Below are 260599 nucleotides of genomic sequence, written 5' to 3'. Positions count from 1 at the left end.
AGCCTCCCCACCAGGTCTCAGCTTCCTAGGCTCACACAGCCTCCCCACCAGGTCTCAGCTTCCTAGGCTCACACAGCCTCCCCACCAGGTCTCAGCTTCCTAGGCTCACACAGCCTTCCCACATGATTCCAGGCTACCACACCCCTGTCTCAAAGACAGCTGCACTTTTATACATGACCAGGTGAAACAGAGTCATATTTAATTCCTGGCATAGAAAATAGGAGAAGTGCCTGGCCCATTACCTCCCCAGCGGTAAGCTCGAGTGTGACTCGGGGTAAAAAAAAAGCAAACATCTGAAAGCGGTAACCCCGAGCCACACTCGGGGTAGTTAAAAAAGTAAAAAATAAACACTTACCTGGTCCCATCAGTGTCCCCCGTCGTCCTCCGGTGTCCTGCCATTCTTTGGCTGCTTCCTCTTTCTCGATGTGTCCCCTGGCAAGTGTGCTGACGTTCTCCTGGAGTTTTAAACTTTATTATACTTTTATTAAACTTTATTATGCTTTTAGACATAAAAATCCAGACAGAAATGAACCACCCAGGAGGTTAATTCCTTCCAGGACACTCCAGGCCTGGAATCCAATTAAAAACTGCATTTCTGCAGCTCAACATTTAAATGCAATCTTATCCAGAGCCAATATCCACTTTTCCAGGAGAATTTGGGAAAGATGCACTGAAATAACCTCCAAAACTGGCCTTACAATTCTCACCATGTTACAATATTTAAAGAGAGAAAAAAAGAATAGGTGCAACTAGTTAATCTGACATTTTATACTCTAGTACACTTAGGATCTTTTTTTGAAAAGTATATCTGGGGTATTGGAATTTATGTCTGCGTCAGGCCCATGCTGGCTGTCAGTGCCCATTATTCATGTATGTACTTTTCACTCATTTTAACATCTATGTTATTTATTTAGCTTCAATGTTTGGAAACATCATGAAACATCATGTTTAAAAGTGTTGTTCAAGGGCTGTGCAATTATTCTAAAAATTGTAAAATGTAACTTTCTGCATGTTTTCATGAAAAGGCATATATTAAATATTATTTCTTAATTTTACCCATAACTTGCATTCATTTTTACAGGGATAAATACAATTTATTAGGTATAAAAAAATACAAAAATCATAGAAAAAAACAAAAAAGAAACAAAACAGTCAGGTTTCAATGCATTTTTGTTTTTATTTTTCAATCAAACATAATTATAATGAAATTTTATGATATGTGGCAGTACCTTGCAGGGGAGGAGCGATGCTGGACCCAACAGAAAGGTTAATATGATGTGGGCACTCTTTGAAAGCTGTACGCTGATCAACGCAATAGTTGCTAATTGGTCTGAGCTGTAAGGAGCCAGGTCCAGTCTTACAAGCCAAGCTGATAGAGGAGCCATTTGGGAACAAATGTCTATAACAGAAAATGCTGTCTAATGACTGATCTGGCATTGGTTCCACTGCTGCAAAAAAATATTATCGTGTAGATAGGTAATTATTATATTTCATTGCCTGTTGATGGGTAACTTTTGTTACATTTCATTACGCTTTACTAATTATACTTTTGCTATCATTTTGGTTGTGGCTCTGATTAGATTTTGTTTTTTGAAAAGTACTTTTATTTTAATTATGTTTCTCTTTTGTTCTGAAAAGCTGCTATTTGCTGCTTCAGCACTTTTTATGGAATATCATGTATACATATATGTATTAGGACCCCATGTACTTCAACATTACAATATGTACAACATTTACTTAATTTGTGTTATCTTTGTTACTATGTGTGGTCATTTTACACTTCCCTTAGGTTAGTTCTGACACTAGCACCCAAATCTCACAAAACTCAATATTTCTGTTCTGTTCTGCATTTCTTTTTTCAACTTACTTTTAGCAACTCTTTGTGTTGTTATTTTTTTTTTGTCCTATGTATATATACATTTTTAAAGCAAGTTACTTGGTTACTTTTTCTTGGTAGTAAGATGTGTCCTGAAGATCGTCCAACATTCCTATTGGTAAATCCTGGAATATTGAGAGATGATGTAAGCTACTATTACTGATCTGGTTCTATAATATCCAGGTTGTCTGGTTGGTGTTCTGATCACTGACCCAGAATGAGAATACAGCTCAGGTGCTCAGTAATTATTACAATGTTATCTGTATGATTGACTGATGCCACTGACACTAAAACATCAACTTTATATCCAGGTAGTTAGCATCCTAGGAGGGAGTGGTAGGTTCACTTTAATGAGCAGACATTAGGTAAAAGCAGCAAGTGCCATTATTTAGCTGTACAGGAAAGATGGAGCAGGAGCCATGTTGCGTGTGTTAGACAACTGTTTGTGCATCAGAAAGTGTCAATAAAGTAAAATAGTAGAGTTCTGCACTTATGGCAAAGCTAAAAAAACATGCCTATGCACAGATTAATTCACCCTAGACCTGATTTTTCCCATTACTGACTTACCATGCTATGACAATGCTGAGATCTTTACCCATTACTCTCTTAGCATACAATGTCAGTGATATGTCTGTGTGAAGGCTGCCATCTTGGTAGAGGCAGTTGTATGTCAGAACCTCCATGAAGAAGAGGAAGCAGTACTTTAGATCTCACTCTGCAGGTATGCAGCTATTAGCCTATTTGCACAGCAGTGCCTAGGCACACTCACATTCTAGGCAGAACGCTGACATTTTTGAGGAGAAATTCCAGAATAAAGGTACACTATTAGGGTATTGTTGAAGCATGCTTAACACTTCTAGATATTCCCTATAAGAAAATATTTTTTGTGTTCTGTTAAACTTTTGGGTGTTCACATTGCCAGAAAGTGAAGTGTCAATAGAAGAAGGAGGCAAGGACAAATGAGTCTTTTTCAAGCCTTCAATAAGTAGAACTGTTTTTTTTTAATTTAGTTTGTACATTAATTCAAGTTTTATACCTGAAGAAACCAGAAGACCAAGAAGTAACCAGACATAAGCCTATTGGTACCTGACTCTGGATTCTTCTTATTATTAGTGATTCCTACAGGTAAATGTAGGAGTTGAGTCATGTTAGGAACTGAAATGTAAAAAACTATAATCTGTTTTCATATAGATACATGTGAATTGGCCCTAAAAATAAATGTGTGCTTCTTTCCAAAGAATGGATGATATTTATAGCATATTTGGTATTCACTTTATAGCACAATGCAATGCATTTATCAGATTTGAATTAGATATAAAGTGAGGCTCATTTGGCTAACATGATGTTATACTTGAGAAGATTATCCATCTATCTACTGCTAGCATTCTCTGATTCCCTCTTTGTTGGCAGCCATATACATTCCCTACCTTGAACTGTCAATGAAGTATAATAATGACATTCTGAGAAATATCTCTTTTAAGGTTCTGTTATATGTATCTATAGCTGCCTGCCTACATTTGTGTTCAATACAGAGATTTAGCTTCTAAGGTCATACTTCTAACAGTAGTAGGCTGACCTACTTCATGAACACTTTTAAAACCTATTTTTAATGCTTTTTCCTCAGCTAACTCTTGTTATATAGACTTCAGTTTTCACATTTTTCATATCTCAGTTGTGACAACCTGCTATATCCCGTACTTTACAATCTTTATTCCTTCAAGCCTTGACCTTCGTGGCACTCTTTGAACTAAAAGAGGTTTCCTTTGCATGATACCGTAAAAAAAAATCATATATCATATATAAGTCAGTCACTTTTTGTCATTACAGCACAGATCAGGACCAGTCTTTTGGAAATATACACATTTCTAAAGCACTGTAATGTCCACTCTCCATTATAAGTAGGTCCCTAAGCAGTAAGCGGATATCAATATCTATTCCTTGTTAAATTGCACTGTGCAACATACACTGCAGTCCAGTCATTTCATAAAAGAAGGTTGTGGTGCATATCCAGCACAGCACTACAGAGTTCTTTTTTGCTCAGTGGAGCAGAGAAAGGTCTGTCACTGGTGAATGGCAGTTCATGTGACTTACACTCCTTAATTTAAAAGCTCCCTCTGCAAATTGTAGCAACCAGAGCTCCATCACTGGAGCTGCATTGGTCATGTTACTCTTTCATGTGACCAGGGACTGTTTTTTTTTTCAACACACAACTCTATTCCAGTTTTGTTGAGCCGAGTCTTTAAAGTTGTTGCAGTTATGAGAATATTTGTAAAGCACATTGCTTTATGAATGTGTATTTTTTTAAATAGAAGAATGACTGGACAGGTATACCTGTTTGTAAATGAGCACCTTAGTGTACTTGTATATATGAGAACTTCCTACTTTCCCATGTTTGAATAAAATCTCCTAGTTTTGGGTACCTATCCTGCTGCACCTCTAATATCCACAAGTCCCATAGTTTGAAGCATATACCTGCATATCACAACCACCTAAATTGGTTTTATTGTGTTGTTGTGTCCACACAAAATTCTTCACCCAGTTCTGTACTTACTAATACATCAATACTGTATTTGTTAAATGCAAGCAGTGTAAGTACCTCAAATTAACTTTCTATCAGCCTCACACATATATATAACACGATATAAGAAAAAGGGCATGATAAAGGTAAAAATGCAGCCCTCTTGAGTTTATGAGGAATATGCTGATGTGACTGGATATCTGTCGTTCACATAGTCCCCTATACATGAAAGTACCACATTTTCCATGGGCTCCAGCTTGAGAAATTGCTGTCAATGGAAGATGAGGACAGTAAGTATTAGTAATAGAGAGAGGCTATAAAAAGAATCAGTTACTTTGTTTGAATGGTCAAAGTGACAGATTCAATTTAAATGATAACATTGCTTGTTGTCCCAACACAATATACATAAAGCATACCTGCTTGCAGCAATCAGATATGTTTGCATTAATTTTCCAGCTCTCTGAAAACATAGAATAGATAGAATGCTTACGCCCTGGGCAAAACCTCTATATTTTTACAGACAAGTGCTATTGTATTTAAGTGTTGTATTTTTCTGTAGATTTCCTTTTTTCCCTGGTTTTAAGTGTTGAAGGTGTCAATAAAAGCACATGAAGTGTTAATGGTCTGTCTGTTTTTGTTGAAAGGATGACAGTGTGCCTGGGAAGTATAAAAGAGAAAAGGTATGCATACAGAATTAGGTTTATTCAGTGCTGTGTGTGGTAAATAAAATTGTTTTATTTGTGCAGCATGTGACACTATAACAGCTCATGTTTACCACCTCTGTATATACCGCTCCTGGTTTATACTCCTCCAAATGTAATGTAAACATGTCACATCTCCCAGATAGTAAATGGCAGGCCTCAAGGGGCTTCATCTCCCTGTCTCTTTGTACAATGACCCCCTAACACTGCTCAGTCTCACTGCGTGCCTTCTAACCTCCTTCCATTTGATTGCGGTAGAATCTTTTTAAAGAGGACTGATTGTCACCATTGTTCTTATGGAAATCTGCATCCTATTTTAATCTGGAGAGATACGGCTTATAAATATGACTTGTTTCTGAAAACCCTGTCTGTCTGCGGACCCCGGTCTCAGCTGTTTTTCTCAGGCTACACAGCAATAATAATGATGAATGACATTTTACATTATTTTGTCAGCTTCTGTTAAATTTGATATCAGGATTTCTGGGGCAGACATGGGGAGGTTGCTGTGAGTAGGACGAAGATGAAGTGGCTATTTTCTGTCTATAAAATGTAAATGGTAAATTGGTTTGGGTGGAGGATTAGGGGTCATAGAAAGGAGTGTTTCCATGTGAGCTGGTGCACAGATGACTCATTTACCAGTTTGGTGTTTACCAATTCAGTGAAATGATAATCTGGCTCTGTGCATTTAGGCATTTGGTAAGCAGATGTTTATAAAATGGACGTGGCTGCCAATGAAAATACTGAGCTAATTTATGTTATAGCCAAAACCATCTGATATATTCTATTTAAATACAAATCTGTAAACTGTTTTTATTGCTAAACACTAACAATTTATTACAGAAAATAAAAATGAAAAAATATATATTTAAAAATCAATTGAAACAAAAAATAGGTCTGTTATGTATCTGAATTTGATTATGGAATGAATGGTCTCTTAAAGTACCTATACATTATTATGTCCAAAGAAATCCGTAAAAAACGAGCATTCATAAAAGGAAAGGACAAAGATCTGGGAAAACCAATCATAGAAAGACGTTAGATTCTAGATTATTGCAATCACCTGAGATGGTGTGAGTAAATACACATCTTTACCTGCTTTATGGAAAAACTGTGCATCATGCAAATGGTGAACTATGATATAAAATATAATATCACCAATGCTATAAAATATTATAACACCAATGCTAAAAATGTCATATCATCAATATGGAGAAGAAATTATGTTTTGTACAAGCAGTGCAATTATAAGGAATAGGAAGCAGCATGGAGAATTAGATAATACATGGAGAAATCCTTCTTAACTCGCGTTCATTACCTCAATGGATATTTTCGTCTTGAAAAAAAGTTCTAAATGCACAAAATGCAGTTTTGATTTAGGCACTGAAGTTTAGGAGATGAGGAAAGTAGGATGAAAGAGAAGGTGAATGGAAAGGAAAGGAAGGGGGAAGAGGAGATCTTCAAATTGCCTATCTATATCTAATTTAGGTCTAATAAATATGTCATATTATTGAATTAAATGTGGACTTTGTGATACATGACTGTCACTGACCATTTTATTAAATGCTGAAAAGTTTCTTGTGAGTTTTTATCTATGAGACGATAGTTTTGATTTTAGATATAGACACTTTTTGGGTTTTCCAAGCCAAGGGTTACATTTGTAATGCCCCTCTGAAAAAAAAACCCTAATGTACCTACTGTTTATCCTTATTCCAATGTCTTCCATTCTAACAGAGTACTAAGTCTAATACTCAGGAAGTAAGTTAGCAGAGTAAAAATATCCCCTGAACTTTTTTATTGGATGAAAAATATGAACAGCTGATTTGGAAATTTGCTACTGCTATACTACAAACGTAATAGTTATGTAATGATTTATATTCTATGCATGCTAATGCCTCTTGCTGTACCACCACCCCCACCCAAAATTATACCTACCCTAATCAATAGCATGAATCAGTTTATTTGCTCTAATTTGAGAACCAAAGTGACTCTTGTATCTTGATTGTAGTATCTTCATGATTAGCCAATCACAGATAACTAGGGAAAGAAATTAACTCACTCAGCCAACAGGGTCATGTATGAGCAAAGAATATGGAGGTGATCAGCCCCAGAATTTAGTACTGTATGAGCAGCAGCTTGCAATGAGGGTTATTGAGTCAAGTTCTGGTCTAGACAAATGAAACCTCTTCTTCTATGGTATGGTCTGTAGGAGATTAGTAGTAGTTACATCTAAAACTGTCTCTGGCTATGTGCCTTAGGAATCAGGTTATATGGCAATCATATAATACAGGCCTTTCCTATTTGCTCAGTTGTGTGTAAATTAATAATGACAGGTAAAGAGAGTACAGGAATGGCTATTTCATTCACTTTCAATCTATTTAAACAAAGTAGACAGGTAAACCCTGACTTATCTTTGGGTAATATTGTGTATGTCCAAGCACCAACCTGGAGCATGGCTTGGTGTCTTTGATCATCAGCCAAAAAACTTTTCATTTACAATCTTCTTTAACCTCTTCACTGGAACACATGGGTTTTCTAATACAAGGTGTAATAATGACAAACATAAACCCAAAGTTCAGTGTATATTGGCTGCTGAAAGACTTGCCACAATACAATTCAAACTTAGCACATGATACAAAAATGTGTAAGTGAATTTTACTTTAATTGAAAATTACTTCAGTAAATGCAGAGATTTAAGCAACTGAATGTAGTATAATTCTCAACTTTTACTGTAAAATAAAACTTGGCCTCACACAACTCATTTTCAAAGTATTACTATTAATGAATAAAGGTGCTTCCCACAATAAAGGACTAATAGGTAAGCTCAGGGTGTGGAAGGATGGTTCCAGATTTATCCTGTACAGGAAAAGTTTATAGTTTCACACTTCCAAAAAGATCAATGAGCATATCACAATTATGTAAATTCCAATGCAAAAATGAAAATGTAACCTGTAAACAGCACCTGTCATGTCAGTGCACATGGTCATCTGCTATGCCAAGGATGCTTTGCTTCACTATAAAACATGAAACTCATACCACACCACACACATGCAATAAGTGACCTGGGATTCTGTTATAATTCTAGTCTATTGATTACAGCATCTACCTACATTTTTACTATTAAATGATAGAACCAAGCCATAGTAAATAATACAGTGAAATTAAACATCAAGAAATGTTCACACCTAGCTAGACACCATTATAAACTAATTTCATGGTTAAAATTTGCATTTATTTCCAAGTACATAATGCTAACACGTACTCTTGCCATCATAAACTAACTGGTTATTGCACATGTACCTCCCAATATTTTAAACTGATTGCCAAAGCTATTATCTATAATTTGTAATTTAATACATATATACTTCCACTTTTATTCTTTTGTCAAACACTGTTAATTGAATTGTTCAAATGTTTCCAAAAATAAACATGTTCTGTGAATTTATTACCATATGTTATAAAGTGAAGCCTTGCACAACCCAAGATATTTGTCTGAAACAATGTTTTGTGATCCGTGTCAGTGACAGAAGAATGTGGGGGGCAGAGGGGCAGTATGAGCGAGTGGCACCCCACTGCACTCTCCTCCATAGGAGAATAGAATGGCCATCCCCACTTGGTAATTAATTGATCTACCAGGATGAATTGATGAATAACATGGGGGGACCACTGCACACATGCAAAAGGTTTTATATGAGAGGATCACAACCATTTGTCTTGAATGACAAAAATCTTGCATATGTATGTAGTTTAAAAACACTCATGTGCATTGTGGCTTTCATATGTCATATCAGTCAGTATACTAATGTATTATACTTCAGGAAATGGGGCTGATTTATCAAAGCTTTCCAAGACTGGAGAAGATAGACTATCACAGGGGAACCTGGGTGATCCAGCAAACCTGGAATAGATCTGCTTCAGGACTGAAAGAAGAAATCTATTCCAAGTTTGCATCACCCAGGTACACTCATGATAGTCCCCAATGGGCCTGATTTATTAAAGCTCTTCAAAACTAGAGAAGATAGACTATCATCGTGGCATCCAACAAACCAGGAATAGTTTTCCTAAAATCATTTTCTTTTCTTTGGCAAATGTTTTCAATCCTGGATCAGATCTATTCGAGGCTTGCTGAATCACCCAGGTTCACCCATGTTAGTCTATTTCCTCTAGTCTTGGACAGCTTTAATAAGTCAGACCCAATGGCTCAGCCAATCAAATGAATGTTTTAAACGTCAAGAAAATGGCTCAGCCAGATATTGCAACCCCCCTTTTAAATATGCCTGACTATCTCTGACTATAATACTTTTCTGTTGAGATCATTGTTTTAACAAGGTTTTCAGATAACTGTTATTTTTCAGAAAGAGAGTTCAGTAATGACAGCCTTATTGCCATTCTGCCCAACTTCACATATTTACCTTATTTTTGCTTTCTCCCCCATGGCGAGCTTTGATTGTAAGGAGCAGTGGGTATCATGTGTAAATGAAGAGAATAATGGTTGCATGAATCTGTTGCTTTACCCTGCATGGTTTATTTTGAATAACAGGAAAGGGACTATATTTGCATAAAATATTCTTATCTGAAAATGTAACGTTCTTATTTAAAAGTAGAGTTGTTCTTTACACGTGTAAATACTTTCTCCATATTCCTGTTGTAGATATCTGTATTTAGGAAAATATTTAATTGCAGAAATAGTGGCTTTTAAACATTTCAATAGTTATGACAAGCAAATTGACCTTGTCACCATGGTGATATCACATGCAAGCTTTAATCTTGTGGAAAAAAATAAGCAGCCTGATGACACTGTAGCTTCATCTGTCTACAGCATTCTGCAATTTTACTTCTTTCAGTCACACTCTATTGAATGATGTCACAAGAAGCAAAAAGCTTCTCCTTTTCTCCCAAATTACATTTTTAACAATAGGTTCGTTTTAATTGCATTAACGTCTTTCACAGAAGATCCATTAAAATAAGGTCAAAAGCAGTAATCACGTCTATATTGCAGCAACTTAATAGATTTTTACATATTGTATTTCTTGGGCTCAGCAAGCAAACCTATCTGTTCTATACCTGAGATAAAATAACTAGGTTGCTCAGGCAATAAAGCAAATTTCTGAATTAATGATCTCTTGTACAGTAACATATATACTGCATGGCTAGTGTGTGTCAATCTAATGCTGGCCTGCTCTATTTCCTGCAGTACTCTGAATACATTATGTCAGTGTTCCCCAACCACCATTCCTCCAGGTTGCTAGGGGTTCCTTAAGCAATAAGCAATTTGTGCCTCTTGTGTCAGTTTAACTAATACCAATAATCTTTTTGAGTATCTGTAGGGATGGCATTCTTCCCATTGTGCAGCAATGTATGAGGAAATATTTCCAATGACCACCACAACAATGTGCTGTGAGCTGTGGATATAGTAGTTGTAAATGGGGTTCCCAAAAGTTTGAAGGATTCCCCTATGTTAAATTAGTTGAGAAACACTGCATTATGAAATGTAGCTATAGAAACCAAACACTGACAAGATTCAATAAATACAGCATTTACATGTATATTCATATTCTTTTTTAGAGGAACATGGTTTCCATTTTCATGTTATATTTTGCTATGTAGTGTATTAGAGAAAGACAGTCAGCATTGCAGCCTTATCCCTGTATGACACAGGAACAGATACTTGATATTGTAGGATTGTATAACTGCTGGCTCAATGATATCTGATGCCGTGGTAACACAAGAACTCACATTGGCCATGGCACTTGTGATTTAACACATTAGAGGTCAATGTGTAAGCCCAAGCATGATGATCTATTCTATGTATTCCATTTGGATTGCAGCGTTCTTAAGAAGGAGAGTATATATGTCTTATTTTGCCTTTTTGCAAAAAAAAAAAAAAAACTTCACTGGCTTTTCAAAGAGCACCAACAACAATCAAAGATGTGTATTATATCTGCAAAGGTACTTGCTTTATATGCTCTTTGTGCATATTTTAAAATGATATACTAATTGCTATTGGTGCATGAATGGACCTCAAAGCCAAATTGTCCCCAAGCCACTTAGTAGCTGTAAGGTCTATGATTACACCCTTGTTACTATATTATACACTGGCTTTCACACACATACACAATTCTGAGTATTTTGTATGAGATGTATCAGGTGAACACAGCACAAGCACTTCCTACATTGTGAATAAGAAAACAAAAGTGGGAAATGGCGGATTTCCTGATATTTTAACAGCAATTACACCATTAAACATGTCCATGCGTAGCTCTTCATTACTGTTTTACATTTCTCCTCCTCACTAGATACATTTACCTTTCTGAACTTCTCTCAGGGGAGTAGTTAAAGACTGTGTTGTTTTAGATCCCAATAAAGGTATCACAGCTGGTGAACCGCACATTCATCAACCATCATTTCAATGGCAGACAACATAAAATATTCACCGAGGCGAGATAACTACCTTCAACCACATTAAAGGAGATAGCCATTAGCTGTTCATATGTTATAAATAGAAGAATGAAATATTACAGCAGTTTTTATCATAAGAATTAAATACACGTTAATTAAACACCTTAAAGGAAGTGAAGCAAGGACAATGAGATACGTCCATCATTTTAGTATGAGTTTTCAATGAATTTGTACACATTTATGTATAACAATAAACATCATTTCCACATATTGTTGTTTTGACATCCTAAATTATCTTTTCTTTATAGTCTAACAGACATCATTGGGGATCATTAGATGAATATTGCTGGTATGCTTAAACAGGCATATAGATGTGCATACTGTATACATATGGTTTTGGCTGGATTTCCTACTTTAGGGTTTATACTAGCTCTGAATAAGTTTGCTGGTAGGTTTTTTTAAGCTAACTATAACCATAAACATAACAATTTAGATAATTTTAGAGCAATTTAGCATCCATAAAACATCTTTCATGTGCCTAACTTACTCAAGCACTTGAAACAGAATTGGAGGCTTTGTGTATCGTTGACAAGAACAGTAACGGGTTCAGTAAGTGGGATGAGTGGCATCTGCCTAAGTTCTTTAATGCTGCATGGAATTGTTTTCTTTTTCTTCTTTAGTTCTAAAGTTGTACAATAAATAATAGATATACCACCATAGCAGCCAAAGTACCTTTATTGCGCAGGAATGGGACATGTGTGTCAGAGCCAATGGAACAGATAAAATCCGTGGGTAGGAAGTGGGATGAGAGGGAAGAGGAAAGTTGACAGAATTAGTAGTAATGCTGCAAAAAGGAGTGTCCAGCCAAGTCTTTGCCAGCTGCATCCATGTGCAGTAGCCATGCACATTTTTGCCATGGTGCACATGCCAAAGTCAATTGCTGTGCCCTATCACCCATCCCATGTGCCCAATATGTGCCACCCTAACTTTCTGGATCTAGAGTCACCAATGCTGGGAAAAGGGCTTGCAGAGTTAAATCTGCATCCAACTCCACCACCCAACTATTTAATGTTAGATTAATCTCTCCACGTGTGCCTACATGCAGTCAGGGGTGTAGTGGGGCAAGCACAGGTGGGAACACTGTGCCCTCACTTTTTTCGGAAATGGGAATGAGAAGGATCCAGCCCAGGGGTGGCCCACCAGCCAGAGCCACAGATCAGGTCTCCCATATGGAATTGCAGGCTCTGGGTGGTGGGTGGGTTGTCGCATTAAACACAACCCACCCACTCTCCCATCGCAGGCTCAGACCTGCGATGGGAGAGTGGGCGGGTTCTGGTATCATGACGGCACTCTGGAGAAAGTTTCTTCCAATTTGAATTGGGGTGTACTCAGGGGTGTACTGAGGTGGGCACGTTTACATGGATAGTACCGTTGCCCCGTCTTCTTTTTTTATGACTACACCCCTGCATGCAGTCCTGCTAGTATGGTTAATTACTATACCTTGAAAAAATGTTAGAAGCATATTTTGCTCTGTTTTCTCCACTGCAGAAATCAATGATGGCGAAAACTTACCACCAGTGTTGGAGTGGCTTTACAAACTACCATAGTAAGAGGCACCTCTACCCTTGACCTCCAGTGTAAGAGGCACAACTCCACTAGATGAAAATGTAAGTGGGCATAAACTTGATCTTTATTATAAGAGGACCTTACATCAGTCCATATTTTTATGAGGACACTTGTCCAGTGACTGTTAACATATAAGACTGACTACGAGAGATGAAGTTGGGTTTTTCACTACCATAGAAACAGAAAGTGTCAGGTTTGCCACACAATACAGTGCATAGTATTTTTCTTTCTCTTGCCCTAGTCACAAGAAAAATGCATGAATAAAGCTTTTAAATGGAATTGGCACTTCAATGTAGGGATACATCCTGTTTTTTTCTTCATTTTCCATTGGTCCATCCATGGCAGTTCCCTGTGTGGCTTGTTTTCACTCTGAAGTATTGGGTGCCTGAATTTGTCTCTGCTGTGTTCATCCTATAATTGGAAGCAAGAAGTAACCAAAGTTGGCAACCTTCTGTAAGAAAGGACTTTGGGTCGGGCAGCCTTCTTAAAAATTTTAACATGGGGGAACATTTAAAAAATGTCAAACCTTCAGAACCTCTGCTACAATTACTTTTTCCTCAGCTCAAATGATATTATCACGGTGGTCAGTAGAAAAAAATTGCTGGCTATTGGTAAGAATGTCACCCTAAAAAACAGCTAAAAAGATCATTGGTGTCACTTAAACAGACTTGAAGGCAGAAGTTTTTCATTACTCAAGAAACACCAAATGACCTCCTGCACTCTACTGCACTTGTCTAGAGTGTGGCTCTTGAACATGTGCTACCCATCTGCTCTCCTGTTGAAAAGAGATGCTTGTGAAGGTTATCCACTACCAAACTACCTCTCGTATCTATTGAATGCACTCTTCCCTTCTCTGTAAAACAATAAAACCCTTTTCTCTCTACACCTGTTTAATATTAATAGCTCACATTTTCATCTGAAGTAGGTAAGAGATTATAGTGTAGAAGCAGGTCCAAATTGTTGCATCCACATAACTAATCCTAATATGTATGAAGTTTGGTACAGTTAATTGTTTAACTGTTACCTAAAGGTTTATGTTTAGATAAATGTACAATACAGATCAGTCCTACCTGACAAAATCAAAGAAAACTTTTTGGGTAGACTTATTGGGTAGACATATTGTGTATTACTGAATGAATAGAAAAGTGTGTTGCTATATTTTTTAGATGCCTTTATAATTCAACCACCAAATCTAAAACATTTTAGCTATTTACAAAGTATTGGTTATTGATACATCCCTGCAATACTCTTTTGATCTGTATAGCCACCTTATAATGGGAAATACATTCTTACTTCCAAGAAGTAAAAGACTAGTAATAATAATAAACTTCAGGAAGATGGGAGACCTAAAGGTTTATCAAGGAACAGTACATATTCACCAGCAGCTTGCCAGATATGTCCTTGGATGTCTGATCTGGGAGGAATAAACAATAGAAATTGTGTTCAGCTGTGTTTCACTTCCTCTGCCAATCTCTATTGTTTTACCCAAGAAAAGACTGGCAAATGATTTGGTTTTCAGCTCTAACACTCCCTTTCTGCATAGCCTCCAGCATATTGCCTTCCCCCCGGCATAGTCATAAACATGCAGCTTTGAAAATTTGGGCACGCATGTTTCTGGAATGATCTCTTATTAAAAAAAAATCTTTTAGTCATCAGCTAGCGTTCCCCTGTATGCCTGTCCTTCAATGTCCATAGATAATTTAAAGCCCAAATGCTGCTTTTTGTAGCTTAGCTAAGGAAGAATTTAATTTCTGTTAAGTGTTTATTATCATTTATACTGAGAACAATTTTGGTCAGATTTTAAATGCTTTCCCTATTGAGGAGTTTTTTACTTCCAGCTCCACCTGACACCAATGATTGTGAAATAGACAGTAAACCAGGAAATCTTCTCCAAAATGTATTTAGAGGTCCCCCAGATGGAGAAATTGGGAGTAATTAAAATCTATACCAGGTTCAAAAAGATTGTTTGAAATGGGACTTTTTAGGTCTTTTTAACCTAAAAGGTCATTTAGGACTTTTTAACCTAAAAGGTCCCATTCCAAACAATCTTTTTGAACCTGTTATACCAAGTTAGGGATGTGGTGCAACAAATCAACTTTCACCTTCCAAACACAACTCTTTACCTAGTAATTAAAATCTAACAGCTGACCTTTCTACACTAAATGAAAAAAAGTATTTGGCTGGTGTTGGGCTTCAATAAATGAAAACCTTAAACCATTTGATGTTCAGTTATAGTACATTCACATTATCTAAGATTTAATTCAAGCATCAGCAATGTGAATATAAGAAGGTGGGAACCTGTTGGAAGAAGACCACACAAAAGTATGTGTCTGTGTACGTGCACACACCTGAGACAATGGGAATCATCAATGGGGACAAAGTAAACAGGATATGTGTAATAAAATAGTAGATATGGGGGTGTGGGGTCAGATATGGGTCAGGCCCAAGGTTTGGAGAAAGTAAAAGAGGGTTAGGGAGTTGGGATAGTAATAAGACAGTGAAGACAGGAAGTGAGGACATTTTGGGGGATGAATTTGGGGGAGAAGGAAAGAAAATTCCCACCCCCAAACCCAGTGGAAAGGAAATGTGATGGGCAGTCTGAGGTCCTCAAGGGCAGTAATTTTGAACAGTGGTCTTGGTGTGAGGAGACCCATAATAGGTATAGGGTCTTTCAAGAGGTAAATTGTTAATAGTGACTCAATGAGTTGTGTCTTGGAGGGGCTACTGATAAGCAGTATCATTCCTGAGGCAGTGTAGGGTGTCTGAGAGCAAAATTATCAAGACAAGAGTAGACCCCAAGTTAGTAACTTTAGAAATAACCTTCAAATACAGACTGCAGCCATGACATAATATTTACAGGACATTATGGGTTTTCTAAAAAGAGAACACAGTAGAATATGTTGCATTTCTGTTGAATGTTCTGTCTAGATCAGGGGTGTCAAACTCAAATGTTCATCTTCATTTTGGAAAATAGTTTCTTACACAGATATGTGCTGCCAAAGAGAGCAGTTGAGCAGCTTGGGTACGGAGCTTGGGCATTGTGTCAGGGATGTAACGTGGAAATTTTGCAACGCCCACAGCGTCATAGACTTGGATAACAGCAGGCTACGCACAGCCTGGGACACCGCTATATGACACAAGGCTTTGGGCAGCCAAGAAGCTCCTGTAACTCCAAAAGCCTCCTGGCACCTCCTACGTGTAGCTGAGGGGGAGTGATGTAAATGCCAGACACGGCCAATGCGGGGCTAAATATGAGGAGTGGCCCGCCGCTGGAACTCACTCTTCATTGAAATAGCGCGGCTACTACAATTCCCAGCATTACTTGCATTTATAAAACAGTCCAATGCTTGGCCACGCATAGGCAGAGAGCCTGCTGGTCTATAGACACGAGTGATACCAGGAATTGTATTAGCAGCGCTATTTCAATGCAGTAAAGGGCCAGCTGCAATCCATACTTAGGATTCCTATGGGGGCCAATAAAAAGGATGTTGTGGGCCAGATTGACACCCCTGGTCTAGATCATTGAAGGAACCTTCTAAGGAGAGAATTAAGGACAGATAAACATCCAGAAATTATTTAGAGAAAGAACTAAGGCACTGGTATTACTCATTATGTAAATTTTAGCTTAACTTATTGAGGTCTGTACACATAAGCTAAGAAAATAAGGAGGGCCTGGAAAGCATGTAATAAAGATCCTACCACTCTAGCTGATGGCTAAAAACAATTTTGCAAAATTCAAATGTACTATAAATAATATTTTAAAATAATAAATATATATATTTTGTATTTTAACATTACTGATAAAATAGAGAGATATTCCTTTAAATGAAACCAAATGGTATAATCTTTTATAAGATTCAGAGTCATCAAAACCATTTCTACCAGCTAAAAATACCTGTCTATGTTTGGTCAACTTAAAAAAGGACATTATAATTCAGACTCTGAACATCTTTGTGCAATTTGTTTCATGCTGTCCTTCCTAGCAGTTCCCTACACCTTGCAAACCCTCCTCACACATTTTTGTGGAACAGATTGATCTACCATCAAAGACTTACTTTCTGTATTGTCCTATACTGCAAGTCTTGGCAAGGAAGCGGTTCACAGTAATGAGTGAGCCTTGCAGACGTGGTAGAGAAACAAAAGCAGCAAATGTTGTATCTGTGTGAGGCAAATTCTTCAAGGAGGACATGTGCTATATATTCATATATATTCATATATATTACATTATACGTGCACAGACAGAACCTGGCTTCAATCCCAAAGCCTTCATACTGAAATTTTGTGAGCAGTAAAAATGGAATGTCTGCCTACATTGTACATGAGCCTTTTTTTAGCCTCCAATTGGGCTAAAATATAAAATATATGTATAGTGCTTTATTAATTTTTGTACAATGCAAGAAAGAACATTTCTGTAGTTCTCTTACTACATGATCATTGCAATGGTCATTTACAATGGGAAAAGCAAAAAATTAGGTAGGGAATGACCTTATGCCTTCTTAAAGCAACTCAATATTGATAGAAAAAAGAAAATGTTGTTAAGTATATTTTGGATGGCACCTAAAAGTAACAGCACATACCTTTAGCAGCTCCCATGCCCCCCACCATCATGTATTTCCCTATTTTAATAACTTCTTTTTCTTCTTGTATATAAATGGTCTATCTGTTCTGTTATAAGTAAATATAAATAGAAATGCTCATAATTTGAAATAAAATTGCAAAGAGTTAAAAGACTAAGCCATTGTAAATGGTGGCATTCAGCTGTACAAGCAGCACAGTGGGTTTCCCCGCTGTGAGCAACCACTGCAGTCGGGTCATTTTGCGATACAATAGTCATGTCTGTTATATATTGTTCTGCCTAACTAGTTTATGCTGTTGGCTTTTAGCGAAGAAGGTGGACTCTCTAAGAATCAGAGGAAGATTCCGTAAAAACTTACATGGACATGACTATTTTCAGGTATTCAAAAAATGGCATCTTCAAGCTAATTTGATTTAATCCTGATGCAAATAGAATTTGTGTAATATGGGTACATCTTTTCCACCCTCTTTCCTTATCTGTACATAAAATGAACAGGATTTATTTTTTAATTTCAAGCCATGGACAATCTAACATGGCCACCCTCGCTATGGGAGTAAGATTCTGCAGCATTATGAGCTCTTTGAATGGTCTAAGGATATTAGTGGTGTACCAACTACCCATTAGTGTTGGGACTTTTACTGTTTAACATCTTTATAAATGATAAAGAGTTTGGGATTAAAAGTACCATTTCTGTGTTTGCAGATGACATCAAACTATGTAATGGAATTATATCTATACAAGATGTCAATAATCTACAAGCAGACCTGGATGTACTGTTCGATTGGGCAGCCAAGTGGCAAATGACATTTAATATAGATAAATGTAAAGTTATGCACTTGGGAGCTAACAACATGCATGCTTCATACCATCTAGAGGGAATATATTTGGGGGAGTCAGAAATGGAAAAGGATCTGGGGGTTCTGGTAGATCATAGACTTAATAACAGCATGCAATACCAAGCTGCAATATCTAAAGCTAGTAAAGTACTTTCTTGTATTAAAAGAGGAATAGACTGCAGAGATGGAGACATAATCCTGCCCCTGTACAAAGCATTGGTCAGACCACATCTGGAATATGCAGTCCAGTTTTGGGCACCAGTTCACAAAAAGGACATTGTGGAATTGGAGAGAGTGCAGAGAAGGGCAACTAAACTAATAAAAGGAATGGAGGAGCTCAGCTATGAGGTAAGATTAGCTGAACTGAATCTATTCAACCTTGAGAAGAGACGTATAAGGGGGGATATGATCACCCTGTATGAATATATAAACGGTCCATATAGAAAACTCTCTTCCCCATTATTCACTTTGAGACCATTACAAAGAACAGGAAGGTCACTCTTTTCGTCTTGAGGAAAATAAGTTTAATCCCCAGATAAGGAAGGGATTCTTCACTGTAAGGTCTGTGAAAATGTGGAATCGGCTCCCTCAGGAAGTAGTTTCAGCAACTACTATAGATTGCTTTAAGAGAAAGCTGTATGTTTTTCTACAGAATATAGCAGTATATTAAGTATTTAAAGTAAAGATAGCAGATACTGTTGATCCAGGGAACATCCAATTGCCTCATGGAATCAGGAAGGAATTTTTTTCCCCAGGTAAAGCAAATTGTACCAGGGTTTTTTTTTTTGCCTTCCACTGGACCAACTATGTCTTATAGGGTTTGATATCTGGGATATGTTTATTTCCCTTGTGGTTGAACTTGATAGACTTATGTCTTTTTTCAACCTGACCTACTATGTAACTGCTGTATGTATTTATGCTGTGGCTTTTGTTCTAGTTCCTTTCCTAATAATACATTGATACTGGGAACATCTCAACAGGGATCACAGACAGTAGTAAAATTCTGATTGGGGTTCCTACTCTCCTCAAAACTGACAAAAGTCAAGTTTTAGCTGGGGATAGGCTTGCAATTTAGCATTTTACTGTGTGCTTTAAATGCAGACCCTTTTTTTCTTTTTCCAGTCTAGTACTCATTTATTCTGACTTAAGTGTACACGCCTATCACCATCAGCTCCGTCTATTATGTGTTTCTCTGACATATTCTGTCTTTAATTGTCTGTATTCTTCTGCGTCTTACACAGCATATCTGGAGCTTGTCTCCATCCAGGCTTCATTCCTTCTCTTCTGACATTTCCTTTAATTTTGTTGTCATTTTTCAGTTCCAGCTCTAACTTTTTGCCATTCTGTATTCCCCCCCACTTTGCTAGTGATGGTCTGCCTGCCATTATTTTAGCAATCTGCTCCTATTTTATCCACTTTTATTTTATCAGTGTATTTTATTTGCTTTCCCCTGTGGAGTGGAATTCTTCCTTCTGCTGTGATTTCTTGCATTATTCTCTCACATCCCATGTCAGCAGCAGTTCAATGTGATCCTCTTGGCTTGCTTGTATATGCACAGTGTCCATTAAAGCTTCTGGATAGCTCGACCTTTTGTCTGCCCCCAGTCCCCTCCATCCCTTTTATCTCTGGTTCTCTCCACATGTACTGATCAATGACTCATTCTCCATTTCACACATATGAGTACTATTTCTCCAACTGTAATGCAATGATCACCATTTTATCTCATCTCTCCCCAATTCCATTTATTTTAATTCCCTGTCTGTCTGTTCCAGGCCAGTTCTCGTACATCACACCCTTTTTATCACAGAAGTAGCCTGCCACCCAGGCCACATACCAAGGGTATCATAATATAGTATATCTAAAGCCAAATCTTTTTTTATTAGTATTATCTTGGAATGGGGAAGAGTTGAAAGTCTGTTTTTTCTCCACTTGGGGAGACTTACCTCTTTTTAAAAACATCAGGAAGTGAGGGAAATTTTCTATTTTCTCATTTTGAACCATGTACCTCATTGGATGATTTCCCCCTCTTTTCCAGTACTGCTGACAAAGTTTAAATTCCCCTCACCTTTTATCCCAATAACATTGTTTACCAGAAAAAAGGGAGGGTGAATCTGCCTAGTGGGAAGGGCAGTGACAAAACCTGACAAGGTTTCCAATCCCTCCCTATTTAAAGAAAAAAAAAAACAATTGTCCATAGATTATAAGCTAAACTTCAAGCACAGAAAATTTACCTGGTTTCATTGTTTTTCACTTCCTCTTCTTCATAACCAAGAGTCCTGAGGCTATGTTCAGACTTGCTTTAGGAATGGCGGGTCCCATGCAGCTCCCAGTGGTTGGCACCTTGCCAGCTGCTTGGTGCCCACATTGCCAAAAGAACCAGTGTTTATACATCACACAGCAGGTAGCAGCAGGCAGTACTAAACCACTCACTGCTGCCCCAATGGGCTGTCATTCCCAATGGGCTGTTGTGGGTGAGCTATATGTACAAGCTATCTGTAGAGTTCTAACTGAGGAAGCAGTTCAGCAATGTAAGGAAGAGGTAACCACACTACAACCTCACCACCACCATCTGAACATTAAATCTTCATTTCTTAGGAAAATGCATGAATCTTGGATGAAAGTTATGTTATTAGCTTATGTCCCTTTACAAAGCACACAGCCCAATACTTCTTTTGTGACTGGAGGGAGAGGGATTTGACTGTTGTGCTGGTTATATTCACCTAATTACAGAGTGACTGAGAAGTACAGCCCAAAGATTTCTCACAAGGAAAAACACAGAATTAAGGCACCTTGCTATGAAACAAGAGAGATGTGTATTGGAATGAAACCAGGCAAGTTTATTGTAGCTAGTGTTTAGCTATAAAAACATATGATTCACACAAGATTCATACAAATTTTTACCTTTATTCTGCTGACAATGTGTGAATCTTGCATAACAGCATTTATAAATAGGCCAGATTACCAGTAATTGTTGCTAGCATCCATGAAACACTTTTTAATTGTTTCTGATTTTTTTTTACAGAAATTTTTTAATGTATCTTGTAATCCATTCACACATGTCTAGTAACATCATAATAAAACTATGTTGTAAAGATACCTTCCCAACATAAATAGGCACCTAACATAAGAACTGGTAAATAGGAGCATTTCAAAGAAATGAATGGCTGAGGAATAGCTTTGTCTATTAAAAACTGTGCCATGCAAAGTGCTATGGTAGTAATGGGGTGCAGCACCATAAGGTAGTTGTTAAGACATTGAAGACAGCAACCAGAAGGGAGTAGGAAGATATGATAGAAGGGACAATGAACATACTACATCAAGGTGCTTCTGTAGGATTTTTAGGATTAGCAGTAACTAATAGCAACTAGAATGTATCTGTAACTCCAGCAAAGTAGAAGCTGACTGCTTCTCAGTCACTGCACACTGATCTATTTGTTCAATGTTCTTTAAATATTCCATCATTAAACTTGCAGGCAGAAGCAGATTTGTCTGCTAATTGGCCAGTGGCTGTTAGTTTAGGAAAGCCAACAAGTTCATTGGGGGCAGAGTGATGATCCCCCAGTGGTAACAATCCCCCTGCAGTGCAGCACCTGGTCTGAGCACCAGCTTTGATTAGAAAGGGTGCAGATCTATTGGCACGCATGCTCACAGCAGCTGTCTCTCTTCTCCCCCAAAGCACTATGGAGTGAGCACAAGCTCTTCCTCTCATATCCTATCGATCCCTGATGCTATGCTCCTTGACAAGGAAGGGGATGCCCAAGGGTCCTGAGTGTGCAGCTCCTAGCCTGAGCCAAGCCCCCCTTTGCAGTCTGCAGATGTAAGAGGATGGTGAGGATGCAGAGAAGCTGGATGCCTATTTCATGCACACACCCCTTCTAGGAACTGGCTTTCCTGCAGCATCCCTGGTACCCACACAGACCTGGATGCCTGACCTGCCTCCTACCCTGTCCCCTGCCCCTCTTCTCTCAGCTCTACCCCCTTCTTCTTCTGCCTGGCTCACAGCAGCTGCATATCACAAGGGATTGTCAATGAATTCCTGAAGACTTTCTAATATGGATCTACAATGTCCAAGCAGGTAATTATTAAGCCTTATTATATATTCCCCTCTGCGATCTCAGCTTTCATTAACTGACCCTAACAGGTAACAAATAACACCTTTATTTATTTAGGATTACAAAGGGCTAATAGCCTCAATTGTCCTTACAGATTCCCCTTGGAGTCTATTGATGCACTGTTTTAGCCAATATCTTGTAATTTCTGGTGCCTCTATCATTTAGTGCCTTACACTTTACATCATCCCTCAATACTTTTCAGGGGTTTTATGTACATTGTGATTATTAATATTGCTACTAACATTATTTTCTCTTAGACCAGTAAAAGGTCATTAATTAAAAGTTAATGATATCAGCCTGTTCCTCCAGGCAACTAAATAACTGATAAAAAAGATTGATCCTTGTAAAGGTGATTTGCACAAAACTGATCTCTACCACTGACAATATATAGAATACCAATTCTGCAAATAAATATTTCAGTTATTTAGTAATTATTATTTATGTGTGTTTTGTTAAACTTACCATGAATCATACTTACTGCACAAAAGCAGGGCTGATAGTCTATAGGAATCAAGTATTGTAGTCTAATCTGCAGTTTCATTTGTGCTAATTTGATTTGGTTTTTGTGATGGGAAATCGTTCTTTTTGTGAAGCAGCTTTCTCTATATGCAGTAAATTAAAATGTGCTTTTTGTATTTGGTATTTAATAAAGACTGATCTTTTTGACTGATCTATCTGCAACATGTTGCTGGAATATAGATTCCATGTTTGTTGTAGACCAGACTGCCTTGGGAAATGTCTGTAGAATACAGAATGACTTCAAAGTCATCAAGACAAAATGTACATAGATACATGTCATTTTTATGTACCTAGGGGGCTGGAAAGAAACCCATTGTGACTACAAAAAACCAATATAATTGGCATTTGTCACTCTATCTTTTCTTCATGTGGAGCAGGTGGGCCATTAGATTCCAGTTGGCAGTCCTGCTGAAATTAATAGGGGGTGAGAAGAATGGAACGTGCACCTTGTGCCGCGTAATCCAGGGACACAGGAATTAGTCAGTGATGCTGTTCTCCATCCAGCTGCAAGAAAACAGCAGCTACAAATAAAGCTAAGCAGTGAAGTCAGATATGTACCCATACACTATAAATCTCTATCTATATGCATTTATGAGGATGTGTATATAAATAAATATATATATATGTATATATTATAGCTGTTTTATAGATTAAAGTTATATATATATATATATATATATATATAAATATATATACAGCATGTGCAAATTACATATGTCAATGCATGCATATATGTGTATATATATGCTATATACAGATATATAGATGATTACATTATTGGCAATGAGTCCGAGTGCACATGCTGTAGATTGATATATAAGGCAGATAGTTATTCCATTTGGCTTACCCACATTTTTTTATTCTTCCAAATAAGAATAGATATTCACAAACTTAGAATTACATCAGTGTGCATATATATGTATGGCCCAGCACAAGAGATCCTAGTTAATGTAAAGTTATCATGTATCCAAAGTTAGTTACTGTAAAATTCCCTTGGAAAATTCTCAATATGGGCAAATTTGCTTCTTGGTTGCATTTCCCATTTATCTTAAATACATGAGGAACAACACTGTGGGGATTAAGTGAGCCGAACATAGCACATTACTGTATAATAGGCATCCCATAAATCCTGAGAGAGAGGTCACTCAAGAGGGGCTAGTATTATGAATTATGCATGCTGTAGGCTATAGCTGGTCCTGAACTTGAACAGCGGCACATTCTAGGTTTTATTTAATAACATATTACAACGGGAGCGTAGCCCACAGCAACCAATCAGGTATTAGCAATAAAGTGTAATCAGAGAGTTGATTTCTGTTTGGTTGCATTAGTTGATTGCACTTCACCCATTATTCGTTTTATGTGTTTTTTATTTGCTTTCTCTAATTGTTTCCTTTTAGGAGGTGTATAGTCATTTTAGAGTTATATTTTCTATTTAATTGTATCCTATCAATGTGTGCTCATGTTTCTATGTATTACTTATAAAATCATACTGTGTGTACATGGAAATATCAACATTTGCCAACAAATAGGCTCTGCTTTCCACTTTGCAGTGCTACACAATGGTTTTGTTTTGAGTCGGCTGACTCATTGAAAGCAGTGTATTTTTTGTGGTTAATATCTTTTTTCAGCAGTTGTTGAGCAGACTGGAAAATTCATTGTATTAGCCAACTCTGGTGCTAGTGATAATCTACAAATAGTGGCATTCATTACAATAAAAAAAATATGGATGGAGCATGTAAAATGGCAAATTTTTGAAATAAAGGCAAACATATTATTCACCCTCTAGATATACACTTTACATACATTCTCTAGTCCATTACAGAGATTTTCACAGCTCCAAGTCCAAGTTGGGGTGGACTTATGGGTAGTAGTCGCAATTCAGGGATGGGATGGGAAGTATCTTTAGTCTTTGGCCCCTGACCAACACTAAGTTTATAGATGGTTTCCTATTTATTCCTTGCAAATCGGGAAGTGAGAGGACAAGTTACATGACAGCCTCAAGGGACAAATGGACCAGGGTCCCTGTGTTCCACGCTGGGGCAAATACTTTCCTGAACATCTTTGCATGGAAGTATGCTACTGTTACATTTGATCATATTCTTAGGCTATAGCACAGTAGAGCATGACAATCTCTTTCTTATGTAGCCACTAACACTATCTAACACTGCAGTTTCTCTAACATGGCAGTCTGTTTCTAACATAGTAGATACACTTAGTGTATAATGGACATACCTACTGTTACAAAGGTCCTTTGAATCTAGGATTTGTGTAATAAAGAAAGACACGATATAGCATTGTGTTCTTACTGAGAACCAAGAGTTATTTCCCCATAGCCACTAAATCTCAAGGTTTATTTATTTAGTGACTCAAGTATTTTTCTTTTTTAGCAAGAACATGTTGATACAATTGGCCCAAGGTGCACCAGTGGTATTCAGTAGCTCAACCATGGTGCTAAATTAATCAACAGAATGTTGCATACCTTGCCAATCTCTTCTTAAATTGTGGTTGTACAGGGGAGCTCATAACAACCACCTTCCAATGGGAACATTCTCCATCATTTACCATAGCAATGGGTCCCCAAAGTACCAAATTCTACATAAAAAGTTCCTTTGTAACAATGATTTGAAGAATAACTTAACCACAGAAGTGTTACTATGTGTGTTTTTTCAAATGTGTCAATATAAACTGTGCAAAATATCACAATCTAAAGGTAGCATGTGTATCACTATAGCAGAATATGCATGGCCAAAAATGTATTATGATTGCTTAATAGTTGAAACTCCATGTAAATTGCTAAAACAGTCTTCAGTTGTATAGAGGAAAAAACACAAATGTATTTTTCTAATACTGCCCAAAATGTTGCTGTTCCCATGATCTCCTCTGCACAAAGAATAAAGCTGCGTACACACTTCCAATCTTTATCGTTGGAAATGAACGACGAACGAACGACGAACGACCGATTGGCCAAAACTCGTTCGTAAAAAAAGTAACCAACGACGCCGACGAACGAGGATAGTCGTTGGAAATGAACGACCGGACCGGCGGATCGGATTGGACGACGATCGTTGACCATCTATCGTGTGTACGGTCGTTCAGTGATCGTCCATGGTCTGAGCATGCACGGTGAACGAACGTTCGCTCACTTCCTGTGGTGCACGTCACTTCCTGTATCGTTCAAACGATCGCATCTATCGTGTGTACAATATCTTTGAACGATCGTGTCGTTATCTGTATGTACAGGATCGGTGCCATACGATCGTTCGCAGATATCGTGCAGGATCATTCGTCGTTCGTTTACCAACGATAAAAATTGGAAGTGTGTACGCAGCTTTACAGATTGTGAGAAGGGGGTGGGGGTCTATACTGTGAGCCAATAAGGCTGCTCTGAAATCAGTGTTAAAGTATTTTTTTTTTAAGTCCAATGAGCAAGCAAGTGAAACTGAAAAGCCACAATGGCTTGTTGAACAGTATTGTGTGAAATCACACGCGTAGCTCAACAGAATTCCAAATATTTAACCAGGTAATTTTCTAGGTATGTGCTTGTGTGGGGTTAGACAAGAATTTGGCTTCAATGGTAGCAAAATAAGACAGTACAACTGGGTTGGCTTACATAACGTAGAAAAAAAGAGGAATGAATAAATTCACACTTGAATATTAATATTAATATGTAACCTGCCAAAAATGCTTAATTGTGTATAGCCAAGTTTATAGTTAAAATCCTTATATCAGACTGTACAGCCAAGCACTAACCTGTAGGTAAAGCAACACAAATTAGTCTATCTTGTGATTTCCTAGTGAAGGAGCAGCAACCCACTGTTGAGGTCAACCCTATATGTTACAGCCATTTACTTGCACAGTGTGCTGTGTAGTAGAGCTTTATTGAGCTGTCACTTCCTGGCCCAGTCAAGTTTAGTTGTGCAGGAAGTAAACATTTTTTGTTGGAAACAGGCATCCATTTGGATGCATATGCAAGCAGACAGCATAAATTAACCAGTCTGGAGAACATGGCATGCCATCAAAACCTGGCAGTAGACTAATTGACAGTGCTGACACTTAACTTTCTCTGCAGATCAACAAATATTTAAAGTCATATTTGAAAAAACATCTGGCTCATGCAAATAAAGGGGGCAAACTAGATATTGTGAATTCTGGACATCCAGTAAATAGTAAGATCTGGTTACAAAAAGGTTCATAGCAATGTGAAAAAAAGACTCTGTAGGGCTGGTTGGACTAGAAAGCTGTTTGTGAAGCTCTAAAAAACCATTAAATTGGTGTCCACAAGTTTAATTACAAACCAGGCTCTTCCAGTAATTATGGGGGAAAAGAGTATGACCCCCTTGCATTGTCAAGAAGGAGTTCCCAGTGGTCTAGTTACCTCTATGACAACGGTAGGTTCAATGGGTATGTTACCAGGACACTGATACTGATATTAGAAAAAAAAAATAACTATGGTATTATTAATAGAAATAATACTTCTCATGCAAACATGCATTATCTATTTACCTAAACACATTTTATAAGCACTAATAGCTGATTGAGCTGGGACACCGCACAGCCCAACTGCAGGAGACCAAACAGAACACAACTGCTGACCACACAACTGACCCCCATTAAAAAATAGTAAATGGATCAAACCTACCACCAACCTACCATCTCAAGAAATCATAGGTACTTTGTTGCATTAATACAGACAGTTGTCATTGCAATCAAAAGCTGATTGTAGGTTTAATCTGAAAATTGTCAAAACTAGGAACACGTTACAGTAATGACTGTGAGTTAATATTTAGAAAGTATTGGTGTAACATGTCTGTGAGGTTGGACTTTGTTTATTTATTTCTTTTTTGGCTTCTGATTGTTATTAAAAATACCAGTAAAATAGTATCTCCAAACATATAGTACATGGTGTTCATACACTAATAAAGTATATAGAGTATTGATGTGTGCCAAACCTTAGAACAGCCAACGATGCACATTATTTTAATACACAGTTTAGCTGCATTCACGTCCACTGTAGACCAATGGAGTCCACTGCTCAGTAACATTGAGGTATGCTGTCTACTTTTTGCAGCTTCTTTTGTGATCTTTTATTTCTTTTGAAATGTCAAAAAAGAAAAAGCTGGTACATTAACTTTTTTTTTTATAACCCCTTTAAAAAGCATATCCTGGAATATACTGGAACCCTTCTGTGATTATTTCAATGGCCTATGTGAAGCACTGCTGTGTGTATTAGTGGAATAGGCATTTGAATATGGAGTGTGACCCTTCTCTGCCTATCCATCCCATTCCTATGTGTTTTACAGAGTACTCCAGGGATAAGTGTGGTGGTGGCTGTGGAAGTGTTAAATGTAGTGTGTTCTCAGAAAGGATGATAAACGACTGAAAAGGAGAAAAAGAGGAGTCAATGAATGTGACTGACCTGGGAGTATATTGGATTGGAAAAGATAAAGGCTAGGATGGGAGTGATCTACATGACCAATTTATCAAAAGAAAAGTGGGGGATGTGAAGCAGCACCTGATTTATTATAATATTATCAGTATAATCTGTTGTTGGTGCAGAAGAATGTTCCTTGCTACTAACTAGAGCAGCCAAACAGTCTTTTACAATGCTTTTACACAGAAAATTAATGTATTGTTCGCAAATGACTAGAATGTGGTTGAAGAAAGTGTTTGCTTAATATTGTCTGGTTTCTAGATGTGTTGATGTTTTTATGGTTGTTTTTATTTTATTTAGGTTTAAACCAATGGTATTTTTCAGACTTTATATTTCAGTTACTGGACCTGGGGTATGTATTCATTTTTTCAGTTGGCCCAATGTTGTAATACAGCAGTGGCAATGTCCAAAATTTTAATAGGCTGCAGAGAATTATTTGACTGACGTGAACTAAAACCTTGTTGGCTGATAAGGGTTGCTGTACTTCATGCGTCCCCAGTGATCTTTGCAATGCCTTGTTAAATAGGCCTGAATGAGTTGTTACACAAAAACATCCTGAAGAACAGCAATTAGAAGTGGCTTAGGAGCTACAGCTCCCTGTTTTCATGGTGCTAGCAAATGACTTTCAGCAGATGCACAGCTGGAGGTGCTTGTCTTGCTGTAATACACTTTTTTTCAAAATAAAAGCGCAGAGCTGCTTTGGCTTTGTCAAGCCAATCAGAACTGGGTGCTGGCTGGTGGCTAGAGAATTTGTAGAGTAGTGATTCTGTATCAACTCATTGGAAGTTTTACAAATACCAAATATACTGTAGAATAGACAGGGATGGCTGAATATATTTCACATCAGCTTCTAAGATCTTAGCAAACTGCAGAGATATTCAGTATGCAGCATATATTAGAAATAATAATATAATATCAACATGAACTGAGATTTTTACCTAAAATTTCAATGAGTTTACAGTATTTGCAAGACAGATGTAAAAACACAGGGTGTAAGTTTTGGCAACAGAAATTACTGGAGCCTTCAGCTTCTGAAGACCTGCAACTGCTGACATCACAAAAAATAACCACAAAAATTACTAATGTAGACGTGCATTACTTCAACAACAGATGGTGTTGCTCAGAAAAAAGACTCTGGCTATAAATTAAATGTTAGCCCATTAATAAAGACACCGCTAATTAAAAGCTTTGAGTATTTTACCAACAGCAACAAAACTAATAGAATTATGTAAAAAAAAACTATCTTTAAAAATAAAGTAAAACATAGTTGTTGCCCACAAAAAGCAGCCCATACCAGCAATACAAAATCTGGTATTTGCAAAATCCAATCTTTACATTTTCACTAATATAAACTTAAGCAACCTTTTTGTGCCAAGCTGACATTGGTACCAGCATATGATTATTTTTCTTCCATTTGGCATGTTGGTCCCTTGTCTGTGACAAGGTGGCTTTTTTCCTGGTTCATAACCAATAGGAAATAGGGATGAGCAAAAATGATAATAAAACCAGGTAAATGAGCACTGATTTTTATTTCAGATATGCAGATTTGCCAAGTCCACATTGAATTCTACAACTCATACATTGCAGATGAAATAGATCTAAAACAAAGGTAAGAATGGCACACCAACCTAGTGTAATAGTAAAGTGTATAATTCTAAAGAATAAGTACATCAATAACCAGGATATTTAGTTTTGGAAAGACTGGTAAGATCTTAGAATCATACCCAGAAAAAGGGTAGAGAGTAAATCTTCAGCAGGAGACACTTGTGTTCACAACCGTCTAAGAAGGAATTGCACTACTCATTTGAGAAATATCCTTTTACCTTCTCCTGTGTGGTTATCAGAAAATCTCCGACACAAATTAAAAAAAAAGTTTTTTCAATTCCCTATTCTACTAACAAAAAATGGCTAAAGATATACCTAAAACCATAATAAATGTTTCCTGACTGCATATTCCTAAGTCATAACTTTTCAGTCCAGGACCCAGCTATACAATTCTGGGTTGTTTGGAATTATAACTCAGAGGTCTTACATCTAGGGTTTTCAAGCTTTCTGGAAAAAATACTAGCCCTATTGTTTTTTCGTCTATTAATAACTCCAGTTTGTCCTGGCTAGACTAATAAAATACCGGCCAGGTACCAATCCTATCTACATCATGCCTTGTTTTAGGCAACCTTCCACTATTGCTCCTTTATCACAATCACTAGGATGCCTATCTTGATGAGGACTTTTCTGGATGCATTGTTTTATTATCAGTGTTGTACTACACTAGATTGTTTTTTTGTGGTGTTTTCTAGTCCTCCTTGGAGGCTGCAAGCACATTTTCTGTTTGGTTATCAACCAAGGGACTGACCCTTCGACAGTGTTTACCAATATTGTTTCCTTACTCTCACAGTATCACTGGCATTATTGTCATCAGACGAGCTAGGATTTCTGCTGCTTTCAAGTCTTTGTGCTGTAAAGGAAACATACCAAGTGACATCTGTATATAATTCTGTTAAGTGTGGTCTATTTCTAGTAGCTTTCTATTCATATTAAGAGGCTTACAGCGTGTAGACTCTTTGTACATTTCTCATCTTTCAATGAAACGCATCCCTCGGAAAATATTCAATAAAATAAAAAAGTGATGAATCGGCAAGTCATGTGAATCAATCATCCTTTATAGGAACCAGTTATATTTCAGCTCTTATTTTATAGAGAAGAATAATGCAATCAATTCTGAAACAACTACCTTTGAAAGCATAAGCCGTCTTAAAGGTTATCACATATAGCAAATCAGCTCCAGACAGTATATTTATTTCAAGGTCTTAAACCTTTCTAGTAAAACAAAAAAACAATACTATATCTATATATATGATGTAAAATCGTTCTCTTGAATACAGGTATTGCGTAGCAATAGATTTCAAAAAATTATATTTTTATTTTTTAACAAGCACTTTCAGATATTTTTGTTGAATAATCCACATCAGATGGAAAAAGAATGTTTTTGTTCCCCCCATAGCTGGAATGTAAACTCCCCTACCAAATAAGACCCATTCTGACTCCGAATTTGTTCATTTTCTGATTAACCTAAAGATAACCCTTTGTGAGTTCTCTATAAGGAAACCCCAAAAGGTTAATGAAAGTCCATTCTTCTAAAATGTTACAAATATTAAATATCTCCAGAGATGAAGAATTTCCATGGCAACCAATCTATAGAAAGAGATTTTTTTCTTGTTCCCTCCTCTGACATCAGTCTGCTATGTGAAGTTCACCCAGCAATGTGTGGGTTAAGAATCTTTCACAAAGCACTGTTTGAGGGGGAGCAGTGAAATGGTTAATAGAATTTCTCCCCACCCCCATCTTTCTTGCTTACTCCTCTTAACCTACCTGCCAAGTGTGTTTATTTTACCAATTTTATCCCTATTCATTCATAGCCTTTTAATTCCTTCCACAGAAATGAAACTTCCATTTGATCTTGTTTTTACAAATATCACCATTTTACTTTCCGCACTTAGACAAGCAATGAATCAACTCTATTTCTTTTTTTTATAACTGCTGCTCTTCCCGTATCTAGTGTGATTACATCTGGTTTCTGTTCTAAAGTATATAAAAATATTAAAATTGTAAATACCATAATGTGTATCAACTTCACCAAGGTGTAAATGAGTATTGGTGTGTTTCTGATAAAAAATAATTAAGGAAAGTAAATAGGGCAAAAATAAAGCCTAGATCAGCCTTTCTCGACCTTTTTAACATGGGGCCCCTTGAAATAACATTCATGTCTTCAGAAAACCCCTACTATAATTATTATATCCATAGCTTACAGTACATTAGTGTGGTGATCAGTAGGAAGAATGTCTCTTACATTGCTGGCCAGTGGGAAGAATGTCACCATTACAGCCAAAAAGATCATTGGTGTCAAATAAACCGACCTCAGAGGCGCAGATTGCTTATTACTCCAGGAACCCCTTGCAACCTCTGGAGGAACCCCAGCGTTTCACGGAACCCTGGTTGAGAAACACTCCCTAGATGAAGGATCATGGGGTCTGTGGCTACCAGGAATGTGTATAATTAAAGTGTACCTAAACACAGAAATTTCACTTTACATAAAAGGGTAGACAACCCTTTTATGTAGGGTAAAAATTCTGTTTGTTTTTTTTTTTAAGTGCAACAGCCTATCTAGTCTAGGCGATTGAGAATGAATGGGAGCGCAAAGTCTCCCGGGATGCTCTTGGGTGCTCTTTCTGCTCATGCTCGAGCATCTCGGACATGCACAGAAGGAGCCTTTTTGTGGAAAGGCAAGTTTTTTTGAACTTACATCACCCGATCTCACGCCTGGGTCGGGTGACGTAGGAAGAAGAACCTAGAAGAAGAGCCGAAGATGGTGGTGTTAGGCGCCGGATTGGAGACGGATACCGGGATGACGCGAGACATGATGGAAAAGACCTCCAGACTGATCAACTGCACTGCGGGATGGAAGGTAAGTGGGTTTTTTTTTGTTTTGGCCATTTTTAGGTTTACTTCCTCTTTAATATCATCAAAAAGTTTTCGCAAGCTTTCTTAATTAGGGTTCCTTCAGAAGTTGTCAGGGGTTCCTTGAGTTATGATTGACTGTCCTTCCATAATATGGTGCCAGGAACAACACAATTTGTCAGAGCTAGCTGCATGCCACTAAGGACATTTTTTAGCCCTCTGTAAAGATGGTATTTGGAACACTAATGGCAGTGGGGGCATTCTTCCCACTACCAACCAATGTAAATAGCACTTTTACCATTGACTGATTATATATAAATATTTACTGGTTCCTTAGAGGTAAGAAGATTGATAAAGGCTGCTCTAATACATTTGCCATGCTATAGAATAAAAGAATAAACAAAACAAAAAAAAACAACAACACTTCCTGTAGAATTGACCTCTTGCCCCCCACTGTGCTCAGGGACTCCTCCTGCTGTTCCTCATATCACATACAAGACATAACAGTGATATTGTGGCCAGTTGAAGAAAAAACGTAATGCATCTAGAAATAGAAATCTGATTCTCCTGAAAGTGTCAGTTTCTGAATTAATTTCAAACAGTGAGTTATTTTGATTAGAAGGACCATCAATGGCACAGACAGTGAATGATGTAAATATTATTCTATCTTCTTTGCCATGGGAACAGTATTTCTGATTAAATTTCAGTAATGGTCACTTTAAGCCTATCACTCTGATATATATATTAAAAGACATTAAAATGGGTATATTTCCACTTTAATGTTTAATGAACAATCAACTTCAACAGCTCCAAGCCTATATTAATGAGTTTGAGAATATGGTATGCAGGGATATTTTATATTTTAATTTTGATCTTAGCCCTCTAAAATTGATCATATCAATCTATAATAGGATTATAACTTTGTACAATCCACCTTTATTATCACACAGTTGATATCACAATTTATAAATTATTTTGTGGTACTATATAATCAACACTAAAAATAATGCTAAAAAGATATATAGTTGTTATCCAAGAAACTAGAAAAGCAACTGTTATTAATAACTACTACTTCTTAGTGTCGAGTTAGAATGTTGATATTGGAAGAGCATAAGTGGAAATTATTATTAACAATTTATATACAACATTGTGGCTCAGTGGTTAGCAAATTTCAGCCAAAACGCTATCTGCATGGAGTTTGCAGGTTTTCCCCGTGTTTGCGTACTCTGGTTTCCTCCCTCTGAGCTAGCACTCTACACTAGAAAATCTACATATTTTCTGTAAAAATGTAGCTTGGCCAAGTCACTCTTACCTTCTTATCTTCCTAATGCCTCCTCAATGTGATGAACAGTCTCAGTGACAGGGTCGCTTGGGAAGTGAGAAATTGTGTGGCCAAATAAAGTATTTAAACATTCTTAACAAGCAAAACAAAATATGTGAATTAAGGCAAGACATTTCTGATCTTTCTAGCTGCCTGTACTGTAAAGTTATTCATTCTCAAATATCCTGCATTTTTCACTGAATCTCTGTTTATTGCATTTGTTCATATTGTTATTTTGAATAGCCCGGGTTTGCGCAGGCGTACTTTGTTTTATTAAGTTTAATGCCAGCCATAAGCAACTGTTTTTGAAGCATGATCATAATTTTAATGGATGCATTACTTTGGAAATTCTTTGGTCAAGAAAGTTTCAAAGTAAGCACAAAATAATGTCATTGACATTGCTCAACAATGTGAAATTTGTCAGCTATAATGATCATCAAGATATATTATATCATTGTGTAAAGCTTTTGTGATAATGGCTTTCAAAATCCATCAAGTCATTGTTAACAGCCAAACGTTTGATAACTTATACTACTTAAAATGACAGTAAGACTTTTCATAATAATCAGGACATGTAAGAGGCACCTGAAAAAAAATTACCAGTGATAAAATCTAGAAAGTTCAGAGCAGAAAGAACAAATTTTCACAACTTTGTGTGTATGTTTTCATAGAGTATACATGCTGTATATCAGTAGAGGTGCCCATTACCTTAATAGGTAACAGCTTTCAATTATTAATTCCTATTTTTTAATGCAAACTCTGTAGGTATCAGAGTTGGGTATTAGTCTTTTGCAATCCTCTTGCAAGCACAAGGAGCCAGGTGTAATTCCAGAGCATCCAGAGAGAGCATAGTGTAAGAAAGATGTGCTCAGCAGTCACAGGTGGAAAGGGACCAAAACATCAAAACACATGAGTATCTGATTTTATGATCTTCTAAGTTTTGAGGGCTCCACTAAGATCCAATTCATGCCTTCAATTTTGGATGAGGTTTTATGAAAGTGGAAAAATACAGATCATAAGGATGGCTATTACCCAAAAGGATAGTAATGTTACACTGAACATTGGAGACATGGGTAAGATAAGTATAATTCTAAGTTCTGTGCCTTTTGAGTTTTGTGCCTACATATAGTAGATAGTATGGGGGGGCATCTAAAGTGGACCTTCTTTTTAGACACTCATGTCCAGCTGAATGTATCTGTATCCTGAAAAGTCTAACAGTACATTGTGCCTTTATACATACCAGACACATCAAACCAAAAGGATTTGGAAGTCTTATAGTTTGTTTCGTTAGAGTAGTAAAGCCTGTCCGCTGCAAGCATTCTATAACATAGAATCCTTGCTTTATGTGCATGGAAGCAGTGGCCTTTTGACAGCAGTTTGACCTTCTCACTAAAATAGAGCTAGAGTTCTCCAAACAGCACGGAGCATGAGTTTTACCAACAATTGTGTCCAATAAATTGGTTATCGATTTAATGGACTGGTTAGGTATGCTCTCTCATAACACAGTTTTTTATAAATCTAAATGGGATTACACTTTGGAATTTTTGGGGGGAGGATTTCTTTTTTTGTACAATAACATAATGATGTGTCTGATCAGATTGCAAATAAACTTTAAAATCTTGTCTTTCTGGTATATATTTTGTGTCTTGATTGTAAATTGTTTGCATCTCTGTTCTGTTTAATATACCATTGGTAGATTATACAATCATATATCAAAGTAGTTTTGTAATATGTATGATAAAGTACTATGTTTCATTTGAATATTTCACTGTTTTAAATTGTGAAATAACTGCATTAGCAGCTGTGACACCAAGCAGGGAGGAACTATATGTACAGGAGAGGAATGAGGCACTGCATGTAGTACAAAGGAATGAGGCACTGCATATAAAAGAGAAGCATGAGATTTTATTAGGGATTAGACACTGTGTGTGACAAAGATGAATAAAGTTAATCGCTGCTTATTTAAATACTGGGTATGGTGGTGTGTGGATTGGAAAGTAGACAGGAATACTAGGAAGTGCGCTATATTGGCTGGACGGCAGACCTAAATGATGGCAGTAATACTGAGTTTAAAAAATCAAACTTGAAGTCTTAAACCAAATAGCTTACCTCCATAGATTTAAAAATTTGATTGTTTTTCCTCTTTTTAGACTTTTGAAAATCTGTTCTAGTATTAAATATCATATGCCTCCTAAAATTAAAACTGGTAGATCATGAAACCATGAAAGCAAAATGAGCTGCTGGTCCCAAGACTACAAAGCTTGAGTCCTAGCCTATACACAGAGATTATTATTATTATTATTATTATTAATAAACAGGATTTATATAGCGCCAACATATTAGGCAGTGCTGTACATTAAATAGGGATTGCAAATGATAGACTAATACAGACAGTGATACAGGAGGAGAGGATCCTTCCCCGAAGAGCTTAAAATCTAGTAGTTAAAAATAAAATGGTAATTGACCACATTGACTAAGCTTAATGACATTTTCAAGGTTATAATTCACCTGGGTAAGTGAACAGATCAATTTTCGTTTAGTAAACCAACCCCAATGATATTGTGAGTGTAATGTGAATAGGTTACTGGACTGTGTTGAGGGACAGACTGAAGAGTTCCCCCGTGCCCATGAACAATCTGTGATGCTTCAGTGGTACCAGTAAAGTTCTGTATTACGCTATTTTCCATGACTGGATCTAAGATGCACAATTCTTGTTGCATTACCATAACCTCCAGTGATTTTTCCTACAAAGATGTCCCCTTAGTCATACTCCCCTAGTTTTTTAAAGGTTTGTTTTCTATGTTCAGGTCCATATACCCTGCATCACATGTTCTCAGTTATGGAAGAAATAGCTTCCCTCTATAATGACCCTATTATGTCCCTGTGAAAGGCCACTACCATGTTCTTTGGTTGCACGTGTCGGCCTGATTGCACTTATTGTCTACAGTCATCTATATTTTTCTTTCCAGGATTACTTTCCTTTTGCACTGTATCGGTCACTTAAAACCTGCAAGTTAATTTATAGTATATTGAGAAGTAAACTGTGTAATATGTGGCAACAGCTAACCTAGCTTCTAAGCTCTGTTGTTTTTACACATTTTTGGCTCTGTCACTTTTAGCCTCTAGGACCTCACACCTTGTCTCTTGCTCTTTAAAATGTTTCTCCCCTTTTTTTCTGCTTTCTCTTACCACCTTTTCGCCTTTTTCCTGTTTAGCAAAAACAGAATTAATCTCCAGGCACTCGGATGTGAGAAAGTGATGAAGGCTGTTGGAAGCGGACAGCAAGGTTGTGAAAAATTGCCCCTCGCTGCTTGGCTTGACGGTGCTTGGGTTACAGTTTTTCAAACCTGCAAATTTATTCTAATTTGCCGTAGTTACAAAGACACGAAAATGTGTTTATCAGTGCAGAACTGGTTATTAATTAAAGGGAAAATCTAATATCTTCTTAACGCGTACTGCCTGAAACAGTTTAATTAGCTTCCAAATAAAAGCTTCCTGTTTAGTCCAAGCATCTATCTGTCAATAGCTGTATATCTGTGTAGATTCTTAGATTTTACTATACAGGGCTTGTTTAAATACCCACATAGTTAATTTATAATGAAAGCTGCCACCACACATTTTCCAGAAATATATGGTAATTGGACCAGTCTGTAATAACAATCAAAATCCACATTAAGGATAGAAAGATGTTGCTGTCATCTGGCCAACCAACATGATGAGAGGTTTAACTATTTCATGAGAAAATAGCCAATTGTATTTTCACGGCACTTAGTGTGTCTGATTGACTGCATAGTCTGTATAATAAATTCATGGCGTTCACATAAGAGAGCATAGAGGTACAAAATGTGGAGCTAGACAGCTTGACAAACAGATTGACAGACAAATGGACAAACTGACCAAGAAAAAAAATAAATACAATTTTAATATTCATACATAGATGTAAGACAGGAGCTAGACAGACAGATGCTTCTGCCTAGGACTAGCAGAAAATAGGAGCGGCAGATGACAGATAGAGCTCATTTTCTATTAGTTACCCTGATAGGTGTTTTCAAATAGCTCAGCATGTAAAATATGGGCATGTGTTAACCAATTCATTAATGCTTCATTTTGAAAGAAGTGATACAATTATATAACCTGAGAGTGATATAATTCGGTTTTTTATCACGTAAATACTGAATATCTTTACTTTGGATAGATTTCATTTTCAGATGAATTACCGTACTAGGCTTTGAAGTCTATTTTCCCTTGTAATTTCTGTCCCTTGAAGATCAAAGCAGTGCACATATATATTTTGAGCATACATATTAAAATCTATCACACATACACTGAGCAGGTATCAAGCAATAAAAAGATAACCCATATTCCATCTGATCACTGCTTTATGTAAAATACATAGGTGTACTTTTCCCAACATGCAGTATAGATCTCTACAAAAAGGATGGATTAGTTTGTACAGCTCACTGATCTTTAAAAGTGTTTCTTCCTAATATTCATGCTATAACACTGGTTGTCTTTATTTTTGGCATGCAAACGGTTACTCTGCGTCTCATTATTACAACTAATCTCACCCACCCAAGAATGCACATACTAATTTCTTCCTTCCCCTACTCTTGCTGCTTTTTAATGGGAAGTTAATCAGTGTTCCCTGCATTTCCATATCCTTGCATCAATGTTTATTATTCATGAGCTGTCTAAGTGATAGATGTGTCACTGAGTTATTTTGCATTGCTTACTATTAACCTACCTGCAGTTTAAGAAAGGGGTGTTGCTGGTAACATTTACAGCTCTTGCAATATGTGTAGCTCTGATTTTACTAATATTTACCAATACATCTAAAATGCACAAGTCAACTAAAAGTATTAAAAAATGTGTGTATATATATACTTATCATGATTATATTGCATGATTATTTGCCCCCCCCCCCCCCCCCCCCCCCCATAGTTGTTCACTAGTCTGTTGTGGGTCAGTGTGATATTGGAACCATGGAACACACTGCTTGCTTTTTTAATCTGGACATTCAGAAGCAGAAACCTGGTACATAATATAAGTTAAAATAAAAGCCATTCAGCAGGTATGCTATATTTTACACAGTTAGCTTATATGCAAAATCAAAATTTATATGATTCACCTAAAGAGAAAGTCCACTTACCGGTACCTTCAATCTAGCAATGCATTCGTTTGGTCCAGAGTTGTCTTCTAAGTTGTCTTCCATTGGGTCCCACATCGTCCCGGTATCTGTCCCCGAGCCAGTGTCCTGAGCGCCATCATCTTCTCCTCTTCTTCCGGGTTCTTCTTCCTACTTCACCTGACCCAGTCACAAGATCGGCTGACGTAGGTTGGAAAAAACCTGCTGATCTCACTGCGCATGCCTGAGATCATTAAATTTTTCTCTTTTCACGTAAAGGCGCCATGCGCCGGGCATGCTCAAAAAGAGCACCTAAGAGCCTCCCCGGATGCGTGACATAGGTATCCCAGGAGGCTTTGGGCTTCCATTCACTCTCGATCACCTAGGCAATCAAGAATTAGGGGGCGGTGCTGCACCCTTTTTTATTAAAAAAAAGGGTGTTCCACTTGGAAGACAAACAAACAGAACTTTTGCTTTACATAAAAGAATTGTCTACCCTTTTATGTAAAGTGAAATTTCTGCGTTTAGGTACGCTTTAAGTATATATTAAACTAGTACCATAGAGGAAATGCTCATGACCTTATCCCTTATATCCAGAAATGGCTGGAAATGGAACTTGTTTTACTTTAAAAATGAGCGATCAGATAGGTCTTTATTGCAGAAAAGGACAGGTGATGTCCCCTCAGCAATAATAACACATACTTACCCGTCTGCATGTGTTATGTCATCCCAGCCCAGCCAATCGGGGTGCAATCAGGCATGTAACCTACCTAGTCACAGTTCTTTTCATTTTTGGGTTTAGTTTAGCTTTAATGACCTTTACAGTTTTGTTGTGATCTTGATTCATCACATTTAAATTAAATGTATAGTTTTTTGTAGCTAGTTAAGTTATGCTGCTATACTTTACTTAGTTATGAAGCAAATAGTTAGTTATCTGCAGTATAAAACCATGGACACTGGAGGACTTACTTCCCACTTCATCCTTGTCATATGCAAAAGTCCAATTCAAGTCTCACACCATGTTATTTTATGACCAAGCCATGTATCTGTTATTATTATTATTATTTTTGCTTAGAAATTCTCTAAATACCCTTTTTTCACTTTTTAAAACCTGTTCTCTGAGCTTTACTTTAGTGTTCTGTTCTGACGAGTAACATCCACCTCCCTCAACACAAGTCTATGTTTTACAAATAAAGGGTGTTGTGTCAGATCTGGTCCTCAGGGTTTTGATCCCACTATGGCTGCACCTTGTGTTTTTCAGAACACATGCATGTTGTTGGGTGCTTTCCAATTTATTGCGAATTTGGAAAAGCCTATTTATTTGAATGAACAGCCAATGCAACACATTGCACAGAAACATAGTTTATTTTGCATTACCTTACAGCATGCTTGTGGGCATTATTAAGAATAAAAGGCAGTCTGGTGCAACAAGCCATGTCATATGTGTTGTTACACATTGCAATAATGCAATGCACTGGTGAGAATGAGCTCTTTTTTGGCAGAAATGACTGATTAACCACTGGATCTAACTCTGTGCCCCACTGAACTATAGATTCCTATTTAGACACTCTGCACAACTGCTGTAACGGTGAATGGCAGGTAGTTGGTTTTATACCCAACTGACTACATTTATAGTTGTGTGATATCAGTGGGGCTTTAATAACAGAATATGGAACAACTTAGACATTGAGAGTCATTGGCATTTTTATTTGAAATACTATTTTGATTTTACTAGGTACTACATAGGTATGTGAGAACTTTGCAGAAACGTACTATAAAATACTATTACCATTGGTATTATTGTTATCTATAACGCTGGAAATGTACTATTGTCAAGGTGAAGTTTGCATAATATTGTACAATATTGTCAATTATGCCTGCTATATCGCCAAAAATTGCTCAGTAAAAGATCAGCAAAATCTTTAGAAATGCTGCTTCTTGATTAAAGGCAAAAAATAAAAAATAACTTATAACCCACATAATACCTAACAAAATAAGATAAATGAAATCTTGACTGGGTTTCCTATAATTATTTCTGAGATGCAATTTGACTTATTATACTATATATTTTATTAACTAAATGGATATTTCTGTGTGTGAAATGATGATGTATGTACTGTATGTATATATATTTTTTAATGCTATAGTTTGCAAATTAAATTTACCAAAGAAACATTTGATGGGCTGCTAACCCAAGTGGACCAATACAACAGGGATTCTTACCCATGAGTACCATAACCCATGGGAGTATAGGACTGAAATTGTGAATATTGTCAAACACATTTAAAACAGGATTCCCTGCATTATTGATTCAGGCATTGAAATCAACATCTGTGTCAGATGACTTTGTCAGGAACAGTGACCTAGATCTATGTTTTGATTGACCAAAAACCAAATGGAGTAAAGGTCTCACAAGTACCGGTAGTAGTCATTTTTATCATTTTCTTTTTCTTTCTGCTGTGCAGCATAACATTTGCCAATAAATAGATTGTATAAGAAAAGGTCAGCATTTGTAGCTTACCTTTTCTCTTAGTACCATGACCGCCATCTCACTTCTTCCTGCAGTAAATATTGGTGATCCACCACTGCCGTCCACAACTGGTCTTGTGTCTATCTCTCATTGGGATTTCAGCACACTTGGGAGTATTCATGTTTAAAGGAGGACCCTCAATTCTGCACTCAAGGAGCAAGAAGAAAAAGGATCCAATATGTGTTCTGACTGCATACTTAGGTAAGTATTTAGAGCATTTAGCTAGCTTCAAGCAAACCTAATGATCGGTGTAAAAAAATTGCATTCTTATCATATAAATGGCTTTACATATTCCTGCTGTTATATACTTGCATATATTACCATTATTAAGACAATAGTTTCCTACATCATAACAAAAAACATACACTGTTTCTATTATAAATATGACCGGATTTAGCAGTCCATTGCCTGAACCCAGCAGGGTATCTTGTAGCTGAACAGGTTAAAAGATTTGTTCATTATCTGCCTAAAAATGTGCTAATTGCATTTTACTGCAAGTTTTTTTTTTAATTGCACTAAACTGCCATCTGTAAAGAAGATGGGAACAGACGCTGAGGAACCCTGCAGATATGTGTCGGTTTAATGCACTTATTTCTCTGGAAATTTTAGGCTTAAAATGTGCTAAAATGCAATGTCTTCTGGGCCTAAGTATTAGGCTGCACAAAGAAATATTTGTCTGGAACTGAGCAACATTTGTTTTGTCTCCACCCGGCATCTTCTTTTTTTGCTGCCATTTTTTTAACAAATATTTATTCAATAATGGCTATGAGGACACACATATAGGATATACATATATAGTTTTTTCTTTTTTCTGAGATGTGTGCTAATAAATAACATGATGTTTACTATCTATAAAAGTCTATAAAAATCAGACATTCCCTCGTGGGATTCTCCAGGTCTATGTGTTTCAGTGGCAGTAATTGATTCCCACTAAAGAAGATTCCTTGTTTTATAAACTAAGCCCTATGTGTTACTAATATCAGTGCCTGCTAGAGACAATACCTGCTAATATAAACATTCCAGTGACTATTTTGGAATAAAGGCCCATGGCTTGACATTATGTATTACATGAATGCCTAGCTTATCAAATGACATGGCTCAGTAATATTATAGCCTGTAATTCATAGATCTTTTCACATCATTACAAAAACATAATCTTGTAGAACCAATTTACACATAGGCATGATCTTTGGGGTGCACTTGGTAACTTGGGGTTCCTGTGATCAGGCTCTGTGGGTGGATTAAAGCCCTGGGGCGGGAGCCCAGTCCTAAAAGTAGGTATGTGGGTTTTTAGGATTCCGAGTCTTCAATAAAAGGGTGTTACAGAAAAACTAAACAAGAGAATACCACTTTGTAGTACTGGTTTAATGAAACTATGAATATTATTAATGCACTTATTTAGTTTTAGCTGATATTACAAGTACAGAGCATTGGTCCACGTGTCCAGTTTACAGCCCAACTGAGCCAAAATTGCAGTTGAGTAATGTATGTGTAAACATTTTACAATTCTGTTCAGACAGTTTTGTATTCCAGATACCTCTGCCAAACAATATATGAGCTCTAGGTTATTTTTCCCCTCTGTAGTCCCAGCAATAATGCTTGAGCTAGACTGAGGCTGGGTAGAAAAAGTGTGACCCGTTTTTTGGGCAATATAATAAAACATAACTAATAGTGTTACCTTCTACATTACATATTGTGGATTACAAGAAGTTTTAAGAAAAACAATTGCCTTGATTTATGAAAAGTCTCCAAGGCTTGAGAGAATACACTTTCAGAAGTAAAGCTTGGTGATCCAGAACACATGGAATGGATTTTTAAAAATCATTTGCCATTGGCTAGCAAACGCTTTGAATCCTGGACTAGATCCATCCCAGGTTTTCTGGATCACCCAGCTTCACTGATGAAAGTGTATTCTCTCCAGCCTTGGAGAGCTTTCATAAATCAGGGCCGATGTGAGGTGCCATACAATGATAATCTACACCCATACTTTAGTCCATGAAGAAAACTAAAACTAGCATATTTGGCTTATTGCAAATATGAAAATCTGATGCTTCTCACTGAATATAATTATAACTAGAGAAGTTGCTAAAATGCTAGATGCACACCTTATTTTAAGCATTTGTTTCTCAGTTTGCAATTCCAGAATTATTCTCAACAGTGTAATCAGCGTAAAGTAAAGTCCATTACATTTCTTTCATTTAGCTAATTCAGTTCTGCTTTTTCATCCTCATATGTTTCACTCTCAATTTGTGAATGTACTATGCTTATGTAAATTATGTGATAGCCCTGTAATTTCAGAAGCTGTATTAGGTTGACTCAGTAATCCGCAACATTACCTACTTTTGGGTCACTATTAAAGAGGTCTGATGTAAGAGGGAGAATTTGAACCCTGGGTACTACCATCTGGCAAATGCACTGCAGAAGCTTTGATCCAAGGAGTAAATTTCTTCTGCCCCGACCTGGACCACTTTTGGGTTCATGCCAGGTTAATAGCAATAGCAAACAACAATCATCAAGTTTCAAATATATTATGGGTAACTAAAAAAGATTTGACTTTTATTAATTCATAAAACCATTTAAAGCTGAATTCCAGACAAACAGGTAAATACACAGGTAAAAAGATGGTAACCGGTTTACCTGCCAAATGATTTAGATTTTTTTTCCATTCAGTCCTCAACATGCTCTTTTCAATAAAGCAAAACTGATTGGCTCTTTGTGCTGCTTCTTTTTGTTGAACTGTATAGGGCGTAGCAATAGCCTGATACCAGGCAAAATTCAGATACTAACACTGCTTTTATTTAAAAAAAAATGACGTAATAATGAATTCAAAGCTGCATTTATTAGTGTTTTTGCAGTATCTGCATTGGTTTCTGCTTACAAGTGTGCTATAATAGGTAGTAAGCATTCATTATTGTGAACCCATTGTCATTGCCAAGTATTTTGCTTAATTTAGTCTGTTCGTTATGTGCTTTCTGCATCCATATGCACCACATCGCACTGCTTTCCTCCCTGTTAGTTTTATCAACTATAAAACATCTTAGTTACTGCATCCTCCCATATGAACGTGTCCTCCCTACCTCCTGGCAGTTTGTGTTGTGTAGAATGTCTTGGGCTATGTGCCTGCTTTCAGTATGTGCTTTCTTTCTAATTACTATTTGTCTGGCCTCCAGACTCCATAACAAACAGCCATACTGTGTCTACCCAAGCCAGATCCTCAGTCTGCTTAATATTGGCCTCAGCAAACTGCTCCCTGGAAATTCTCGCTGTGGAAGTCTCAAGACACAGTCTTCACTTTCCATCTGACATATAAAGTCATTTGTGTACGTGTTTGGTGAAATATTCAATTCTGTCCAAAAATAATTGCAAATATATATTATTTAGGGCTCTCAACATTTGTGCTAAGCTTTCCAATCAATTTTAGTAAAAGCAGAGCCAAAGCACCCACAAGGTGACCTAAGCAGGTGTCTAGGGCATTACTTACAATTAATCCTTCACACTAAAATACAAATGTGAGTGGCTGCCATTACTATTAGAGTCTTGCCAAAATTCAAACTGCAAAACATACTTTGGGCATTATTCCAGGCTGATGCTATGTTTGCCTTTTATGTACTATGAATACCGCCATTCGTGACTAAAGAATGTAAAGAATTGCTTGTTAAAGCAAGTGTAAGGCTGTACTGTACTTAATAGTTCTTGGTGCTACCAGTATCTTACTCCGTGACTCATAGGTTTAATTATTTATTTAATTTAATATTTAAATAAGGATATACATAGGTCTTTTTCTGTCTCTTAAAACACTCACCACTACTCCATATCTCCCCTCCTATTGTGTGACACTTCCCCCACCGCCTAGATTGTAAGCTCTTCGGGGCAGAGTCCTCTCCTCCTACTGTGTCACTGTCTGTAACTGTCTGTCATTTGCTACCCCTATCTTTGTACAGAGCTGTGTAATGTGTTGGTGCTTTATAATCCTGTTTAATAAATAATATTATTAATAGGTGAGTGTGGTCCATGTGGAGCGGTGTACCATAAAGTCTGTTACATATTGGAATATGGAGTGGGGCTATGTTCTTTGCATTGGTTGCCCTAAAGGGTGGCTGACATTCGTTAATGCAGATACCTCTAAATACCCCATACGGGGTATATACCCCATATATACCCCATACTGAAATGAGATTAAATTGCTGAAGGGACAGCGGACAGGAGGAGCAGGGGCAATAAATCATTCCACAGAATTAAGCTTTATTTTTTTATATACAAAATAAACTTTGTTGGTGTTATTACCTGTGTGGTTCTAATCTGACTTTTCATTTGATTCGGCATCATAGATTTGTAGAAATGTATTAGGTATTATGCATTTATTATAAATATATGCATTATTTATTATATTATACATTTTATTTATAAATGTATGCAATTATATGCAATCAGTGTTTTTATATAGTTAGGCGGGGCAAACAATTGTGTTTTATGAATTTTAGCATAAACTGCTTTACCAGCATCCTTTGTGGCAAGAATGTTTCCTAATCTCATATTGTTTTGGATTTCGTGTATTAGCTTTAAGGTTCTAAAAGCAGAAACGTACATGGGGCTCTGAGTGTCCCAATGCTAATGAGTACTAAGATCTTCATGAGTGTACACTTTTGAACCAATAGACATGCTTTATGCAATTTTAAGCCATTTTTTTTGAAGGTTTGTTTCCTATTGTTTCCTTTTTGTCTTTTCTTGCATTTTAAAGCAGAGTCAGCATTGGTTGTAGAAAAATCTGTTACATAAAAGACTGTATTGTTTATATTATTTGGAAATACAGCAGTTACCTTATGACTTCAAGGATGTCTTATGTCTTGATTTTTTAAGACGTTTTACCAATTACCACCTTATATACTTAAAAACGCGAAGCTAATATTTCTATGTTACTTTTGCATTTTTCATTGCTATTTTCTAACTAGTGTTGCGCCTCTGTAATATGTTATGCTTCCTTTTATACCACAAGCAAGGGTTGAGACCATGTACTCCAAATGCTTGTCTTTGGAAACAGGGCCAATATTCTTTCTTTATATTCCTTCACTATTGTGCTGCCAGATGGCAAGCATTAGGCATCATGTTATTTTTTCAGAAACTCTTCACTTTCTGTATAAACAGCAACAGATTTTGTGCTACTCCACAGTACACTTTGCCTTAAACTTTAACTCCACATAAAACTTCTACTTTCATATTTTACATTAAAGTAATTCCACAACATTGGAGTTAAAATGGGAACACTTTTATGTAGAAAACAAGAGAATTAGCATCCATAGCACACTACTGTTAGCAACTCTCACATGGCTGTTCATTAGGGGGGGAATCTTGTGAAGTCTGCATACTTTACACAAGAATGAACAATTCCAAGAGAATATATTATAGACTTCTATACAGTAAAATTTACATTTCCAACATATTTATATGTAGAGGGCATTGCAGAAGCTCATACTGGTCAGTGCCTGGCGGTTTGTGGAGCTCAACATATCTCAATGCCGCACACACAGCTTTCACACACTGGGCACAATGCTCGCTCCCCATATTTTTCATTATCCTCAAATCTCAGTGGTGCTGAGAGCTTTCACTGCCACTAGATAATATGCTGTTTACTTTCACTTGCTATGAAGTCTCTTATGGCAAAATATGCAACTGTTCCATTTATTGGCAATGCCGGTTGTCACTTTTTTATTCTTTCTGATCTGATCTGAGCCTCAAAGTGACAGTCATATACAGGTGCAGCAGGTTTTAAAACCTTATGTCCATTTGTTAACAGGGTAAGAATGAAGATATTGGAAACTTTAGGGGCAGAGATAAGAAACAGGGATCCTTGGCTGCTTTGTATGTATTTTTGTTATGTAAAAACTTCATGTGAACATGTAGGCAGATAATTGGTCAAATATTTGATTAACAAGTCGTAAATGGGCTTTAAAGCAAGACAGATAAAATCTACAGATTTAAGTAGCTGCAGGAACTGTGGAATAATTCATTCTCATTAAACTCATCACACTCTTTAAACTAGTTTTTTATTTCTAGCTTACCCAAAAAAAACTGTTCTGTGATTACATTAGAATTTTAAGGAGAGCTGTAAAGTCACAGCAGGAAGGTAGATTAGGGAGAGCTGAAGTGAAGAAAATGACTTGATAACTTCAGTGCTTCTGCAATGAACATTGAAATGAATTTTTCAATAATGCTTGCTGCTAGAATGTATATAGCTTGGTCACAGATAAACTTTAAGCTTTAAAATAAATTACTGGTGTTTTCATGTATAACTGTATTTAGCAAAACATCTCCCTTTAAAAAATATTTCTGTTCTTCAAGTTATCAATGGCACTGGTCCAAGGTACTCGTGGGAAATCAAGGAGTGAGAAACTAAAGAGCTGTAAGAAGTATTTGTTGCCTCAAGTTCTATTAGTTCTTTCTAATAATTCTACTTATGGCATGCCTGTCTCTGCATAAAGTAATGATAATAATGTAGATCTGGTTGGCACACAGAAACGTGTTTTGAATAGACAGGAAAGCATTTCAGAAAAAATATCTCAAAAAGATGAAATATAAACATTAAACCTAATTTATAATGTGCAAAAGTAATGAATAAACAGTTGCATGTAAAAATACAAACTATTGGTAGACATCAGGAAAGGTAAAATCCTGAAAGCTTGGGCACCTTTGTGGTAATTGTTGTCCATAGGTTTTAATTTCACTGAAAAAGTACTCCAAAGAATCCAGAGATGGCAGGTAGAGCAAACAATAAAGAGATAAACACAAATTTTATGTATATTTTTGTGGTTTGTTGCACTCATCTGACATTAGATTTTGGCCCACAGGTATCTTTGACATATATGTCCTTTCACCCATTGTTTCACATGATCTGATTAAACTAGCATATAATGACATTCATATGGCTGATGGATAAATAAACTAAGCTAAGACATCCCAGTCCTGAAATTTATATGACAGCATTGTTTGATTCAGTTGTTCTCTTTGATTTTTGAACTATTTAAAAAAGATTTTCTTTTTTTTTTTTTTTTCTACAAAAGGATAAAACTAATTTGTACAGAAATGTTAAACAAATCCTATCTATGTTGATCAGTTTGAGCTTCTAGAAAGTCAGGCGTCTCTTTTGATTTAGGGATGAGTATCTTCATTTTTTATGGAAATGGCTGCTGTGATCCTAGCATATTATCCTATGAATGCACATGTTTAATAATTAAATTGATTTATATATCAGTCACAGTGTGTTAATTTTTTATTGTATATTCTTTAAGTAGAATTAATCTTGGCTATTACAAAATGTGTGAGTATGCTGACTCGTTATTGCACTGTGAACCTGATTTGTTAAAGCTTTAAAACTGGGGAAGATAGACTGTTATGGGTGAACCTGGGTGATCCAGAAAGCCTAGAATAGATTTCTTAAAATAATTTGCTTTTAGTTGGAAAATGTTTTAAATCCTGGACCAGATCCATTCCAGGTTTGTTAGATGTTCGCCCATGATAGTCCAGTCTTGGAGAGCTTTATTAAATAAGGCCCACTATGTCTCCTTTGCAATAAAACAAACTTACCTGTCTGTTTGCATTCTTCTGTATAACGTACACTGAGCTGTGCATATGCAGCATATTTTCAATATACCTTGGAAGCACAGCAAACTTTTGTGCGCATGTGCAGGAGTTAAATAATTTTGGCCTGGTCAAACAAGGCCAAACTTCTGTCCCATCATTCATTCATTCTCAGGTTCATGTGTGGGTATTTTTTGAGTAGTCTGCATGAAAACGCAGTCTGTCCAGGAATTCCCATAAGCTGATACTGTATGTGGAAGGCAGTGCTGTGAACTCTTTCCCTTTCTGTTAAATTTCAATCAGTTTAAGTAAGCAATGGAACAAGAGGGTTTGGAGAATATTGACACATATGGTATTATTGACACATATGATATGCCTGCACAGTACAGACACAATAAAAAGGAGCCATGTTTTTTGATTTATCATGAGATGCGTTAAATATTGTAGTAGAGCAAGTTTTTGGTTTTCCCAGTGCTGATTCTCTTTATTAGAGCAGTAGAGAGATCTGTTCCTATATTTCTTCCTGCCAGAAATTGGCCGTGACTTTGGACGCCTGGCTCCTGAGGATAGATCTTTTGCAGCCCCTGTAATGAGGTCATAGAGGCTAAGAAGAGGGATTACAAAGTACAGGGTCAAGGTAATTAAAAAAAGGTACCAAGGGACACTGCACAGCAAGATAAGAGGAAGGTATGAGTTCAGCTTTAACAAACAATACATTGCCCCATTTAATTAACAAGCTTATGACATAATCAAAGGTCCTTCAACCCAATGGTATCTAGCATCAGCCTTCATAGTATTGAAAACTCACAAACACTACCACCATCAAGTCCAACATAAATCAATACATATGATCCAGTGAATGGTATGACTTGGATGAAGGAAGCAAAGCAGTAATGTAAAATAAGGACTGGTACAAAATTTGGCTTCCTTTGGTGTTTGATATTTTTAGGTAAGTCCTATAAATAAATTTAAGGATGGAAGTTATTGTCCTACTTACATCTCTGACATGGTTAAAAAATACTCCCCCTGCCGCTCTCTCCGCTCCTCCAATGACCTACTAATGACTTCCTCACTCATAACCTCATCACACGCACGAATACAAGACTTTTCTAGAGCTGCTCCAACTCTCTGGAATGGTCTTCCTCGTCCTATTTGGCTTGCTCCTACTTTCTGCTCATTTAAAAGAGCACTCAAAACCCATTTTTTCAAACTTGCCTACCCGGCTTCTTCTGTCGTTTGAAACCATCACTACTTCCCACACTACATATCTCACATCCTTTGTGTGTGAAATTCCCCCACCTACTAGATTGTAAGCTCTTCGGGGCAGGGTCCTCTCCTCCTGTATCACTGTCTGTATTAGTCTGTCATTTGCAATCCCTATTTAATGTACAGCGCTGCGTAATATGTTGGCGCTATATAAATCCTGTTTAATGATAATAATAATAATAATGGAAGTGTAAAATATGTTAGCATGCCAACGTACACAATCCAGTTTCAAATGGAAAAAGCAGGGTTCCTTGAATGTAACTATTTTTTGTATAAATTCTGCTGTTTGCAGCAAACAGATAGAAACTTTATAGTTAATTGTACTTTGGAACAAAATTAGGTTTTCTGAATGTGAAAATTAAAGTTGTTTGCTGGAAAGAAGATGGTAGATTAACCTTTGTGCAGCATGGGAAATCATATGGCAAAATAAGGTTTGAAGTGTGAACATTCATTGCTGTATAGTAATAATTTGTGTTTGTTTCTTGTTGTTGTTATTTGTTTCGCGTATTATTATATAAAACTGAACTCCAGGCAGAAATACAAAGCAGAAATGACTGAAGCTCTGTAATCATGAATACACTATTAAATGTTTATTTTAAAATTCAAACAATGCAAGGGTTCAGATGTGGTTTTGTTAAGCCTCCTAAAGTCCCCTTAACAGAAGAACTAAAATAGGGAGGAGAAAGCAGCAAGGAGCCAATCAGATTTGCTACAGAGCTATGAGAATGCTTATAGAAGGGAGCTGCTTTTCCATTCACTGTCTAGTCATGAAGGAAGGATGGATTTAGGACCTGTGGGTGAAACTGAAATCAGAGCAGAGAAAGATCAGGTCCATTCATTTGGTAGATAGTGCTGTGGGGGACTTGTGTAAGTCTCAGAACTGCTTGAACCGAAATACAGATCTTTTGGCAGGTAAAAAAAAGGTTTCAATGTATTCATCTAGATTTGTAGCTGTTTGCCTAGTATTCAACTTTAAGAACATTCTGGACTACATGAAAAAAAAATCATAATTGTGATTTTATATGTTTTTTTTTTAAATAAATCAAGTTCTATCATGTAAATCTCCCTAAAAGAAAGCACACGACAAGTATATTTAATATGCTATACATACAATGCAATCATCATTGCTCTTGCATGTTTTTGGATTGCATAATCATTTTATTTATATAAAGGATTAAAATATAATCATAAACAAAAGCTGCATGCTTACCCACAGTCCAAGCATTAATATTATACTGATTTTAGCATATGAACTGTTTTATTTCAGCACAGAATGAACTTTTCTGGAGTAGTACTATACAATGAGTGAGACTTAAGCTGCATACACACGTTCAATAATTGTTCCTGGAAAGGATCTTTTAAGATGCATGAACGAGTGCTGTACATACAGCCCCGATCTTCTCTATGGAGAGGGGAGAGGGAACACGACAGAGAGGCACCCCGCTGCGCGCTCTCCCCCTTCACTTCCATTAAGATCGTTCTTCATCCATGGTCCGTGGATCCGCCAGGATGGTCGTTTAGATAATGGACAACAGGCGCTGTACACACACCAGATTCTCGCGCGATATCAGCCCTGAGCCGATTATCGTATGAGAACCATTGGACGTGTGTACGTAGCCTTAGTATCATAACACATGAGGGTTTGCAGCCTACAAACTGGAACCAACAGCTGTTTGCAAACAATGGCTTGTATGTCTGCCATAGATGCTGAATGGAGGTCAGGACACCTTCTAATGAAGTTTCTCAACCAGGGTTCAATAGAGCCCTAGGGTCCCCCCAGAGGTTACTTGGGATTGCTTGTGCCTCTCAGGCATTCTTCCTACTGACCACCAGGTTAATGTTCTGTGAAGCGTGAAAAGAGTAGTTATAGCAAGGGTTCCCTGAAGACCTGAAAGTATTTTCAAAGGTTCTTCCATGTTGAAAAAGAAAGAAAGGCTGATACTCCCAGTAGGAGCTTAGGGCCCAGTGGAGGTCTGGAGTTCAAGCTGCAACTTTCAGTTCACAATGGAGAATGCATTTCCAAACAGTATTATGGTGAGGACTAAAAACACCATACCACAACAAAAAATATATTTTAAAAAATCTGAAAATATTTCTTTTTGTCAAGTATATATGTATATGTATTGTATATGTTCAATATTAAGGTAATCAAATTTTTTCTTAGCCGGCAAAGCCCTAGTCACCTTTTACATTTTAAATATTTCAACTTTCTGCTGTGGTGAAAAAAGTAATTGTTTACACCAACTGAAAGTTTTTTTTCAAAGCTAGTAATGTAGAAATAGTTTACCTTTATAATAGACCGTTCGGTAACTTTGCACGAATACATCCTGAAATGTCACAATACACAGGAACAGTGTCATCCTCCTTTTGGTTTGCCTTAAAAAAAAGTTAGGTGTTTTGCCTAGAAATTATCTAGATATTTTATCACCTCCTTAAAACCATCTTTTATTCATACACTTTTTTAACTTAAAATTATATTTTTCATTATAATGAAAAGAAGTGCCCATTGGTTTGTGTTATTGTCACTGCCAGGTGGAACTGTGCCCCAAATACTGGTATTAGACATTCTTTCACATCCAGCACAATGTTATTCTTTTGGCATAGGTAGGTTAAAATTGTAAATTTGTATATTGACACAAAACATCATTAAATATGTTATTAATAATCACATTTTCAACAATGTAATTAAAACATTTAAGACCTGAGAAGAGGACTATAGAAAAATACCTGGCCATCTAATGTGCAGTCCATGATTCCCCTAATGCACAGCTTTGCAATTTTGGAGTTAAGTAAAAGACCAGAGAGGTCACAGGGTTCATGCATAATAATGCACAGAAGCAGCCTCTTGAACTCTGACAACTCATCCAATTATAGTGACCCTTCTCTGCGTCTGAGGTCATTGTATATTTTTATGATTAATATAAAGAGCAACGAATATAAAGAGCAATGTCCCAGTCTAAAAAGCAACACCGGTAAATATATATACTGACATGCACAATTTGGCTGAAAATCCCCCTGAGAATTCTAGAAACTGTTTGGTTTTCTTGGATGAATCACATTTTGTCTTTGCTTTTTTCCTGTTTCAACCGCATTACATTTTTACCATTTGTCTAGAAAAGCTAAGCAATTATATCAGTAATACATGCTACACAGTGCAATGGTTTTCTGGCACAGATGTTTGTCCACATTTTCAGATATGCCCCTGAAAAATAAGAAGAGCAGTTTTTACATTTGCCTTCAATGCCATGAATAATGGGTTATATCGGACCTCCAGCCATAGTATGTATACTCGTAATTATTGGCATTTATGCAAGCTCATTCATTAACTGCTAAGAACCAAAAGCAATCTGGTTATTAGCAACCTAGTTTCTCAGTCTGCTCCAAATGATCAGATCTATCCAACATGGCTGTTAACAAGTAGAGTTAATCGTAGAGTAGATAACATTAGATTTAAACTGAGTTTAATAAATAAATCATGTGTAATGTCCCTAAGAATTTTGTTGGTTTTCTCATGGGATTTTGGTGCATTTGGCTTTTGTAATAATTCTCTTCAGAAATATTCTCTGGAAGAAGTTTGGTCAGAGCCTAAACATTGAGATCTATTTAGCTGAATAGATCTAGAACTGAACACATGAACTAGTCAATGGTAATCTTCTAGCCAAGTCTTAAAACATCTAATATTGTTGCTACCTGGAGCACTTTTTCAGCTAACAGTTTTTTTAAGTTACACTGTAATGTTATTTTTGGAAAACTGCTGTTTTCAGCATTCATGAAAATGACACATATGCAGATTTCTAGTTCTATATCCTTAACAACAGACAGACTTTCACAGTCATGTTGCAGAGCATAGAGAACCGAAAATAGAAATATATATTTGCATTATTGTTTAAAGACAATTGCAGGCACAGTGTTAGTGATAAACTTTTTTTCATTGACCCAAGCATATGACAGTAATAGCATAAAACTTATTGTATATCTAAAGCATAAACTTTTTTATTTTTTGGATAGAGTAAGGAAGGAATACATTTTTGATAGGTAGCTTTACCCTCTAACTTTGTCCTGGTAATCATTTTTACCATAACGTAAATTTTGGGAAATACCAAAAATTTTACATTTGACACAGATCAGGAGGTATTAGGAAATTATGGGAGACTTCAACATTTATCTCATGGATGGAAAAACCATGACAAAAAGGGAGTTTATAGGTACAATATTACTTATTTTACTTAAAAACTTATATATAATATATTATCCAAGCATTAAAACATTAAACATTAATTTAAAAAAAAATGTATGATTACAAGAATAGTGTAGTGTTAAAATAACAAACAAGGGTACCTATTACTCCACTTTAAAGCTCGGAAGTAAGTAAATATCACAATAATGCCATAACTTTTGCCATAACAGCATGTAATACCAAGTTCACTATGATTATAAGGCAACTGTGTTTCTCTTCAAGTTTTACACATGGCTTCTTCAGGAGAAACCAATTACATATACTCATGACCTGTGACCTTAGGTATATTGAGCTGGCATCGATCCAAAGGGGCCTGAGCAGGAGGAAAAGCAGGAAGGATAATCCAATTGTATGGTATAATTCCTTCAAACAATGACATTTACAGGGACACTTGCACTGACACTTATCTAAGACTGAATAACCCTTATCATAGAGAGATTTATTCAAAGTTGCTGTTGTTTATCTGGGGCTAGCGGGCCAGAGATAGAAATAAATAAAATAACAGGGTTTAGGCATTCTAAACGCCAAACTTTTTTAATCTCTATCCAAAACTATACTAAAATAAGCTTTGGCTTTACAAACACTAAGTGGTCCTCTGACAGGTTCTTTTAGGTTCAGACAAACAGCCCAATCTCTTGAGGAAGCCCTGCGGGGCGAAACACGTCGGGAAGGGAAACAAGACTTTGCTGATACCACACGTTTCTCTAATATGCTTTGATCACTTTATGATCTTTAGAACAGTGAACCCATGTTAGCTTCGGTCTAGCGCAGGAGGTTTAGTATCTTCCATAAATAATTAAATCAAATTTAAGTTTTAATGAAAAAAGTTCTGCCCTACAAAAGCCTGTCTTTTCTTTCTCTCTTTCTAAACTGGTTTTGAAGACTTCTTCAGGCTGGAAAACAATTGGGTCGCTTTCCTTGGTCAAATATACAATTCAGAATATACAAAAAGTGAAGAAAATTTACAACAGAGAAACAGAAATTAAGAAATCTCACAGGGGTTCTAGGCATTTCACTATTTTATGAAATAAAAGCATTTTTCTTATCATGTTGCTATTGGAGAGGTACCCTCACTTCATCTCTGTTAAAACAGTCAGTTAGATGGAAAGTGAATCTCTCATTCCTTGCCAAAAGATTCAGGCTTTCCCCACTCTTTTTAAAACTAAGAAAAAAGTTGTGGTTAGATATATCCTTTAAAGTTACCTACTTGTGATAGATATTAGTACCTAATTTACTAGAAGGGTTTCAGCCCCCAAGAAAGATGTGTTCTTGCATCAGGTGCAGGTCCCCATGTTTCTTTAAATCCAGGACTTCAAGGGATGAGAAGACTCATCTGAACAGAAGAAGTGGTGGACCCTGACACATTTAGCATATAGCAATCCAGAAGACAGCTCTTCTAAATAGTGCAAAAATTTAGGGTGTAGCAACGAGTGCTTCAGAGACTTAGTGATCCAGTGACCAAATGTTTCTGAGCCTTTGTGCTTCTATGTTTCTGTTTACTACTTATAGTCTAGATTGTCCGCTGTCATTTATATAACTCTATGACTACCTGCACTAGTGTGTATGAAAGTCATGGTCTGGCATATTCACCGGTAAACCCCATCATTCCTTTTGTAATGCCCTGCAGAAGTTCTGAGGTTTGCTAAGACTCTGTATCTTGGCCATTTTAGGGTGCACACTCTTTCATACTAGAATATTACATAGACGTGCCTGCTCCCATGGAATTGGATTCATGACCTTCACTTTAAATTTTAAATTTTAAAAAATCTGAACCAAGACCAAAAAGTGAACAAGCAACCCTTTTGTATTAGTGGGGTGGATTTAATATAGGAATAGTGTAATAGCATACTGCTATTTTAGCATTAGCATGCAAAACCATCAATATCGATAAACTTGTGAAAACCAGCCAATGATATATGTCTAAGCATGCATTATTTTATCTGTGAAGCAAGAGTACTCCCAAAACATTAAAACTTTACCAGTATAGATGACGGGTGTAGAATATTTTCACTTGCCCTGAGGTCTCAGTTTTCCTAAATGCTAAATCAAGTTGGTAAAAGACATGTATGTTTAACATTTTAGTTTTATTAGCAGGATTTGGCACACTCTGGGTTTGCTGGACAGTTTGCAGAATGACTGCAGTTTTGTGAGCACGCATGTCTAATACCATTGTTTGTTTTATTGTTTTCTTTGATTTAAAACAATCGTCATTGATGACTTAATCATGAAACCAGTGCTGCTCAATCCACGTTGTCATGTTTATCCCAGTCCTAAAATTCAGCAAGTGTTGAGCATGTGTAGCTCCGATGGTTTCTAATTTCTAAACACAGCATTGGGAGCTATAAAAGTAAAGTGCTCCCGTTGCATGGGTATTTTTTTAATTTAAATACAATTAAGTACATATGCTATAGTACATAACTGCATGCCAGTTGAAAATTTTGAAGGGGATTTTGTATTGTTTTTCGTAAATGACAAAAAGACACAGGGGACCACTTGCTAATCAAACACCCCTATGGTGGGGTGCCTGGTCAGCAAGCATGTGGCCACCCACCTTCCTGTCTGTAAAAAAAATACAAATACACATATCAGTAAATCAAATTTTGGCTAAAAAAACCCCTTCTACAGAGCTTTTTCAAAATAATTTGGCACTGGTTGGGCCTGGCCAGAAGTGAAACAGCAGCTTGCATAAGCTATATCTTCAACATTACAAAAAGTCAGTCCATATACTATATATATAGTATATATATATATATATATATATACATATATATATCACTTGTTTCCTTCTGGCAATGCTAGCTACCTGACTATTTCATCAGATAAGATCACACAGGGACCTGGAACAAGCATTCTTCAAATTACAATATTAAGTGTCCAAATGAGTCTGATTCTTGATTCTAGATACCTGAGTCTAAAGCATTTCTTAAAAAGTAATAAAATAACAGATGTTACAAAAAAAGGAATGGAATATAGGCAGCCTTCATTAATTTTTGTGAACCATTCAGGAAAATGAATACTGTGTGCACCTTGCGCTAGTGGCCGTACATGTCTAATAGCTGTTTGCTGAAGCTTCAAGCTTTCAAAGTTACAGACAGACGTGCATTTACAAGGAATCAAGCTATCATTGAATGGGCAAGCAGAAAATACAGATTTAAAAGGAGACCACTGATTTATCTTATTTCTGGCCATGATTCAATTATATACAGGTTTATTCTTACTACTAAAATATAGTAATCCTATGTTTCTTAATAAAACATTCAACTGAGAAACTTTGTTTATATAACACTAATACACTACATAGTTGGCAGATTACCAGGTGCTGCATTCACACTACCACTATGTGGTATTAAAGCTAAATCTGTGCACCTTCATATGGCAATGATTTAAATAACATTGTCTCCTGGGCAAATATGATGGGGGGGGCAATGCACAGCAAGCCATTCTGTCAAATAGTGCCCTGGAAAAGGTAGGAGTCCTGCTCAGTATATTAATGTTGCATATAGCAAATTTTGCCATCCAATCAGCAATTCTCCAGCATATTACCATTAGCATTAGTAAATCTCACCTACAGCCACCAAACAGATTCCAGGTTTTCAGAATAGTTTATTGAAGCTGATTACTAGTTAAAGAGCAGTAACCCTTTTTAGTGATACTATGTTTATATTTATGTTTCCCAGATAATAAAACCTAATAATGGTTGTTACCATTTTCCTAGAATAGAGGATAAAAATGAAGTTATGCACTGTGGACACATTGGGATTAATCCCTGTGTAGAAACATGGGGATAAACCCACATACGACTACACAGAGTCACATACTGTATATTTATGGAGGCACATATGGGTTAAACTAACAGCAATAAACATTATCTCCACACTGTGGGGCAAACATACATCACGTGGCAGTGGTGTAGTCACAGCATGTACCAATACATACATAAATGACTAATAAATATATATCACATAGTCATCAACAACCAACTGTGTTGTAAGGTGTAATGTTTATGTTGTTGGCTTATAAAGTCCCATTTTCCGGGTGTATTTTTTTTTTTAAAAAAGGAAAAATCCCTATACTGCACATTTACGGATACTTAGTAATTCAAGTCATTGAAGTCCAGAAAAAGGGAAGGTGGGTCTAACAGGTCAGCAGTGACAATGATTACTAGTGTGAGTGTTTGTATGTGTCGTGTTCATTCATATCTCATAGCCACTGCTATTAATGAAACATTTGTCCATCACTATAGCTCCTAGGAGGTACCTTGTGCCATTAGCACTATGCAAGTGTCACTATTAATTAAGTAATATCATAGACTGTGGAAATAATTAATTAAATACGGCTCAACATATGCTATAAACAGATAAGATAAAACTGATGTACTTTCAGAAAGCAGGAGCCTAAAATACATTTCCCAACGGTGGCAGAAAATTGGGTCTATTTTAAGTAGTGTCTATTTTAATTCTAGTTTTCTATCCATGTTCAGATAAAGGTGCATTTAAATACTGCAGGGAAGCTAATTAGTCAGAATATTGACAGTTGCTGTGATGAATGATAGTTGCAGCTCTCAATGCTATACCTAGAAAAAATGGAATGCTTTTAGTAGGCAAGAAACAGAAATTGGACATTGTCCAAATCATCTTGAAAAAATGTTAAGATGTCTTTATAAAAAGAATCTGTAACAAATAGGTGTTCAGGTACTCGGTATCTTCTTCAAATTAACAATGTTACATGCATTTATTGTATCATTTTTACCAAGTAACTATGGAGAGGAAGAATTTCTTTAAGACTTCACACTGGCAGTGTTTACCACTTCCTCATGCTAGAAACCGCTGCGCCTCAGGGAGGCGCTACATGTAGCAGCCCCATAGAGAATAAATAGTACCGCTCACTACTGCGAACTGTCACATGTGCAGACATTGGTTCTTTAAGCCAGCCATAGGGAGCCATGTGGAATCACACAATGTAGATTCAGGTGTGAACTTGCACTAACTCCTTCAATTTTAAGGCTGGTTTCAAACTAACCACAATTGACCACAATGATTACTGTCAAATACTAGGTGTCTGGGAGCTGTAATAGACTTTCACTGCTAGGATTTTACTTTCCTTTGCAAAAAAAATGCAGGGCAACATAGCCATCCACCTCCTGTCAAATAAAGGGTAATAAATGGACCTGTTCAGTTCAATATTCACATTTTTTTTGTAAGTAGTTTTGAGATGTAAAACTACTTAAATATTTGCAGTGACAATACACTTTTAAAATAAAAGGAAGCAAAAATCCTTGAAATGCCTAAGATTGAATACAAAGGGCATTACCTCTTTCTGATGGATTCTCAGTAGGACTGAATATATGGTGAACGCACATTGAAGAGGGGAATTATTTAGCTAATTTCATTGCCAAGACTCAAAAACTATTATTTTTTCCCCAAAATAAAGCTTTATTGAGTTTACAAATATAAATATACAACATACATTTTCATTTACATTTGTGCAAACTATATACACATTGATTAATACAGTAAGAACTAAACATTTATTTTTGTGTAACATAAGTGACTCCGGACCCTACACTTCGTGCAATGGTCTGGAAACCCCTTTTATCAGCAACCAAAACTGACGGTCATCAGAAACTAAAGTAATACAAACTTAATTTATGAAAAAAAATATTCTTTATTGAACATATGTACCTCTTTCCTGTTTCATATTGGACTCTCTCCTACCAAACTCAATGTGAGAGATCAGAGCTCAATATTGAATACATTCCTGTATTCCTGGGATGCATGAAAATCCCACCATGTTGTGTAATATTTTGTAATTGTGTCTCGGGATGAGTGAATCAATTCCTCCATTTCAGCAATGTGATCAATTTGTGTAAACCAATCTTTTATAGTTGGACTAGCTGTTGACTTCCAAATTCTGGGAATCAATAGTTTGGGCATATTCAATATGTAAAAAAGCAGTGTTTTTTGTATTTTTGTGGTGTGGACTGGGTATGATGAAGTAGAATTTGAGCTCGAAAAATAATATTATATTCTCCAGTAATTTTTGGTATTAATTGGATAATGTTGTCCCTGAAGGGACGGATCATAGGACAGTCCCACCACATATGAAAAAAAGAGCCTACTTCTGATTTGCATCTCCAACATTGAGGATCACTTTGAGGATGAAATTTGTGTAAATCTAAGGGCATTCTGTACCATCTTGTGCGAATTTTAAAATTATTTTCTTGAATGTTCACATTTTGTGAGCCTTTGGCAGTAAGTATGTTAATGTTTTCCCAGTCCTCATCAGAAAATTCTATCCTTAAGTCTGATTCCCATTTTTTGCAAGAATGAACAATTCTATTAAGACCCCTAATAGGGAAGAATCTACCTGTTAGAATCACAGGCACCAGTAAAATCCCAGTAGGGAATCTGACCTTACTTCCCTTTTTCTAAAATTAAATTAAAAAGAAGAGGTTTTACTTTATTATCAAGCTACGCCAGTCAGTGCCTATACATTAAACAGCATGCTGTTCCTTTCTGCTCATGTCTTTATTCTTCAATACTGACCACATACAAAATAGCAGTGTTCTATTCTGAAGCTCTATCAGGTTTTTGCAGTCAGAGCTCTGCAGTTTTCTCTTTCCTATCCTTGTACTGACCGCCCACATACACACATAGCTCTCTGCAAGTACACTTCCCTCCTGCCTCATATTTCTTTTTACTTTTGTCGTATTGATTTTTTACACAGATGGGCATAGTGCTGTCAGTATAACAATTTTTGTTCTGCCTCCCCTACTGTACTGTGTGTGTAAGAGTTGATAAATTGTTATGAGATCAGCAAAACCATAATTAATCTTACGAACAGAGAAACATTTATTTGCTGTCATATCATGCCTTTCAGCATACCTATATGTATATAATAAATTCTGATGTGACTGCTGTTTAATCAGAGGTTAGAAAAAAGGTGAGGCTAAGACTTGGATGTACACAACCTCTACTCCCATGAGATACACAGGTTAGATAGATATTGTTTCTGTTCAATCATTTAACTCACCTGACGGGCTGAAGCTGAACATACGCTGTTACTTTTTTCCTATTTGGGACCCAAAGATCAAGGTCACTGGAGGGCTATTGGAACCCATTTTATAGGGGGTACCTCTCTATGTATATAGATTTTTAATACCTCACTTTGATATTCATGCATATCAAAATTCCATCAAGTACACCATGCCCTCTTAAAACAAAAAGTATTTACATATATTGATCACAAATACATAAAATAAAGGGTTTTTACTCAAAATTTTAAATCTAGAAAAAGGGAATATAAAACGTGGAATCAGGGTAGTGGCTCACTGTACATCTGGAAAAAATAGTTCATTACAGTATATACAGCTTATTGCATACAAGATTTCTTCACATTCCATTATGTTCTCCAAAGCTCTAATGCAATATAATGGACAGTGTCCCCTGGCCCTGAATTGGAGGAAAACCCTCCTTTCCCTAATTGTACACTTTTGACAAATACTCTGGCAAGTTGGTAAATTAGTATGCAAGGGTTCCTAATAAGGGAATTGTTTATATGGTTCATGTGCAGTTGTTTTAGGGCACACTTTAAAACCTTTATTCTTAAGGTCTTCATGTACATTGCTTGATTTATTTAAATAAAAAAAACGCCCCACTAATTGGAATATAAAGCATTGGGAATGGCAGCTTTGTGTCACATCATACTGCACACTTATTCTCCATAAAAATAAAATTCCCTATATTTGTGTACCTTTCCCAGATAATTGTTTCCTGCAATCCAGATTTATAATCCTATTGATAGGTTATTTGAGCAAATGCATATGTGCATGCATGACTATTTAGTGTGTGTCACTGTCATATAGTACGTTATTTTGTTATTTAAAAGTATATCCAGTACAGAAATTTTGGCACATAATAAGTCATGGAAACCTCCGCTTTTTTTGTTCCTTCTTATTGCCCAGAGGTACCTCCTGTCTCCAACTGATAAATTAATATTGGGTAATTCTTTCTGGCAATTCATTAAAAATAAAATGGCCAGTCGATTTTAGTTAGCAGATCATTGGAGATCAGTTATTCCTTTCAATGTGGAATTTCATTGGAAATCATAAAACCTATTGCAGTTGGCCATGGACTAGATCATTTAACACATTTCATGTTGCAGTTACTAAAAATTCACACGGCTTATTTAGGCTTACAACTACTGGAGGGTCAAATAAACTCACAAAAAATAAACATGCTGGAAACCTACATTGTTTTATAGAACGTGATGAATTTATTTTTAGTAGTCTCATAGCAGCATTTCCTGTTGCTGGTATGAGCTTATATTTATCCTCATTTTCTTTTGTTATGAGATGTCTTTTTATTATTACTGAGAGTTCATGATCCATTCTATTCTTTGCCATACTACATCTTTTACCCACTGCAAATTGGTGGTTTATAATGAGGGGGGAAGCACAAAGATCAAAGGGCAGTCTGAAAGCCATAATTCCAGTGATTTTCAGCAAGGCAAAAAGCACTGTGCTAGGCACAATAACACAAAACTACCACTCCGGTCTTTTATTCCAAATGGAAACTTGATTGGCTACTTTAGATGTACTATACTTTGCACCTTATTATTATTATTATTATTATTATTATTATTAAACAGGATTTATATAGCGCCAACATATTACACAGCGCTGTACATTAAATAGGGATTGAAAATGACAGACTAATACAGACAGTGATACAGGAGGAGAGGACCCTTATTATTTCTGGTTGTAATCCTCAGGTTTATACATGTTCCATTTAATAAAAATTTCCTTTGATCTATGTTTTGGAACTTTCCCTAGGTTTTTGTGGTTGTTATGTTTTACTAGTATTAGTATTCCCAGCTAACTAAATCAATTGTAAGATAATACAGAGCCTATTCATATAGCATACATAGAGTGGTAGATAGCTCATCTCATGAATCAGTGTTTTTAGAATGATTCAGTGCATTGATGGGAGAAACTATACTTGAGCCTGTAATGACCATTTGCATGAAAACCAGTACTATAAAAATGAAGGCTTCTTTGTAGGGTTGTTGTCACTGATATAGTTCCTTCATATATCATATACTATATATTATATGTATATATATATTCTTTGCTGAAGATGTGCCAACCTTGCAAGCAGTAGATTTTAGAACCAGGTCAAAAATTGCATGCCCTATTGAAATTTATATTCTATTGAAAGAAATTACAGTTGATTTAGGCTGCAGATGCAACCTAGACTTTGGATCAGAAAATGGGGTTTATCCTGTCTATAAACAATGCAGGGCAGGGTCCTTATAGGCTAGTCCTCATGGGCAGATTGGATCAGAAGTGCATCTAAAGAGAATTGTCAGAGATTTTTATGGGTGCTCATAAGTTGTCAATAGCTTGGCTGTGTTGCTAAATAATGGAATAAAGTGCACAAGATTTATTCGCCTAAACCAAGGGGTGTCAAACTCAAATACACAATGGGCCAAAATTAAAAACGTAGACAAAGTCGTGGGCCAAACTTGAAACTGAAATAGCAGCGCTACTACAATTCCCTGCATCTATAAAACAGTCCAATGCGGGGCCACCCATAGGCAGAGAGGCTGCTGGTCTATCGGCGCGAGTGATGGAGCTACTGCAATTCCCAGCATTACTTGCGTCTAAAAAACAGTCCAATGCGGGGCCAGGCATAGGCAGAGAGACCGTTAGTCTATAGACACGAGTGATGTCGGGAATTGTAATAGCGATGCTATTTCAATGCAGTGGCAGGCCAGCTGCAACTCATATTTAGGATTCCTTTGGGGGCCAAAAAAAAGGACATTGTGGGCCAGAATTGCTCGCGGGCCAGAGTTTGACACCCCTGGAATAAACGATTGAGTACTTCTGACCATTTTTTGTGCGGTATATTGGGACTTCTGATGGATTGATTACTGTGCAGATCAGTCACTCAAGCACAAAATTAGTAGTTGATCTGTCTGAGTGCACTAGCTAGGTCTTAGTGGTTAAAAAAGTATTAAAATGTACTTGTCAGCATCTCATAACACAATTAAAAAGGAACTTACACGTCCTCTAAACAGAACATCAACCATCACTTCAGTTACAGACAGGTACATTTTTATAAAATTCCTAAGCCTGGAATAGAAGGGATTCACATGTTTTCTCTCCAATTTACATGGTCAAAACTTACTTGTTACACATTCCCTCAAATAGCTGCAATACATCTAACAACTTCAGCATTGCTGTAGGTGAGTGAGCAATTTGTCTAAACTGGTATATTTATTTTACAAGGTAATTATCCACTTTTTTGGCCTGCAGCCTTCATTAATTTTATAGTCACTTAACAACAATCAATGTTCCTATCCTAAAAGTTAGTACTACTAATTGAATTGGAAAACTGTGGATGTTTTAAGTGAAACATGTGGAGAATAAATTTAAAATAATTCATATTTATTTTTTTTATAAAGGATAATTATTTTGGGACTCTGGATATTCATGATTCATAGCAGAAGCACAAATACTGCAGGTAAGATTGCATAGCATGTTTTTTTTATCTACCTTGTCTGTCTTTATGCAGTGTTTTACATATGTGTACTTGTGCCTGATTCCTTACATACAGTACTAATATGGACCCCTCAAACCACACCCCGAGCATGGTGGCTCAGTACCTAGCACTCTGGTCTTTAGAGCGCTGGGTCCCAGGTTCAAATCTCAGCCAGGACACTGTCTGCATGGAGTTTGCAGGTTCTCCCTGTGTGTTCTTGGGTTTCCTCTCACATTCCAAAAACATGCAGTTAGGTTACTTGGCTTCCCCCCAAAAAATTGAGTTTAAGCTGTAATAAAGACATGTGACTATGGTAGGGGCATTAGATTGTGAGCCTTTTTGAGGGACAGCTAGTGACATGACTATGAACTTTGTACAGTGCTGTGCTCTCCCCAGCAGCATACAGTTTGAACAGTGAAAAGTAGTTACAGTTAGGTTATTACTTTTATATTTTATTTAAAAGCTAAAAATAAGGTTTGTCAATACCGACTGTACACTTGAAGTTAAATGGGGGTGCCCTTGTCCAAGCTGTTGTCTGTTATAAATAACTTAGATAATTGTCTCAGAAAACAATACAAAGAGAATGGTCAGGTCCTCTCTTGACATCATCTGTCATTGACCTGTGCAGAACATTTTACAAACTATTCCAAGAACAAAACAGATGTGATTATTCACAGATGTGATTGCTTGTTCCAATAAAGTTTTTTTTTTTATTTATTTAAAAGAGAAAACAACCTTTGTAGGAGCATTTTATGGTCTTAGATGCTGCTTGGTAAAAAAAGCTAACTGCAGTTGTTGGAGGAAGAGGGCATATTAAACAGAAAATCAGACATTCCCTCAAACATTCCCTTGTGGTCCAAGTGACCAGGGAATGTCAGAATGTCGAAATGTAACTTTAGAGGTAGATTCTCCCACACCAGGAGGAACTTATTGGGTCTTAATATTGAAGTCCAAGGACAAGGCGATGAAGTTCTAGTTGTCGTAATGAGGGAAAACCCACTAAAGAACACCTGGGAAGGCAAAGCAACTTTATAAAAAAAAACCTCCAATCATCCCTAATTACAACCCTTTAAAAGAGACAGAAACCAGATAATGGGTTGAGTTATACAGAAGTTGTTGCTTAGCAGATGAAAGAAATATTAAGAGTTTTGAATTATAGAAAAGTGGTTGAAGAATAACACAAAAAAAGACCAAAGAGAAGTTGCTATAAGCCGTTGAATACTCCATGTATTGATTTAATTCCAACCTATTTCCACCTCAACAATTCTATATCACGTTACTTAAAACGGAAGTCATTATGTTAGTGACCTACTTTTGGCAAATGCATAAAAAAAAAATTCACCAGTTTCAACATTTTAAAAGTATTCATACAGATAATTAGTATAAAAAGGAGTAGTGCAGAGTCACAGTAAGCATTAGGAGTAGAGAAGCTGCAGACTTTTGAATGAAAATTGAGTAGTGGGTAATAATGAATAGAAATAACAAGGTGATGTAACATAAAAGGTAAAAATTGATTAGACTAACAATGTGTTTTACTGTTGAATATTGCAGCAAATGCTTGGTTGTAGAGGAAAATGAAAGGATGAGACCAGGACATTTAGAGAGACAAAACCAGCTTCATATATTTAAATGAAGATCAGTTAAGAGACAAAGAATAAAACAAAGGAAGAAAATAATGATAGCAGATGATCTTGGGAACCGTTTAAAAAAGCAGTCAAGCAGAATTGCTCAGAGAATTAGCTAAAGAGGATTTATTGGAAAATGCATTAGAAACTGATTGAGAAATAATTATAGAAAAATATAAGCAAATTAGTCAGTTCAAATTCAAATATATTTGATTTGATATCATTTGAATGTGCATTGATTCTCTAATACAATAAATGAATCTATTTGTAATTCAATGTCTGTTTAATAAGCAATGAGAGCTCTTCATCCCCTGCCCATCAGCATGTAAGAGGTGCTACAAATTTCCATTTGGTTGTATTCATTTGGTATTCAGAATATGTCAACTTAGAAAATGATTACTTGCATTTTAAAGATTGCATTTTTTTATATTTGATCCAAGAGTAGGGTATTCTAATCAGGCTGTCTACAGTAACCATATTTTAAATACTTTAGATTGTTGTGTGACCTTACTAAACCTCATGTAAATTATTTTGCTATCTGCTAACAGTCATTATTATGATTATTATGTATTTATATAGCCCCAATATTTTATGCAAAGCTTTACAGTTGTATCACCAAATGTCTCGCTTACAGTCTAGTGTACTTGGCAGAAGAATACCTGATACAAGAAACACACTACCTTTACAGTTATTTTTTTTTTTACCATGTGTTCATTCCTTTAAAAAAGAGTTTAGGCAATACATATACTTGTACTGAAATGTACATATATATATATATATATATATATATATATATATATATATATTTTTATTATATTGGCTTGATTTTTGTCTTCCTATGACAAAAACCAAGAGCCAGGTCTTTACCAAATGCTTCATGTAGAAATATTAGAATTTGATTGCTCTAGCTGGAACGAGACGAGATTGATCACTCAGTCATGCCTATGCACAGCTGAGACAGCTCTGCAGGATGCACACAACTCTTATCTTTCAAAAAGAGAAGTTTGGTCCTTTCTGGGAGAAATTTTAGTAGTGGGGGAATAGAAATTCTTGTTTATGGAATAAACAGCATTCTCCATTCAAATGGGAATGAAATACCATGGTGCATGCAGAGGGTGATCTAAAAGACAATGAAAAAAGAAATGATTGCTGGTGCCAGGAGGGTGGGTTTCAGCATTGCCATATCCTGGGGCAGCTGTGTGATGTACAACTGAACAGCAGGATACTATGGTGCTCCTATATCCTACCACGAGGCAGCAAGATTTTCCAATAATGAAATGTATGCTTAAATTCAAAGCATTCTGTTTTATATTTGTTTTATGGCCATTTCAGTGATTTACGTTTAAATAATAAAAAAGCAAAATGAACAATGGTAATAGCTTTTTACTCTGGATGGTTGCACACAATTGCCCTTTTTCCCTGTCACCCATGAAGCTGTTTTGATATGCCAAACCATGGAAATATTGTATGAAAACAAGACAACTTCTGTAGAACTATAATGTACAAATACCAACATAGGCAATTTTAGTGCAATAAGTTACCATGTATACAGTGATGACACTTACAGTACAGTACAGTAAATATAAAGTAACTAACCTTACTAAATACTATTACATTAGAATTAGCTATAAGCAATATATATCAAATACATTTGCTATGAGTATTTTAAATAAAAATACTGTTTCCACCTTTAAATTCCATCCTTTAATAAATCCATCCTGTAGCCTATTTAGGCCATTTTTATTTCTACATGCATGACATTTCTCAGGTCAATCCTGCACAAGGTTTGTGGAAATTGCCTCTTGTAGTTTCCATTTGAAGCTCATGTAACCGGTTGACAGTGCTGGAGTACACTGAGAGAGCATTGTTACCCTATAACAAGTACCTGTAAAGTCCGAAAGATCTTTATGTTGGGATCACTAGCTATATTTTCAATGGAAGTTCCAGATTTAAAATATACTTCTGTAATTAGAGTAACATGTTAAATCTTGTATGAGATTTTAGTTTTTGGGTTTACCTATACTTAAATATTACAAGGCCAGTTTTGGGGAATTTATTATTTACCACCACACACTTTTTAAGTTTATTCTCCTTTCACACCCAACTATAATCCCTATAACCAACCTGTGCAAACTATAAAAGGACCAACTATGAAAAGTGCAAAAAAATGTTATTACCATTTTTCCCAGAAATCAGAGAGTTAATATATCTAATGGAAGTCAGTTTTTGGCTGTATTATGACAAGAGGAGATCACATATACAGATTGTAATTACCAGCTGTAGAGAATCTGATCATCAGCTGCTCAGTTATGGAAACAGTCTCATCAGGGGCCCAGACTAAATCTATCTGTGAAAAATCATTTACAATTACTGGGAAAAGTTGTATTTTTAACGTGCCATCTCAGCAGCAGCAAAAAATGGAGATAACATGGTATTGCTGAAATTGTTCAAATTCGAAGTTTTGACATTTTTTTAAATTGGGTTCCCATACCATGGAACAATACATTTAATTTTAAATCCCAATGTTCTTACTGAATATTTAAAGGAGAAGCATAACAAATTGGTAGAGCACAAACACAATACTCGCAAAAGTGAAAGGTCTGCTGGAACAAGCCATAGTAAAGGGAGGGAGAAAAAAGAAGAATACATTTGTTTCTAGAGTCCAGTCCTAGTTTTTAATGTGTAGTTCTCCTTGTTGAATACAGAGTATCCAGCTATGAAGTTTCAGTCAAATGAATACAGAGCTGCATTAGTGTGGATCTTATTTTCTTATTCTGTTGGGATTTTAACTTTTAATAGTATTTTACCTTTTTTTGCTTTTACTCTTGTTAACACACTTACCATGCCCTAAAGAGATGTGTTTCATTAACAGCAACCTAAATTAAAATGAAAGCTTTTTGAACTTTTCAGTTCAGACCTAATATTGGTGTCCCCAGAACAAATCCACAATGGCATTTAGTGTCCCAGAACAATGTGACAAAGTTATATTTAGACCAGCCTGTTAAAAGTTTTAGCTGCTGTGTGAATATTACATAATAATTGCTTGGCATCATTAGTGGACAATGTGCAAGGCAGCACAATCTAAAAATATATGGGCTACCTTGTTACTTTATGGACAGTCAGCACACAGTCTTTTCTTTCCCTGCATCCCAGTCTATTTTAAACATGAACCGATAAATATCAGCACTCCAAAGGAAGAAATGTGTAAGACACACTGCAGATATAAGAACATGAGGTGATAAGGTGAAAACAGAAGAACATGACACGAGCAAATGATCCGCAGAGAGAAGGGATGATAGCAGGTGAAAACATGCAATAGAAAGAGAGCGAGAGAGTTAAACAAAGAACTGTAATGTAAGCAATTCTCCACATTTCCTGATGGTGAGAATGAGCCTCTGGGGATCCCTCTGATACTTATGCTCCGGCGCTGAGTATATTCATAGCCTGGAACAATAGCTAGGCCCAGAACGGTGACATTCACACACAAAGCCTTGCTCAGTACAGATATATATGCCTGTTCTCTGCTCCCCTCCCTAAGCTTTAGGACACAGCTGGCCCTGATCATTCTTATCGCTGGCAGGCGGGATGATAAATCCTTGCAGGATGGCTACCTTCTTTGACAGGTCCTAAATTGGTTCTAATCTCAGCTGTGATCAGGAGCAGCCTGCATTAGTGTTGTGTGGCATGCTCCAGACCTGACATTGTTAGCTTTGCACAGACCTCGTGGACTTGTGTCTGCTAGACTGTAGAGGGTGTGATCACTAAGAATAAAGGTGTCAGAGAAGTGTCAGTTTGGACTATGACAAAAGGGCAAAAATGTCATTCTCACAATTGGATGGCACGTCATATTTAAACCTAACATCTTGCAGTGTAAATTGATGAGTTCTGTCTTCCGATCAGTTTGTATAGGCACTGACATGATCCAGTGTGCTTTTACAAGTATAGAGCTCACAGAGCACTGGGGCTAACCTGGCCAACTAGGGTACTTAGATTTTCTAGGTCTTGTTAGCTTAGGGGAGTTATCAACAAGGAACAAATAGGCTATTTGATCACTAAGATCACTTGATTATTAAGTCTACGCAATTCAGAAAAGACTTGTTGATGTCCCTTTTCAACATGGTACGCAACATATTATTTTTTTCATGTAAAGCTAAAGTTTAAAGTGGAACCAATCCCCAAAAAACCAAAAAATATCAGGAGGTGGAGGTTTTTGCCAGAAGAGTCATGCCGAATAGATTTTTTCTTGCTTCTGGTGGCCTGTTTTTTGCACAACATGTGTACCATATAGTGTAGAGCTGAGAACGGACCCAGATGCCTGTGGCTTCGCAATGGCTGGGGAATGCCTGCAGTGGACCCAGAAACCTTGGTAGAGAAGATGGTGGCAACTGGAACTGTCATCACTGCAGAGCATAAAGAAGGTAAATGTGTGCCATAATCAACATGTATGCTATGGAAAATCTATATGTAACGCAGGCAGGACATGGCTGGTGGGGGGAATAGTTTTTTACAAGCTTCCGAAAGACATTACAAGCTGGAGAAGTAGACATTTCTGGACAAGCTGTGTTGGCATGGAGGTAATGCCCACAAATAATACTGAGCCTTCATGATTGAAAAAAAAAACAAAAATCTAATGAATAAAAGGGAATGTATCTTTCTATTGATAATATGCATAAATCTGAAGTCATTACCTGTCAAACTATGTTTTTTATTATAAGCACAGTATGATATTAATGAATATTAGATGACTGTTCTATATATTTAAAATGCAAAACAGAAAAAAATGATTGTGTGGTCTATGGCACTTCTCATTTGTAAATTAGCACCCTATGGCTATGCAGAATAATTTTTTTTTCATTAACCTACAACTCAGCACATTCGTGTATTAACATATATAATATAATACTATATATGCTTTCTTCCTAGATGGTGAGGAGAATGTAAAGCCTCTGCAAATCCACGGACATCAACATGGCCTTGTGCAATGTGGACTGGCCCAGTCTGTGGCCCTCCCTTGCCTTTTCACGGTACACTCATCCCAAACCCCACCAGCTTTAAATGGTACCCCAGAATCACCACGTATTAAATGGAGCAAACTTCAGCCCGATCAAGGACAGAAAGAAATAGCTGTTTTGGTGGCCCGTGAGAATGTTGTAAAAGTAGCTCGTGGTTACGAGGGAAGAGTCTCTCTGCCTGGATACCCCCACAACCGCTACAATGCCACACTGGTCCTGTCCAATGCTCGTGCCAGTGACTCAGGGATGTACCGCTGTGAGATTGTTTTTGGCATTGAAGATGAGCAAGACACTGTGCCACTGGAAGTCACTGGTAGGTGCTAGTTTGATCCATGCTATTATGGGATACATTAGAATATTAGCTGCAGATGATGTTGTATGGGTGCTAGCTAACCACTAATGAGTGCCTGATATCTGAAAGTAAACTGTCTGGGTTGCCTTAAGGAACCAGATTTAATTTGCCTGTAGGATAATATTTGAGACCCTAATGTACACAAACCTTGAAAGACCCCTTACGACTTTTGATATAATTATCTGTGGCTTCCTTTATTTATGCACTAATATTTTTCTCCACAAGATTTCCAAATGTAAATTTTTTAACAAATATTTTTTTTTTTGCAAGGCTGCAACCTGAAAATTGTTTCGCAGTATTTTTCATAATTTTTTTTTTTTTTTTGACAACAGGGAAGAATATTTTGGTGTAAAAATAAACATCCTTGTTTTCACCTTGACGAAGAAGGTGAAAAGTCTTGTATGTAAATAAGAATGAAATTATTTCCTTGAAGTATTTTTAGAAAGTATTTCTACAATATCATCATCATTCATAAAGACGTCTTGGATGGGGCTTCTGATGCTAGCTGCCGAGTGTTTAGGGAACATAGAATTGCAGATGAGAATTTTTAGCTATTTTACAAGGTTGCTTACTTTTATAGAGATTCTTTTAAAAGTTCTTTTGATGTCTTGATATCCCAGTTCTCAGTGAGGCACACCATGCTTCACTGCCAGCCTGATGCTTTTCCAGAGACAGTATAAAATGGGGGTGTAATGAATTCTGTCATTCTCTGTCTCAGAGAAGCAGACATTTCACATTGGTAGCTTGGAGGCTATCTTGGGGCTTAGTCCTTATGGAATCAGAGATATGAAAGCTTATTCAGTATTCGTAGCCCTGACCTCAGCAGGTTCTTGGGATTCTTTCTTGTGGGAGAGCTCCAGCAGCCATGGAAGTGACATCTGATCTCGTCATCATGTGTGATTTAGGAATGTATTAAATATGTTTTTACCGATAAAATAGGCTTTATTGCGTAAGCCACCATATAGTACTTTTTATATAATAAAGGAAAGCAAATGAATGCATACTTACATTTAACACAGACAATTTCATTTCACATTTGCTATAAAGGAAACTTTTTCTGTAATATATAGACACATGATTGTAGCGATTCTGTGGTCTTCTTTGCATCCTTTGGTATTTTTTTTTTTATTTTTTAAAGGCCACTTCACTTCACTTCATTTATTTATTAAGGTCAGCACTTTTACTTTTTAAATATATTTGTGTAGTCAGGTAAATACAAGGCAGGTTGGAGCAGTACCAGCAATTTCTGCTTTTCTTCTAAGTCTCCTGTTTTTTCTTCCCGGAGAGTGTCCAAAGTTTTGCTTGGGGGCCCATTGATTGGTAGTTATGCAGAAGAACAAACTGATGGCAATGGTGTGGGAGCAAAAAAAGAGAAAATGTAGAAAGTCTGCCTTTTTTTTTTAGTTTTGAATCAAGTGGGATGAGGATGTCAGGTGTGTACAGCGGTTTTTGCTGCTTTTAAAATGACTCTTCCAATCATAGCGGGAGGTAAAGATATATTTACCCAAATGGGACTTTGACAACAGTAAAAAAAAGAAACTTACTGGCGTTTTCTAGCTCAATATTTTTAAAAAAAATGTTCTTTGCTTTTACCCCTAGAAACTACTTGCTTTACAATTCACGTGCTCTGTCTTATCATATTGATTGGTTTATGTTACATGACATCCCATTCCTCTTATTCATCCAATCTCAGCCCTCCACCCACCCAATTTCATTAGCATTCACATTTTATCTACAACTGTTCAATTCATTATATTGTGATCACCCCCCTCCAATTTCCTACATTGGATTATCATTCATTCATCTAACAAATACTTTTCTTTGAAATAAAGAACATGTGATTCTTTCATTGCTTCCAATCCATCAGCTTCACATTCTCTGCCATGTATATTTACCGTCTCCAATCTCAGCCATTCTTCATGTCATTCCAAGTCTCTTGTGCTCTGCATTATCTTAGACTCTAATTTCCAAGCCATAGCTTGTATTTTCTAGCATTTCCACAAACAAGCACTTCCCTTCTCTTTTCAGCAATGCTTTCTTGATATGATCAAACACAGAGAATTCCATTTAATGGTTGTTATCCTGAAAGCAGTTGGACTTGCACATATCTAAGTCCTGGCTGCTCTTGGCCATCTTCTTTTTTATTTCAGACTAGTATCCTCCCTGCCATCTGCTCTCATCACCGCTATATGTTTTTGTCCCCCTTCACATTCTTTGCCCCGTTCTTTGTGTTGTCGCCATCTCGTTCTTACTGTCTGCTGCTTTCACAGCTTGCTTACTCTAGTAATTAATAGCAATTATGTAAATTTGCAGAATTGCTCCAGACTGTTACATGCAGCATTGCAGTAAGTCATACAGGTTTATTTACACATGTGCTGTACAACACCATTGTTTTATTATTTAATTCCAGCCGTTTGTATGCTCGCTCATGCTTGCTCATTACAGCGTATGCTAATAGAGCATCTGGCTCCATTTTTGCCATCTTTAGTCCTATGCAGAACAAATGGACACGCGCCATGCGTTAACATCAGTAATGTTAGTCATGGTTTACTGAGAAATAACAGTTCATGCTGTTTGATGGTTCCTGCAGCTGTGGGCCTATGGCAATAAAGTGGCTTTGCAGATGAAAAGAGACTAGTACTTCAGAAAATGTGCTGCCTTGATGTTTAAATCTAGCTCTAAGTATACACTTTGCTGTGTAAAAGAATACCAGTACAACAACTAACAACGGTCCTGTATTACTAATCCGCATTCTAGTGCACTTAGAAATGTCTTCTTTGCATACATTTATCATTTGAAGTATCCTTTTCTCTTCACTTTCTTCCAATTCTTTACAGAAACAAATGCCATTTACAGTCTTTAACAGTCTTCAAAAGCACAGAGCTGACTAAAGCTGAACTTTAGGCAGTTATAAAATGTGCACATTATTGTGGCCCTGTATTTGTTTTATTAATACATAATTAAATGGATTTGACTTGGAATGAGCCTCTTGCAATCTCTGTATAGGTGAGCCCAGAGAAGCACAAGGACCCAGAAAGATGTACTGCAGTGCTAGAAACATTCTAATAGGAGGAGAGAGTGGCAAGGAGGTGGACTCACCATTGCTGCTTCCCATTTTATTGTCCATTCTCAAGGTGGGGTGGGGACAAGACCTGTAATAGTTCATTAGAGAGACCTTGTCATCAGGACATCCATTAAAATAACAATCTTCCCATAAATGATATGTGCTTTTGATACATAATATGCATGTAGTTTACCTATTACGTCTTGTGTAGAAATCCTTGACACTATTGCTGCACACTGCCAACTTTTGTGATTTCAGAAGTCTAAGCAGGCTCAGGTGTTCTTTTTGTTCCTTCCTCAGCAGCTACCTAATAGGTCATGTAGTGTGGTAGGAGGTATAGGAGCTTGCACTCCAGGCAGTGATTGGAATGCACCCAGGAGAGGAGAGGGCTATGACGTGTAAGGTAGAGAACTGTGCTGGGGATTTAACATCTCCGGAAGTGGTAAAAATTGCTAACAAGTTCAAATGCCCATTGTAAATTAAAAAATAATTTATGGTAATGAAAATGCTGCAAGCAAGCATTTTTATGTGCATTCACACACAGGCGCCAGGGTCTCTTAAAATGCAGCAGGTAACTTTCCCTGTCAGACAGGTCTGTTCTCTGTCGCAAAGATGTCTAAATCTCAGAACTGGACAGATAGAAATACAAATCTTTTGGCAGGTCAAAGAACTCTTAAAAGTACATTCAATATAAACCATTCAGAATAAAAACCAAGCTACCTATTTTACCTGAAAATACAAACTGTATATCTATTTACGGGCTAAAGGATTTTGTACTTTTGAGTTAGTGATGATGGCTCACTTGCTTTTGTTGGTCACCAGTAGATGACACTGTGTCATCATGTAAAGTGTGTAACAAACTGTTCTTTAGTCATTTGTCTCAGATCTGTCAAACCAGAGCCAAAGATCAATACAGTCTTTACTGGTGTGTGACCTGAATAAAAAAACTGTGATTCTTTTTACAATGGCATTTTGAGAGCAAAACATCCTTGTTTATATATTATGTGTATTTCATTTGTGTATCTGGCTGTCTGTTTTGAGTTCATCTTTAGAGCTGAACCATAGGAAGAAAGTCTTTTATAACCCAATACCCTCCCACAGTTCAGTAATCATTCTTTGATTCAACAAGAAATAACATGTATTTAATGCATGTGATGTCATAACTGCTAGATTTATTTTTAAGATTCCAAGGCAAGAAGGAGAAGCTTATAATGATGAGGCATATTTGTTGGCAGTGATGGGGAAGTTTTCTACCTGAAACTGTTTATTCCTCCTGTTTAGTAAACACAACATCATAGGTTTTTGACTATTATTATAGGCTGTAATATTTGAACCTTTGCTAAAAAATGTATAACATCTAGCATTTATTCCTAAAGTTTTAACAACTTATTGGTAATATTCCAAAATTCTTATGTCCTGCATATGCTATTCTTGGTCATGTAGATATGTTACTAGGTAAGACATGGCCCAGCATCTACAGAACAGGATATATATCAATATTAAACAAGTTTCCGGATGGAGGAGTGGGTGTTTGTAAATGTATCCCATCCTAGACAACATCCACACATGGAGCCTGATTTAATTAGGCTCTCCAAGCCTGGAGAAGATGGACTATCATGGGTTAACTTTTGTGATTCAGCAAACCTGGATTTACTAAAGGTCTTTTGCTATTTGTTGGCTTAGGCCAAAAACAGGGTAAATCAGTTGAAGATGACTTGATGATACATGTAGTCCATCTGTCAGGAAATTAGGTAGGTTTAGAATGCCTGCTGCAACTTGTAATGCTTTTCGTGTGTTAGGTGATGTTAGCAGGGAAATGGATCATTCCTTCATGACTGTAGAGGACTAAATAATTAAATATTTCCACTGAAAGCTTCTACAGATCGTTTACCTATTAAAGGAATAAATATGCATTTACATAATTTTAACACAGTTACTTGCACCATGAGAGCGTGTTGTACTGCAATGGTAGGTGACAATTTAGATTAACCAGAAGTTGGACACAGTAGCAAGATACTCAGCAGGAAAAAATGACTAATGTAATAGGAAAAAAAGCACTTACATTGCCTAGGATATGACCGTAAACAAGCAGGTGAAGTGAATGTATCTCTATTATTAAACTTGCAGAAAAAGCAGAGCAAAGAGTACTGAATGAGTTTTTTATTTGCTCTTACAGTTTATTTTCCATTGCAAGTTTTGAAAAGAGCCACTCTGTTTATCAGGTCTAAAGCAGCACTGATTCAACAAGGTTTATGAAGGAAATACATTATAAAAATTAAGGAAAAAAATTAAAAGAATAAATGATACTGCTCCTAAACCCTTCCTTCTGCAAATGCTGGTTGAAATAATAAATGCAGTACTTTTTGAATCAAAAAGTGAACCAAAACAACTATGCACATTAGTAATATTGGCTTCCCTTGCTATCTTAGCCCTCCTTATTTTTTTTTTTACCCTTTAGGAACATTTAAAATTATTTTCAGGTATCAGGGAACCCTTGCTATAATGAATAGGAAAAGTCCCTATTGCAGCTTCTGAAGCAATGTTTCTCAACCAGGGTTCCCAAGGAAGCCTAGGGTTCTTCAAAATGTTTCTTAGCTGTTTGTGCCTCTCAGGTCAGTTTAACAGATACCAATGATCCTTTTTGGCTGCTGTAAGGATGCCATTCTTCTCAATGCAATGTAATATTCATTCTTCTTAATTACCGCCACCTTACTTTTTCCATGTACTGGGAAATGTGGATATAATAATTATAGCAGGGGTTTACTGAAGACCTGAAACTTTTACCAGGGTTTTTTCATATAAAATTAAATAGGAAAACATTGCTATGGGGAAACCCTAGGGTTCCTCAAAACCTTAGTTGAGAATAGGATGTTGTGGCTAAGTGAATCAGTGTACCGCAATTAGAGAATTAGTATGGCAGCAAAGCAAACAAGACCTGCAAACTGTTCTACTCAAGTGGTTTACTCCTAAAGAGGGGTGTACTATGGCCATTTTGCTTTTAAGTGCTAAAGAAAATTCCCCTGGCACTGCTTTCACCCTTATTTTTTATCCTCATGGACACTAAACCCTTAGCACACATTTTATCATCCAAACATTATCCTATAACACTTCTGCGCTACCCAATGCTTAATACCCCCCCCCCCCCAAAACCTGTTCCTACAAAAGTTAACTTAAAAGTGGAACTTTAGTGAAAATTCCTCCTTTGTTCCTATAAGTTTGCCACGTCAGTTTTACTTCTAGGAACATAATCCTTTAAAAGGAAAAGTTTAAAGAATAGGAGATAAGGTTCAAATTCATCTGTATACAAAACAAGGATGCAAAGTAAGGTGGATCAGTTAAATATAAAGACAATAATAAGTTGGGAGGCAGAGAAGGGGACATACTGTTCAGTTCTCATAGCCCTCATTGCATCTCCATCTGTAGCCCTCCGTGACACCAAATTTGAAAGTCCCTGTCCACATTTGTGCAGAAGATGGCCACTGTGTGTTTGAAAACCTGGTTAGCAGTGTAGAACCCTCTGTTCCACCTCCACTGTGCAGTACTAGAACTATACACGGTTGGTATTACTACTTGGGAATCAGAAAACACACCACCAGCTTGCAAGTTACTACTGTCAATAAAAGGATGAGGGCCAAGAGGCAAAGTATATATTATTAGGATTATTATACAGGCCTCCATGGGTCCCACCTGGCTCTGGTTCCCAAAGCTTGTGCCATGATTTCTAAAGTGATTCCTATACCACTAGAAAAGGGGTCCAAAGTGTTGTAATGGTTAATTGTTTACTGGCACTTTAGTGTTTTTTACTGCCAAAGTGTTTTTTATGTTTATGTTGTAAAATAGAAGTAATGCAAACTGAAATAAAAAGAAGCAATGGTACAGTCAAGCACTGATCCCCCTGCTCACCCTTTTACAGTGCAGTAAACCAGACTGCCAAACTCAGCAGGTAAACTGAAAATGATCAAGAACATTCATTTTTTCATTTTCATGAGATGTTGCTGTGTGTTCCAAGGAAAGGTGTATTTCATTGATTTCAATCCTCAGCAGGGATCCGGAAGGAGAAGTAAAGATTACAGCATATACAGAGAGTAAATTACATTAGAACATTCTCTGATGTGCACTAACAAACAAAATTGCTGTATGCAGCATTTATCACAAGAAAAATAAGCTTACATAAAGGGCCTAAATAAAAAATTTATGTTATATTATCAAAAAAAGTGGACAGCATTAAGATTACTGTTTTATACCAATATATGTAACATCTGATTTTGATGAAACCTTTTGATGGCTAAAATGAATAAAAAAAGTACACAGTGAATGTTTAATGTGAGGAGGTTAGGCCTGACATTACCCTTCTATTGTATACTGAAAAAAGCTACCCCATGGGTGAGGAGCTTCCTCAGATACCCTTTCCTGACTCCAAAGAAAAAATCATATAAAAAGTACAGACCAAGGTGAATAGTTAAATATACAAAATCATCTTATAAATGACATCTCAAGTATTGGTGCTGGATGTAACTGTTGGAAATATAGACAAAATATTCAATTTATGTGAAGGTGCTGTGAATTACAATCATAGCTTGAAGATGAAATCACTGTGAATTTGAGGAACAAAAGTGTAGACTATTGTTGAGATATTTACACCCTTGGGTAAAAAATGAACTTACAGCAGTAGGTGGTGAAATTCTTCCATAATCAGCAGGTATGCTGTACTATGGCACATACCACCCTCCAGTGTTCAGTAATGTTTGTAAGTTGTTACTTAATTGAAAAATGGGAACATTAATAATAACCGTAATGCTTTAGTGAATTGATCTTTTTGGTAAACCCTTCCCTTTAGTCACTCTTTCCTGACTTTAAAACCTAAAAACACCTTTGGGTCACAGGCTTTTATGGTAATAGAGACTTACACAGAACTTGCAGGTGATTAATATTCAATTGCCAACTGTGTTCTCAGACAAGCTCTTAAACAACTTTACAACAATGTCCACAATACATGTACCCCACTGCATGCACAAAACACAACAGATCGGCTAAAAGGTTTCGATCTTCTCAGGGACAAATTATCAGATTGGAACTGGGAGCTCTAGGATGATTTGGGTAATATGCATAGGTTTGATTAAGTTGTCAGCCTTCATGTCCAAGTCGAGTCCCAAGTCATTGACACCAAGTCCCAAGTCAAGTCTCAAGTCACCAAGAATTCTTCCAAGTTGAGTCCCAAGTCAAATCACCTAATTCATCCCCATTTGTCCTCATATAGAAACAGAGCTCTGATCCTGTTCATGAGCACAGGATCACATTCTAAGTCCACAGATTTCTCCTCTGACAGCTGAAGGGGGAAAGGAGGAAGGCGGTGAGGCTTCTGTAACACTGCCTTCCTCCCCACCTCCTTCAGCTGTCAGAGGAGAAAGCCATGGACTTAAAATGCAAGAAAGGTGGAGAGGAAGGCAGTGAAGCTTCTGTAACGTTACTTTCCTCCCTGCATTCCTTGTATTCTAAGTTTATTAAGTATGTCTTTCTTCTCTGACAGCTCATCTGAAGGGGGAAGGGAGGAAGGCTCACTGCCTTCCTCCCTGTCCCCTTCAGCTGTCAGCAGAGAAAGCAAGCCCCAAGTTAAGTTGCAAGTCGCTGGGCAAAACCCCAAAGGCCTGGGACTTGACTTCCAACGTCTGATAATAAGTACTGAAATGTCCCTCCTATGGTCTTGGCTATTTAGACTGAATTTCAAGAATTATGCTTGACTGGAAATTTAACTGTGCGAAATGGCATAATGAGCATTCCTGCATTATTTTTGTCTAAACTTTGCTCTGCAGCAGAGATCCCAACACAATCTTATTACACACTTTCAGGTGTGTGGAATAGCATGACCCCCGCTGGCCAATGTTGTACATCCTTCCATTACTTGCGAAGACAACATTTTGTCCTTCAGTGACTAGGGGTCAGCAGGCAGATCCACAGCCGACAGCAGGGAAACCTGCTAGTCGACTAGGCAAAGCAGCTGTTATACAGACTACTTCGGCAAACAATTCACTAAATAAGTAAATATATTGTTTTCATGGGGAATTGTCATTTTGTTTTGTTTACTCCTTCACAAGGTCACTTTAAGGGTCAGGAAAGGATGGACCAAGTCTCAGATTTCCTCTGGAGTTTACAGCAGCTATTCTGAACCAGGGTTCATTGGAATGCTAGGGTTCCTAACATGTGGCAAAATGACTTCCCATCTGATGAAGCCTGACTTCTTGGACCAACACCACTTGGCACGGCCAGCTGCAGGGCGCCCATGGTCCCCCTAGTTGTCTGTAAATTTCTGGACAATCTGATGTATAAGGAGCATTCTTCTCCACTGACCCCCAATGAACTGGTTTTAGCAGGGAATCCCAGAGGCCCTCATATTTTTTGTATTCCTCTGGTAAAAAGGAAGAGAAAGGCTGATCTTGAGGGAAGATTTATGCTGTGTTTCATACCAGAAACAACCCTGCCAATAATGACCACATTACCAAAAAGGCTTGGTCCTCATGATCATGTTTATCCCATGCAATACCTATTCAGAATATTAACATAAAAAAATATATGATTTACAATTTCAATAATGTATTCAGTCCCATTGTCATGTCGAGTTTATTGCAATTTCTTTCCTATCCCCATTGCTCTCCTTCTGTGTTGCACAATACAACATCACTTATACTTGTCAGCTGCATTCAATTTCAAGTTATTCCAAGAACCATTCCATTGTGCACACATACTCCATGTTTTTACACACCACCCATGGCAACCAGCTTGTAAGCAACCAATGTATTATCTGTAAAATTGTTATACAATGTGGTTTAGGAATAGATCCACTCAATTGTTTAATATTTGCTTGACTAGGTAGGGTCCTGTTCTCTCTCCGTGTCTTTATACCTGGTTTGAGCTCCAATAAAAACTAAGAGACATTTCCTCAATTATTCCCTGGTGGAAATAATTAATGCCATTGAAACACATGGACCTGGAAGATTCCCACCAGGGAGTGTTTAAGGTAATGTCTGATTCTGTGTTTTATAAATAGAGCCCTAGGAGTATGTATCAATATGTCATTTTAGATCAGTACACAGTAAGACCTTTCCCAAATTAGGCAGACAATACATTCAACAAGAAAAAACTATAAACATGAAATTGTCATTGTGTACATTAGTTCCACTGGTTGCGGTATTCTGTGATGTCTATTTTCTAACACTTTCAACTACAGTGATCACAGCTTAAAATGAACATACAACATGTACTAAGCAAGTGTCCATGTGTATGAATCTTAAGATTTCTTTATTCAAGCTTCAAAGAGACTTACAAGTGAAAATCTTTCACATTTCCTTCTGTAGTCTCCAGATACACGGTAACAAACCTGCCAAAGTCATCATTATTTTTTCTCTGCAAACTTAAAACTTTTGGCATAAGGCACTTGTTTAAAAGCAAGGTTATAAAAAAGATATGTGTGCATGCTGAGTTCCAATGTTATGTTTGAAAGAGACAAAAAGGAAACCATGGTATCTTTCTCCTTCAGGTTTAGTCTTTCATTACCGGGCAGCAAGTAATCGGTATGCACTGACGTTCCCTGATGCTGTGCGATCCTGTAAGGAAAATTCTGGTGTCATTGCAACTCCAGAGCAGCTGCAGGCTGCGTTTGAGGATGGCTTGGACAATTGTGATGCTGGATGGCTGTCTGATCGAACTGTCAGGTGATTTGGGGGGGGGGGGGGATAAAAGTCTAATTTATATTCTGTTTAAAGCTGCAAACTAGGCAGATATAAAAATACAAATACAAATAACACAAAATTTGTTAATAAATAAGTCAACATAGTTAAATGACTAAATTTAACCTGGTATTACCTCTTGCAATATTTCCTGTCTTGAGATCTCCACCATATGAGGGGACAACACTAGGAGCCAATTTGGTGTACTGACTGCAACATTGCTTAAAAGGAACAAGCTCACAGAAGGAAAGAACAAAGTGAGCAACTAGATGACCCAATCAACATCTTACTGCTCCTAGCCTGGCTAGAGTAATGAGCCCACTGTAAATTTGTGTTATTATCTTAAGTGTTCTGCGTCAGAGGCAGGATTAAAAAAACAACCAGATCTGAAAAGTCAAAAATGTAGATACACTTATTAAAAAAATGTAATACATTTATTATATTTATCTATTTTTGTACCTAGATGTTTATCAGAAGTTAAGAATTAAAGCTTAGGTATTTTCTCATCAGCTGCCTGCATTATTCTTTCAGGGTTTATTGATATATCTATGTTTTATATTGAAAGAATACTATAGGTTATCCGGAATATTATCTATCAAGTGCGCCATATGAAGATTATTTAATTAAAGTTATTCATCTATGAATTAAAAGCACAATTAATAAATTTGATCCCTAAAAAGAAACTGTAATTTTAGTTTTACCAATGACTTTAGAATGCTCCAGATACTTGAAGGAGCCAACCTAATTTATGTCAATGCAGAGCAGAAGAGGTGAGTGGTACAGGCAGACGTTGCCAAAGCTGCTTATCTCGGAGGAGGAGAACAATGAATGGGATAAGTTTTCTGACATGCACAATTGATATCTTTCCAGGAGCTGTAAGCCAGCAGGTGTCTGCCTGCCATCACAGAGATCTTGTGATGTTTATGGACTGCTTTCACCTTTCTGAGCTATTTGATATTGAAGTTAGGGGGCATTTAATATTACTTTGGTATTTTTATTTAAATGCTACTAATTACCTTCCTTTTTTGTATTCGTTTGCAAGGTTTTGGAACTATCTAATAAGAGTGTTTTCAATATAACCATTGCCAATTTTTTGCATAGCCAAAATGTCAATAGTTCTCATACTGCAGCAAGTAAACATTGGTTATTTCTACCATTGTAAACACTTCTTGAGGTTTGATTATGTTTCTGCCTAGCTTTTGCAGTACCAAATTTCCCTGCCAAAATAATAAAGAAAATGGAAAAGAGAAATATGTGGTTTGCTATTACTGATCAATTTATAAAAATGCTTGTTTCCTGGTTTTCTATTTCATTCATGACTTTCTGAGTTAGTGACTCAGAGCAAGCATGCAATAAAGACTAAATAAGATGCTTATTGGTTCCAGTTTAGAAGCTCAGAGAGTACTTTAGCCAATAAATTAGAATGTGGAGTGGAAACATAAAAGCATATTCGGAAAGAGAGGTCAGCAATAATGCACCCTCTATATTTATCTCTGCACAGGTTTTATTTATTAGGGTCCTAAAAACAGTCATACCTTCAACCAAAATGTATTATTGTGTTTTAGTGAGAGATAGAACGACCCTTTTTATTAATATCTCCTTTCTACTTGGAAAATCTCTCCAGTAGGTACAAAAGGTGTCCCAGTACATTTTGTTCCTTTATGTCCCAGTGTCAATACACTACCCTACAGGGACAGAGGCCAAGGAAATTCTCCCGGATAGAGTCACAGACAGAAATGCATATGCTAGATATTCAGAGACCACAAATACGTATACTTCTATAGCCTATCCAAAGCTCATCCGGCCAGAGTTAGGCTTTTAATGCTTTTCAAATTGCAGTAACTCAACATGAGACAAGTTTCCAATCATTTATGAGAATTGCAGTTTGACAAGATGTCAGAATGTGCCCCTAGCTTTCTAGTATGTGCGCCTTAAGCCATTTTGTCAGCTCAGACTTAGAATTTCTGTAAGCAATATAATGACTTTATGCAATTATAGATTATTTCTGAATTGCAAATTTCACAAAACGAACAAATTACAGCTTGCTATTGTAATTGCATATTGAATTCTTTAGCTACAATGGCTTGTGGATTGAAATGGATGACTAGTTAGGGGCCCCTATAGATTCATATAGACGTTTCCACATAATATGATTATAGTGAGGAAGATGAGAGGTTAAAATTGAATATATTCTGATCTAACAGATAAAGTACTGCATGAAGGAGATCAGTGCTGTTCAACTTAAAATCCCTTATTATATCTTTATCTTTTCTGCAGGTATCCAATAAAAACTCCCAGGCCTGGTTGCTATGGGGACAGAAATAACCTGCCCGGAGTTAGGACTTACGGAGAAAGGGATCCACAGGAAACCTACGATGTATATTGTTACACCCAAGAGCCACAAGGTAGATTTTAATATGTGGGGCACATTAGGCTTAATTCGCAGAGATAACAATCATTATTTACTGTAATATTCTTCAATTTCACCAGTGAGAGCCAAAGAGGCCTGAAAATACCATGGGTGATGAGAAACAACATAAGCTTTACAGCTTAGTGATTTCATCAGATTGTAATGTTCAACATTTGTTGCCTGATAGCAAGATCAGCAATCATTAAACATCTTTACTATCCATATATAACTTATTATGAAGTCTTGTGATTTTGTCTTGGCATACTTTCAGTCTTATGAATAGCGCAATCACTTTTATTGACTTTGCATCCCCTTTTAGAACCTATCATTATCATTACTGCCAGATGTTCCAGCTGAGAATTGGCTTTGGAGAACTGCAATGAAACAAATTTCATTTTACACACTATCTCCATCTAGTAATTTGTAACTTTTTTTTTAATTTGAATCCCAGGAGATGTTTATTATGTTGCGGAGCGAAACAATCTGGAAGACGCCAGAAACTCTTGTTTACGTGATGGAGCAATGTTGGCTACTGTGGGGCAGCTGCATGCAGCATGGAGAAAGGGTTTAGACCAGTGTGACCCAGGATGGCTGGCAGACAACAGCGTCCGATATCCAATTCGGAACCCAAGAAAAAACTGTGGTGGTGAAGAACCAGGAGTTCGGACTTTATATCAATATCCAAACCGCACAGGTTTCCCCAGTCCCAAAAGGAGGTTTGGAGCATACTGCTACAAAGGTAATATCTGTAATAAAATAAATCTTTTATTTTAAGGGTTTTGTTTCTGAATTAGCTTAATTAAACCTAAACAATTATGAGTGTCCATTTACATACCAGGTTCACCGCTGCTAGTAACCAATGCAATCAGAACATGTTGTTTAGGTATTAGGATAGGGTAAAATACTATTATTATCACCAAACCACAAGCTGATCATTATAAGATGGATAAAAGTTCCCAAAATATGTTTTAAAGCACACCTTAAATGGATTTGTACACTGGCTCATTTGCTTGCACGTAACAATCACATACCAATATTGGGACACTGTCCTTCTTTCAATTGAAAATCATGTCAAAAACAGAAACTTCACCCATCTTCAAAAAAGTTAATGCATTTAACACATGCATTATATATAATATAGATAGCGCATGTAAGGTATACAACACAAAACAGAACTATCCAACAAAAAAGCCATAGTCTAATGCAAAAGAAAAAATTCAGTTAGGAATTATGATGTCAGTTTCTCAATATGCATGCAGTCAAGAGTGAAACTTTCTAACAACCTGGTATATATATTGTATAAAGTATAATAATAAAGTTAATATAATATGTAGTACAGAATACTGGAATGTGATCCAAAGGAAGGTCCCAGTAATGAGTCCATAATCCCATTCCCAATCCCTGGTAGAGTCCATAACATTAAAACACAAAAGTGTTCAATTTAACTTAGTATATGCAAGCTGCATGGCTTCTGAACACAGCCTAGATATGTATAAATTCTTCTCCTCATAGAGGGAAGGTCATATTTAGGTGTGTGAGTGTACTGTGCTTTTAAAGCCCTATGTGCTAAAAGGATAGGCTCTCCCTCTAGCTTCACACTAGAAGCTTTAGTGCTGGAATCCAGGGAACATTGGAGACATAAATATAACTGTAGTAGCTATATTTATTTTTTTAAATGACTGAGGACCCCTTTAATGCGTTCACATGTAAGGATCACTAAATACAATTGCACATAAGCACTCCTATTTCTGTCTTTTCCCTCCTTTGCACTAGAAAAACTAAAGAATCTGGTGTTTGTCAGGATCATGCATCAATGCCTTTGTAGGGGGTATCTTTTTTCTTGGTATGCCTCATTAATAAAGGCTGGTAATCAGTATGGCAAGAAGTCAGGTTTCATGATTGCAAGCTAGTGCTCCTTTGTGATAAGAATTCCTGGTATGCATTGACTGGTAATAGAAAAAAAAAGTGTGCACATTTTTTTTGAACAAGAAATTAAGATGTACCTTTCCCAGGGCTAAAACAGTTCAGCACTATGGACAGCTCCAGCCAGTGAAATGTCCATTCACCAGCTAAAGCAGATTAGTACACAAATTACATTCGTTGTGGAACACAGTTGAGCCTAATTTACTAAAGGAGCTTTGCTCAAAAATGTATGATGTGTTCCATGTACTCATGCACATTATGTTTAAAATATTTTGTCACCCACTGTCTATGTGACAATAATAGGAAGTGAGTGAATATCAGCAACATGAACACAGTCAGCAGAAACAAACACAATAGCCATCTTAGCTTATATTCAGGTCACTATTTTTGATCACTGCATAGTAAGTAATTGTTTTTTTTGTGTTGCATTTCTAAATGTCTATGCTGACACTGACTGAAAGTCAAATCTTATTTGATGTTCACCAATAATACTGTTTGCACTGTTAGTTTTACAAACAATTACTAAATAGGGAATTTGCCAACCTATATATAAAATAAAATCACTAAAATATAGCATTGCAGGTAAATGTTTGCAATTAGGAGACAGCAATCCACAATAGGTGCTGTTACTGGCTAAATTTCAGGTAGGAAACTTTACAACAAGGTTAGATGAACATATTTGCGACAATAAAATGTATACAGTGAAGCATCATGAAAAAAACTTCCTAAAAACTGATTTTTGGGTTTACATATACTTTATCCACTTTATTTAGAAAGTGCTAACAAAAGTAGTAAACAAAATGTAGATCCCAGGTCTATCACTTAATATTTCATATTATCACATGGACCAGAAGCTTTAGGTTTATACCAAACCCATATAAATAAGTCTTCTGAAGTCAGACTAGGATAGCTGTACGTAAAAAGGAACTGAATTTGGGTGATGTGGCCTAAATATTTACCTAATACTGACTTGCCATGTATTTTTTCAGTATGAAGGTGGACATCTTGTTGAGAAATGGGTTTTGCTTCCTTTATGTCAGATATTCTAGAATGGTTAAAAGCAATCAGAGGCAGCAGTGCCTTAAATCTTATCTTACAGATATATAGTTATAGGGCTGTAGGTACAGGAGTACCTGGGCATACTCCATACTAGAAAATGCACTTCAGTTTATTAGGAGAAATGCCAGACAAAGGTAAATTTCTTAGAGCATAGCTTAGGCAAAAATTACTTTTCCAGATGTTTTCTATAATCTTAACTTTTTTGAGTTTAGGTTTTTTAAATTATTTTTTGAATACAGCCTTTCATGCCCTTAGCTTGCAAAGAAACGATGGGGGATTTTCTCTGATAAGCATTGCAGTGTAAGGGTGATTTTGTGCATGGCTGAACATTTCAGCTGATTTCCCAGGTATGATAAATACTGGTAATGGAAATCCAGTCCTATAAGAACTTTATTACAAACAATTCTTCATTCTTACGGGGCTGGATATTTCCCAGCAGTAAAAGTCACATAGCATGAAACTGATACAGGGGCTTTAGAAGGTTACATTGTGAGGGACAAATTATTAAAGAATGCTGAGAAATATTGATTCATTCAAATCGATATGTTTGTCCTGGCTAATCCTTTCCAATGAATATTTGATGGAGGTCTTAATCAGATAAATAATTATGACCTTATAGAACAATATACCAGCATATGGAGCAGAAAAAAACGGATTATCCTAGGTATGTCATAACTGCTACCCTGGAATGACTTTTGTTTCCATGAAAGGCTTCAGGCAAGGGTGCTAGAATGGAGCTGTAAATTAATGAAAATACAGCAAACAGCCATAGGGAAGACTTCACACTTGGGATTAAGATATTTCTTCTAAATATTTTCTAGCATAGGCACAGTCCAGCTTGCGGTCTCAAGACCAGACTTGCTGATGATCACAAAAGCAAAACAAAAAGATATATACTGCATATGTATATGTGTATAAATATATATATTTTTATATATATATATATATATATATATATATATATATATATATAAATATATATATTTTTTTTTTATTACATTAATGTAAATTCAGGTGAAGAAGTACTCTTCTATCCGTTAATGAGTTATTGGTATAAATATGTAAAATTGCTTTGACCCCAGTCAAGTGTTAGTATTGCCCAGTATTAACTACAGATGTTTAGTGTAGTATAGGAATTTTTTTTAAATAATAAAAATAAAATGAAGGACATATATTTTAAAATAAATCCAAAAATCTGAATGTGAATATCTGTTAAAATAATCAATTAAAGAACAACAGTGTATCAAAGCTGTTCAAAACTAATTGAGAAAATGATATGTTCAGGCATTAACAAATGGGTAGAAATTTTTTATGAAAATTTGCTTTGTGACTTAACTCCTTTTCAACTATGGCCTACTTTAATATCTACAGTATCACTTTTGTGAAAATTGTGTTTGGGCACAAAGAAAGTAGGGTTGATTTATCAAAGTTTGGGCTGTTCACTCTTTATGATATGATTCCACTCACATGCAAGAAAAAAAATCATGTTTTTACTATTTCTAGCCCTTGATTGGGTAGTCTTTACAAAGTGAATTTTAACCACACTTCCACCCTTGCAGAGTAATAATTTGCTTTGCTAAGTGAATAGCTTAAACTCAACCCCATTGTGCTTCCATGTATATAAGACAAGTCAATAAGGCTTTAAACTTGGTATCTAAATATGTGGTGTGGGGAAGTCAGTCGTTCTGTTTTGTTTTTTTGTTTTTTTTTTTTTGTTTTTTGTTTTTATTGGCTGCAATTACTGTCTAAATCTTAACCTACAAAGTCACAATATATATATTTATTCATGTACATATCCAGTATTTTTAGTAGCAGAAAAAGAAGATATACATCAGAGGTCGGCAAACTCCAGCCTTTAGGCCAGATACAGCCTAGCTTGTATTCCGTTTTGGCCTAATACCCCCCTGGTCAATCCCAGACGGCAGGGGTCAGCAACCTGCATGCGGCTCTTGAGCCTCCTTGTTATGCCTCCCTTCCCTATTACCGCGGGCCGCCGGGGTAAGGAGACATTCCTTCTCCTCCGTATGCATTGCGGAGGACAGGGATTTCACTTCAGGGGCCTTCCTGGTGGGGGGCGGCGCCATCAGCACGGGGCTCGAGAGAGAGTCTGGCCTAGTGTGCCTTCTTGACCTTCTGACATGGCCTAGTAGCCAAAAAAGTTTGCTGACCCCTGATATACATAAATCAAAGCAGAAGGATGGGGGCAACAGACACACATGCACTCATTAGCACAAGTTCCCTACAGGGGTATGCAGGCTTACTCATCTAGACTCATCTAGATCCAGGGTCCTGGGGTAACTCAATCCACCACTGCCAAACATCAAGAAACCCCTTGTATTTGTTCACTAATATTCCCCTGAGTTTCTCATTTATGGCACTGTTGTGCATCTTACTAAATCAAAGGGCTGGGGATTTCCATGCCAAAGCCAAGGTTAGATTGTTAGCACTAAGAACATGGGAAATTAAGACACGGTCAGGTGATGCAGGCTTTAATTGAAGTCCCAAAAGAGAATTAATATATTTGTACATCACAGTTCAAACTCTTTGGGCCATCGAGAAGGTCCACCGGATCGGGAACATATTGCCTATAGCATTGTCTTTTTTGTCACCTTAAGCATGTAAGTATCTGGCTTTTACCTTGGTATCAGATGCAATTCTTGTACAACAGAGCATTGTGTGGAAGAGGAAGAAGCTGCCAATCAGATTTGATGCAGTTCTCATGTGCTAACATTGGACAGACTAATAGGAGGAGAAAACAAATATGATCGCCTTAGCTTCTCCAACCACTGTCCATACACAGCAGAGAAAAATTGGTATTGAATACAGATCTTAACATGAGTGCTGTTTTTAAGTTTAAGCTTTAAACATCCTAGAGTTGCCATTTGAGAGTCTTCATCGCTGCATAGGGTTTTCTATATGTCTGCTAAAGCCTGCTAGCTCATTAGACAAAGACAGAAGCACTACTATTAAGAGTTTCACTCCACAGTACCTATAAGAACTATTATTCTATAGTTATATTATTAGTTATATTATTAGTTATTAGTTAGTTATTATTCTATAGTTATATTATTATTATATTAAGGAGTATTTAGTGGGCTCCAGCCACTTAATGCTTTTACATACTTTGTAAATATTTGCTGAATGGAATTTACATTCTAACTTGTAAGTGTATGTCTGCCAATTTTTGTTTACTTTAGGATATAGTAAATAATTATTTAAACTCATAAGTCAAGTGGAGAAAGATTTTAAATCACAGTCAATTGTGCCAACAATTTTTTTAGGCAGGAAGTAGGAGAGGGGTACAGACTGATGTAAACAGCTTTCAGTGGAATTGTGTAATTCACCTTCCTTTTAATGTCATTACCCGAGCTGCAAAAGTTACATCATAAGGGACAAGGAGGAGGAGGACTCCTCAGTCTATGCCAGGCTCTGTGATTATTAACAAACAGATGGCATGCCAATTCAGGAAAACGGGGAGGATCTCGCTTCTGTTCTCACAGCTCAGCACAGTCATTATTATTAATATTATTATTATTATTATTATTATTAATAATAAACAGGATTTATATAGCGCCAACATATTACGCAGCACTGTATATTAAATAGGGGTTGCAAATGACAGACTAATACAGACAGTGATACAGGAGGAGAGGACCCTGCCCCAAAGAGCTTACAATCTAGTAGGTGGGGGAATTACACACAATAGGAGGGGAGATATGTAGTGATGGGAAGTAGTGATGGTTTCAAAAGGCAGAATAGGATGGGTAGGCAAGTTTGAAAAAATGGGTTTTGAGTGCTCTTTTAAATGAGCAGAAAGTAGGAGAAAGCCAAACAGGACGAGGAAGACCATTCCAGAGAGTTGGGGCAGCTCTAGAGAAGTCTTGTATCCATGCGTGTGATGAGGTTATTAGTCATTAGTAGGTCATTGGGGGAGTGGCTAGGGAGTACTTTTTTTTACCAGGTCAGAAATGTAAGTGAGACAAGAACTGTGGAGGGATTTGAAAGCAAAGCACAGGAGATTGAATTTGATTGGAAATGGAAGCAAGTGTAAAGATCTGCAAAGAGATGCAGCGGAAGAGGAGCGGTGGGAAGGATGGATGAGTCTGGCTGCAGAAATAATAATAGATTGTAGAGGGGAGAGTCGGGTTAGTGGAATACCAGAGAGGAGGAGGTTACAGTAGTCCAGACAAGAGATGATAAGAGCATGTACAAGGAGTTTGGGGGTCTCAGGGGACAGGTAGGGGCGGATTTTGGAAATGTTGCATAGGTGAAAGGGACAGGACCTGGAAATGTTCTGAATATGAGAGGTAAATGAGAGGGCCGAGTCAAAGGTGACACCAAGACGACGTGCCTGAGGGGAGGGCCGAATAACAGTGTTGTTAACAGTTAGATATATGTCAGGGGGAGATTGGGAATTTGAGGGGGGATGATGATGAGTTCTGTTTTATCCAGGTTTAGTTTCAAAAATCCGTCAGACATCCATGATGAGATGGCTGACAGGCAGCATGAGACCTTATCCAGGACTGAGGGAGACAAGTCAGGGGTGGACAGATATATTTGAGTGTCATCAGCATACAGATGGTACTGTAAGCCAAAGGAGGATATGAGACTACCGAGAGAGGAGGTGTACAGAGAAAAGAGAACCGGTCCAAGGGCTGACCCTTAGGGAACACCAACAGGGAGGAGAGTGGGTGAGGAGGAGTTACCATTGAAAGAAACTTGAAAGGAGCGGTCAGACAGATAGGAAGCAAACCAAGAGAGAGCAGTGTCACAGATACCAAAGGAGCTCATGATTTGTATTAGAAGAGGGTGATCAACAGTGTCAAAAGCAAAGGAAAGATCAAGGAGAAGGAGCAGGGAAAAGTTGCCTTGAGACTTAGCTCTGATGAGGTCATTGGCAGAATAGTAAAATTCATCAAGGTTTTTCAGCTCACAGCACTGCCTCTAACTTTTGTATCAGCACCTAGAAATTACTCGACAGGCTTCATTTATATGCAGACCTACCCTAGGGTCACATCTAAAGTAAAGACTAACTAAATGACAGAACAAAAAGCAAGTAGCTGAAAGGGAAGGCCAAGACAATACAAATGGATAACAGTTAGTTTAATGATCCTTTTAGTCCATCAGACAGGAAACAAGGTGGGCTCAAGATATCAACTACGGCTTCTAATGCTTGTTGTGTGGAAGTCACAATGTGCAGGGACATACAGTAGACCGGAGGGGGCAAATTACAAATGTGCAAAAAGAAAGCTAGCGATCGAATTCAGGTTTCAACATCTGGAAAGTTTGCATACCTGCAGTAAACCAGTGCAAGGAACAATGATTATGATTATAAGGTTACCCATAACAACTAATTGAAATAGAGTTTAGAGGATTCGGATATGTTTCCTAATACTACTGCAGGTTGTACATCACGCCCATCTATTGCATGGATTTATTTAGCTAAAATAAACTGGGTTTGATTTGCTGTGTTGCAGCAATCCCAGGCATGCTATTATAAATAAATAGAAAGATACTAAAACTTGCTATTGCAAAATAAGTATTATCCATACATATTACTGAGCATTTATGGACCAGATAAGTGACTTTAAACTGCAGTTATACATTTGGTATTTGGACCCAAAGATTTTATAGCTTCAATTTCTCTTTTTCTGTCTTCTATCTGTTGTAATTTATTTGTCTGTGTTCTATGAGGCTCAGTTAATAAATTAAAATAATTATGTAAAATAGGCAGTACTTTCGTGAAGTGGAAACTCTCATGGGGAAAAGTTAAGGCAAGGGCAAAATCAGCATACTGCAGATGTGTTATACTGTAAATCATGCAGGCATGGTGGGAAGGGGATATATCTCACACAAGCTCCCACCTGGGGATGTGCCTGCAGTAGACACCAGCAAAGATTTTTATCATTATAATGTAATGATATAGTCTCTGCGAGGGCCAGTTATTTGTGAACCACAGCAATAAACCGCAGGCAAAGTAACTGCAAAATGTCATATACATAACTATTCAGGAATTGAGATTTGAAAGGCATTCCATAAATATTTATTGCATTGTCATTTAATAAACCAAGTTTTTGTGGCATGTCGGCATACTAATCCCATTAGCTTCTTTGGTGCACTTCCAAACAGAAGCAGAGCATGGATAAATCTAGATCCTTCTATCTTTATGAATTGACTGCTGAATTAAGAGCAGCTTCTTGCTTGGTTTGATGGCTTCTCTCTCCGTTCAGCATGATAGGATTCTAATTTATCCTTTTGACATGTTGCCTCTCAACAGCTCTTCAAGCAACAGCCCCCACCTCACAAGGGAATGAGCTGCAAGGTCCAGCGTTCATGCCACAGGAAGACCTCAGGCTGATAAAACCAGAACTTCAAAGTCAAGAGCCTGGACAAGCAACACAATTGGAATTTAATAATGCCTTGTCTGCCACTGACAGTGTAATATCTACTACAAGTCATGGATATGAAATAGAAAGCAAGGATCCAGTAACATTCATAGATTCAAAGGGAATTTCAATGGAAGCCAATGCATTATCTTCAAAGCTCCCTAATCCAGCTTTCACAGAAGAAGTGCTACAAGAAGCAGTGACCAGTGATCCACCAGAATCCCGTTATGTTCACAAATCAAGGCCAACAAGTACTACACATGCCTCTGTTTGGAATGGGATACAAGGGACAATAGCAACACAAGATACAAAGGTGACTCCAGCTACAATCAGGAGGCAAATTAGCAAAAATGAGCTTTCCAGGGATCAGGAAGATGAATGGTCATTGAATATGGTGGACACAAAAACCAAACCAAGACAAAAGACATGGAGGGAGATTGTAGAACAAATGGAATCAGATTCTTCAGAAGAACTTTCAGATGCTAGCCAAGTACCCAAACAGCATGAATTGGACATGGATAAAAGTTCAGTTCCAAAGGATGGCCCTAATTCGTTGCAGTATACATGGCTTTCAGGTAAACAAAATTCTCTGTCTGCTAATACTGAAGAACCTGGTCATATTTCTCAAACCACAGTCCTTTATGAACACTTTGAACTTCCAGCTCCTACTGCAGACCTGAAAAATGAAAGGAAAACCACAAATATCCATACAAAAAACAAAGAAACTAGTTTACTAGAAGTCAGTCATCAAATCAAAACAGGTTCTTTGGACAATCCAACTGGAATACCTAACAGAATTGGTGAGAAGCATTTTCAGGACAGGCTTAGTGAACATGAAGCAAGTTTGCAGAGGGATATTGTATGGAAGCCTGATGATCGGATGCAAAGCAACAATGAACTGACGACCATTGGAAACTTGGACAAAGACCATATGATGCACGATGAATCTCTGTCCAGTTCCAATGAAGTGAAGGATACAGGGAAAGTGCAATCAAGTAAGAATAAATTCTCATACACAAAAATACAACTTTTCAGTTACTTCTAGTATAAGTTTGACATATGGAAGAAAATCCTCTTTGTTTCTAAAAAAAGTTTGTTTTGGTTCATTGATAATCAGTATTAATTCAGAGCTGGGATGAATGGGTTGTTATAGGAGCAATATAGCAATAGCAATAAAACCAGCTGGAAATTGTAGAAGTTTACATAAGTGACACCTATTTTTGGTAGCTATTTTTTAAACTATAAGCAGGACTCCTTTAGGATGTTTGTTTGCTGGGCATTATACAAATTGCCTACATCAAAACAATTACATTTTAGTTATAGTGAATACATGTAGATTGATAAAAAATAGTTTAATCTTCAATAAGTAGAAATATGTCACTTTTGTCATAGGAAACATTTCCAAATGTCCATGGTTAAATAAATTTTTATGTTTGCAATTGAACACTAGAGGACTGAGATAAAAGGGGATCCAGCCTCCCACACCCTTTGGACAATAGTTTTAATATTATATAATATAATAATATATCTTTCATATGTATTTTACAATCCACTGTATTACTGTAAATACTAAACTCTTCTCTGGGTGATAATTGCTTTGCTTAATGTTAGCACACTCAATGAAAACCTTATAATGAGCAAAATGTGGGCTACCCATTGTTGATCTTCTTATGGAGATTTGTGGTTGCCTATTATGGGAACTCAAAGTATTTAAGCAACAGGTCCAACATAGCTTATCATGTACCAAGTATTTTCAGAAGGAAAATTTTTTTTAATGTTTTGTGCCTTGAAAAGTATTGCAGTATTCCCTCCAGTACTGTGCATAAATCACATAAATAGTCCAAGTACATACAAGTATTTCAATATAATTTGTGACATTGGTCCTGGTTTGCGGAGGGCATTGCAGAATCAATGTGCTTTAGCATGATTCCATCACCAACCATAATCTTTTACATATATTTAAGTAGCTCCCTTTCCTTTTTTGAGAATATACATCACATGCAAACCAGAAAAATGGGCAAAAGATATCAAGTTGACAAGGATCACATAACGAATGGACAACAGTATGTACCAAAACATAAAGACTGAAAGAATATCAAAAGAATTTAATCATAATTGAATTATTGATTATAATAAAAATATTAATATTATTGAAATAAAGGCAAATCCTGATATGAAAGCTAGCTGCAGCTAGTGAGATTTTGGCTTTTGTTTTCTGTGCAATTGAAATATGGGATTGAGGTCCAGGGATATGGGATTGAGGTCCAGATATTATTTGCCTGTCATCTGAACATTAGCTAAACTTGTTCCCTTTAATTTCAGAGACAGTTTACAGAGAATATTGCTTTATTTTTTTAATTGTTCAAAAATCCATTTTCAAACCCTCATCATTTGGCCCTTATACTCTCAAGGGATGTGAAAATATCTGTTGGAAGAGGCCCTGTACTAGATCCTTCAGAATTCAACATACAAATGTATTAAACTGTTTCATCAGGTCTCATTATCCTGCAAAAATAAGCTACAGTAAGGACTGGGGATCAGCTTCACCAAGCAAACAATTTTTGCTATAAACAGTTAATTTCAGGAAGCACTATCGTTTCCTTGAATAAAGAGATGTAGGCTTGCATAGGGCCCTGCTGTGTGCAGATGAATTGCTTTTATCTCCTGTTACAAGCTTCATTTAGCAATGAAATCACAGTCTTGATTACAGCCCATACTCCCAATAATGAACTTTCTGCAGCTCTATCTCTAACCAACAATGCCCACAGCTGACTGCCCTCAGCCAAAGTCTCTCTGGTGGGTTCTCTTTTCTAACATTCACTGTGGTTATAGAAGGAGATTTTATACCGCAAGAGCAGCCATCTGCACTTCTAATCTAAGGGCTGCCATATTTTTACTTAAGTCTGTCCCAAATGTTATTGCATGCACTGATGAGTGTGTTAACATGAAATGCTTAATGTGCCAATGGGTTTACTTCCCTTATACAATACAATATTCTTCATTAAAAAGGAGGTATGTGGTGTTAGGAAGGGGGAATTTTAACATTCCTAAACCTGCTGTAATGAGCCACTATCTCTGATCTTCCTCTAATCCAGCTGTGATTTCCTATTACTGCATTTGTCTAGTGGAAACAAAACACTGTTAGGTGATAACGATGATTTTGTGAGGGAAAGCAGATTTCATGTTATGTTTTTCTTCTATACTAATGGCTCAGGTAAAAACTTAGCTGATAATAGGACAAACATGAATATTACCATCAACCCACCAGGAATTCCATATATATGGTTCCCACATATCACAGCAAACTATTATTCTCCCTGCAGTTGCCAGCATCCTGTATGCCCCTAAAAAAAACTGTGCACAAAAACAGATATACAATGTAACGATGTAATCATCTAACTAAGTGTACTTTGGTAAATAGATTGTTGCATCTCCATATGCTGATGGGATTAGAGAGGTGCTTCACCCCCTTCTACAAATGGTGACTGTTTTGTCTTTAAAACCTGGTGGCAAAGCTTTTGATTTTGGTTGATACAAGCAAAGACAACCTTGAATATACATTTAAATGTGATAATTCAATCCTTCTGACTATGTGCTTTATCTTGGCACATTATAATAAAACCCCATTTCTACAGTTTCAAGTTTCTTTGAGCATGACCTAGTTCTTTAATTCATTTTGAGTCAAGCTCAGTTTAATTTCCATTTAATTTGAGCATAAAAACCTGTCCATTGCCAGCATGCTTTGGAGAAGGACAATTGCTTGCAATAAGGAGGCAGTGGTCAACCTGCAGAGGTCCAACACGCCCCTTACTGAATCAGACATATAACTCCACTATTAGCAAAGCTTGTGCTCTTGCTGATTGAGCCCTAGAACTGACTTAGCATGGAACATATCATATCTCTGAAGTAAGACTACCAGTTCCACACAGAAAACCAAGGTCCTTGTCTGCAGTATGCTGGCAGGGGATAGACTCTCTGCTCATTCTGAGGCTGCTTTCTAAAAAAAAAAAAATGATTTGACGCACTTGAAATGTATTAGTTGCTTTAAACTGAACATTTAAACTGAAACTTTAAAGAATTATCTTTCTGTGTAGTTGTTTAGTAAAATATATATATATATATATTTATATATTTATAGTAGATAGATATTTATGGATAGTAATATGTGATTATACAAGGTTTCATTAGCAGTATTACTATTACACCGTGTTTATAAAGTGCTAACAGTCTAATGTCCCTACCATAGTGACATTAATGTAGTCTAAGGTCAATGTTAGGGGGGAAGGGGGACAATTAGGCTAACTGAATGTTTTTGGAATGTGAGAGTAAACCTGAGTACCCAGAGGAAACCCACGCAAACACAGGGAGAACCTGCAAACTCCATGCAGATACTGTCAAGTGCTGCAAAGCAAGGGTACCAACCTCTTAGCTACCATGCTGCCTATAGTGTCAAAAGATAATGACCAATCACAATGAAATTACCACAGTATGCCATAATGCTTTCAGCCTTATGCATTAGACTTTGCTCAGGCATGTGTTATATGAGATAGACATTTCCTACATGGGTTTATAATATAGATTTTACCAATAACATGCAATTTCATTGGAAGCAAATAGTTGGCGCTATATAAATCCTGTTTATTATTAATATTATTAATAATAAATAATAATAATAATAGGATGAAGCACCACAATGTAGTAAGTCTTTATTAGTAGGGGAATAATTTCTTATACTGTCTTGGTGGTACCAAGACTTCAAACAAAGCTTAGAAAACACTAGGGCTGTTAAGAGCTGCACCCTACCAATATTTCTCAAGTATTCTTTCACCTTAATGAAAACTGTTATTTTCATTTTCACATAGATACCATCTCATTTGACTGAAAACAAGTAATGAATAAAAAATAAAATGTGAATAACAAATTTGCATGAGAAAATTTTGCATAAGATTGGTGTGAAACAATTTGCATAAGAAAATTTGAGTTAATTATGCAAAGAAAGAAATGCTTTCACGCAATATACTGAGAATTCTGTCAAGGGTGGGTGCCAAGGAACCCACTAATCCATAGAGAGAAACCTGTGGTATCTGCTTCTGATATAGCTTTACAACATACTGTTAAGATGGTGCCTAAAATAGTGAGGCCATCTGTTATCTTGGGTCTTTTTCACAACTTTTTCTGAGAATATTCATTTCAAAAATAATTAGATGTTAAACGGGTTTAGAATCTGTGCAAAGAACAATAAAGGGACATAAAAAACAGTAACCTTTAACAAGGGTGTCCAACTCCAGTCTTCAAGGGCCACATACAGGCCTATTTTTTTCATATAGACAGATTAATTTGATTAATTTTTGTAAGTTTAACCTATAAACTAAAATACTAAAGACGTGAGGATTTGCATTTGGAAACCCCTGCACTATAGCAACCCAATCAGTAGTGTCAAAAGAGTTTCCCATTGGTCACTATGGATTTTCTAATTTTGTACAACATCACAGGCAAACTGAATATGGCCGGGATAAAATACACGCACGGTGCATTATGCATTACACGATAGCAATTAGATTTAGTAAGCAGCTATTTAATGGCCAACTGCTTTAACACACTGTCAATCTATGTTTCTGTGTAAAAGCCAGGATTAATTGTCCCAGAAGAACATCTCGCTTTGGGCAGAAATGTTGACAGGTTCTTTAATAAACACGTCCACCTAATCTCTTTGTTATTGTGGAGTGGTCATTGATTAAATGAGGACCATTCATCAGGCAAAGACAGGGGGATGGGGTTTTATATCGAAACAGGGGACAGAGGCATTCAGGCTTGAAATTAGTGTCAGAAAGATGGACTCGTTCCCATTTTTATGGCCATACTATATGTGTAGGTCTGGCCTTAACCTTCATCAATCAGGTCTAGAGGGACAGATATATGAGATTTTAGTTATAACAGCCCTATAGCAAAAAGATCTATTATGTCAGAGGTGAGAGCACATGCTCTTACAGCCAGTGAGGCTGTGGTGGAACTGGGTTGCTTTTAGAAGGTATACAGTTGATGGTAATACTCGCAGTTAGTAATGTTTGCCAACTGACAATTATTGGAGATGATCCTTTTCATGTATGTCACCTATTGTGTTACTTGCAACAAATAAAGTCAAACTTTCTACCAACATCCAAGCAATTATAAGAGAATCAGGGCTGGTGGGCCTCTATTGAGAGCCCTATTTCTAAAACAAGATAATAAATGGAAATTACATTTTGAATGATGAATTAATTGACCTTTGCTACATCATTCTTACTGAGTACAGTAAGCATTACTATAATGAAAATGCATAGCTCAAGCTAGTTATTTATTCCCCACTGCATGGCTTATTCCAAAGTTTCTGTGATTAAGCAGAACGATTGACAGATTGGGCTTGAAAGCAGGTTACTATTCTTGGACAGTCTTTTTTATAATCAAAAACAGCTGATAAAACCCTTTTACTGCCTTTAGGCAAATATGATCCACCAGATGAGGAGTTACATTAGTTATCACCAGTCTTCCTGGTTAAATCACTCCCGGCTTCACAGTGCCCTGCCTACACAATATAATCTGTGAGTGGTTCTACTTTTTGCACAGCTGTGAACCAGCCAGCGATGCAGAAGTGTAAAAGAGGACACTTCATGTCTCATAACCAGCCTGAATATGTGTGGAAAATGTTAGTAAAAGACATAAGATATATGCACTAAAAGTCAGGAGTAGCATGTACTTGGGCTTTTGTAATATTAATAATATTAATAATAATAATAATATTAATAATAAATAGTCACCTTAATTAGGAAAAGAAAAGTATAAAATTCCCTGAATTACCCAAAAGTTATTTATATTGTAAGACAGACTGGGGTTGGAATTAGAGGTATGACAGATGGTCACCTAGGAATGGCCAGTTACATCCATATTCTGTACAGTGTGCTCTACTATTACTTTATTAAGCTGGTAATAGTAGTTTTGGACTAAGCTACCTGGAAAACATTAACAATGAAATAACACTGCTACGAATGTTCATGCATAATGTTAGTGTGGCTTAAAACCAATTACCAGAAATTACATATTCTAAGTCAGCAAAGAAAAGAATAACATTTGAAAAAAAATGTTTTTTGATCACAAAAGTTTTCATTTATTCCTTTTAGTTATACAATAGCTTTTGTTTTTCCCACACTTGCACAGAAATCAAGCCAGTCTAGCGAAAAAGGCCATCCGCTGTCAGAAAGCATAATAACAAGCCTATTCAAAGGTGTGAACGAATAGGGATTCTTTTCAGATATATATATATATATATATATATATATATATATATATATATATCTCAAAGATATGTTGCAGACTTGGTATGCTTACACACAAATATAAATACATTACACAACTAAAAAAAAATATTTCAATTGTACATCACCTTTGTTTATATATATATATACATATAATATTTATCAATACATTTCCATCTATCTATCTATCTATCTATCTATCTATCTATCTATCTATCTATATTAGAACTTAGACACTGCAGGTGACCCACCACTCAGTGGTCCATTTCAAAAATGATGGTGCTAAGTTTCCCATAGGGGAAGTATTAAAAAACAAGCACTATGTATAAATCATGATAAATGTCTTGTTTACCTGCTGCCATATGTAGCCAAACAAAAAGACAGTGTTTTCATTTAGGCATGTTCCCATTAACTGGTTTGATTTACTAAAGGAGTGTAATCTGTTAACTTAGTAAATTGAATTATTACTTTGCATAGTGAATGTAGCAGTGTATTAATTTGCAAATGAAAGTTAATTGAAGTGAAATCAATATAATATGCTCTACCTGTAGGTAAGCAGAAATTGGTCTGCTGTACATTTCTAGGAAGCAGCTGATGTTCTGTCTATATACCTATGGGTCAAAAACTAGGATTTATCATTACAATCCAAATCCGATTTAAACTATTTTTTTTCCTGGGTTTAAAAAACAGAAAATAATTTACATAAAATGTACAAAAACAGATATCTTTAGAAATAACCTAGTACTAAGATGGCATTTTAAATAACTTAACACAACAAAACCTTGTGAAACAATTAAAATGTCTAACAGGTAATGTATTTGTTGAAAGAAAAGCCTGTGTAAGATGTAATATTTCCTGAGCCGAGTGAAAAATAATACATGCAATATACCTGTCATGTATTCGCATGAGCCTAGTTAATTCTTAGCAAATCTTTTTCTAATCCTGGATAAGTAAAGCTGGTGCCTGCATCTTGGGAACATACGAGGGTTTAAGATGCCAGGGTAGAAACATAAATCTCAACCTGCAGAACAGAGTTGTGCTTGAATGTCACAAAGTGATGGATAAATGGGCTTCAGAAGACTTTCAAGCCATTTATTAGCAGTTAAAGTATTGGAAAAAACAAATCATGTGTCTTTCATACACAAAGCTTTTGTAACAATTATGATACTATCTGACAGTATAAACCGGGGAAGAAATGTAAATGTATCTTTCTATCATATATTGTGCAAAACAATGAATTCTTTGACTATGACGCTACTGCTGCTACTCTCTTTCCCACAATGGTAATTGTCTGGATGTCTTCTGATACTATCAACAGCTCCCTACAGTTATCTATCAGAACAGTTATTACTAGATGATTTTGACTATGAATCTAGGTTAAAAAAATATCATCTAGAGCAGTGTTTCTTAACCAGGGTTCCTCCAGAGGTTGCTGAGGTTCTTTGAGCAATGAGGAATTTGTTTCTTTCTGGTCAGTTTAAGTGACACCAATGATCTTTTTGGCCATCTGTGACATTTCTCCCACTGGCCAGTAATATATTAGGCATTTTTCCTCCTGACCATCATACTAATGTACTGCTGCAGATATAATATTTAAAGAAGGGGTTCCCGAAAGACCTGAAAGTCATTGAAGGCTTCCCCCATGTTAAAAAAGGTCAAGAAGCACTGATCTAGAGAAGATTCATGAGTTGAATCCTGGGATGTTGTGGAATTTTGCAGTAATCAAGCATAAAACAACTTCAGAACTTTTTTTGTGTATAGTTTTCCATAATATAAATCAGTCGCTGCTGCTCCTTTTTTGGGCAGGGCAACTGGTCTTGTATCTGCCCTATCCTGTAGTTTTTTTTTTTTTTTTTTGCAGACAGACTGTAGTGAAAGGATGTGCTGGGTCCCACCTACAGCTTTGCACTCTACATTTACTAAGTGCAACACATATAATTTGTTTTGGTGTGTGGCTATTAGGGAATACTAGTTAATGTATTTTTAATGCTTTTGTAATTAATTTAGCTTTTAGACATTGAAAAGAGTGCTTGTCTACACACAGAAAATTCTCAATTCTATAACTGAGGGAAAGGAATGTAAAGACATTAAAGGGCTAAAATCTTTTGGGGTTTATATTTTAATGGTTCCCGGCATATAGTAAATAATTCTATGGCATATAGTGTATTAGGAACATAAAGCAACTTTAAAACAAAAGTTTACTTTCATTAAAAAGTAATTTGGGCCCAAAACATATGATATACAGCTATGTAAATATTTAATACTGCACAGAATTACAGCTTCCAAGAAGAACCCTTGGGCAGTAAACGAACTTATCATCACAACAGGAGGCATCTAGCCCTCCTTTAATATTAAAGGAAACCTGTCATGAGAGAAATATGGAGGTTGCAACTGCTGACCTCTTCTTCTGAAATTGCTAGTTACCATGCTGATTCTTTTGCTTTATTATGTTTTGAATCTCTGCCCAAGAACAAGGATACAGATAAAGAAATCTGACTTTCTCCTATTTCTTGCTTTCAAATCTTACTCACAACTAATGAAGACTGATACAGCTGTGTTATTAGCTATTTCAGAATGATATCAGCAAAGGCAGTGCACCATGAAAATTATTAAAAAGCTGCTATCTCCTTAGTTGTCAGGCTGATCCCCTAACTCGGATACTCATGAGTCTCTGGCCCTGTATAGATTTACAAACAGTAAATTTGGAACATCTAAACTATGTTTTATTTTTAAAAAAAAAGCGTACCATTACCATACTATTAAAAACATTTTATTATACATGTACAGCCTTACAGAGATGAAAATAAAGGGAGGCATTCTATAGTCCTTTTCTTGAGTGGTAAAACTAGTCCTTCATAGATATAGTATGGTGTGTTAGCTTTGTCACCCTAGGACAGTAAACGTGTCATTGGCAGGATCACTAGATGACAATAATGAAAATAGGGACAAAGAAAAGAAAAACTAATCCACCCACCCCATCCAATAATATTTTACTTATTTTAATATGTACGTTTTCATACATTCTACGTTTTATAGACATGCTTTACCCTATTTGGTTTAAAACAGAAATGCTTTACAACCAGATTTTTTTTTTCTTTGATTTGTTTTTCAGGATTGACTAGTTTGGAATGGGAAGAAAATACAGAACACCTTCCAGAGATGCCATCATATAAAGATGCCAGTGTCGTAGGTGAAAACCAGCCAACAGCACAATCATCAACAGGAGAGCCTCATATAAATGAGAGGGTCAAACAATTTGCTGCAAAATCAGATAGAAGCCAAGATTTATTGGATGACTGGCTGTCTACAGTTACCGAGCTTCACGCAGGACACCATCAATCAACTGAAACAACTCCTTTAAGTAGTACTAAATTCCCCTTACACATTGTCAAGGACTCAAAACTTCCTAAACATTGGGTTAGTTCAGGTGACAACCATAAAGAGCCTAATGATGGACAGGATTCGGAAATGCTGTCAGCTAGGGGTCATAAGGCCATGGATGGAGAGGATGTTGAAGGGTTTTCAGGAGATCTTACAGTAAAAAATGGCAGACATTCATCATTAGAAACCCCCCCTGCTGTAACAACACAAGGTTCAGATCATTTTTTCTTACCAGTAACAAAACATTCAGATGCAGTATGGGATGCTGTCAATATGGAAAAGGGAGAAAAACTATATTCTAATTTCCAGGAACGACAAGGCAAAGAAAAGACATTTTCAGAAAAGCTAGCATTATCTGTTCGAAAGAATAAAACGGATGAAACAGGTACCTCCACTGACACAAAGGTGTCAGCAACAAGCATTCCTGACACTATCTTTGGGCACCAGAATTTTGATTTATTAAATGCACTTACACATTCAGATCATGACACTGTTCATGAAAATGGTAAACCAGAAACAATACACAAAGTCACACTGCCAACAAATCCTACAACCAGCCAACAAAATGGATCCAAAGGGTTGCAACACAATGTAACTTTGGTGGCTCCAAATACTACTGAAGTCCCTGAAACTGTACTCACTAAAATAGATAACCAAACCAAAACTTATAGTTATCATGAAGATGTCACCCAGAAGCAAGGCTTTGAGAGTAAAACCAACTCAATACAGAGTATAAAGTATGCTTCTAATGATGTTACCAATGAAGATGCTCAAAAGAAAACAAGAGGTGATGAAAGTTATAAGTCCATTCCAAAAAGTGAGCATATTTCTGTAACCAGCTCTTTTACAACAGACCTAATCTTGGCAACAGAAGACAGGGTGACGGTTGCCAATGGAACACCAAAACCTCATTACAGTTTTATTTCCTGGTCACCTCTAACATCTATTTCTCAAATGGACAACCTGAAAACTGAATCCACAAATGTGGATATGGGAACAATCATGCCAAGCCCATCTCTATTATACAGAGAGGATCACCATAGTGACATTCAGCCTACTATCACCTCTGACAATACTTTTATGTTTGAGCCTACAACTAATAGTGAGATGGAGGAAACATTATCTCTGGAGAAAGAGGACGATCTAGGAAGTGGTACAGAGGAAGACAGCACGCAGTGGCTTATTGAAGGTCATAGTGCACAAGGTAAATCCTAAAAAATATTTATCTTTTTATAGATACCATATATATTTTGCTGAAAATACATTTTCAGGATCTAACCACTTCTTGTCCATCAACTTTTTGTATAGACAAGCTTTTAACACATGCATACAAGTAAAACTGATATATATTTTGCTAGGCTAAGATTCTCATGCATTAACATACTGTTATGTGAATTTAGATCTAAATTGTCCAGTACCTTGTCTTTCAAAATTTTGAAATGTAATACATTTTAAATCCCCATAGCAGTAAACGACCTATGAGAAACACATACCCCATACTATTTTTTCGAAGATCATTTTATTTGTACCCCATTCAAAATGTTTACCCTAAAGTGGGCCTGTTAGTAATTCTTTAGGACTGCATGAATAAATTCTTGACATGACACAATATACATCACCAATATATTTTTAACAGGAGCTCCACCATTTATCATTAATAAGCAGTGCCTGAGTTCCAGTCAAATGACTTTGCAGAGGCTGAGATCATATCATGAGACAGCTGTATAAAGGAGGAAAAATGTACTTAGTCTCCTCTTTCCTAATAATCTTTCAGACTGCAACATTTTAACTTTGTCACAATTTGCTCAGGGCTCTGATCTATGTGAGACATTTGTAAACCCGGCTAGGAAATGCATAGAAAATGTATTAGGATTTTGTCCTCTCTGGGCCAATATCCTAGTCCAGCACATAGATGCTGACGCTCATTAGTGCCAGGTAGCAATGATGTTTGAGCAGGCTGCAAATTGGCTTCGTGGTGACCGTAAAACTAGTAGCCAAGTTAACAAGCAGTTCCCAACCAGTTGTTCGCTTTTCCAAAATGTTTGTGAATGTTGGTTATTGTGGCAATATAACCACCAATATTCCCCAACCAATCAACAGGAACACTGCCTGGTATTTGGGATGCTCCCTATTGCCTAGGTTAGCAATGGATTTCCACTAGAGCACCTTCTGTGCAAATGAGCTCAGCAAATCTCAAAATAGGAATCATATTCACTAAGCTATTACCATGTTTTCCTACCAATATTGTTAGCAATGGTTCCATCTAAAAATAAAGCACAATAAGAAATGTTTAGAAGAAGTGTATTAATTTCTGTGAGGGGTAATAGATACATAATTCAGATTACTTGCACTTAACATGATTTAAATTTTTTAAATGCTGAACAGCCAAATGTTTTAATCTTGACTTTGCACCACCTATTTCATTGGGTTTTAGAGCTATAAAATAGAGGGCTATGCTAGAACACTTCTTAGTAAATGGGCCTATTAAGTGGAAGAAATAGAAAAAGTGAAAAATGAAAAAGTGGAAAGAGCCATGCAGAAAAAATATCTTAACCTAATGTTTTCCAAAAAATAATTTGATTTCCCTAATTTATGTACAATTCATGGGTGTTATGGAACTGAAAATGTAACCCCTCCCTATTTGCATAAATAAGGGAATGAGGTAGTTTTTTATATCGGTAAATGTGTACAGCAGCTGCAGTTTTTTGTTACAGTCGTATGTATTACTGAGACTGTAAAGGTGACTCGATAAAGTCAAGATCGGTTAAATACAATTAAAAAACAAATACATTTCCAAATGTGAATACTAGAAGCCAATTAAGTTTTTACTGTGTTGAGCTTATGACTTGCAGCAAGTTAAGCATTTGGAGGCCAACACTGTATCCATATGTCCAGGTGACACAGTTTCTATAGTAACCATGGGTATTCTGTGTGCTTTATGCCAGGCAAGAAGGGAGAATATTGCTATAGCACTCTGTTAATGAGGCCCTGTGAGGCAATTCCAAGCATGCCATAAATTTAATGTGTATAATAAGTGTTTTGGGTTCCCTGTAAATATTCCCAAAATAACAGCTTCATTTTTATCAATGAAGAGTGTTGACATTTGTGGCTATGGCTTTTGTTCGAAGTGATGACTTCAACTATGACAACCACTCTCAAATGTATCATAATTTTTACTATTGGATGGTTTTATTCTTATACTTCATATCCCCCCCCCCCCATATTTATGCCTGGGGGATATCTTTATGTCTGTCCTTGTCTCAGATAAAGGTTTCACATCTGTTAATGATTAGGAAGGAAACACCAAAATAAAGCACTGTTTTGGCCAAGGGTGGAGTTATCCACTGCTGGATAAGAATGGTGTTCAGGTTCAAACATATGGGGTTAATTAGAAACAAATTATATGTAAAAATGTGTTTTATACATAACATACCTTTTACTGACATTATATACAGATCAAGATTTACTGTAGCAAGAATAGTACATATGGCAAAGTGGCTTAAAATTCATGTAAGAATAATAACAAATATATTTATTAATTTGTGTATAATGATAAGCATCATACTTCAATGGAATCCCTTTTGCAACAAACATTTATGCATTTTTTATGTTTGGATAAAATTTCTGTGGAAATGTCCTTTAATTCTGCTTTGTGGCATTTTTCTGTTGCAACTTATCTAGCACACTTCTACTTTTAGTTCAGTGAAACAATTTAGTGTTCCCAAGTGTCATTGCCAATGCTGAAATGCCAATGTACTGGTGGAGACTGTCTCTGATTTTTGGTTTTTTATTCTGTAACACAAGGTTCAGCTTCATGCAATCCCCAAATATTTAACCTAAGGATTTGTTCATTTTTAGTGTTGTCCCTGAAAAAAACCCTTTCCCAGCCGTACTAGGTATGGCCAACTTACTTTTTTGACATTAGGTTGCCTATTGGCCTTTAAAAATGCCAAGATGTTGTAGTTATCAGCAAGGGTCTCCCTTTCCCCCAGATACCTAAATAGGGTTTGTCTCTAGGTTTGAGTTTGTAAGATTTTGAACAATAGCCACCAAACTTACCCAAAACTCCCATCACTATTGCACAGTAGGAAAACCTAATAACACTTTTCAAAGTATAAAAATATTTCTGCTTTGCCATTTAACCCCCATGTATTTTGTTGCAGTGTCTGCATTTAGGCAAAAATATTTGAGGAAATTCAAGTAAAGTGGAAATGGGAAATTTTACTCATTCTTTTTTAAATAATATTCAAGAAAAAATATTTACAAAGTACCACTGTAATGTGTTTTGTACAAGTTTACTTTACAAAAACAATATAATGATTTTATTGTAGCAGACCGTAACCAAAACTCAAACATCAGAAACCAGAAAAATGTCTTGTTGGTAATCTGCCACTTTATAAGAAACATTGGTATCTGCCGGCAAGTGTACAGACCTGTACTTAAAAAACACTTAACAAACAGATATCCCAAAGAGGTTAGGTGTTCAGATGTGGGGGCTGCATTTATTTTATGGCTGAGAACATTTTTAGCAATTACAGAAAATAACAGTTGATGTTACCAGCAATGCAGTGTTCTTGATGCTCCCTGTAAGCTGAAAAAGAAACACAAACCACCTAATTTCACACGAAAACTACTGGTTCAATGTAATAGAGATAAAAAATGGCATACATGTTTGAAGTCCAGCCTATGTGTCATCCAAGGCTGCTCACATAGACTAACTGGATAATCTAGAGAACATCTATGGTAAAATGAAACAACCATCTCCAAAAAGTGCTGGGGGCTGTGTAACCCCCTGTCAAAAAATTCTATTTCAACATCTCCACCCCATTGATTTCACATCAATTCATACCTTGAGTCATGTAATTCCAACAATTAACACCTGTCTCAGGCTTCATAAGATCATGGTGTTTTCTAAACTTTTGCATCATGTTTTTGGAAAAATACTATCTGCCTTCATATATATATCAAGATGACTGAGATATGCATGTGATAACACCCATTAGATCAAAAGAAACACCCGTAGCATTACATAACAAGCCAAGTTAAATATGACTAACATTAGCTTTAATACAGAACCCCATACTTGGTGGAAACTTTTTGACTTTCGTTTTGACTTAGCAAAAACAGTGTTACTTCTAAATGACGTTATTTTTTACATAGTAATAGTTTATTGATATAGTCTGAAGATTAGATTTAACAGGATAGATTATACCTACCGACAGACAGTGCGCTCTGCAGGGGATGGCCTGCACAGTATGGAATTTTCATATGCCAAGGTTCACTTTCCAGCTTTTCACAGCAGCCAAACAAATTTAAGCTCATAATAGTAATATCTGTAATAGATGGATGCAATTGGCTACTATATTTTCAAAATTTGAATACTTTATTTAATGATCAAATCTTGGCAAAATCTCCAATTGTCTGGTACTGTTTATCTTGAAATTAATTCAGAAGGATTACAAGGAAACAAATTATTATATCCAATATAAAGCCTAACTCCAGGGAAATTACAAAACTATTCTTGGGGGGGCTCCTGCCTAATTACCCACAAAAGCCAGCCTATTTCATATAACAGCAAAACTAATGAATTGATAAAACCTTTAACTATGTAAATTCCCCAAATTCCAACATTTTTCCCCCTTTATCAATGTATCAAACACATTTTGCATTGTTATCTTGATCATTTTCACTTCACCAATTTTTCTCTGCTAGTTCCCATTTTTCATTTGTTCTCTTATTTTACTATCCACTTTCCTCTCTGGCCATTTGTCTCTTTCCTATTCTCAGCTTCTATTCACTTCTCTTTCACTCCAGAGTCCCATTTATCACTGTCCTTGTCACAAATACTCTGCTTTTTTCCCATTGTCCTCATTTCTTGCTGATGTCCAAAATTCTCCCGGCAACTTTGTTCTCAGAAACAAAAGCTGAATACCAGAGGAAACTCTTGCAATTCCTTCACTAAATTATTCCAAAACATTATCGTTTTAGATGCTGAAATATGTGAGCGTCTGATGTGAACTATGACTGCAGAGATTTAAATGATGTTCTGAATAAATACGTGCTATACTTTTATATTTTATTGTAATATTCTGCACTTGTAAATCTGTGTATATAATTGTACTCTGCGGTATAATAAAGCACTTTGCAGTAAACATACTACAGGGGACCTGTGTGGGAGTAGTAGCTTTTATTTACATAACTTTCAACTTTTCCTATAACTCCATTTACTATAGAAAACAAGTGGAAACCATGAATTCTGACTATCAAATCACGTTGTATGTGACAAATTTTGTTGGTGCCTGCAATAATTTTGCAGATTTAGGTTTAAACACTTATGTTTGTCCTACATAAAAATATTCTCACAGCTTTTGATTGTAAATTCAGTGAAGAGCTATCAACTGGCAGAAGTATTGATGTTACCAAAGTGCTTTTGTTTTTTTTTTGTGATGTAAGCCAAATTTTAAGTGGTTACTGTTGCCTAAAATTTGCCATGTGTAAGACAGCAATGACTGGAATGACACACCCAAACTTTATTTTACTGCTGATCAGAGCCATTGTATTTAAATTGTTACTGTAGATAAAATATAACCTTTTTATATATTCTGTGTTGTTTAAAGTTACAATAATATTGTGATTCTGGTACCAAGTTATTTACACTTTTTTTGTTTTTCTTTTGTGTGCTTTGTGTATATTTGTGTAATATTTTAAACATGTGAGCTATTTTATTTACTTGCCAGGTTGCTTTAATTGACATCCTATTCAGATGGACGCTCAATCTGTGATTTGCAGATGAATGAAACAGAGAAGATACAAAAGTAACGGTGTTACTTTATTTCTCTCTGTCTTGCATCTCAGTCAGTTTGACAGCTGGTGCATTACACTGAAAATCCTGCTGTCTTTGTGACAGCTAGGAATTGCAGATATTACCGGTTTAGGAGCTTAATGTTAGAAATGTTTCCCAAAAACTTTGTTGAAGTTTTGTAGACATCTCTTACATTCAAAATTTTCAAATGGTTAAAATATACGTGAATGATTCTAATATTTTGAAAAGATTAAGGAAGGATTAAAAACCCTGCCAGGGATTTGCTTGAAAGCTGTGCCCCATAAATGGAATGAGTTAATCAACTATATCTGATTTTGTATGGGAACGTTTAATATTCTCTCCATGCAGTATTTTCCTGATATGTATTTTTTTTAATTATGCTTCCCATGATATTTATTTTATTGATATTTTTATGTCAGTGACCATTTTTTTCCTTTTTTTAGGGGAACTTCATCCTTGTGCTCACAGTCCTTGCCTGCATATGGGAACCTGTCAATCTAATGGAAGCACATACAGCTGCATCTGCCACAAGGGATATACTGGAGAAAACTGTGAAATAGGTAGATGTCAATCATTAATAATGTACATACATATATAAAGCTGGCCTGTGTCACTAATAAATAACAACCTTTTAAATACAACATAATAAGGTATTTCAAGTGGATAGGCTAACTAAAGACGTAAGATATGTGCATAAATATTGTACTGTATACATACTGTGTGCGATCACACAAATTTTATTATGCATGTATTTTGTCTCCACAGATATTGATGAATGTTTATCTAATCCCTGCCAGAATGGAGGAACGTGCATTGATGAAATTGACTCATTCCTTTGTTTGTGTTTACCAAGCTATGGCGGAAGCACATGTGGCAAAGGTGAGAAGCAGAAATTATATTAAATGATGCATGTTTAAAAAAGAAGGAATACAGAGGTTAAAAAGTAATGGCAGAAACAAACACAAATAAGTCAGGAACTCAGTCGCAAGGAGAATCAGAGATCCTTGTTCAGAAGGTATAAAGGAGCACACTCTCCATGAATAAACCAGACCTTTTTACACGTACAGTATACTTTATATTAATAGCTCATTCAGGAAACTGCTCGCCTAAACAAATATATCCCTTTCTTGTTTGCTCAAAACTGTATTCCTTCCTTTTTTAGGTTAAGGCAAAGTGCCCATGAATTCCTATTACAATATAAGCAGACGTTTTTGGGCACCTGACCACTATATAAGCTGAATATCTCCTTTCAAAATCATAGGCAATAAAGTGCATGTAAATCCTAACTGATTGTTAAATAATGTACTAAAATATTGTGTTATTGCCTTTTTTTTAAAAAAAATGCATCTCAGTGATGTGATGATTATGCAAAGTGGTGTTCATGTCAGCTGATCACCACTTTTATAAATGAGGAGATGTCAATAGTGTCAATATGTTGCTGAAATAACATCACTTTGCTGGTGATAATGCTGACCACCAGCTATATAAAACTGCTCCAAAAAGGTGATAAAAGAAATCTTTTTTTGTAGGAAAGCAATAACCAATGATGTAAAAGAGACATTTGTAGGTAAAACAATACTAAGGTATTTACCTTTCAGTATAGTAGAAAAGAAAAAGAAGATGAATATTCAGAAACAAAACCAATGCAGAAGAGACAGGTAAGGAAATAAAAATGTAGAAGGGCATAGAGAGCTAAAAAATTGTAGATGAGAAATAGAAAGAAGAACATTTAAAAAGCGAGCACTAATAACAAATTCATGTAGAAGACCCAGAGTTTGTGTAAGTCTAGGAAAGGAAAGGCACTCAACAGATGAAGAAAGAAGAAACACAGAGGTCTTATATGACAAATTGGAGAGGACAGTACAAATAGCATAGGGATGTAGCAGAGGCACAGAGTAAGCACAGATGATTTTGAAGCAAGGATTACAGATAAACATATGGATGAAGAACAAACAGAAAAGAAACATAAAAGTTATACTAAAGAACTGATGAGCAGACATGAGAAGAATCACAAATTAGGCAGAACTGTGCAGATAACAGCATGAAGCAATACTACTAAATAAGTAGCATAATGGTTGTTGTGGAATTGGCCAGGTTTGCAAATCATGTTTGAAATTCAAAGTTTGCAGCAAACCCTACTAAAGACTATAAAGGAGAGCTGCAATCTTTCTACTCTGGCCATTAGTATAGCTAAGAAACCAAAGGCAGAGGATTGGCATGGTGGAACATGTAGCAATACCAAAATACCAGCAATACCAAAATGAAAGAACTGAAGTTGAGTACCAAAGTGGATCAGCCCCAAAATGCATTGCTCTTACCACAGATTTCTGCAGCACCAGCATTTAGAAGAAGGGGGAAATGCCAAAATTTGGGAATTATACAAAAATCAACTATTACTGATGATTCATACATTCTAATTAAATCCAATGTAAAAGTTTGAATTTTGGTCAAAAGTTGGCCAGAGCTGGCATCACTTCTTCAATGGACCAGGGTGTTTTCTCGCTCTGCCTTCCCCAGAACCCAGAAGGATGGTGATGTCACACCCAGTATTGCGGAAGACAAGGGTACAATAGATAAAAACCTAACTTATTCTTTGCTGGTTCAATATTATAGCTGATGATTTGGGGAGTGGGTCTGGCTAGCATAAGCAGGCCTTTCATTTTAGTGTAAGGTAAAAAAGAGTAACCAAAAAAGTACTGGATAGAAGCCGCAGGAAACTTGTGGTGTTTAATATTGTAAGAAGAGGAATGTGAATGAACATGATGGAAGAAGACAAAGAGACTAAATAGAAGATGATGTAAAAGAGAGTGGGAGATTAGAAAGCTGTCTCAGTCAAAGAAAATAGTCTGCCCAACTTGATAATTTATGAGTGTGCCACTCTCAAATCGATTCTCCTGCAGAGGCAGTAAGGAGGTGAATATAAATGGTTTTACATGGGCTGAAGCTTAGAAAATTACTCTGTAATCATTAGTTTATGCTATCTTTACTGTAGTAGACTGTGCACAAACTTATTTACACAGTTGTACAATGTCCTTGCCAAAGTTCAGAGGGCACATTGAATGAAGCATTTGTATAGTTGCATTACCTTTAAAGGGACCTTCCCACCAACTTCAAAAACAAACACACAGAAAACAGTGTTTTAAATACTTGCTTACAGTGTTTTTTCCTTGCCATTAATAATATGCCTTAGAACTTGCTACACAAAATACACTCTCCTCCCTCTTGCATGTTGTATCCCTGTGCTGACCCTCATCCACCACTATCCTCACCTACTTACATAACTTTTATGTAGCTGCTGGCTGGGGCTGCACACATTACATCCACGTGATGTTGAATTCTGATTTGTACTATCACCATTCATCAGCATTTCTAACTGACCCATATAAACTAATTCAGTGCTTAACTAGTGGCATCCAAGTGCCCTAGGCATCCCAAATCCTATGGGAATGTGGTGCTAAGGGTGAAAAGTCTGTCTATTATGTGCGTGAAATGTGAAAAAGTAGCTATCTTCCTTCTGTAAATAAGTAAAATGATAAAAGAAATTGTGGATACTAGGTAGGAAACTTTTGCATTGCCCACGGGTTCCTAATAATGAGCTCTGTCATACTGTCACAAAATGACTGACAATTAGTTACACTAGTATTGAAGGTTGATGTGTAAATCTAAAACCTCAATGCATGGCATTCCTCCTGGTACAATATCCCAAGTGTATTTCCATTTCATGTTTAGAAGATGTCATTTTTCAGTCTTCAGTTTTATTAGATTCTTTACTGTCTAACTACATTTCTTTTTTGGCGTTTACCGTGCTTCTCAAAACTGGTACAGCTTTTCCTTACTCATGCAAATTCAAGGGAATTTCTCTCTAGAGATTGTCATTCTGACCCCCTCTGAAAATACTATAGGGGAGAATTTATTATGTGCTGAAAAAAATTACTGACACTATTTTTGCAATAATTACTGTCAATTTTGAAACATTAGATTTATCCACTGCCTGTTTGCTAATATTACCAATTTTTAGAGTTTTATTCATTTTCACCGAACCAAAAAAGGGGCAATTTCAACCTGCAGCGCTCTACTGCAGGCTCAAACACGCCCCAATTCAACTGAATGTGAGCAGTTGGGAACAGGGTCAGATTTATACTTTTTTCCCTAGGCCAGGAGTTTGTGTACCCACCTTCCACCCCCAGAATAAAAGATGCAAAACTAAAATTCTAATACAGTGTTGGTCTGTTAGCTATAGGTGGCTTCTTCTTAGCCCTTTTTTTGAACCCTATTAACTCTGCAAGTGATGCTTCCAGGGAATTGCAATTTCTTCTGGACACGCGGTTGTTCTGCATCCTGCACTGCAACTGTACTCAACTGCACTGCAAAGTGGTTGTCAAACGCCTCTGTTGACCGAAAAACCTACATAGTAGTTTAATAGGGGTGCCCAGGAGCAGCTACCTGTGCAATTTCTGATAGCAAGTTTCAAAGGAGCTTAAATGTGGTACTTTTTATTCTCAAATTTGAAAGAGAAGAATTTCATAGTCGACAATGAAGAGATATAGTGATTGTTTCAAACACCTTTTCTCCACTTTTGCCTCTTATTGCCACTTTCCCAAAAGTGATGTTAATCTTCACCATTCAAGTGAATAGAGTTTCTAATTGCCATTTCTAGGGTATTAGGAACCTCCCAAGGGACCAAGATGGCAGTAAAAATTGTGTACAAAAGGATAATTGGATACAGAGATCTTCCAGTATACTACACATCATTTCTGTCAGTTTTCTCAACCGATTTGGTTGCCACATACATTGAGTTAATGAAATGTGGCAGCATTTATCTGCATGACAAATATATTCTGTAGTACAGAATAAGAGAAGAAAAGTAATATACCCAATCTCTTTCTTTCTGAACCATATTGATACATGCAATCACATGTTGATACATGCAATTCACATCTTTCTTTGGTTGTTTGCATGCATTCTAGCAATCGTGGGCACATGTCTGTCAGCAAATATACATACGTTAGTTGCATAACTTTCTCTTTGTGTGAATACCAGTTTCTGGATTAATACTTTGGGATATATTTATAAAGCAGTGAGTCTGACAGTAAGCAACATTCTTTGAAGGAGAATCTTTGAGGTCCATGCATTTTAATAGTAGTGATTGAATTGTTCAAGGAGTTCAAGTTCATGTACATTCGTGTTTCTAACATGAACATTTTATGCAGATAAGGACTTTTGACTGCTCAACTTAATAGCCAAACAATAAGCATTTTCAGCTGGAAAAAGCAGCCTAAAACAATGGAAGCTAATATAAGATAAAGTCTATTTTTCATTACCTTGACACAAAAGATTTATGTGAAGGAGCTCTAGGTGGCATGGCTTATGTTCATTTATCACTCTTGGTCATTGAGGTTACTTATGCAGCCTTCAGACTATTGCAAAAATCATACAGATCTGCAGATATAAAATCAATATGGAGAAGATGCATTTGCTTTCTAGCACTGGAACTTGGTACAGTCAGCACTGAGTCGGATGTTATGCATAATCAGCTCCCTACAGTAAAACTTCACCATGTCAGCAGTTGAGCCAAGTGTCTGTGTCCTTCGCTCCCTTTATAATGTGACCCGTGTGCTCTGCATTTGGAGGTAGACAGCTGTGCTGAGAATTGCACGATGACCAATTATAGGGGAGGCCTCTAACAGTGCGTACATCTTTTGTACATCAATTCCTTTTGAATTTTATGTGCTTTTCTCTACATGTAATGCAGATTATACTATCAAGCAAAATAAAAACAGACTGAGATACATTATAACATTACTAGGGGTTTGAGAGCATGTTATTCTCAAGTAAACCATGAAAAAAAGGTCTTCATTGTAAGCATATCTGACAGCCTTATAGTTGGCCCCAACTGTCCCAGTTCATGTATGGAATACTACCAATTTGTGAACTACGCACAGTTTTCAGGATGCATATAGTTAAACTGCTAAAAAAATTGTGTTGGTCAATACTGATGTGTTGTTTAATCCTGTCTCTTTTAGATACAGAAGGCTGTGATCATAACTGGCACAAGTTCCAAGGATCTTGTTACAGATACTTTCCTCAGCGGCGACCATGGGAGGAAGCAGAAAGAGACTGTAGGAGGAGATCTGGCCACCTTACTAGTATCCACTCCCCTGAGGAGCAAGCTTTTATCAAAAGTAAGCATGTCCAGCAACACCCAGTCACATATTGTGCTGCAAATATGATGTATTGTTAACCTTAGAAAATTAAACATTTAGAAAATTAGGTAAAAAAAAATATTGCTTTCTTTGTAAACTTAAAGAGGTTTATTGGTACATGTTCATTTCAAATAAGCCTACACTTTTTCACTCAATTGCTATTCATCAAAGTAGTATAATAGTAACTAACAAATAGGCTCTTCTCAAACTGCATTTTCTGTCAGAGTCCCAAGACTGGGTACATTTGTTGTGTCACCTGAGCTATAATAAGCAAACACTAAAAATCAAATCTTGGTGTGCCCATTAGGTGAATAAGTATTTGCATATTTGCATTACTCAACTGATGCTAGTGCTAAGTTGACCTCCAGCTAGAAGATTAATGAGTTAACTTATTTGTGGTAGGCCATGTACAATAAGAAGGTGATAACCTTTTACATTATTACTGTATACATCCCATGAAAGAAACTAGTATCTATAATATAAATATATGAGAATGCATGTAATCCAGTAAATCCTGTCCTGGAAATGTACAACTAGCTTCCATAGCTGTCAGCTGTGCTAGCCGCTAACCCTCAGCATTGGCTCTTCACTATTATTTACCGTCACAGTAATGCATTAATAGTAGGGCTCATAAGCAGAGCTGATGGCCATAGAAATTGGTCTGTATTTGCATATCATAGCACTCTAGTATTCAGAGCTCATTTAGATTTTAGAGGTGCTTGAAAATGGTTGTACTAATCTTCTACAGCCCAAGGTTTACTTGCAGCTATACAAAATTATAAATAATTTCATCCTGTCTAATTATATATGCTAATCTGGTATTCACTAAAGGTATACTTTTTATTGTGAACTATTTTTATATGTACACTTGTCTACAAATGTTACAAACTCTATCCTAACATCCAGAAAGAAGAGACTACAGGGCGAGAACTATGTGTACAATCAGATGGGCTAATCTGCCTCTACTGACACAGACAGAGGCAAAGCCTCTTGTTTAACGCTAGGGGATCACTCCTTCACGGATTATGGCGGAGGCAATGTTTTTATTTGGACTGGCATGAGGTCTCTTAGTGACCCTGATGCTGACAATTTGTGAAAGTGTCAAGATCACCCGTGTGACATGGTGCTAGGGTCTTTCTTAACCTTTACCCTGCAAAAGGACCATATTGCCTATTACAGGGAGCAGAGAAGACTATTGATGAACTCATTCATGCTTGTTTAGTAATCCACGTCCCGGGGCTACATTTAATTAGTATCTGGGACTTTTTCTTTTTTATTACTTCATGTAATGGTTACATGCATAATTTGTGACTGATATACACATATTTTATAGCTGCTCAGGCAAATGATTAACTGTTTGCCAAGCATCTAAACATGGTAACATCTTCATCCTCCTCCTTGTTTGCCCAAGGCAACCATAAACCCTGTTCTGGAAGGCTTTTGATTAGTTACAGTGCCAGTACTATTAACATTAATGGCGCTTTAGTTATCAACCAGAGCATAACATAATAGGCATGCTGATCTCTATCCTTGTTACCCAGTTCATGGTCTACATTTCCTCTCCTGATTATGAGTGAAAACATGAAATTTAATGCTGCTATGTGGCAAGCAGATAAATTTTAATGTAGCGTGGTTCCAAGATCACACAGGTAATAACACTCAGACAGAAAATTGGGAAGTTTAATTTTAAAACAAGATTAAGTGTAAAAATAAAACTCATTAACATACGGTTAAACCGCATTATATTATGTGTTATCCAATCCTAGTAAAATTTAATAAAATATTTACATTGCATATAAAAGTGATCATTCCATCTAAATGAGCTTTTTGCAGGTGCAGCTTAAAATAAAAAAAAAAAAAAATAAAATTGAATTTGTGTCAATGCTTTGCGTTATAGCTTTAGTATGGATGTTATACATAGATGATCGTACTGTGGGTCACAAAGCAAAATGCCTATGTCAAAAGTTTCAGATTGAAACTGTTGTTCTGCCACCCAAGCAACACACTATTTCCAATAAATAACATGGCAGTATATTTGTCTTTTATATCCAGAAACCCCTAGTCATATACAGGTGGGGATGGTTTACATGCATTTCCAGAAACGAGTCACAAGACCCTGGTTTGCTTATAATAACCAAACGATTTGCTCTTTCTCTGTATGCTCTTCATTAAACATGCCCTGTAGTTAGAGAAATATGGAAGCTGTTATTGCTGTTCTCTTCAGCTCAACAAACCAGTTCTGTGACTGTCATGCTGATCCAATGGTTCCTATGCATTCTAATGTGAAAAAAAGTATGCAAATCTGCATTGCTTTTAAGTAATGTATGCTTGTTCTAGGTCAGTGACAGAATGCACTGAAACTGCAACCAAGCAAGAAGAATTTCTAAAGGACTAATGGAATTTTAAGAAAATCTCTAGTTTTTGAGTACAGCAAGCTAAAGATAACATGTTCAGTCAAAATGATGGCTGCATGATTTTTTTTACATGGGTGTAAGGTTTACTGGATAACAGATGCAGTAGCAACAAGCTAAAATCTGGTTGGTTTGCAAGGGTTGTTATAACCCATAAGCAATAAATATATAAATAAATAAATATATATATATAAATATATATATCTACAGTATATAGTGTTAAGGAAAGATTTTAATAAAATATCCTCATGTTAAAGTATTAAAGACAAAGTTAATATGCAGAAGAAAATGTAAGTATAAAAAGATGCCATCTAAAAATATGTCAGCGAGGAGGCTGGAGTGCTGTGCACGATGAGTTGGAATGTGGATGATTTGGCAGATGAGTGTGGAATGTAATAGGTGAAGAGATGTGTTTTCAGTATGGCAGAACACTCCAGAGTAAAGTCTCAGCATAGAAAAAGATTTGAATGGGAAAATTGGAGTTGGTAACAAGGGGTTGGGGGGGGCTGACAGGAGCTGATCATCAACAGATCTGAGAACATTCTCTAAAGTGTTAAAGGTATTAAGGCATAGAAAATATGAAGATACAGTATTACTGGATCCAGTAAGTCTTATGAGTGAAAATTAGAAGCTTGTATGGAATATTTGAAAGAGCAGGAAGTAATGCCGTAACTAAGGTTGAAGGTAGTAAAGTAATTGTTAATGTAGGTAATACAACAGCTAAATTTACTCAAGCTCCTTACTTGACCAGTCAAAAAGAGTTTTTTTTCTTGGATGGGGTGAGCTTTTAGTAGGTACGGGTTCTATGCTATTTGCTAGATGAAATTGGGTACTGTGGTAGAGGCTCCTTGTTGATGGAGAGGTTCATAAGCAGCAGTTAATGGGTTAAATAGTGCTTGTAGAAAATGGTAGTAGTAATGGAGTGTTATATGTTATAGGCTAAAATACTACATGCTTACTAGTCCACAGCAGCCCACCAATGTCTCTCTTTCAGCCCAAGATTTCACTGTGCTTCCCTATTGTTACAATAGGGAAGACCCAAGGGAGACAAAAAGGGATATCATACGCCTGTAAGAATTTTAAACAGGAAATGATGAATACTAAACTTAAGATTTTATTGGCTTTATGAATAATGTAGGAGTGGATGTGCTCAATCATTGTTCCTGGCTGTTCTAACAGAGTAATGACATAAGTATCTTATTGCAATACTCCAGTATGATACATTACTTAGTTATCCAGTAAAATGCACAACTATTTATCTCTATGATATTTATTATATATACAATGCAAACAAAAATGCTAAGATATATATATTATCTGTAAAAATATTTTAAGAGGTTTCACACCTACTTCAGTCTTGTGACTTCAGTCCACAAATAAATTACCCAGGGTTTAGAAGATTGCAATGGCCAGTAGAGAACATTGATTTTATGTTCCTTTAAGTGTATTTTGTAGATCTTAGTCTTCATTTATTTTTATTGCAATTGTAACAAGAGCTAGAAGGTACACAGTAAGTACAAAACAACCCCAAAGAAAAATAAATCTGCATTTATATTTCAGAGTGGACTTAATGTTCCTCGCAGCTTTACTCTGCTGGCTGAAATAAACATAGGTCACGTTTATGAAGCCGTTTTTTACATCTTGCTATAAGAACAAACACATAAAAGGGTATAAAGAAATTCAGAATCTCCTCAGAAAATGTAATATAATTAGAATAATGGTTACAACATTAAAATATTCATCTTTCATCTCTCACATGGCTACATCGCTGACATCTTGATATATTTAACTTTTCTAGTTGATACCTACTGGTGTGAATTTTTTATTATTATTATTTCATAGGTTATTAATCAAGTTATCACTCTAAGCACCTGCACTTTAATCTTGTAGAGAATCAGACTTGTACCATATGGGAAATAACTTTCACATACAATTAGATAAAGGTTTCAAGGAATAATTTATTGTTTTTTTTTAAATTTGATTGTGTTTAAACTGCGTTGTTATAATTTATTCAATATTTAAAGCTAAACTAGGCAAATACAAAGTTGAAATTTACCAATGTCAATGTTCTTATCTGCAAACGAACTTGTTTTTCTGTGCAGCTACTTGTAATTCTGTAACCACTTGAGTTGTTACAGAGATTGTACAAGAGATTGTGCAACTTGTATGGACAGCATACTATTAAAAACGACCACATTCAGTAGTCCATAGATGGGTTGGACCAATTAGGGATATATTTATAAAGCAGAAAATCTGACAATTCTTAAACATTCATGTTAGGTATATTTTTCATTTAAATGTGATTTATTTACTACCAATGTATGTTTGGTGAAAGTCGTATTCAGTGCTTTATACATATGTCCCTTGATCAGGTTAATCCACAACTAGAAAATACCATAACCAGGAAAAGCACCCATGTCATGCATTAAAAATTGATTTATTACATAAAAGGAGAAATTTCATACACTTTGACATTTGTGATTTTCAACCACTGTGCTGCCGCACACTAGTGTGCCGTGAGAGATCTTTAGGTGTACCGTGGAAAATGATCCAATTACCAATGTCGAGTGTCTATGCTGTAGTGACTGGCAGAGTAATGTAATACTCTTCCATGTCAGTGGGTGGCAGTAGGTAGCTTAATCGCCTTGTTTATTCTTAGAGACAAGAGAATTAGCTACACAGTGTATATTTGTAACATTTTTGATTTGTGGCATGCCGCAGGATTTTTTCAATGTAAAAAATGTGCCGTGCCCCAAAAGGTTCAAAAACACTGCACTATAGCCTTCAAATCATGTTCAACGGTAAAGCTACACAGGTACCCACCTTAAAGTTAAGGTAGAAAATAAGGAATAAGAAAATATTGTACTAAAAGTTCACTGTTTATGTAATAAATAGTTTTGGATGCCTTAAATCAGTACTGTTTTTTATTTTCTAATGCTATATATCACCATGGTATGGGGTGACAGTAATGTCAAGATTTAGGTACTTAGGCAAATTATAATCAGATATGCATATCATTATTATTAGAGGAACACACAACTATAATAAATACTGTTGTTTCGGCACGGAGTTCACCCTAATTTTTTAAGCTCGGGAATGAATGTCATGACATTTTGTGTTTTGTTGTAAATAGATGCAAACCTTAATAAAAAAAACTGAGAAAGAAAATATGTTAGGAGTAAATATGATTTGTTTGTTTGCTTTCTCAAAAAGACTATAGGGAGTTTCACTATTATATATAACTTGGTATTCTTTACTTCCGTTTAGGTTTTGGCCGTGAGAACACTTGGATTGGTCTGAATGACAGAACAGTGGAGCAGGATTTCCAGTGGACAGATAATACAGCTCTAGTAAGTAAAAAAGAAAACAATGTGAAGCAAAGTTCTAAATGGCGTAGCATATTTCATTGAATTAGCTATCTGACTACTTGAATAACCAGTTCAAGGTGCATAGTGCGAAGGGCAAAAACAAAGTAACTAGTCGGACAACAACCAGTGTTCACCTAAATAGTTACTTGAGTTCAAGACTTATAAATTATGAATCCAGTCACTTTATTGAGGAGATGTGAATGCCAGGGGTATCCAATACTTTCAAATGTGTCAAAAGTTTTCCCCTGGGTGCTATGGTTCTTCCTACCTCTTTTGCTGTGACACTGTTGTGTCCCATAGAAGTTTTAGCATTTGCCAGGAGAATCCACAGAGCTCAGCAGGAGGCCACATTTCCAAAACACCTGAACTTGTTGACTGTCCCTCATACCTTAGTGTAGGTTCAGACCTGTGGCAGGAGCAACAGTTCCTGTGTGGCTCCTGATGGCTGCCACCTGGTTTTTCAAGACCCAGCATTAACAGATTTGACAGTGAGAAGCTCTGAGTGGTACCAAACTGCTCATGGCTGTCCCTACTCATTATTTATTAGGCTGCTGTGGATTGAGTTCATCTAGACCCAGACTAAATCTGAAAAGACATATATATAATTATATATAAATACATATAAACATAGAATAAAAATATACAAGGACATATATATTATATATATATATATATAGATAATTATATGTATATATAAAAAAATATATAGATAGATAGATAGATAGATTTATATAAATATATATCTTTAGAAGCAAACAAGAACGTAGGTGGATGATAAAGTCCGCTGGCAAAAGTGAGGTCACCAGGAAGATCCTTGGGGTGGGCATTGTAAGCGTTTAGGTATGCGCCTATGTAAACAGCTGAAATCCGTTAACTCTTTCAGAATCTGAAAATTTTAGGTAATGTAAAAATATGCTTATTTCTAGGCTAATATATATGTTTGAAACATTTGAACACATCATACATTTTTATTTAGGGCTAACTGGAAGATGTGTGCCATTTGAAAGAATGATTTGTTAGGGAAAGATTGATTTTTTAATGCAAGCTCGCTAATGTCAAGATGCCGGAGATGCGTGCCTCGAAGATATGAATATTTCAGTTGATAAATGTCGGGAGAATTTCTCGACGGGTGAAAATCTGTTGATAAATAGGTTTGAGGGGTTTGATGCCGTATCACAAATACGTGCACGCGAGGGAGCTTCTGATTTTGTTTGGTAAATCTGGCCCTGTGTGTACAATCTTCCCTGAGGCTGCCGTTTAGTGGTGTGAGATAGAGGTAACTGCACTGGAACCTCACTGCCAGACTGTACATTTTTTTAGCAATTATTCAGAAACTGTTTATCAAAAAAAAACTTTTTTTTATGCTTTGGAGCACTAAAACATATCATAAATAACAAAATAAGTTGCAAATTGAGTACCTACGTACTTGAGTGAATACAGCAATATATAGCATGCCATCTGTTTTAAAATGACTACTGTTAAAACCCTTTGAAAAAGCAGTTTATTTACTCTTTGAAGGCATGTGGTGTATTGCTGTGTGTCCACATGCATTAACCCTGGCTCTGGCTGCAAATGCTCTCTGAACCCTGGTTCCTTTTGGCAATTTAGGATTGGGTAAGCGCTTGCGGTCAGGGCTTGCTAGGGTTAATGCATGTAGACAGCCGCACAGTAGTGCACTGTATGCCTTCAATGTAGGAAGATGCTTACAGTCTGAAATTTAAAAAACACACAATGATAATTTTCTGTTTTTTATATGCCACCCATACTCCCAGTGAGATTTGTTATTTTTTTCTCAACTCACTTTACTGAAGCTCATTTCCATTATAGTTGTCATAATGATGATATCTCCTGTCTCTTCTGTGAATTCCTACAGCTTCCATACAATTTACAATTCCTTACAAGTTACAAATGGACGTTTGCTTTAAACATCAAAATACAAACGTGATTTATCCAACATATGGCTTAACAATTCCATTCAAATACCCCAATATTAGTTTAGAAAGCATTATCCAAAATCCCTAAAAATTAAAAAGCATTAGGCCACAAGCTGGATGTTAATGTTAACTAAAAAGTGAATATTTACTGTGTTATAGGAAACATCTAGAAATGTAAACTGTGCATTGGCAGTACCCTAGAAAAACAAACAACCTACTTTTTAAATACCTCCTGAAAAATTGCACTGAACCTCCTGGAACTGTGGGTGCCTAGGTCCTGCTGTGCATAAAGGCTCATACCTGTAAAGTCTAAATCATTGCTGCTTCTGACTACTATTCTCTTTGGGGTATGTCCCTACTATGCTGCTTGCTGTTCTCCTTTCTGAGGGCTCTACAGAAGATGGCACACAGTGACACAGTGCAAAACAGTGCATAGTAATCTCTTCTGATTAGTCATTTGTGCCCTGCCTACCTGAGACACAGTTTTCAGAGTTCAATTCCTCTTCACACCCACATTAGGTGATGTCCTAAAAAAGACTTTATTATAGCATACCATATTGTACCCAAAGGATAGAACATATCGGTTTCCTTTCTTTTAAACCATATTTATATTTCACTGAAACTACATATACCAGGAGTTTGTCAATATTTAGTGCACAAGGTTTATTCCAGTTTTCACTATATTAAGTCATAATGGATTATACCTCTAATATGCAAGGAGCACTGTACATTTTCTCAAAATATTAAATTTGGTTGATCTCTAATGTATTTAAAGTGTAATTTTCTTTTTGGGAGAATATGGAAAATATATAAAAATTATTTTTGCTTGCACATGATTGGATGGCAGGTGTGGACAGAGCTTCATCCTATTCACTAAGCTAAGGAAACATTGCTTTGCTTTGTTATAATACACTTTGTTAATTGAACAGCCTGAACTCATTTAATAAATTAATCTCTTTGAATGTACAGAAATAATATATTGTTTTTCAACTTGTCAGATCTCTAAAAACAGACTCAAACTGAGTTTCCCAGTGAACATGCGCATTGTATGGCATTTCCGGAAGTCACCCTAATACTTCATAGTAAATCACATACCTACTAATTTCTTTTTACATGCAGGCTGAACTCAATCCAAATAGCCTAAATCTTCAATTTTAAATTTATCTGACTGCTGTTTTATTAATCCAAGGACTTGCAGCTTTGTCCAACAAGTCCAGAGGCTTACACATTCCTATCTGACAACAGAGCCAAAGTTACTAAACTTTTCAATACTACAATTTAGCATGGTTAAATCACTGTTTTTACTAATTGCAGTTCTAAAAAGCTACAAGATAAAGATATCTTGTAAAGATATTGGGTTCTAATGTCTATGGCAACTTAAGATTAAGATCAGTTGAATACATATTTCCAGGTTCTCATATAAAAAATGAACATTAGTGATTCAAAGATAATTGTGCACATTTTATTGGTTCTGTGAAAGTATCTTAACTACACCATGAAGCTTTTTTGAACAATTACTATAAAACTGGACATTTGAATCAGGATGACATTTCACCCGTTATTTTTCTGTCTGTCACAGCAATATGAAAGCTGGCGGGATCAGCAGCCAGATAACTTTTTTTCTGGTGGAGAGGACTGTGTAGTCATGGTTTCACATGAAGAGGGCAAGTGGAACGATGTGCCTTGCAACTATAACTTGCCTTACATCTGCAAGAAAGGAACTGGTATGTATTGACAAGAATGAAAATTAAAGACCCTGAAAATGAAATGTGTGTATCACAAAATACCTGCATGATTCTAGGTGGCAATACATGTACAAAGTAACTTTTATACATGTAAAAGTATTGCTTGCTTAAAGAAATAATGTACAGAACATTTACCTGTGCTTGCAATAATTTTTTTTTAATAATTTTCTCACTAAGCTCAAATATTGCCCATCTACCACCTGCTGTACCAGCCATTGTAAACCAGGGTTCTGTGTAAGGTTCCTCCCAAAGGTGCTGTGGTTTACTGATCTCCCATTTGATGCTGCCTTTATTTTTTAAGTCCCAAGCCACATTACAGATTCAAGATAATGGTATCATGATATCCACCTGTAAGCATGGTGCTCTGACCTCCACAGTAAAAGGTTATTCTCCTAACTAACCACCAGCACAGGTAGTCCCTGGGTTAAGGACATCTGACATATGGACGCCCCCTAGATATGAATAAGGTTTTCCTGCTTTCCTGTGGCTTGTCCTGCTTTCCTGTGTGAAGGACAGAGGCCTGGGGGGGGGGGGGGGGCGTTTTGCATGACTTGCTGAAGAAATCTTTTGATAAACACACCTGAGGTTGTGGATGATCTTAGGGGGTGAGCTCTTTTTGCAGCCTTGTAGCTCTTTAATGACTAAGGCAAACTTTGCAGTTGTTTCTTTCCGCAAATCAAAGCACAGCTTGCTCCAGAAGTTAATGAATGTCTAGGCTCCATAAAGTTTTTTTTTTTTTTTGCTTTCTTTGTGATTAACCCACAGTGAGGATTTTACACAGTAACTGACACCACGCTGCCTAATATTATGTTGAGACAAACATCTGTCCTAACTGCATTTTTTAAAATTATGTACCTGTTCCGACTTACATACAAAATCAATCTAAGAACAAACAGTCCCTATCTCACATGTAACCCAGGGACTACCTGTATAAGGGTTTTTCCCAACTGAACCCAATGGGTTGATTTTATTAAGGAGTTACCCAAAACTTTTAACATTTTTAAAGGACTTCCAGGGTTCTACTGGGGTAAAAAGGTTCAAAGGTTTGTACTGTATTCTATTGGCCAAGACCGTCAGTCTGGCCATACCTTTTCTGCAGCTCAGACAGTTCCCAAATAAACAAGAAATATACTTTGTTGCATGTATCAAAGCAGCAGTGTTTATAAAATAGGATTCAATAGACACTGCATACTTATCATGTTCATGTATATAAGGGATGATATGTTTAGCTTTAATTTTTCAATTGATTTTGATTTAGATTTTGATTCTTGTTAATAAAATTATAATTATAATAAATAACTGAATCATTAGATCTATGGGCAGAAAAAGTCATAAATAACGCATAATTGGCAATCACTTATTGGTTAATATCAATATAGTTCTACTGCTTTTCACTTCAGCTCACTTACTGAGAAGTGTAATTCTTACAGTCCTGAGGACTCTGAAGACTAGAGTTTGTAAAGATCATTACTCATCGAGTAATTAGTCTATTTAGTCATTAATGAGTACTAAACTAATTTAGAGAATTCAATAAGTATGAGTAGGCACACTGTTTAATGGATGAAGTGCTAAGGCTGTTTTTGCATTGCATAGAGAAATGCACTAATTGACAATAAGTAGAAACTGTTGAGATGCCAAAACTTGCAGTGTTGGTGGTCAAGTTTAGAGGGGCCTGTCAATAGCTTTGTAAACTTGATAAATACATTCCTGACATGTACAGAAACATTTTAGTAAAAAAAAGTAACATTTGTAATAAAAAACAGTTTTTGAGTTCCAACCACAAATCTGCCTTAGACGGTTTCTTGTCTCTCTAGTGATCTCTAGTCCAGCATCATAGTTTGGGAAGTAGATGTTGATCATATGTGATGTCTGAGCAAATCACAGCCTTCTTTTCACAGCTATCTTTGATAACCCCTATATAGTTCTTTCTCTTTTTCTTTTAGAGGGTGTTTTATTAATTGTTTATTTTTTTGCTGTGAGTGACATGTCTGATCGAATTTGTTATATTTTTTTTTTTACAAACCTCAATAAAGAAATGCAAAAAAGTCTGTAAAGCGAAAATGAGTATAATGCTGAGATTATATTTTCCCTAGTCCTTTGTGGTTCACCTCCTGCGGTGAGAAATGCCTACATTATTGGTAAGAAAAAAGAAAAATATAGCATCCATTCTACAGTACGTTACCAGTGCCAGGATGGTTTTATACAACGCCACATTCCAACTATTAAATGTCATCGGAACGGAAGATGGGACAGGCCTCGTATCCTATGCGTTAAACGTAAGTGAAATAAATAAAATAAAATTGTTACCCTAACAAAAATTTGTAGAAAAACTGAGTAGAAATAACAATGTGATTCAGAGGTGTGCAATGTAAAGATGTAGGACCTCAAATGTACAGTTACTACAGGGAACTAAGAAATCAGCATTGGACAAGGGCAAACACTCCTTATGACAACATTGGAGGTTGGGCAATACTCTGAGTCCTGTAAAAGTGATCACTTTTAAGTCAGCAGCATGAGCTTGTTTTTACCACTTCAAAACCATTAATGTTGGCACACTTACTTGGCATCAATTGGGTTAAAAAATGTTATTTCAGTCCAAGCTTCCAATAATCAGAATAATTCTGATACTCCCACATGAACACAGGGGGTTGATTTTCTGAAGAACTAAAGATTTGCAAAAAAAATCCTCATGCATATGATTGGGCATTTAAAAGGAATAAGCAGCTTCCCCCCTGTTCATTACGTAGGGATTCTGCATTCTACTTTGAATTTACTTCAGTGTAATATATAATTTCATTGTAAACCTATCTCTTTTACAATGGTGTGTCTGCTGAGTAGCTTTCCTCCTATTTGTCCTGTTGACTAATATTACTAAAACTAAAAAAGTTAAAATTTAAAGTTAAAAAACCTAAATTTTAGATTTGCCCAGAGAACACGAGGTGAAAGGAAATCTATGGGGGCAGCTATTCTAGTGACATCTAAGAAGACATTTTCTTTCACTATGGGGAAAGAGATATCCTCCTACTACCTGTTGGGTTCCAATGTGAAAAGAAATCTCAATAGACGGATAAAGAGAGCAAAAAAAAAACAGAAGTTTGCTTTAACATACAATTAAATAATTGCAGGCATTTTGCATCTGTTTTATGAACTCCTTCATTTGGCATATACTAATACATATTTTTTTTTCCTAATCTAACAGCTAGAAGACATCACAGGACTAGGAGACATCGTCGTCAACATTGGCATCACCAACACAAACAACAAGCACATGACAAAAACCACCAACACCGTCATCACCATAACAACAATCATCATCATAACCATCACCATCATTACAAGAACCATCATCACCACCAGCACAAATCACACCGTGAGAGGAGAAAAGAAGACCGTCATGCACACAGGAGAGATAAGGACACTTACTACTAAGAAGCATCTGGCCACTGGGTCCCAAAATGGTCACTTACTGCCGACATACCAGGGGGGCAACAGATAAAATGCAGCTGAACCCAACTTCTATTTAGTACTAAATGTTTCTGAGATGTGTTTTATTGGAAATAGCATCAGGTTTATTACAGCTGTTTTGTCTTATGTAAATCTGCTGTTGTATGGGTCAAGCAGCATCATTCAATAACTGGGCCATGGAACTAAAATATCAGTACACAACTCAGAGGACCATTAAGTAACCTGCCACTTCACCTTTAACGTCACCTTCAAGAAATAGACATTTAGGCCGATTCTTTCAAAAACTCTTTTGAAAAGATTCTCTCAACTTATTATTTTATAATGGTCTTTTTATTTGTGTAGAGCAGCAAGAAAATAAGGCCACTCAATTTATGATGAAGATTTGTTCAATTTTAACCTTCAATCAAAGAAACCATTTGGATTATCGCAAACACCAGGGCCATTTATGGTAGACGATATGGACAATTAAGAGTCACAGTATGAGCCTGGCAGAACTCATTATCACTGATTAAAGTGTATGTTGGCAGAAAGGTCAATAATTCAATAGTAAAAACTACACATATTAATCTGCATCTGCTTAAATGTTGGGAAAGATTTTGCTCAAGTACACAGGGCAATGTAAATTCTTGGGGTTCTCTGTAGCAGTCTTTGATTTTCAGTCCTGTACAGTTTTGGTGACTATATTAATTTGTGGCATTCATTATACTTAAACAAAATTGACTTGAATTGAACCTCAGTCTGCTGTCGCATAATATAAAATGCATAATTGTTAAATTGTGCAGTATGAGAAGAAAATAGTGTCTTTTTGCCACTTGATGCTTGTGGTAGATGCTCCATTTTTTTTACTCGTTAAGCAGTGAAAAGGCTAAGCCTATGTGTAAAGAAGTGTTGTTAATTTGCCTTTTTTTTTGTCAGGTAAACAAAGGGAATAATAATGCCCACATAGAGAGCATTGATCTTTATGAAGCATCAGTAAAAATGCATACAAGCACCTACCAAAAGGGTTTAAATTGCAACTGCGGTAAAGTAGATCTTCTCTTAATTTTGCCTAAAATTATGACGTCATGAGCTGATTTTTAAAAGTGCCTATGTGCATTGTGGTTGCTTCACTTAATATAGATGGGTGTTCTCTATAACTCACAAGTTCTTAAAAGCAAAGTTGTATCAATGAAAAAATTCTGCATAAGAGTGAGGATCTATAGAAGGCACTAAAATATACTGACTCTTTAAATGCCCTCGCCAATCTTTAGGCAAAGCTCCTAAATAAAGTATTTTATCACCCCCCCCCCCCCCCCCCTTATATAATGCATATAATGCATTTTCGGCCAAGCGATATGGCTAACAAGAAAGTTTATGAAGTATGGAATGGAATCTTCAATTATTCCAGTGATGGATAATGGCAGTAGTATAATGTATAAAAGATAAAAGCAAGGTCATCATAGTGCCTGCTGTGCACCCTCAGTCTTATAATTCGATTTTTCTCTTTGCTACAGGTTTACTTTAAGTAGCTTAGTAGCTGTGTCCACAGGTGCTAGCTCCTAAAAAAGGTTGGAAAAGGGTTTTTAGATGGGAGACGATAGGTCCTATTTATAAAGATTGTTGAAATGATTGTTCTATTTTACTGGTGATTTTTTTCCTCCAATTTAAAAACAAGTGGCAAGAAAAGTTGGGGTGCTAAAGCATTGGAGAAGTAAAAACATGAAATATCTAATTATGGAACCTTCAGAAAAAAAAATCTCCAGCTTTTCTCCATTAAACATAATGGGTCACCTCCGGTTTATGTGGATGTAAACTACTGGCAGAATTTTAAGTGATAGAGAGGGTTTGTAAATAATGAAAAATGTCTACAAGCAGATTTCACAGGGAAATTTCAACTTGGTTTAAAGATGTGAATATCATGTGGGGTAACTGGTGGTAGTAATGGAAATAAACTGTAAACTTCAACCTTTATAAATAGGTTCCTAAGGGCGGGATCAGGGTAGGGGGAAGCTATGTTTTTGGTATTATTGCTGTTTGCTTAAAGATAACGTGCAACTTTGTGGTAGAAATTTGATGCCCCTAGTTCTTGCTGGTTTGCTGTCCATTAGTTATTTTCGCTGTGTGGGTGTAGGATTGAGTGAGTATATGTCTGTTTATATTTATATTGTATGTACATAAGTAAGCCCTAGTTTGAAACATGAATTACAGCTGGATCAATATTACTTTTCCTGAACTGATCTTCAACCAGGATGTAATGACTCTGTTTAAATTTTTGATATAGAAGATAAGTATTGGGAGATGTATGTTGTATTAGGGAGTCCCTTTAAAATGAATGCACCACAGAAAAAAACAGCACCTGACTTATTTTCAGTACACAGCACAGTAATTTATTGTGGCACATTACAAATCAAATGCTTTGAAAGCAATGGGATGCCATTTAAAATAAATAGTACCACAAGGCACTTACTTATATAACTTGCATTACCCTGTATTGCCGTAATGCATTAATTTCTGCAAAGCAAAATTGAGAACACAGATGTTAGAACCTTTGTCAGATTTTTATTACAATTTTCAAAGATGTCTCTATTAGAAAAATAACATAAAACCCCCAGGGTTTAGTGCTTACGATCACAGCCATTGGAAGTATGGAGAATGGAGACATCAATATATACCTACCAAACTACTATTCTTCTTAACTAGTACTCTACAGAAAAAGTTTTCTTTTCTGCTTTCTATGTCCTCTTTCAAAATATGAAACAGTTTTTATATATATAATTTGCATAGACTTAAGGAATGTGCAACAGAGAACAGGAGAAAAAATGAAGAATTAAAGACATTTCATGTATGGTTATGATGTTATCCTAAACCTATTAATATATTGGAATGTCTGAGTTTGGTTGAAGTGGTATTTCATGGCACTTACATTCAGGATTACAGAGCTGGTATCACAACATAAATTATTAGCTCCTTCTTTGATATAACCTGTAAAGCTTTAAAAGTAGAGCAACTTTAAAAATTATGCTAGGCATAAACTTAACAATTTTCTCCCAAGTATTCATTGTACCATCCACATGTTCAGTATTCAATCTTCTGGTCATTTTTGCTATTATATCTAATTTGAATACTAATTGTGACCAAAGAAGGGGATAAGATTTGAGTATAACAATTAACACAAGAAAAAACCTGAACAATTTTTAATTTTATCTTAGTTATCATCTGATCCCATTTGAATGAGCTGTCTAATGCCCTGAAAAGGTGTGACTGCTGTGCAATTGTAACATGCATTTAGGGTGCCATCAAGAATAAATGCAATATGCATTGCCACTCGTTGCAGTAAGGCACACAATTAAATACAACATTGTATTTATTGTATTTTATTGCAAATAGGTCCTGGGGCAAATAATAACACAGGTTTAGTTGTTTTCTATCTTATGACAGCTCAGAATGAGTGGTCCGCTGTTCTAATGGCATGGAGATGGTAGAAAAAAGCTTCTGCTTTATTATACCTTCATATAAAATAGGCATAATATTGTTAAATCTAGATTAATCTATAGACTTAATTCTCCCATGAGCTGTCCATAGTGAAAGCAGAGATAATTTACATAACACTTAACAACCAATGAGAATTTACTCTGTAGTAGTCAAACAAGGAGTGGATTGATTTTAATTGGTCATTTTGTGCTTATACTTTTAAAATTAGCACTTAAAATTTAGAACTCATTGGATAAGGCTGAGTAAGACAGAACCATATCTCATGTGGCATACTTTATCCTACAGAGTAGCAAAAACTGCACTCGCGGACCATCAATCCAACATCTTGTTTGGTGTATTAAGATTTACATTTTACATTTGTTAAAGGTGAACTGGTTAAAACAAATTTTTATTCAGGACATATTTAACAGAAGCACAGTCAAATCCTTGATGTTCCTTCATTTAGTGTATGTTGTCTTCATTTAATGTATTTTGTTTTTAAAATAATCAAGAGATCACAAACAATGAGAAATTATTTCCGGTGCAATGTTTTCTTAATTTTAATTTGGAGGCAGTAGGGAATGGTTAGAACCCCTATCAGGTTTTCATTGGCCTGTGTTTCTCCACAGGAAATATTTAATTTAATTTCCTGTACTGGAGACAATTTAATCACAAAATGAGAGGACAATAACATTTTCTTTTTTCCTGATTTTACATTTATCTTTTGTTCTGGTGGCCACTGTGCACAGGGGCAGGTCATGAGTAAAAACAGAACATAGGATCTAACTCCTGTCTTACACTACCCAAATCTAAAAAGTAAGCTTTAAATGGGGTTCCACTTTAGGTAGTTGTATATCAATGACATTTACCATACCAGTATTCCTTTAAATCCATAGAGCCTTTCCAGTAACATTAAGGATTTTGTACAATTTAATGTTTCCCAGACTGACACAGTAGTAGTATGCTGCGCTGAGAAATATAAATAGGTTGATGAAAGAATGTGATGGATGAATGCTTTGAAATGCTTTACCCTGCAGCATTTTGTTTTCTTAGTTTACATTATTTTTAAGTGTAGAACACTGTAAAAAAATTCAAAAAGAATGTGCTGTATAAACACTGTGCATTGATGTCAGGCTGAACAATTTTAATAAAGTTGCTGTTTTTTTAACAGTTCTGTTATATTTTTATGCGCTGAGATAAATAATACAACCATGGCATAAAAACATCAAATATTCGTGTCACTGTCTATTATAAAAGATAACAGATCAAATAATGGCAACTGACACACTTTGCAGTGGTAACCTCCTGCTGACAAACGGATCATTTAGAACAAGAGAATAATCCCAGCTGTTGAGCAATGAATCATTTTCTGTATGATGAGTGCTTATTCAGTAAACATGCATAGAGGGTAGTAACAGCAGGGACATAAATGCTGAGTGACAGCAGTAGGTTACTGCACTTTGAAAACTGTTCCCTTATTAAAAAAATACAGACATTGTATATTTGAACATTGGTGGCTTCTGCTGCAACAAGACCTATTCATTTGGTAGAAAATGAATTTCCTGGGTATGCTTATAGGAGAGTTCCGTCTTCCTTTTTTCTATGTGGTCACTTGGACAGGACGTCAGTATATATATATATACATATATATATATATCCATCTTATGATACATTATATGGTGCTAATGTCCCTGATCTTGTGAAATATCTGATAAGACTTTTGGAATCATGGAAACGGTACCAAATTTTATTGTTAGGCGGTATTGCTTCTGTAAAGATGACGTGGTTACCAAAATTTTTTTACCCTATGAGAGTTCCTCCATTAGCCATACCTACCCATATACTTAAATTGTTACTACATAAAATATTTGAGTTTATTTGGGGAGCCAAACTTCCACAAGTTGTTCCCAGACATACTCTACTTCAAACTAAGAAGATGGGAGGTTTATCAGTACCGAATTTGAGTTTGTATTATAAGCTGGCACAGGTAGCCCCTTTTTAATGTACTATAGAAAAAAACATGTTCCTTAATGGGTAGTTATTGAGAAAGTAGTGGTAGCACCAATATCGGTAGAAGCAATACTCTGGGTCTCGGATAAACAGAGACGCAATTTTTCCAATCCTATATTGAAACATACATTGAGAATTTGGGACTGAATTAAACAGCTAGGGGGTCTTATGTCTGGTTATACCCCAGATGCTTCGATGTCTACCCCTGGTATGGAGCAACCAAGGTGGTTTTGTTGGTGAATGGAGAAAGGATTGCACAGAATTCATCATTTTTTAAATTTGGATGGGATATTTACATTTGAAGAAATTTGTGAGAAATATAAAGCTTCTTCGGTAGAACTCTTTAGATACCTCAAGATTAGGCATTTTTTACAATCTAGAGTGAGACCAACCCCTGGTATTTATAATATGACATGGTTTGAGAAAATGTGTGTAAAGGACCCAAACACTAAAGGAGTACCATCGGCTTTATATAGCTCTTTAGTGCAGTGTAATAGGAAGATACTATCATATATGCTCAAATGGGAAGTCGATATGGGCGAAAAGCTTGAACAGGAGGATTGGGATCAAATTTGGCAAACAATAGCATACTGTAGTATTATTGCCTCAGTGATGGAAGCAAATTAAAAAATAATGATGAGATTGTACATGGTCCCATCCAGGCTTGCTAAATTTCAGCTGAACTGTATGGGTAACTGTTTCAAGGGATGTAATACTACAGGAAATTTCTTCCATATTTGGTGGGAAAGCCCCAAAATCAGGAAGTTCTGGACAAGGGTATGCCAAATTGCTTACACTATAGTAGGTTGTTCTTTTCCTAAACAACCAGCTAAAGCACTCTTATGCCGGTAACAATCGGTCTATACTATGAATCAATTTAAACTATTAACATACTTGTTTACTGCTGTCAAAATGGTCCTAGCTAAAGCATGGTGGTGTTAAACCCGTAATATACAACAAGTCAAGAATAAAATGTCTTGGATTTTAGAAGATTAGGGCTTTGTTGACGGCATCAGTAATGAAATTTCAAAAAGTGTGGTCACCACACTTTTTGAGTACTACATGCCAATCGGATGGGACCGGTCATGGCTGACTATATAGATATAACATCAGTAATATTATTTGCTTATGGAGCTAGCTTACCACCCCCTATTTCCTTTTTTTTTGTCTTAGTGTTGTCATTGTTATATGTAGTATAAAAGTTTTGCTCAGGATATATATAGAGGTCTTGTTGGATAGATAGTAAGTTTTTTTTTTTTTATATAAGTGCAAATGTCATTTTAGGTGTGTATATAGCTCAATTTAACATGAATAGATCAACTGAATCCCAACTTCATGTTGTTAAGGCAAAGATAAAGAAGGATTATCTGGTTAAATATAGATGCTATTAAAAGAAGAAAGATTGAGGATTTTTTTCCCCATATGTTTCAAGGTCACAAAGAAATAATATGGCTATATATACACCTGTAACAGGGATGAAAACACATTTTTTTTCTTTCTCACAATGATAAAATATTGATATGATTAAGTTGGTAACACGTATGTTTGGGGAGAATGGAAATAATCCCCCCCCCCCCTTCGGTTATTTTCACTATTTTGATAATTTACAAGATTGATAATTGATGTACTCTAGGATAAGATAAAGTAAGGAGGAATTAATGAGGGGTCAAAGAGGGGAGTTAATAATTAAAATCGGTTAAGGAAAACGGGATTGGCAATAAGTGTTTATGGCTAGAGAATTAGTAGAATGCATGGGATTGGTAGGTCAAAATGAAAGGAGCTGATAGATGTATTACAATGTTGTTATTATTGATTTATTGTGGAACTCTGGAATTTTCTGAGATGGCCTGAGATATATATGTTTGTTTGATTTGTTTGTGAAAAATGAATGAAAATTAATAAAGAAATTGAAACAGAGGAATAACCTAAATATTTTAGTAGGGTTGAAGGGCCAAACCCTTTGTCAGATTTATAAGACTATTTGTGAGGAAATATTCAAGAAACAGCAGAAGTGGAAGAAGCATAGATCCCAAGGAATTGAAGTTGTACATGGTATGAATAACATATTAGCTAAAACAGATGATATATTAGCAATGATTATGTATCATAATAAGCCAAGTGATTCAAAGTATGTCTAACGTAAAATACCTATTTTTTACCTAATTTCATGGGAGACAAATGGAATTTTTTATGATACATCATATGCCGTTGTATATCAATATTATTACTATATTATTATTATTATTATTATTAATAAACAGGATTTATATAGTGCATATTACACAGCGCTGTACATTAAATAGGGGTTGCAAATGACAGACGAATACAGACAGTGATACAGGAGGAGAGGACCCTGCCCCGAAGAGCTTACAATCTAGGATGTGGGGGAATTAACACACAACAGGAGGGGAGATATGTAGTGGTGGGAAGTAGTGAGAGTTTCAAAATACAGAAGAAGATGGGTAGATAAGTTTGAAAAAATGGGTTTTGAGTGCTCTTTTAAATGAGCAGAAAGTAGGAGCAAGCCAATTAGGACGAGGAAGACCATTCCAGAGAGTTGGAGCAGCTGAGGTTATGAGTGAGGAAGTCATTAGTAGGTCATTGGAGGAGCAGAGAGAGTGGCTAGGGGAGTATTTTTTTACCAGGCCAGAAATGTAAGTGGGACAAGAACTGTGAAGGGATTTGAAGGCAGAGCACAGGAGCTTGAATTTGATCCTAAGGTGAAATAGAAGCCAGTGAAGAGAACCGCAAAAAGATGCAGCAGAAGAGGAGCGATGGGAAGGATGGATGAGTCTGGCTGCATTCATAATAGATTGAAGAGGAGAGAGTCAGGTTAGTGGAATACCAGAGAGGAAGATGTGACAGTAGTCCAGATGAAAGATGATAAGAGTGTGTACAAGGCGTTTGGTGGTCTCTGGGGACAAGTAGGGGTGGAATTTGGAGATGTTGCGTAGGTGACAGTGAAAGGACCTGGAAATGTTCTGAATATGGGGGATAAATGAGAGGGCAAAATCAAAGGTGACGCCGAGACAACGTGCCTGAGGGGGGACACAAATAACAGTGTTGTTAACAGTCAGGAATATGTCAGACACCCATGATGATATGGCTGACAGGCAGCATGAGACCTTATCCAGGACTGAAGGAGACATGTCAGGGGTGGACAGATAGATTTGAGTGTCACCAGCATACAGATGGTACTGTAAGCCAAAGGAGGAGATGAGACTACTGAGAGAGGAGGTGTACAGAGAAAAGAGAACCGGTCCAAGGACTGACCCTTGGGGAACACCAACAGGGAGGAGAGTGGGAGAGGAGAAATTACCATTGAAAGAAAGTTGAAAGGAGCGGTCAGACAGATAGGAAGCAAACCAAGAGAGAGCAGTGTCACTGATACCAATGGAGTGCATGATTTGTATTAGAAGGGGGTGATCAACAGTGTCAAAAGCAGACGAAAGATCACGGAGAAAGAGGAGGAAAAGTTGCCTTGAGACTTGGGCTACGTACACACTTGCAGTGGTTCTTGTCAGATAATCGGCTCAGGCCTGATATCGGACGAGAATCTAGCATGTATACAGTGCCAGTCGTCCCTCATTCAAACCACTGCCCTGGCGGATCCACGGACGATGGACGACGAAAGATCAAGTGAATGGGGAGAATGCGCAGCAGGGTGCCGCTCTGTCGTTCTCCCCCTCCTCTCTCCATAGAGCAGAGCGGTGGTGTATGTACGGCACTTGTTCATGCGTCGTGCAGTCCTTGGAAAGGTTCATGAAAGATCCTTTCCAATGACAATAATTGGGCATGTGTATGCAGCCTTAACTCTGATGAGGTCATTGGCCACTTTAGTGAGAGCTGTTTCAGTGGAATGGGCAGCTCGAAAACCAGACTGGAGAGGGCCAAGGAGAGAGTTGGTGCTCAGGTAATCGGTGAGTCTTTTGTAGACAAGGCACTCAAGAAGTTTGGAAACATATGGGAGAAGGGTAGCTAGAAGGAAGGGAGGGGTCTAGTGAGGGTTTCTTCAGGATAGGGACAATTTTGGCATCTTTGAAAGCGGATGGGTATATACTAGTAGAAAGGGAGAGGTTGAATAGTTTGGTTAGAGTGGGGGCCAAGGTGAAGGAATGGGCACGGAGTGGATCAGAGGGAATTGGGTCAAGCGGACAGGTAGTAGATGGACATGATGAGAGAAGAGAGGAGACTTCATCCACAGTAACAGGGCTGAGGGAGGCCAGTGATGATTTACAGGTGGAAGAGGTGTATATGGTTGGAGTGGCCCGGTGAGCAGAGACATCATGTCTGATTTTGTCAATTTTCTATACAAAGTAGGTGGCCATGTCTTGGGCAGTGAAGGTTGTTGTGGGGGGAGCAGGTGTGGGGTTTAGGAGGGAGTGAATTATTGGGAGGAGGCTGCGTGGGTTGGAAGCTTCGGAGGAAATAACAGCAGAGAGGTAACTTTGCTTGGTAAAGTGTTAAAATTTTGTAGCCTGGCTTTGTAGTCCAAAAGGTCAGTGGTAAGGCCAGATTTCCTTTTCCAGATTGCGCACAGCTGGACAAACAGTCTTTTTTAGCCGTTTGGTGTGATTGTTGTGCCAGGGACGGAATTAGCAGGACGCGGGTAGCTGAAGGTGGCAGGGGCAACTTTATCCAGAGCCAGAGAAAGAGTGTGGTTAAACCGAGTGACAGCTTTATCCAGAGATGTGATTTTAGAGAGGGTGGGGGTTAGTGGAGTAAGGCAATATGAGAATAGGTTGTGGTCAAGGTTACGGATATCTCTCTGCCATTGGCCAGATCTAGAATGTGGCAAAGGGGGGCAAGAGTTCGATAGGTTGAAGGTGATAAGGTTGTGATCAGAGAGGGGAAATGGCAAGTTGTCAAGGAGAAGGAGGTTGCAGAGTTTGGAAAATACCAGGTCTAAAGTGTGTCCGGCAATATGTATGGGGCTGTTTATAGTTTGTGGGAGTCCAAAGGAGGAGGTAATGGAGAGCAGTTTGGCCTAGGAAAGATGGTTGGGCTCATCCACTGCAACATTAAAGTCACTTAAGATGAGGATGGGAAGGTCATGGGAAAGAATGTGTGGAAGCCAAGAGGCAAATTTATCCAGAAATTGTGATACTGGGCCGGGGGGTGGTAGACAATGAGGGGTAAGGGGTTGAAAGGACAGATGGAGTGGACTTCAAAAGAGGAGAAAATGAGAGAGGGCAGGTAGGAAGGACCCTGTATGTACAGTTAGGTGAGAGAGTAAATGTCAGGATACTTACTTGGAATGAGTACATTTCATAGTATGAGAGATGTTTTGGAAAAGGATGTAAAAGTATGACACAAAGTAACATCTAGGGTAAAGACTGGGGGGGAAAAACGAGGGGAGGTTTGTTTAAGATTAAAGTCTTTCCAAATAATTGGGAAAAATATTAGCCCAATATGGGGGTATTAGGTTGCTTCTAGTAAACATTGGATATAATTGTGGATAGAGAGTATTGTACCGCCAGATTTAGGAATATGGCTAGTTAGAAATAAAATATATTAATATTAATATTATTAAAAAAATTAGGTAAAGCATATCTATAGTAAGAGTTATGCTGAGATTGGGTTATGGTGATATCATATAGATATATAGATGGTAGTTACTACAAAGTGCTAAAAGTAAAGGGTAATAGGGAGAATACATTCACATAATAAAGAGCTGAGAAGGAGTATTACCAGAATAATAATCAAAACTATAGGGAAAGATAACCCAATTAAAATGGAGAGTGTTGTTTACCTGGAGGTTTTACAGTGGAGCTCCTGTTGGCTGCAAAGTTCAGCAGCAGTGCTGTTCTGGTGTGCATAAAAACAGAGAGGCTGGTCTCCCAACCTTATATATGAAGCCAGTACTGATAAGTGAGTTAAGTGCGCATGCGCGGGTGTACTGCACATAGGTCATGGGGAGTGTGAACACTTCTGCCTTCCCTTCATGCCAAATCTTATTGGACCTCGCCTATGCAAATATTGTGAGGTGTGGACCAAACAGAGGACAGAGAGGCCAGCCACCGGGCGAAGTATCATCCTGCCCACTATAGCGGCATCGGGTGCCGCACCCATAGCGGATGGTAATAAACCCATAACTTTTGCTAATAAATACACGAAACCATTTGCTGCCTTTGAGATAATATTGTTCTAAAAACAAATGTAGATTTAATATGGGAAAAAAAAACCTGTCCAAACACACAATTTAGGATCAATTTTACAGATTTACAGATTGTATCTGTAATTCAACAATTCAAACATCTACAATTACATATTTACTGTGCAGCAGTTCTAAAAAAAATTTTGAATGTGACCATCTACAATATTGTCAATACAATCTGAAGATCTCCAAAGATTTTGATCGATAAAGATCAAATCACAAATCTTAAACACAAAGCAAAAGTGTTTTTAAAACCAAGAATAAAAACTTAAATATACTTTAGCTTACCATTGAAATGTGTGGTTGCAGTCATTATTTTTTTTTTTGCTTTACCTTTATCTTCACTTGGCAATCTGGTCAGTAACACACCTTCTGTCATATGGTGGTTATTGTCGCTCATTGGAGAAGCTACCTAACAATTATAGAAAGGTGAGTGTTAGATGAATTTACTTAGATTTACATGGATTTATGGGACTAAAAAATAAAATTGCTTTTGTTTATCAGTAACCCTATTGGGGGCTTCCACTTCCTGTAAGTGATGTGACAAGATGTAAAAGTAACAAAGACAAAGTATTATAGTATATTATTAATAATATAGTAGGATTCTCCATTATAACACAAAAAAAACATTCTGCTAGTTTGCTTCTCAATAAAAAACTCTCCATTTTTGTTTATCCTGCTTATATAGATACATGCTGTTTGGATCATCCCAGCACTTGAAAAGTCGTCTACCATTCACCAACAGTGGCTCCAAAAATAAAAAGCCAATTTTAATAGGGAGGCATTCAAACCAATTTGACAAATTAATTTTCCAAGATGGATGTTAACTCTATCGGAAAGGGATCTATTTATTAAAAATGGAGAAAAATCAGAAAGTAAAAGTAGAATCATTGCTCATGATCACTAATTAGACACCATGATTAGTTCTCCAAGAAAATAAACATGAAACATGTTTGATCCCCATGGTCCAAGTTTTAATTTCTATCAGTTTTTTTATGTTTGAGTAAATGCAAATTAGCCTCTGCATCACCAGATTTGGTATGGAAACTTTAAATAAAATTTAAAAAAGAAACAAACAGTAAAACATATCTGTCACTTGAAATAAAAGGTACACGAAAGTGTAAAGTAAGAAAGAAAGTAAAGTAAAGAAAGAAAGAAAGTAAGATACAAATTTAACCAAATAATGGGAAAAAAACTTACATTGAAGAGGATTATTCAGGGTTAAGCACTGGAAATTCAAAATATCCTACAATACGTACTAAGTGTGCCATTTGGCAAGACTGCAGAGCCTTCAATGTATGGAGGTTTTCTAAAAGAAGAAAACTGGAAAATTGAGAAAAACTGAAGAAAGTGGGTGTTCTCTAAATTTACAGAATAATCAATTATTATCAGAAACTATAATGGTTTTGGGTTTAAAGTTTTGATGTTTTGTATTTTTTACTATGCAAAAAAATAATTAATTTTGTACATAAACATTTAATAGAGAGTATACCTATGGTATAGGTGCGGGTCTGTTTCCAAGATATTCTGTTTTTGATTGAGCCTCTAAGACCCAGTCCAAACAGACTTATTTAGTTATGTGTGCAGATTTGAGCATGATTTGTTCTCAAATAATTGACTTAATCAGTAAAGCAGTTAACCATTGCCTGGGAAACACGAAAGTTGTACAGGTATTTTGGCTGTAAGGAAATGTGACATACAATATTCCATACTTGCCTGTCTAGAATGTACTTAGAATTTTACTCTTTAGAAATCAAACTGTAAGGAACTTACCCGCCCTGCGAGCCTGCGGTGTCCCTGGGGTTCCCAGCCACAGAGGGAGACCCCTCAGTAGCAAGCAGCATAACCAAGGCTGCTCCTCTGCTCACAGCTTGTCTGTCTCTGCAGGCGGAGGGATCCGCCCTGGACTAATTACTGATCGGCCAGGCAGCAGCCCTTGCATCCCTTTGAATGTGGTTCCTGCTCCCAGCACTGTGCAAGTGCAAAGTAGTGCACGTCCTAGGGGTACTGTGGGAAGAGGTGCGTATATATATATATCAGTTTACCAATCCTTGGATGTAGTGGCTGATTTAGTTTCCTTTTTCAGGCCTTTTTCTTGGTAATCCTGTGAAATCCAGAGAAAACTTTCTTCATGTACCTGAATTGGATTGTAAACATGTCTGCCTTTGAGAGTTGGAGAATAGTTGTTTACAGAAGGAAAATAACACTTTCAGCTGATCTCAAAAGAAATGACACAGAACACAGTATTTCTGACAAAATCATCAGTTATTTTCTGCCATATCCAAGCACTCACTAGTAAACTGCAATATATCAAATGTTTGTTATTGGATTTAGTCACACTTCAAGTTGTATGTCTTGCTAGGGGTGCTGCATTTTGCAGTTACTTCTTTGCTCCTTTTCTCCTTTTTAAAAAATTCCAAACTGTTTTAGGTACCCTAAGTCAGGCAATGCATGCATGCATGCTCAACCCAATGCAGTTTTTGGAGGTTCTTACACGGTAGTGTTAGAGGGAGCCAGGCCCTTCCTAGAATTATGAAGACTCATTGGCCAAGAGGATTGTGCAGGAGGTATGAAGAAACAAACAGAAAGTGCTGTCAGTAGGGCCTAAGATTCAGCAGTGACACATTCATCACACCCCTGCACAGGCTATATTTTGAGATGCCACTAGCAAGGCAATGTGTAATAAATAAACTTGAATCTAATCATTTTTTACCATAAAGGCTTATTCTGGATTGGATTATGATAGTGGAACCACCTTCCTCAAGACATTTAAATGTTAGGTGAGGTTTAATTTATGTGATGAGTTGCTTCAAGAATCGCGAACAGCTCTACCTCCTATTAGAGAGACATTTATGAATGTCCCTGTCTACTGAACTGTCAAAATGGATTACAGAATGGAGAAAACACATTTTATTGTAGGAAATCCATATTTTATAGTTATTACAAATGTTTAATAGTACCCTAGTTATTTTCTGCAGTCTTTACATTCACTGTTTAACAAATTAAATAAGTAAAATAGCAAGTGTGTGTTAGAAAAAATACTGTATAGGTTTGAGAATTTTAATGTGTGTAGGTAACTTAAATGAGTTCTTGTATTTCCTTAGTTGGGTTCCAAGAGTGGCCACCCCCTTATGTACAGATTGAACACTATGGGCCTGATTTATTAAGGCTTTCCAAGGCTGGAGAGGATACATTTTCATCAGTGAGACAAGGTGATCCAGCAAACCTGGAATGGATTTTTTCAAAGTTATTTGCTATTTACTAGCAAATGTTTTAAATCCTGGACCAGATCCATTCCTAGTTTCTGGATCACCCAGCTTCAATGATAAAAGTGTATCTTCTAAAGCTGTGGAGAGCTTTAATAAATCTGGCCCTATGTGAGAAGGGAAAGGATAGAGGTTTTTTTTCTCAAGGACCACTAAATGAGTGCATAATGGTACAATCAGTAAAGTAAACTAATATTCATGAAGTAGGCTAGTACAACATACAGATTGTGTGCCAATTAAACACATATTTTTCTGAAGCAATAGATGTCACACGGTATCGGTTTATAATTATATATTGGCCAAAGATCAGGATTAAACTATAAAGAATCACTCTCAATGGTATTATTAAGGGGAAAGAAAAAAAGTTCTCTTATTTCCAACGCGTTTCGCCTATCAGGCTTTTCAGGGGTATTTATGGAGACCAATGAAAACTACATGATAAATACAATAAATCATTGTTAGAATATCATCAATAACATGGGTAAGCAAAGAAACAGAAATACAACGAAAAGGAAATGCTGGGATTGAAGACTTCTGTGGTTGGCCAGATACACTTTGTACAGTTTGAAGCTAAAGGTTGAGGAGTTTGGAAAAATCAGCAATGAAAATGTTGGGAGGAAACAAAATAACCAAGTCACCAAAGAGAAGGTTGATATTTTACAGCTTGGACAGGTCAGCACTGCGAAAGTTTGGTAGATACAGGTTAGTTGGGGCAGAAATGTAGGGGTTGAAGAATTCCGTAGTTGGCCAGATACATAGTGTACAGTATGAATGTGAAGGTTGAGGAGTTTGAAACATCAGCAATGAGAGTGATGAGGAGATACAAATAATCAAGTCAGCAAAGATAAAGTTGAGGATATACAGCTTGGACAGGTCAGCACTGAGAAGGTTAGGGGATACAAGAAGGACAAGTCAGCATTGTGAAGGTTGGTGAGATACAGGTGAGTTAGGGCAGAAATGTAACGGTTGAGGGGATACAGGTTAACCAGATATACTGCCTACAGCTTAAATCTCCAGGTTGAGTATTTTGGACAAAGCAGCAATTAGAATGTTGAGCAGATACAGATTGCATAGATTAGCAATGAGAATGTTAAGAATATACAGCTCAAACAGCTAAGCAATGTGAAGGTTGACACAATACAGCTCAATATACAGCTCAAACAGCTAAGCAATGTGAAGGTTGATAATGTTTGGGCACGTTACCAATGAACCGATAGAGGAGATAAAGGTATATTGCCTGCCTCTTCAACCCCCCTCCCTTTTATGTCTTACACTTACCTGTGCCTTTCCCTCCCCCTCCTTTTTTAAAATTGAAAATCTAAGTATTCCAGGTCAGCCTATATACTCATGTTTTTAGATAAATATTAATAAAAAGAAATTACCTTCAGTTATACAGAATCTGTTAGATTTGTACATTGCTTATGGTGTTTCATTGCTTTTGTAATCTTAATAACTCTAAAATAAACTTGAAATAAAAAAGGTATATTGCCAGGGAAGAACGCAGAAGGAAAGCACCTCTGTCTGGTAGCACATGACCCTGGATGTATGTTTGCTCCATTTATTTCTCAGATAGGCAAGTGCTCAAATATTAAAAGATGAAGGTACGTCTGGAGGAAAAGAAGTTTAGGCTCCGGATGAGGAAGGGATTCTTCACTGTAAGGTCTGTGAAAATGTGGAATCGGCTCCCTCAAGATAGATAGATAGATAGATAGATAGATAGATAGATAGATAGATAGATAGATAGATAGATAGATAGACAGATATTTAGCGGTCCTAGATGTATAATTTAAAAACTATGCTTATTATCCTAAAAATCCTTGTTTTTGGGATTTCTAATAGATTTATAACATAGATTCCTTCAGTTTCTAGAAAAGGGGTGGGCAAGCTTTTTTAGTAAGGGGCCACAATCTGAAATAAAATTTGACAGAGGGGCGGGCCGATGGGAAAGTGGGCGAGGTTATGCCATCATGACAACATTGAACGTGACGTCATGATGGCATAACCCCGCCCACCCTCCCATCGCAGGCTCAGATCCGGAGGACGTGTTATGCAGCTCTGGCCGGTGCGCCCCCTCCAGCGGGGTCCTTTTCCTGACTCTGCTCGGGTTGGCACCAGCCAGAGCCACGGAACACCCAAAGGGATGGAGAAACATCCCTATAGGGCCGTATACGGCCCGCGGGCCGTAGTTTGCCCATGCCTGTTCTAGAAGGATGTGCTGTGCTTCCCACTGGTTTTAAAAAAGGCCTTTTTGGTTACTTTTATAAAATACTACCTTGTGATCCTTTTCTCAGGCACTATCTAACATAGGATGACAGCACAATGTTTCTCCCTTGCATTGTCACTGTGTTCTATTACTGTTATATTGTGATGTTGCTGATATCCAACATGTAGTTTGCCTTTTATTTTTGACTATCTAATAATGTAAAAAGCAAAATCCTCATCCTTGTTTCATCTTCATGATTGAAATGATAGTAACTGTTTTTCACATGTAGTGGATATTAATAAAATGTATTGTGTGAGATTTCACTTAGACTGATTCAAGTCCTTTAGGTTGAATTAGTCTATTTGAATGATTGCATACAAGCATGTTCTGTTATTGTAACCATCAGGATTCCTGTCATGGGCAATGACATACAGCTTTCATGACAGCATATGCATGTAGACAGGAAGAGGCTCCAAAGAGGCTGAAGAAGGTTGGCAGCACTACAATGCAAATGAAATAAAAAAATGAAAACTTGGCAACTTGCTTTATGTCCCACAATACTTTAGAAAACTAAATGGTATCTAGTCAGGGCTTACATCTACTTCAAAGTATGAGACTCAGTAGACCATATAAATAATTAAGCTGGATAAAAAAAAAAAAATTCATATTCTAACTAATGCTATCCTAGCACAGGTTAAAAAAGAAAAAAAAACATTTGATTGCCATCAGGAATACCAGTTTTATTTTAACCTATTTATATAAAGAACAAAGACTTTCTATTGATTTTAACAAAGTGTAGGAAACCTGTCTGCCATCGTAAACATCTCTCACCACGCTTCTGAATATGCTTATCATTTATCATGATTTGTACATTATTACAAAATGTGCAAGGGGAAGATGATTTGCTTTTATTTTTGGAAGTCCTTAAAATAAACCTGTCATTACCTGACAATTTACCTGAACAAATGATGATACAGTAAAAAGACAAAGTTCTTGCACTAAAATGCAAGGTCTCTGTCAGTCACCAACCAGTGGGTAAGTACATTTTTTTAGGTTTTCTCCCTGGGTCTTTTTTCTACAGATGGATTGTGTTGGTTTTACTCTTGAATAAACAGATCTGGTATTTCACTGAAAGATCTGCTTTAGTGAAAACCACAAGCATTGTCCTACTTCAAAAATCCAGCATGAAAGTTTGTAGGAAAGTTTATCCATCACATTGAAAAACCAATAGGAATAAAAAGTTAAGATGCATATAATTAGTGTTGGTTGAATATCCCACTATTTGATTCAACAGCAATTCGATCGAATAGTGAGAAATTGTTTGGGTGATCGAATGCTGAATTCGAACACCATTGAAGTCAATGATAGGAGAATTCGGGTTATTTGTAGGGACTATAAAGGGCTGCAAGACCAATCAGATTGCTCTTGCAGCCCTTTACTAGTTCTATGTGTTCTTGGATAGAGTGTTCTTGGATAGAGAAACTCTATCCAGGAACACATACTCTATCCAAGAACACAGGGCACTAGATGTGATAAATGGGGAAACTTGTCCCCATTCAACCTTTAGTGCCTGGGGATCCCCTGCAGTCACAGCTGTGACCGCAAAATTCCCACAGTCATGTGAACTTGGGAACTGAACTGCAGATAAACTCTGCAGTTTCACTAGGATCCCCTGGGTACTACAGGTTAATCAAGCTGTAGTGCCCTGGGGATCGCCTGCAGGCACAGCTGTGACTTCAAAGTTCCCACGGTCCTGTGTTACAGAGTAAGCGATATCATGTCATTGTAGGATAACCTGTAAAAAAAAAAAAATTAGTTAAATAAACACAAACACTCAATAAACTAATTTAACATTAATTATTATTTTTTAACACAATTTTTTACATTTTCTTTTTTATTTGAATTTTTGCGGTCGAATCTCGTTTTTTTTCGGGTCGGGTCGGGTCTATCCGAAATCGAACAGCCATATTCGGGTCGAATATAAGGACAACCCGAATTCTAACACCAGCAGTACATATAATTTCATTGTATTCCCACGCTCCCCTCTATAGAATCATGTCCTATATATAAATAAACATGAATGCTTAGCTTTTTAGAAATTAAGAATGTATAATTCGCTTTCCATCATGGGACTAGACTAAGATGGAACTTCCCTGACCCATAAAAGCACAAGTCCGTTAGGTTTATTAAAAAGATTATGGGATGCATAGGTTTATCTTTAGCCATACATAGGCATATAATTATTTAAATAATACCATATGGTAATTTTAGGATTACCTATTTACTTGACATCTTCTGTTTTTAGGCCTACATCCCTAAAACAAAATCTCATAATCATTCAAATTTAAATCTTGAGTTTAAGTCCCCAATAAGTCAATAAACTCACATTCTACTGTATTGCAAGTTTGTAATGTATACAATACTTACACAATTTATTCAGATTATGTGACCTTTCCCCACCTCCAATGCAGGCCAGCGGACACTCCTATAATTTACAAAATTGCAGTAGGTGGAGACACACTTTTTCCTCAATTTCCAGCAAACAGTACTTTAAATTATGGACTGTTGCAGAACATTAGACAACCGATCCTATTTTGCAGCACCAGTGGTTCCTTTCTGATCCCTTAATGCAAGGTCTTCCAGAAATTATGTTACATTACCAATACCAAACTTAAGCGAGGAGTGTCGGGCAGATCAATCCCTACTTGGTCATGCACTGTTAACATCTAATCCTTCAGCAGCCGTGTCTGCCACTATATTTCTAAGGAAACAATGTGTGACTTAAAAATAACTATTAATTTTCTGTTTTGTAACTCTGGAGGCATGACATTTTCACATCAATATGCAGTTTAATACCTTGCAAATAATTTCTGGTATTGGAATAATGTTTTCAGTTTGTAATTACTGTCATGGAATAAATAAAACTGTAAAATTTAAAATGTAATGTACACATTGCTGTCAGGCTTACCAAGGGTTTGCTTCTTACAATATCATGGGGTTGGGTTTATGATGTGTGCATAGCTTGATTGGGTTAGAGTATTTACTAGTTTACAAAGTGTATATAGTATTCTAGAAGAGGACTAAACGCTAGTTATTAATTGATTGTACTGTTTTAGCAGTGTGCTAGCTGCAGAAACACACAGGTACCCTGGATAACACATACTGCATTCCATTATAAATTATAGACCATTTTTCACAAGAGATTGCAGAAGTTCTATTGTTTTAAATACATATATATAAATATAGATTTAGATAGCAAGGGCAGCTGCTTTGCAGACCTACTAAGTGAAAAGCAGGGACTGCATACAATTATAAACTATATATAGAAACAAAGTTTATAATGTACCTACATACATTATAAATACTATTCACAAGAAGCCTGTATATTTACCATAGTTTTCCCCCATCTACTTCTTTGAAAGAATCATTAGACAGTATTAGGCATTAATGGATAAAAAAAATGTTATGGTAAACTAGGCAATTATTTGTTGTGCAATTATTATTGGGATCATGGATAATTTCCATTTGCCCCCAAAATTTTGCAAATCCAAGCCTGGGGAAAGATATGCATGAATAAACTATTTAAACTGTAAGAATGACAAGACCTGGTCTTGGTTCTCTGCAGGACTGGATAAGAAATAATTGTGTCGAGGGAACACTGTTAATGAGATGTGGAGGTAAGCAACCAAATAGAATAAAGACTGAATCCAAGAAAGTACAGGAAAAAGAAGTGAAAAGGAAGTCACTATCTGTAAAATGTAGATCACATGGAGAGCATAAGCTGCATACACGTGCAATATTGTCCTTGGAAAGGATCTTTCACGATCCTTTCCAACGACTAAGGACAGCACGATGCATGAACGGTGCTGTACATACAACACCATCCTGCTCTATGGAGAGGGGATGGGGAGAGCGAGAGAGCAGCCCCCCGCTGCGCGCTCTCCCCCTTCCCTTGCATTAGGATTGTTAGGTGTCCATTGTCTGTGGATCCGCCAGGGCGGTCGTTCGGACGATGGACGACGGGCGCTGTACACACACCAGGTTCTCGTTCAATATTAGCCCTGAGCCGATTATCAGGCGAGAACCATTGGACCTGTGTACATAGCTATACTGTTTAAAAGTGGGAGGAATATGCTAAAATTAGGACCGCAATACATTTTATTATTGTGTACACTAGTGAAATGGACATTAATATGTGTGATCGTGAAACCATTAATTGCTTCCTGTCTCATTAATCTACTCTTCTCAACAGTATTATTCATATTCAATAACAGTAATTCAATCACATACACACAATGCAAATTGCTTTCACACCAGTCCTATAGAGGTTCCCAATCATACATACATTCATTTTACCAAATGTAGAAGTCAATTATTGTTATTATTATAGAGAATAAAACACTGTGTAGTGATTACAGCTGTGTTTCTGGGCCTAAATCCAGTTGCGCGGCCTGTTACTACTACAGTATGATCTTTGTGGAGTTAGCTTGACAAGGAACTGGCTATCTCTCAATAACCTCCTTTCCTTTTAAAGTTTCACATAGTTATTGATAAACAACAGCATGTGTCATTGCCTTGGTTGATCATCCAATAAAGCCTGTTTGAAGGTTCCTTTTCCCTGAGTATAGAATTTTTTATATGCTGGATTGTCTGATCTGTAGGATGGTACTGAAGTGTTTCTATATTAATACATTAGGGGGGTGTACTCAAATATACTACAAGGTAAATTCCCAAACCCTGCCTATTTATTTCTCTGAATTGTTTCTCCTGATAGTAATGTCTACTAGGTTCTTTGACCACCAGACTTGCCTCCATTCACTAATCTCTATAGACTGACCTTCAGAATCTGGTGCATAAGCTATAACCACTTACCAATGACAATAATGACACTCAATTCTATCTGTCCACTCCTGACCTGTCTCCGCCAGTCCTGGATAAGGTTTCATGCTGCCTGTCTGCCATCTCACTATGGTCTGGTCATGTCTGGTCATGGTCATGTCTGACCGATTCCTAAAACTCAACCTTGATAAAACAGAATCATCATCATCCCCCCCTGTCGAACTCCAACTCTCCCCCGAACATTTATCTAACTGTTAACAACACTATTATTCATCTCTCCCCTCAGGCACGTTGTCTTGGTGTCACCTATTGCCCTCTCATTTACCCCCCATATTCAGAACATTTCCAGGTCCTGTCACTTTCACCTACGCAACATCTCCAAAATCCGCCCCTACCTGTCCCCTGAGACCACCAAACTCCTTGTACATGCTCTTATCATCTCCCGTCTGGACTACTGTAACATCCTCTCTGGTATTCCACTAACCCAACTCTCTCCTCTACAAGCTATTATGAATGCTGCAGCCAGACTCATCCATCCTTACCACTACTCCTCCTCCGCTGCATCTCTTTGTAGTTCTCTCTATTGGCATCCATTTCACCTTAGAATCAAATTCAATCTCCTGTGCGTTGCCTTCAAATCCCTCCACAGTTATTGTCCCACTTACCTTTCTGACCTTAAAAAAAAATACTCCCCCTGCCACTCTCTCCGCTCCTCCAATGACCTACTAATGACTTCCTCATTCATAACCTCATCACACGCATGGCTCCAAGACTTTTCTAGAGCTGCCCCAACTCTCTGGAATGGTCTTCCCCATCCTATTCGGCTTGCTCCTACTTTCTGCTCATTTAAAAGAGCAATCAAAACCCATCTTTTCAAATTTGCCTACCCATCTTCTTCTGTCCTTCGAAACCCTCACTACTTCCCACCACTACAAATTCCCCTCCTATTGTGTGTAAATTTCCCCACCTACTTGATTGTAAGCTCTTTGGGGCAGGGTCCCTTCCGCCTCCCTGTCACTGTCTGTATCTGTTTGTCATTTGCAACCCCTATTTAATGTACAGCGCTGCGTAATATGTTGGCGCTAAATAAATCCTGTTTATTAATATTATTATTATTATTATTATTAATAATAATAATATTAATCTACTATGGTGTATCATTGGTCTGGCATGATGGTAACCTGGCAATGCACTGTTCTAACTAAATGAATGGTCATCAATCCACGTAGTGTGTAGCTGTTGTATTCTTCTTCCTTGTAATATCCCCTTGTTGATGTTTAATGATTTTTTTTTCAGTTTCTCTGCAACATTTCAGAAATATTTAAAGGTCTCCTTCCCACCTCCAGTCTGTGATTGGAGTGATAAAGGAACATTCATCCCTTCCTTCATAGAAGCCTGGTTTACTAAAGCTGAGCACCAGCTTCTTAAAAAACAGCAGCCATGGGAATGCTGCAGGATTGCAAGACTTTGATTTATTAACAGCAAACATGTTGTTCATTCATAGGATGCGTGCACATCTCTGTGTTGAAAATATGGATCCTCATGGGCTTGAACCTGAATTTTGGAAAGAATGACAATGGTTGAAAACATTGCCAGTGATCAGGACAATTAGAGAGAATGAATCTCCCTTATGAGGACACAGAAAACAATAAGCCAACAGTGATTTTGATCCCTCAGAACTCTAAATTTAAAAAAACCTTTGCCTATAGTATACTTTTTTCAAGAATGCAGGTAATGAAACACCACCCTTAAACATGTATAATAAAGTGAAATGGTGGGCCCACAGTCATAAACAGCAAGTACGCCTAGCATACTTTTGTTTTATACCTTCATGCAGGAGAAACATCCACCTCCTGGAGACTTTCAGTTTGTTTTTTCAGTTTAGATCTGGTTTACCTTATATGACATTTTCATATTTTTGCTGTTTGCCTACATTTTTTGGGTATTATTTAATGTACATACATCCTTCAAATTGACAATTCAGAGCACAGCCAGCCCATTGCATGTGCATGTTTCTATCTTACGTAAATGTAAATTGTACAATATATATTAGTTACTGCACCATTGGCAGTGCTACAGGTATTTTGCCACGCAAATGCACCACCTCCCCAATTAAGCACAAGACTCTAGGATCAGGAAAATTACTGGAGTGGAAGGGAACCATGGAATCCAGCCAGCTAAAAATTGCAACTTTTTTGCCTTCCATGTCCTTTTTTGAAATGCAGATATTCTTTAAGTGGCATGTGATATCTGGTATGCATAGGTGACATACTGGTAAATTATTTTATATTATTTAATGCATTCTATCGGCTAGCCATGGTGCACTTTTTCCCCAAAAAAATCAGAGCTGGAGACACCATTGGAATGCACACTCCTGAGGTTTTCTGGCTATCACTGGCTGTCAATTCTTTAATCAATCTGTTGGAACATATGGTTATATTCTGCATGAATAGTGCTGAATGTCTTCACAAGTGCGTGCACACATTCACAGACTGAAAGCCACTAAGGCCAATAAAGCAGGGAGCCAACATCCAAATCAATTATATAAAAAAAGGTATTTTAAAAGTATTATATTTGTTTATCATATCAAACTAGTTCATATATTTATAGTAAATCATTAATCATCGGAAATATTTTGTGCAAAAATGATTTACATAAAACTATGCAATAGCTTAAACAAAAAAAAAACAATTTTCAAATCACTTTAGAAACAACAATTTATTGCAATTATTACTCAGAATTGTATTTACTTTTATTGTGTCTGCAGCCAATTTTTTTTTTTTTTTTGATAGATTGAGATAGGGTTCTATTTGCAGTAAGAGCAACAAGATAGCAGAAGCATACTAAAATTCTTTAAAAGAAGTACAAAGAAAAAAAAATAAAACGTTATTTCCAGAAAAGTGAAATCTGCATCTGGTTGTTTTGCTGTATGTCTCCCAAATTGCTTTGCACATCCATAATCTTTAATTTTTTACCACTCTTGGTAAACTTGCTCATCCTCTGTTAGGATAGTAACCTTTGGAGGTCGTCACATTTTTGGGCAGAGGTTTTCACTGGACCATTCTAACACTATGGCCCTGATTTATTAAAGTTCTCCAAGGCTGGAGAGAATACACTTTCATCAGTGAAGCTGGGTGATCCAGCAAATCTGGAATGGATCTGGTCCAGGATTGAAAACATTTGCTAACAAATAGCTTGACTTTTAGGAAAACCATTACTGGTTTGCTGGATTACCCAGCTTTACTGGTGAAAGTGTATTCTCTCCAGCCTGGGGAACTTTAACAAAACAGGACCTATGTACAGAGGCTAAAACTTGGTTGGAGGAAATGATTGTTAGTGATAATTTTCAGTGACATTAAGAACCAACAAGCAGAAGTTTTCCATTTAGAAACTAAAGTAGTCCTTTCTGTCTGTCATTAGTTTAATGGCCCGACAGATGGATCACTAATCTATGTTGTGGAACCAATGTACAGGAGCTAGAATTTTACCTGGAGTGGATTACAAATGCAGGCAACAAACCTCTAGCATCTGTACATAGCTTGAGACATCAGCTTTTGGTTTAAAATCTCTTCATTGTAGCACTGGCAGTGTTTTTAGAGGCATTGTCCTCTTGGAAGGTGAACCTCAACCTGAATCTTCCACACTTAAACCAATTTTCCTTTGCAACTGCCCTGCATTTGGCTCCATCTATCTTATCTTCAATCTTTGCCCTCATGATAAAAAGTGCTCTGACAACAAAAGGCTGCCACCGCCACGTTTGAGTGTGGAGATGGTGGTTAAGGAGGATGAATAGTGTTGGCTCCCCAGCACACAGCACAGAGAGTAGTGCATTAAGCGCAAAAAGTTCAGTTTTGCTCACCATAACAGATAAAAACATTGACTGCTATGTACCTCTGTGCAAACCCAAAATTATGTTTTTTCAGCAACACAAAATAAAGGCACTGACAGCTCCCCTCCTTATTGATAGCCTCAGCTGACAAACCAAGCACCTGAAAGTATATATCTCCTGAATATGGTATTTGTATAAAAATTGTTTATACCAATAGGCACATTTACTGTCAGAAACAATACACAAGAAAAAGAAATTTCAGCTGCTCAAATTTGTGTTAGGAAACACAGTGGCATTTTATAAGAAAACTGTCAAATGGGATAATTATTTGCCTAAAGCTTAAATATACATAGATTATATACAATATTTTTGGGCCAGTGTTCACTAATAGATGGAACATTTAATTTGATGTGTAATTATTCATTTACAAATAGATTTAAAGAAAACTTAATCCATTCATATTTAAAAACTACTATTTGTGCAGGTGAAAGAAAACAACCTCGTTCAGCCGCCTAGTCTTGGCAGTTATGTTTGCACATAAAATGTTGTTTGTCTCCAGGAGAACATATTTTCACAATATAAATATTTCTCTAAGTGTCTAGTACTGTGATTTCTAAGCTAATCCATCTGTTCTAATTATGTAATTAATATGTTAATAAAGAAGATCAATTATGGAACTTCCTTTTCAACATAATTGCTGTAAAGAGGATTTTGCTCCGGATACAGCAATAGCAGAAGAATAGCAGAAGTACAAATGGCTTTCTTGAGTTTGTGGACATTACCTGTGTTGATAAAAGCAACACAAAAAATATTTTATTCTATAAGCAGTGCCAACATCAATGATGATTGACAAGTGAAGTAATAACACAAGCTTTTAGAATGTAGTAGCAAAACTAGTTAAAGTGGACCTGAACTTAAAAAGTAAGGATCTGCTGACTTAGAGGGGACATCTAGAAATGTTTTTTGTACCTACATGGTACTCTAATTTTGTTACTCTAATTTGAGATAGTGCTGCTTCTGGCTGCTAACATCACGTTACATTTAGAGTCATATTTGATTTTATTTTTACTATGCTCATTACTGTTGTTCTTGCTGTAAAGAAGGCTGCGCTAATTATAGTCATATTATAGTAATGTGAAATACCTCCTTTATGGAAGACATTTGATTGGCTACATCTTCAAAAGGTTTTAGGTGTAAGTATCTCTTCCATATGGTATGACCATATTGCCATAATTTGTACTTATACATAATTAAATGAATGTTAGGCTACCCTGGACGATTTTTAGTGTAAAGTGCTGCACACACATTGCATTGTTTTTTTTCACTTTTTTATATAATAAACCCCAACTTGAATATACATGCTCTGCACCAATGAAACAGCACACACTGTTGTGTGTGTGTGTGGGGGGGGGGGGGGGGGGGGTTGGGGGTAATTGGCTAGTACTTGCTGTACTGTTATGGAGGGTTTCTGACTTTATATTTTCCTATTGTTTTGATAATGTTTTGCAAAGCATTGGATAACGTTGCACAAGATGGCCTACCTTAGTTTCTGTGATGTGACAGTAGCAAGCTAAGCCTCAGCATAACACTCTTATTTTTGTAAATGATTACATAAATTTGAAATGTCTTTTTTTGAAAATCAATCCACAGCTCTGGATAATAATAATAATAACATACTGCTAGACACAGACATTGAAACCGTGTTCAAATCTTTATTTTACATGTTTTCGTTTTTAGTTACGTTGGTATAACTGTGCCTATGACTGCATATAAAATGTAACCATACTGTGCAAAATGGGTATAAGTAACAGCAGTTGCCAAAATATGTCATAGCTATGAAAGCATTGTCAGAATCCTGTTAAAATGAAAATTCCTTAATATTGAGCATTTTCCAAGTCTTAAAATGCATTAACAACCCTTTCCAAAAATATCAAGCATTTATAGTGTGCTCATACTGATGTACTTCTAATAATTGGATTTCTGTATGTAAAGTCCAGCATTACACATATCCTTATTTGTGCTTGGTTTTCATTATAATTTAATTTATATTGGAATGTGATTTACTTTCGGAAAAGCTTTCATTTCTTCCCTATATTAATTTATTATTTATCTCTTGTTAATTTTTTGTACAAAGTGGTTATTATTGTGCTTTTTTACATTACTATTTCTAATAATATTTCATGTAAAAGCCTGTACAAATTAAGAGATGCACCTCTGGTATGGTCATACATCTTTAACTATAAATAAATATCAAATGCATTTGCTATAGTTTACTGTATGCTCTAAGAAACTGTGTAATATCCTGACACATAAATACATTTAAAACCTCAAAATTTTTCAAAACCTAAATATACCTAATTTTACATATGAGATCCAACTACACTGGAGTTGTTTAAGTAGTACAAGCAATTTTATACAACCACATAAAAAAGACTTTTTCACTTGTACATGTAATGCAGAGGCAGGTTACTGTACATGGTGATATTTTGCTTTTAACTATTATTGTAAATTAGCTATAACTGTGTATTTTTTTTAATAAACATGCAACAGCGTGTTTTAGAAATGCTTTCTTTTTTGTAGATGTATTTCTTAAATAACCCACAATTCTCGGTAATCCAAAAAAGTGTATGTATATTGTACAAAAAGGTTAAGGACTGTGATTATTTAAAATGTGTTTAGCATATATATATTAGAGTAAATGTTTCAATTTGATTAACTTGGCTAGTATGTGCAACCACATCTTGTTTAGAACACTGAACTGTAGTCTTGTTGGATATTGGTCAGGACCTTTTTGTTTCTATATGTAAGGTATTACAACTTTACTGTTGCTGAATGATAAATATAAAGCAACCCACATTTATTTCCGAGGAATTTTCCTGTAACTAGAATTTGCACATGCTTATTGGCGCTCCCACTGTCCACTGCTCCACTCGTTAACACTTTGGGTAAAACATAAAAGCAACAAAGGTTTCCTATAAACACACTCTATGTGTAGGTATTGTAATATTTTACATAATGTTTATGTAACATTGATACATAAAATATAAAGAGGAGTGAAACAAATTAAATATAAGCACAAAGTGACAATTGGAAACTGATAATGCTAAACTATTATATATATATATATTTATATATTAAATATATATATTTGGATAAATTCATTTTAAAAGCAAATGAATAGCTTTAGTATTGCACTGCTGCATCAAAATGATTGATAAATGATCCTACTGATATTTCTATTATTATTTTACATAGAGGATGGAATGAGTATATGTAGAAGTCAGTAATAGGATTCTGATTCAGCACCAAGGACAGCTCACATCATAATAAATTGCATTGTCAGACTGACCTCTGTCTTTTTGTATACAGCATGTGTATCATCACTTTCTCAGAATTTTTCTTTTTCAAAATACATGCAATCATTTTAATTTATCTGTAGGTCTCCACTGCCTTTCATTTTCTTCTTGTACAGCCTTCAATTAATCTCTTACCTTTAACAGTCATCACCAGCTATGATGATCATGTATAATCTGTTTAAGGAAATGCTTTCTTTCAATGTACAAGTTTGCATGTTGATAAAAATAAGCACATATGGATTTTCACATAGCATCCTGTATATTAATTTATGCAATTCTAAATCATCATGCAATCTACACATGGCTAGATTTCCATTTGTTGATTCCCTCTTTAATTTTTTTATTCTCTGTACTCTGTTCTTTATCTTCTTTACCTCTAAAACAGTAGACCCCAAATAATTTGTACTTTTTACTAGGAAAGCCTAGATTCCTCACTCCAGGTTCTGAACCCCCGCACCGTGTCCGTGGGTTCACAATAGGGTAGCGGACACTGCCATCACCAAGCCATCCTGCTTCACACCTGTCCAAAAGCTGCAGCTTCCAGGCAGCATAAAGTTGGCCTACTTTGGCTACAGAGTCCCCATTTCGTTCACAGGCTTTAGAGGCCTCTGGGAAGCTCATCTTATGATATGTCTTCAGAAAGTAAACTTTACCTAGGGAGAAAGATTTTCAATTATTCATTTTAAAGTTTACTATAACATATCTGAGTTACTTATAACTTTGTACAAACAGGTAATAAAGAAAAACAAGCTAAACAATTTATTTCTATTTAATTAAATTTGTCCCAGTAGAGCCCTTGGGATTCCAGGAGTTTTTTCATCTGGCGAAAAAATTACATGGAAGGGCTTAACACGGACTTGGGCATTGGTCAGGGACCCATAAGCAGACTTAGGAATGGACTTAAAAGCTTAAGGATTTAGGATAAAAGGGGTTCATATGGTCACAAGGACCAATCTAAAGTTCATTGTAGGATGTCTACATGTTGGAAATGGTTATCTTTAGTCTTACTCTGCAACCAGGTCTCTACACTGCAACCCAATTAGGAAAAAGGAAAAAGCAGCAGAATGAAGGTGAATATGGCCCATGTCCCCTACAGTGCTGTGTTCCCTTTGTGAAGTAGATGAGATTTATTTAAAACACCTAAAAAAATACAAAAAAGAAGTACTAACAGTAAAAAATATTTATCTTATTGTTTGGATCATTATATCCCTGAGCCACTGGTATATCTGCTTGTGTCTCTACAGAGATTTTGAATGTTTCTTTTATAGTTTTGGAGCTACATTTATACATGAAATCTCTATTTATCATTTTAGTTCTTTAGGATAGTATGTTTTATTATGAGTATTTTATTAGGACAGATTGAGTGACACAGGATTTTGTCACGGGGTTACACTGCCACGTTTATGAGGAGCCAGCATACTGTAGATAAAAATAGTCACAGATGGGGGGTAGTGGTGATATGTGTTCCTCAACAGACTGTGAAAACAAATTTCTTGAAAAAAAACAAAACTTTATTGTCCATTGAAGAACACAGGACTCAAAATTAGTCCAACTGAGGGGTGGGCAACAGGAAACAAAACATACAACATATAGCTAAACTTAAAAAAGAAAGGCCCCTGGCTGTGGCTTAGGGGCCCATCTGAAGGATCTTTAGCCCCAAACTTGACTTTAAAGGAGGCTAATATATGTGCCTGGTAGATGTATGAAGCAAAACTAATGCTTGGTGGAGTAATAACTGATTCACCTTGGCAAATAGAAAGAAGAGATTTGTTTTTACAATACTGACTATATCCAAACAATGGAAGAGTACAACTCCATGATTTATTCATAAGGCTATCAGGCAAACTACTATCAGAAAAAAAAGCCAGGGGGCTAACTTCCTGGCCTCTGGTGGCTTTTTGTTTAGGTTCCAGAGCATACGGCGTATGAAGAGAAATTGGCCATATGGCAGAAAATCCTCATACAGCAGTAATGTACTTTCCACTGCAGTATCAATTCCACAGAAATGTGCTGCTGACCCCAATACCCCACATCTGTGGCTGCCTACAGAAAGTTGGTATTTAATATCAAAGTGGCAATAACCAACATTTTTACATAAATAATTCAGAAAACCTGTACAGGGATACAAACTGATTTTTTTATCCTCATTTTTATACCCTTATTTATCAGGTGTACCTGGAAAACAAAGGAAGATGACATTTTAATTTAAACACATACATAAAAACTGGGGTTTTGAGTGGCTAAACTTCAAAATATATTTAGTATGAATGCTTATATGCCATATGAGTAAGGTAATACAATATTTACAATGATGATAAATTGAACAGGTAATAAAGGGCTGGCTCTCCCTTGTGAAGACACAAAGGAGACTGCCAGGTTTACTAAACAAAAGCCACCTGACTAAATAATATTCAAAGGAATGATAATTGTCTCAATTCCGACGCGTTTCCCCCATCGGGCTTCTTCAGGGAATATGTGGAGACTTTTCAAATGACTGTATAATAAAGCAAAGTAAAATTGGATGTTTAAGCAGTCACATATAATATACAAGATTAGAAAAAACATAATGTTATATTAATACGTTTGATGATACAGTATATTCACAATTACCAATACAAGTATATAATGAATATATACAAGTACAAAAAAACATAGGGTATGTACAAGTTAGTCTAATAAGCAGGTCATCTGACCAGCATTAGTTACCACCTTCACACCTTCTGTTTCTGATTAGTGTTTAATTGAACAGGACTATCCTCAAATTACTACTTACAATATTAAAACCTGATTGTCTTTTAGAGTAATTCCAAAACTAATTCAGATCTCAAGGAATGCTTCAACACGACTAATGAACCATCATATTGTATGTCTCTGATTCTCTATTAAAATTATGTTTGGTTGCCTGTATTACCTGCTCATTCAACTAACTTGTAAGTACCCTATGTTTTCTTTTGCATTATTTAAGTTATTAAAACTATCTATCACCACCAATATTCATTATATACTTTAGGTATTGTCAATTGTGAATATATCATCAATAGTATTAATATAACATTAAGTATTTTCTAATCTTGTATTATATGTGACTGCTTTAACATCCAATTTTACTTTGCTTTAATATACATTTGTTTGAAAAGTCTCTACATGTTCCCTGAGGAAGCCCGATGGGCAAAATGGATCGAAATTGAGACAATTATCATTCCTACAAATAATATTTAGTCAGGTGGCTTTTGTTTAGTAAACCTGGCATTCACCTTTGTGTCTTCGCACAGGACAGCCAACCCTATATTACCTGTTCAATATATCATCATTGTAAATATTGTATTACCTTACTCATACAGCATATAAGCATTTATACTAAATATATTTTAAAGTTTAGCCACTCAAAACCCCAGTCTTTTCTCTTTATTCTTTTGATATATAACCCCTGGGGTAGGCAAACGAAACACTGATAAAGCAATGAGTTACACACTTTTCTCTCTCTCTTATTTTTAAACACATATATAACTATTTTGCTCAGAGTCTCACTATACCATTGAGATTTGACGTAAAACAAAAGGCATCATAACGCTCATCATCCTTGTGTCGGTATCCATAGTTCCTTACTCCAGTAGGGGTTTCTTTTTTTCCACATTCTTCTCTGGGTTTGGAGATTGGGTATTGCACAGAACCATCTTGCAACCAACCAGCATTGCACCAGTCAAGGCCATTAAGCCAAGCTTCATGAAGCTGGTCATAAGAAGCAAGGATACCATCCTGTACCTTGCAGGCCTGCTGAGCATCATGGAAGTTCATGCGATATCGTCCTAGGCGTGGGTAATAAGGGAAGATCACTCCTAAGCATAAAATATAACATTAAAAATTAGAAACATACATGAGCTTTTTTTATCTCAAGGAATATAGTATTTAGCATGTGAGTAATTTTACCTTCTAAATCAAGTTTTACAGTACCAGTGTCATCTTCAAGCTCATTGGTCACTTCACACTCATACCTCCCATAATCTGCCAAGGTAACATTGCGAATGATCAATGAGGCATCTCCTGGATCATGTTCCTGAAGGGAAACCCTGTCCTTGTAGGAGCCAAAGTCTCTCATTTCCTTGCCGAGGGCCACAAACACATCAGTGAAGGATGCAGGCTCAATTATCTTGGACCATTTTATGCGTACTGGTGCAGTCTCCTCTCCAGAATGTTCATAATGATAACGGCAAGGAAGGATTATTGTGCCCCCGCGATGTGTGGTTACTACACCTGGTGCTGTCTGTACAATAACTTCACCAGTTTCATCCTCTGACCATGGTGGTTACCGTTCATCAATAAAAAAACATGAAAAACACAGGAAAAAGACCAAATTAAAAACAAACTGAGATTCAAATAAATATATATTATCTTAAAATTCTACTTTGACTTGTGTTTTAGTAGTATTATCAATAAAGCAATCTAGACAGAACTTTCGAGTTCTCACTTTGAAACTCCATTAGCTAGGACATTCACTTTAAGGCCTCCTGTGTAAACTTTGTATTTACGCACAAGTCCCTTGACTTTTGGAGAACTCTTGTGAAGTCTCAACAGCTTTCGAGATAAGATGTACGCTAGTGCAATGGCAAACTTATCAACTTTTCTTTGCATTGTAGGAATGAGTATTTTAGCATGACTAAAGCCCTACAACACAGAAAGCAGGTGAGCCCACATATGTAATGTACTGTATGGCTACCCCAATGAAAAGTTAATTACTGTACATAGATATAAGTCTTCCATCTCAAACTTAATTATGTGACATAGCTTCTTTCAATGTGAACATGCCCATTTTTTTAAGTTTGGTAAACACCAATCACTCACCAGTAACATGGACTATTTTTCTTTGACCTCTGTCACTGTCAGCAGAAAGCACTGAATGAAGAAGCACAACCAGAGAAAAAGTACAAAACATTGATGAGCCTGAGGAATGTCCAGCACACATCTGATGGAAGAAAATGAAAGTACATTAGAGGAAATGAAATCTCTTGCTATAAGTGGACATTACTAAACGGACATTAGCACACAAAAATCCTATAAAATAAACTTCAGAGGAGCGATTGGTGACCTTAAATTCTGAAAATGTTAGTTGCCTGGCTATTCTACAGGCCGTCTTGCTTTGGTGCACCGACACAGAACAATTGTACAAATAAGGACTTGGGACATTATCATGACTTCCTCTATCTGCATATGTTTTCCCGGTTCGAGGTCAGTGAAAACAATACTGAACCCCTTAGGTCCTCATAACATTTGGGTAAATAGCGTTTCAAGTTTGGAGTGGCTTCTGAAAGCTTTGTTAACATAACCACACATTGGTCTTTTTCTGAAGATATACCAGAGATGTTACCCTTATATATACTTTAGATAAGAAAGTAGGGATATTAATGCTGCAAAATACAGCCAGAAGTAAGGATAAATTACATTTCTTCTACAATCATAAGTTAACCAAAAGAGTAGAAAAATATAACCTCAGTATAAACATCAGTGATATCACATTCCTTAAATAAAGCCTAAATACAAAGAGCATTATTGTCACTTGTGAAATATATCTTCTTTGTACAGAACAGTGATGCCACTCTTGTGAAATATCATTTATGCATAAGGAGTAGTCATTTGTTGTAAAACATAGCACATGAGGGACAATTATGTAACTTTTGTGAGAATTTCTTTCATTTATGACTTTCATATGCAAAACAATAATATCAGTCTATATTGTTTTGTAAAATATAACGAAGAAAAGTGATGTCACTTTTGTGAATATGTGAAGAGTGGTGCACATCTGTATACCAGAATTATTTTATCATGTTTTGCACTTTATCGTAAAATAAGGAGGATAATGTATGTTATCTCAGCTTTCCAATACCCTTATTAAAGCATTAGACTATAGCTTAAAATTATTTTATGCAGTCATGGATCTTTTCTGTGACCTTCAATATCTTCATATTTACCATACAAAATGTAGCATTTCATACTAATATGCATACAAAATTAAAGATGAAGATAAAAGTAAAAAAAAGAATTTAATGCAATAATGACAAACTTTTTAGGGTAACAAAAAGCAGAAAAGTTGAAAAGTGCCCAAAGTATACCAAGAGTCACAAACAATGCAGCACCAGGTGAAAGCTTACGTAATGTCAGGTAACTGATACAGTACTATATTTACCACATTAACACTGGCAACATTTATAGAATGTCAGCTCCGTAAAGTGCATGCCTAAGCACTTGCTATTTTCTTATTAACCCTTGGAAGGGAACAGAGAATTAAAGTTACATATCATCAGAACATTGCAAAAAGTAGGAGTAGGAGGAGAAAAAACTCCTAATATAAAATATATATTGGAACATAATGAGTTGTAGATACCAGCAGGTCTATAATGGCCATAGTTAATATTGTTAAAAAAAATTACCTTTTTGATCTTGCTATTACAGAACTCAAGGACTGTCCCAGGTATATTTCAGTCGGTCCCAGCATCAACGCAGCAATAATTGCACCAAAATGCTGAGATACCCCCTCCTCCTCTTTTCTTTTGCAGATCCTGTTCAGGAATGGAGGGGGGAGAGACAGGGAGCAGGCAGCTCCATGTCCCACAGCTTTGTACTGCAGTACTATACAGCTGACATCCTGCATTGCAAGACTGCAGGGGTACACTGCACCAAGCTGCCCTGGTTATAGCACAGAACTAACAGGACAGCCAGAGGCACTGTTATTAGGGCCCAGGGAGCATATTCTAAAAATGAACTGGTTATGTCGGTCACAAATATACAGGGAAAAGTTTCAGAAACCTATTAGCAGAACACTTTTGCTAAATATTTTTTACAGCGGTCATATCAGTGTTAAAGTACTGAAAGTGTTAAAGTACTGGTCATATCAGTGTTAAAGTACACCAAAAAGTACACTGAGTATTTCACAGACTTCCTCAATGGGTCAGCAATCCAACATCTCACAGAGCTGCATACATTAGGATTACTAAAGACAGAGGTTAGCTACAGAAAACTAAAATAAATATGGAGGCTATCATTGATAACCTCCTTATGAAAAGGTTAGGTAATGACTACCTCTGGCTTTATTACATTTTGAGCCACTGATTAGAAAAACGCATGCAGAAAGTGATTTCAGGACTTGTGCAAATCTTTTTTTCTGCTTGTATTTATACACTGCTCAAAAAATATTTAAGGACATTTTTGTTGAAATGCATTATAAAATGAATTGAGAACAAAATGATGGAAAAACCAAAATCATTAACTTACAAAGGGCTGAATTTAAAACCACAGTAAAAATTAAAGTAAAAAACAAAATGATCGAGTTTGCATGAATTTAATCCCAACAACTCATAATGTGGCTCAGTAGTGTATGTGGCCCCATGTGTCTGTATGCAATTCTAACATCATCTGAGTATGCTTCTGATGAAACGACAAATGGTAACATTGGGGATCTCTTCCAACACCTGGGTCAGTACATCAGTGACGTCTTGGTCAGTCTGTGAGTCGGATGCTCTGATATACACATGTCCCAGAGGGTCTCTATTGGATTCTGGTCTAGGAAACGTGGGGAGCAGTCAATGGCATCAATGCCTTCATAATCTGGAAACTGCCACACACTTTGGCTAGGCCGTGAGTTGTCCTTCACCAGGAGGAACTGCCATTGCACCAGCATAAGGTCTGACAATGGGTCAGAGGATTTTATCCTGGTACCTAACAATAGTCAGGGTACATCAGTCTAGCACGGACATAGGCAACTACAGCTGGTTGGGCTTTTTTATCTGGTCTGTCAAATATTGGTACAAAATTTTCCACTGGCCGAAAAAGTGTGACCAAAAACACTGTTCCCAAAGAAATTTGTCATTTGAACGTACATTTTTTGTTGCTTTTAGGTAATGGCTTTTACATATAATTTATACCAGTTAATACACGCATGCATCCATCTGATACTGGCCCAGCCAATCTGGGCCAAAAAGTTTGCCTACCCCTACTCTAGCATATAAAAGTCTGATCAGCCCTCCCATGATACAAAACATCACTGCCAAACCAGTCATTCTGGATGATAGACAGCAAAGCATTCACCAAGACATCTCCAGGCTCTTTTATTTCTGTCACATGTACTTAGTGTGAATGTACTTAGTGTGAACCTGCACTCATCTGTAAAAAGAATGACATGCCAACGGTGAGCCTGACAATTCTGGTGTTCTGGCGTTGGCAAATGCCAATTGAACTGCATGGTGTCACATTGTGAGCATAGGTTAGGTTGCAGGTTGCAGGACGTTAGGCCCATATTCCACCCTTACACAGTCTGTTTTTGACAGTTTAGTCATATACATGCACATGAGCAGCCTGTTTGGGTTTTGTAGAGCTTTGACAGTACTACTACAGCTCCCTTATGCACAAAGATATTGGCCCTGTCAGAGCCCAGCAAAGGAAAATAGTAATAGAAGATCTCCTAAAAGAGGTCCAGGGGGCTCCGGATGTGAGTGTAGGATACTGATGTAAACAGAAGGCTTTGATGTAAAGGGGGGCTCTGAAATAAAGGGGGTCTCTGATGTATAAGAAGAATCAGTTGTATAGTTGGGGAGCTTGATGTTAAAGAAGAAGCTCTGGTGTAAAAGGGGTAACTCTGATTTAAAGAGGCAATTCTGGTGTGAAGGGGGGGGCTTCCTGTCTCTATTGTTGCCAATGGCAGAATAATTCAAATGGCTGGGAGATTTTAGAAAGAGAGCTATAATACATACACATTACCAACTGATATTTGTGTGACCAAAATTTTAACCCACAAATACAATTATTTTCTAAACAAATCAAAATCTAACTTTTAAGTAACTTTTAACTTTTTAGTAACTTAACAATTAAGGGAGAATGGTCAGTTTCATTATTGTTCATTTATTGCTTTTCATTTAAAATTTAACGGGTTTATATTTTGTTATTTTAGCTCAAGTTTTGACATTACTAATCAAGTGGAGAATTTTGACTATAAGTCTTCATAAAGCACATTCCTAACTACAATGATGTTTGCAAGCATATTCTACAGGTTTCTATGCTGGGCAAACTGAGAGCTTTGTTTTTCCTGTACTATTTTGAACTTTAAAGAGGGAGAGAAATTTATACTAAAAATAATAATAATAGAAGCAGCCGCCCCCAACCCAAGTATGCATACAACAGTAACATGCAGCATATAAAACAGGGTACAGCTGCTACATTAAACAGCTTTTTTGCTTCATGACAGGTTCCCTTTATTGGACTAGCTATTAAGCCACAAGAATTTAATTGCAAATTGTTATGGGGAGCAACAAGAGACGTTAAAGGCTTTGATGTTGAAATGCAATTTATTTTACATGGCCTGTAAGTGTATATCAGATTCAGCAACCTTATCTGTCAGTAGTGTTTACTAGCATAAATGACATGGTACAGATTAAAAAAGAAATTGCTCATTTTTGTATATGTTGTAGAATTAAAAAAATATTGAGAGACTGTCTAATGGGCAAATGATTTAATTTAGGAGAATGTAAGGGGTAATATGCCAAAATGCCTGCTGGTTAGCCGGTCTACAGTCTCAGATTAAACCACCTTTAGGACCCATCAGCCTAGAATTTTTGTTTGGTTTCTCTAGAACATACATCTAAATGTAGAGGTATGTCAAGCAGTCGGAGAATGAAAGAGGGCAGGTTTTATTTATACTTATGTCTTTTTTTCCACTGACTGGTTCTAAATGGAGATGCACTTAAAGCCATATATATTCCAAGACAGAAGAATAATTTATGCTTTTCATGTCAGGATTCTACTATGGATTACAGCTTCACCTCTACTGGGTATAAAGTGAAAGGCCATTGTGAAAGAAGCATGCTTGGAAAGGTTTCCTGGAGGGTATGGTAATGTTCTCCTGAGATATTAGCCAAAAGGGTTTGAACAGCAAGTTTTTTTTTTGAACAGCAATAAACAATCCAGACCCACCAATAATAATACTAAGAAAACTCCGCTGATTTTCTTGATGCTCTCTGATAGAGCATAAGAAAATCAGGGGAGATTTCTTAGTATTATTATTAGTGAGTCCGGATTGTTTATTCCCATTAATCATTATGACATAACAAATCCAATAAGGAAGTAGGTTACTTCTTTATTGGGTAAATTATGTAATTACATCATTATGTAGTTGCATCAATGTAAAAATTCAATTTACTGAAAAGCAAGTATAATACTTCCTTACTGGGTTAATTATGTTATAAGGAATGAAAAAAATGTCAGGCTTTTAAGTAAGAAATTCTTGAATGATTTTCTTATATTAAGGTCGGAGGTCATATGAAGAGGAGGAGGTCAAGCTCTGCACAGTTCACTAATAATGCTGGAAACTCAGAACTATGTAGTGAAAGCCAGAGCAGACAGAGGGAAAGCTTAATGTTCATGACAGCTGAGGTGAGAGCAAGTATAATCGTGTGAGTAGCAGCTCCCTGATCAAATAAGCTTTGTACAGTCTGTTAAAGCACAGTCTAGAAGGTTACGGTAATAAAAGAATTAAACCTTTCCCTCTTCATATCTTCAAGACACACAATTATCATTATGCCCGTGACAGAAGACTATATACATCAAAACAATAAATTATGTAGAAATAAACACAGTTTGAAATATATAAAAGTGAAATCATTGAAAATGCATGTATCTATTCTGTTTTAGACATCACATTTCACCATAGTTGTGTTTTAGCCCCTTTGTGATCAGAGCAAACATTTAGATTATGAGTAGGTTCAGTTGTTACTAATAAAATCCTTGATCACACTGACTGTCAGAGGAGAAATGTAGTTTTCTTTGGTAGCATACTTAATAATAAAATACTATTTTAGATTGTTGTTCATAGAAATGGAAATAATTGTGTAAATATTTTTCATGCTTGGATACAGCCTTGAATATTTACTTTTATTAGTCCTGACTACAGGAAGATCAAAAATCTGCATATTAGTGACATTTGTGAAGTGCATTTACATTTTCAGCACTTTAGCATATATGAAGTCACTCTAAAATGTAAAGTCGCCATATATTCTGTTAAATGCACTCCATTTACAGTGGACAGTCAAATATATTAACTTGATTTACATTTATGTACTGTTTTACTGTTGAAGTGTTGTTGTATGTGTATAAAGAAAGTAAGAAAAGTGGGTGGGGTTTAATTATAAAAATTTATTGTAGAACAAAAATAACATCTTTGATGTGCAAAATATTCCCATGTGTTTATTTACCACTGTTAATATATCTAAGAAGACAAACATTTATAAGGTGCAGTTTTGGTTTTTAAGAGGTCAGTTTCTCTATTTTTAAAATTCTGGCTATGCACAATATTTAAACAGAACATAAAAATCACCCCAACATTATCTCCATCTACTAAACAAGATGTCACGCTTGAGGAGACAGAGCCACTAGGGGGTGATACAGCTTGCATTAAAGTAATGTGAGCCCTGAGAGGGGCCAAGGCACAGAGTTTAAACGGCAAGCAGGTCCTCTCCAGAGCCTCTAGTGGTGAGGGTGTTGTGGTGCCGGTTACCACCAGGTTGCGGTCCTTGGGCACACCAGGGTGGGCAAGATTATACATGGTACCAAATCACAAGACACCGTGACACAGGGGCCACTGCAGACACAGGGAACACAGGAGACACTGAAAGCAATAGAAGGCACAGGTGACACAGGAACATCCACAGACAGAGAGGAACACGGAAACAGCACAAGGGAATGGGCTGCAAACAACAGACTGTGAAACAAGGGGTTAACACCGAAGCTAGACAGGGGAAACACTAAATTAAGTAACAGGTGTACAGGAACTAGCTCAACAGAACTAGGGGCTTGGCACTAGTGGAGACACGTTGCACAAACAAGTTCTGTGTCGGAACTAGCTAAATAGCCAAGGGTGATTTAGAGCAGTGGTCTCCAACCTTTTCAAACCGGCGAACCACTAAATTCACCAGCTCCAGACCACGCCGGGTGTCACTCAAGGGGGAAGACACTTCAACTTTAGTGATGTCATGATACCAGAACCTGCCCACTCTCCCTACGATGAAAGAGTTAGTGGGTTGTGTCCAGAGACACAAACCACCCACTTCCCTGACCCTGGGATCCATACAGGAGACATGGTCCGCGGTTCAGGCTGGTGCGCCCCCAGCCAGAGCCATGGACCACCAAAATCTTCTCGCGGACCACCGGTTGGTGACTGCTGATTTAGAGGATATTTTCTGATTGGCCCGTGGGAGGGGCAATACTGATTAAATCTGGAAGAGCAGGCGCTCTCAGTCTCAGAACTGCAGGCATGTGTAGAAGAGAGGTGCATATGACAGGTACAGTGTGAAGTTGATTTTGACTAATAAATTGATCAGACATTGATCTGGAAAGGCATACTTGTTATGTATGTAAGAAGGCAGGAGTTGAGGGCAACCAGCAGATGCATAGTTTTGTGCCTAATAATACAAAACTAGTAGTTCTGACTAGTAGTTCTGGCTTGGGTTCTGACTTTTGGTTAGATTTCTGCTGAAATCAAATCAATTTTGAGTAGTGCAAGATGGTTAAATGATAGATATTTCCTGATTAATTTTGTCTCAGGAAAATATTGATCATTTGCCCATATTGAATATACAAACCAAAAAATAGACAGATATGCAAATGATCTATAAAATGAACAATGGTTATAAAAGGAGATTTTATTCAACAAAATTACCCTTTTCCAATCAGCCAAACCCAGTTCCCCTTTTTCTTAGTGCATAGTAAATGTTTACCCTGATGTGTGCAGAGCTCAGATAGGTCATCAGCTCCTGTAAATATATCACATTTTATGCATATGAGCAAATAAATGCTTGCTGTAGATGCCCATAGGTAAGAAGTTGATGAGCTGTAGTGCACGTAGTGCGCTTTAAATGTATTGCATGCATAAAACCTTTTTTAGGTCAGTTTAATAGAACCCTGGGCAAGAATTAAATCAAACTGCAGGCACTTTGACACAACCCAAATCACATAGAACAGAAGACTTTTTTGTGTCTATCTACATAAATCCCTTACTGGTAAACAGAGATTTTTCAAGAACTCAATAATTCAAATAATTGTTTCAATCTGTTCTTTATATGCCCAAAAAGAAAATAAACAGGGGAAAAAATAAAGAATTTAATGGGATGTGGTCTAAAGAATAAGATTCAATAGCCAAACTCAGTAATAATACACACTAGAAGAAATCTCTCTACCTAAGGACTACTTGATGTACACTAAAATATTTGGAATAGGAGACTAAGGGACCATACCATGTGTTATAATTTTCCCAAGAAAGATTTGGTAACGCTGGATTTGATTTAAAAAAGCTCTCCAAGCTCTTTAAAAAATAATTAAAAAACGTCCCTACATGGGGGTAGAAGAGTGGAAAGAAAGGAATAGGACAAAGGAAGGGAGAAAGAGGAAGGAATAGGAAATAATGTTAAGCAAAAGGGGTAAAGAATTCAAGAAAAGGGAGAGTAAGAGCAGGAACAATAAGGCTATCCACTGCTATGCCAAGTAACCAAAACCATAAAAAGCGATGGCTAATATAGAAATGCTTGAAATTGTGGGGACGCCTAAAAATGTGTCTATGCTGACCACATAGGAAGGTATCAATCTACCTGATTTTCATGGTCTACTATCAACTGTTCCATGTGTTAGATATGTTCTAGCTCTACCAGCCAATCTCTAAGAGATGGGAGAGTCACCAGTCTCCATTATCTAAGCATAATCATTGTAACTACGATCAGGAATTGTTGGAGCATGCTCCACTTGGTGGACCTAATAGCTGGTATCATGAAGAGTAAAGTTAGTGGTGTTAGGGATAAATAGGTGTGTAAATGTAACATAGATATGAAGAATGTTGTCCCAGAGTTTTTGAAGGACAAAATAATCCCATCAGATATGCAGCATTTCCAGAGGTACCCTGCTGAGTCTGGCATTGACAGCACACTGAAGGGGACATCCAATGTAGATCAACAGAATAACTATACCACTGGGACAGTTTGTCATCACACCTTACCTTCTGATTCCATAAAATCAGAAGGTAAAATGTAATACTAGGAAATATACTAAAGATGCGGAGATTTGAACATTCAATCTGTAGTGAGGATCTAAGATCCAAGGGTAAAAGAGAACATTTAGGGGCCACCCAACACTTCCAAACCTGAATGTGAAACCAAATCTACCTATCTGCCTAGTAAGGAGTCCTGAAAATAGGAAATGCTATCAAGTTTACCAGATCCATCCTGATATTTAGGCCTAGTCAGGGACAACTATGCAATATATGGGTGCCCAATCCTCCAGGAAAAGTAACAGAGGAGGCAGAGCAGCTTGTAAAGGAAAAAAGGGGGCTGGTAGTCTGGGAAGAGTTTAAATTCATTTTAGTAAAACAGGAGAAGAGAGCTCTGAACCCATAATTTCTAATTTATAATCTATTTTATCCAATGTATTATCTTGCAGACTTGGAAGGTGAGTCCTAATCTATAAAATTAAAGATGTTGTTTTTTTTGTGTCTTTTTATAATCTATGTAACTATATAACATAAGGCAAACATTCAATATATTTGTTGGAGTCGGATAAATAAGAGAAGGAATACAGGCTTGTTGTGCAAAATTTAATGAAGTAATACTGTTTCAATTTCATTTCATTAAGTGTCAGAAAAAGTAACACACAATTTTCTATTTTACAATAACCTTTAATATATCCCCTCAATCTATTCTATTTCAATTTTAGATGCTTATACTTGGAATGTCTAGTATATTCTAGCATCAAAATATTTCAACTAAGTAAATGAAAAACTTATAAACATCTGATCCCTATATTACAAGTAAGTGGTGACATGCAATTGTGATCTCACCTTACATATATATATTTAGTTTTTGTCTTTTGCTACTTCCTAATGGAACTTTCTATTATGTGTAGCCTAAATTTAAGATTTTGGGAGACATTAGCCAGCTTTTCTTCAATTCCAACCTGAAGAGATTCCATCTAACCTCCTTTTAATTTTTTTTTTTTTTTTGGTTACGTAATTATTCAAAGTAAGTCTATATCAACTATAGGTAAATAATTTAAAAACTTTCCACCATTTCCACACTACAGCTCACTACTATTACGAATAGTAACATACCCATCATATTATACGTTTCATGTTATAGTCACATACATTATGATCATATATTGTGTACTGCCAAAATCTGCCAAATTGTGATTATGTTTATTATGATGTATTTAGTGTATTGTCTCTACATCCCCGATGAAGAATATTTGTGAAACTCGTTGCAAAACGAGACACCGTTGATGTTTATGAAAATTGATATCATGTTTTTTGAAGTGGGCCTGATGTCATTTTATATCAAGCCTACTATATGTGTTATTTTTCTGACACTTAATGAAATTAAAACATTATTACTTCATTTAAGTTTGTACAACAAGCCTGTTTTCCTTCTCTTATTAACCCAATCTAAAATTCAAGGCTTGGCAAATATCTAAACCTTCCAATCTTGGGTTTTCCTTTTGGGTCTCCTTCCCTTTCTATGACTATTTGTTGGAGTCACCAACCAGCAAACCAAAACACATCTGTAAAGTGCATTTTTGTACCACATAGAGTAGATACAATTTTTATTATTGTGTATTACACGTTTGTTCCTTTTAGCTGTCACACACACGAAGAGACAGGACCACAAGGGGGCGCTATGGCTTGCACGGAGGTGGTGTGAGCTCTGAGAAGGGCCAAGGCGCAGAGTCTAAGCAGTAACCAGGTCTTCTCCAGAGCCTCTGATGCTGAGGATGTTGCGCTGCTGGTTACTGCCAGGTTGTGGTCTTTAGGCACACCAAGGTGGGCAAAACGCGGTACCAATTCACAAAGCAGAACAATAGTCGAGGAAGGCCGGGGTCAAGGCAAGCAGCAAGCAAGAGAGGTCAGGTCACAAGCCAGAGGTCAATTACCAGGGATCCAGGAAATAGACACTAGTGACACAGGGGCCACTACGGACACAGGGAACACAGGAAACGCTGGAAGCAACAGGAGGCACAGGTGATGCAGGGATATCCACAGACAGACAGGAACACTGGAACAGCACTGAGAAGTGGGCTGGGAGCCCACAGACTGGACAACAAGGGGTAAATGCAGGAACTGGACAGATAAAACACTGACTTAGGCACCAGGTGAACAGGAACTAGCTCAACAAAACTAAGGGCTTGGCACAATGGAGACACATTGCACGAACACTGAGTGCAGTGTGGGAGCTAGTTAAATAGCCAGCGCTGATCAAGAGGCAATTTTCTGATTGACCAGCGGATTGGACGGAATTGATAAAGCTTGAAAACGGAGGCACGCCCAGCATCAGTACGGCCTGCATGCGCAGAAGAGAGACGTCAGCGCTTCAGTGAGGAAGAGGTAAGTGTGACATTAGCACTGCAAATTCTATATTAACCTTCTGCACACTGCCCTTACATGTTTCGAGCAAGCAAAAAAGGGATTCTTGGTTAACATACATTGCAATACTGTCTTGATTCATTGCAGAGCTTCCTTCACAGCCTTGCTGTATGGAAAGACAAGGACAGAAAGAGATCAAATGCCTAACTCATAATATCACATATCAGGACAAACAGACTGAGAAGCTACATAAATTTATCTGCTAACACCAGCAGAATTAAAGTATTCCCCTGTGTCATCAGATATGGCTTGCTTTATAATTGCTATGATTTTCTGAGATTTGACACTCGAGAAGGACGTATTTCTTGCAAATTCTTTTAGCAAGTAAAGTAAAGGTTATTAAATAGCAGCTAGTAGCACTTAGTCACACTTACCTGGGCTTGTTCTGTAATGTTGAAGATGTTTCACAGCTTATCCAAGCCACTTCTTCAATTCTAATTAATGTCAGTAACATAACTTATAGTCACACAGGTAACTCAGTTACCTTAACTAATGAATCACCAAAAGCTATAAGCAATAAAATACGTATATCCTATCTACCATTTGCCCATAGAGTTTTACCTGAACACATTAGGGCTGAACTCTCACAAGGTAAGCAGGATCAGCTTGGTGGGTCTTTATCATCCCACCTTGTCTGGATTACAGTCACACACTGTTAAGTTTAAAAAATTATTGTGCACTATCATAACAGAACGATTAGGAATAGTTTGTTTGGGCCTTGGTTGAAGATCACCGGGTTACACTTCCATCTGACCTTTAAACCTCGATGCTATGGAGCAACCCAATGTTCCACATCATATGTGCAGCAAATAGCAACAACTTCAACCACTGATGCATGGACTGGTGGAAGATCATATTAACTTCCAGCCATAAGGATGACTACTGCAGGTCAAAAGTACCAGTCAATACATTCTGATAATCTCAAAAGCATCACAAAATTCAATATCAAAACTAACTTGCATTAGCTGATCAACACACGCCCAAAGTGCGTCTAATGCTTGGGTTGGTCCAAATATAACCGGTTTAGATGAATGTGTTATATGAAATTGTATGTTTTTGTATTCCTATCTGCTCATAAAAGTGTGGAACTAAGAAATTCAGCACCAATTTGTCGGCAATGGCTAAATGTAAAAAAATATTTTTGTATCTTTAAATATCACCATTCAGTGAATAATTTGTACGTGTTATCTTGCAAACAAAGCTTGAATGTTTTCTTTTGTTCAGAAATGTCAGAATTCTATTTGCTTATTTAAATTGTTGTCTCTGAAAATGTATCCAGCTACATTACATGTGTAAATTGAGTCTGTGCTAACAGCAACTTACACAAGCAGATGGAGTTAAAGGGAACCTTAAACACGTCTGTTAAAAAGGACATTGAGCCTCCCATCTGGTGCTGAAGGTTACCATTATAGAACTTTGGGAAAGGGACAGTGTGTCTTTCCCACACATAGCCTTTGTCTTTCCTATGAGGAAGTGGGGTTTATTTAATAAAGAAATAGGCATGCTCACTTTTTAAATGTTTTACTTAGCATAGTAAATAGGAGAACACTGTGTGTGCAAGCAAAATCTTTTTTATTATAATTATTTTTGTTCTTGTTTTATTTTATTTTACTAAATTAACCCACATTGTTACTTGTTTACTTTAAAGTAAAAGGATTCAAGCTTCCTAAATTTGTTGGCATTTGCTAATTATTCTAAACTTATGTTCCTGTTTTACATGTCTGACATCAATATCCAAATGAAAAAAATTACTGTGTTTGCAGGCTATTGTATGGTTTTGGTAGGACTTTAGAATTGTTGGCTAACTCAAATGCACAGCTTCATAAATACCACCATTTCTCTAAATAAAGAATGCAAACGCTGCTTGCAGGAAATATGCTATTCTAAATTCTTCCTTGTTATCCATCTAGTTTACTGTTTAAATACAAACGTGGTAAATAAAATAGTAACAGTGACAGCATAGTAACAGTTCACAAAATAGTAGTAGGCAGTGGTACCAGTACACCAAAAAAGATGTCATCCTTACGAAAAAGGGGATTTATTACACTGGGGAACACATTTTATGTTGAGTTAGATCATACACCTTTTTTTACTAATTTTTGGGTGGTGAATCCAGAAATGACCCCAGTTTTTTGCTATCACATCCAGTTTTTACAATACAGGGTACCCTTGATACAAATTTTACATACATTCAAAAGCAATTAAATATTTACTTGGATGTACTGTTTATTTACGTTTCTTTTGTTCATAAAAAGGATTTATTGGTACTCTATGACATTTGCTTTACAGTAAAACATTTAAAAATTAATTGGGTAAGCGGTTAAAGTAAAATTTTACGCTTATAGCTTTTCCTGGAGTGTTCAGTGTTAGGACAATCCTGCCGGATGCTCCAACAATAGTCAGCCATCATATGTACATCCCATCCACCCTGATATCCTCCTTCCATGACCTTCAAATCTTGGTGGAATCATTCACCTTGCTCATCACTGACTGCACCAAGGTTTTCCGAGAAGTTAGAAAGGTGGCTATGCAGAAAATGCACCTTGATGCTCATATTGCAACCAAGCATTTTGTAGCCCTCCAAGAGTTTCTGGACAATTTCTGTGTAATTATTTGCTCGTGTGTTTCCAAGAAAGTCCTTGACAATGGCTTTGAATGATAACCAAGCATTCTTTTCAACTACTGACATTGTCCTGATGAAATGTTCATCTTTGATGAGCTGCCGAATCTGTGGACCATCAAACACACCGGTCTTTATATTTTCAAATGACAGGCTAGGAAATGCCAAAATGAGGTACTTGGAACAGTCTTCTTCAGTTGGCAAAGCTTTAACGAACTGCTTCATCAGACCCAGGTTCATGTGCACACAAGCAAATATAGGCGGTAGAAAAAACCTGATTTGATAGAATAAAACAAAGTCAACAAAAAAGTTGTTCAAAATGGTTCACCAGTGTTATTGTACACAGTAGACCAAATGTAAACCAAAGAAAAAAACCATTGGCTGTAGAAATATTAGACACCACTCCGGAAAGAAAGAAGAGAGGATAGGTAGGTCGGTAGGCAGGTAAGTTAAAGTGAAAGTAAAATATTTAAATACAATCCAGTTCTATGCTTTTGATACATTTTAGCACTAATGAACAATACTTAAGTTGCTATGGAAACTTCAAAGCTGTCAAAGTCATGTTTAAAAATAAATCACAGGGCATGATATGTTATAAACAAAATGTCAAAGAAAAAAGAACAAAAGATTTGATTTAATTAGAGAAACCTTCATCAAAATTCCTAGCAATGTTAAAATCTTCAGTAGACGTTTATTGAAAATATTACATAAAAGTATTGTTTATATTTATTTAAAGCTTTTTCAAAAATAAAAATGAAACTTTTCTTTTACAATTGCTTTCAGCACAGTGAATATCAATATGGTTGGGGACTATTTAGCAACCAGTCACAGATAATAAACACCTTGATAGGAGTATGTAACATACAGCATAGAGTACAGAGTGCAGGGCTCAGAAATTTGTAACATACAGCATAGTGCAGTGGTAACTTTATACAATAAGGGCAGAGTGGTGAGGAATAGTTCATTTACACGGTACAGAGTGCAGTAGTGTGTAACTACTCCTTTATACATAATAATACCCTGTAATATACCTAGTAATGTATCAAGGATATGCCTGGTTATAGAATTATGTAGCAATCAGCAGTCAGTACAAAAAATCAGACACACATTCAAGATCAGAGATTACAGGTCACACAAAAGCATACAGTAAGCCCTCATCAAGGAGTCAATGTAAGATTCAGGTTTTTTTAAACCACTTGAACAACTTTTTTTTTTTATAACTCTTTTATTTACATTGAACCAAATAATGAATGAAATAATGAATAATAATGCGAGCACAAGAACCTGCTTAGACAAAATTTGTGAATTCTGTTTGCAATCTTCACATTTAGGAAGAGGGGATTACTATGGGGAGGAATAAGAAAAAAAAAAGTAAACGTGGTACAAAGTTGGCTTTGAATAATTTTTGGGGGCCAGGGTAATATGGGTCCCTAAATAATTGATCTGCTTTGATGCCCATTTAAAAGTGAATTTATCCCATAATGCTTCTGCTTCGGCATCAGCAAAAGTATATTTAGGCGGGGAGCTTTGGATTTATCAAAATTTATGGTGTAGTTTGAAAGAAGTTTAGAATTCTCTCAAAGCCTCCATCAGATTGGGTAGCAAAGTCACTGGATTTGTAATAAAAAAAAGGATGTCTACAAAACATTAACTAAATGGTGTTATGTCTGGCATTTTTGGTCTAGGTGTATGGAAGGTATGGGAGGTCAGTCTGTTAGCTAAAATGTTTGCAAAAAGTTTTAGATTGCAGTTTACAAGTGAGATTTGGCTAACATTAGCACACCTGGTGTGGTCTTTACCCTCTTTTGGGATATGGGTGATATGTGCTCATAGTAAACTGGCCATAATTCTGTCCGGTTTGTCACTGTATCCATAAAAACCAGGGCCCTGGGCTACAGAACACGTGCCTGCAGCTTTATTAGAAGCTATGGGCACCACCATCTTGGATGTAGCTGGGTTCCCAGTTATAGCCCTGGCCCCTGCGAAGTAGAGCCACAGATCCGAAGACGGCTGACAGTTTGGTATGGGTAACTGAGGATTTACGGGGTGCGGGCATTCATGTACCGACCCTGGTCCCAACGTGCTTTCTGTGATTTAGCCTCTGGCTGACGAGAGTGCTCAGAAGCTGTGTGTGCTTGGTTCCATGGCTAGCCACGTCCTCTGCACAGATATTTTTTACATGTTATGTTGTGATGAACTGTACATGCATGCCAATGCACATACATGTTCAAATAGTCTCTTGTCTATCTAGGTTTCCATCCACAGAAATGTGCACACTTATGCAGTAATCTGACTGCTGTTTTTGACACAGTTAGAGAAGCACTTATAATAATGGCAATGAGAGAAGGATTAACTTAACATTGATTTCATTCCTACATTGGTGTACAGTACCAAGGTTCTTTGTCCCCCACTACTAGCTGTAGCACTGGCAAATGACATCAGCACTAAAAATGCATAGCAAACTCCTTTTACTTTTTTTTCTTTGTGTTTCTTTCAGCAGTGTTGGGCCATCTCTCCTGGTGCATCTGCCAGATAAAAACTATGTAGGCAGAGTTCTAAAGCTTGAAAGATAACAGTTTGTTATATTTGTTTCTGATGACATTTTTTATCTCGTTTATAGAGGTTGAAAATCGAAAATCTGGCCATCGATAATCTGTTTACTTCAGTTTCCCGACATGAATTTCAGATTGCATATTCAATACAGGGATTGCACTACACTGTTTGGCCACTAATGTTTTGGCGCTGTTCTGCAGAAACACCTGCTTGCTAAACTAAATACATCCTAAGATGTCTCTGCTGCCTGCTACATGGAACTGTACCAGATGTCCGTAGTGCTGCGAAAGGAAGAATAGTGTATTTAGAGGTAAGTATAAAAAAAAAAAACCTGTGATTTTCTAAAATCTAGCACTCTTCAGGCCCCGAGGTTGCCGGATTTTTGATAGTCAATCTGTAACAGGTTTTTTTTATTTTTATTTTTTTACTGTGGGATCCTTTGCCCTTCATGCAATAGACCTTATATAGCAATTATTTTTTTGTATGATTACCATTTGTATTTATACTTGAACCCCAATAAATAAATGTTTAAAAAAAACATAGGCACTGTTGGATGGGAGATTATTGGGTGAATGGCTGATTTTGGGAAAGCTAAAATTCTTCAATTATAAAATACAATCAATAGAAAAGAAAGAAAAAGAAACAGAATGCCTTATATCAATCTTAGCAAGTAACCCACATCAAAACAATAAAATAACAACAACAGCGGACAGTAATACAAAGAAACATTTTCATTTACACTTGTACCGTGCATTTTGGGGTGCTTAAACCATGGAGACCAATATGCATGAAATTTAGGTGTTTTATCCTCAATTTCAGCAGTATCCTCATTATTTTAATTTGTGATAAATGCCTGATTATTGCTATGTGAAAAGTATTTATGTAACTGTATTATAAGTACTGTCCTGTCGTATAAATTTTCAGGATTCTCACAGGTATTCCGACAAGATACCTGTAACAGCCAACAATTGGCACCTAATTTATTTATTATAGTATAACAATATAGTATATTGTTATAGTATAACAATAGTATATGTGTTGTCATTGACTATCATATTGCATTGTACAAGGGATCTTAAAAAGTCACCACAGACTTACTTTTTCTGTTTCGTTCCTGGTATCATTCGGAGAGACTTGACGTCATCAGCATATGACAACTTAGGCTTTGCAGTTTTTTGTAAGCATATCATTCCCTTGGCTCAACAATGGCTCGCCTATTGACATTAGAGCAGCGTTGCAAAATTGCCTCTTGGCAAGAAGTTTTTCAGTCCCTGACTGCAGTACAGTGTGAGTTTGAGAAGCTTTATGGTCATCACACTGCTCCGTGTAACACAATTTACGCTATCCATGGCAAGTTTCTCGTAACAGGATCTGTTTTTGACAAACCACGCAGTGGAAATCCTACTACTACCACCACTGTTGAAAACACTGGCCTGGAGCAGGAGTTCACTCCAAACGAAAGATTTGCTTGAAAAGCTTGATTGGGCTCCGCTCTGATCTTACACCTTGTGACTTTTTTTTTGTGGGGCTATATCAAAAGCAAGGTGTATGCTAGTAAGCCCCGTAACAGCTTGAGAAAAGAATCCGCATGGCCTGCAGCAAGGTTGGGGAAAAGATGCTGCAAAACGTCAGAGAGGCGTTTTTGAAATTTGTCAAAAATGGAGGAGCTTATGTGGAGGTATACAACTAGTCTTCAAGGCATTTTAATGGGATGGGAAGCCTAGCATATAAAACTGCAACTCCTTTGTTGATGCTAAAAATATGAATAAACTCACTTTCTTGTGTAATTTTTAGGAATTAATTTAAAGTGTATAGTGACTTTTGGGACACCCTGTATTTTAAATGATAGAGACCTCAGGGAAACAACTTACCAGTGAAGGTAGTAGGCGTTCCATGGCTTTAAGCAGACTATTAGATAGTTACTTTCACTGCAGCAATACTTTGTCCTGTGGCAAATACACATTTAAAATATGGAAAATTCTAATGTAGCAGCAAAGGACACAAGGGCATTGCATTTTACATGACTGGTAACCCAGGTAAAAGTTGAAGGTTGTCAGAAGTCAGTTTAATGAAGCAGAATAATAGCCAAATCAAGCCCTGTGGATGATCTTTTAGGGCACAGCTACTGTTATATAAGAGATGTTTAAAGATTCTGATACGGTGTGGATCACTTTTGAAAAGATGTAATTAAATTCAGACTAGACTTCAACTTTAATACTTTGTAACACTTTTTTTAATAAGACTAACCACTAACTCTTTCCTGTCTTCCCTGTCCAGACCAGAAACCCAAGCTAAAGAAAGATTTGTGGCTGATATTTTATAACATCAATAAGTTATACAGATACTTGCACTTCATATTCAAAATTTAAACTGCACTGTCTTTTTTTAACAAAAAAGTCTATTAAGATGTAAGTTTGGAATATATTGCCATCATAAGGTAAAATAGGACAGTTATGTGATTCTTTGTAATTTATTAGCATCAGAAGATGGGTACAGTGCAGTTATAAAAAGATGGGCATGGGCAGCAACAATATGGAGGTAGACTGTGGTATCTTATTGATACTTAACTAGTACTAAAAGGCCCAAGATGTGCCAAAAAATATCCTCCATGCTTCTAATTTTGGTGAACTCTTGCATCTGTGATCTCCATTGACTGCTGAAATCAAGGCGTTTTTGCCCAGAGAACAACATTTCACTGTATGTTTTCTCTTTTTAGACTATTGTCAGCATACCCTAAGGATGGTTGTGCATGAAAATCCCAGCAGATAAGCAGTTGCTGAGATACTCAGACCCAACACTCCTGGCACCTGGCACTTTGCATTCAAAGTCAGCAGGTGATCTTGACAACATCTATAATTCTAAATATATTGGTTTGTTGCCATGCCATTGGTTGACAGCAGTTAAACATTTATAATCAATAAAGTGTCCGGTGAATGTATAGATCAGCCAGAGTTTACTGTTTCCATACTCTTAAAAAGTGCATTCATATGTGAAAAACATGGGTTTTTCCTCTATGCAGAATGTCTGTACAAAAAGTATACCTTTCAGAGAACTACACTTTAAAACCAGTTTTTAGTGTACTATGCTAAAAAAAATAAGATCAATCACATGCATAGTATACAATCACTTTAAATGTACTGTACCTATTTTTCCATACATTAGCATTGAGAGTCCTGGGACAAACAAAGCTGTTTGACTGTGCTGCAAAGTTCTCATTAGGCAGTGAAGGTTGCATGCTGCATGTACAACAGCTGTTTCCCTGCCAAAGCTCATTAACAAAGCAATAAATTCTGTGTAGCACTTCAGACTTCAGCAGAACAGATATGCTTCTCCTTGACCCTTCAGAAGGGATGCCACAAAACAAATACCTTTATTTGATGGTGATTCTCAAACCATTCCCCAAGTGATAGGAGATGTTTTTAATTTAGACATATTCCTATATCAGTCTACATCAGTAATCTCACCAATTTTGGTCAGATTTGCACATTCTAGGTACTGGGCAATCAACAGACAGTAAAAGGGGATTAACCTGTTTATTAGGGATCCACAAACTAGACTGTGAACTGAACAAATTGAAAATCGATTGAGTCCTTATGCTCATCATCACCTAGATCTTCTAAAAAAAAAATATCTAGGTAATCTGTGAACATCCCTTACTATATTTCATGGCAGCAATTTACTTTCTTAAATGTGAGTTCTGTAATGAAACAGAATCGGTACTAAAGAGGGTAAAGGTATCCTTAACTCCATTTAATTGTAAAAACATTATAAGTATATATACAAACCAAGCACATTTGAAAGCCATGAGATAATTTAAATACATCAAAACATTTCCTTTACTGTACAATAATCATATGAGTTCTGTGATTGGAGGCAAAGATATGTAGGAAACAAGACAAACATATTTCTGAATATATTTTAAACATGTCTTAATAAACAGTGAATAGCATGTTTGCTAATTAACAATAAATATCTTGTTAAATTACATGTGCATCTCTCAAGACACAAATGCAAAGTCTATCACTTATTTTTACTTTCTGAGTAACAAGCAAGCTGCAGACGTAGGGTTTCATGTTCAATGTGAATCTCTAAGTATAAAACCTCCATGTTGTTTGTAAAAAACCTTTTCTGGACAATGTTGCATAATTACTGCCCATTGTTAATTGCAAACCCCGGCTTTTATGCATGACTAGTACGTAGCATGGAAGGTCTAAGAGGGAAATAGGTAGAAATTAATAGAAGAAACATGATTTGGACAACATGCTGACATTACCATGGAAACAAAGCTACACAGTCTCAGGTGCGGGGTGCTGAACAATATTTTCTGAAAGAATATATTACAGTCCTATGTGCTGTTCTGCAGCAATACTAATCAATCATCATATAGAAGTGTAAGTACACTCAACAAATATGTGCACTACACATTTATGTGTCCAAATAATTTAACTGACATTAAAACATATAAAGCACATATCACAGAAAATGTATTTTTGCTATGTGTTTTCCTGATGTAATAACACAGAAAAATGACAATTCTAGACAATACAGCTCTTCCCAAATTAAGGAATAAATATTTCAGGAGTCACCAGCACATTCTGTGGACATAACAATGACAAAGTTGCATAGGGACTACAAGGGGAATTCTATTACACTTTATTTGTAAATTCTATACTTTGTCTCCTTTTAGTTTATAGACGTATGAAATGTTAGAACATTTAAATTGCAAATGTTTTTGAAAACCACAATTTAGGTTAATAAGAGTGTACTAATCCATAACAACTAATCACATTTATCCTTTTCTGAAGGCAATAAGCTGAAACTTGACATTTAAAAAGGCAATTCCAGGCAATTAGCAGGCTACTAATGTTGCCCAGCAGACACTGCAACTGCAAAACATCAGTAAATAATCAGTTTACCTTAAAGTATAGACTCCTGTATGACAGACTAAATAAATCCAAAACTATTTGCTATACAATGTACAAGCCTCATAGGACATCCTTTACCTTTCCCTGGTTCAACCAAATCCTTCTTTTTTGTGTCTTGCATGCTGCCTCTCCCAGACATAGCAGTCAATGCAGAAAAAAAAAGGCAAAACAAATTATGGAACTTTAGGAACAGTGCAGCATTGTTGCCACAAAATTAGAGAAAGCTGCATTTGGTGGACTTCACTATCAGGGTAACATGTAATTGTGAAACTTTGCATTTAGACCAAAAGAAAACTATGCAGATGCACAAATAACTAAATCTAGACCCAACTTCTCCTATTGGGTTCCTCGGGTTAACAAGCTCGAGACTGAAAGAATTGAAAGAATTAAGAGCCATGGATGGTGACAACAATAAGGCATATACCTCCCAATGGTCCAAATGGTTGATGTACTCCTCCTCCACCTCACGTATCAATAGACTTCGTCTCAGATTACATGGTCCTCTTTTAGACTATGGATTCCAGGTACTCCCACCTCCCGCTTGCCTCCCCTAGTATCCCCATTTCCCCCTTTATTGCTATTGCTTTATATCATATGTGTTTCTTATTGTTGTTTTTTATTGGATGTACAATTTCTTTTTTTTTACATTGTTCTTTCTTTTGTACTGTTGGAATTTACCTTTAAAAATGCAAATGAAAAAAGATTTACTCATAAATAAGCTCTGCTTTACTCTGATTTATGTGATATTATACTAATGCGGCCTCAAACATGTTCACTGGAAATGTACTTTCTGAATCGAGTGATATTAGGTTTCTTGTGACTAAAGCTGCGTACACACCTGCAATTTTTCTCGTTGGAAAGGATCTTTCACGATCCTTTCCAACGAGAAAAGACTGCACGATGCATGAACGATGCTGTACATACAGCACCGTTCATGCTCTATGGAGAGGGGAGGGGGAGAGCGACGGAGCGGCACCCTGCTGCGCGCTCTCCCCTTCCCTTTCATTAGGATCGGTCGTCGTCCATCGTCCATGGATCCGCCAGGACGGTCGTCGGACGATGGACGACGACCGACTGTACACACGGCAGATTTTCGCCCGATAATTGGCCGATACCGATTATCGGGGGAGAAAAATTTGCCGTGTGTACGCAGCTTAAGGTTGAAGAAAAGCTCTTCTGCAGCAGCCTCAATACAGCCAAAGTTGTAATTCATTATATAAACTAATTATTTCACTATGCAAATTATTTACAATTAGAAACGTTATTTTTCTTAGTTCAAAAACCTGCATTTTATTCCAGATATTCAAATTAAATTATTGTATTTTATTGAAAAAGTAACACTATGAGAACCCCTACGAAAGATCGATTATGTTGTATAATAAATGCAAAAGTGATCATTTTAAAACACACAGTTTAAAATTATTTACAAACTCTCAATTACAAAACAAAAAAAGCATGTTTAGAATGAACATTTTGCAGTAAAAAAAGACAAACACAAAATCTTTTACAACTTAATCTGTATTAACCAGGTTCTGAATCCTCTTTTCTTTTATTGCAGTTACTTATTTGTAATATTCAAAACAAATATCCTACCATATGTGCTCATCTCAGCAATAAATATGCTGGGTAGGAAATGTGAAAAAAAATTTCTAAATTTGCATGTTTAAAAATGCGTTGTTAGCTGGTGACACGTGTACATGAAATAGACTAGAAATAAAATATGGAAAATCTAGTAAAAACATAAAATAATATAAAGAATGATAAGTCATAAGCATAGTAGGCAAAGACTTGAAGGATGGCCTTTTAAAAAAAATAAATGTGGGATGAGTTTTTCTTCACCCCAAGCTAAAAACAAACAAAAAAAAATACTTTGAAAAACAGTGCCAAAACACTTGTGGTTTCTGAATTATACAAATAAAACTCTTTTGAGGGAAACATGTGCCATTTTGTTTAGACAGAAACCTTTCAGTTGGTCCAGGCCTAAGCCTTGAATCTTGTAAACCAGATCATTCTCCTTTACCATGCTCCAAAACACTATGACACCCCTCAGTTTTGTTTCTTGCCTTCCTCTACAGTCTCTGTTGTTCCTTTTATGAAGAACGTTGGATTCCGGTAGCAGCGGTAGGCCAACATCTGCATTCCCAGAGTGTAAACAGCATTAAGAATCATAAATTCCCACCAAGATTCTTGAGGGACACGATAAGTATAAGGTGTTCTGTGGTACACTGATGATCCCATGTGAGCGAACTGGGCCTGTAAAAACAGTACACAAAAGATAGGTTTAAAAATCATGAAAAAAAGGGTAGCTGGCTGTGTTTTTCATATCCCAATCTACTATGTACGTCACCAGAATACATGTTAAGGATAATGTATGTTGGTTTTGTAAAATGTTTTGTTCATTAGGTTAATATAAAATATTATCTTACATAAATATTTCATATTATTATTATGTAGTCTTCAGCCAGCAAGTGAAGCGTTAGACTCATCCTTCACATTATTATTATTATTATTATCAATATTATTTTTATTAATAATAATAAACAGGATTTATAATAATAATAATATAATGTGAAGGATGTGTTCACAAATGCCCTGATTAAAGCAGAAGTCTAACACTTCCGTTGCTAGCATCTATTATTAACAGCTAAATGCTACAAGGTGCTGGTCAGAATTTTGTGAAAATTCCCAACCACGCACATTATTTATTTATTAAATTCAATAAATCTCTCCAAGACTGGATAGGACAAATTATCATAGAAGAACTGGAATGGACTTCTTACAAATTATTTGCTTTTAGTTGGCAAATGTTTGCAATCCTTGACCATATCTATTCCGGGTTTGCTGGATTACCCAGGTTCTGCCATGATAATCTATCTTCTCCAGTCTTAGAGAGCTTTAATAAACTAGTGAAGCACTGCAAATAGTTCCAATCCCACTTTAAGAACAGGCAGAAAAAAATGATTTCCTAAAAAAAAAAAAAATATCTTCAAGATATACCAGAAGCATACAATGAGAACATATACAGTGAGTTTTTCTCTGATTCAATCAAGCCTCATTCCATATGTTGATTCTCTCTCCATGTCAATATGTAATGTTATCGTAATGTTATCAGTAGTGTTAGTGTTCGACTCGAATATGGCTGTTCGAATTCAGATAGACCCGATCCAAAAAACACAGGATTCCACTTTGCAAATTCATGTGATAAAAAAGAGGCTTTAATGTTAAAGAAATTTATTGAATGTGTGTGATTTTTGTAACTATCATTTTTTTTTTTTTACAGGTTATCCCACAATGACAGGATGATTCCCACGGCTAGACAGCCATGGGAATTCTCCTGTCAGTGTGTGATCCCCATGCTCTAGGGGTAAATGAGGACAAGTCTCCCCATTCATCACCTCTAGTGCTCTGATTGGCTGAGGAAAGGTAAACCCCAATGACAGCTCAAGCGTCATCAGGATTTTCCTTTCCCCAGCCAAAGCACTAGAGATTAATGAATGGGGAGACTTGTCCCCATGTAGCCTCCAGTGTCTGGGGATCCCATGGGATTCCTGTGTTCTTGAATAGATAATCTCTATCCAAGAACACATACTATAGTTACGCCAGGGCTGCAAGAGCAACCAAGGGACAGCTCCGCTCCTCCGATTGCTCTTGCAGCCCTAGCAGAACTCTATGTGACTTCACGGCCCGTGACACTAACAGGATGATTCCCATGGCTGCACAGCCAATCACAGAGCACTAGAGGTGAATGAATGGGGAGACTTGTCCACATTTAGCCTCTAGTGCCCAGGGATCCCGTGGGACTCCTCTGTTCTTGAATAAAGAATCTCTATCCAAGAACACTGTCAGGATCTGAACCCAGGGATGCTTCGGTGTCTGGCTGCAGCTCTATCTACTGCGCCACTTGAGGGTTTGCCTTTTGCACTCTGTTGGATTCCTTGGACAAAGATACCTTGATACTTAGTATCTTGCTGAACCTTGAACTTCAGGCCCCTGCCATGAACTTCCTATTTAGGCCGTGTCTCTGAAACTTCCTGTTGCCAGACTATTGTGCTTTGCCAATATCTTGCTCTTCCTGCTACTGTTACATTGCGCTCTCCAAACTGCTACCTGTGTACCGATCCTTGGCTGCTGTTTAAACAACTACTCTTCCTCTCACTCTGTCTCTAACCTACACCATTGGCTACCGACTTCGGCTTGTGCTTTGACTATGTTTGTGTTTTATCCTTATCTGCTACCCCTGCTTGTACATTGATCCTGGACTTCTTCCTCCTGTGTCTGCTTGCTGTTTCAGCCTCTGGACTCCAAGCCTGACCCCTGATCTTTACAAACACGTACTATAGTTACGCTAAAGCTGCAAGAGCAATCGGGAGCGGAGCACTTAGCTCCACTCCCCTGATTGTTGTTGCCGCCCTGTAGTATGTGTTCCTGGATAGAGTTTCTCTATCCAAGAACACATACAACTAGTAAAGGGCTGCAGGAACAATCAGTGGAGCTGTCAGCCCATTGGCTTTAAAGGTGTTCGAATTCGAAGTTCGATGACTCGAACAATATCCCCCTATTCGATCGAATAGCTGCCGAATCGAATAGTGAGATATTCGACCAACACTAGTTATCAGTAATATTACTATTGTCCTATTGTTGGTAAATGTGTAGCTAACATCAATAAATGTGTGACGCCTTTTCTACTTTATACAAAATGTAATGTTATTTAAAAACAGTTCATTTTATGTTTGGATGTTTTATACTTTGTTGTTATATTATTTATTGGATTTTTAAATCAAAATAAAGTGCAAATTAACAATGAACATATAGGTGCAAAACATAACAAGATATCCCAGAAGCCAGGGGTGAACCTATGAATATGAAAGTATACCATATGTAACTTTTGTGTATCTATATTGCCTCTGTCTTGCACATAATGATGTAAATACTGAAGATCCTATGACCCCACATGACAGAGTATATGTGAGAAAGATAAAATAAAAAATAGATTGTGTTCGCAAATCATATGCCTTATACTAACTTGGCTGGTATTTACTTAATAAACATTGGAAGCGTTGTTGAGTAAATGTCTTCAGTCTCTCCTGGACAGCCATTTATTACATTAAAGTCAAAATAGGTATCAAGTCCAAAGAACTGGCTGTTCTTTTAGGAAGCACATACCTATAGGACAGGAGGAGTTTACGAGCAGGAACAAAAATCAATTATCTGTTTTGAACCTCCAAAAATTTGAGGATGAACACCACCTAGTAAGCCTAAATCATGTGAATATCTGCACAGCAAATACTTAAACTGAGTAAAACTGTGATTTGCCCATTCAAAGCAACATTTATATATAAACCCTTCCCCCTATATATCCTGAGAGTATACTTACCTTTTTTTGGACCTAATGAAGATATTCAGTATTTTTCCATTGACGGATGGAACAGAGTGACATGGCAGCAAAAGGGAGGTAAGTATATGCTGCAGATAAAGGAAATATTGTTGCTACAACAATTTTTTTCCAGACAGCTAAATTATTTGGTTTCTTCTATTTTTTTACCCTTATACAAAGCTAAATAAAATACAAAGCAACAAGTTCTATTTGAAGTGAACAGTGAATAAATTATCTACAACACAACCAATGTTACCTGTGCTACTGCACCAGCGAATACGAGTGTCCAATCCAGCATCCAAAAGCAACCAGGAATTAGAAGACCATAGATGGACATGCATAAGAATGGAAGGAGGTAGAACATGTTGACCAACATCTGAAAAAGATAAAGAATAGTTAAACCACAACTGTAGAATCACAATAATAAAGCAACATTTCTAATATTTGTTACTTTAATGTGGTAACAAAGGTAACCAAAGAGGTTTGTGTATATTGCCATATTGTGATCTCTACCTGTTTATTCAATTTTGCTGCACCTAGGACAACAAAAATGGTTAAGTGCAATTCATTATTTTTTGAAGTGCTCTTTTGAGTTTTATTACTTAACCCAGACTTACATGAATGTACTTTATTTGAATAATTTTCAATTCAGTTGACTTCAATATAAATGTCATTTCAAATCAAATTATACTACCACACACTGGAATATATGCATAGTCAATTATTCAGCATGAAGCTCCAAAATCTGAAAACAATCTATCCTGAGGTCTTTAAAACATTTTATACTTCTACAGTTGATGGTACAATTAGTAATTTTCAGACTAGACAGATTGAGGTTCTTTACATCAAATTTAGGTTAAGAAATAAAAATCAATTTTCAGTGGAGTTTATGAAATGATGGAATAGACTGCTCCATTAAAGAGGAAAAGCAACTTGTGTATGATCACCTAGAGGAAGGTTTTGCTTGTGTCTGCTACTTTTCTTTCTCTCCCATATACACACACCCAAAATGGGTAATTTGCCACATTCATACTTTGTAAAAAAAAAAGGCTGTGAACTTACCTGAACCTTAGAATAGGCAGATGGATCCCTAAGGTATGGCTCATATTGGTAGATGTAAGTGAAACAAGAATCCGTTGGGCAATCCAAGACCAGCTACAAAGATAGATGGATAGATGTAGTAATCACTTATTAGATAATTTGATTAGTTATAGATAAGCACTTCAAAGTTTATTTTGCAAATAAAGTGTTTACTCTTAAGTTTCAGTTTAAAGGAAAAAAAACATCTGCTGCATCATGCACCAAATCTTACTGCCCCAATAGTTTAACATCTATAATCTAGGCACAGGTGCATTACGATGCTTGAAAAATATGAATAATAAAAGAGGAGGATTTCAAGTTCCTGCTATATCCTGCTTCATTGCATTGAAAACATGCACAAGAATCCAAATCGTGTTATCAATGTAATTAGCTGGTTTTGTTTTGTATATGCCCTAAAGTACCAAAAACAGAGCAAGAATTTAAGCAGTACAAAGGTTAGCATGCACACTTTTTGAAACTTTGAGTTGGGAAATAATGTCTATTAAGAAGAAGGTTTTTTTTTTCAGTTTACATGGTAGAACAATCTGCAGACATTTTAGGTGGGAAACAAAACATAATTCCATTCTTCCAAAGACAACAAAGGAACTACTGACAAAGGGAAATTCACTGGCCCTTATTTAATAAAGCTCTTACACTTTCATTAGAGAAACTGGGTGACACAGCAAACCTGGAATGGATCAGGTCATGGAACGAAAACATTCGCTAAAAAATAGCAAATGTCTTTTAAGAAATTAATTACAGGTTTGTTGGATCACCCAGCTTCTCTGATCAAAGTGTATTCTCTCCAGTCCTGGACAGCTTTAACAAATCAGAACCACAGTTTCATATTGTCCTGATTACTACTGTCACTAGAAATTGAGAGTAAATCCTACTTATTGGATTGCCACAACTAAAATACAGAGAACATTTTCCAAGGGGACATTTGTTCCTGTGATCAATGTTAAAGAAGAGATTTCTCTTACATTGGAAAGATATAATCTCACTTTATTTGAGTCTTCAACTGTATCAGGCACAGGCAAGTATAGCTCATGATGAAGAGAGGATTGTTAAAATCTTCTGAGGCAGGACCACACATTTACTATGAGCTCCATTCTACCCTGTACTTTATGCTGGGGTGGAATACAAATGTTTGATAGGACTGAATGGAAAACACACAGTGCATACACAACCATTTTTCTAGAATATTTTGACCAAGGATTCTTCAGCTTGGGTGATATTTTACTGATTAGGAGACCAGCAAATTTAGAATTGGCATGGCAACTAGAGCAGGATAACCTACATTATAAGTGTAGTTTCTCTAAATTTTACATATTTAGATTTATTAATGTCATTAATATGTAAAGAATAAGCAGGTTGGATTTAGGACATGGTAAAGGTTTAAGGTTTTTTTTTAACTTTTGTATCATTTAATATTACCCACTTTAGATCTCACACCTATATACCCCCTATAGAGCAATTTTGACATTTTGTTAAAGTTTTTTAAAAAACATTTATGCATTGACAAAAAAGATGTTTCTGTATATAAAAACTTTACACTATTCTATAATGTGGTCTCTTTAGAATGACATTAAAATTATGGTTCTGGTACTAAAACTCTTTTTTCACAATTTAGCCCTTTTTTACCATGACACTATAAAAGCGAACAAATAAAAAAGAAAAAAAACTTAAATAATAAAGATTCGAAAAAAAATAAATTAAAAAATCAGCATGGAAAAAAACATCTATATGTAGAAGTAAATGAAAACTAATGAGGGTGAATTTTCACAACTTCAACTTTTCGTGAAGGATGCTTTCCAACAACATGTGTACGTAGCCTAACTACCATTACAACAGCTGTTTTTGATAGCATCAGTTATATTATCTGCTTTGCGTACACATACATTTCTAGATGTCATTTTGACAGCTGGGAATTACAGACAATTGTTTAGTGGACAGACGTTTTGTGTATTTTGTGTAAGTTTTTATGGGTGTTAAGCAATGATCACAACTGGTTAAAAGACCATAAAAATATCTGCTAACAAAAAAGGAGTAGTAAACAAAAATGTATACAATGGACTACAGCTTTAGTATGCCCTAGAAGGGCTACTGTAAAATACTTACTAGGCCCCTGAAGAGAGTGAATAGAATGGCACCTAATAGATACAGAATCAGAAACATATCTAAAGGTCGCTGAAATATTCCTTTACTTTGTGAAGCCACCACCTGATAAGGAAACAAAAACATTTATATTAGAGAAAGTCAGGCATTGTGTGGGCCAAATTAGTCAATAAGCAAATCTTACCGTTTCAGCCGGGAACTTTGGAAAAGCGTGACTTGTTGTGAATATCCTTATTCCAGCCCATACAGGAAGAAATAAATATGGAATATTGAGAATAAAGGCAGGACGGATTTCAGTGCCATACTTTCCTGAAAAAATTAAAAATATCTAATAATGTATTGCAGTAGGAAAACATGAATATGCCATAACATAACAACTGAAATTACACTGATGGAGCTAGTAAAGTTTTTATTACAGTAAAAAAAAAATCTTTGTAGATCATTCATTACTTACCCTAAACTTAAAAAGAATATATCTGCCTATTTATTGTGAAATCGCTCCCACAAATCAAAAAACTGAATCTATTTGCTCTTGCAATCAAACATTATCTATGCAGAATTTTACAGAACTTGTATTTAGTAACAACGATGATATAGTAAAATCTAATAAAACAGGAAAAAGTTAAGTGATTCAATTCATCAACAATGATTTCTGTATATGTTCCAATGCCATTAGCAGCAATTGCATAAGGAGCAATTTTACAGTAATTAAGTAGTCTCGAATGAATAATTACATTTTACTCCCCAGTTATATTTATTGTATATATTTAGAAAAAAATTGTATTCATGGAATTGGCAAAAAACGACATAGATCTTTGAAAATGGACAGAACGCCTTATATTGAGAGCATTAATATAACATTAGTCAGTTTCATATTAGCAGAAGAGGTTGTAAACAGGATTGAATTAAATGTAGACCATAATTCTTTAATTAGAGGCAAGCAGGGGAGTAGCCACAATGAGGAAAACTGTCTGCTGGTGATATATTTGGGTCATTATCAGACATGACTCTCCCTTGCTTCCTGGCCCAAACCTGCATCATGACTCTTCCTAGAAGTGTCATACAAATGACTAGCAGAGGGGATATAGCTTATTTCTAAATGTTTTATGTGCATATTCTGGTATCAAAAGCTTGAGAAAGTCTACAGAGGGCAAAAGAGAATTAATGGGGCAGCAGAAATAATAAGAATGATAGGCTTTTAAAAGTGTCTTTTGAGGAGGGACATGATGCATGGAGTTAGGGAAAACACTAACAGCTGGATGTTGTAAAGCACAAAAATGTGCTAAGTTAATGTAAAATGTTTTTCTCTTCCTTAGTACAAGGAGTGTTTAATGTGTTTTAAGAACAGCAGTTGAGAAGTGTTACTCATTTGTGGTATTTGCTAATATTTTCTGAAATCCAGTTTAGTGCTTTCTGTAAATACTCAAGCAGGACACATTGCATATTCAATAAGCACCGGGGTTATTTAAGCCTTACTTTCAGTCTTGAACATTTGTACAGGTACTTCTCTTGTACTGAAAATGCTTTCTCTGACTTCACTGCACACTGTGAGCTTCCCACAGTCTGTACTAAAAGCTACAGCAAGGCAGATAGAGCAAGCCTAACTTTATTTTCTCTGGTCTCTTGCTCACTCCTTTCATTCAAAGGATTTCTGTTTTAAAAATGGAGGCTCAGGATGACAAGTCTGTGTTACCTACTGCAGTCTAAATGCAAACAGTGTCACAATATAGTAATATATTCAGGAAACCATGTACAACACTCTGCTTACCCTTCTCACCAGCCATGATCTACCTAAACCACAGGGAGAAGCACTTGGTCAAAAAACAAGGTTTTATATAAAATTGTAATTAGTTTAATAGGGAACCATGGAGGGAAAAATAAAGCATATTTAACTCCAGCTTTACCACAAGATTCAGGTGCTTGACTGCAAAACTGTATCAAATTTCTATTTATTATCTAAGCAATGCACCAAGTATAGTAACCAATTAGACTTAAATTCACTACATTAGAAAACTGAATAAGTTATTTTTATGGGATGATTGGTGTTACTTTACCTTCTTACGTACAATCATATAGGAAATCATGATTCATACCATGTGAAATTATGTATAGTCAGGTATAGAAACTTCCTGGCATGGGAACTATATAGGGATATTATGGCTCTTAGCAGGTACATCAAGCATTTAAGAAATATACTGACGATATAGTGAAAGGTGAGGTTTCATGGAGTTTTATTAGCTATATTATAAAGTTACATTCAAGTATGGACTACTACCTTTGTTGATGAAAACCTCTAGGTAACATGACCTTGTAGCCATACCTCTATAGATGTTTTGTCTGAAAGCATTTAACATAATTCTGTGAGTTCACCAACTCTCTAAAGGATACCCTGGTCAATTATACATTTGATAAAATAGTAGTTCATGCTGGGATTTACCTAGGACAAACAGTCATTACTATAAATTACAGGTGTCTCTACCTTGAGCTCATAAAATGTTTTAACACTCTTGGTAGGGCTTGGTATATAAACTTCTATCTCTCCGTTTTCATATCTCTGCAAAAGTTCCATTTACAGTGCAGATATATGAATGTCAATTTTCATTAACATTGCTGCAATGAACATAACTTCCAGAGTCTGTATAAACAAGGTTTTGCTTGTAATGGGAGTTTTGATTTCCCAGCAAGTCTATGGAAGTCCAAAACCTGCTGAAGAAAGTCAAATGCAAGTCAGATGTTTAACCGCAGGTCAGTGATTTTCAAATATCAGCAAGAATCTTAAACACATGCCATCAACATTTGTTTTTTAGAATAGCCAATGACAGAAGTAACACATCTATAGCCATATATTGCCTTTTAAAAACACAATATATAACCAACAATGATTAAATTATATTAGTTGTGAGGAAATTACCGTATTTTTCGGCGTATAAGACGCTCCGGCCTATAAGACGCACCCAATTTTAAACGAGAGAAACCTAGAAAAAAAAGATTCTGAACAAAATACTAAAAAATCACTCTGTGTCAATGTATCGCCTTCTAATCACTCTGTGTCAATGCCGATCGGCGCCGCCTTCATGGGCGGGCACAAGTGCCGCACGCTGGATCTCAGGGGAAATCAAATGAATTTTTTTTTTCTTGTTTTCCCGTGCGGAAAACCTGGTGCGTCTTATAGTCCGGAGCGTCTAATGGTCCGAAAAATACGGTAATAGCCTAACTGTATGTACTTTCTAGAGCTGATCTAAACCCAAGAGGAAATATGTAACATATTACATACTGCTGCTCAGTCCTTCGTTTTGAATACAGGTAGTCTCTGGGTTACATACGATATAGGGACTGTGAGTTTGTTCTTAAGTTGAATTTTATATAAGTCAGAACAGGTACATTATTTTAATAAATACAGGACAGATGTTTGTCTCAACATATTATTAAGCAGCGTGGTGTCAGTTGCTGTATAAAATCCTCACTGTGAGTTAATCACAAATAAAGCAAAAAAGAAAAAAACTTTATAGAACTTAGACATTTATTACCTTCTGGATCAAGATGTGCTTTTATATGCAAAAAGAAACAACTGCAGAGTTTGTCTTGGTCATGAAAGAGTTACAAGAGGTTAAAAAAGCTCAGTCCTTAAGATCACCGACAACCTCAATTGTGCTTAGCAAAAGATTTCTTCTGCAAATCATACAATCCCCCCCCCAATCAAGCCTCTGTCCTGCAAAGACACCCTGTTTGTATCTAGGAGTTGTCCGTATGTCAGATTTCCTTAACTCTGGGACTACCTGTAACTACATTTTATTTTTTCTTTTCACATGTTGATACTGCAAGTGACTTTTTATCCTGACAATGCTCATTCTTTATCCACAGAGAAGCAGACTATCAACCCCCACTACATAATACTGAAGGGTTGGGTTCTGTAGTAACAATGTAACTGATAGGAATGCAGCACAGGAAGTTATTAGCAAACAAAATCTATTTTCAGGATGAACAGGTATTGTTTTGCATTTACTGAACAAATATAACAAAATACTTTTAAATGGCCAACAGACAGATGGGGAACTTTTTATTGTTAGGATTTACACAGTATTTATCAGTATCCTCTATACCACAGGACCCATATTACCCTGGATAACTCGGGATGCTTTAACATAGAAATGTGTTAACTCTTTGGTAAACATTCAGAGCAAACTCATTCCTTTCAATAGGAAAACAAGGCCAACAGTCACCTTGGGCAACCAATGGGGAGACTTTGGCAGGGAGTTGGTCTTGGAGTGCAAAAAATACTGGCAGAAGACCTACAGTCAGGCTGCTTCATATAAAGGATGGATAAGATCTTATCTAAAATCTAGATCCCTACTAATCCCACTGACCCAGTCAGGACAAAGATTTTCTTACCGACGAGCAATTGCTGCCAGCATAACCAAGTAAAGTAGGTAATGCACTGTCCCATCCCACAGGCAGATAAGCATTCCATGAGCAGTGCGGAGATATGGCTCCCCCTGGAGAAATAAAATACATTTCTTATAAAGCCTTTAAACTTATGCATTTTATTACAGGTCAAAACATAGGTCAACATAATTTAAATTACAAAGGAACAAATTTGACTATACTACCAACTCACCACCTCACTGGACATTCTTCATTTTTCATGGGTTGGTTAACACCCATTTGTGTATAGTAAGGTACAATTGAAGTGCAAAGAATGAACTTTTAGGAAAACTAAAATGGATTTAGGTCAAATAAATTTGACATGGTTGTAAACTGTTTTAAATGTATTTGTACTATGTACTTTATTTGGGGTTTTGGTTTGGCAATATCCAGTGCAAAGTACGTTCAGTTTCAAGAGATCAATTAGAGAGAGCACATTGATATTGGTTTATACAGACATCTGATTCTAATATGTATGGATATAGGGAGGTAGAGGAATGCATGAATGTTTTAGATACCAAGATTTGTGGCTTTTTTACCAGGAGATAAGGAGACACTGGAATCAATGCTAAAAGGAACCTAAATCTTCACTTGCCGGCTGCAAATAAGAATATAAAATAAGTGTATGGTTTTTTTTTACATGTATCCGAGTATAAATGCAGCAGCTAGGGGCCAGCAGTGCCCATTAAATAAAGGAGCAAGAAAGGGATATTTTACCCATTTATCTTTCGCTAGTACTACAAATTTGTAATTGAAACATTACATTTGGTGACAAAATTAGACAATTGCGTATAACAAAATTTGGATTGGAGCTTTATTTTATGACAGGTTTGTTTTGATAATATGCTTTAATCTATCCAATGTCGTTATAGAAACATTAACGACTGTGCAAAGAACAAGGTAGTCAGTAGTAAACTGGAGAAAAAGATGTTTGCATTATTTTAGGATTACGTTTTTGCACCAGTGAGGAAAGTCAAATCATGGATATCAATTTTCTGATTTAGATGTGTTATTTCTTGGGTCAGTTCTGTTGCTAGCCTATTCTTTGTACAGTAAATCTGTATCATCACCTCTGTCCAATAAAAAAAGGAGGTGACTAAAAATGACACAAGAAACAGTCTGTGGAAAAAATGCATAGTTTTATTGAAACAAATTGTTAAATCAACTTTTTTACCAAAATTTGATCACATTTTTAACCTGCCAATTGATGTGACTGTCTTTGGAAATGGTATGCCCTCCAATGGACTGGAACTGCAAGTTACTGCAAGTTTAACTACGGTGTCGTGTGAGATCACATTAGATTGACAGGAATTAAACTGTGTAACATGAAAAAGGCCAAAAGGCCATTATCTGCAGGTACAAAGAACTGGGTAACTGCCTAGTTCAGATTTACATCAAAATTTATTTCAACTATCAACTACATATCAATAAAAATAAAAAAAAAAACTTGTGAAATTATTTTATATATAAAGCAGAGAATGCTGCCTAATGTTTAAGAAGTTCAAAAATGTAAAAAGTGTACAATACTTTACAATTAAACATATTGAAACAAATCAGATATGTTTAATGGTTGTAGACAATTTTCCAATCAATTATACTTACTTCTTTCATGTAAAACTCCATAAATCCACTTATGTAGCCATCTTCTTCTAGCCAAATTATTAAGTCAATAACACTTGTAAAGGAGAAAATCGCGAAAACTGATAACAGTTGAAGAGAAAAAAAAATGATCAAACAGATATTTTGTGATCTTTTAAGGAGATATAAAACAGTAGAACTGCAATACAGTTGTGAAAAGGGAACAGAACACAAACATTTATCATTAGGGGGTTAATGCACAATTGGAAGTCCTGCCATGTGGCAACACAATCTTTTATTGCAAAAAAGAATCTGGGATTAGAATAAACTGGAGACTGTAGTGTACAAATGACCTAAAGCAGGAGCACAAGAGCAATATGCCATTATACACACAGAAAGTCAAAGCTTTGCACAGACTTTACCCATGCATATTCACTCTAATATGCATTAATGATTTCAGTCCTAATTAAACCTCAAATTGTAAGCCACATAACTGAATTTTAAAATTAATCTTTTATTTTTATAGCACCATTATATTTTGCATAACTTTACAGCTGAATATAAAGTTACTACATATACATTGTTAACAATACTGAATATAAAAGGACACAAGAATTACAAGGACTTTGCTTGTTAATCGTTTGCAGTCAATTGTGAAAAAGAAAGGCAGCCATATGCGATGCAACATTAAAAAAAAATGCTTAAGAGCTGAGTGAGTTTGACTCATATAAATCAGAGAGATCAATGGTAAAGTCAATCTGTGGCTTTCAAACATAGCCCTAAGAGATCCCTAGCCTTTTGACCACTGAGGCCTGTGACTAGAGCAGAAGTGCTAGCATCCTCTATGGCCCTAAAAAGTGCTGGGTCTGTAGTAATGGGGAATAAATCCTGTGTTTTACAGTATTTAAATTCTCTCTATGCATACCCAGAAAACATTACACTCAGTGCAGTTCTATGCAGAGTAAAACCATGAACCATATAGAAAATACTAATCTACAAAATCTGGACCTTAGCACATCCATTACTATCTGCTGTAACAAAGAGAAACTATAGTATTGTATTTTTAGATGATATTATCTAAGATGCAGCAGTCATGCATTGGGGTGCTCACATATGCAAATGAAGCTAGAATAAACAGTTTTAGCCATTCAAATGTTTCAGCACCTGACACTCATATCTGGATGGTCTATGTTCACAATAAAGTCATGTATGATTTATAATGACCCCAAAACATAAAAAAAATATTATAACTAACAAATAATGTTAATAATCTGTATTTATTAGCACTGACATTTTACACAACACTTTACAGCATCACCATAGAGTCACTAACTTTCCCCTAGAGGTGCTCACAATTTAACATCCCTACCAGAGTAAAATGTCATTAACACAGCCCAAGCACAATTGTGTGTGTAAAATCTGAACCTGGTGCTGTACAACAGAGGTCCCCAACCCCCGGTCCGGGCCGCGGCCACTCCGCATGTATGAGATCAGCAGTTTCACGAAAAGGCTCCTGTGCATGCCGGAGCACTCAAGAGCCACATGGGATGCTTGACGTAGGTATCCCGGGAAGCTTAGCGCTCCCATTCAATTAGGGGATGGTGATTTTTTTTAAAACAAAAAGGGTGTTGCACTGAAAAAAAAACACAAACACACAGAATTTTTACTTTACATAAAAGGGTTGTCAACCCTTTTATGTAAAGTGAAAAATGTGAGTTTAGGTACACTTTAAGACTAATTCCCTGTCGCTGTATGACAACGCTGAGCCATCAGGGCTTCTGCCTAAAATCAAAGGGAATATGTCACATGCTCCTCGAATTCCAGAAGTACTGGATATTTTCTTTGATCATGAAGGCTGAAAAAAGCAGCATGAGGGAAAGATACAGTAAGTAAATGATGCAAGAAGGGGGCATTAGGGGAAATGTGTTTTACACATCATGATTAAAGCAGGGCTTTTCAAGAATGCTATTATTATTATTATTATTATTATTATTAATATTAGACAGTATTTATTTAGCACCAACATAATATTAATAATAATGCTGTACATTAAATAGGGGTTGCAAATGACAGATACAAACAATGAAACAGGAGGAGAGGACCCTGCTATGTATTAGTGAAATTAGTAAAAACTGGTCAAGCCTCTTAACCCGATTAAAGAAAGTGCATCAGCTATTGATCTGCATTTTCTAATAGGCCACTTGCTGACTAGTTGCACTGTCAAAACCCACTGATATTTTTAAAGACATTCCAAGTATTCTTCCTGTCAATCCATATCAATCCCAATCTTGTATACCTATCCCTCTGCGAGAAGTGTTTGTAATTCATGATTGATCACTTTTACCCCAGCATTATATTCTCATCACGTAAATTAAATTATGAAAGTATTGATTAGTTGGAAGGCAAAGCTATCAACCTCATAATAGGTGCCAACAAAAGTTAAAATGTAAAGAAAAGCAAAACAGTTATAAAAGAAAAGGTGCCTTGAAGAGCTACTGAATTTTATAGCAGTAATCTTCCACTTACCATAAAACAGAGGATCCTGGGGAGGGTTTCCTTGTGCAAAGAAATACAACACAACCAGCAAAGAGAGAAGTACTAGAACTCCAAGACCAGCTATAGCAAGCGGGCTGAAATGATGGAAAAACAAAGGATCACACTGATGAATTTATTCAGCTTAAAGATACAAGAATGCGTTTAATACTATATTCTGACTAGATAATGCTAACTCGATGTTTTTTGAGACTTCAATGTAATAAAGCTACATATGGTCTAAACCAGTGTTTCTCAAACTTTTTAACATGGGGGAACCAATAACTTTAATGTCTTCCAGGGAACCTGTTCTATAGTTACTATATCCATAACTCACAGTACATTAGTGTGGTGCCTCCTTCAATGCTGATCAGTGAGAAGAACATCCCCGTACAAATAGCCAAAAAGATCACTGGTGTCAGTTAAACTGACCTGAGAGGCACAACCTGGTCATTGCTCAAGGAACTCCTAGCAATCATTGGAGGATACGTATGGTTCCACTGAACTCTGTTTGGGAAACGCTGCTCTAGAAGTTTTACATTTTTTGAAAAACAACACCTAATCATAGAATACAACTGATGTTTTTATTTGTAGTGAGCACAGTCCTGTAAAATACAGGCCTCATAATCAGTAACTATTAAAGTTATCCACAATTGTAACAGTCAAATAAATATTTTCTAATACTTTGGGAAAAGAATGTAACTTTGCAAAAGTCATTAAGTTCACTTCATTCAAGGTATAAATCTAGTACAACGTTTTTTTCATGCTGTAGATAGAAAGATATAGTTGTCTTTGCAGAGAATTCCCCTAGGTTCCTGCCCTGAACACATAGAGGGAAGAAATTTGGTCAATTTTTCACCTATTATATCATTTTATTATTTCAGGATGGAAAATAAATTCACAGGACCTGATTTATTACAGCTCTTCAAGGCTGGAGAGGATACACTTGCCTCAGTGAAGCTGGGTGATTCAACAAACAGGGAATGGATCTGGTCCAGGATTGAACAATTACCTAACAAACAGCAAATGACCAACAACAAATGACTGATGAAAGTGTATCCTCTCCAGCCTTAGAGAGCTTTAATAAATCTGCCCCACAGTGAGGATCGGCTTAGACAGTGGGTTCTGATATGTGCTCCATGAAAGCTGACCTTATCTAGTTCATGAAGAATAAGCAAGTAGTCAGTTGAATAGAATCTTAAGGCAACAGGGGAATTTAAATTCATGTTTACAAGCTGTTCATAGCAGTTGTACCATCAGTAAACCAATTCAATAATGTTTGTAAAGTAAGTATAAAGCAAGTTCTTTTTCCCCTAAAATGCCATTAAAATCTCAGTTAATGCTCAGGTCACACCAGTAGATGTCGCTGTGTCCTCATGTAAAATGTGTACCAAACTTTTGCTGTCTTAGACATTATTGGAGTTTGTTACACACCTTATATGAGGACACATCAGCTAACAGTGGCTAACAATAATGCAGAAAATATAACTTAAAAGCAAGTGACCCATCAAAACCAACTCAAAAGTTCAAATGCATAAAACTGAGATAAGTGAGGGAAAAGATAAACAGACTAATGTGATTTTATCTGTTTTTCTTTTTAAATAAATATTTGTTTTTTAAATAACACACTATTATTTTATTGGAATTTCTATTGATTACTGTTTAGAACGTTAGATGTGACATCTGCAGTTTATACTTGATACAAAGCATTTCTTATGTGTTTTTAGGTAAAAAAAAAAAGTCTCCTAATTATTATCTGGATTGGTCTTTATTTAAGTATATATATATATATTCCATGCTTATTTTGATTGGCGTTTAAAAAATGCACCACATGTTAATGGGCTGCCCTTGTGTTTGTAATTCTTCCTCCAGAGAATGAAGAGCAACCGCATAGCCAGAAGTAGCATCTTGTTTCTAGAAACCAGGCCACAATCCAAATGCAATGCAACCACAACTGTGTGCACAAAGCATTTCCAAACTGCCCCTATACAGTTATATTGGAATGGTTAGGTGCATGGTTGAGAATGTGGTACAACACGGTGGTTGACCGCAAAGTCTGAAATGGGCCTTATAGTAGCTTGCCCAAAGTTACAGCATTCAAAGAAGTTAGCCAGAGGTACTCCAGCCTCTGTGGGAGCAAGAGATGGAATAGGTAAATCCCCTCAATAATAATCACCAAGGCATAAATAAGCATTTACTCTTGCACTTCAGAGGTAATCCCTACAAGAGAAGTCATTTGTTTTTCCTGGAGCCTAAGGTCTGTTTATAAGCCCCACACTAGAACAAATTTTTGTTTTAAATTTTGTTTAATAAAAACTTTGCAAATGCTATGTATAAGCTACATAACATATTAATATTCTTATTACACAGTATTTACAGTACATACAGCCAACATATTGTGCAGCACTTTTCGAAGTCCATAGTCTTGCCACTATATGTCCCCCAAAGGGGGGAAAATGTCATTAATACAGTCTAAGGTAAATTTTTTGGGGAAAGCCAATTAACCTAACTGCATGGTTTTGGAACGTGGGAGGAAACCAAAGTACCCGAAGGGTAACCCACACAGACACGGGGAGAACCTGCAAACTGCAAGCTGATAGAGTCCTGGCCGAGATTTGAACCCGGGACCTAGCACTGCAAAAAGCAGAGTGCTAACCTCTGAGCGTTACATATCACTCTTTTACATGCTGAAGCCTGGAGATATTTCTGCAATGTAGGAACAACTACCCAAGAGTCCATAATATGTACTATTCACATCATTCCCAGTTTACAGTCTACTGTGTTACAAAAGATGAGAAGAAGCCAAATAACCGATATACAAACAAGAAAATTTTACAAATCTAGGAAGATGGTGTCTCCTTGTTGTTGAGGACTGCAATACAACAGTACTACAAAATCAAACACCCAAGGAACAATTTCGCCCCACATAGTAAAACAATTTGCATGTACAGCACATTAGTCTGGGTGTACAACAGCTTTTATATTTGTGTAGGCAACTTGCAGAACAGAAGGTAAATTGGATTAAAGTTCTGTAACTGCTGCAGCTACTGGAATCATTCAAATAATGAAAAAGTCCTAATTTGGATGATATTACCTCTGATAAAAGCCAAAAGTAAGGTGTTATCAGCCAGTCTTCTAAGATACAATTACAGTAATGACAAAGATATTTTTCAGACTGAGCTTGAGATCAAAGTATACATATGGCAGTAATTAGTCATTCCCTTGCAACTAACATGTAAAGTAATTAGTGTCAGTTCTATTTAAATTAAACGTATTTACTAAAACGTACTTAGGAAATAAAGCAGGGATACAAACTTGGATAAAATATTTTACATGCCAAATGTAACAGTAGGATATATTGTGATTCCTTTCATGTTCTTAAATACCTTTATCATGGGATAGAATGGACAGTATGGTGGATAAGTGGTTAGCACTCATGCCTTGGAGCACCAGGCTGCTTGAAATCAGGGGTGCTATCTGCAAACTGTTTCCACCTACATATGTATAAGTTTCCTCACACAATTTAAACATACTGGAAAGTAACTGCCCTACAGTTATCCTGATATCCCATAAAAGGTTTGCACCTCCTGGTTGGATTTAAAGAGGAACTAAACCCAAAAAATTACAAACAGGCAGGTCCTTTTTTTTCAGATGGTTGGTGATGTCACATCCGCAATAAAGTAACCTTATCTGTCTGATCACAATGTAATAATTGCCCAGTCCCATCACACGCTCCATCGTCTTCTACCTTCTTCTTTTCCACCATTTTGATTGGCTGGGCCAAGATGATGTAACTCATTCAGTCCTGGCAGCCACATCGGAAGCTGGGATGTGCTGGGTATCCTGACATCCCAAGCTGAGCTTTGCTTGGTCCATATCACCATCATATTCTCCTATAATTTCTTGACACAACCTGAGAAGGAATCTAACCTATCCCCATCCTATTTATAATAAAAGAAACATTTTTCTGAATTTCATTTTTCATTAGCTAGTACCCGGAGAAACATGGGAAGAACATAAAAACTCCCTGTAGATAGGGCCCTAGTGCTGCAAAAAAAGAGTGCTAACTACTGAGCCAATCTAGAAAAATGCTTTCAGGTACAGGGAGACTGCATTAGTATCAGTGTTGTGTATAATCATATGATTATTTTACCTTTATTGTGAGTAATCAAAAGAAAGCCACTGCTGATCAGAAAAACCCTAAAGACCCATAAAATTAGCGCTTTTCATAGAAAGTCAATTTTAAAGTGCTGGGGTATAGTTTGTCTTTCCTTATACCTGGTACTATTTTTCTGTTAAAAGTTGACGTTTTTAATTTGCTCCCACCTAAAAATAGAATAAGGCCTTTTTACAGGCAAAAACTGATATAGGATTGGTATAATTCTACAATATAATAAGAAATATGGTTAGGGTACAATGAGTCTGCAGCTTATAAAAATCTTCATTAGGCAACCTGAATAAAATTTCTGCACGCACATTGTTTAAGAAAAGCAGACCAAGATAAACATTTTTACCAATATACTGTGTAATAAAGGCTGAACTGAGGCACTACATTCATATTCACCTTTGGCCCTGCACTTTGTTAAATCGGCCCTACTGAGAATCAGATGTCAGATTAAATTTATAGCTAGAACAGGAATGCCTGGATTCATAAAATCCACCTATTTGTACAAGTCATAGTGCAGGCAATGGGTAAATGGAAGGGAAGAATTGAACATGACCTGCAATCCACCTGAAACAGATGTGAATAACAATTTGTGTAAAATTATCTCTGGATAATACCTATCCTTATGGCTACCATAAAAATATCATTTTCTCTAAAATGTAGGTTATTAGAACCTTCTGCTGAGAAACCATACCCTTACCAGGAACCTGTACTTTAGATCGGTACATTATATTTCTATGTTTTATTCAACAGACCTCACGTCACTGTAAAAATGCTATATGGGGCATTTCCTAATGATCAACCTAAAGCCGTCATCTGAGAAATATGGGGCTTCCGTTGTGCTCTACACAAGTAATGTGGATGCTATGGCTATACATTTTTTACCTGGGGTAGCCAGTTCCAAAAAATAATTGCAATGACAAACAAGGACATGTTTCAATAACACTGTTGATTTTTCTTAGTTGATCTTCTAATGATTGCTACAGAAGGCCCACCTTTCCGCCCTTGTGTTCTAAAACCCACTGTAGGGACACTCTAGATGGATTAACCTGGAAGCGATCAGTTCCAATCATTCCAGGTTTACACCTCCAGTACATTGGTGGTACCGGCTTCTCAGTCTTTGATCTGAATGGGATGAGGGCATCAATAGGTTCAGCTCAGCTCCCTTAATACAGTAATAATATAAAATAGTACAAAGTGGTACTAATAATAAAAAAACAGGTAAAAAAGTGAAAGAATAACTTAGGACCATCAGTTTAAATATAACTAAAAAACAAACTTTTACATATGGATAGAGACGAGAGGTTTAAACCACTAATACGTTTTTGGGGGGCCCTGTCACCTATACTCCTATACAGCCCTGTCACCTATACTCCTATACAGCCCTTTCAGCTATACTCCTATACAGCCCTGTCACCTATACTCCTATACAGCCCTGTCACCTATACTCCTATACAGCCCTGTCATATACAGCCCTGTCACCTATACTCCTATACAGCCCTTTCAGCTATACTCCTATACATGTACTTACTCAGAGGCTGCACTCATGGAGTTCACCACATAGGACACGGGGATGGCGGTGAGGGAGAGCAGTAAGGGCCCAGCGGGCTCCGGGACACCCATGGCAGCACAATCTCTTCCGGCATAAAAGTACAGGGAAGCCGGGAGATCATCCACAAAGACAACTGCGGGTGGGGGAGACTACGGAGCACTGTGAGCACGTTTCTTTACCTATTCAAAGTTCACTCTGACTGACTGGAATTGCAACATATCTGTGCTACTGATAATAGGCTGTTAACCATAGCACGACCAGAGGTGACACAAACATGTATAAGTATGGTAACGTGTTCTTCCTTCCACCCCCTTCCCCTAACTTATTTCTCTCTTCTCTTAATCCATTTCTTTATACTCCCTCTCTCTCCCCCAGTTGATTTTTTATCCCCATCTCTCCCCCCATTTATTTATTCATATCCCTGTCTCCCCCCCAATCCATTTACTTATATCCCCATCTCACCCCAAATCCATTTATTTATATCCCTGTCTCTCCCCCAATCCATTTATTTATATACCCCCGTCTCTGCCCCAGTCCATTTATTTATATCCCCATCTCTCCCCCAATCCATTTATTTATAACCCCGTCTCTCCCCCAATCCATTTCTTTATACTCCCCTTTCTCTCCCTCCCCCAATCCATTACTTCTCTCCCCCAATTCGTTTATATCCCCCCCTCTCTCTGGCCCTTCCCCAATCCATTTTTAAATCTCCCCCTCCTAATCCATTTCCTTATACCCACCCCCCCCTCTCTCCCTCCCCCAATCCATTTCTTCATACCCCTCTGTCTCTCCAATCTATGTACTCACTTCTCTTCCTTTCCCAATCCGTATCTTCACACCCCTATGATTTACCAATAATGCATGTGTAGTGGTATCTCTCACTGCACTGGCAGTCTGTTTTGGATGGGTCTGACACAAGCTGTGTCACTGCCACCATGGTCTGGGCTGATTGGTGTCATGGTGTGGTAAGCCATTGTATTGGGGTCACTCAATGCTCAGCTTAATGTCTCTGTCATTTACTGTGCACAGTACTGGGAACACACGTCTCATCTGTGCCAAGCCTTATTGCATTTGTATTGGTATGACTGGCTGGGGTTGAGGGAGAACTTGCACGGAGTGTGATTAAGCCCCAAGTTTTCTGTTCATCCAAGACTTGTGATGCAGACCCCCTTACTAAAGCCTGGATCTCCTACAAATTTACATTCACACCGCCATTCTCCTGCATTGTGTTATCCCTCCTTCTGAAATGTGTTAAAGAGCATTGCATAAGACAGCCTGTTGATTTTAAACAGCCTACAACCACACAATAGGCAAAAAAAAAAAAATGATAATAATGCAGCTCTGTATTTAATAAAATATCATTAAATTATTTTTTCTCAAAATGTGGTCTCTGTTTTGGGGCTGCCATTTGTAATGACAAATTCCATTTAGAAGTAGAAGGTCAGGATGTAAAAGGCACAAAGACCATAAGCATTAGGCTAATGGTACTGCTGCGTTTTGGGCAGTTTTCATTAAGCCATAACTTGGAAAGGACAACATGTAGGTAAATGGATTACAAAAGTGTACGCTAGCTCTAACAATTAGGATCTTTTATTTGACCCCTTTGGGACTCCTAAATGTCATCACACAGGATTTGTCACCAGGGGAAATGAAATAGGTCTTTAAAATAAGTTCATAACTAAGGCCAGATAAGCTGCAGTATATTGAATTTGTATTTGTGGGTTTAGTTGTAAGGTGTGATGTGTGACAGTGTAATGTCCTATTCCTGAGTTCCCCTTTAATTAATCCAAAACTGGATGAATTGGCCCTTTTAGCTTTCTAGAGTTCAGATTTAATGCATCAGCAGATGTTTGGCTAACAGGAATCAGAAAAGCCTGCAGCAGCCAGTAATTGTGTCCGCCAAATTAATTCCTTCACCATGACAGTCGCAAAGCTGTTTTCTTCAGTCTTGTAAAATTATAGCCGTTTTTGTAATCCTTTATTTTATGAATCAAAAGTAACAAGCAAGCAGAACAAGTAATGACAAGCCTTTTAGGATGCATAGAAAAAATATCTGGTGAATAGGAAAAGGGCAAAGTAACACTTGGGAAAGAAATGTGAATGATGTCATCCCACTGGCTGAGTAAGAAAAGTAATTAAAGGCAATGTGACATCCTTTGTTAAAAAAAAAGCCTCCCGTTGTGAGACGTGTTACTGCAGAGCAGTGAATGATGAGTTGTGCATGGACTATGGCCTTTTCCTTATCATGTATACTGCAGACACACAGACAGGACTCTTGACCTGGCCAGATCCTACCCTGGAGATTTAGTAGTTTAGCTGTCTTCATCCTTGAACACATTTAATGGATTTATAAACATATTTTCATGGCTACTGGCTGAATACACAACATAGCTCTAAAGAAAGTTGCTGTTTGCATACACTATCCCTGGGTTAGTGAGCTCCCAATGTGCTCTGTACTCACCAGATAGTACATACAGGCAGCTCCTAATGTCTGCCATTTTTAGGGTGTGGATATAGAAAGGAAAGGTAGGGCCACAGAGAATTTTGTGTGTTTGGGCAGGATTCCATTCAGATGGTAATTTGACAGCTTTCCTAAAAGGAAAATACCAATTACAAAATCAGTAACAATGGCAACTGCTCTGATCTGTGTGAAACTAGTAAATGAAGGGTGCATTTAGACAAAAATACAAAGCAGTACAAGATTCCTTATTCTCTAGTACCTTAAAGCAGACCTTTACATTTTAAATGTTATATAAAAGGGTGGATACCTCTTTTATTTAATGGTGAAAAAAAAAATTGCCCCACTTTTTTGGAGAAGCCTCTACTTTTGTCTTTACCACCCAGCGTGAAGACTGAAGGGGAAACTTGCAGCCTCCTAAGATATTTGCAGCACATATTCCAGTTGGCTGTGGGCTGCTCCTTCTGTGCAAAGAGGCTTTCCTGAAATGGAAAAAAGTGCTCAATCTCACACATGCAAAGTACACATTTGGGCTGCATGAGGAATGGAAAATGACAGCACTGGACAGAATGGCAGGCACCGGAAAAAATAGCCAAGACAACACAGAAATCAGTTTGTGGATGGATTGAAGGCTTTTCACACGTAAATAGAAGTGATTTTTTGGGTGAAAGTTTAGCTTTAAACATGCATAGTATAGTATATCATGCATATGAAGTTGTGAAAAACCTATACAGAGAGCTTTCAGGTGAAGATTTCTTTTTTTTTTTTTTAAATATAAAGACAGCTGGAGCTGTGCTAAATGTTTGTTTCACATTTGAATCATTAGATTTGGTGTTATTTTGCCAAGCAGCCCCAATCACACATTTCCAAGCATGCTTTGTCCTTCCTTATTACAGAAAAACTGATAAATGCTACTAGTAGATTTTTCATGCTTTCTAATACACATGACCGAACAGGACAAATATTTAAAGTTAAAAAGATTTTTATTAAATGAATGTTTTCCAGGAAAAGCATCAACGATGTGAGGGTAAACTGGAATCTATGTGGTCATCCAGGATTCAGTTCCTGCTGGAATAAATCAAAGTTTTCCTGTACACATGTTCTCACAACCCGCAAACATGGACACAGTACAATTCAGATGTGGATGAATTCAAAGTATGTAGCAGACTGCATTGGTTCATCAGTAATACGGACGTCTCGGGTTATTCTGCAAATGTAACCAACATCAAACATGTATTTAAAAGGTGATGACTTATACAATCATACTGCAAAATGGTTTAATTGTACATACACACACATTATATATATATATATGGCTGCTTTGATTACATGATTAGTTTCTGTACACAGATCAACCCTTTGCAAAAAAAAAAAAAACATGGCTCATGGTCTAATGTAGCAGTAAACCCTGAAATCAAATGCACCTGATAATAGAGAATTATTGGCCACCTTAAGGTAAATCTGTATTATGGTGGTCACAAACACATATGTACAAAACTAGGGAGTACAAGAGACTACAAAAAATCCAGACATTTTATATCCAAATCGGGAAGGCCCGTTTTGAAAACTTTTGGTAACCTAAAAGGAGATTGTTGAATTTGATTACTATATGTGTGACATTTACATTTTTCATTATAACATTGTGATTTTTATTTCATAGGCTACTTGCTCAAAGTAAACAGCTTTCATGATAGAATGTGGGGGAGGGATTCTTTTCCTTACTTTTTTAATAAAATGTCATAAGTTTGGAAAACAGGCTAAACTCACAGATGAGAGGTAAAAAAGACCACGATGCAGTGTGCAAACACATTTGGCTCATAAAAGAGACATTCTGTCTATTATGTCATGCTTCTAAAAACGGTTTGGGTTTACTTAACCTGATTACATATAGAGTTTCCCCTGTTTAATTTATTTGGGCTTGAATATATATAGCTTCAAGACATACACAATGAGGTCCTAAAAAGAAAGGCAAAAGGGAAGAACAACCACAGTTAATATCTTACCAGTGGATTGGGTCGGAAACGGTAAGCAAGCATCATCCTTTTCCTAAAAGCTTCATATTCATCGTCACTCTTTGTTAATTCTGCTGGGCGATCTATGCCAAAACCTGCGCCATCAACTGCTGTTGATCCCCTGAAAAAGTGGAAATCATATGTTTAAGAATACCAAGTAAAGTGTATCAAAAATGTGGTATAAAGGTCATGTGGATTTTCTTAATTTCTAGTGCTGTACAGGAGACTTATTAGGAGCAATAAGAGATATTATGCCTTAAAAAAAATATATATATATACACGCTATATGATAATTATCATCGATTCAACATAGCCTACTGTTAAATGGCTGAAAGAAAACAATTAAAAAATGTTAAAATTTACAATAACTGACGCTTCTGGGGCTTTTTTATTTCAACATTATGTGTGAATATATTAATACATAGGAATCAAAGAAGTATAACAAATATGGTGACAGTCACAAAAATACTTCAAAAGGAACTAAACTCAAAACTGCCAAAAAAAAAAAAAAAAAAAAAAAAAAAAAAAAAAAAACACACTTACCTTTATTCCCTGCAGGGCAGTCCGATGTATCCCGGGGGTGTCTTGCAACTGGTCCCGCGTCGTCCCAGAGCCGGCGCTCCTGAGCGCTGCCATTTTCTCTTCTTCCTGGTTCTTTATCCTACGTCACCCGCACCAGATGCAAAATCAGGTGACGTAGGTTGAAAAAAAAATTGCCAATTACACTTAGATGCTCGGGCATGCGCAAAAGGAGCACCCAAAAGCATCCCGGGATACGTGACGTAGGTATCCCGGGAGGCTTTGCACGCCAATTCATTCTAGATCGCCTAGGAAATCAAGAATTAGGGGGTGGTGTTGCAACATTTTTTTTTTTTTTTTTTTTTCATAAAAGGGTTGTCCACCCTTTTATGTAAAGTGAAATTTCTGAGTTTAGGTATGCTTTCACTGCTTCTTCTGGTATGAGTAGGACACTAGAAATTCAGCACTGCTGCCATCCACATGGCTCCTTCTCCTCACAACAGACAGACTCATACCCTCATACCAAACAAACTTCTTATTAAGAATCAGTATCAAAAGGTAATTTCCTGGATAATGCATGCTTATGAATGCATGAAACTCATGGCATCATAACGTATCCTTGCCATATATTTTAGGTGAATGTAGATAAATATCCCAGTGGTCCCTTAAAACCCCAGGGTAATCTGATGATTAGATGCCTGCACCAGTGTCCTGGCTATGCTCACTTGTAAGAGCCACAAATAGGGTGTCTCACTGATGCAATGCTTGCTACATGGTTCTTCTTTTGATTTTTACATTGTAGAGAATGAAAAATGAAGCAAGAGACTTTAGAACCACAAAATAAAAATCACATCTAATTAGAAGGTGATGTCTTTGTAGTTCCTCTGGGAAAAAACTAGTAAAAATATGGAGTAGAACCTGTGTGGGTTTATCTTTAACATAGCAGCCAAATGTACAATGTAAGCAATTTGTAAAATAAGGTAACACTATCAATACCCAAAGATTTTTTTGTTACGTCTGCCAATTAAAAAAAGCAGAGGTATAGGCATCTGTGCTTTTATCTGTCACTAAAATATGTATAATTTGTGTATTGTAAATAAATGTAAGTCAATGGTGCCCCCTGGTGGACAAGTTGTATAAAAAGCCATTGTCAACTGAAATCTTCATACGGTTGGGGTGGTTTATCAGGTTCCTATTTAGTTGCCAACTTGCTCCAAAACAAACATAAAACAGGCAATTAGACTGTTGACAAACATTGCTGCCATTGGTGAACTCATTGAAAAGAAAATGAATAAACTGGATTTGAAGCTGATTTTTTTCTTTTGTGTGTCATAGTCATAGTGTCTGTTAAAACACCTTCGCTGAACATTACAAAGCACTACTTGTTTTTAGGATTTTAGTTATCTTATTGATTGTTTCAATCTTGTTATACTTTGTATCTTTTTACAACAAAAACACCAAATACAAAATAATGAAACAAAAAAGGAGTTACTTGTTCACAGGATTCTTAATTCCTTGGCCTTCAGAACCCAATCCATCTCCTTCCTTCCATCCCATCTTCATAAGCATTTGGTAACCTATGTTCTCTACAGTCAGTTTAAATTCCTTATATTCCGAATAGTCTGGCTCACGTCCCTCCTGCAGGGAAAAAAAACGCATCTCTATACTTACTAATTGTCCCTGGTTTATATTTTTGTATGTTTACACTTTCATATAAGTTGTGTACATATATAAAAAGACATTCCATGACTAATTTTTCACATGATAAAATTAAAAGTAAATTAAGAAAAAAAAAACACTGTAGACAATTGGGTATTTTTATGACTAAGTAAGGTTTTATAGGAGGTTTCTCGACTAGGGTTTTTCTAGGTTTCTAGGACTAGGTTTGTAGAGATCCTTTAGCATTAGGCAATTTGTGACTCCTGGGTCAGTTACTAATAAAACCAATGATCTTTTTCATTGTAAAGGTGACATTCTTCCCACTGGCCAGCAATGTAAGAGGCATTCTTCCCACTGATCACTACACTAATGTACTGTGAGCTGTGGATACAGCAACTATAGAAGGGGTTCTCTGAAGGTCTGAAGGGTCACACTGTGCAGAAACACTGTTTTAGAGGATGCCATAATACAACATTACCAGACTACAGCAAGACTGGGCAAACTTGAGACAGCCATGTCACTTTTTGTTAATATAATGCACTACATGCAGGTTGTTGGTGCTATATAAATACAAGATTATTATTATTATTATCACAATACATCTTACAACTACATGCTATTCATATATGTGCCCCCACTGAAAGGATATCTTCAAAGAACGGGATAACAGTGGATTAAAAGCTCCAAATATATCCTTCTACAAAGTGTTTAAAATAAAGCAAATTTAGTTTACATTAATATAAACCACCACAATGAAATGAAGCAGATGTATTGTTTTATGTGGTTTATTTTATATTAGAAAGCTGCACCCTTCAACACTATAACTTGCCTAAACTGGAAAGATAAATCTGCCTGTTACTGATAAAAGCTCTAGTCTTACAACTCTTATTTATGATGTACAAAAAAAAAACACAATACTTTTAGTGCTTTGAAGGTCTCCATGAATTTCTCCAGCTCATCCGGTGGCAAGAAATCTCCAATGAAATGTTTTCCTCGTCCCATTTCAGTCAGTTGTTCTGCCCATTCTGTTGGGGGGGAAAACATGTAAATATATGTAAAACCCAATTGAAAAAGAACAATATTTGTATGTTTAGCCCGATGATAATGTAGTGTATATTTGTAAAGAGAAGCTTGAAAAAATAAAAAAGTTATAAAATTAAAGGGCCGATTAAAAGTACCTCATTGCAAATAAATCTATCTGCACATTGAACCAGTTTATCCATAAAATCTCATCTTTGGACACAAACTGATCATAATGAGAAACATGTAACTTTCAAGATGTTGGGGACCCTCTGGCATTGGACAGAAATAAATTGGTTGGAACAGCTGACCTGTGTGTGGAGGCGAGTAGAACCTTCAAAAATCTGGAATTTTTGACAATTCTACACTCCTCAGGTCCGGAGGTTGCTGGATTTTTGAATGTCAACCTGTACTTGAAAGAGTTGGTGTCAATTACCTCGTGTTTTATCCATTTCCATGCGTCTCAGCTGATGCTCCCAGGTTCCAAACTCGCCGTCTACTTCTTCATCACTATCATAATCATGCTGGTGCTGTTTTACAGCTTTCTCCCACATGCACTGCATATCCTGCATGGCTTTCTTGTGTTTCATTATCATGTCATACATTTGCTGCATCTGAACAAACCATGGGAGACTGGTTAACCCATTGAAAAAGTGAACATTTCATATACAACGCTCATGTCTGCAAGGGTTCATATATCAGAAAGGCTGAAAAAAAATTGGTGTTATAAAAAAACTGAAAAGACTCCTAAATAACAATATTAACAACAGATTTTTTTAAGGCTCAAGAGAATGTTTTAATAATTTTAAACAACTTTAGGTACACATAGATGTTGCTAAAAACAATAGTTTGTACTCTACATTTTATAAAGTAAAACCATGCTTAAAACGCCAAAAAAAAAAAAAATGTTTTTGCAAACACTACTAGGATTAGTAATTTGAAATTAATTATGGCGGTCATCATCCTGAAGGAAATTGGGTTAGAAAGAGTTATTGTGAGCATAATTAGTTTCCAGGTATAGAACTTTCAGGTTCAAGAAATATTTTGATTTCAGACTATTTAGGTCCAAATGAAGAAATTTGATCTGTTTTTCCAGGGACATCAGAGACACTAAAACTATTCAAGTTGGAGAACAGGCACAACTCCACAAAGTCCAATAATTGCTTAGTCACAAAATGTAATGAAGCGAAAACACAAGACTGAAAAAGAAAGAAGTAGAACTTAAAAACTGTTCATACCCCAAGAGGTTGTCCTAAATGGGGACAGCCTTTTTGGGGAGAAATGTCAGGTAGAGCAAGAGAAGCCCTGAGGAATGCTCAGGAAGCTTAAAGAGGGGGTGTGCTCTCAATAGTCCCTGGTTCTGTGCAAAGCTAAACCTTGTTCAGGTTTTCCCTGTAAAAAGCATTTGTTCTGCATGAGTTGCAACAAAGTGTAAGTGACTTGGAGGATGAACTTTTAACGACCCATGCACAACAACAACAACAAATGGGTGAGCAATACAACCTGCTAAGCATCAGAGTTACACAAGCTATGCTCCATTATAATTCCAAGACTCCTAGGATATAAAGTGCCAATGAAGGTGGCAAGGGCCCACAGACTGGGACTGCTCCAGAGCAATATATTGTTCCCACGCCCAATTATTGTCCAATACCTTAACTTTAATGATAAAGTGCTACTTTAGTGTTGATGATAGCATGTACTGCTTTTTTCTGACTACTCACTTTATACTACTTTCTCACCCATCTGCAAGCAGCTGATAGCGACTTTATGCTACTTCATCATATACTGAGGCAGGCAAGTACTTGCGGAACAAGTCGGGTCAATCCTCACCTTCTTCACCACAGTCATAATTGACCTTTAACCACTTATTTCAGCTTACTGCTGTACACCATGTGCTACATAATAGTAGGATCCCACACTAATGGCACCCACAGAGGTAATAACAATGCTTTCTTCAACCATATATTCCACAAGATGGAGCCAGTGATCAGCTTAAGATCACACTGCATTTAATTGTTTTTTATGTTGTATTCTGACCTAGAAAAGAACAGGAGAGAGGAAGTAGATTTGCTTATGCTTATCAGTTTTCTTAGTGTTACTACTACCTAATCCCACATTGGGAAAAAAGGAAGTCCATGGCTGGTATTACAACAAGAGTTTTTTGATTTGTTACCCATCGGTTTCTTGTTCATACTTACTTGTTAAAGAATCCAGACACTTTGCTGGAATTTATGGATTATGCCTTTTTTTATATGATGCTTATATTGACAGATGATGTCAGTTTGCGCAACTGCTTGGCTGGGACGGCTGTGCAATAATTATGCTGTGCTTTCTACCTGCTATTACCGTTCTCTTTGTGTATTTACCTCCTTGAATGAAATACACAACCTGGAATGTTAAAGGCCTTCGCTCGCCAAATAAAACAAACCATGGTACTGAGACATTTAAAGAAACTGCAAACAGATGTGGCCATACTACAGGAGACAAATCTCTCCTCTTCCTTCTACCACCTTATGTGTAAAAATTGGATGGGGAGCCTCTGCACCGGGTTGGCGCGCTGGAGTACTCATACTACTGCATAAAAGATTACAGTACACTCACAATTGACTCTATACTAATCACGGATGACCTAATACTCAAGATGGACACCACAGATATCCACCCAATAGTAATCTCTTTCACAATGCGAATCATAAATCCAATCGAAAGCTATACTGGGACGTAGCCAAGGCGGTTCTGAGAGGTAGAATAATGGCCCATGTTTTCTATACTACTTACAGGTGAAATCTACCTTTTTTGGGTTGCCAGGAATACATTTAAATTTCATGTTACCACCTTCAGTGATGCAGATATTAGGTATGGCTTCATCCAAACGTTTAATATCACATATGTATCCTTTAATAATGGATAGTGCTACAGACAGAGTCGTCACTATCGTTTGTATGCTGCTGGACCTTGTATTAACCACCTGGCCGTTAAACCCGACCTTGGTTCGGGGTAAAACCACTTGCAAAAAGTGTTAAACCCGAACTTTTCTCAGGTGGTTAAACAAACGTTATATTGCAATCCGATTGTCATACATTGTATGACAATCGGATTACAACTGAAAGAATATACTTACTTCTCCCGGCGAGTGCAGTGACGATCTCCGGGGTTTCCCGGTGACGTCGCTGCATGCGTCAGTGCGGAAGGCGGGGCAGGAAATTCAAATAACTTTGTATTGAGCTCAATACAAAAAAGCTGTATTGAGTCCAATACAAAGAAATCTTTATATAATATATAACTGTAATATATATATATATATATATATATATATATATATGCAATATGCAATTACATTATACACAATTTTTTTTTTAAAGATTTTTTTTTAGGTTCTTTAAAGAAAATTTTTTTTATTAAATTTGTAAAATTTGGACATATTTCAGTGAGTCATGCGGTAATTCGGTGAATTATAAGTAATTATTGAGTAATTCGGTGAATTATAGCCCACAATCTAAAATAAATTTCCATGCAAAAAATGTAACACTTTTTGCATGGAAGTACGGAAGTTCGGAAAGAATTAGAATACTTGGCGTTCGCGTACACGTCCCTCCAGGATTCCTGATGATGTCCGTGCGTGCGCCCGTCGATGGTGGGCGTAGCGGGACATTCAAATATTTTGTATTGGATTCAATACAAAGTCCTGTATCCAATCCAATACAAAATAATACAAAATATATTTATGTGGTTTTGTCTTATTCATGATATCTACTAGACCCTTGTTCGGACATATTTCTGTAAGTTACAGGTCTACAATTTAAAAAAAAAAAAATTCATGAAAAACAGTGTACCGCTTTTGGTACAGAAATCTAGACATCAGTGTAACGCCCAGATGGTTAAAAAGTTCTTATCATGACACACTGGAGCTTCTCGAATCTAGCTGGTCCAGTGTTCGCGAGCAATGGAGGGTTATAGTTAGCAAGCAATGGAGGGAAGTACAATTTAAAATCGTACACAGGGCATACTATGCTTTCAACCTAAAAACTAATTCCCACGCTTAACCGGTTGATTGCATGTCCTAATTGTACCTTTTCCATGGGCCCCTTGGAACACGCATTATGGGATTGCCCCCATATCACTACGCTTTGGAGGTCGGTTTTTGGGTTTATGACAACAGTCACGGGGCATAATCGACAATTATCTGCACATCTGGCACTCTTCCCTTGGAATTCTGTTCAGAACTCACTTACTGCCTACGATAAGCAGGTTACAGTCTCAAAATTTGAACACCTTTGTCTTTTGGCGGCCAAAAAATGCATCCTGAAGAATTGGTTGGATTCTAATCCTCCTACCATGACACAGCTTCTAAAATACCTTTAATCACTAATGATAATAGAAAAGACAGAGGCCACCCAGCTTTTAGACACTCATCCACAAAAGTTTTTCGGCACCTGGATGCCATATCTAAAAAACACATTATCTCATTATCTCAATTGCATGATATAATTGAACTCTTTCGCCACACAGTCTGGTATAACCAGAAGGCCTTAGCTGCACCCTAGTGATTGGTGAGCGACACAAGGTTAAAACAAAGTACACAAGAAGGGAAATACATGCAACATTTTTATTTTATTTTGCATTTGTAAGTTTGGTATTCACATACCGTCACCTGGTTGATACTACAATAGCAGCGAAGTGTTTGGTTTCTTCGGTTACCCGAACTGGGTTTTTTACCCTTCCCCTAGTAATGTTGTTATGAAATAAAATGTATCTACAATAACAAAGGAAAAAGGAAAAAGTGGCAGAGTGAGCTATTGTTTATAGGGTTGCAAAAGGTGCATTGATTTGTCTCCACTATTTTGATATGTTCTGAAGATTGTAAATTGATGTAACTGTATGCACTTTTCATGTATGGTTTTGTACTGTTTATTTTTTCTAACTTTGCCATTAAAAAAATATTTAAAAAAAAAAAATTTAATTTGTTATCCCAGCAATGTTTCTGATATGAACTAAACTCTATTGTCATTATGGACACCTTGATATCAACAAAGGGTTTGCTAGGTTGACCAATATGAAAGGACCAGTTGTAACATATATCTTAAAACAAAGATGTTTGTGTTTAACCTTGTACAGGCACTGCACATCTATAGGTTATACTAGTTACCCAGTGAACAAGACAAGGAAGGATTTCTGGAAGACATGTGGAAAACTATAATGTCATACTGGACCCTGTAAGGTCTGAATTAGAAAATACCCATAGGGACAAATCCTGTTTGTTATATTGCAAAGACATGTCAAGAATGAGAGCGAGGATCATACTAGCTCTTACTGGCAAATCTTTTATTATCATTATATATTGAAGTACCAAACATACAAACAGTACTGAAACAAAAAGCACTTTATTCAATCTCTCTCACCTCTTGCTGCTCCTTCAGTTGTTTTTTCTGGGCATCTGATAACTCTGTAACTCCCACCAGCCCCACAGGTTTTCCTTTTTCATATCCCAGACCTTTCAAATCCTGTTCTGTAAACAAGTATAAAAAAACTGATTGAATTGAATTGATATTGGCATGACTGTTTTTCATTATTTTGATCTTGAACATTTTATTTGTATTAATCTGTGTTTATTTTATGGCTTTGATGATTGCCAAAATAAAAAAATAAAAACTGGTAGAAAATGCTAGAAACATACATTCTTTAGTAGAGTTCTAATATAGTTAGCTAGGCCTTCTGTAAATGGGATTCACAGCATAACTTATTGAGTTACATGTCCTTTCAAGTGTCTATGTCAAGCACTTTTTTTCCCCAATACAGGGGGATTAGAACCTTCGCTGGTGTTTTACTGCTATCCGTGGGTCTATTTGATGGATTTACCTTTTCATATTTTCCCAGGGGGCAATTAGCTATTTTGCACAGCATGGCTGTGCAGTTATGCACACTTTGTGTGGTGAAAAGAGAAGGGCAAACTTGGTTCAAATATAGACCCGATATTTTACATCTTAAATAGTATAAATAGCCCTGCTTTTTATAATTGTGGACAATTCTTACCAGACAGAAGAGTGGTATCAGGGGGCTGATTAACCACAGCTGCAGGAGGCAAATCTACTTTCTCCTCTTCTGGGCCCCATCGACTTTTTCTTTTTCTTTTTGCAGTTGTCTGCTGTGTACATTGCTGTGGTGGTGAAGATGAGGATGATGAGGAGGATTCTGGGGTAGGTGCTACAGCAGGTTTAGACTCTGGCTCAAACCTTCGCTTTTGTCCAGGTTCTTTAGTAAAATCAGCTGGGGATTTCTGGGCTCGCCTGAACTCTTCCACCTTCATTTTATAATACTGGTAACCTTTACCATTTGTATTATACAAAAACCTGGTAATTACAGGAAAAAAAAACACTTATCTTAAATGGCAGAGAAATATTAGTTCATATATTTTTTTATCCTATGTACAGGTACAAGCCTATGAAGCTTGCATAACATGTTGATTCTTGACAACCATAAGCATCGGTCAGTATCAGTAAGATACTGCCCTAAGTCTATTGTTTGTATGAGATTTGTAAGTATAAAGAACCAGTCATGATATCAATATGAGAGCTGCCACTGCAAATCATTCTATTTCTACTTTGTTAGTTATTAGCCTGCACATGCAAAATCATATATGCCTAAAATAAATATGCTTGCTCCAGATCAGTACCTAATTTAGTATTGAACGATGAAGAACATCTTAAAAAAAAAAAAAATACCAGAATATTCTTTACGCACGCCATAATGATATTTACCTAAAGGCAGGGTTCTCCCTGTTATTTTGCAGGGCAATGGCTTCAACCTCTGGACCTCCATCTGCTACATATCTGGCCAACTTTTCTGCAAACATCTTTATTTCCTCATCCTCTGGAACTGAAAAATGGAAGAGAAGAAAATAGTATTAGTAGATGGACAGCTTTAACAAAAACCGATGGGTGGAATGATTAGTCCATCCTCACACAAAACACAGCATTCGCCCAGACAGGAATGGATGTGGCAATCTTGCAGAGAAAAAAAAAAACATTTTCTCTTTCTACAGAGAATATGTAAATATGTGAAATCAATCAAGCAAAAATTTTCCAGCTTTTCAAAAAAAAAAAAAAAAAAACTATATGGTTACTCTCTAATTCAATCAGTTCATGTATGTGATGTGTTTGATATTTCATGTGAGGATATAGGAACATAGAATCACATCTAGTGTATTTTCAGCTTACCATTTCTTGATGCAGCTTTCTCTCGATTCTGACATTGCTGCTTATATTCTGCCAGCTTCTTTCTGTAATACAGGAACTCTGGACTGTTTTGATCATGTAGGAACCTACAAACAACAACAAGGTTTAACATTTCATTGTCAATAGTTTTAGTTAATAAAGCCAAACATGGAATGAAAAAAAATACTAAAAGCTGCCAATACCCGCCTCCTTAGAGGAGCACAAACTGGTCTTTTCATGATGCAGTGAATCTGGCATTCACTGAAACATACTCTGATGAAGAATCTTCCAGGGCCATGTGTTAGAATGGGAAAACTGCATACTTGTTCTAGGTCAGGGGTGTCAAACTCAAATACACAGAGGGCCAAAATTAAAAACTTAGACAAAGTCATGGGCCAAACTTGGAGTTTATTGAAAAAAATTGAAGTTTTTCCTTCTCATTAGATATAAAACCTCTTAATATGGAAACAAAGAGGTTTTGCTTAACATTCAATGTGGAACAAGACTATAATATAGAAATAGCCCCGCTACTACAATTCCCTGCATCTATAAACAGTTCAATGTGGGGCCACGCATAGGCAGAGACGCCGCTGGTCTATAGATGTGAGTGATGCAGGGAATTGTAGTAGCAGCAGCTATCTCAATGTACCGCCGGGCCAGCTGCAATTCATATTTAGAATTTCTTTGGGGGCCGGATTTGGCCCTCGGGCCAGAGTTTGACACCCCTGTTCTAGGTCATTGCTTAACACGAAAGCCCCATATTTATTCACTTTTTTCAGTAAATCTTTAGAGGTGCAACCCCTGAAAGTCCACAGACCATCTTAAAAAAATGTTGGATTTATATTTATTAGGATTTTTGGTGCTCCTCATTTTGAATAGTACCTCAATGCATAATAATGGGTGTCGTGCAGGGTAATGCATTAAACGGTGTAGACAGCCCTTTTAAGTTAGCAAAGTCCCTAAAGCAATAAAATTAACTTGCCTGAACTCTATACGCAGCTCAACGCCCAATGTCAGATATGTTTATTTTATTGCAAAAGCGTCTTCACCTGTCCTCTCTGTCACAAATGACCCGGTCTGCTTGCAATTTTTAGATACTTAACCTTAGTTTTGCTTTAACTCTAGTTAAATCTAATTATTCCTTTAAAAGTATTGTTACTTTTTTTTTTGTACTTCCAGAGTTAGTTAGGTTGAAAAAGACATAAGTCCATCAAGTTCAACCACTAGGGAAATAAATATCCCAGGTATCAAACTCTATGAACATAGTTGATCCAGCGGAAGGCAAAAAAAAAAACCCTGGTACAATTTGCTGCAATGAGGAAAAATATTCCTTCCTGATTCCATAAGGCAATCAGATGTCCCCTGGATCAACAGTCTTTGTTATGTTTACTTAGGTTTTTCTTTTGTTTTGTATACTCAACAAAAAAGAACTTTGCGGTTACGCTTCTTGAATTAGGAAGGCCTAATTCAAAGAAAATGGTTGTTGCCTTAAATACCAATAAATAAATAAACTCAGATATGCAGCGGTTAGAGCTGCAAGATGGATCAGAAGAAGAAGTGATGCCAACACTGCAACTGAAAAACACATTGAGAGATATGGATGAAGGTGAATTTAAAAAGATAACAATTTCTAGCCAAGTAAGGGCATGCTAGGGGTGACAGCCTTTTACCTCTCCCAGATGCCTTGCAGTTGATAGTTACCACCCGGGAGCTCCAACTGACACAAGAAATTGAAGCTAATCTGAACACTCTCTTAATTTTGCTTAACACTTGTTTTAATTGTGTTACTTTTCAGCGTTAATTTTATTTATCCAACTTTTTTTTTTTTTTGCTTAAAAAAATGTGTTTATGGATATAAAATGTACGGTTATGCAAGTGTGGCCGTTGCTTAATTTTAGGCAAAAAATGAAAGCTGATGTTATAAGCTAAACGTCCACCTTTCTGCTTATAACTGTTATAACATGGCCTTTAGGTGTTTTTAATTATCTTGTTTTTCATATCAGTTCTTTATCTCTGCATGCAATTAGGTCTTTATTTATAGTTTAAATTACACAAGAAAAAAAAAATATTGGGTGAAAAAAAAAATTAAATGCAGACACATTCTTCACAACTTTTTCCTATTACTCACCCAAAAGCTGGATTATCCTTGTAATCCTCCATTGCCATTTTTTCAAGTTCTTTGCCCCCTTCTGCTACAAATCGAGCCAACTGCTCCACCACCTTTCGGGTTTCAGAGTTCTCTGGGGGTGAAACTTTAAGCAGGCTGTCAGTACTGGTATTCAATTCACACAGCAAAAGTCAACAGGCATTTTATTGCTAGGAAGAGTGTCAAGGCAAAGGAAAGGAAGGGAACAAAGCAGGCATGAGACAGCAACACAATTAGATGGTCTGCTCTTGTGGCCAGCATTCTTCATCATGTACACATTATCCTGTGCAGTTAAATTCCCACAATATCCAATCAATGTCTCAACTTGTACAATTTTTATTTGGTGTCAATGTGTCTAAAACATTTACTGATGTTTTTCAACATAAGGCAAAGGAAGCCTAGACACAGCCAAGGTAAGATTAAAGAAATCCCCTACAGTACCCCGGCAGACTATTAATCAGCCACTCAACCTAAAGACAATATTCTAGCTACAGGTAGATTCCAACTGGCTGAATCATCTATCTGTTTTATACGTTTAGTTAACACCTGCAGCGAAAGTTGAACATACTGGACTCTCACTGTTCTTGCTGCATATCCCAGAATATAAAACAAGAAAATGGGACACTCTTAATGGCCATCCCATCACTGATTATCAGATTATGTGTTAACATGATTTACGTTACTAACAATCTAATATTTGAGTGATACCCTGACATTTTACAATTTTTGGTTACCTGCAACCAAAATCCTTTAGTTTATATTCCTTTGCTACTGTTTTGAATGATAGTACATGCAGTCAGATTGGCTCAAATGAGATGTCCTCTGACCAAATTAGTTTTAAAATCTAATCTTACTTGTTTTCTTCCTGACAAACAGAAATATTGTCTCTGCTTCTTAACCTCCTGTATATGTCAGAGCTATATAAATCTATATACATAAAATTGAATGTGTGTATGTATGTGTATGTCCCACCATCACTTGAAAACGCATGGAGACATTTCAATCAAACTTGCTATACAAAGGACTGAGACTCATGTGAGTGCACCAGTCATCTTTGTACAGTGCTTTGCTGTATGTCAGAGCTATATTTGGATGAAACGCATGGAGACATTTCAACCAAACTTGCTTTGTTCCACCATCACTAGGAAATGATGATGTGGTATATTTCCATGTATGTATGTATTGCTCAGTGACAGTGTGTCTTTTGGTTATATTTTTAGATATTTGTTTTTTTTGGACTCTTTTAAACATTTCTGGCCTGTAATATTGCCTTCGAGAAAACATAAGGCAATTGGCTGAGTGCAATCAAAGCAAAAAAATTAAACAATAACGTAGACAAGAAAATCACCATAGCTTTATGTGATTCCTTTTCTTCTGCAGCAAGAAGAATTGGCTACTCACAGTGCATTAGAAATCGCAGCAAGCTGCAAAAAGCCTGCTTTATCTCCTGGACAGAGAATGTCTGGCGTTATCTAGCATTTTTCTCACCCAGCCGTAGTATCCCTGGTAATACACACAGGCTTTACCTAGGGCATTAATATGCAGCCAGGCTAGGTACTCCTACACTTTTCACCTGACATTTACCCTTCAAGACATTTTGATATTGGCACGATGCTTTCTTTGAATGAGCTCACTGCTTATATCAGGGCTGAGGGTTCTTTAGAGAACTGTTAAGGAAGGGTGCCTTGATGTTTGATGAACAGCACCCTGCCAGCCCCACTCACTACTCTTGATCTGTCAGCATTGCATTGGGAACCTGGGACCCATAATTGAGGTCACTGATCTTGAGATATATAATGACAGCAGAAAAAATTTAAAGTATTATGATGAAGTTAGTTAGGGGGAACAGTGAAGAATCATTCAAATCATCCCCTATTGGGAGATTTCTCTTAACCTTATCTCTGGTAGACAAAACTGAATGTGAGGAGTACCACATCAAGTGCTAGTATTTCCCTGTGCTGGTTAAAGGACAGAGAGTAACTCTCCTTAAGGAGGACACAGATATAATGCCTTCATCCTAAACCTAGCTTTCACTGTCCAAAAAAGAACAAAAAAAGCCCTGCTTTTAGATCCAATGGGCCTTATAAAAGCTCTCCAAGGCTGTACAAGATACACTTTCGGTGGTGAAGCCGGGTGATCCAGCAAACCTGAAATGGATTTCTTAACATTCATTTGCTATTTGTTAGCAAATGTTTTCAGTCCTGGACCAGATCCATTCCAGGTTTGATGGATCACCCAGCTTCACTGATGAAAGTGTATTCTCTTCAGTCTCGGAGAGCTTTAATAAATAAGGCACCCTGTGTTTATGAGTCTCAAGCATGGCAGCATACATAAAAGGAGGAACAAACTAATTTTGGGGTTTTAAAATTACATATCAAATGTATTTGAGCACCTACCACATACAAAAGGATGTTTTAACCACAGGATAAACATTTCCCCTATCAATAGAATGCTTTTAGATTTCTATCTTTCTACACTCATTTGTTAATGCACAAAACAGGAGGGCCTAGACTTCATGGTGAATGAGCTAATAAAGTTACAATAAAAATGTATGAAATAACTTCTTTTGTAGCCCACAACTAAACTGTCCATTTCAAAGTAGCTGAAGAGTTCTTTTACATGTTTTATCTACAATTATTACCACATGAAAGCTTACTTTTTATCTCTAACCACTGCTCATAGTCCTCCTCATCATCGTCATCTTCCTCAGGTGACTTAAATACGCTGTTTCGGGTCACTTTTGGAGTCTGCTTTGTTTGAGAATAGGACTTCATTTGGTTTAGCATGCTTTCCATAGAGGACCCATGTCGTTTTCCTATGAGTACAGGCTTCTTCTGAACGGGTGCTGAATTTCCACTAGAACTTTTTGCAGAGTTTTCTGTAGCTTGAACAGGAGCAATAAATTTGTATAATAAGTTGCAGTATCCATTTGTACTTTTTTTTTTTTTTTACAAATAATAGGGTTTCAAAAAGTTGTTTTTAAATAACCAATTTTAAACAATTAGGCTTTTACAAATATATATATATATATATAAAGAATAAAGACTGGTAGTTGTATATCATTTGGGGTAGCTCTGTTTGCTGTTTTTTTTTTTCTTACCAAGAGACCTATGACAACTGTTAGGCTTAGTCTACACAGATGTTTGCCCAGTGTTTAACCTGAGGCTTTAAAATCCCATGTTTGAAACTCCCTTGCATTCCAATGGGCTAATCTACACCAGGATGTTTCTATGAGGCACGTTTATAAGTGTTATATATAACGCTGCTTGCAACGTTAAAAAATTAAAATGTGGGGTTAACACTGGAAAACACCCAAAAATGTTGGTAAATGCTTCCATTGATTTCAATAGGGCGTTTTACCGTGTTTATAAGTACTTAAACGTAAACGCGGTAAAAACATGGGAAACCGCTGCTTAGACATTTTCTAGGATTTTAAAGGCACGCTTTAAAACATTAATAAACACTTGAGACAAAGCATAAAGAAACTGTGGTATAGGAGCTTCACCAATCATAACTCTGGTAGTGGAAGAAAGACACTGTTCACTAAAATTCACTTGACATTTTGCCAAATGTTTGCTAAAAAGAGAAACTTGATAATCAACTGATGTCATGGTTTTATTTTGTCTAGGTTTGCCATAAGCAAGACACTGTACATCTTAAACACATCATCCCCACCATTAAGAATATTGATTGTAGCTTGTGATCTCCCAGCACTGGATTTTTCCCCCATACTGACAAAAAAATCACTTTTTTAGCACTCTGGTATTTATCTTGGTAAAGGCAGAGCTTCACTTCCCATCCTAATAGAGGCAAAGCTTTATGTCCTTTATGTTAGAGCCCACAGGAAGAAAAAAGTGTGAGCAGCACAGAAACAACAATGATAAACCTTTTTCACAAATTAGGACTACCAGTCACAGGCAGCAGTATATATATATATATATATATATATATATATATATATATATATATATATATATATATATATATATATATAGATGGAATGAAGAGAATAGTTTTGCCCAGATATTTAAAGTCAATACAGACTTATCTGCTAACTCTACACTGTAATTGCTGTTAAATGCATATCTACTAAATACTGACTTTAAGGGATTTTACTATTGCAGCGTAGTATGAAGACTGTATGGGAGCTCAGAGCCCCTGGGATACCTATGTCATGTATTCCAAGAGGCATCGGGCATGCACAGAGGGGGCTTTTACCTGAAAGGCAGAATACAGACAACAATCTGACCATAAACATTTGTACAACCACATTTAGCTTTAGCAAAATTATGCAATATAGGGATCTACCTGAACTATCCAATCAGTCATGCCCCTGCACTGCATAGTTGTTGATAGATCCAAAGGAGGTTGTACAGTTGTACGTGTGGTAAGCCTAACATCTACACTGAAGATTAAAACCTAAATATAGTTCTACTATACTCTATAGAGACGTTATGTTGCACAAAAGGAAAGCACATTTAGGCATATACAAGCCATAAATATGCCGTTTAAATGGACAAAATCTGTGTACCCTTATTAAGCATAATTTAGGGAAGGTAATAATGTTCTTCTTCTGGTTTACCAGATTAGTCAGAGAAGTTGTGGTTTTTAGTGGTTTCAATAAATGGTACATTCTAAACATGCGGTTTATAGTAGTGAATTCCAACAAAGGTATAAAATAACCATGAGAATTTGGAAGCTCCGGTGAGTTTCAGTTGAGAGTTCAAAGGCATCCGAGTGTGCAGGTTTTGTAATGACCTTGGACCACTACGTTTTTTTTTCATGGAATGCAATCTGTCATTTTCCTTTGTGCCTTGATATGGGGAGATAATGGAACCCTGCACCTATTGCTGGTTTTATTGTGGCAGATGGTGGAGTGGTTTTGTGAAGTGGTTGTTTATAACAAATAAACAATAATCTGCTACATTATTAACAATGTCCACAGTTAATTAGTAATAAATGCCGATATATACTTTTCTCTCTCAGGCTACTGGAAAAAGGCAGCTTAAATGACACAAACTGTAGGAGCATTACTGGCATTCATTCCCCCCCCCAAAAAAAAAAAAAACAACAAGAAACACCAACTTACCAGAGCCAGCCTTTTCTTTCTGTAACTTAAGAAACTGTTGAAGGAAACTTCCATCGTTTGCAAATTTGTTGGAGGATGATGATGATGATGATGATGATGATGACGACGACGATGACGATGAAGTTGAAGAACTACAATAAAAAAAAAGCATGATTTTAAATGAGAGCAACTATTTCTAAAAAAAAGAAAACACATATCTAGTACACATATTGAAATAAAAAGCTCTAAATTTTAATATAAAATCCAAGTAAACATTTGTGTAGTGTTTTGTCTGTCCAGATTTGTAGACATAGACATAGCTGTTAACGGGTCACTGTTGAAACTTTTTTTACTATTGTGTGTTATTATTTTATAAGACTTTTTGTCCTGGTCTCTGCCATATAAAGCATAGCCAAGTCCTGGGCCTTTCTTAACAGGCTACACTAAAGAAAAAATACTGCCTGCCCCAATGCCAGTTTTTGATCAACAACTGCTGATGGGATTACATGCTGTACTTACCTTCTCTAAAGAAATGTCTGCTGCATTTTTCAATGTAGTTTAATCTGACTAACTCATTAAACTCCCTACACTCTGTGGAGCACATTTATTAAACGGTAATCTATCAGAATAGTATAATGGCACCATTAGTATAGCACCCCAATAACTCCCCTAGTGGTATTTCCGAGTGTGACTCGGTGAATTTTCGAGTGTGACTCGGTGAATTTTAGCTGCAAATAGAAGTAATCCCCAGTCACACTCAGGGTGGCTTTAAAAAAAAAAAAAAAAAAAAACACTTACCTTGCTCTGTTGTCGTCCCCCGGCGTCCTGCTGGACCCCACAGGTCCTGGGGACAAGTTCGTCTTCTTCGATCTTCAGCCGCTCAATGCAGAGATGATCTCCGGAGTTTCCCAGTGATGTCAGTGCATGCGTCGGTGCAGCGGGAGGAGCGGTAGGAAATTCAAATAATTTTGTATTGGATTCAATACAAAATAGCTGTATTGAGTCCAATATATATTATATGGAAATGTCTTTGTAATTATATTATTATTATAAATAATATACATGCTTCTGTACACTGACATTACATGTTTGAACTTTTTTCAACTACGTACCTGCACTTTATTATTGAAATATTTATAAAGTGCTTAATAGACCTGATTGATTCTTTCATACTGGCGATCTTTATAGGAAAGAACAGAGATCAGTGGCATTTTTTTTCAAATAGGCATAGGACTCTTCAAAAGAAGCGTACACACCTGCAACAAAAGTATGTGTACAACACCTCCATCAGTGACTCCATTCAAGTGAATTAATCTGCGGATTGCCACTTCAGTTCACTGCCGGTGTGTGAAATTTTTTGCAAAGCCACTGCCTTCATTAGTGATAGACACTTCAGGGTGTTTTGCATAGAGTGTCCTGGGCTGTATGTTTGGAGATCCAGGCCATTTGTATAATGTCCCTTGTTATTTTACTATACTGATCATACATTCTAAATTTTTGAAATTCATATGTGGCTGACTGGATTCCACAATTTTATTTTTAGCATTTCTGGTTCTTACATCCACCTATACAATGTGTAAACACTGTTACTTACTCTGTGCCTTGAACAGGTGTACTTGTGGCAGATTTCTGAGCTTTTTGTTGTGTTTTGGCTTCAATTTCCCTCTTTTTCTTCTCTATAAGCTCTTCTTGGTACTGGATATAATCACTTGGTTTCACAGGTTTTTGAGGAGCAGAAGCAAACCGTCTTCCACCTAACCCTAAAAACAAAGTTGTCATTTTAAACTTTAAACAATACAATAATGCACTTATGCATTGGTTGGTGCACATTTTTCTCATTTCAGTTGTAGTATGCGTGTTGTAAAACAGCTTTTATTTGTTGGTTACTGAGCTCTACAATAAAACAATCGTACTTAAAAAACACATTGCGACAACCTTCAGCAACCTCTTTAACACAGAGACAACCCTGCTAATATAATACACATACACTGCCTGTGCAAAAAAAAAAATATTGCACCGTTATATTTCATTGGACTGCCTTCAGCTTTGATTACGGCACACTTTCAACATGGTATCATTTTGACAAGGTAACACAATGTTACAATAGAGAAAAAAGAAATAGATAAGAACTTCCCTGATTGTTTGGTTTTAAGCCATGTAAATGCATGTAAACATTCCTACCACATTTATATGTGTTTTTATGCACTTTCACATTATGCACATTTCACTATCTATCTATCTTAAAAGCTATGACGCATTTTACATAAGCGTTTGGAAAAGTTTTACTTTTAACCCTTTCAGCGAATTAGTACAGGGATACATAAAGCGTTTTTAGCAAGACTTTGGAATCTGAAAGCCCCCTTTATTAAGACTTCCACATCTCCGCCATCCCACCTGCGGAATGAGTACAGGGGTACATAACACCCCTTACTCATTCCCTGAAAGGGTAAAAAATATGTGTAAAAAATAAGAGGAGGTTTTATTGTTAAAGTAATTTAATAAATGTGCGTGTGTTTTTTTTTTTTTTTTACACAGGTTATCCCACAATGAAAGGATAATTCCCACGACTGCATTCATTACATGAGCATAGCCGCGTGGGACTCCTGACAGTGTGGGATCCCAAGGCACTAGAGGGCAAGTTTTCCCATTCACCTCTAGTGCTCTGTGATTGGCTGAGGAAAGGGAAATCCTGATGACGCTTTAGCGGACAAATCTCCCCATTCAAGTCTAGAGCTGATTGGCTGAGAAAAGGGACACTATGATGACAGCTCAAGCGTCATCAGGATTTCCCTTTCCCCAGCCAATCACGGAGCGGATCAATCGGCAGAGCTTTGCTATCCTGACAGCTTTGTTTTCTTGATTGCTCCCACAGCCCTAGAGAAGCAATCAGGAGAGCGGAGCTGTTAGCATAGCAGAGCTCTGCCGATTGCTCTGCTTCGTGATTGGCTGAGGAAAGGGAAATCCTGATGACGCTTGAGCAGTCTAGTGCCTGGGGATCCCACACTGTCAGGAGTCCCACGCTGTGTTCATGTAATAAATGCAGCCGCGGGAATCATCCTTTCATAGTGAAATAACCTGTAAAAAAAAAAAAAAAAAAAAAGGTTAAGTTACACAAACACACACACATTTATTAACCACCCTAGCACTAAACCCGACCTTGGTTCGGGTTAAAAAAAATTACAATTATCGATAAACTCGAACTTTTCTCACTGTATGAAAATACAGTGAAAAAAGTTCGGGTTTATCGATCACTTACCTGGTCCCGCTGCGATCATCCAGCGTCGTGTTCCAGCGTCGTCCTCCAGCGTCGGGTGCCTTCTCCGAAAAGAAGAAGCCGGCCGGCGGAAAAGAAGAAGCCGGCCGGCTTCTTCTTCTCCGTCCGTAGCGTGTACGTGTCTCTCGGCCATGACGTCGGCGCGTGTGCGGGAAATTCAAATTGAAACTCATTCAAACACATTTTGTATTGGATTGAATACAAACTCCTGTATCCAATCCAATACAAAATAATTCAAAATAAATACAAAGTATGTAATTGGTAAATTCAAACTCTCATTTTGTATTGGATTGGATACAGGAGTTTATATTCAATCCAATACAAAATGAGAGTTTGAATTTTGTTCTCATTTTGTATTGGATTGAATACAAAGTCCTGTATCCAATCCAATAGAAAATAATAGAAAATATATTTATGTGGTTTTGTCTATAGGTATGTGACGGACACTAGGGAGGTGTTTTAGAAAAATATATTATTATACAGTATACCGAATTATCGCATTTTCAGTATTTTTCATTTATTTATGTATTCTTGTTTAAGCTGATTTTTGTGTATTTTATTTAATTTTATTAAAAGATTTTTTTTTTTTTACATGATTGTGTGTTTCAAACATTTTTTATATTCATGATATCTACTAGAACCCTGTTCCGACATATTTCTGTAAGTTACAGGTCTACAATTTAAAAAAATAAATTTCATGAAAAACAGTGTACCGCTTTTGGTACAGAAATCTAGACATCAGTGTAACGCCCAGGTGGTTAAATTACTTTAACAATAAAGCCTCCTCTTATTTTTTTACACATATTTTTTACCCTTTCAGGGAATGAGTAAGGGGTTTTATGTACCCCGTACTCATTCCTCAGGGTGGGGTGGTGGAGATGTGGAAGTCTTCTTAATAAAGGGGGCTTTCAGATTTCAAAGTCTTGCTAAAAACGCTTATAAAAGCCCCTATTGTTTTCAATGAAAGCTTTCATAAAAAGCCTTATTTAATGGGAGCGTTTGCAAGCATTTTCCTGCATTTCCCCCCGTTTACCCTGCGTTTTAATTTTTAAAACGTTGCAAGGAACATTCTCTATACCGCTCACAAACGTCCCTCAAGGAAACATCCTGGTGTAAATAAGCCCATTGGAATGCATGGGAATTTCAAACATGGGCCTTTAAAGCCTCAGGTGTAACACTTGGAACAACATCCGTGTAGACTAACCCTAAATCTTTCTTTTAACTTTTAACAATGGTACAATATTTATTCCCAAAGTTGCAGTCATTTTTCAATAAGAATTTGTATTGATGATGGGAGAGCTACATAAAGTCTTCTCCAGGACAACCCTAAGATTATAAATGAGGATAAAGACTGGACTTTATGGAGGCCAATTTTTGAGTAAAATGTTCCCTGAACTACTCCTTCACAATTTGAGCCCAATGAACCCTGGCATCGTCATCTTGGAATATGCCTGTGTCTTCAGAAATTAAATAATCCATTGATGGAAAAACTGGTCATTTGGTACTTTTTTGGTACCCTAATCTCGGATATGCACAGAAGGAGTACCCAAAGCCTTCCGGTATGCATGACGCAGGTATGCCAGGAGGCTCTGCACTGCCATTTCAAGACAATCAAGACTGAAAGGAGAGGTACTGCACCCTTTTTTTTTAAAAAAATAAAAAAACGGTGTTGCACTTAAAAAAAATAAAAATAAATAACATTTTTCCTTTACATATAAGGGCCGTCTACCCTTTTATGTAAGTTGAAAATGTGAGTTTAGGTATACTTTAATATGAAAACTGAATTCCATGATCTGCCACAGACTTCCTAATTCTTGTTTATGTCAGGGGGAGATGTACAAAGCCAGATTAGTTAGTTCATACCCACTACTTCAGAGGCCAGTATGGATTGGCTTCCAATCCACCTTATAGGTGAATCCTCTGTGTCCTCACTGAGGGGATGAGATCACAGCCTGCAACCACAGGAGCATATGGAAGACATAGGAGTGCCAAGCAGTACTATAGGAGTTGGACATAGGAGTACCAGGCAGGAGTGATGGAATTTATCATCCCACGGGTAATGCAGGACATAAACAAGTAACACTTGCACTGATGGCTCTATTGGATCCTGGGGCTAGGTTGTGGAAAATCTGATTGTGGAATACTTGACAACCTGGGCTGCTTTGTACAATAAAATATAATTTAGTCACAATAAAATGTAAAAACAAATAAATCTCAGAATTGAAAATGGTAGTGTGAGATTTGAGATGCATGTGTACCCATCAACACATGAACACATCAAGTGACAAACATACTGCAGCTTCTGTACACCAGCCACCCACTGCACCACGCTGCTTCATACAGCCATGTATGAATAATTCATGTACACATGCCCCAGCTACCCAGAACACTCATAGACAAACTGCGCCGTGACACTATAGGGACACCCAGGCAAGAAATAAGCCAGTTATACCTGCACCTTTCCAGACATCCATCTTGCTCTCTGCCCGATGACCAGCCCTCCTAGAGCATCATAACAGATGGGGAACTTCCGGTTCCGGAGCATGCCGGGAGTCGTAGTCCAGAGTGCGCAGCTGCGGGTTTGAACTCTACTACAGTTACATTTGTAAGAACTTGGACGCTTTGTTTGTGCTTCAACTAAAAACGTCTGCGCACAGCTTTCAGTCATCTGTGATTCATCATACACTGCGAATAATAAGATGTATACGTGAAAACATGCAATGAGGAAACCGATGAACAGTACACAGGATTAGCAGTTGCTATGCAGCACTAATCTGATGAAGGCATGAATAGTTGCTAAACTGCTCTGATTTATAGGCACAGTTCCATGGATTCTAAATTGGATGAAAGTCATGTCAACTCATTTTTAAGGTGGCCATACACAAACAGAATTGTAAATGGACGGATGCAACACATATAATCTATTAAATATAAATATTTATTTCATTTGTATTACAATCTGTTATCTGACCCCTAAAATATGTATATGATCAATCAGAATTGATAAACAATATTCGAATTATCAGCATTAAAAACCACCAAAAGGTTATTACTATTAATATTATTAAACAGGATATATTACATTAGTACATTAAATAGGAGTTGCAAATGACAGACGAATACAGACGCAAGAGGAGGGGAGGACCCTGCCCTGAAAATTTTACAATCTAGGAGGATTACCGAATTGATTGAATGGAGGACTCATTGTTTACAATTCCAAGTCTACCTGTGTTTTCTCCCCTTGCCCTGTAATGCTGCACTTTGGTGTGGTTTAGAGCAGCTTTCTGGAAACCTATAAAGTAACTCTGTTGCTAAAATAAATTCTAAGGAATTCCGCAGCATTTGCTGCCAAGTACTTAAATAGAGTTCGGTGCCTGCAAGCTCTTCAGAATCCAATACTTGTGTGTTGATTGGCTGGTCCCCCTTTGCACTCAATGGTTTCCCTTATTGATGCCAACATCATTACAGTATGTAAGTTATGTGTCGGGTCAATGGAAGAAACCACAGAGTGAAGCAGGGGACTGTGAAATCAGCAATCCGGGAAGTCTGAGTTTCTGGAGAAGATTGCGGGCCCACTTTTATTAGATTTGATTTTAAACAATCTTCAGCTTCAGTTTGAGGTTATTAAATGTGGATTAGGATGTTGGTTTGGCTTTTTATTTAGACAAGACTTCAGAAAGTTTCTTGTAGGGCTCAAGTTTTTTTTTAAAAAAACACACTGGAACATGCTTTTAGCTTGTCTAAATTAACAGGGAGAACTTTCAATAAGATAAGTGTTTGATATCCCCTAATTGTCTAAATAATTGCATCTATGAGAATCTATAATGTACATGCAGCATTGTATGGCAGACTTTCCTCTTTGTTTGGCCTCTTCTAGAACCAACAGGTGTGTTCTCTTCTTTATTGCCACTTTCATTTTTCCTCTGCTTTATCTGTATCCTATATCTCCAATTTCTGGCACTTGGGTGGCCACTGATAAGGTAACTGTATGCTAGCACTCACCTCCATTCTCCCCATCTTACAGATACCACGAATAGACCAAGTACATACCCCGTACTGAACTTGCTAGGAGAGAAGGGTAGACATTTTTTTGGCAGAAGAAATTTACAGTCTCTTTTCCCAAAATAATCTACCTCCTACCAATTTTAGTCTTCCTTTAGTTCTACCTAAAGTTTTGCAAATACTTTATAAAAGGGTGTTGTATACATTGTTCCTATAAAAGTGCAATGATTTACCTGCAAAGCCATAGTCTGGAGTCACACATTTGCTTTTCGATTGATTTCTATTGAGAATACATCTGGTCAATCTGCACAACTGTGGTTTCAACCTAAGGGCTCCCTCATATAATTAAATTTGCCATTCATTTTAAATATCACCCTAATGCATATGTACTGTATGTACTGCAGCACGCAGAATGCACTGCCATGTGTCAGCTTTAATGCAGCAGAAGCTAGCATCAGAGAACATGACTCTGATATTATACAAATGTGGTATGCTGGCTGCTTTTATTTAAGGGATGTGTTTTACTAATGCACTTGTTTTATGCTGGCTTGCATTTGTTTGTACTCACATCGACCTGGATGGGAAACAAAGCAGTTGAAACTTAACAGAAAATGAAATGTCTGTGAACTGAAATCCAAGAGAAATAATTTTTGAAAAAGAAATGAAATTTAAACAATGGATTCCAAATCTTTCCAAACTGTCAACTTCAAAGGAAGGATGGCAAAATAAAGACGCACGGACTAGGGTACAAGTGCATTTGTAGCCACATTCCTAGGAATGCAGGGTTTGAGTTTACAAAAATGAAATATACGGAGCAGTGCTTTTGGGCTCTTTGCTGCTCCTGGTTCTTTTGATTCAAGTCAAGGAGAATGAATCTCAAATACATTGTTCAAAGTTAGAAACAATTTTTGTGCCTGTCCTGCTTCTATACCTGAAGATAATGTACAATAAAGCCCAACTAACAAGCAAATGAAATACAAGAAGCAGCTTTCACCATAATAATATTCACCTTTTCTCTGGCACTGTCCCCCTAAAAAGCATGCTGGTCCACTGAATGCCACCACCATCATTTAACCCAATGTTTGTGAGTCCAGAACATTATTATTATTATTATTATTAATAAACGGGATTTATATAGCACCAACATATTACGCAGCGCTGTACATTAAATAGGGGTTGCAATTGACAGACAAATACAGACAATGACACAAGAAGAGAGGACCCTGCCCTGAAGAGCTTACAATCTAGTAGGTGGGGGAATTTACACACAATAGGATCGGAGATATGTAGTGGTGGGAAGTAGTGAGGGTTTCAAAAGACAGAAGAAGATGGGTAGACAAGTCTGAAAAAAATGGGTTTTGAGTGCTCTTTTAAATGAGCAGAAAGTAGGAACAAGCCGAATAGGATGAGGAAGACCATTCCAGAGAGTTGGGGCAGCTCTAGAAAAGTCTTAGAGCGGTGCGTGTGATGAGGTTATGGGTGAGGAAGTCAGTAGTAGGTCATTGGAGGAGCGGAGAGAGAGGCTGGGGTAGAATTTTTCTACCAGGTCAGAAAAGTAATCGTTACAAGACCTGTGGAGGGATTTGAAGGCCAAGCACAGGAGCTTGAATTTGATTCTCAGGTGAAATGGAAGCCAATGAACTACAAATAGAGGCAGCAGAAGAGGAGCGGTGGGATGGATGGAAGAGTCTGGCTGCAGCATTCATAATAAATTGTAGAGGAGAGAGTCGGGTTAGTGGAATACCAGAGAGGAGGATGTTAGAGTAATCCAGACGAGAGATGATAAGAGCGTGTACAAGGAGTTTGGTGGTCTCAGGGGACAGGTAGGGGCGGATTTTGGAGATGTTGAGTAGGTGAAAGTGACGGGACCTGGAAATGTTCTGAATATGACGGGTAAATGAGAGGGGAGAATCGAAGGTGACGCCAAGACAACGTGCCAGAGGGGAGGGACGAATAACTGTGTTGTTAAAAATTAGGAATATGTCAAAAAACCATTTGGGTCACTGTCTAAATGTCAGCCTTGGGCCCTTGCTACCGCTGCACAGAAAGGTCACCAGGAGTGCTATTCTAAGCAGTAACAGCCAATACTAGACAAGAAGGACAAGCACCAGACGGCAAAGTTTAATGTACGTACGAAGGGAATTTTGGAAAATAATTGCCAGGGGGGTTGTGGCTTCAGCAAGAGGAGGAAGGACGTGGGGTGGTTGAGAGACAAGCCTAAAGTTGGGACAGAATCAAGTCAAATGTTTACTCTCATGTGTTCCTGTGTTGATTTGACTTGCTGCCGTTTTTCTTTGCATTCACATTAACCTGTACAAAGAGGGAATGCAGTGATGGCACAAAGGTTTATGTACACTACCAATCCTGTCCAATACCTGCACTGACCATACAACCAGATCTACCAACAATTATTGATTCCCCAGAGTCTGCTAGGGGTTTCATTGGGCAATGAGCAGTTTACAACTCTCAGGTAAGTGACCCAATGATATTTTTGTCTATCTGTAAGGGTGACATTATTCCTAAATGGCCAGCAACGTAAGAGACATTTTTGCTACTGACCACCACACTAATGTACTGTGAGCTATGGATATCATATTAATAGTAGGGGTTCCCTGAAAGTTATTTCAAGGTTTCTCTCATGTTATAAAGATTGAGTAACCCTGCTCTAGGCCCATGCCAGTCCTGTGGCCTCCTAGCAGTGATCTGCTGCACTTATGAGGAGAGGAGTGCTGCTGTGTTCTGTAAATCCCTGGCAGCCTTCCCCATAGGGCATAGACCCGCCCTCAGCCTCCAGTCCCTCAGACAATAGGGAGACTACAAGTCCCAGGGTGCGCTGCGCCGCAGTTCTCGCGAGCTTTGTGCCGGAGGAGTGGACGGGGCCTTGTTGTTGGTGTCAGTGATGGCGGCTGCGGCAGTGGTAGCTACGCAGGCTGAGGCCTCTGAGTCGTGGTACTTGGCCCTGCTTGGTTTTGCCGAACATTTCCGAACCTCCAGCCCGCCCAAGATCCGGCTATGCGTACACTGCCTGCAGGCCGTCTTCCAGTTCAAGCCGCCTCAGCGCATCGAGGCCCGGACCCATCTACAGCTCGGCTCCGTCCTGTATCACCACACCAAGAACAGCGAGCTGGCCCGGCAGCACCTGGAGAAAGCGGTGAGTGGGGGCCCTTGGTGAGGGAGCGTGAGGGTCCCTGACGTGATGGATATACAGTCCCCGTATCCCTGGCACCCAGCCTGGTATTGTTATCCCTGCAGGACTGCACTCCTCTCCTCATATACTTCCCATATGAGGCCTGGGGGATATGGGAAACCAGTGACTGAAATATCATACCATCAATAACATTGTAGTGTCATGCATTTTGCAGCTTTTATTCATAAATATATGGTGATCCCACCATGGAGGTCCTTGTTTAGACACTTCCTGTTATGCAGTGACAACACTTTATTCAGTTTTGCCCGTGTTGTCACCATGTCACATGTATATATAGTATAATGCCCAGATCTGACTGAGGGATGATTTACAGGTAAGGCTGTGTATGTAGATGGGAAGTTCTAATGGGGCATCAGGACATGCATATCTGATGGGACGGTACAAACATGGAAACACAACAAAGTATGGCACATGTTTAGGATACAAAGTGCCTTAGCAATCTGAAAGTTTGTGTACAGATGTGTATTACAGTGCACAGCCGGTGTGTGCGCTCTGCATGCTGCAGTGCAGGGATTCATTAAATCCTGTGTATAGGATGATGGCCAAAGATCTTGAACCTGGAACATGTCTGTGGAGGAGATTATGGATGTCACATCACAGGGGCAGAGGAAAATTCTGTATTAAAGCAGAGCTAAAATTCCACTTCCAAAATCTATTATTCGTGGATTTATTGCAGTACTGGACAGCCGATGTCCATCCTGCCATAAAACATAATTACCTGTCTGATCACTCTCCTCAATCAAAAATCTCTGAGCTGCACAGCTCCGTGTATGGAGCGGGGATACCTGGAGCATCCAGACTTCCCCTGTGGCTGCTGTCAGGACTGAATGAATGAACTACAAACCTGCGTGGTAGTTACGTCATCCTGGTCCAGCCAATCAACATGGTCAAAGAGAGCATGGAAGACCATTGCGGCGCCCCCAATGGACAGGTGAGTGTAAATTTTTTTTAAAAAAGTGCAATCGGGCAGGTAAGGTTTTATAATTGCAGAAAGGACTAAGCCTGCTTCTACAAAAAAGGATCTGCCTGATGGGTGAGGGTTTAGTTTCTCTTTAACCTCCCTGGCGGTATGAATATTTTAATATTTTCAAATGTCCAAGGGGTTCATTTGACATTTAAAAATACTTCTTATCTTAAATTTTCTGTTGGTCCCACCCCCAAGCACACGCCACCCACACAGGTCGCATGCCTACTCTGCATCTGCATTCACACGCCAGAGATGCGAGGCCAGGAGACACAGATGCCGGGCATCGCCAAGGGGACACAGATGCTGGGCCAGCATCGCCAGAGGATGCTGTGGGTTGGTGGGGACCAGGTAAGCCCTCAATTCCACCCCGAATGTGGCTTGGGGTTCTGCTTTTTGTAATGAAAATTTACCCTGAGCCACACTCGGGATTACTGCCAGGAGGTTAAACCACAGTGCGGGTATCCGCCAATGGCATCTGGTTCCTTTCCTCCATGTCCTCTTCTCTCCTTGCATATCCAGCATCTATTTTCTTCTCCTGTTCGCCAGGCCCTGATGCTGTAATTCCCACACATTGGTGATGGAAACGCATTATCTCTGCATCTGGCTCACAGATGTCAGCACTGTATTGCAGCCCTACCCACTGGAAAGTTTCAACTTAAGTCTAATCCTGCTATTCTTTTTTTTAGCTGAACACCACCACGAAAGTTTTCATTTAAAGTTACTACTCAAAAACTGCAAAGCATATAAATCTGTCCTGTTTGCACCAAATTCAGTTTGCAAGTAAAGATCTGAACTTGTAAAAGCAGCGTTGGTATCATTACTGACCTGTCTCGGGCATGCACAGAAGGAGCAGCCAAGAGCCTCCCGGGATGCATGACCAAGGTATCCCAGGTCGCTCTGCGCTCCCATTCTCCCAAAAAAAGGGTGTTGCACTTAAAAAAAAAAAATAAATACAATTTTTACCTTATATAAAAGGGTTGTCTACCTTATATGTAAAGTAAAAAAATTTAGGTTTAGGACCGCTTTAATATCAGTTACATGCAGAACACCAGGGGGTGGGGGGATAAGGAAAAGTGGACCTGTCACTGTGAGATGATGTAAGCTGACATTACTGATCTGGTTCTATAATATCCCGGTTGTCTGGTTGGTGTTCTGATCACTGACCCAGAATGAGAATACAGCTCAGGTGTTCAGTAATTATTACATTGTTATCTGAATGATTGTTCCAGGTGCGTGACACCAAAACCTCAGCTTTATATTCCAAGTAATGAGAAAATTCTTGACAATGAGTTCAGCAATGGCAGCTCACATCATCTCTCAGCGCTAGGTCTAGCGGTATTCCCGAGTGTGACTCAGGGTGGATTTTCCATGCAAAAAGAAATAATCCAGAGTCATACTCAGGGTTGCTAAACAGATTAAAAACAAAACATTTACCTTGCTGCGTTGTCTTGTCTGCAGGTCTTCTCCCTCCTATCTCCAGCCGGCGAATGCAGAGACGTTCACCGGTGTTTCCCGGTGAAGTCGGTGCATGCATCGGTGGGGGCAGGAGGAAGCAGTTGGAAATTCAAAAAATTTTGTATTGGAAAAAGAAATTTGATATAATATGTGTATAATTATATATATTTTATATATGCTACTGTACAGTTATATTACATGTATCACTACTTTTTTTAAGTTTTATTTTAACAGATTTTGTTTTTTTTTTATTTAAAGTTTATTATTAAATGTATTAAATGTTGGACATATTTTGGTGAGTTATGCCTAAGAATTATAGGCCTACAATGGTAAATATGTGCCAAAAAAAAAGTTTTTTGCGTGGAAATACAGAGAGGATTAGAATGCTAGGGGGGTTTAAGGGAGTGATCATACTTGAAATAAGACATTACTGTTCATTGTGTGGGGTTTATTTTATTTCTGTTGAAGAGAACTAAACCCAAACACTTGAATCAAAACTAAACTTGCATATGGGGGTAAAGCATTTGCCCTCCTCAGCAATATCAGATCTATGCTCTCATCTGCTGCTCCAACTCTTCTATTTCCTCCTACTTGTGTTCTAGTCACCCAACTACTTTCTTAGACCTTTGGATAGCCCTCTCCTGTGCATGCATATAAGAGTTACATGATTTCAGTCACCACTCTGTGTATTCTACAAAGTGTTATTCTGCAGACAATGTACACACAGCAACAAAACAAAAATTCTAGAATATAGAGAGGACACATTTTTGTCAAAAACTAATGTTTTATAGTGATGGGCTTTACAGATTTGCTTTGTGCTGTGCCAGTTTTAGTACTATCAGCTAACAGTTTACTTAGAGTCAGGACCTCTTTTTGTGCATGTAGCAGGTTCTTTTTTTTGCTGAATGTCCATATCACTGCATGCATGGGCTGCACACCTTCTAGTACTTATCAGTTGTCACAAAGGAAAAAGAGTGACATCAGGGCAAGGTGACCATCTAGTGTAGGTAGATGAGTGACGCTGGGTCAGCGGTCTCCTGCAGAGGAAACAAGAGGGTCAAGAGACTTAGATGGTGACTTAGGGTCAGTATAAAAAAACACTGAAATGTGTGGGTTGGGTTAAAGATGAGTGGGAAAGTATGTCTTTTCTGTATTACAAAATCCATGACAATCGCCTAAAAACAGATCCAAAATCCAGGAATCGCCTAAAAACAGATTGTAGGGGCTCTTTGTGTATCACTATTTTTATTGAATGATGATAACATACATGATTTGTGACATTTATTAATTGTTGTGTATTTTTTTTTTTTTGTCTTTCAGTGGTTAATTTCTCAACAAGTATCCTTCTTCACCTGATGCTTAAAAGCAGTGTAGACGTTGGTAACTACATTGATCCACATTTGCGTTGCCTAAATTTAGTTTGTTTTATGCATGACTGTACTTTTGCTGTGTGAGCATCATGAAACAGGCGGGCATTATTTATTCCATAACTATCACACATTAAGAAGAGCTTGAGGACCTGTAATTTTAGTCTAATTTAAACAGAGGTTCCACCCTGTGTTCCTCATGGTTTCGTCTTCAATACAACACTTCATATAAAGGCTGTGACAGGTGTAGGCATATCAGAGGAAACACCAGAGGGTCTAATCTCCTCAATGTTGATAAAAATGGTTATTTTTTTTAAACACCTGGAATTCAAATAAATTATCAGTTGAGACATTTACAAATAATTTTGTACTATGCCAAAATATGGTCGTAGTGTCTGCTTTGTGATTTTATACCTATGCGTAACCTAGCTATATAACCCTATTAGAACTTTTGGTGTGTTGTCCAACTAAATACCACTTTGGTTGCTGGCATTCAGCACATGGCAATTATTTTGACAATACAGATACCTAAAAGATTTGCCACATCTTTTTTTTAGTTGGCACCCTAAAAATAACTATTTAAGGCTAGGAGCTGAGGGAAGATGGTCACGGGGGGACTGGTAACCCCGGGATCAGACTTGGTGCTTTGTTAAATGGTGGCCTAGTGACAGTAATGGCTATTTATTTATCAGTCAGGTTCTGTATCAGTTTTAGGCTGCCCAGACATTGAATATGTTTCCACATTCTTGGAGTGATCACTAACAGGACAGGGGTTAGGCCCCCTTTACCACACCACATGACAATACACATCATAATGTTCAGGATATTTGTTGTGAAGCTATGTTTTCCACTCCATATTTATTTTGGTGACGTTTACCATGCATGGCACTGCACCTTTTTGCACCTAGCTGTGTGTTGCAGTAACTTGTAGTAAACCACACATGACCTACATGCACAGGTCTGAATGGACCCTTGTGGGAATTCTGTACAGATGCTGGCATTGCTGACCTCTCCTAACCAAATCAATGTGGCCTGAGTTAGTACTTCAGTCACCTAGACCAGTGATTTTCAACCACTGTGCCGTGGCACACTAGTGTGCTGTGAGAGATCTTCAGGTGTACCGTGGGAAATTATCCAGTTACCATTGTCAAGTGTCTATGCTGTAGTGACTGGCAGAGTAATGTAATACTCCTCCATGTCAGTGGGTGGCAGTAGGTAGCTTAATTGCCCTGTTTATTTTTAGAGAGGAGAAAAAGCTATAGAGTGTCATTTTGTAACATTTTTGATATGTGGTGTACCGCAGGTTTTTTTCACTGTAAAAAAATGTGCAGTGGCTCAAAAAAGGTTGAAAAAGACTGACCTAGATCATGTATGCAGGTCAGGAGTCCTGATTTACCATTTTAGAAATGTCTGTGATATTGGTACTGGGTATTCTTTCAGTACAAGTTGATGTACTGCATAAATGCTTCATTAGCTGACAAGAAAACTTGTGTTGGTAATTAACATCTTAGGAGTTGAAAGCTGTACATTTTTACTTTTCATAGTAAGTGAATGTATTGTTTTTAAGTAAACATATTCCAAAATGTTGAGCTTAACCAGCTGTAACCAGATTCCTCAATTTGAAGATGTTAAGTTTGAAGCAGCAAGTCTTCTATCAGAGTTGTATTGCCAAGAGGTAAGTGACCGGAGGGATTTTTAATCTTGGTAAAAAACATGTGTTACCTAAGTTTCTTTAATAAGAGGAGAATTTGTCAGACAATAACTGTAGTCATCTGTTGCCTTTCATTATTTGTACAGTAATAAAGTGCTTAAAACATCATAGTTTTAATGACTACTCATAGTCTGTTTCCCCCTTCACTCTATCTAGAAAAAAAAATTGGGGTATAGATAAAGATCTAATACAAACATTTTTTGTTCTCATTTTGGATAGGGAAACTAACATTTTATTTTTGCATTATTTTTCCTATTAACCCCATTGGGCAGGCCTTTTCTCATATTCTATGCTACAACCCCCAAAATAAAACAGGGTGTGCTGGTCTCTGGAACAGGAAGGCATTGACACCATAAAACATTGTCAGATTTTACCCTTCTCTTTGTTTGTCTTTGATAAAATATCTCAAACTTCTGGGCTGACAGGAGATAAAGGAATATCTCGGCCAAAGAAACACAGCTTCAAATAAATCTAAAGTGACTTTCACCCTCTTCTCTATCCAAAATCGTATTATCTAATAATGTTTTGGCTAGGGTTGGGTTTGTTTTTTTTAGAGATGATTTGTAACCACAAGTTTGGCTTTAGATCAATTGATATTCACATATATGTGTGAACCTGTCCATATCTAGACTGGTATAGTACTCCTTCTCTCTGTGTTAGAAGTAGTTCTTGTTCAATAAATTGCTTCTTTCAGCTAGTGTCTGTTCATTGCCTAGCTTTCATATGTACGCTGTGTTTAATATTGCCTAAACCCTAAAGACCTTCAATGCATTACTGTGTGTGTGTGTATTTATATATAAACATATTGTTATTAATGTATTTGTTATAACTTTTTTATCACATATTTTTAAAAACCAAGTCATAAAAGTTTTTGTTGCAGAATTCTGTTGATGCCGCAAAGCCACTGTTACGGAAGGCAATCCAAATCTCCCAACAGACACCCTACTGGCACTGCAGGCTTCTCTTTCAGCTTGCTGTAAGTGACAATATTAAGTGTGTGTATTATCACCATACTAAAGTGATATTTACTGCATTACATTAGGAAACTTATGGTTCTTTGTTTTTTTGTTTTTTTTTTTCCAGCAACTTCATACTCTGGAGAAGGACCTGGTGTCAGCATGTGACCTCCTAGGAGTTGGTGCTGAGTATGCACGTGTAGTGGGTTCTGAGTATACCAGGTAATAAAACTACACATTCTTTTCCTGTGGTTATTTTTCTTTTCATTATTTTCATTCATTCTCGCTTAATGTGTCTAGAATACTCCTAGGTAAAACGGAATTGTTATTAAGAAGCTCTCCTACCGCGGTTGTAAAAAATGTGTGCTGTGTGTCCCGGAGACATCACAGGCTCAGGGTGGTGGGCGGGTTGTGTCTCTGGACACAGGTCTGAGCCATCGATGGGAGCGTAGGCATGTTTTGGCATCATGACAGTCACTCTAGGGGGAAGTTTCTTCCTCTTTCAGTGACACATGGCTCCCTGCGCATGCGCGGTCCGAAGTTTGTGCATTTAGTGGTCTGCGACCTTCAAATGGTTGAGGCCCACTGGTTTAAACTATACCATGTGCAGTTTGATAATTTTCATAATAATATCCCATACTCAGGTTTGGGTTTTTTTGGGTATCTATCCAATATACTTTGTGTGTTTTCTTGTACAATTGAAGCTGTGGGGTACACTGATATTGTCTTTAAGTTTGTATTTTCAACCTCTTCTTTTTTAGCAGAAAATAAAAAGAAATACATTTTTTATGAATATAGTTTGGTAATCTTTTAAAATTTCACAAAACAAAAAATCACTTAAGTTACTCTTAGTTCATTCACAAACTGAGCCCAGTGAGACCTGCATTGTCTCTGCTCCCCTCTTCTTTCTGGCGCTTGCCATTTTATGTAATGCTGCCATCTTCTTTCTCCTGTGTTCTTCCTTACATCACCGGATCTCACACTACACAGGAGCGGGATCAGCTGACATGTCTTTTTCAAGTGTAAAAAAAAGTGCCAATCTCACCGAGCATGCATGGGATTGAGCCTCTCGATGACGCATGCCTGATCTTGCGCAGACTACAGCCTCCTGGGATATGTGATGCAAGAAAACCCCTACTAAAAAAAATTGCACAAATTTTTTCAATTATGGAAAAGAGTCAGTGTAAATATTAAAAATGTATTTCATGGCGTCTTGAGGAATGTTGTATCTTTTACTGTGTCACTTGGACAGTTGTTTTTAGGTATTTTGACCCTGGTATTATTTCATGTTCAAGTTGTCATTGAACATTCTCACATCATCTAAGCTGGCCTGGTATGTTTGAAACTGCTGTTGAACAGAAAATAAATCCAGCGGAACTTTGTGATTGATTTGAATTATAACTGCTGGGTATTGTTTAAAAGATGTGCATAGCAAAATGCTATTTTGTTAAACCAGAACTAAACTTGAGCTTTTGCCATAATCAACATAAACAGCATACTTACCAATTATGGCACATATTTACCTTGTGGTGTCGCCCTGCATTGATCACAGGTCCAGGATACTATCCACTTCACTGATAGGATGATGTAACTTCTGCACATTCATAGGAGTTCCACTATCCCTCGTGGCTTTCTACGTGTGTGAGATGATGTGTAGTTTAGAGAAACAAAAAGCAACCCGGAGCCAGGGAGTTAGTAATTTGAAAAAAGAAGACATATTTTTCTTTTGTCAAATATTACTACCATGTACCTGGAGTATTTGTGTGTCTGCCTAATGAAGGCAAAGATACAGGTTTACTAAAACCATTACATTTTCTGTTACTAATAAGGATTTTTCTTATTGCAGCAAATGTGAAGGTGTATGGGCCTACGGGTGATCTATTTCTGCTTTAATAAACTTTGACTATGGATTAATTTAAAATGTATTCATACTTTTGTTGTTTTTTGTTGTTGTATCTGCAGGGCGCTGTTTTTGCTGAGCAAAGGAATGGTAAGTGTGTTTTACGTATTGTTTATAATGTGTATAAAGTTTAATCATAAAGCTTACAAATAGGGATAAATGTGACCGTGGATGTGTGCTGAAGTGCACCCATCCACATGTCTTGTTTGTCATTACAAGATTAGAAGCTCTCCCAGCTGTATTTATCACAGCATAAGTTACAGGCTTTCCTAAAGGTTTATGATGTCTTAAATAACTGGGAAAATCCATAATTGTCATTACTCTATAATTTTCCTATGACAAATGGCAGCAGAAGGATTTCTTTCTATTGCTATCTTTTCTCCTTTACAAGTAACTGTAAGTGTTCAAAAAAGGAAGCTTGACGTTTTAGTCATGTAATGAGTGATGTGTTAATATAAAAATCTGTTTACCTAGAATAGAAAAATTGTGGTAAGTAGTGGTGCCAATTGTCCCATCTGGCTGCCACCACTAAGGAATTATTGAATATTTAGATATGGTCTTAATCAAAAAATAGTCCATATATTAAATATTTACCAGTATATTCAGAATTTTCCTAAGGATTAAATTGTTCTGTGAAGGTAATTGCATTTGAAGGGTATTTTCAACTTAGGTATTCTATATTTGTTTTCTAACAAAACTGAATACTGTTTATTTCTCAACCTAATAAAAATGTACCAATTAATGTTTGGATTTCCCTATAGCTTCTGCTGATGGAACGAAAGCTGCAGGAAGTGCATCCACTGCTGACTTTGTGTGGGCAGATTGTGGAGAACTGGCAGGGTAACCCTATACAGAAGGAATCTTTACGTGTTTTCTTCTTAGTCCTTCAAGTGACACATTATTTGGATGCAGGGCAGGTATGACTACAGGAACTGCAAAAAAGTTTTTGTTCTTTTGCATTTTAATTAGTGGCAAATTCATGGTATGTTTTCCCATAGTATATTTGTTATTTCTTACTAAAATTCATAATAATTGAATTAGGACAATTTATTTATCACAGATGTACTTAGGAAGCACAAGCATTTTTCATAGCTACATGCCTTCTGAAGATCTCTGCTTTTGTTTGCTTTGAGCAAATTTTGCATTGTTATACAATGAAGAGGAATGCAACAATTGCTTGGAGCAGGTCAAATGCAAGTCAGTAAGTGGTCATATGTAGCGGCCAAGGAATCCAGAATGGTTTCAGAAGTTTGTAATGCCATAAACACCCAAAGCCTGCCAACACAGATTCCAAACATGTTTTGAGTCATGAATCCGTGTCAGGCTTTATCACTACAAGCAAGGATTTCCAAAGGGCTGAGATTGGTTGTAATTGTTTCAGCCTTTTTATCCTTTACCATCAGTTATATAAACATTCCTTACTTCTTTTAAAACAATGTTTTACATTTTTTTCACACAAGTTTCTCTAACCATACAGATTATGTTTTTGTAGGTTAAAAGTGTGAAACCATGCCTTAAACAGCTCCAGCAGTGCATCCAGACCATTTCAACTCTTCATGATGATGAGATTCTACCTAGTAATCCAGCTGATTTGTTCCACTGGCTGCCCAAAGAGCATATGTGTGTCTTGGTTTACTTGGTAAGTCTTACAAAGCTACATTTTTAATATGTTGAAAATTGGTAGTGTTTTAGGGAGGAGCTTCCTTTAGGCCATAAAAGGACATGCTTTAGTGCTCATGTCACCAAGTACTGGGAGCTCCTGCCATTTTATTTAATTTTTTTTTTCTTCTTCTGCAAAGCAGGATAGCCAGCTAATGTGTTCATTCAGTTATTTGCAAATTTCTGGTATATGCATCTAATAAGCAATTTTTGTTTTGTAAAAAAATTAACTCTTCAGGCTTCTCAGTGTAAAATGCAACTTATACAGTACTTCACAACCAAGGCAAACATATTTACATTTATATTTTATGATCTTTTTTTTTACTTGCCTATGTTCTGTTTTACCTTGCAGGTAACAGTTATGCACTCCATGCAAGCAGGCTATCTTGAGAAGGCTCAAAAATATACAGACAAAGCTCTTATGCAGCTAGAAAAGCTGAAGAGTAAGTATAGTGTCCATTGGCTATCTTTGTCAACTGCAGTAGTAAACCATGCAATCATAGTTCATTTGAAAAGGTAAAACAAGGTGTAGGTAACAGGTATACATGTTAGCTCTGATAACTTAGCACATACCCTTTTGGAAAAGTTTTGCCTTCATGTTATCTACCTTTAAATTGGTAGCCACACAAAAGTGGAGGTTTTCAATTTCAGGCAAAAAGTGACATCTGATATTTGTTGCTTTTTCGTGTAGGCTGTACCACAAAGGTGCAAGTCGGCTTCATGAATCATCTGCAGCTGCTTTTAAGACTAGGCTGTACTGTCTTTCAGTGTACTTTTAAGGCTGAGATACAAAGGCACTACTTGGCACATATGTAGGCAGGCTCTGCAAAATAGTTCCTTCATCATATGCTAATTCAAACAGCTGATTGGCTATCACTTAACATGAATCACTTGAGATTTTCAACATAATTTGTTGGCAAGTATATAAATGTTTTACAAAATCTTTAAAGACCATTTTAAATGAAGGTGATATGAGGAACAATATTAATAAATACACAGGTGACTTCCTGGTAGGTGAAAGGAATGTGTTAAACATTTTTGTCTGCCACATAAACTAGTGACCTTCGCTAGGATCTAGATGTAAAAAAAAAAAAAAAATAGAATACTGCTATCTATACTAATATCAGTAAAGTACTTTTTGTCATCTTTACAAAAAAGCTGTGATACAAATGGGCAGCCTATTTATTGAAACTTCTTTCTTTTTTAATTGCAGTGCTTGATAGTAGCCCAATCTTGTCCTCATTCCAAGTTATCCTGCTGGAACACATAATCATGTGTCGTCTTGTCACAGGCCACAAAGCTACAGCTTTACAAGAGGTAATCAATGAAGTAAAGCCGCATAGCTGTATGTAATAAGCATGCTGGACATTCCTTAATCTGTTTTTGCTTTTTCTTAGATATCCCAAGTCTGTCAACTGTGTCAGCAGTCGCCTCGTCTATTTTCTAATCATGCAGCCCAACTCCACACGTTGCTGGTAAGAGCTTGAGTTCTTTTTGTTTTTATGTCTATTTCCACATTTGTTGATGAAGAGAAACCGTTGTCAAAAGGAGTTAAGTAGAAATGAAAAGGGATTTGGGTGACCCTTGTAAAGGGTGTTGTTAGGATGAGATTGGTTAGGCATTTCAAAGAGTATTGTTTAACAATAAAAAATAATCTCAAGTTTTAAATTGTGCTAGCAAGTAGGTTTTTGTATACGTTACAGACTGTATATGTTGAAACTGACTAAGGCTTAGTCTACACGGACGTTTTCCCCAGCATTTAACCTGAGGCTTTAAAATCCCATGTTTGAAATTCCCATGCATTACAATGATCTAATCTACACCAGGACGTTTCCTTGAGGCACGTTTATGAGTGTTATCTATAACGTTGCTTGCAACATTTAAAAAATTAAAACGCAGGATTAACGCTGGAAAATGCCCAAAAACACCGGTAAACGCTTTAATTGTTTTTAATGGGGCAGTTTCCCGCGTTTATAAGCACTTGAAACTTAAACGCGTGTTGTGGTTTTCTTCTAAGAATACTTTTTTATGGTCATACTGAGCATGCATTGTCAGTTGCTATGTGTCCTTAGGCTGGAAGTTTTTAGTCCCACATAAGCAGGAAAAATTCTGCTTAAGCAGGGTAGCATGCAGTGCCTATGGCACGCCTGCCAGAGAGGGGCACTCAAGCTTCTCTGTGGGCATCGGCTCCCCACCTGGCTGGCCTCCCATTGGCTGTCCCTCTGTCAGTCTGTGCTGGCTGTGGAATATCCCTTCTCCATCTCTGCAGTCATCAGTTAACCCTCAGAGAACCAAGCTGTGGGGAAGAGAGGCAGCGGATGTGTATTGAAGCTGATGTGTCTTGATCCAGCATTGAAAGGGTGAAAGTACAAAGGGGAGGAGATGAGGGGGGGGGGGGGGAGGAAATCTTGTATTGCTCTGACCCAGTTATTGGAAGTACAATATAAAAGCTGAAGACACAGAACAGAGCTGCACAGCCCAGGGAGAGGAGTACCAGTCTGCTATACCCAGTCAGGACCAGGTGAACACAAAGCTTGTGGTAGAAGGTAAGTGCCTGTTGAATGTAATGGGAACCCTGTAACCCTGTGTTGCTGTCCACAGTGCTTTAAAAAAAATTGTGTGTAATGTGCTGCATTGCTATACAATAGCAATATATGGATACAATACAATATATGGAATGTGTTTAGTAAAACTTCAGGTTTTCCTGTAATGTGAGATAAAAAAATTAAGCTTATTTTTGCTGTCTGCACCCTACTAGGAAGTGTTGATCATTTTCTGTGTTAGTGTCAATGTTTTAGTTACTGAAATAAATGAAGGCGGTAATTTTGCACTGTGGTGATGGCATCTAGATGCCTTTAAGAGGGGATTTGGACAAATTTCTAGAGAAAAAAATCCATCACGGGTTTCTAGCCCTAATATGATAGGGCCACAGTGAGATACAGGAGGTGGACTAGATGGGCCTTTACCATCAGGCTCTTCCTATGGTATTATCAGGTTATCAGTCTTATCACGTTGGTGCTCATTGCCGGTGTTGAGTTATGGATTGGTTCTGTCATAGAGAGCGATTGCTGTACTTTGCATGAAGGACATCCACCCTTATTGACATCTGTTGTGTGTGTCCAGTACATGAAAGGTTACAATATCATTGGATAGCAGCAGGTTGCATTTACCTGACATCACATGACCCGTGTAATGCTCGGTGTGCAGGGTTCAGTTCTCTATGGCCTGTGTGTGCGCTATATGAAAGGAAAGGACAGACATGGCACTCATTGTACTGCGACTGTCAGTGGGAACTTTGTATTGGTTGCTGTCCATAGGAACACACCTGGTCTACTGCTAATGGGAAATGGAGAGCTTGTATGGATGATCGAGGTCCGCACACCTCTTGTGTATGGGAAATGTGCGCTACACCTTCACTTCATCCTATTTATGCAAATTCTCCAAGAAGTAAGTTCAACGCATTTATAGCGAAGGGGAATCAGACATAGGAAATGCACTCATGCCGTGCACTGCTGGTCCGAAAATTCAAAAGGAACCCCAGCTGAGAATCACTGCCGTAGGTTAGTAATTGAGGGAATATCCATTTCTTTAGAGACAATGAATAGTGGTATTTTTGGTTTAGGGATAGATTTGTATTGGGTGCTTCATTTATTTTTTTTGTAGATTCCAAGTCTTTTAACACCCAAAAATTAGTACAGCAAAAAAAGCAAAAACCAATAGTGGAAGATCATTGCAAGAAACCTGGACAGGGTCATTTGGAGTAATTGAACGCAATGGGAAGGCGTTATGTATTCTGTGTAATGAAAGTGTTGTGTGTCGTACATCAAGTGTCAGACGGCATATTGACACCAACCACAAAAGTTTTGCCAAACTTAGTGAAACTGGATGAAAAGAGTTTCTTGAAGGGAAATTGTGGAAGAATCATTCTCAGTTTCTTAGTTTTTGCAACTATCTTTCTAGAACAAATCATCTGACAGATGGGTTTTCAAATTTCACTGTGCATAGCAAAACATGGCAAGCTCCTCTCTAATTTTTTTAAAACAGCCATGTCCCTTTTTCATGAATTCCCAAACCAGGATAAAATTATTCAATGCATCTCTGAGATGCCACTTAGCAGAATTATTGTTAAATATCTAGTCCGGCATATGGCAAGTCATGTTAGTCAGCAGCTCACCATTGACTTACAAAAGGTAGCCTGTTACTCCGTGTGCTTGGATGAAAGCACAGATATAAATAATCGGGCAAAGGCTATCAGTAATTTTGTTTTATGCTGTTGGTGACATCATGAGAGAAGAGCTGGGGAAACTGGTGTCCTTGCCTGAAAGAACACAAGGGATAGATATCTACAATGTTGTGATAGAGGCTTTTTTGTCACAAGACATAAGACCAGAATGAGTGATTTAAATTACTAGTGATGGGGCACCTTCTATGGTGGGGCAACATCTGGTTGCATACAGTACTTTGTTAAAGAAACAAAACACTAAGTTATTGAGTTCCACTGTAATATACATCAAGAAAGCTCTTTGTGCCAGGGAAAGCAGAAAAAAATTTGATGTAACAAAAATGGTGAATTACATCATGGCTCGTTTTCTGAATTTTCAACAGTTTCAAGCACTTCTAGAGGAGGTTCAGGCACGGTATAATTTTTACTTATGTACAATAATGTCCGGTGGCTGGGCAGAGGACAAGTCCTGGAGAGATTTGTAGCCTGCTTGGTTGAAATTAGGCTGTTTATGAATAAAAAAGGGCAGGGATATATACAGCTCACTGATATGGCCTGGCTTACCAACCTCATTGTTTTTAAACTACATTTCCATGTACTGAACAAACAACTATATCATCATCAGGGAATCTACAAGGAATTTTTCGGCATTGTAGCAGCTCCAAAGGTGAATTTTAGTAACAGATTTTTACAGTTCCGTAAGATGGGGGCAACCCTGTGTGAAACTCAGATAGAAGGGATGACAAATGACAGCACAGTTAGTTCTGAAAATGAAATTCTTAGTGTGGATTTCTGTCAAATAATTTTAAGTCAATGAAAGCACTTGGGATTGCTTTCCTTCCTTTGTTTAGATCATCTTATGCTTGTGAACAGCTGTTTTCAGCTTTGAATTATATCAAATCTGACACCAGAAACAGGCTAACAGATGACCTGAGTGCTGCATGTGTTGCTCTCAAACTTACAAAATATAAGTCATGGTTGGACAAATTATCAGCATGCATACAAAAGGCAAAAATTCAGATTCATTGTTCAAACGCACGCCAAATGCAAATGTTTACCTTTCAATAAACAGTTGTTTGTATCATTGAAAGCTCTGTTGTGTTTTTCTTTGAATACAAAAGATGTTAATGTATGAGTTGTTTTTTTGGAAACTAAAACCTCAGTATTCAGGTTAAATTGCCGTGTTGGCACTTTGTGATAAGTAGGTTCGTTTTTTGGGACAGTTTGGGCACTCGTTCTCTAAAAGGTTCGCCACCACTGCTATATGTACTTCAGAACAGGAACATGTTTAGAAGGTAGTAATCAATCAAACATGAAATTTTGAGGTCCAGTAATACATTGCATTATTATACACCTAAGAAGCATATGGATTTTTCAGGTTATACTACAAAATATAATGTGTTTTTTTTGTTTTCTCCCTAAGGGCTTGTACTGCATTTCTGTTAACTGTATGGATAATGCAGAGGCACAGTTCACAACAGCTTTGAGGGTGAGTTTAAAGCTTTACACATACATGCAAGTAACACTGAAAATTCCTTCTTGAATAATATGTATATTTTTTCATACTTCAATTTCTGTTTCTGGTACAGTAATTGAGCTTTAATATTGTCCTTTTATGGTGTCTTTTGTATCTACAGCTTACCACACACCAGGAGTTATGGACTTTTATAGTAACAAATCTGGCAAGTGTTTACATTCGAGAAGGAAACAGACATCAAGAGGTGAGCAGATACCATCCCTCAAAGCAAATATGTTTGTCTACTGCATGTATAGCAGGTTGTAATTGTTCTTTGCATATGCATGTTTTATGTATATGGAGAGAAAAGTTAGTTTATAATATTTTGTTACATAACAATGAAGTATTTTGTCCCGGTGAGCTGTAACTAAGAATCCGTGGGTTTTCTTACCAACCTCTCAATCCCCCACTAAAGTTGGGAGTGGTTGTAAAGATTTATGGTTAAAAAAACCTACACTTTTCTGGATCAAGACTGTTGGGCTGTCAACTGTATATTGTGCATAGACGTCATGAAACAGTTATGAAACAGTTCATCAGGTCATGAGTGTTTACTGTAGAGCATGCAGGGTTTACATAGAGTACCCCTTTATTTCCCCTTAATTCTGATATTGCAAAGCAGCAGTAACAAAGTATCCTTTCTCACACACTGAATACAAATAGGGTTACTATATATAATATACACACCTCTCTTGTAGCACACTCACTATAATGACATAGGGGATTCCCTGTGCACACATGGGGACTCCCATCCTGCCGATTTATGCCCGCCGAGTAGCAGGCCGACAATTGCAAGGGTAGAGTTGATCAACTCTAAATATAAAATAGCTTTTTTGTACGCATGTATTTTATACTGTGGTCAACAGTGCTGGCGGGCCGCAAATTATTGATTTTTTTGAAAGAGGCTGAGGGCTGGTGGAAATCTGAACACGGGCCGCAATTGGCCTCCGGGCTGGACTTTGATCATGCCTGATCTTTGGTGTTAGGTCCAGGAGCACTGGGACTACTCAGTTGCTAGGAAAGCCACAATCATTGCTGCAGAAAGCAGTTTCCCTCTAGTGATTATCCACGCCCTAATATTTTGGGATACATCCAGCAGAACATAAAAGGAACCTTTAGCAATGACATCTGTCATGTTCCTCACAGATTCTCTTTAATTGGGTTAACAGTGTTCCCCCCAGCCCCTTTTAGCCAGGCGCACCACCCAGCACTTTTAAGTAACCACCCGGCTGTTTTTGGGTAGTTACTGATGAGTTGGGACACAATACAGGGGCTGCCACCCGCCTAAAATTTCTTCCCACCCAGCTTAAAATAATTTTTGAGCTGAGCACTGGGTTAAGATAGTTACTTACATTTTGTCCACATCGTGGTTTCAGTTCAGTAATTGCAGTGACTGTTGTATATGACAAAATTGGCAATTAAAATAGGTCTGTTACCTAAACAAAAAATTCTGGATTTTTTTAGTCAGCCTTTTCTATTCTTTTTAAAATTAGTTTTTGTTTTAAAGAAGAATTGCAGGAAGTCTTCAGTCCCTGAAGATTTGTAGTGTTTTGCTTATTTTGCCTGGTATTTATGATTCCATCATAAGTCGAATAGGTAGGAAGGAGTATAAATGGTACCATACTGGTTACTTATTCAGTTGTCATGAGGTAAGGTGATGCTTTTTAGCTTGAAAACCCTTCTTGGGCTGCTTTTCCAATATGCTGGAGATATAACTAAGAAGGTAAACATTTTTCAGACATTCTGGATCTGCCCTGATCAAACTATATTTTGACTGGCAGTTTTGGACATCATCTCAAAGCTTATACACCTTTATGCACTAAGCTTGAAATGACGTTCTCCACATTTTGAATGTGTTCAGGAAAAGATTCCAGCATATATTACCATGTTACTCACTAAACACAGCACATGCCTGTATTCCAGGACTGGGAAAACATTACAATAGGGGTTACCTGGGGTAAATCATTTAATGCATATGACAGACTAGCAAATAATG

The 260599-nt window shown here is 36.9% G+C and overlaps 5 protein-coding genes across 8 annotated transcripts in view; 2 read left to right on the top strand and 3 right to left on the bottom strand.

The window, feature by feature from the left end:
• The first annotated feature begins 22195 nt into the window (after positions 1-22195).
• NCAN (neurocan) lies at positions 22196-136432 on the top strand. Of its 2 annotated transcripts, XM_072404607.1 has the most exons (15): positions 22196-22604; positions 65565-65623; positions 72190-72591; positions 83226-83400; positions 85693-85820; positions 86277-86564; positions 95085-96188; positions 105595-107067; positions 113130-113246; positions 113452-113565; positions 118710-118868; positions 124568-124650; positions 128182-128326; positions 130441-130623; positions 131547-136432. In XM_072404607.1, exons 1-15 carry the CDS (start codon positions 22582-22584, stop codon positions 131774-131776), a joined length of 4683 nt encoding a protein of 1560 aa, XP_072260708.1. In that variant the 5' UTR covers positions 22196-22581; the 3' UTR covers positions 131777-136432. The 2 variants fall into 2 exon arrangements, with proteins under 2 accessions (XP_072260708.1, XP_072260709.1); XM_072404608.1 differs by lacking the exon at positions 95085-96188.
• Positions 136433-160801: 24369 nt separating this feature from the next.
• On the bottom strand, positions 160802-168591 carry HAPLN4 (hyaluronan and proteoglycan link protein 4). The gene is made up of 5 exons (XM_072406787.1): positions 168441-168591; positions 165762-165812; positions 164850-165212; positions 164456-164758; positions 160802-161575 (listed from the first exon to the last, which is right to left on the bottom strand). The coding sequence occupies exons 1-5, from the start codon at positions 168589-168591 to the stop codon at positions 161217-161219; spliced, it is 1227 nt and encodes a 408-aa protein (XP_072262888.1). The 3' UTR covers positions 160802-161216.
• A 17668-nt stretch (positions 168592-186259) lies between these two features.
• TM6SF2 (transmembrane 6 superfamily member 2) lies at positions 186260-210463 on the bottom strand. The gene is made up of 10 exons (XM_072406786.1): positions 210256-210463; positions 204554-204657; positions 202052-202149; positions 200417-200520; positions 198283-198364; positions 196212-196355; positions 196031-196132; positions 193892-193984; positions 193086-193205; positions 186260-189708 (listed from the first exon to the last, which is right to left on the bottom strand). Exons 1-10 carry the CDS (start codon positions 210345-210347, stop codon positions 189502-189504), a joined length of 1146 nt encoding a protein of 381 aa, XP_072262887.1. The 5' UTR covers positions 210348-210463; the 3' UTR covers positions 186260-189501.
• Positions 210464-213698: 3235 nt separating this feature from the next.
• SUGP1 (SURP and G-patch domain containing 1) lies at positions 213699-238237 on the bottom strand. 2 transcript variants are annotated; one of them, XM_072404605.1, is made up of 14 exons: positions 238096-238237; positions 233964-234129; positions 232391-232521; positions 229958-230185; positions 227284-227407; positions 225159-225262; positions 224700-224817; positions 223975-224291; positions 223344-223450; positions 218381-218558; positions 217843-217949; positions 216758-216903; positions 214738-214867; positions 213699-213941 (listed from the first exon to the last, which is right to left on the bottom strand). In XM_072404605.1, the coding sequence occupies exons 1-14, from the start codon at positions 238115-238117 to the stop codon at positions 213915-213917; spliced, it is 1905 nt and encodes a 634-aa protein (XP_072260706.1). In that variant the 5' UTR covers positions 238118-238237; the 3' UTR covers positions 213699-213914. The 2 variants fall into 2 exon arrangements, with proteins under 2 accessions (XP_072260706.1, XP_072260707.1); XM_072404606.1 differs by having other exon boundaries at positions 238102-238132.
• Positions 238238-242506: 4269 nt separating this feature from the next.
• MAU2 (MAU2 sister chromatid cohesion factor) overlaps positions 242507-260599 on the top strand; it is a 28228-nt gene continuing 10135 nt past the window's right edge. Inside the window, exons 1-13 of one of the 2 annotated variants that reach the window (XM_072404603.1) lie at positions 242507-242796; positions 246596-246613; positions 248252-248317; positions 249222-249329; positions 249437-249531; positions 251272-251299; positions 251971-252126; positions 252702-252848; positions 253221-253311; positions 254082-254185; positions 254266-254343; positions 258514-258579; positions 258728-258811. In XM_072404603.1, coding sequence (XP_072260704.1) covers positions 242545-242796; positions 246596-246613; positions 248252-248317; positions 249222-249329; positions 249437-249531; positions 251272-251299; positions 251971-252126; positions 252702-252848; positions 253221-253311; positions 254082-254185; positions 254266-254343; positions 258514-258579; positions 258728-258811 — 1293 coding nt within the window. In that variant the 5' untranslated portion in view covers positions 242507-242544. The remainder of the gene's footprint in view (positions 242797-246595; positions 246614-248251; positions 248318-249221; positions 249330-249436; positions 249532-251271; positions 251300-251970; positions 252127-252701; positions 252849-253220; positions 253312-254081; positions 254186-254265; positions 254344-258513; positions 258580-258727; positions 258812-260599) is intronic. The other variant, XM_072404604.1, reaches the window with a different exon arrangement.

The sequence above is a fragment of the Pyxicephalus adspersus genome, chromosome 3, assembly GCF_032062135.1.
Source record: "Pyxicephalus adspersus chromosome 3, UCB_Pads_2.0, whole genome shotgun sequence".
NCBI lineage: Eukaryota > Metazoa > Chordata > Amphibia > Anura > Pyxicephalidae > Pyxicephalus > Pyxicephalus adspersus.
This window is presented reverse-complemented; position numbering and strand designations above follow the sequence as displayed.

Coding starts and splice junctions, on each gene's coding strand:
- NCAN (XM_072404607.1), top strand. CDS start 22,582: ATGGATCTACAATGTCCAAGCAG. Junction 72,592..83,225: donor TGTGCCACTGGAAGTCACTG/GTAGGTGCTAGT, acceptor TTTCTCCTTCAG/GTTTAGTCTTTCATTACCGG. Junction 83,401..85,692: donor CTGTCTGATCGAACTGTCAG/GTGATTTGGGGG, acceptor TCTTTTCTGCAG/GTATCCAATAAAAACTCCCA.
- HAPLN4 (XM_072406787.1), bottom strand. CDS start 168,591: ATGCTGGTGCAATGGCAGTTCCTCCTGGTGAAGGACAACTCACGGCCT. Junction 165,813..168,440: donor AGAGACCCTCTGGGACATGT/GTATATCAGAGC, acceptor TTCTTCATTCAG/TGCTTTCTGCTGACAGTGAC. Junction 165,213..165,761: donor AAAAATAGTCCATGTTACTG/GTGAGTGATTGG, acceptor CACCATGGTCAG/AGGATGAAACTGGTGAAGTT.
- TM6SF2 (XM_072406786.1), bottom strand. CDS start 210,347: ATGGGTGTCCCGGAGCCCGCTGGGCCCTTACTGCTCTCCCTCACCGCC. Junction 204,658..210,255: donor TCCATGAGTGCAGCCTCTGA/GTAAGTACATGT, acceptor CCATCATTTCAG/CCCGCTTGCTATAGCTGGTC. Junction 196,356..198,282: donor GTAGTAGTCCATACTTGAAT/GTAACTTTATAA, acceptor ATACATTATTAG/ATATTTTTAATTTTTTCAGG.
- SUGP1 (XM_072404605.1), bottom strand. CDS start 238,117: ATGGATGTCTGGAAAGGTGCAG. Junction 218,559..223,343: donor AACTGAAGGAGCAGCAAGAG/GTGAGAGAGATT, acceptor TGGTTTGTTCAG/ATGCAGCAAATGTATGACAT. Junction 213,942..214,737: donor GTTTCCGACCCAATCCACTG/GTAAGATATTAA, acceptor TTACATTTGCAG/AATAACCCGAGACGTCCGTA.